The sequence below is a fragment of the Lonchura striata genome, chromosome 17 (genome assembly GCF_046129695.1).
Source record: "Lonchura striata isolate bLonStr1 chromosome 17, bLonStr1.mat, whole genome shotgun sequence".
Lineage (NCBI taxonomy): Eukaryota > Metazoa > Chordata > Aves > Passeriformes > Estrildidae > Lonchura > Lonchura striata.
Window position 1 is genome coordinate 12,157,698 of NC_134619.1, and position 285,619 is coordinate 12,443,316.

Consider the following 285,619-nt stretch of genomic DNA (forward strand, 5'->3'; position numbering starts at 1 on the left):
AAAGTCTGAGTTTGAAGCAGCTCCAGGCTGTGTGGGGAAGGCTGCTGGAAAGTTGCTGCTGGAGCTGTCTGCCTGCTCTCCCTCATCCCTTCTGGGGCAGTGCTTGGCCTGACATCCTACCAGCTGCAAGATCCAGCTAATCCCATTGCACCAGTGAAATGGCCCTAAATCATCCCTGTCTGATTCTGGACTCCAAAGAGACATTTCATGGGTGATTGTGAATGATACAGTGTGTGGTAATGGATGTATTTAAACGGGATTTATGGGTGACACCTGTCACATAGACCCTTCCATCAGTGACAGGCTGCAGAGATTTACGCAGTGACACTGAGATGTGAGCTGCTGTAAGAGCTCCCTCGGCAGTGCTGGAGCCTTACAGGGTTTGTCAGGAGCACAACTGGGCTCCTTTGGCCACTGGTTGGTACATCACCACACAAAATCTGTGCCAAAGGCTTGACTGCATTTTGGCATCTGTCCATAGAGGATTTCCTTAGCCCCAAATCTCTCTTTGTCCTTTCCTCAAACATTGTGGGAGGTGTTTCGGTGAGTCCTTGGTCACGAGAGCTTCACAGGAACAAGCAGCATCCCAGAAGAGCCCCACCACATGATTTCTGCTCCTTCCCATGTGCTTCCTACTGTTCATAGTGTCCTAGAATGGAAAGGACTTCAAAGCTCATCCAGTTCCACCCCCTGCCATGGCAGGGACACCTTCCACACTCCCAGGCTGCTCCAAGCCCTGTCCAGCCTGGCCTGGGACACTGCCAGGGATGCAGGGGCAGCCACAGCTTCTCTTGTTCTCATAGGGAACAATTTCTTTCAAATATCCAAGGTGAGTGTACTCTTTTTCACCTTAAACCATTCTCCCTTGTCCTACCACTGCTTGCCCTGGCCCTCCCTCTCCAGTCTTCCTGCAGGTTCCCTTCAGGTCCTGGAAGGCTGTTCCTGTTTGCTGATGAGTCTGGCTGAGGTGGACACCCCTCAGCTGTGCCTCCAGGCTTCTCCTCCATTCCTGCACAGACCTCTCAGCCCAGCTGCCCTCTCCCCTTCCCCCAGGATCCCCCTTCTCCCTGGATCTCCAAGCTGTGCCTCCAAACACTCTCCTCCACCTCCCAGATTCCCCCATCTCCAGCAGAGTCTCTGCAGCCCCATCCAGGAGATCCTTCCTGCCCTTCCTGGGGAGGACTGGTGGGGATATCTGCAGTGAGATTATTTCTGGGAGACCGCTGACCTGGGCCTGATGTCCACTCACCGTGTCAGCTCCACCAAGGTTCCAGGCAGGATTTCCATTGGTTCTGGTTTTATTTGGGGGCAGGGAGGCCTGGGAGATTGATTTTGTTTTTCCTCATTGCTTTTTCCCCAAGATCTGTCTCTGGCTGTTTAGGTGAAGCAGTTCATATCAGCTGAAGTCACCAGTCAGTCTAAACATGCCCAATATTCACAATATTTTTCTCCCTGAGCTATCAAAGGTGGCTGGATACTACCTTGAATTGACCTGTGGGAGATGACTGTGCGAGAACATTTTCTCAGCAGCAACACGATACATTTCTTGCTTCTTGGGCTTTTGGTATTTTTTAATCTATATCTTTGTATTTCTGCCATAAGGCAGCCTTGGATTTGTAAAATTAGCCTGTCATAACAAATTCATGTCCTCATCAAAGGCTGCTGTTGTGCTTCCTCCCAGACTGGAGCATTCACAGACTAAAGCTGTATTATCACAGTAATTTCAAAGTTCAATAGTGTATTTTCAAAAGCAATTGCTTTTAAATGCAGTTTGTTACATAACAGCAAATTTAGACTTACACTTTTCCTCAAAACGAAAATTAAATTCTTTAAATAGTAAGTCAGCTCCTGTTCACTCTTTGCTTTTCTTATTCTAAAATGATCCAGCTATGCTTGGTGCCCCTGAAAGTGCAAGGTTAGAAGGACTATATAAAGTCTTTTTATTACAAAAAATAGGATTTTTAAGCCCAGAAAAAGTTAATTCCACATTTTAAATGTCTCAAAATTCTCAAAAGTCTCTCACATGACTCTCTGGCCTGAATGAGAACCTTTGGTGGAGAGAGGTCCAGGGCTGATTGGGATTGACAGTTATGGATGGCTGTGGTGGAGACTGGGGTTGATGAGAAGGGAATATTGATGGAAACATCTCTGACCAGAAAGAAAACCACTCAGCAACCCAAAACCCCTCTTCCTTCTGATGTAGGACACCACCTTTATTCTTCTGGCTGGATCACTGCCTTCTCTTGTCAGGGTGGAACAAGTTCACCTCCTCCAAATCTTGTCTGCTTGCATTTCCTTGTTGGGATTTTCTCCTGACCCCACAACGCCTCTTTTGTTGCATTGCTCAGGACACTGCCTCCTCCCAAGGGGTATCATGGGGATCCTCACTTTGGCCATTTTTGGCCCAGCCTTTCCTTCCACACCCATGCACATCCACCTTTCTGCCTTGGATGGTCTTGCCTGACATCCATCTCCTTTTTTTTGTGAGGTGCAGAGTTTGGACACATCCAACCCAGTGAGCAAGAGAAAGGAAGACCTTGAGAACAACAATTAACTTGACCTCTCTGTTTTATATAATTGTCTTCAGAAATATCCTTAAAACGACCTCAATATCATTCTGCAAATCCATCCTGAAGCCTTTCCTTTCCCCGGGCAGGCACCCACAGGTCCTGGTGCATTAAAAGCATCATTTATCACATTGACCAATAAAATCAGGCTGTTTAGTTGTAGTCCCTCCTCTTTCTGTACCCCCTATTTTGTTTTCTTTCGGTTTATGGTTAAATTGTAAGTTTTGGAGGTGCTGTCTTTTAATCAAATTCCTAATAACAATAACAATAATAATAATAATTTGACGATACACATTTTTAATTAGTTGGGACAGATTTTGATTGGTGAATCTAAACGGGAGGTTGCTGGCTAATAAATGTTTAAATGTTTACATCCCGCTGGAATCTCTAGGACATTTTTCATTATTTTCCACAGGTGCTGGCTTGTCTTGTGATATAATTTGGAGACACAAGTACTGAGCTTGGTTACTGCTGAATCAACACTGCCATGTCCATTGTTATTTCTGAGAGCTGTGGCCTAAATTGGAAGCTTTGGGAGCCTAAAGGCTCCTTAACTCAAGATGCTGATCATCCCAAACCACCATCCATGTGCAAAGACAAATAATAATTTATATGAATGTGAGCTGAAAAGCTGCAGGAATTTGAGCCTGTAAGTCCAGTGCTTACTCTGCCATTAATTAAGGTTATCTCTTTATTAGTAATTTCCCTTGTGAGGGCTCATACAACAGCAGTCCTTGTGAACAGAAGATGCTCTTAACCTTGCTTTTTTTTGCAGTTTGGGAAATTAGAGTTTATTGATTGTAAAGAAATTCTTACCAACTGGTGCTCTGAGTTACATGGGTAAAGGAATGAGCTGCAGCAGATCGGGAGCTCTCAGATCTATCTGTGTGTTGGGGACAGATTTTATCCAGTTCCTTCTTGTTGGAACTCAAAATGTCTCTCAGATATTTTTGGATGTTCCAGGCCTTGGTCAGAAGCATTTTAGACCCTGGCAGGCATCTGCAAACAGCTGTGATTTTGAGTTTGAGCCATGGAATGAGTTACCAACTTTGGAGGTGGAACAAGTAGTCACAAAGGGTTAGATAGTATAGTAAAAGTAATTACAAAACAGAGGGGAAAAATTTTTAGTATTGTACAGGGGGGTTTTAGCACCTGTACAGGGGGGGGTTACTTTGTACATGGGGGTCAGAAGTTCTAAGATGGAGGAAAGTGGGCTGATCCTGTTCTTCCTCCTTCTTCTTCCTTGCCTCCATGTTCTTGGTGATGTTGGCACTCACAGATTGGTTTAGAGTAGAAAAGCACCTTGTAACATAGGTAGTAGGTATTGGGGGAAAACCATAAACATGTAATACGTAATATATCATATAAAAGAGAGCAGCAGCCCTGGGCGGGGACGGAGAAGAAGAGGACACCAGTCAGAGAGGATGTCAGGGTGTGTGTGTGTCTCTGCCTGGGCCGCTGACCAAACAGCCGCAGCCCAAGAAGAAAATCTTTTAGATAACTCACAATAAACTGTCTTGAGACCAAACAAGAGACTGCTGAGCCTTTCTTTGGAAGCACAGGTTGGAGGAGAGATTTTACCACCACATGGAACCCCTGACCAAGCCCGGGGTTCTCACACCTTCCCATAAAATATGCTCAATAAACAGCAGAGATAATGTGAGAAGTAGCAGATGGGCTTTCCCAAGGAGCAGGCAGACAACATGATCAGTGGGGTTTGGGAAGGGTGGCTGTGGAGCAGCAAGGAAATGAACAGAAAGAGGTGCTCACTTTTGAATAGTGATTTCTGTGCTTGAATAATCCAAGGTGTCAAGGTGCTCCTAGTTCAACCCAGCAGTGGGAAAAGTGTAAAAAATGAGGGTGAAGAGGGTAAAATTGGTTACTGTGATCACCATCACCCATCATCTCTTGACTCTTGTGTTATGGTGACTCTCACCCAAAATATGTGCTTGCAAATGCAAGGAGATTGCCCAAGAGGCTTCCATGTCCAAGGAGGACCTGGTTGCTGTGGTTTGGAAATGGAGAAGGCTGACAGCACTCATGGATTTGCCACCAGAGTCATCGAGTTGGCTTCTTATGACAAAATAACAACTTGGCCATTCAAAGAGAGTTCAAGGGCCTCTCGAGTTTTATGTCTTTGCTAAAGGCTGATTCAGTCATAGAAGAAATACAATTTTGGCTCTTAGCTGCCTGCCATACCCTGCTTAGTCATCTCAGCATCCAGACACATTGGGGCATCCATGCTACAACACAGAGGTGAACCAAGACCATGTGAGTCATGAGGAGCAAAGAGTGAAAGCAAAAAGCTGAGAATTGCAGCATAAGGTTCACAGGATGAATTAATGAATGATTTTCATAGAGAAATAAGAACTATACTCTCCAAGGAGATTACTCACAATGAACAATTCGATCTGCTCCAGCCTGAAGAGAGGAAAAGGGGAAGAATAAATAGTCTTTCTCCAAAAGGAAAGGCTATTAATACTGCAGTGTCTTAATGGCTCACATGAGGACCATTGTTATCAAGTGTATTTATTAATAGCCTGGATGCCTGAGCATTCATCTCAGTGCATGGGCAGTGAAAAGAAAATTTGTGGATAAATATGAAACTACATGAAATGGTCAAGTCTTGCAAGCTCAGGGAGGAAATTCCACAAGTTCCTTGATGGGTCAGTGCAGTGGCTGAACGAATCTGGTGCATAAAAGGCAAAGTAATGGGAAATGGAAGGCACAATCTGGACTATTTGTGTCCATTAATGGGTTTTAAATTGACTGTAACTGCCCAAAAAAAGCTCATCATCAATGTGAAATGAGATGGGAACATCTGCCTCGTGTGGTGTGCAGAAGCTGTCAAAGAGCAAACAAAATTTGTGAGCTAAGAAAGGGAACAAGGAAGACATGAAGTCAAGCAAGATCCTGGAGGGTCACACCGCCAGAGACCTCTGTGCTTGGATGCTCATCCCCAGCCCCCAGAGCACTGCAAAGCCACTGCTGTCACCTCCCCAGCTGGAAACAGCAGGAGCTTGGGGGAGACAGCCCCAAGTGAAAACTTTTCAAACCTCAGTCCGCCAGTGTCTGGGGGAAGTCCCTGTTTTCCAGCCTTGACACAAGGATGTAATCTCTGCCATGAGATCACATCCCCTCCTACACAGGGGGATTATTAATAAAATCATTTAGGCTGGAAGAGGCCTCCAAAAGCATTGAGTTCAGCCATTAACCAGCACTGCCAAGCCCACCACTGTCTCAGGTGCCACATCTGCTCCTGCTGTTTCCCACCCTGACCTTCTATAAAAGAGCTCAGGACAGGGGCCATCAGCCCTGTGCACTGTTAGTACCAAAGCAGCAGCCAGCACAGAGGTGTGGGAATCCAGGGCTTCCCTGTGGCTGCCCCCTGGCAGGGGTCAGGAACCCCCTGGACAGAGCCCCCAGAGACACTGGCTGTGATCTCTGTCCATGCAAAAGAGTTTTCAACCTTACAGGATGAATTACCAGCTCTGAGTGTTTGATAGAAGTAATAATTAAGTGTGGCACAGGTGAAAATGTAAAGATTTAGGATTCTAGATTAGGAGTCCAAAGGGGACAAGATGGAGGAAATTGGGTGTGTCTTGTCCTTTTTCTCCTTCTTCATGCCCTCCATGTCTCACTGTGGTGTTGGCATTTTTCTGTTGGTTCAGGCTGGGGACACACTGTCCAACGTAGGTGACAGATATTGGCACGTTCTTGTAAATCCAGCCCAGGGAGTTTCTGGTATTTAATGTTTGTAACATCCCACTGAGGGCAGAGCCCCACACGCTGCCCTGCAGGACAGAGCTGGGCAGGGCAGCAGAACATGTGAGAGATAAACAGAATAAACAACCTGGAAACCAGCACAGACCAATTATGGCTTCTTCTTTGGCAGCGGGGCTGACAGACAGAGACTTTCTACAATCTCAGAATCATCAATACTTCAGATTCTGAAACAGAGGGAATTGCCCCAAAACCTCTTCCAGAACTGGAGGTTCTTCCCTCCCTCTTGCCACTGGTCCCAGCAATGTCCTTCAGCAATCCAGGTTCCTTGTCTTCCTTTAAGAGCACTAATTACACTTCCCCAGGCTCCTTCCTTTGGAAAATGAATACCCTTTGTGAGGAGGGAATTCTGTGATTCCTGCATGAACATCCCTCCCTGTGCAGCAGCAAATCCCAGGCAGCAGCATGGATCTTGTGTCTCACCCCTTTGCACAAGGATTCCTCCATCACTTGCTCTGCTGCTGTCGCTGCCTCCAGTGTTTTCAGAAGTCTTTTTTTCCCCTCACCTCAGCCAACAATAAATTTTACATTTTCTGTAGGAGAAGAGGCTCTTCCCTCACCTGCCCTGACCCCTGATTGCCCTTGGGTTGCTTTCACACCCATGAGATGTGTTTGATTTGGGTGTTGGGGGATTTGAATTCTAAAACTTTACATACGATTTCATCCAACCCTGATCTCAGTGCTGGCTTTCTGTGCTGGCTCTTTGAGCACCTGTCAGCAGACAAGGAACCTTCTCCAAGTTTCCTGCTCAAAACCTTTCCTTACCCTCAGCCTACCACAGTGGACATGGATGTTTGGCAGAGCATTTTCCTTGGAGTACAGCTTGTCTTCAAACCCCTTCCACATAGTGCAGCACTTAATACACATCACTCTCTTCCTTTTCAGCTGCTCCATGCACCAAGTTAAAATCCAATCTCATGCCCATTCCATAAACAAGCTTCCAGCTAGCATTCTCTCCCTAATGTCCTCTACTCCCTGCCTGGCCACTTAAAATCTTCCATTACACAGCTCTTTCTACATATTTTATTGTTTGCTCCTATCACCTCCCAGTCCAGTCTTTTTCTCCTGTATAGAAAAGGGGAGATGATTTTTCCCATCACCCCATTTATTGCATTTTTATCTCATGCAGTCTGTGGCTAAGCAAATGCTCGTGGTCAAATCCTCCAAGTAAAACTGATGTATATAAAATATTGTACAAGCAGCAGTGATAACTCCATTAAGGAAGGCCCCAAATCTGCATAATTCCATGGGCTTTACTGGAGTAGGTCTTCATAGGAACCAGGGTATATGGAAAGTGTTTCCAGCACTGGTCACATCAGAAATTGCTATTTTCAGGTCCTATTTAAATCTTGCAGAATGTTGTCCTTTGGGCTGAAATTGCCTATAATCAGCACCTATACCACAGTGATTTATCCCTTGTTTTGAAAGTTTCTGCAGAATTAGGAGATCTGCTTTTGAATACAGTAGAGGAAAATATCTTCTTTTTTTAAGTCTTTCTGACCTTTTTTTCTTGGCAGCTCTACAGCTGAATTGGCTGTGGTTTGAAAGATGCAATTTGGCAGGAAAATAGCCCTCACTGGGGAGCAGTGCAGGGCTTTGTATTGCAGGAAATTGGGTTTGATTTGCCCATGCTAGAAGTATTCAAAAATTGCAATCTGACCATATGCAGTGGAGGGCTTTTGCTAAGCTGATTAGAGGACATGGAGACCAGGGAATAGGAGTCTGCATGAGCCAGAGGAAAAGGGAATTCCTGAGGGATGGGCAAGTGTGGTGGAGAGGGATGCTCAGCTCCTTCCACCTTCAGCACAGAATCCCAGGATGGGTGAGGTGGGAAGGGACCACGGTGGGGCCATCTGGTGCCACCTCCCTGCCCAGGCAGGGCCATCCCCGAGCACAGGGCCCAGGATTGTGTCCAGAGGCTCTGGAACATCCCAGGAGGAGACCCCACAGCCCCTCTGGGCTCTGCCAGGGCTGGCCCTGCCCAGGGCAGCAGTTCTGCCTCCTGGGCAGGGAATTGCTGGGCTCAGCCCTGCCCGGGGCTCCGGGGCCATCGCTGGGGCTGGAGCAGAGCCTGGGGCTGCTCTGAGTGCTGCACACAGGGACAGACTGGGACAGACTGGGACAGACTGGGATGGACTGGGATGGACTGGGACAGACAGACTGAGACAGGCTGGGACAGACAGACAGGGACAGACTGGGACAGACTGGGACAGACTGGGATGGACTGGGACGGACTGGCTGGGACAGACTGGGACAGACTGGGACCGACTGGGACAGACAGACAGGGACAGACTGGGATGGACTGGGACAGACTGGGACAGACAGGCTGGGACAGACTGGGACAGACAGACTGGGACACCCAGGGCTGAGGCCCCTCTCCTTGGGGCTCTCTCCAGGCTGAGCAGCCCCAGCTCCCTCAGCCTTTCCTGGGCACAGAGATGCTCCAGGCCCTTGCCCAGCTCCAGGAGCTCCTGGCCCTGCTGTGCTGAGGAGCCAGAGCTGAACACAGCACCCAGAGGTGTCCCCAGGGCTGGGCACAGCACCCAGAGGCGTCCCCAGGGCTGGGCACAGCACCCAGAGGTGTCCCCAGGGCTGGGCACAGCACCCAGAGGTGTCCCCAGGGCTGGGCACAGGGGCAGGGTCACATCCCAGAAGGGCACAGCAAAAGCAGTGACCCTCCCAGGGCCCCAGAACAGCCGGGGGGGCTGACCCCAGAGGGACACAGGCAGCAGCTGCGATGTCCTTTCCTGGGGCAGACACAGCTGGACACCCACGGTGCAGCCCCAGTGCTGGGGCTGTGTCCCACAGCCCTGCCCAGAGGGACAGGAGCTCTCTGGGACACGGAGCAGCACTCTGCAGAGGGCAGGAATGGCTCCATGTGAGGCTGGGCTGGAGATGGGCACGAGGCAAGAGGCACTCACAAGCTGCCTTTAGATCCTGACCCCCAGCTCATGGTTGTGGTTTGGTTTTATGTGTTGAACAGTCCAGTTTCTGCACCCCAATACCTGTACAACTATGTTATTGCCATTTTCAGGAGCCATCCTGCTATTTTAAGTGGCTTTTTCCTGGTTATTTGAGACCTTGTAGGATTAGATCCATACTGCATGATGAAATAAAAATTTTCCCTAGGCTGCATTGAACACTGGGAGAACTGTGTCTGCAGCAATAAACAAAATCCATATTTCTAATCCATTTTAAACCAGAAAGGAGATTTTTCACAAACTTCTTCAGCTATGAAGATTCTTCAAATCCTCTTCAGTCCCTTTAAATATTAAATCATTCTCATGCACACACCAGGCATAGCCCATCTCAAAAAGCAGGAATACCAGCAAATCATATTCACATGCACATTCTTTGGAGCAGTTGTTAAACTTGTGGGTGAGCTGACTGAATTAGTGGAACAGAATATTTGACTAAAATAAAAATATCTTTGGGCCTGACAACTGGAAATCAGTTTGCTACAGTGATTTCTGATAGACAGTTGTACTGCATGAGCAAATTCTATGCTTCAGGGAAAAGGATCGAGAGACAGGATGAATAAGAGGTATAGTTAATAACAACTAAGCATTGAATAAATTATCCCTCTGAAACATGGTGCTGGCCATCCCGGACTGCTCTGCTCTCTCTGACCCAGAACTGGGTTTTCCTAGCAGAAGTAATTAGGTTTTAATTCAGATATAGTTTCAACACCCTTCTTTCAAGCTGGTTTGTAGCTTACTCTGAAGATCTCCCAGCTGAAACCGAAGTGTGGGGATAAACTAATGAGCGACCACGTAAATACATCCACAGAGAGGGAGGATTTGGTTAACCTGGGCTCTTTGCATTACAAACACCTTCCACTGTGATTTGCCAGGGAGAAGAGGATGAGTTGTTGCAGGATGAGTTTATCTGATCCATGCCCTACCCACGGCCTTCATCCTTCATGGCCACTCACTAAGATGTGCAATTCATACTTTTTTTCATTCTGCTTACTAATACTTCCCTCCTTCCTCACAGCAGGAGACCACACAGAGCACAAAGAGGGAGGCAATGCTATTCCTGCCCTGCACTGCAGCACAAAACCCATTAATTGCACTTTTGGCAGTGAAGCCCAATGAGGTACGTGCATATAGGCCTCAAAGCTCTTTAAATATGCAGGAAATGTTCCCCTAACAAGCCTTCACTACTTGGGAGCTGCTCTGTGAAGTTCCAGTGGCAGAGGAGTGGCTGTTCTGAATTCAGTGTCATTGGGATGGGTGATTGTGCTTGGGGCAAAGGTGGCAGCAGCTGCTTCAGGCATGTGAGGGCTGGGGCTGCTTTTTAATCCAGTTCTGAGGAAATCCTGCACCTCCAGGAGTACTGAATGTAGTAGCAAGGAGGATAATGTTATGCAGCTTGATATAACTCAATGAAAAACGCACACCAGGGCACCCTGAGATTAAACAAGCGGTCTTTGAGCCCCTCATGTTACTGTTGTGTGGCTTTGCTGGGTGGCTGCACTGCTACCACCTCACAGTGAATCATATCCATGTCCTTCTCCCTTGGCAACCTCCTCCCTCGTGACAGTGGAGACAAAGCTATGGTATGATTTCCTGTGTCTCTGTCTACGTCCTTTAATTGGATCTAAAGATTATTTTTACTACCTGTCCTCAGTTCTTAGAAGAGCCTTGGGCTGGGTTTCGGGGTGAGAGGAGGTAGCTGGTGCTCACAGCAAGCACAGAGGAGCTCGGGATCAGGAGTCCAGCCTCCCATGGCCACGCTGTGCTTGGGATCCAGATGTATCAAACAGAAGGTGGGCTCAGGAATGAAACAGCAGCTCTCAGGATCAGCTAATCCCCGTTGTATCCAATTCAGAAATGGCTGCTGATCCATAGGAACTGGAAAGAAGAGCCCTTAAGAGAGAGAATTTATATTCTGAGCTTTTGCTTCTCACTCACAGCTGTCTGAAAAACATCGCTCTCCCCCCTCCCTGAGCTACTCAATGAGAAGAGCACAAGGAGAAGGAACAGCTCAGATCTGGATGGGCTGTTTGTCAGGTATGAATTCTCTCATCCAGCCACTCTCACTTCTATTCAGCACATGTAATGAATGTCTGAAAAATCTGGAAATTTATGTTCAGATCAATGGGAGCTGATTAATTACCTAAGATGTATTCAGATAACAGAGTTGAGAGGAAAAGCAAAGGCAATGCTTTCAAAAATGCTCAATGAAGTAAACCAAGTACATTGCGAATGTGTTTAAAGGATAAGTGCAAAGACGACCCAGGCAAGCGAGGTATCAAAGAAAGGAGACATCCAAAAGCCAGTCTTACAATCAACAACATAGACATGAAGGAGAAAAGAAATCTCTAAAGCTATTAAAATCTGGAAACCTATTAAAAATGGATTAAAAAAGGTACAAGGAAATCAAATCAAGAGACATGGAGTGGCACTTGCAAAATAAACCTTAAACAGAGTGGAAAAATTACTCTGTGATCCAAGTGAATTTGAATAGTGGCTCCAGCCATGATGGAGAGCAGCACTTTCTGATTTCACAGGCCAGCAGCTAACAGATGGAATGGAGATGTGCCTTCAGTCCGGGGCAACACTCCGGGGGGCTCATCCTGCTGTGCCAGCTATGGGGTCCCCACCTCAGCTGATCAGTGATTCCAGAGAGAGTTAAAAACCCAGGCTCTGCTCTGCTCTGGCTCCAGCAGCAGCTCAGTGAGCCCTGCCCGTGTCTCAGAGGTGAATTTTGAGGGGGAAGAGCACCAGACAGGCAGAGCAAGGGAAGGGCAAGTGAGAGCTGAGCCTGTCTCCCAACTCCCTGCACAATTAACCCTCTCAACACCAAGAGCTCCAGGGGCCCTGCACAGATGTTGTGCCCAGCCTGCACTGCTGGACGCAGCTTGGCACCGTGAGGATTTAATTTATTTGTCAATGGAACAGACTCTGAGCCATGGACATGGGAAAAAGCTGAATTAATATTCACACAGAGAAATCTCCTGTGGGTGTTGATGACCAGGCTCAAAGCACAGCCCTTCTGCAAAGAACTAACATTTTATCCAGTATGTGATGGGGAATCTCTTGTGCTGCAGCATCAGCTGCCTTCTAGAAACACCACAACAAACAGACAAGCACCGATACCTGGGGTGAAAGCAGGTGCTTGTGCAGGTTAGAATGGACTTTCCCAGCTCTGCCCCTTCTAGGTAAATATTGCCCAAATCCAGCTTTCTCATCTCTTCCAGATGAAAATCTACTGGCAGCTCTAACTTTCCCCACTTTCTCACTTTTAGTTTTATTTTTTCTGTACAAGCATCACTAACACCCAAAACATTACTTCAGTGGCAAAGGAATAATAAAGTTCTCACAAACCAGGTTATTTACCTAAGAGAATCATGTGAAAGGTTGAACATTTAGAGATCCCAGATGCACTTGAGTGCTGACCATCATTGCTGCACCTCCAGGAGAAGCAACCAGGCAAGTCTGGCTGTGCTGCAGGAATGCTGAACCACACCTTTCACCTCCTGCCCATCCCTTTCTTTCACATTGCCCTCTCCAGCCAGAGGGTGAGAAAAAACCTCCAGCACCCACACCACACAGCCCACCAGGAATGTCTTCATCTCTTCTCCAAGCCAAGGTTTAGTTTCCTCCTTCCCCTCATTTTCAGGAGACTTTTCCAGGCCATTAGTGCTCTTCTATTAAAAATCTTCTCATAACTTCCCAAATGCTTTCATGGCCTGCATGCTGCATTTGTTCTTGTTCCAGAACATTCCTTTAGCTTAAGTAGTTTTCTCCCCCCTCTCTGTTTATTCTCCCTTCTCTCATTGCACTCGGGTCTTTTTTGGTCATTGTTTGCTCCTCCTGCACCAGCCAAGCCTTCCTCTCTCCGGGCAGATGAGCTCAGCCCCTTCCAGAGCCTTTCCCTGCCCCTTCCCATCGCTGTCCTCCAAGGGGGGAGATGTCTGCAGAGCTCCTGGCTGTGGCCACACCTGGGCAGGGACACAGGACTCACCCTCACCCATTCCCAGTGGGATAAACCTGTCCTGGGATGAGCCTTTTCCAGGCAGCTCCCCATCCCCTGCGACAGAGAAATGGAAACAACTTTCTCTCCTGTTCTGCCATTTCCAAATGATGAGGCCCAAGCTTCAAGCAGAATTTCATGTTATTACTCCCAGCATGCACAGCTCTGCACTTTGTACTATTACATTTCATTCTGCTTCTATTACTTCCCTTTTCAGGATCATCCAAGTGTTTTATTTGTTATATTTGATCCAATTTTCCATTTACCTTGGGGTCTTTAATTATTCTTTCCTTGCAAATTTATTCTAAGCTTTGCATACTGTTGATGTCTCTAGTTGCCTGGATCCTTTATTTCTTCTTTAAAACTGGAGAACTGAGCTTGTCATTTTTCTTCTCGACTTATGTATTAAAAATCCTGGAGAGTGGACTCATGATTTCGTGTACCAGTTCTTTTAGGAGTCTGGGTTGGATTATTTGTTCCCTCTGGCTTCAGTGCATTAAAGCTCTTTCAGTTTTGCTTTCACCTTGGATGCTGAAATTTCCATTTTTATAAATCTCATGCCCATTAGAGATGGTTCCTGTGCCCTTGTGTCCTGCAGCAGCCTCTTTATTGAGAATTGAAGCAAAGTACTAATTTTTTTTTTTTTTTCATCCATTTAACTTTCTTTTTTCTCTGTGTGACCTGGGATTTTTTTTTTTTTCATTTAAAATAAATTTGCAAGTTGTAACTCAGCTTGAGTTTTTGGAACTTTTATTTCACTTATCTGCGCTCTAAGGGAGTTTGCTGATCTATCTCTTCCTCCATCCCTTTCAGGTCCCACCCCTGCCATGGGCAGGGACACCTTCCACTGTCCCAGGCTGCTCCCAGCCCTGTCCAGCCTGGCCTTGGGCACTGCCAGGGATCCAGGGGCAGCCACAGCTGCTCTGGGCACCTGTGCCAGGGCTGTCCACCCTCACAGGGAGGAATTCCTTCCCAATATCCCATCCATCCCTGCCCTCTGACAGTGGGAGCCATTCCCTGTGTCCTGTCCCTCCATCCCTTGTCCCCAGTCCCTCTCCAGCTCTCCTGAAGCCCCTTGAGGGTCTGGCAGGTCTAAGGTGTCCTTGGAGCCTTCCCTTCTCCAGCACCAGGAACATCTGCCCTAAATTAGATGGAACAAGCAGGGTCTGCAGTGACCACAGCCCCTCTTCCCCTGGGAATACTTTAAACACTACTTTTAACATTACTGGGTAACTGAAGAAAAAGTAGTCGGATTCCCTTCTTCTGATCTTATTTTGTAACAACAAGAACAAGCTTGTTCCCCTGCTCACTAAACAGCAAAATCTTCTTGCAACAACAAAATAAGAACTGAAACAATAAACTTTTCTGAGAAATCAGCAACCTTTTCCCCTGCACACGTGGTTCCTGTGGTTGGAGTTTTATTCAAAAGAGCTCAGGTTACTGATATTGCAATTTAGATCTGATTAGACAAACACCCCTCTGCTAAAAGCTGAAGTTTGTCCTCTGCATTTCTTCTACCTTAAGATTCCTTAGATGCCTACAAGGGCAGTGTCTCTGGATGGTTCGAAAGAGCCCAACAAAACAAAGAAAAAGCAGTTTTAAGGGGAAGCCAGTGTTTGAGAAGAGAGCCTGGAGAGTTTTGTTCCACACAAAATATTCTGCAGTGAAGTAGGACATCTTGCATCAGCCTTTCTCATCCTCCTTTTTGTTTGAGTGTTTCTCATCTGGTTTGGGTTGTTTTTTGGTTTTGTTTATGGTTGGTTGGTTTGGTTTGGTTTTAATGAGATTCATTATTTCACTGAAATATTAAATCTAGGAAGAGACAGCAGGATTCACATATTTTTAGTGTCCATTGAAAGCATTTCTCATCCCAGTGAAAAGTGTTGACACGTCAAAGACTGTCAGAATCTGAGGTATTGATGATTCTGAGATTGTAGAAAGTCTCTGTCTTTCTGCCCCGCTGCCAAAGCAGAAGCCATAATTGGTCTGTGCTGGTTTCCAGGTTGTTTATTCTGTTTATCTCTAACATGATCTGCTGCCCTGCCCAGCTCTGTCCTGCAGGGCAGCGTGTGGGGCTCTGCCCTCAGTGGGATGTGACAAACATTAAATACCAGAAACTCCCTGGGCTGCATTTACAATAACGTGCCAATATCTGTCACCTACGTTGGACAGTGTGTCCCCAGCCTGAACCAACAGAACAATGCCAACACCACAGTGAGACATGGAGGGCATGAAGAAGGAGAAAAAGGACAAGGCACACCCAATGTCCTCCATCTTGTCCCCTTTGGACCCCTAATCTAGAATCCTAAAATTTTACTTTTGCACCCGTGCCACACTTAATTATCACTTATATCAAACACTCAGAGCTTGTAATTCATCCTGTAAGATTGCAAACTCTTTTCCATGGACAGAGATCACAGCCAGTGTCTCTGGGGGCTCTGTCCAGGGGGTTCCTGACCCCTGCCAGGGTCCCAGACCTGCCAGGGCAGCCAGAGGGAAGCCCTGGATTCCCACAAAAGATTTTCCCAATTTACACTGAGATGAAATAATTTTTAAAACCATTACTATTAAAAAGAAGAAAGCATGATATCCCTGAGTTTAGGGCCACACAAACTTGCACCCAGCTCTGGCTTTTCCTTGAGCTCATCCAGCACCTCATGTCTAACACAGGCCCATGTTCCCTCAGGATTGTGCTGTCCCAAGCACTTTTGAGATATTCCAGGAGGGATAGAAACACAGAGCTGGGGGTGAAACCAAGGAAAAAGTGAATTCCAGTGGGTGTGGGACTGGCATGGATGGGAGCAGGCATCTCAGGGAGTAGGGGAGGCCATGGGAGCAGCAGAAAGGGATGGCTGAAAGGCAGGGGAGGATCATACAAATAGAGAAACACATGAACTCACCATTTCTGGTGCCCAGTGATTCCCCAGCTCTTGGTTTTCTGTATGGGGGATTGTCACAGGGACATCCTTCTTTCTTTCAGGATTTTTCATAGAGCAGCGCAGAGGAAAGGAAAAAAAAAAACAATTTCTATTTCTGGTCCTTGTTTTTCCTATGTAGAATGAGTTTAGAGAATTGTTTACCTGGGGTGAGTGCTTGATTGCATTCTGGTGAGGATTGTTTGAGCCTGATGGCCAATCCAACCCACCTGGGGCTGGACTCTCAGAGAGGGTCATGAGTTGTGAATTAGATATGGTAGTTAGAAAAAGTAGGTTTGTAGTTTTAGTATCTTCATTTATATAGTATATTAATGTGTTATAGTATAGTTATAAGAAAGAGATCATTCAGCCTCTGAATTGAGTCAGACATCAGCATTTCTCCTCACTGGGTTCACCTGTATGTTACAATAATGGATCCTCCCTGAGGAACCATTCTGGGGGGCCCAGTCCAACCCCAACACTGCTGATGGTGCTGAGGGTCCTGCCAGATACATCCTGCAGATCCCAGTGTGGATTTCCCAAATGCTGGGTCCAAGCCATGACACAAAGCTGTTAGGACAACCTCATAAATCTCTGTCTTTGGAACGATGAGTCAGCTCTGCTGCAAAAGGGAACAAGGACAGAAGTTCTTTAAATGCATTTGGTCAAGAAAAGAGTTCTAGTTTTTGTCTGAACTGTTAACTTCCTTCACAGTGAAATAATTCCTTTACCAATACAATCTAGCCCAACTTAGGAAAAGAGAGTTCATTCAACATTTGTTACTCCTCTGATAAACCAAAAATGTGATTTTAAGCAGTGATTTTTCCCTATCAGACCTCCCAGATGTGATTAGTTGCCGTGCAATAGAAGCTTTTTCTAATGAAATCCAACATGCACTAATAAAGACTAGATTGGCCTTGACAATGGCACCTTTCACTCCAATTCATGCAAAAACTATCAGAGAATGATCTTGGGAGCACAGGGAAGTTCTGTGGGTGCTGTTGGTGGAGCCTGTGGCTCCCTCTGTGTGGATTTTCCACAGGCTGCATTAGTGGGATTGAGCCAACACAAAGGCTCCATCTGAGAGCTCATCACACACTAATTTACTGCAGGTCCTGCTATAAATAATGCATCCAGTGGGGAGCTGAACAGCTCTTTGTGGGGTAATGCACTCAGGCTTCTTCCTCCCACAGAGGCCAAACCTCACGTCTGTGCTGGGATCACAGGAGAACTTTCCCAAATCACCTCAGTGGCTTAGGATCAGGATGGGAAAGACTCTGGGATTTAGATCTTACATGTCAGTCAAGATATTTATATGTCTGAGACGCTATTCCTTCCTTTACTGTCAGGAAATGCTGGCTGAAAAGCATAAAGCAGGCAAAAGATCTGTTTAGATATTCCATGGGGATGAGATGTAGGTTCCTGTGGGGTTTTTCAGTCACTCCAGTGAGGGCCAGCAGTGGAGGCAGAACAAGAATGGTCACAGCTGCACTGTCCCTAGAGACCTTCAGGCTGCTCTTGGCAGGGATGGGGATGAAGACTCATCACAGCCTTAGTCCAACACCTGCAAAATGAGAAAATTATTCTTCAAAACTGATTTTGAGAAATGGAGCCAAAAGTTTTTTTGAAAATCCATTTGAATGCCTTTTTTTTCCCATCCAAGAGGAGGATCCAGGTGATCCAGTCTTCCTGCTCTAGCATTGCCTGGGTAGTGGGGATGAAACCTGGAGCTCCTCCCACAGAGCTGTGCAGTCTGTGCCTCTCCAGGTTTCCAGCACAGGGGCGGTTTTAGTGACAGACTGGATAATTTTGGTTTCTGTTCCACCTCTTCTCTCTCAAGAATCTGAAGAGATCCTGGCTGACACCTTCCCTGCCTTGTGTGTTGTTTTGATTTTTTTCCCCCTCCTTATTCTTTCAGTTAACCCCCTCTTGTGTCCCCTTACAAAACCCTGATGGGGCTTTGGCCTTTCTAGCCACAAACATGCCACAGCTATGTGGGGTTTGTACTGTTCCAGATGAATAATGGAGATTCCTTGGAGTTTTCATGCTTTTCCTTTCCTTCATTGGCATTTCAACAGTGCCACAATTTTTTTGCAGCCTTCCAGTCTCTGACACAACAAGCTCTCTTGCTGCCTGTTTCACTGGGGGCTGTTTTGGCCTCATGTCCCCTCACATCTTTCACAAGGTTGGTTTGTTCCCTCAATTCATGAAGTTTCTATAGGACAGGAGAGGCGTTTCCCCAGGCCAGGGATCAATTGTGGATATGAGGACTCTAACACTCCCAGAGTGTCCCCAAAGGGTGGAAGCTTCTTCTGGGGAGTGAGCTGAAAAAGCAAGTAAAGAGATTTCTATTGCATGCCCTACTTTGCCTTCACCCTGGAAGGGTGCTGTGCACGTGCCTGGGTATGGAGCAGGGATGTGCTGGTGCAGATGAAGGTACCACACACCCAGGGATGGTGCTGATGGCTTTTCTGGGCAGAGATCCTCAATCCAGAACCATTTTTGCCCAGCACGGAGTGCAGGGGTGAAACAAGGCCATGCCCACACCCAGTGAGGCAGAGTCTGAAGGCCAGTCAGACATTCAGAAGCTGATTTTTTTGCCAGCTGCTCTGAAGAAAACCCTTCAAACTCTCCTAAAAACCACCACAAAATTGATGTAGCTCCTTGGGACCCTTGAGACGTGTTCTGTTTGTGTGACAGTGAGTTTTACAGCATATCCACGGGCCCTGAGAAACAGCCTCTGGAGGTTGTCCTTGGGGTCTAGTTTGAGCTGCAGACACACCAGGGGCACCCTCGGCTGCCCCGGAACTGCCCAATGCACCCCCACCTTGTCCAATGGCTCTTCCTGCCCCACAATCTCCCCATCCCCAAGGCTGAGCCCTACAAGAACACTGGGGCTGTGGGGCAGGGTCCCACGCTGGGCAGCCTCCACCCCCAACTGGGATCAAATTCAGCCACTGGAAACTTGGGCTAGAGTCAAATCCCTGGTTACACCATGAGGGTCCCCAGCTTATTAAGCACAGAAGCAGCAGCCCAGCTTTGTTTGAGAGAGGATTTAGGAAATGTAACAAGCTGTTTTGCTGTTAGATGCTGAAAGGGGAAGAACAGAGCTGTAGTAGTTGTGTTGGTTGGTTGCTTTTTTTTTTTTTTCTCAGTCCCTTTTTATCTTTTGGCAGCCCTTTGTACAATTAAATAGCTCCACAGGGATGCCATATGTTGCCAATAGTTTTACACTTCTCAGTAGTGGGAGGCTGGAACACTTTCCAAATTGACATGATAGGAACCCATTACAAAATTCTTCTCTAAGAGGAACGGCTAAATGTTCTGTCAAGGAACTGAATTAAAAATAGACCAACTGCTATTGTTATCTCCCCTAAAGAATGCACTTGGCATCACCCAGACCGGGGTACAGCTGGTGGTACATCTCTGCTCCTGGGAGCCCCAGCAGGCCTGGAGGGCTCTAAGGGGTGAGGGGCAGGGCTGGGGCAGACCCCAGGGACAGAGGGGTGGGTTTGGGACCTGCCTTCCCTTCCCCACAGCAGCTGAACACCATGGTCCTGCCAAGCCCTCTGCCCTGGGCAATGTGCTGTCCCACGATGTCCCTGCCTGCCACCATGGAGGACACCACAGGAGGACCTCACGGGGCTGTGTGCCTTGCCTAACTCCAGCACCCTCCAGGTCAGCTTTTTCCTGGTGTGCTGGAGCACGATGGAAGTGTCAAACCCACTTCAGTGCTGTCTGCTGGTCCAGCACACAAAACCTGATCCAGAAGGATTTTACTTCTCTGCGAGGGTGGGGATACCCTGGCACAGGGTTCCCAGAGAAGCTGTGGCTGTCCCTGAAACCCTAGAATTGTCCAAGGCCAGGTTGGATGGGGCTTGGAGCAGCCTGGGTGTCCCTCCCCATGGTATTTATGGTCCCTTCCAACCCAAACCACTCTTTGATTCTACAATTCTATGAATTTATTTCCCCACAGTTTGATGCTATTGGTTTCTGAGCCTCACGTTGGGCCCCTCCATGGGGGTTCCACTATTGGGGGGAAACCCTCCTGGAGCAGTTCTGTGTCAGGAAAAGGAGACACATGGGACTTTTTTGGTCTTCAGCTTCTTGTTTATTGTTATCTAATCTAAATTTTTGCACGCAGACAAGACTCTGTGCACTGGAAAAGCACCAAAAAAATGGCCAACAATCTCTTGTTACGAGGTCTTTTAAGACTAAGCTATCCAATTGAGAAATGACACCTAGATTATCTTCCCTTTTAACCCAATAATTGATCCCTCGAAGTCCACATTGCAGACTTTTCTGTCCAATTACAAGACATCACCCAAACCCATGAAGAAGGAAGAAGGTGAAGAAGAAGGAAGAAGGCGGAGAAGAACAACCTGCCTCTGCCCTGAAAACTCCATCTTGTTCCCATCTACAACATACTAAAAATACCAAAACCTAAATTTCTCACCCAACTGGCATGCCCTACTACTCTCTCTAATCTATTTCACACTTGTGTGGACACTACCTTGAAGCCTTGAAATCTTTCTCCATGAATGAAGGTCAAAGTCAGTGCTTCTCTGGGGGTCAGGACTCTCAGAGAAGACAGAGAAATATTCCCTGTGTCCTGGGTTCCCACAGGTGCCTTCATGAAAATAGACATTTTTGCTCTCCCCGATCTCCCCCTGATCTTTGACTGCCCTGTTCTTTACTTGTTTGCTCAGTAAGTCCTCTCTGCAGGGCTGGTTCTGCTGTGGGACCCATGGTGAGACACATCCAGCACACCACTGTGGGTGGTGCAAGGGGGATCTCTTCATTACTTGATAACAGCTATTAAGGAAATGCCACATACTGGAAAAAAATACTTCATTTCAACCTCAAACAGGGTGGGGTTAACTACCAGAACTGTGCTGTTTACCTTGGGCTGAAATTCCTGAATAGGGGGACTTTGAAAATCTGCCCCCATTAATTACTGGTTTCCACAAGGGCTTCTGTTCTAAGGTAGTGACAGCTTAAATAAGCAAAAGGATTTTCTTTTTGTCTCAGTTATACTTCTTCTACAGTCCCAGAGCATCATTCATGCAATCAAAAATTGCCAGTGTGCCAGGTACTACAACTGCAATCAGAGCTGCCCCTTTATTTACTCTGATGCTGTGCTGATACTGAGTTAGTTAAAAAAACAAAACAAAAAAAAACCCCAAAAAAAACCAAAACCAAAAACAAAAAAAAAAAAACCCAAAAAAACCCAGATTTTAAAAAGCCTGTGTGATTCTTACTTGAAGTTTGTACTAAGAAACAATAAACCAGCAGCAAAATAACCAGGTGGCAATGTTGGGTCAGGGTGAATTGATCTGGGTTTGGTTGCCTAGCCCTGGGAGTGAGCCATGCTGAGCTTCCTGGATCCCTGGGGTAAAACTGCTCTGGGGTTGTGTTTGTGGAGCCTGTGGGCACAGGGGAGCTCTGCTGAGAGGAAAGCTGTGTTAACCTGACTGCACGACACCTTAATGGGGTCTGCACACCTCTGTGAGCCCAGTGGACATGTGTCTGTGCTTACAGAGCTCTGTAGGTCCCTCTGGAGCTGCGTCCAGGGGCCAGATGCAGTGGTGTAAAATATAACCAGTGTAATATAATCCACGTAATTCAGACACCTGGGCTGTCAGAGGGTCAGCTGCCAAAGCAAGGGATTTCTCATGTGTCTGCCAAAAATCCTCAGAGGTCAGTACACAGTGGGGTAGAGTATATCCAGAACTATGCCAGTTTGACAAATTAAAAATCAGAGGATAACATGCTCCGATTGTTTTTTTTTCCTTTTTGCCACTGGGGTCACTTGATCAAACGCCACCTCAGCTCCTTCTCCTCCATGCATCCCACCATGACAGCCCACAGCTACAGGGTGGGCTGTCCCCAGCCTGTCCCCCTGCTGCAGCTCACCATGGAGCTGTCAGGACTCAGGAGACCTTTGGAACACCCATTTCTGGGAGGATGCTGCCAACCTCCGTGCCTGTGGTGGGAGCAGGTATGGACCCACCTGGCCCTGAGTCGTGTCCTGGCCAATATTTTGCCTTCCAGACAGGAGTAAGTGCCTGTAGGCTGGAGTAAATCAGCATTTCAGCCTCTGAGGCCAAATCCAGCCTCAGGCAGGTGGAGGATTTCAGGTCCCCTCTCAGAGGAGCCTGGACCTGGCTGCCCTGGCTCCCTTTGTGATGCTGCCAAATTTGAGCTGGGCAGAATTGAGCTCTTGAAGGGCTGCACAGAACTGGAGTGACTTCCCCCTCTTGTCCATTCTGGGCCCTGAGTGTGGCCCCACATGGGAGACTCAAGCCACCCCTGGAGGAAGGAGATCCATTGTGCCTTTCCTGGGGTGTGCAGAGCTGCAGGGCTCACGGAGGGGCTGTGGGGAAACCTGAGCTGTCTCTGTGCAGGAGCTCAGGCTGGATCATTGAGTTCTGTCTCCTCTGAAGCTCAATGAATCTAGAAAACCATCTCCCCTTGTCATCTGTGCTAAGAGATTCACAGCACCTGCACAAAAGTGCTTTTATGTCTGCTTCATGCATATTGAGACATTAAAAAAGGGGGAAAGAAAGAACAATCCATTAGGCTCTGTGCACTAAATCCTAGATTTCAAACTGACACATCTAAAAATACCTATGATATGAAAGCAGATACAGCATGATAATTATATACTGCAGGTCTATTGTACCATTGTGTTCTATATGGGATTCCAGGAGCAAACCAGCCTGGTTCAAATGGGGAACCTTGCTGCTGGATGGATTAATATCAGCAGCAGCTCAAAATGCTCCAGACCCTGGGCCAGGGCTCTTCTGTGCTGGGAGTTGGCACTGGGGGGCTCTTCCTTGCCCAGGTTTGATGTATTTCTTTGAAGAGTCCTTTGGTAGCTGGCCTAAAACCAGTTTATTTTGAGAAGTTGTGAGCGTCTGTGCCTTCCCAATTTCTTGAGAGATTTCTCATGTCCTTGGATGTGGTAGAATGTGTTGTTAAACTACTGCCCTCACATTGGCATGGGGGAGCCACACAGGCTCTGAATCATTTAACCATGGCAAAGGATGAATTTTTTTGTGTTTCTGGCAATTTCCTGTAGTTAAAAACGTCAGTGAAAATTAAGATTAAATTGTAGTCTCATTAGTTAATGACTTAATTTTATCTAAATAGACCCAGTAAATCATGTTCATTATTGCATAATAACACAATAATGTGTTTGTTTGTGTTGAAAATGATCTTGAGAAGATGCACCATCCATATCCCTGCATATGAAACATTTCCCGTGGAAAGGAAGCTTTTAGGAGCTTTCCCACTCTGACTCAGTGACAACACAGGACACACTTGCCTAAAAATCCAGCCTGCTGCTAGAATTCTGCTACCTGCCTGAGAAAACATGAAATATCCCCTTCATCCAGGCAAAACAGAAACTGACTGGTTTGGAAACAGCTATTGAGGGAGCAGGGTGGAGGACAGACCCACGCTGCAAATTCCCAGTGTCATCCGAGTGTCCCTGGTGCTGGGATCTGTGCTGGCATTTTGCAGTTTGCAGTGATTCTAAAACTCCAGTACTGGTCAGGTGGGGTTGGAGAAGGCGCCATTCCTTTGGTAAAAGTTCTTTTTGAACCTCTGGTTGGCTCTGCCAGCCTCACCTTCCAAGTGACCGTGTCACTGTGGTGATAGCTGTGGGTTTAGCTGGTGAAGCTGGCTGGAATCCCCCAGATGAAAGAGCCTATAAAAAGGAAAGTTATTCCCTGTAATTTAAAAGTATTGCCAACCCCAAATGTTCAAAACTTCTGAGGTTCCCAAACCACGAAACCAGTCAAACTGTCACAAGGTTTTCACTTTTAATTGGAACTCCTCCTTATTTTCCTTCTGGTTTTTGAGCCTGGGTTTGGGACCTGTTCTCATTTGCAGGGAAAAGTCACGACGAAGCACAAAATCTCTGGGTTTCAGAAGCGAAACCCAAATATCGCTCCATCACGTGTCTCTCTTCGAAATGGGGTTTCTGAAATGTCAGAGAGGGGGGAGCATCCTGACAGCAGCCCCAGCATGGAGCTGCTGCCTCTTTGCTCCTCGTGCGTGGCTCACATGGCTCCTCAGCTCTGCTGCTCCCAGAGGGGAACACGGACCCCCAAGGCAGTTCAGTCCTTTCCCAGGGAGAGCCAGAGCAGCTCTGTGGGAGGAAATCACTCCTCCTGCTCTCTGAGAAAAGCACCTGCACTGAAGTGGGTCAGAGGGAGCTGTGAAGTTCACACGTCCCTGCTGTGAGAGCAGGGGCTGTGTGACAGGCAGGGTGCGGATCTCACCTCTGGTGCTGAGCTCTGCTGCCAGCAGAGGTGGCCAGGACAGGGCATGTGATTGATATTGGTGCTCAATGCCAGAATTGCTAGAAAACCCCTCAGGAAGAGCCCCACAGGGAGGTGATTCATTTTTTTCATTGCTTGTTGACTAACAGGGATGGTCTCTCCCAGGTCCAGCCCTCTCCTGGCAGTGACTTCTCTGTTTTAGGGGTGCTACAAGCAAACACCACCCAACCACGGTGGTTCAGAACTGGGGTTGAACCTCTTTGTGTCTCTTCCTGTGCTCAAACCACAGGTCAGGCTCTCAGCTGTGCTTCTGGAGACAAGCAGAGGTTTGCTCCCACAGACCCACCAGCTGGGATGTACAAGTCCCCTGCCAGGGGACAGAGCTTGGCTCGTGTCCCTTTCCTCAGGAAATGAGGAAAAACAGGTCCCAGCTCTCCCAGTCCTTGTCTCCAGCAGTAACTCCTGCACAAGGCATGGCCACGTGTCCAGGATGAGTGTGTGGTGGGAGCATGAGCCAAAAATGAAACCTTCAGGGGTTGAGATGGGCAGTGCCACACTCCCAGTGATGAAGGGGCTGGAATGGGATCCTCCAACGTGCCGTAGAAAAAGCTGCACCTCTGTGCCTCAGCTTCCCCCTCTGCTACTTCTGGAGACAGGGCTCTGACAGGCATTCCTGGGAAAGGCTGGATGAAAGGCAGGAGCAGCAAACCCGAGAGGACAGAGCAAGCCCAGATTTGTTCAGGAACCCCCTGGCAGCACCAGGACCTGCAGACAGCTCTCTGAGGTAGACAGTGATGGCCCAAGGGAGGGGTTGCCTCAGCCTTTGGGGCTGCTTTAGCATTACAGCTCTTTCTGTCAGGCTGCTTCAGCATCTGCCCAGAGCAATGAGGCTTTTCCCAGCAGAGACCTCTTCTCTTAGCACTGACAGGACCCAGGCCTTGAGGGAGGAGTCAGGGAGCAAAAGGCTATGAGCTGGTTGAAGCAAAACACAATTTCAGTGACTGTGTAACCCTGGCTCTCCCCATATGTGCTTTTTCTTGCTTTTCCTCTTGCTTTCAAGAATCTGTCAAAACAGTTTTCCACTGAAACACCTATCCTGGCAGAAACCTGACTTTAGATACCATTATTTGTACAATCTCCTAAGAACATACGCTGCTGTAAGGACTTCCCTACTTGTTTAAGGTCACTGACCGTGCAGTGCATCTCCCTATCAGTACCAGGTGCATGTGTAACACAGAAATTCTCAGGAACAGGAGCTCTGAAATCAGTCCTACCAGGAAATTAGGACAAAGGGAGATACTACACCTTCCCTCGTTATTTTTCAGAGAGAGAAAAGAAGCTGCAAAGCAGGAAGAGAAAAGGGGGTTGTATGAGTAGCAGAAAAGGAAAAAATAAAAGGTAGAAAATAACAAAAAAAAGTCCATAAAGAAGGAAAATAAGAAGGGGTAAAGGTGTGGGAAGGCAAAGCCACCTGTCCCTGTGGGCGGTGTCTGGGCTCTGGTACTCGATGGCTCTGCAGCAGGTGCTGCTTTGATCCCACATCCTGCCCTGCTCTGTGCTAACAGCCCGCAGGACCCCTGCCAAGGGCCTCATCCCAGAGTTTATGGCTCTGTCCTGTCCCCAGAGGATCTCTGGGTGTGCAGCCCCAGGTACAGGGTGTTTGCAAACCACCTGAGAGGACAGAGGCATGCTGTTCTCCTCTGCTGGGGCTGGCTGAAGAGGGAAAGGAGGGAAATTTGGGAGATAAACGGAATAAAAATACCCTGTGGGTAAACTCCAGAAATCCCATGTAGCTTGGCTTGCTTTTTATAGGATTAGCTATTCCTCTGCATCATCACACAGGGATAGATGTGTCAAACAACCACAGATTACTGTCGCTATTAAGGTCACCTGCAGGAGCTACTCCGGATTCCCTCTGATAGCACAAACCCCGAGTCTATTCAAGCAACATAAAGTAAGACAGGCTGTGACAAATTTCTAAGCTACTTCCCCAGTGCTTATCCTGCCTCAGCCATGAATCCCCACCATCAGTGTGCTGAGCAGAGGGAGCAGGGGCTGCCAGGGTGGGCATGGCCAACGTTCGGGAAAATCCGGCAGCTCCGGTGTTTGCCCGCAGGAATGGAAATTATATTTGTTTTCTGATAAAAAGGTTGGTACTTTGCTCTTTTGCAAGGTGCTCTTAAAAGCAGGTATTCTAGGGAGGGATTTAACTCCTTCCAATGTTCTGTCCCTGCCTCTGCCTATAGAGATGTCATAAAACCTTGTGAAGCTCCTGAATACTCAAAAGACATCAAGATCCTCTCACTTTGGGGAAGAAAGAGCCTTCCCAAATGAAAGTCCATCCCAAATTAAAGTCATTACAGCTGAAGCTTTTAGGAGTCTGGAAAAGGAGACTGTATCTCACAAAGCATCTCATCCCTGAGAAAAGTGCTGTTGGGCCTGGTGCCTGTCTTTGCTCTCACATGTCTCTGGTAGGAGAAGGAACCTGGAAGGACCATTTGGGATGTGAAGCCCAGCCCCACGTGAGGACTGGTTCCCTGGTGATTCACATGCTATGGGAGGAGTGGTGGTGCCCAAACCACTTCCTTTGCCTGAGGCATGAACTAGTTAATCAGAGAAAATCAACTAGGAAAAAATTATATTGGTGAGCACTCTTTGCCAAGTGACAGAAAAAAGATTGGTGATTCATTTCAGGGGGTAACTGTAGTTCAAAATTCCTCAGAGAAGGTTAACTACTTGTGACAATATGCCCAGAAATAATTTATTTGGCAGTGGATGAGAAAGGATAAAAAAAAAAAATTGAATAAACTATTTTTGGATAGTGCTGGATGGCCAGGACCAAGGAGCAGAACATGGGATGGGTCCGTGCAGCCAAACCCCAAGGGGTGGTGCTCCCACACACACCTGCATCCACAGAGCATTACAGGGACAAGCAGGAGCTGGTCCTGCTTGGATCCTTGTCCCTGCAGTGCCCAGCCTTGTCTCCCTCCCACCCTCAGCCTCCCCAAGTTTCCATACTCTATGGTGGGCATGGGGCCAGTTTTGCTGGAGGAGTCTTGGAGAAAGAAACCTCTGGTCAAGGGGTAAAATTCCTTGGGAATGAGAGCTGCCATGCCAGGCAGCAGCAGAGCTGGAGCAAGAAACCCCTGATTAGTATTCCTAGAGCTCTGCACTTTTTCAGGAGAGAAGCACCTACATTTAGCAGCCAGAGTAAATATCAGGCCTTAATATTGTGTGTTAATAGACTCACTTCTGCAGCTACTGATGACTGTAGTTTTGGAAAATTTATTGTTGCTATAAAATGAGTCTCTCTCTCTCCCTTCCCTCTCCCTCTCTCTTCTGCTAATTGACAAAGAGGCCCAGTAATTAAAGGACAATAAAAGTTTTCCAGTAATTAGTTTCTGTTGTTTGGTTACAGGCCATCAATTGTTCTTTAATAATACCAATCGTTAGCATGCAGTAGTCAGTGGGCTCTCAAAGGCTTCTGGGGCACAGCCACTTACCAACACTACACATTCCATTCCCATGAGGGCATCCTGCATCCAGCGGGAGATTAACCCTCTCCTAGGATGAAGCACTCCTACCCTGCCTTCGTGTTTTGGGGTAAACAGCTCACATAGCTAATGACCAGGAGATGGCAATTAGGGGAAGGTAATTATCTGTACCTGGGAGGAGCAGGGGGTAGAGCAGCTCACGCCCGGGGTTCTGCCTCTGTTGGGAAGCTGCCAGTCAGCACACCCTGCCCTGCTTTTAAAATTCATGACAAATTATTCTTTCAGGGTCTAATTTTGCAGAGGGGCATTCTCACTGATTTCAGCAGGATTAAAGGATGAAGTACTTGTGGGTGTTCTATAAGAAAGATGGGGACAAACGTTTTGGCAGAGGCTGTTGAAGTAGGACATGGGGCAATGGTTTTAAACTAAAAGGTCAATTTAAACTGGATATAAGGAAGGACTTTTTTTACAGTGAGTGATAAAACACTGGCACAGGGTGCCCAGAGCAGCTGTGGCTGCCCCATCCCTGGAAGTGTCCAAGGCCAGTTTGGATGAGGTTTGCAGCACCCTGGGACAGTGGAAGGTGCCCTACCCATGGCAGGGGTGGAATGAGATGAGCTTTAAGCTCCCTTCCAAGCCAAACCACTGTGGGATTAAGTGACCATATAGGCAATAAGCAAATGCTTGATGATTACAGCTTCATATCTGCCTCCCCTGAATGGTGCCTTTGAAGCTTGAGGCTGAAGTTGTTTGTGAGATTTGGCTCCCATCTAGGGAGGCTGGAGACAGCATTCACTGTTGGCCTCTTTCCCTTGCTGGACCCAGCTGAGGCTGAAATGAGAACAGATCCAGAGAGGCAGTTTCCAGGAGAGACCTCAGCCTGCAGAGATGTCAGGATCTGATCATCCCACATCAAACTTTAAAATAGATGCTGGGGGTTCCCTAATGGTGGAAGATCCCACTTCCAGGAGATGTTGCCCCTGCCAGCTCTGCCAGCTCCTCCTCCCTGCTGATGGTGCAGGTATCTCAGCAGGCCTGGGTGTCCAGCCTGGACTGAGATCCCAACCCAGCCAAGCTCCCTACCACCCACCCTCCTAATCTTGGGACAGATGGATTTGAGGGAAGTATTTAACAGGCAAAGAAGAAAGTAAATCCTTCCCTTCTACAAGGTTTTTCACAGGCACTTATTTATACACCTGGCTCTACAGTTAATTTGGAAGTTGTCTCTCAAATGAAATCCTCTTATGGTTCTGTGAATGCTGACAATCTCCACTGGTGTTGCTGTTTTTTCATCACAGGAGTCCTTGGGAAGCTGTGGCTCTTGGAGCTGGGCCCTGACTAGCAGCGTTAGCCACCAATAAAAAACAAACAAACAAACAAAAAAAAAAAACCCCAACCCCCCCCCAAAAAAAAACAAAACAAAACAAAACAAAACAAAAAAAAAAAAAAAAAAAACAACCCACCCCCCCCAAAAAAAAAACCCTGAATCTCAGCATTGCAGACCAAATTTGGTCTTCAAAATACAGAAAGAAAATTTAAATCCTTTTCCCATCCTTTATTCACACTGAGATACAGATGTTTCACACTGAAATACTCATGGATTGTTTTTGTAAGTCAGAGACCCTGTTTGGGGAGATACAATTCCCAATTTCTGAATCCTCAGGGTTGCAGTGAAGGGGAATTTTGCACCACCTCCTCAAGCTGCAGCTTTCCCCTAACATTCACAGCAAGCTGGATTTTTTAGTTTGTTCTCATATTTCATTTTCTCCTCCTTTCCTCCTGCAGCAGGTCCAATGAGAGCTGGCAGAAGTTCTCTAGTGGTGTGCTCCTCAAACACACCTCCCTGATGGAGCTTTCATGACAGCTGCTCTCAGGGATGGGGTTGAACATCAATGGAATCCAGTGGAAGCTGTTCCCAGGGAGCAAAAAGGATCCCTGATCCCAAGCTGGAGTCCCTGCTGGCCTGGAGGAGCTCCTCTCCTGCAGGCAGCTCCTGCCCTGCCTCTGCCTGTCTCTGCTTTCCATCAGAGGTTCCTCACATGCCCCAGCTGAACAGTTTGGTAAGCTCCTGTGAAAAAACCTTGATTTTGCCTAATCAGAATTTTCCGACATTTCCTGGAAGATTCCCAAAGAGCACTCAAAGCCTTGAGGAGCCTGGATCCTGGACATGATTCCTGTCCATAAATAGCCAGGCTGAAGTTCAGTTAAATAATCATGGCATCCAACTGTGTGGGCCCTGCCAGAGCTTGGCACAGGCTTGTGACCCTGAGCCAAGCACAGGGGGCTGTGCTGGGGTGTCTCAGCCTTCCCTCAGTCTCTCTGGCCACCATTTCTGCCCAGCTCCTCTTCTTCCTTGTGTCCTTTGGCTCCTCTTTCTCCTCCTGGGCACACTCGCCCCAGGAGGTGCTGAGGGACATCAGCCCAGATTTCCCCAGCACTTCAAGGCTTGGGGAGGAGGACGGGGGGCTCCAAGGTTGGCAGGGATGGATGAAGTGTGGGCAAGTGGCATGAAGGGCTCCCAAGGCTGGTTCAGCTTGCTGCAGGGCAGGAGGGAGATGCTGCTGGTGCACATAGGGTCACGGGCACACCCCTCCAGTGCAAATGAGTACTCAGCAAAACCCATCTCCCACACAGACCCCAAAACCTCTTCCATACACTCCTTGGCAATGGATTTGCCTGCAGTGAGTTCGGGTGAAGCTGCAGGACTACCAGAGAGACCTTGTCCATAAAAGCATGTTTCAAATTTAGTTATAACTCCTACCCTCCTCCTTTCAGGCTTCCCTTGGTCCCCACCTTGGCACAATCTTCTGAGGGACCTGCTGGTGTCCCCAGGGCTCTGGGCACCTGTCCCAGCCTGGAGACCACTTCCAGGTGGACACCAGGAACTCTCTGGAAGGACCACACAGAAATGAGCCCAGGTCCCCTGCAGGGGACTCTTCATCCTCCATTCCTGCTCCAGCCCAAAGAGTGCACAAGTCCTACTTACACCTCCCAAGGGATTGAGCTGCTCTCCCTCAGCCATGGGAGACTCTTCCAGGTCCCCTTTAAGCACCTGCTTTCCCATCTGTCTCCTGAATATTCTAGATTAGACAGGAGCTGAAAATCATCAGCAGAGAAACAACTCTTTTGGAGCATCACTCCTCTTTCTCAGCCTCCAACAGCTGATTTTTTCAAGGAATCAGTCTAGCTCCATCACAGTTGGTGCTAATGCATGGAGCACACCCAGCACGAGGGATAAATCTGGAATGTGACCTACCTTGTGCTGAGATGGATCAACCCATGAAGACTTTTGCTCTCTTTGTCACTGTTTTCATCTGTGGCATCAGATGCTGGGCCTCTTCCAGCAGTTCACTAATGGAAAAGATAAAAATACAAGGGAACATGGATAATAAACGGATGTCTCTGCTTTCACCTGCCTCCCTAAAGGCTCCCTGTGAGGGAGCTCATCAGAAATGGGGGGTGCAGATTCTCCTTCAGGCCTTTTAGCAGCAACATCCTCTTCTTCTGTAACAACACAGGTACCTGCTTTAGCAAAATGCTGAGTAGCCTCAAATCCTGCTGCAACCAGGCAGGATGGGAGCAATTTCTGCTGCCCAAGACAAGGCCCTACATGAAGCCTGCCCTCACTTCACCTCATTTTTTTTCTACAAAAGGGATGAGTGTTATCAGACAAGTTTTGCACAAGCTGTTTGCCCAGTTCTGACTCTGTCTGGTGAGGTGGGGAGATCTTAGAGGCACAGGGTGAATTCTTCTCTCCATCCACCCAATGAAACCCTGGCTTGAATCTGTACCTCATCCTTGGCTTCAGGGATTTCAGGGTGAAGGAAGAGTTACCCGTGTGTATAAAGAAATAATTCTCTACTACCTGCCAGTCTGGATGATGTGATATCTTCCTGTGGGCAGGGTTGAATCCATGCACTCCTCCCTACATCTTTATAGAATTATTTTAAACTCTGTTTACCTAAGGGGAGCAGGTTGAAAGGAGAAAACTTTGGTGCATGCAGTTATTATTTCATAGAATCATGGAATATCCTGAGTTGGGAGGGACCCACAGGACCCCCCAGCCCAGCCCCATCCCTGCACAGACCCCCCAACAGCCCCACCTGGGCACCCCTGGCAGCGCTGTCCCAACGCTCCTGGAGCTCTGGCAGGTTTGGGGATGTGCCCATCCCCTGGGGAGCCTGGGCAGTGCCAGCACCTCTGGGGAAGAGCCTTGCCCTGATGTCCACCCTGAACCTGGGATATTTATCAATATGACAAAATGATAACTATCAAAATGCTGTGGGAAAAGCTGGCAGGGCAATCAGGGCATGAGAAGCTGCTGGCTCAGTGCTGGGGGCTGCAAAGGGTTACATAAAGATTGGCTTTCCCTGTTCTCCCTGCTCAAATGAGCTTCCCAATGTCTGGGTTTGGCCCTGCTGCTGGAGCCCTACAAAAAGGCTGGACACATCCTCAGACTGCACAGATGTGGTGGAAAGCCAGGGGAGGAATGTTTTTGGCAAAACCTGAGGCATATCAGACAATCCATTTCTGAGACATGGGTCTTAGGGAAAATAAGTGTAATTCAGAGTGTTTGAAGCATCTCCTAATGCTTTTTCATGTCATAGCTCAGAAATGGCTTGGCCTAGAAACTTCAGATTTGTTTAATTCAAGAGCCCTTGACGTAATCTAGCACAGATGAGGGCTTCTGAGAGGCTGCAGTGCTTATTGGAGTTATTCTCTTGAATTAAAAATATATTAGTGTTTCACCAGCTGTGACAGTGAAAAGTTAAGACAGGCTTTCCAGACTTTGTAAAGCAACCTTGGAGTCCTTTTCCAGAATCCCTGTGTCAGACTTGTTTCACCCACACAAATAGTGCAGCAAGCCTTGCTGAGAAACACTGGAAACCAAAGGCAGCCCTGATGTCTGCACCTTCCACACCTCCTCAAACCTGCTTTTTCCCTCAGCTAGCAGGGAATTCCTCTCTTCTGACTCCAGTGCCCCACTCCGGTGTTGCTGCTCCTTTGCCAGGTACACCCACAGCATCATCCCAGAATGGTTTGGGTTGGAAGAGACCTTAAAAAATCATCTTGTTCCACCCCCTGCCATGGGCAGGGACACCTTTCGCTGTGCCAGGCTCCTCCAAACCCCATCCAACCTGGCCTTGGACACTTCCAGGGATCCAGGGGCAGCCACAGCTGCTCTGGGCACCTGTACCAAGCCCTCAGCACCCTCACAGGGAACAATTCCTTCCAATATCCCATCCATCCCTGCCCTCTGGCAGTGTGGATCTGTTCCCCCCTGTCCCATCCCTGCAGGCCCTTGTCCAGGAAATGCTGGGACAGGTTCAATGCTCAGGCAGAACCTGATTTCCCTCCTCTCCAATGCCCTCAGGAGCCCTTCCTGGGATTACCCCACTCCCCTGCCAAGCCTGTGCCACCTTCTTTTTGTGGCCAAGGGTGGGCTGAGTTTCCACTCATCACCCACATCCCATTCCAGCCAAACCTAAATAAAACTAAAAAGTGTCAGACAACTCCTGGCAACAATTCATCTTAGAGAAGGAGGAGTGAGCCAGCATGAAGTTTGGGAAGAGATCTATTTGCAGTAATAAAACTGGGGGAAAAAATCACCCCTACTGAAATTCATTTCCTTTCTAATGGCCGGGGTGGCTGGGGAAGTGTGGACTTTTTATTTTTCTTTTCTTTTTAAAATAATTATCAGAGCTAAGGAGAGATGTTGCAAAGAGGGTGTTAATTAGACCCGATATACTTGGGTATGTTGCATTTCATTAGGAGAGTAAATAACCCCAGCAGATTTTAATCCTGCTGGCTGCTGGCCAAGAGCTGCAGAGGGATTATCTTTGAGGGCTCAGAGTAGGCCAAAGAGCTCAAAGCACCCTTTCAGGAAAGAAGAAGGATCCAGGTTAGGAGTGGAAGGCCAAAGCTGTGGGATAATCAGATTGAATTCCTCCGCAGAAAGTGCACTAAAAAGGAGATCAATCCCAAAGGCCGTTCTGAGGGCCAGCAGGAGGAGCCCAGTGTGGGCAAAGGGAAGCGTGGCCTGAGGTTGTTTGTGTCCCCGGCCCCGGGCTGGTGGAGCTGCCTCGGCTCTGGGGCTGAGGGGGCCCAGCACCACCGCCAGGGAAGCCTGAGGGCACCACAGACCCCACAGCTGAGGGGACAGTGGTCCTGGGGAGCCACAGCCCCTCTGGGGAGAGGGAAGAGAGATCCCTGTGGGACTCAGATTCAGTCAAAGAGAGAAACGGAGAGCTTCTAGCCAGGCCTGGGAAAGAGCTGGAGAAGAATATTTGTTCACATTGTTTATAGTTAAGTTCTATCACTGTACATCAAGCACTTTGCATCAATGCTGTGGGTTGTTTTCACTTCAGAACCAATGGAGTTGGTCCTCACAAAGCTCTGTATAAAAGAGCAGTGTATTTTGAATAAATCAGAGTTTTCCTCTTAGCAGCCTTCTGATCAGTATATTCATTCCCGTCCTGCCTCAACAGTGACAGATCCCCATGGAGAGGTCACCCCCAAAGCTTCTGGTGCCTCACAGCTGTTTGTGACCACCAAAGGGTGACAGTGGGGAGGTGGCACCCAGGGCAGAGGAGCAGAGTGACCCTGCTTTGCTTTGGGTGGGATTTTTTAGGGCAGCACTGAGCAGCCAGCATTCACCCCACGGGGATTTCATTACTGCTGAGCTGCTCTTGTGAAGGCACAGGTGGAAATGAAAGCCAGAGGTGAGGTTTTAAATTGACAGGACACAGGAAAGAGCTCCCAGCCCTGCCTGTTGCTTGTGGTGCAATACTCAGAAATTTGGGGAGCTGACCCTGTGCTCCCCCAGGATTAACACAGAATGGTGTCTGGGGAATCTAAAATAAAGTGTCATTCCCTCCTGTGGCTACTTCTGTGGAATTATCCACATGGAGAGGAATCTGGGTCCCTTCTCAGCACTCAACTGCATTTTAATTGAATTAAGCTCTGTCACTGCAATCCAGCCATCCTATCACCTAACTCCAGGAGCTTAAAAAATCATCCTGTTCCACCTTGTGCCAAAGGGGAGGGACACCTTCCACTAGACCAGGTTCCTCCACCAGCCTGGCCTTGTTTACTGCAGCTGCTGCTCAGGAGAGACTGATGGACTGAAAATCACTGGAAAAGGGGCAAATAAAAGGTAAAAATGAGATGTTCTCAGAGCCTTCAGGAAGAAAAAAGAGCTGAAGGAAGGAAAGAGGGCCTGTCTCTGGATGAACAGCCAGGTCCCACGCTTCATCATCAGCCTCCTTACTTCCAGCAAGATTTGAATTTAGAAAATTGCTGCTGAAAAAGTCAAGTTACAAAACTTTTCAGCCTGGAAATGAGGGAGAAATTAATTTTTGTCCTTTTCACTTGGGAGCATGACTTGTAAATCACTCGAAGAGCAATTTCAGGGCAGGGCTGAAGTTAGGTGATAGGATGGCTGGATTGCTCTGAGAGAGCTTAATTCAATTAAAATGAAGTTGAATGCTGAGAAGGGACCCAGAGTCCTCACGAGGGACTGCAGAGAACTGCACAAAAGTAGCCACAGGAGGGATGACACCATTTTATGATCTCAGCTGTGAGTAAAGCTGCTCTTACCCTCCTGTGCACACAAGTCATGCCAGTGCTGGTCCCACAAGGATGCCTTGGTTGAAGAAACCATGGGAAAAGCAGTTTGCTGAACAAGTCCCAGAGCTGGAGAAGAACACAACCATCTAAACATCTCCATCCACTGCAGTGGGACGAGAAGAACTCACTGGAGAATGAGTTCCAGTGGCAGCTTTGGTGTCTGTGGTTCCTGCTGTCCTTAACTGGACATCCTGGAAATCCTGCTCATGGGTCTGAGACTTTAATATTTAAACCAGTACTTCAGTTTGGATCATCTCCTCCATCTCTGATGTAGTTATCCTTTGGAAATGAGAGGGGAATGAAGCCAACCCGAAGGGAGGAGCAAATACCAAGGATGAGTTTTGCATTTATTGAGGGATCAAGCCTAGGAAATTGTTTCCTTCCCACATGGCTGCTCATAATTCCCCTTTGGAGACATTGCTCATTAATGCCTTAAAGGCTTCAGTACTGTAGGTGAATGTGAAAGAACAGCAGAGCATCTGTTAGGAGGTCTCAAAATACCTTCTACTTCCATATAATCATTACTTCTAAAGCTGAACAGCTATTTGGAATGTTAAAATTTGGGAAAATACATTAAATCTAGCTTCAGCTATGGGAAAGGCCAAACCTCAATGAAGAAGACTGCTACACTGTGCCTAAGAGCATGGCTGATCAGTTCAAGAGGTGTTTGTTATTTAACCATAGGAAACAATATTGCTAGAAACAAAGGAATTTATTTATTTATTAACATATGTTAATTTATTTTATATATTTATTTGTATTTTATTCATATGTTCAGATATAAAAATATCTATTTATGTTTAGTTATAACACTGCTAGAAACAAAATCTTCTCCTGTGTCATACCTGTTACATCTCTTATTCAGGATAACAATCCTATACAAAACTTGATTTTCATGAGAGTTTTCTGAAATCACCACAATTTAATCACAACCTTAAAATTAAGAATATCGAAGTGTTTTCTTGTGCTTGACGTTGATGTTGCCCGTGCCCAGCACTGCTCCCTCCAGCCACAGGGAGCAGCTGTTAGTGTTAATTGGGGCTAAAAATGAGAAATCAATGCAGCTTAAATGACAAAATCTTTTTAATTATCTACAAGGGACTAAACTATTCATCTCATAGAGCTGTTCCTAAAAGTCCCAAACTGAGGTGAAGAGGTGATGGATGATGAAGCACAGAGAAGAATAGGAAGCAAACAGCAAGAAAGAGATTTTATGAGTGGATTTCTCAAAACTTTCACTTGTGAGCTCTGACTCAGCTGCTGTTGGGGAGCACTGGGTGGGTACTAAACAGCCAGCCACGGGCAGGGTCTGAAAACAAGGATTTTAGCAGTGGTGGAGGATTAGGTGTTTTATTCCCCAGTGTTTTAAAAAGGCTCCATCCTCTAAACTATAGAGGAACCAATATAAAGTATTGAAGGGAGTAGTTCTCCAGCTTTGTCAGGTGTGTGTGATTCCCTCTCTTGAATGCCAGGTAGGTGTAAGCTACTGATTATCTGTTGTTTTGGGACTGTTTTGCATCTTCTGGTTTTGATGTCAGGTGATAATACCTGGTCCAGAGAAGGAAAAATCAGGCTGCCATGTGTCATTTAAAAAAGAAAAAAAAATTAGGACATGGAGCAGTAAGTTTCAGAGTAGAGAGCTATGGGAATAACTTGTTCAGTAAAAAGGCCATGGAAGGGAAAGGCTTTCTCCCTCATGGAAGGGAAGAGGCCCCTGAAGAATATCAGGAATATTTATTCCCTGAAGTGTCTGGGTTGGAAGAATTCCTGCAGCCAGCATGCAGAGCTCTCTCTGCTGTTGCTGTCAGCCACACATCAGGCTACTACTGAACAATTAGTATTGTTTGCAGGTGATTCAAGAGTAGAAAAAGTTCTCATGATTAAGGAATTAGAGAAAAAAACTGAATTCCATGTGGTTGAGGAGTCATAAAGCTCTTGAAGACAGTCAGAGGAATACTACAGCTGAGCTTGTCTGTGTGTCCAGCCAAACCCTCCCGTTTGGTTCCTGTCCAAATGGCTTCTGGCCAAAGCAGGGTAACAGAAGTGACCTCAGAGTCAGGCCCACTGAGCCAGGCAGCTTGGAAGCTTTCCTCAGTGGCAGAAAACTCTTCCTCCTGTGGCCTGGCTTGGGTTGGTACTTGGAGCATGCTGTGGCAGCTAAGCTAAAATCGAGTTTTCCCGTAATAATCTATTTGACAAGGATGCTCAGGAGGAGGTGCACTGGCTGCTGGAGATGAACAGGAGTGGGATGGGACAGGAAAACAAGCACAGGTCATTGGGTGCCCAGCTTTGCTCAGAAGGAAGCAACCCCACTTTGCCTCCATTAGATTTGGGATATGAATGAAGAAAAATGAAGTCAGCTTTCAGGTTCCTGGGGATAGATGACATTCATTCACTCTGGCATTCAGCTATTTCTGTTGTTTACATTTGATGCCTCTCATAAATACACTGTTTCTGATTAAGGAGAAATATTTTTCTAAAGGTTTGCTTAATTTTTCACTTCAAAGTCAATCTTTAAAAACCTCTTTGCCATTATCAAGCCTGCAATGGTTTCATCCTAATCCCTCTTACTCTCTCTATTCTTATCCTTTGCTGAGGAGAAATGATAAAATTTATTCTGACATGGAACTCGGATCCAGTGCTGAAAGATAAGCTGTTTCAAAATAAAATCATGGATTTCAAGCATTGGTTAATATTGCCATTTTTATAGATCCTTTCCTACTGCAGATTGAACAAAGCATATTAGCTAAAAGGTCTACTCCTGAAAGAGGAGCTCATACTTTTCTAACCCTCCTTCTTCATTCTAAGTTTTCACTTCTAATCATTGTCTTTCTATAGTAATGAACATACAGACATCAAAACCAGCTTAATAATTATAAATTCAACCAAAAGTAGGTCTGGGAAACTTCCAGTGGGTGAGAAAGCTTTAGGTGAACTTAGGTTTAATTGGTAGCTGGGTTTGTTCTAAGACTATTTTTAAGGTGCTTAAAGCCTCCCTGTCTTAAAAACTGGCACTTAGATTTTGTCAGACACACTGACAAAAAGAGATTAGAAAAGGATGCACGAATGGCCTTGAGCACTTTTCTTTGTAAATTCCACCATCTTTCAGTACAGTTTGTATTGCAGCGGAGGCTGGGAGTGCTTCCAGGTAACATCCAAAAAGGTCTGCCTGAGGGTTCAGAAGAAATTGTCTTGTATATTGGAAAGAACTGGCCCAGCATAGCTTTTTTTGGGTTTTTTTATGGGTATGACCTGGAATAGTTTCACAAGAGTCAATAACATCACCAGCTGGGGAGTGCTGAAGCAAAAAATCATTGGAAAATATGGTTTATAACACAGATTTAGTTAAATGTGCATGTTCTGATGGAATCAGAGGATGGAAGGTCTGCTCTGTTTATACTCTGGCTGTTTTACTTAATTTTGGGGTGAAGCATAGCATCCCTGACAATGTGTATGCACACAGCCATGAGCTGGGCCTACAGGCTAGGATACATGGATTAATACCAAATATTAAGATTTTTGCATCCTTAATATCATCAGGGAAGTGTTAACCCAAGGAGGGAGCAGTGGGGTTCCACTTTCCCTCACCCTGGCTCTCCATTCCCTAATGGACACTTATATGGAATTACAGCCTGCAAAGAGAGACAAACCCACTGCCTCTGGGCTGCTTGTTCCTTGTTCAGCAGCCAAAAAAACTCATCATCAGCAGCTGGAGTTTCCCCTGGCCCTATTTAAATGGCAGCAGGACCATGCCAAGCCCCAGCCTGCCATGAACAGCCCCACAGGATCCTGCCCACCCAGCCCCACGGAACACCCTGAGCTGGAAGTGACACTCAAGGATCACTGAGTCCAACTCCTGGCCCTGCACAGGACAGCCCCAAGAATCCCACCAAGTGCCCGAGGGAGTTTTCCAAATGCTTCTTGAGCTCTGGAAGGCTTGGGGCCACTTGTCCATGGCTAAAGCATTTCTATCAACTGGTCTCCAGCTGCAAAGTGCCATTATCAAACCCATATTGCAAATCCAAGTGGTAAATAGTCCTGGAAACTCGCAGCCAGGCTGGAAGCTCTTTTCTTTAACTCCAAGTACAGCTGTGCCCATCACCAGGTTTGTAAAAAGCTGGCAAAAATCCTGCATTGCTGGAAGTTGTTCTGGTAATGCTGTGCACCAAGAATATTGTGTAGTTCTGAGGAACAGCTCTGCCCCACCAAACCTTCTGATGTCCCCAAAATGTTCCTGCAGGAGGACAAGAGGGCGTCGTGCTTACAAGAGAAGAGTGCCAATCTGTGTATTCTACTCCCCTCTACCCATTTTCTGACAAATTGTTGGTGATGGGTCACTTGCAGGAGCTGCCCAGTGCACACCTGACCCCTCAGGCTCACAGCTGGTTGGAGAAGGAAGGAGAGGCAAGCCCTGTGAGCAGGGCAGTGTTTCTACCCCGTGAGGGTAGAAAGAGAAAACCCTTTCTTTTTCAAAGAACCCAGCTCTGATAAGTCCCTCTGGGGAAGCACCAGGACAGAGGGTTCTCTGCTAATGGGCCATTGTGGGCTCAGTGGCACTGGCACAATGGGCAGCTGCAACCACTGAGGCTATCAAGGACTCCCAAAAATATCCTATTATTCCCAGGATTCCATCATTCCACTGTGAGCCACTCACTGCAGCCCAGAGAGAGGGACTGAACATTCCTGCCTGAATTTGAGCATATATAATCTGGAAGTTTGGGGCCTGAGGACAGCACCACCACCACTGGATGAATCCAGAGGAGGAGCAGAACTTTCACAGGATCACCCATTTCAACAGGACTGCAACCACCACTTGATAGGGCTGTGCCACCATCCTGACCAACAGGGTTGTACTCTAAATTTGTGAGTTCAAGCCAGTTTTTCTGTATCACTGCATTTATTGGAATATTTCTATTAAATTGTAACTCTGAACTGAAATCTCTTTCAAGGTATTTGTGTGGGTTTATTTCTCCCTCTCAGTTTATTTTCAAACCAGCACAAAGGTCTTTACCAGCTAAAGACCTTTACCTACCCCAGTTTGGGATTTAGCAATGCTGAGGCAGGCAAACGCTAACCCTCAGAGCCCAGATAAATCATATATTCCCTTATAAACTATGGGATGCCTTAGGTCAGGTGTCTGACCAGGACCTTGGGCCCATGTGATGGACAGAGCAGATGCATGAAGGACTGTGGGGTTGCTGGTACAGGACCTGTGGCTGCAGTTTTCCCGTGGAACTTCATATCTGAGAGAGGTAAATCCATAAGGGTGGAATGTCAGGACTTTCAGCTGGTGTGGAAAATGAAGTGTGAAGTCACAGAGTTATTGAAGGGCTTATTTACTATGTGGAGGTGCTTTCACAGGAGACAGGGGTAAAACTGTACATGAGGAGCCTCCTTGTCCCACATTCCAGTGTCTGTTCTCACCCAACATCATTCATGCTGTGTGTTCCCATCTTTGATCCAAATTTTCACTGCTGATCAGAGAAACCTTTTCTCGGGCAAATTTTGTCAGAATCAATACATTGCTAACATTTAGATGAATCCTAAATGTCTGATTTTTAAGAAATGCCATCCAGAACCCCAAACCCAAGCCCAGCCTGATGTTAATGAGACCTGAATTGTCGCTTTCAAAGCATGAAATTGGTGGTGATAACTCAAGACTGAAAATTATACACAGGCATCAAACCCTGTTTAGTTTGAGAGGGGGGTTATGTTTCACAGCTCTGATGGGTCTTATTTGTTGTGTTTTGTACATAAAACCTCTTTACCCTTTAATGACACCAGGGGCTTGCCCACTTGGGTGACTTTTGGGTTTAGGGCTTATAAGCATCAGTTCATCTCCGTTCCCGCCACGCTCCGTGTTTTCTAGTAACCTTTGGAAATTGTTCACTTCAATTTTATTCACCAGAGACAAAATGCTAATCTGCTGGCACTTCACATGGCGAGGGAGAGAAGGAGGGGAAGGAAGGAAGACCTATGTGATCTATTCATTCATTATTCCTCGGCGCATGGGAAGTCATCTCTTTACATGATTGACCTGCCTGGGTTTGATTACAACACACAGCTAACCTTTTCCAAATCTGCTTGTGTCATACAAGAGAAGGGTTGAAGGCTGTTGCCATGGCATTGAGGTATCTCTTGAGAAAGAGGAAGGGGGGAAAAAAAGAGAGAGAGAGGAAATGATGCTTCTTTACTTCCTAGCCAAGTATAAACAAGAAACACACGCACATGTTTTTGTTTTGGAAGAGCTTTCAGCTTCTTATCGAGTCTCATTTCTCACTGTGTTTCCTTGGGAAGGGAAGGAAGAATTGTCTGCTTTGCAGATCAGTGGGAGGGGGATGACAATTGGAGGGAGGAAAAAAAAAAAGAAGAAATCAGTCTTGCCACCATTCATGATTTATTCATGAGACACGTGAGTTTTGCATTTAAATGTGACATTCTCATGATCTCAATATTGTATATGCAAATCTAAAGATTTCTGCATCTCTCCACATGCCCAGCTTAAGTCTCGCCTCAGATCCACAGCTCTGCAAATGTAAAACCAGAGAGGTTCACACAGCTTCTGCTTCTCTCCCTGTTTGTTCTGTGCCTCAAAGACTGGAAGCAACACCAAACTGCTCTTAACAGCAGAGCTGTCATTTAGATGTCATTATTTTTAATTTTTATTTCTGATAGTGAAGGCTCACAGTCAGGAAATTACCTGTAGGTTCATGAGTGGTTTAACTTCCAGAGGTCTGGCCTTGCCTGAGCTTTCCAAGCCCTTTTCTCCTAAGACAGATCACTTGGGATTAGCACAGAGCAGTGCTGAGCACTGCTGAACAAAGAACTTACACCTTGAGCAGCGCCTGCTTCAATGCTCCAACCAAAATGTGTCACTTGTCACTCAATAAATAAGGGGAATGACCTTGTCTGCAGGTTTTTAATTAAGATAGGACTGATAGAGTAAAACATAAGTACCAACTCAAGGCCATGTGATGAGGCTCTGAGCACCCTGATCTAGTGGAAGGTGTCTGGCAGGGGGTTGGAATGAGATGAGCTTTGAGGACTCTTCCAAAGCAAGCCATTCTGTGGCTCTGTGAAATGTGCTGACGTAGGGAGGACAGGCTCAGTTTGGGGCAGAACCTGAACCTTGGTGACATCTCTGTCCCCAGCCAAGGCTCTGACTCCAGGGCCACTCAGCAGCAGGAGGGGTGTGAAGGCAGGACTCTGCCAAGCCACACAAACCCAGCTCCCAGCTCACCCAGGATGTCCCTGCTCAGGAGAGACCTTTGGGCCAGTGCTTGCAGGAGCGATTTGTGTAGGGAAAAGCCTCTTCTGGAAAATCTTTCTGATTTTCCCCAGAAATCTGTGTGCCTGCAATGCTGCTTCATGATCTTCTTACTTAGTGAACCAACCACAGCATAAGTATTTGTATAGGTTTTTGGATCAAATATTGATGCAAATATTTCTCAGTTATTAATGAACAACCACGGCATTCACTGATAACAGTGAAATTTGTAGTTTTTATAGCACTTTCCCACATTCATCGCTCAGCACCTGTTTTCTTGCCGTATTGAAGCCAGAGCTCGTTGAAGTTGATCACCTTGTGTTCACTTCCTGAAGTCAGGGCCCATAGCAGGAAAATTCTTCCTATTTGTTTCATTATTTTAAAGCCGTAAATGTTTTCTAGCTATCCATATAGCCCAATATCCCATTTCCACCAATGACTGCTTCAGGAAACTGGAAAAGAGACAGAGCTTATATTGAATGACATTTCACAAATCTTAGATTTAGGAAAATCTGGAAATAGAGACTTCCTGATGTTATGTATTCAGGTCCAACTAATTGCTTTCAAGTTGTCCCTTTCAAACCCACCTGCACATTTGCTCCCCCAGCATGGCAATGGGTGTCACAATTTAATTTCCTATGGGTTGGACAACTGCTTATGTTTGGGAAATTTAATGCTGTTGATGCCTACTGTTTTCTCCATTACAAGAGTTAATAAAATAGTTGTTGCTGAGCATTATTCTCCATGCTGTTTATGATTTCAGGAGCCTGTGTCAGAATTCCCTCAACAGTCTCATCTCCAAGCAAATATTCTTATATATCTACCTACCCTATTAGGAGCTGCTCCTATGAAAGCTGCTTACAACTCTGATGCTTTAAACCTGTCTCTATAAATTTTCCAGTTCTCTAACATCCTTTCTAAAGGAACATTAGGGCTGCCTGCAATATTTACGAAGATGGTGCAGCAGGAATTTATGCACTGGCAAAATGACTTTTTCTTTTCAGTGCCTCATCCCACAAACTCTGGCATTCATGTTACATTTTTGACCATCCCTGATTGCTGAGCTGGTGAGGGTTTTTGAGAACTGAAGTCTTTGTGACAAACAGCCACAGCCTGTCTCAGGGCTGGAGTTGCTGTGCTCCCATTTGCAGTGCGTGGCATTTCTTGCCTCTGAATTCCCTCTGCTGCTGCATCTTGCTCAGCTTGTTATTTGGGTGGCTGTCCCACCACACTTCTCCTCCAGCAGCAAAGCTGGTCAAGGGAAATACCTGGATGCTTTGACTTGTGTGCAAAAATTTTTGTTGTGTTTCATTGATCTCCTTTCCAGACCACACAGACCCCAGCCCACGTCCCTGTGGGCTTCCACTTGCCACCTCTTGCTCAGGTGAGGCCATCCCTTTTTTCCTCTCTTTGTTTCCTATCTCCAAACAAATTCTTTATCTCCACAAGGAACTTGCTTCTAGTCCATGACACTGGCTCAGAGCCCACAGTGTGAATGTGTTTTCCTCTCCCAATGATCTCAAACTTGCATTCAGCAGAAAGTTAGGGAAAGATTAGCAGGGGAGGAAAAATCTATGGACTTGAATATTTTTTTTAAATTGGGTTGTTTTTTTTCCATCATTTTCACATCCTCTTATGCCATGTCTTCAATACTGATGCAAGCACCTGAAATAGCACAATTCATAGCTGGCCAGACTGTTTTAGCAGGCAGGGAAAAGAAACTCATGCAGGGATTCCATTGTTATTTAAAGATACATTTTCAGGTTTAGCCCCTATTTAAAAGCTGAGAGATAAAACCATTCCTTTGCAAAGAGGAAAAACCCAAATGTGTGTTGTCCTGAATTCAGATTGAGTTTCTTCATTTATTCTTGTTTAGCCTGGATTTAGTGGCAGGGTCTGCAGGCACGGTCAGTGGTGCTGAACAAAGTGGTTTATTCCTGAAAATGCCCCAGGGATGCATTTTGTCCTGCCCAGGGCTCTCTGCCCTGAGGAATGTGAGAGGCTGTGTGCTGAGGATACTGCTGGAACACCTTTGGGCATCACTTGGGGCTGCATTTGTGAAGAATGATGAAATCCCAGAATGGTGTGGGTTGGAAGGGCCATTAGTGTTAGTGCTATTAATAGGCAGAATGCTTATATATATATATATATATATATATATATATATATATATATATATATCATCTCATTCAACGCTCTGCCATGGGCAGGAGCACCTTCCACTCAACCAGTTTGCTCAGAGCAAGGATGAAAGGATCAGGGGGGATAAGCAGAGCTCACACTGATTTAATTCATGCAGGTGGGATTCACCTTGCTAAGGTCTGCTGGTGCCTGCATTCACGTGGAGCAGGGCTGTGTTCTTCCCACGAGTGAAGAATGCAGTGCCCTGCAGACCTTGGTTTCTGCAGACGTGGCCCCTGTGAATGTAATCAACGTTGTGCAGAGCTGCTGAAACTGAAAACAAAGCCAGAACGAGCATTGTGCTAAGTTTGGGTTCCTCATTGTTCATTGAATTACATCAGTGTTTTCTTTAGTTGCACAGTCAGCTGGCAAAAGTTTGTTTGAAATCTGGAGACTCTCCCCTTTCAGGGGAAAACATGAATTTCCGGAGATGTGGGCTCTGCTCTGCATCACGGTGCTGGACTGCCCTGGCCCAGGACACAGCCCAGCCATACAGGGGGCTCAGGGCTGAAAATGCAGCCACAGGAAAAAGATTTCTACCTTTTTTTTCTTTGTATTTAACTTGATTTAATCTGCTTTAAAAAAAAAAAAAAAAAAAAAAAAAAAAAAAAAAAAACAAAAACAAAACAATGTAGTGATTTCAATATATTTTGTAGAGGATCCCTCTCCCCAGCTCGTGGCCAGTGTTTTGTTTCACTGGCATTTAGTTAAGGTGATCCCATGGGGTAAAAGTCCTGCTTTCTCCAAAGATTTATGGATGCAGAGAGTGAGAGACACGTCCCCCTGGAGCCTTGATGTCCTGCCTGGTGGCATGGTGAGTGGCAGTTGTGTCATTGTAATGTGGGAACCCCTGAAATTCCCCCAGGAATATCATGATGGGAATCAGAGAGTGGTTTGGGTTGAAAGAGACACTAAAGTTTATTCTGTTTCAGTCCTCTGCCACGGCAGGAACACCTTCCACTGTCCCAGGCTGCTCCCAGCCCTGTCCAGCCTGGCCTTGGGCACTGCCAGAGATGGAACAGCCACAGCTTCTCTGGGCACCCTGTGCCAGGGCCTACCCACCCTCACAGGGAAGGAATTCTTCCCAATATCCCATCTAACCCTAAATTCTGTCAGTGGGAAGCCATTCCCTGTGTCCTGTCACTCCAGGTCCTGCCCAAAGTCCCTCTCCAGCTCTCCTGGAACCCCTTTAGGCACTGGAAGGGCTCTGAGGTCTCAGTGGATCCCTCTCTTTTCCAGGTGAACATCCCTACCTCCATTGCTCACTTGCATTTAAATTAATTTCCCTTTAAAATTCTGATTTTCATCATCCACATCCTAACTTTTCCCAGAATCATAGCCCATGCTGTCAGAGCACTCTCCTGGCAGGTGAAGTTGCCAGAACAAGAGCTGCTGAGCGGTGGGGTTTGGCTTTCTGAAAGTTGTATTTTTGTTTTATCCAAAGGAGGTTCTGAGGGGCTCAGCCTGCACAGCCCAGCTGATTCCAGGCTCTTTTCCTTGCTCAGGGATGGGCTCTTGCCTTTTTTAACCACGTGGAAGAAAAGACTGATAAAAAGGCAGGATATGGGATGAAGTTTATTAAGAATCAAAGCAAAAATCCATCTTGGAGGGACATCCATGTTGTACAAGTTTCCTAAGAAACATACAGAATTTAGGAAAGTCAGAAAGAAACTTTTTCAGGTGTGGTGATGCTGCTTCTGTTTGGGCGGGGGGGGAGGTTTTGTATAATAACACAGAGAACTGGAACTGCAGCTCAGAAGACCAAGGAGAGGAGTAAAAGGCAGGATGGAGAAGAGGGAAGTAACAGAACAGTGAGTAGGGGAAGAAAAACAGGAGCAGAAACTGGAAGGAAGAGTGTGGGCTGTATTTCACCAGCTGGGGACCGAGGTCTCTTCAGCTGGGCCTGAGGCAGACAAAGCTCTTCCTGCAACACTGATGGGAGGAGGCACTTTTGTAGTGAAATCTGAACTTACCAAGGTTAACCAGCTTGTGATTTGTATTAATTTTGCAACTTCTTTCTGTAGAGAAAGAGAGGTGCATCAAACAAATTGAAAATATTCAAAATAGCTCATTTCACATTTAAAAAAATGAACCATTCTCAGTTTCCGCTTGGAAAGAAGGGCTCTGTCTCCTCAGCAATGTCATTATCTCATGATAGAGAGGCAGGAAGTAACCTGACACTGAGCTGCAAGTCCTGTGTCAGACAGGGGACATTTTGGGGTTAACCCGTGCTAATTCCCCGCACCCCCCCAGGATTGCTGGAGTCTTTAGTTCTGCCATTGAAATGAAAATCCATTATTTGTGCAGCTCAGCTAATAACACCAACCAGCATTTCCATGGGCAGCAGAAACCCTGGAGGAAGGCTGCCAAAAGCCCGGGGAGTCAGAGTTCCTTTTCATGTCCAAAGCTTCAGCTCTGAAACGCTTTAGCAATGCCATTACAAATGCCTCATGTCAGACCTGTGTCGAGCCTCTCCTTTCCCTCACTCCATTAGCCCTGCAAGGATGATGACAAACCACCTGAGGAAGCAGGAGTCATCCCAGGTCAGGCTGAAAGAGCTAAAAACCTCTGCTAATCTCCAGGTTCATTAACATTTTTGTTTTTAAAAAGGTAACTTTCTGTCACTAAGAATGTATATATATAGAGAGAGCAAGTGGAAGCTGTGATGTAATTTTAACCTTGATTCTTGAGGTGATGTATTCTGGGCTGCTGAGCAGGGTTGCAGCCTGTCTTCATGTGTGGGAATACATGCAAAACCATTTTTAAAGTGTAGTACATGTGCTGTATTTCAGCTCAGAGGTTACCCTAGGAAATTCCCACCCTGCCCCAAAATGCCCAGTGATGATTTGTTGGGTGAAAGCAAAAGCAGAGACCTGGAAACACAAGAAAAAAAAAATACAGCGATGAAACTGAGCTAAAATGCATTTTGACATTTAATCCCAGATCAATTGGCAAACTCACAATAGATATTCTTTTTCTTGTCACCTTGGCAAAGCAGAGCCATGGAAAACTAACTTAAAAAAAAAAAAATTAATTTTGAAGATCAGCTGCCAATCTTCTCCCTGGGCTGAGGGTGAGCACGGGAGCTCTCCTGCACTGTCAAAATATTGAGTAAGTTTAGAGAAAACCCAAAGCTCAGGAGATCATTTATAAAACAAAAGCCACTCTCTTCTGCATTGAGGAGTCAGAGACCTGCTCTGAGAAAGATTAATTTTCTGGGTAGAGGAGGGGAGCTTGGCTTCACCCCCAAAATGAACTGACGAGATGATTCAATAGCTTCACTTTCCGAGCGCGAGCCCGAGACGCTCACGCAGAGCGTGGTTATAAGAAATGACTCCTTTACTTCAGGAGGAAGAAACTGAAGAAACTGTTAAACCTGGTCACAGTATGTGACATCCTTGAAATCAAAAGCAATACTTCTTCTCGGCGACTGCACAGTAAAATTAAAGATACGAAGCCAAATTCATCTCTGGAGTAATTCTCTTGCTAGTGGCTGGGGGGGCACCTGGGATTAATTTCCTCTATTATACAAGTGGCACAAGACCCTGACAAATTATTTTGAATGTTTTTTGTAGCACTTAGTTAACAGAAACCTTATTCACTGCGTGTCCCACACCTGGGAAATGGAGTAGCTCTGAATTTGCCTGGCTGAGGATGGGATGTGGGGTGGATTGCAGCTCCCACTCCCTTCACGTGGGCAGAAATTGGGAAGCCCATGTGAATTTATTGATTTATCACAAAGTAAAAACGCCTCCATGGGGAAACAGGTGATCAAGGAGGGCATGTGTGCCTTGGTGAAGGGACAGTGACCAGATCTGGGCTGGATTATTGCTCTTGCCCCAAACTCCTGGGTTGTCCCGTGGCACCTTCCCCAAAGGATGACAGAGCTCACTCACCTCTCCATTCCTGCAATCCTTCTGTTTGGCTTTGGGGTAAACCTTGCAAACTCTGTGTGAGGGACATTTCTGCTCCTGGACATACATTCCTGTTCTTGGCTTACAGTTTACCTGTGAAAAGTTTGTTTTCCTGGAGGAATTATGAACAGCAGCGTGGTGTGCCAGTGCTCAGTGTGCCAAGGTGAGAGCTGGGGCAATGCTGTCCCAAAATTCCCTCAGATGGGTCCAGCCTTCATCTCCAAACTGTCCTGGGTGCTCCCTCCTCCCCAGAATGCAAACTCCTCTCTCCTCTGCAGCCATCCTTATTTTGCTGCCCCAAATTTGGAGGATCATCTCAGGCCAGGCCAGGTTTAAAGAAGCACAAACCATTCAGAGTTTTTCTTTCCCATGGAGCAGCACAAGGAAGGAGGGAAGCTGTTACACGTCCCTGGGAGATGAGGATCCCAGGCAGCCAAACACGCAAATAATGACCAAAGCCAAACACAAACTCAGGACACGTGCGAGCACAGAGCCCAAGGTCGGGGTTTCAAGGAAGCCACCTGCAGCTGCCTCCCAAGGCTGCTGCTGGCAAGTAAATCCATTTTCTACACGTCTTGGAGGCTTTGAAAAATCAGGAATGGCTCTGGGTGTGGGTTTAAGGAGGTGAGGTTAAGGACAAGGTTCTCCCTTGTCTCATGTGTTGAAACCTCTGGGCAGCAGATGAAAATACATGTAACTTTTGAGAAGATGCTGAAGGTCAGGAGGAAGGTTGCCCAAAGAATCTGTAGTTGCCCATCCCTGGGAGTGTTCAAGGCTAGGCTGGGCAGGGCTTGGAGCAACCTGGGATGGTGGAATGTGTCCCTGCCCATGGCATGGGGTGGAATGAGGTGCTTTTAAAGATCTTTTCCAACCCAAACCATTGCATGATTCTATGAAGAATGGTTCCAAGGTTTAATGCACCGAGCACTTGCATCTTGAACACGAGAAGAAACTTGCTGATATATTTTACAGTACTGGGACCTTTTGTCTTTAGCATATTCCTGCTAATGAAGATTTTTTGGAGGGGGGAAATTATTTACTTATATGCACAGCCAGGTTGGTGTTTGACCAAAGGTAAGATGTTTTCACTCAGGCAGAAGAAAATTGTCAGTCGATGTTGTGAGTGTCCTTAATACCTCCCTGTCATGTTTGAGCTTGTTTTGTTTTGTTTTATTTGGGTTTCTGGAATGTTTTATCCTATCAATGGCATTAATTATGGAGTAATTGCCTTAGTAGCATGTAACAACTCTCTTCTTTTTTTTCAAAGAGATTTTCACACAATGTGTAAACTTTGCTGTATATGTGCTACGTTTCTTGTGTCATGAAATAACGTGTAGACAAAATAATGTTTTTCCTGTCAGAAATTCAATGGGCATCCAAAGCAAAGTGACAGGTGGTTAAATAGCTGCATTTAAAGGATGTCAAGAAGATTTTTTGGACAGGTACCAAAACCCAATGCCAAAAAGAAGGCCTAATACCATCTGTTTTGTTAGCAGAGAGATGCAATTTTACATTAGATTTTAAACGACACAAAATGCCAAATTTATAACCTTGATTTGTGGGTCAGATCTAGCTTATCTAGATTGTGAATGTTTGTATTTACCAGCACAGTTCCTGACCCAGAGCCCACACAGGTAAATGATGATGTTTTCAATCAACTCCATTTTAAAGTCACAGGAAGCTCTTGAGCTGCATTTAATTTTGTTTTGTATTACATGTAAATCCAGATGCAATGTGGATTTAATTAATCCAATTTCGCTGCATTTAAATGTACACATTTGCATTGTGTTTATTGGCAATTGGCTTTATCCATTTGTTCAGCATTTTTTATGACCACTGAAACTACTGAATATTTAGAAATCCCTCTACTTCCAAGTGGGAATGAGGAGTGTAGCTCTGAATTAAATCATTCTCAGGCATAAACTGGGGATAAGACTAAAATGTCAAAATATAGCTGCATAATACAGTGGGGGAAATGATATTAGTATTTTAAAGTAATAAACTTCACTGTGTTAAATTATTTTAAAAATTGTTCAGCAGGCTTTTGGTTTGGTTCAGATGGTTTTTTGAGAGGAGGAGGACTACCTTGAAACAAATAATGAAACTGATAGATTCAGAGGCTCTTTCCTGCTTCTGAAAGGTGCCTTTGAAATGATGATTGTTCAGGTTTAGCCTAATATTTAGAAATACTCACTGTAGAGTTTTCCCTTCTTTGTGAGGAGTCTGTGTGGCTTAAATGGGATTGCTGAGATAATCACACTCTGCTGTTTCTGTTCCAGAGCTAATGTTAGCCATGATATGTGAGTTGTCATGTTGGGAGCTCCTCTTTCAGCTGCCTGGCCAAAGCAACTGCAGACATTCTGGGGTTTTGGGGGTCTCAGCTGGGACAAGAAAGGAAAAGATCCCGGTGTTTGCAGCCTGTTTGGCTGCTTGGCTCAGCCCTGTTTGGGATCCTGCAGCTCCAGTGGTATTGCTGGTTCCCTTCAGCCATCCCAGAGCACTCCTGTCGCTGGTGGATACCTGGGCGAAACCCAAAGTCTTGACCTGCTGTGGTATCACAGCAAGCCCTGATAATAGGTGTGTCCCAATCTTTCTTACAGTCCCTTCAGCACTGGAAGGAGCTCTAAGGTCTGCCTGGAGCCTTCTCTCCTGGAGGCTGGACACCTCCAGCTCTCCCAGGCTGGCTGCAGAGCAGAGGGGCTCCAGCCCTGGGGCCACCTCCATGGTGCACTGTTGATCCTACAGGGAGAGGTGCTGGAGGAGAGCAGAGTTCACACAAATCTGCATCCCCTGGCAGACCAACATTTGCTCCGGAGCAAAGTGCCACCAGGACAAAACACACTGAAACGCAGGGAAAAATCCTCCTGAAGGAGGATTCAGCAGCAGGCACAAGTTGGAGGCTTCCTGGAGGCATGGTGAGGCTGGGCAGGGGCAGGAGCTGCTGGTGCATGGGCAGAGAGCCATGGAGAGAGGCTGGAGGCACCCAGGGCTACCCAGGCCCTGACCGAGGTGGGGCTCAGCTCCACTGGGTTGTCTTCTCCTGACAGTCTGAGGAGGAGAAGCACTGGAGACACGAGGTGAGCTGTGAGAACATTGCTCTGACGAGGAGCATTCCCTCTGCCAGCTTCCCTTGGCATATATATGCGTATATACATATATACAGACATATATATATGTGTGTATATATATATATATATATATATATAAGCATTCTGGCTATTAATTAGCACTAATACTGTGATGCCAGGTATCTCAGATCAGTCTCTGTTCGGAGGCAGATGAAGGTGCAAATTTGGACAGGGCTGAGCTGTGTAAATCTGAAAAAACGGGGCTTTACTGGGGAAAAAATGAGCTTTGAGAGGGTCTGAAAGGGAGGGATGGGGTGGCTCAGGCACTGCAAATAAATTGGATTGTATCAGCCAGAGAGATGCTGCATGTCTGGTGACGAAATATGTTCATTTTCTAAGGAAACAACAGAATTAAATCCTGCTTTTAGTGGGAAAGTCAATTCTGCTTTAACTGCAAAGCCACTAGCAGTGATTCCACAATATAAGATATATAATAATTATGATAATTAATAAAGATAATAATACAGCCAAACCTTGCTAATTAATCAGAGGCTGCTTACTAATTACTGACTTTGTGGATAAACAAACCAGAATAATGCATCAAAAAATACACTTTGTTCCATTATTTTGACATCTCTATTATTTTAATTATTTATACTTTGTAATATACCAGTCACTCTACTTGGGAAGGTTTTACAAAATAATGAAGCTCTAATAATGTGACATGTCAGTTCAGTATTTGCTGAAACAGGGAGACAGGAAAGCCAGTCCTTTTGGTGGGTGTGCAAATCAGGAAGGGCACAGATCAGTGGAGCTCAGATATTCAAAGTTTTAATGCAAAATATTAGACATCTCTATTATGCCTTTGACTGGGAGCCCTCGGAGCAGCTTCCCTGGTGGAGAACTCCTGAAGCAAACCTGCTTCGCTGCTAAATGCAAAAGGATCGATGCTGGTTCTCCAGAAAAAATCCAACAGTTTGAAAAATAATAATAAATGGGAAGTAGTTTTTGTGCCCAAGTCAATGTTTATCCTTAAATCAATATTTCCCACCATCACAACAGCTGAAATCTTGTTTTTAATTTAAATGAGTGCTGTGATTTTTACATAATCACTTGATTCCTGGAGCTGGCATTCCCTCGAAACCCCAGCCCACCTCCCCCTCCTTTTATTTGGCAGGAATTGGCCCCACTCTTGCAATGAAAGACACTGGAGGAAGAACTCAGCATTTCTTTAGCTCAGTTTTCCAGCTCCAGAGAGTCCTGAAGGGTGCATGTTGGAAATAAGCCTTCGGAGTCAGTCAGGAGGGTTTTTTCTAAGAAAAGAAAAAAAAAAAAAAAATAGGCAATTTCTCTTGGAGATTTGCCAGCAAACTGGCCCGCCCAGCCCTGTCCCAGCTCTTTGCCAGCGTATGGACCGGTTGTTGCAACTTTCAAGCGTTTCCCTCTGCCTGGGGATGGGATAACGCACTGCAAAACCACTCTGTATACAACATTCTCTCCCACTGGGCTGCTTTTCCAGAGGGATCTGTTGAGAGCCGCTGGAAGGGAGCGGGAGAGAGCGGGGAAAGGAAGGAACCCTGCACGCCCAGCTTGTTACCTCCGAGCATCCTCCCTCCCCGCAGACACATTTGGCTTTTCCATGCTGCTGTGCCCTGAAAATCCCGGCCCGTGGGAGTCGGAGGGGGATGGCCGGAACGGTGCTCATGGATGGAGCTGCCTTCCAGCAGCGGGAATTCTAAAGATGAATGGATGGGATGTGTGGAAAGCCGAGGTGGGGGGACAATGGGGGTTCTCCGTGCCCTGGGGAGCAGGAAGCCATCGCCAGGTGCGGAGGTTGAGCCTGGCTGCTCTCTCCAGGCTGGGGGAGGCGCAGACCTTCCCGAAACAGGGCGTAGTTAGAGGTTCTAAATGGGGGACCTATTTGGGGTTCCTGCTGAGGATGGACCAGCGCGCTGGACAGCATCCTTCATCAGCGGGCGGGCACCGGGTGCAGCGGGAAACGAAGCTGCCGGGCACCGTCCCGTGTCGGGAGAGGGCACAGCGGGCACGGGGCGGGCTGTGGGGCAGGGAAGACGTGCCGGGGTCCCCAGCGGGCAGCGGGGATCTGTGGGCGGCTGTGGCAGCGGCCGGGGATGGGTCCGGGGATGGGTCCGGGGATGGGTCCGCGGGGCTCCAGCGGCGCTGCCCGCGGTGCCCGAGCCCCCGGCGGCGGCGGCCGCGGGAGGAGCCGCCCGGCCCCGCCGCGAACAATAGCGGCCCCGGCGCGGGGCGGCGCGGAGCGGGGCGGGCCGGGGGCCGCCGCCCGCCCCCCCGCGCCGCCGCCCGCCCTCTCCCCGCCCTCTCCCCGCGCCAGAGGCACCGCCGCCGCCGCAGCCGGGTCCATGCCCGCTGGAGCCCCCGCCTGCCGCCGCCCGCAGCCCCGGCATGGACGTTCGGTTCTACCCCTCCGCCCCCCCCGCCGTGGGCTCGCTGCCCGGCGCGGACCCCACTTGCCTCGGCCCGCTGGATTATTATCACTGCAACAAGGTACCGGGGGCGCGGGGGGTCCCCGCGCTCGGCGCGTCCCGCCGCGGCTCCGCGGGGACGGGGACGCGGGGACGGGGACGGAAAGTGCCGGCGGCGCCGGCTCCTGCGGGAGGGAATTTTGAAAGTGCTCTGGAAGCGGAGCGGGGGGAGCCCGAGCCCGGGCGCTGCTCGGCGGGGCGGGCCGGGAGCGGAGCGCCGTGTCCGTGTGTCCGCGTGTCCGCGTGTCCGTGTGTCCGTGCCCGCTGGGTTTAACCTCCTCCGCTCCGGGAGCGCTCGGCCCGGGGTGGGGGTTGTTGTTGCGGTTGTTGTCGGGTACTTTTTTCCTGCTGTTCTCCTCCGTGTTGTTGTTTTGCACCTTCTTCGCGAGCTGCGGAGCCGCCGGGCCGGGTCGCGCCTCGTCCCGAGCGGGGTCCGGCCCCGTTCCGCGCCTCTGCCCCGCACCTGCCGCTGCGCTCCCGCGGAGGGGGCACCCAGCTCCGGCCTGGGGGTGCCCGTGTGCCCCCAGATCGCCAGCACGGCGGAGAAACCTCCCTCACCCACATTGCCCCCGCTCGCTGCAGCTGCGAGGCGAAGCATCCTGCACTTGTAACGGGAGAGGGATGCGCAGGGGATATTTGAGAGCGCGGAGGTGCTCTGGGAAATTTCCCTCATCCTGGAGAAAGCGCAGCGAAGGGAGAGATGCTACTTCAGGGATAAGGAGTTTTCTGCGAGTATCGCCTTGCTCGCTGGGGGTAAACAGCGCTGATGTTTCAGCTACAAAGCCCTGGGATCCAGATCTCTTTGGAGGAAGGGGGATCATCCCAGAAGTAATCCTTGCTGCCCTCCGGGCCAAATTCGGGTAATTGCGTCGGAAAAAGTTAACAAAAGGAGAAAATGCTCTCCTGCGTCGGTACAGCAGCTCAGGATGCTCTCGGCTCACCTCGCTGTTGTGATACTTTCGGATCAAACTCTTGAAACACAAGCAGAGGGAAATGCGTGCGGCTTCCCAGGCGCGGCAAATCAATCTTAATGTATCAAGAGATGTATTTAACTGTTTCTCTGTCAGTGGGTTGTTTATCTCTTTTTATTAAGTTGTAGCAAACCTAAGAGTTCTCGTTTATTTTGAGATGCCGGATTATACCGAAAGGAAACAACTTTCGTTGTTTTCGCCTGTGTCTGCGTACTGCTGGCTTCAAAGCGTTTTATTATCTTTGCCGTTGCTCTTAAAACACTAAATAAGCTCTTAAAATACTAACGAGAGCCGGATCACCTGGGAGCAGGACATTTGTCCTGCTGAAACATCCGCCCGTAGTGTGTGAAAGCAGAAATCTGGGATCATGTGAGCGTGAGCCACTGGCAAGTGCGGCTGCCCCCAAATCCCGCTGGCTTTCGGAACTCGCTTTTACCGAGAAGTTGTTGGATGCCAGCACGATTTACTTCGCCTTGCAGCGCTTTGTGCGGGAGCTGGGGCTGGCGGCCGGGCTCGCAGCGCCTCGGGCTTGGCGCTGCGCGGGGCCGTGTCCCCCCGGCAGCGCCGCCCGAGCCTTGGGGCGCGGGGCCCCTCGTCCTCAGCTCATCCGTGGCCTGAATCCCTGAGATTAGTCCCGGATTAGGCGCTCGCAATGGAGCCGCGGGTCCTGGCTGCCGCTGCGGCCGGCAGGCTGCGGGAAGTCGCCTCTTCTGAGGGGTGCAGCGAGCTCAGCCCCGGCGGGTTGATGGGCGATGGGCGCTGCTGCCGGCCGGGGCGGATGGGACAGCGGAGGGGAGCAGCCCAGGTACTGACCACTGCCACCAGATGCTGCTGTTGTCACTGCTACTGCTGCCGAGCATCGGTAACAGCGGCAGAAGAAAGGAAGTGACTTACCCTTTGCTGATATTCAGGGTGCTTTTTCCATCCCCTCCCCTTCTTTTCTTTTCTGAGTTATCAAATGACATTTGCTTATGCACAGCCGCGCACGTTTGTCTGTGGCATGAGGCCGCTGGAATGGAGCCAGGGATGGAATGGGCTGACTCAGTTTCCCTGACAGGCTGCAGGTACAGCAGCTATAACTTCAGCATCAAACCGTGGCCCGGAGTGGTGCGGGAGGAGCTGTCTCCTGCTGCTTTTCCTTCGGATAGCTCCGGCAGGGGCAGGGGGGATCCGGCGAGTGCTGTTCTCTTGTGCCTGCCATGGAACAAGAGTTCTCCTGCTTCCTGGAGCCACATGGGATTCTCTGGGAAACTCCAGAACCTCACACCAATCCCAACCCCGTTGCTCCTGTCTGGTGCCAGTGGCTCAGCACAGGGCTGGGCTGAGACAGTGTCTGCCTCGAAGCATTTCCACTTAAAAAAGATACAGAGGAGAGTAGGGTGGAAAAATCAGAATTCTCCCACTATGGCATGCAGATATCCTGGATAAAATCCATCTCTGGAAGGACCTGGGCAAGGAGCACTTACAGGCTCTTTGCTGTCCTCCTGCTTCGCTGAGCTCATGGAGACGCTCTAAAGCGCTTTGATTTAAAAGGCTTGTTTTGTTCAGGATTTTTTTTTTTGTTGTTTGGTTTGGTTTTTTTCCCTTTACTTATTTGTTTCTTTAGGGGGAGGCAGCAAAGCTGGGCTGTGCAGTGTCACTGTGCATAAATAACTCGCTGGGAGCACGGCAAAGCTGCCTTAGCCCAGAGCAGCCTGAAATGTTAATGGAATTGTTTTGTGCACTTACTGGACATGATATTGTTACCAGGAGGTCTCCAATCTCGTCTGCATGCTGCAGTCAGCCACAATTCCTCTTTGCAGCTATGCAGGGGCCTATTGCACATCAGCATTTCCATTTCTGAAAGGACAAGGGATGTTTAGAGGGATAATGAAACGGGAGTGTGTGCTCAGCCCAGGCCTCCCCAGAAGGGGGGAATTTGCACCCTTCCTTTAACTGCTTCCACAGCATCCCTGTTTTCCCTGGAAGGGCTGGCCAATGGGAGGGATGGAGAAGGTGGTAAGGGGCTGGACACCCACAAGTGGATAACGAGAGCTCTCCTGCCCCACCAGACAGGGTGAGAAGGAGCTGACTGCGTTTGGTGAGGAGTTCTGATGGATCAGGAGTATTGGTGGCATTGAAGCTGGGGAAAAGGCTCCCTGTGTACACCAGTCTGTGTTCCTGGTGATCCTGCATGGAGCAGCCTGCCATGGCAGATGGGGAGAAGAGCCAGCCCCAAACTTCCTGGTGCCCAGGGAGCTGCTGCTCACAGCCTGATGCTCCTTGGCAGAATTTTTAGGACTGCAGAGTACTCCTCCCAAGGTGTGGGGGTGATAAGGAGCCACCTGAGAGGAGAAGCTGCAATGAGTGTTTCCCACTCTGGAGTACTGGCCCCTCCATCCTGTAGGCTGGATCCAGGACCTGCTCCATCCCTGGGACAGCAGGATCACCTCTGGTGTCTTCACAGTGGCCATGGGGGACTGGGGAGTTCAGCTGAAAGTGTGAGGAGCCCTCATCCAAACTGTGACACCCCTTCCTGTCATCGACCACCGGAGCACCACTAAAGGAAACACCTACCTCTGGTTTGGATTCCTTGTTTAAATTTGGGTCTAAACCCCTTTTCCTGTCCCCTCTGGCCACTTTCCTGGGGCATTGGTACCTGCTGCATTCCCCTTCCTGCTCTCTTGCCAGGAAAGCTTTCACAGGGTTTTGAGCTGCTCGTGCGTGGTGCCGGTGTTTTGGGGAGAGCAGCGTGTTCCTGCACCACCTAAGGGGTTGTTACTCCCTGGTGGGGCATTTTCCCACCCCTCCAATTGCTTTGAGAAAATGTGGGGATTTTTCCCACTTGAGCTCTAGGGAGATTCTGCAGCTCTATTTCACAGTAAGTAAACCACGGTAGGGTAAAAAATGCGCATTTTAGTAGCGCCGTCGTTCTGCTCTTAGCAGAGCTTTAGTGACAGGATCTGGTGTGCTGGCTGATACACCAGCATGGAAGGGTTTTTCCTACATCCTAAATTGTGTGTGTGGGTCCACAAAGCTCAGGAGGGAGTTTTCCTTTCTCAGCCCAAGCAAAATTGCCTTGGCAAGGGAGGCCTGTGACAGGAATCCTGCCAGAGCACGGTATCCTGAGCTCTTTCATGCAGGGTGTGCAGGGATGCTGGGCTGCAGGAGGAGTGATCCTGCTCCCCAGGGGCATCTTTGGGGAGTGAATTACCATCTCTATTCTTCCTGCAAAAATAAATTTAAATATAAATTCTTCCTGCTTGCTTCTGGTGTTACAACGGTCACACTGCGCTAGCAGGATGCCCAATTTCCAGCCGGTGGAATTGATGGGGATTGATAAGGAGGAGGAGGAGAACTCAGCCTAGGAATACCAAATCCACACTGATGTGAGACCCTGGGAGTGCCTGTGGTCCTTGGGAATCCCCGTGCTGGTGGCCCTGTTATTAACCCTGCAGGATTTCTCTAGGATTCATCAGCACCATCAAACCTTTTCCCAAATTTTCCTTGTAGGATCCTGTGGTTTTGCCTCTCCAAACACACCCTGTCTCTTGTCTTTTGGGCTGATAAATTGACAAAAACTCTTTTGCCAATACACCATTAAAATCTACTAGTCATGTGATGGGTATTAGTCTGCAACCAATGCTTTCTTCTTTTAAGAACCCTTCTGAAATGGGATCTGAGCTGGTACGAGCCCAAGTCAATGTAGCAAATGCATTTCTGTGAAATGTTCTGGTTTGACTTTTACAATAAATTGTACATTGCAGTGATAAACATGGTCCCTTTTTCCTTGTTCCAGCACTGCTTTGCCATTCTGGAAGATAAAATTCATTCTTTCCCTTCCTAATTCTGAAGCCAACTCTGTTTTGAAGTAGCATAAATCTTTCTTTGGAGATGGAGGATTTTGGATGGAGAACAAAGTCCAGCAGATTTTTAATTTGGGGCCCATTTCATTCTCATTTGGCAGGCAGCTCCTGTTGATTTGCAAATGTAGATTTTTATTTTTTTTTTTTTTCTTTTAGGCCCTGAATATGGGCAAGGGCTTCCTCTAAAAGTGGTTGAGTTACTCAGTGGGACAACCCTGTGTTCTTCAGAGTGGCCTTTGATGGTTGCACAGCAGAAAGTATTTGAAGCTCCATTTTTTTGCCTTGGGCTTTAAGTCAGGGATTGGGAGCTAAATAATGAATGTCCATCCATTCATAGAAAATGTTGTTCTCTCTGCATGCACAGAGGGGAGGCTTTAATCTGGTTGTTTTGGGAACAATGGGAGATGTTTTGAAGACTGATCTGACGTGTGTTTGGGCTGCTTCTGAATAACCTTGTCAAGGGCCTGATCCATGGAAGTCCTTGTAGCAGAGCAGACATCAAGAGACAAAAAAAATTCAGGATCAAAACTGTACAAGTTTCTCTGATTTCTTTATGATTCTTCAAATCAATGATTGTCCCCTGAATCGGTGTTCCAGAGCCTGGGGGTGTTACACTACCATAACTGCAAAGTAAATCCATGAACAGCTCTGTCTTGGGCCTCTGAGCCTGCAGCAGGCACCAGGATCAGTTTGTGCATCCAGAACAGAGAAAACATCCTGTTAATAAAGTGAATTTTCTTGTACAAACCAGAGCACCCCATAACTTGGAGTGTGCATGGCTGATGCTCGTGCTAGGGCAGTGGGAGAGCACCTGGAACCTTGCAGAGCTCTTCCAGCTTTTCCTCCTTGTAAGGATGGGCACTGCCAGCTCCTTTCCTGGGGGTTGTTGTTCCCCCTGCGATCTTTCTGCAGCATTTGCAGAAAAATCTCTGTTTGCATGCTGCCTTCACTTTGCATCTCCTTCCTGCTGGATACAGGGAGCAGGAGGAGAGGATGCTCCACCACCACGGACTGGCCCCACTGGGAGGGGGGAGTGTTCTCCCCTTGAGGTACAATTTTTCCCTATTACCTTTGTACTCCTGTTTTTTTTTTTTTTACAAAACGAGCTCTAAATGCTTTTACCATAAGTTGGGTTATATCTTGCAGTATAAATGAAGCATATAATTGTGTTATCCTAACAGCTCCACATTAAAAAGAAGTTATTGTGTTGTTAATGTGTTTTTCCTGACAATTTTCCATCCGGTGAGTGCAAGGCTTCTGTCTGAACTGTCGTGTAGCAGCACCTCTGCCTCCTCTTGAGATCTTATTCAGTATTCCTCAAGTCAGGCTGAAGTGTTAGTGTGATTAGAGCTTTCAAACTATTAATTCCTAATTGGAGGTTTGAGCTCTAATGTTCCACCTTTGTGATTTTACACTCATTTTAATATAATTAAATAATGCATAATGTATGTTCTATAATATTTCACATAAATTATAGATGGCATATACTATATTCTATGTTGTACATAAATTATCTATTATCTAATATATGAGAGAAATTATATTATGTATTATATATGATATATATAATTATAGTAATTGGGGATACACAGCTCAGCTTCAGCACGAAGAAATCTCTCAACAAAACTTACTGGAATAAGCACAGATCACACCACTCTTAAAGAAATAATAATAAAAAAGATAGAAAACAGCATTAAATCACCAGATTTTGCAGCTGTATGATCAGATTTAAATATCTTAATTGTCTGCCTCCCCCCCGTACCTTTTCCTATTGTTTCCCTCTGGAGGTTTTGTTCTGATGGATGCCATTTCTTCCCTGAAAAATGGCCCTGGCTGCCGCGGTGCTGCAGGCAGAATCTTTGCGTTGTGCCACAGAACCTCTCTCCGCCTCCCCCATCTTTTGCATGGATTGCTTGACCTCTGCAGATATAATTAAATCTCTTCCTGACGACTGTGAGCTTGCAGCTCGGCTCCGTGGCGAAGGGAGCTGGGAGGGAAGTGCTAAACGGGGGCCTGAGCCAGGAATTGTTCTTGTGGAGAGATTATTGGCTTGTGTTGGTCGCTGCACGTGGCTTCACAAGAACCTGAGCTGCAGAAATCAGCCCGGCCTTGGTCCGAGGCAGCTTCTTGACCTCTAATTCTGGGCTGGACCTGGACACAGGAGGTGGAATCTTGCCAGTGTTTAAAATGAAGAAGGTTTAATTTTTTTCTGTTGGTTTGAGGACTCAGCCCCTTGCTCTCATGCTGCCTTTTTTCCCTGGGTTTCTGAGGATCTCATGACTTAGCAGGTGATAGGAAAGAGGGGTGGCAGTACAAGGACCTCTGGGACAGGTGGCAGAACTTGCCACAGCTCTGCTCTGAGCCTCTTCTCCCCATTCCCAGTGAGCATCATCTTCCAGGCAGCAGAGCCCCAGCCTGGAGGAGAAGCTCTGGGGCAGCTCTGGCACTGTGGTGCTCAGGGGAGGTGGAGGACAAGCCCTGGCAGGTGCCACCCTCCCCTCTGGTGACATGCCACCATCCTCACTGTCACCCAGGTTGTATTTTCCCCACGACCCCATGGATCCTGTTCCAACCCCAGTGGCAAGGAGCACTTTTTTATCACATTAGCTGGATCACATCAGCAGGTTTCTCTTCCCACAAAACCAACTGATGAGTCAGAGTTTCCATCCCCATCTGGGCTCGTCAGGGAGGCTCCATCCCCTTTCTTCCCAGCTGTCTGCATGTGCATGGTGCTTTTCCTCTCCACTTTAGAAAAAACAATCATCTTCCTCTCCATCTCTGTTCTTTCCAGTGGCCAAGGTTGGGAGATAAGAGCTGTGTCATGGCTCTGCTTTTTATCCTCTCCAGGAACTGGCCAAGCTCGCCCTCTCCAGAAGCAGCAGCTCAGTTCAGGGCCCCCCAGACGTGTGGGGGTTGTTTTAGGAATAATTTGAGTCTCCCTGAGCACTGAGTATCCATTGCAGGAGATCCAAGCCTGTGGACAAGTGCAAGAAGAGCCTGGGACATGTGAAAGGCTTCTCTCTTCCAAAGATGTGGATCTCCACATTTACACCCATGAAGGAAGTTTCACTTTTCCAGCCAGGTTCATCCAGCTGTTTACTCCTGAGCATCTCCCTCTCCCTGGGGAGGTGGTAGGGCTCTGTAGACTCTTTAGGAGTTGTCAAGCTTTTGAAAACCCCCAAATACAGCAGTTTTAATGTGAAGGATGATGCTGGGAAGGGGAGGAGATTGTCATGGAGAGCTTGGCCTCGTGTGGAGCTGGTGGAGCTCAGCCCTGTTCCAGCACTGCAGGCTGAGTTTCTTTCTCCCCTGAGAGCAAAGCCAGGATGAGCTGCTTGATTCCACCCCACCCTCACCTCTCCTTTATGCAGAGGGGAGGATGCCCCAGGGACCTCTGTGGTGCTGTGGGAGGCACAGGGTGGGCTGCTGAAGGCCCCCAACATGAGAAGGACATGGAGCTGTTGGAGCAAGTCTGGAGGAGGTGACAGAGATCCTCCAAGGGCTGGAGCCCCTCTGCTCTGGAGCCAGCCTGGAGAGGAGAAGGTGAAGGGGAAACCTCAGAGCTCCTGCCAGGGCTAAAGGGGCTCCAGGAGAGCTGCAGAGGGACTGGGGACAAGGGATGGAGGGACAGGACACAGGGAATGGCTCCCACTGCAGAGGGCAGGGATGGATGGGATATTGGGAAGGAATTGTTCCCTGTGAGGGTGGGCAGGTCCTGGCACAGGTGCCCAGAGCAGCTGTGGCTGCCCCTGGATCCCTGGCAGTGCCCAAGGCCAGGCTGGATGGGGCTTGGAGCTCCCTGGGACAGTGGAAGGTGTCCCTGCCATGGCAGGGGTGGCATGAGATCCAGCCCAAACCATTCAGTGATTTTGTTACGTAACTTAGAGTTACTAAACCCTAAGATTTTTATTTCTTTTTTGTCAATAAATAACAGATCCATTCCCTGTTTCTTAGTTTTCTTGGGTGCTTCTTTGAACAGAGGGTTTTTATACCCTGAGCCAACTCAGAACATTGTGCCTGCAGTGGAAGAATTACATATTTTTAGGGAATTGGCTCTGTTGTCCGTACTGTCAGAAGAGGGGCAGTGTACCCTGGAGTCCTCAACAAAAAGAAGAGAAACTTTGACAGCATGGAAATGAAATGTATGAAAACCTTAGTGAATTCTAGCTGAATTACCTTGGTTTGTTTCAGCTTATGCAATGGCACAAAAAAGCATTGGAATATCGTATGAAGAAGAAAAAGCAGAAAGACTGGGAGCGGGGGACATAAAGAACAGAAACTGGGGCTTGTAGCAGTGGAAAATATTCCCCCCCATCAGATCCTGCTGTTTGTTCATGCTCAACCCAGGGAGGAAACTTTTCCCCTGCCACATTATCTTGTCTCTAAATAGCGTTCAAAGGAGAAGAAGAATGTGCTGTTAAAAATATCAAACTTTTGGGAATGGCTGGCAGACTTCAGCCCTGATAAGCATTGTTGATTGAAGATCAAACAGCCCTGGAAGAAAAACCTTCCAGCAAGCACCGTGGGCCCAGCCCTGCAGCCAGACAGTGAGGTCAGCCTTCAATCCAGGGATATTTAGGGACTGACACTGGAATTATGGTCTGGGCTCCTCTACCCCAGACGGATGTTGGTGACACTGTGGTTTAAACTTGATAAATCTGTTCAAGCTGAGACCAGCATTTATTATGTGCCAAGAGTTTGCATTAGTAGGTGGTAGCTTTATATATATTATTTTTTTCCTTCATTTAAGATAAAGAGAAAAGGCTGCGGCTCATAATGTGAACTGAAGACTGCTGGCATTTGTTTTTTAATTAATTGACAACCTGCATTTCTGTGTCAAGGTTGCAAATTAATAGTGGGTGGCCATCTGTTTGCAAAGCAGATAGTTCTGGCTGTGCCAAACATGTGGAGTATTTAACCATTTGATTTAAATCAGACCAGAATGGTGGTTTTCTGAACACTCTATTAAGCTGGGTTTTCCCTTTAAGAGTTGGGCTTTGAAAAGGTGCAAAATATTGAAATGGTCTTTTTAGTTCATAAACTTGCAGGCCTTCAAGTGAGTTGTTTGGCATATTTAGCCTTCTTTTTAGGAGGGGCCAAATCCTGGTGGGAATAACAACATGGAGCTTCAATCACCTGTGGAAGTGGGATACCAAATTTGTGTGAGAGCACCAAAGGAACAAATACATGTTAAAAATCATAAAGTAGCTCAGGCTGGAAAGGACCTCTGCAAGTGTATTTGAACTAATTTCAGTAGCACCTTCTGGGATTGAGATGGCAGGAAAGAAAAATATCAATAGATTTTCTGCTCTAATACAGTGAGAGTCTCAGTGGTAGTGGCTACAATCAAATGCTAAATAGAAAGTTTGCAATAAAAAGGGCTTTAGTTAGAATTAATAAAATGTGAAATGCCTCGTTCCTTGGAAAACATGTGGTATTGACTGAGATTTAGAATATGTCCTGGGAGCAAGGATCTGGACTGCAGGCTCCAGAGCTGACTCTGGCATCCTTTCCCTGCATGCATTAATAGTATTCATTTTTTTATTTTTAATTTTATTTTTTGCCTGTAAAGGTCACAGTGTGCAAGCTGGAGAGGAAATAAGTGAAGAGCTGGAATCAAGGGCAGCCCTGCACAAAAATATCATCCCACTCCTTCACCTTCCTGTGCTGTGCAGGGCAGGGAGGTGATCTTTAAGATGCCTTCCAACCCAAATTGGATTCTAAACCAGGATCCCTGTGTCACAGGCAAATCCAAGTTTATCATGGAAACTTTGCCTATTAAGTTTGATTTGAAGTCCTGATATCCGAGCTGCCCTCCAGAAGCTGCACGTGAAGCCACAGGTAGTTCCCATTTTCAGGAAAGCACTGCTTGAATTCTCTGGGAAATGTGGATTTTAGCATCCTCTTGTTTTGAGGAATTGTCTTCAGATGTTCTGAAGCTCAACTGGGGCTTCTCATTTGCCACCAGAGCTGGAAATCTTGGATAGCTCAGAGATATCCAAGCTATCCAAGCTTGGATAACTTGGATAGCATCAGGAAGAGCCTGGTGCTGGATCTGGGGCTCGAGCTTGTGTCACTGTCATCGTGCCATGAGCACGGGGACGCTGCCAGCTTGGAAGGGATGCTCTGCTTGGCACAAGAAGGTCTGAGAACAGGTTGCTTCCTTGCTTAGCACAGATACAGCAGGAAGGCTGCAGGACCCACAGGCTCCTGGAGAGCTGCTGGGGCTCTTCCCATCCCTGGGACAAAAGGCCACAGTGCTGAGGGACCAGATGTCCTCAGAAGCTGTGAGATAGGGCTGGTGGTTGCTGTCCTGCGATCTGAGTGAGGGCATGTGCTTCCAAAAATGTGGAGACGTGGTGCTTGGAGACATGATTTGATGCTGGCCTTTAAACCAGTGCTGAGTCGATGGTTGGACTCGATGATCTTGATGATTTCTCACCTCTGGGATTCTCTCATTCTCTGGTGGCACTGTGGGACATACAGCAGGACAAGGGCTACATGAAACTCATCCCTTTGGCCATTGTGGAACCACTCACAAGGCCAATGGGGCAATCCATTCTTCTCTGAGGAGTTTTCTGGATTTGGTTTGTGATTCCTGGGGCTGTCCCATGCCAGGACAGGAGCTGGACTTTGATGATCCTTATGGGTCACTTCCAGCTTGGAATATTCTGTGTCAAAGATAACCTGCCAGAGCGAAACCCAGCAACAGCAGGCCGAGTTGAGTTGAAGATGAAGTTTGTGTGATGGAAGGATTCGCGTTGCCGGGTGCGGTGGTGGAGCCAGGCTCTGCAGGGGAGGTTGGCCAAGAAGGCCAATGGCTCCTGGCCTGCATTAGGAATTGTGTGACCAGCAGGAGTAGGGAGTTCATTCTTCCCCTATACCCGGCGCTGGTGAGACCACACCTCGAGTGCTGTGTCCAGTTCTGGGCCCTCAGTTCAGGAAGGACATTGAGATGCTCGAGCACATCCAGAGGAGGCAGCGAGGCTGATGAGGGGCTGGGAACACAAACCCTGTGAGGAACGTTTGAGTGAGTTGGGGTTGTTTAGCCTGGAGAAGAGGAGGCTTAGAGGTGACATTATTGCTCTCTACAGCTCCTGAAGGGAGGTTGCAGACAGGTGGGGTCAATCTCTTCCACTGGGCAGCACTGGCAGAACAAGGGGACACAGTCTCAGCTACGTCAGGAAAGGTTTAGATTGGATATTAGGAAAAAAAATTTTCACTGAAAGAGTAATAAAATACTGGAATCGTCTTCCCAGGGAGGTGGTGGAATCACCATCTCTGGATATGTTTAAAAAAAGACTGGACTTGGAACTTGGTGCTATGGTCTAGTTGTGGTGTTAGGGCATGGGTTGGACTTGATGATCTTAGAGGTCTCTTCCAACCTCATCATTCTGTGATTCTGTGGTTGGCCAGTGAGCTCCATGCCTCTGGGACCCTGCCTGGGCTCCTCTGAGCCCCTGAGTTAGTGGGAGCTGCTCATCCCTCAAAGCTCAGCTTTGCCCTGCTCACGACTGAGTGTGGCAGGCATGACTGGAGCGCCTGGTGAAGCGCAAAGCTCGGTCCCACGGGGGTGGGAAGGGGGTGACAACAGAAAGTTTAATTCCCTGCTCGTCTCAGCCACGGTTCAGGCTTGGTTTCCCTCTGCGGAGGCTTCCCCTCTCCCCCTCTGCTGTCCAAGCGTTGCTTCTTTTGCATTTGTTATTTATTTTCTTCCTAGCCCGGGGGCTGCTGCGAGAGGTGTCTCTTTGCTCCGCCGGCTGTTCCTGATGCTTCCTCCTCCTCGCTGATACCAATTGTTTCTGCCAAAAGCGCTCGGCGGTGTTATGTAAACCTCGAATCACACGCTAACGCTGCGATCCGGGGCTCCAAAGGCGCTGCCTGGGATTCGCCCCCGCGCCGGCTCCGCTGCCATCGGCCCCGCGCTGTGCCAGCGTCCCGGGGCTGCGGAGCCAGGGCTGGGCTGGCCCCGGCCACTCCTGGCATCTGTCGGATGGTATTGATGATCGGAGGTATTGATGGTTCCCAGATTGTAGAAAGTCTCTGTCTTTCTGCCCCGCTGCCAAAGCAGAAGCCATAATTGGTCTGTGCTGGTTTCCAGGTTGTTTATTCTGTTTATCTCTCACATGTTCTGCTGCCCTGCCCAGCTCTGTCCTGCAGGGCAGCGTGTGGGGCTCTGCCCTCAGTGGGATGTGACAAACATTAAATACCAGAAACTCCCTGGGCTGGATTTACAAGAACGTGCCAATATCTGTCACCTACGTTGGACAGTGTGTCCCCAGCCTGAACCAACAGAAAAATGCCAACACCACAGTGAGACATGGAGGGCATGAAGAAGGAGAAAAAGGACAAGACACACCCAATTTCCTCCATCTTGTCCCCTTTGAACCCCTCATCTAGAATCCTAAAATTTTACTTTTCCACCCGTGCCACACTTAATTATTACTTATATCAAACACTCAGAGCTGGTAATTCATCCTGTAAGATTGAAAACTCTTTTGCATGGACAGAGATCACAGCCAGTGTCTCTGGGGGCTCTGTCCAGGGGGGTTCCTGAGCCCTGCCAGGGTCCCAGAGCTGCCAGGGCAGCCAGAGGAAGCTCTGGATTCCCACAGGCCACCACAACCCCGGCCAGTTGAGCCAGGGCTGGGCTGGCACTGCCCACAACAACCCCGGGCACCTGAGCCAGCATCACTGCTGTCACTGGCAGCTTTAGGGGGGTCAGGAAAGCTCCCTGGGCTGGGCTGGGGCTGTTTGTGCAGAGCAAAGCTGCGTTTTTGGCACATTTTATGGTTTTTGTAGTGGTGTTGGCACTCTGCTCTCTGTTGGGAGGGCTCTGCTACCACTTGGTGCATCTCCACCCCACCCCTGCCCTTGACCCAGGCCAGAGCTTGCCTGAGCAGTCCCTGTGCTTGGAGTCCCTGGAGCATCTTGGAGCTACTGTGTTCCTCCAAAACTCCTGGGTGGGCACCTCTTCTCCTCAGCTAGGTAGTGTTCTGTCCAAACCAGTTATTTACCTAGAAAGTGATATTAGCAAAATCCTAATGAATTTCCAAGTGCTGCTTTGTGTGATTTGGCAGCCAGGATTCTCTCAAAAAAGAAAGAAAATAAAAGAGACAGAGAGAGATCCACCATTGCTGTGTGCCCAACCTCTTCCCCATCCACTCCACTGCTTTTGAGAGATTAAAAAGAGATTAAATCCTGCTGAGCTGGCAGGTGATGTCGATGAATGTTTGGAGGGGATTAGGGTAAATCCATTCCTCCTTGTGATTTAGCTCAAGATTTGAACTCATTGATAAAATTTGTCCAGGTTTTACCTCTGAAACCTCCTTTGAGCCAGTGAAGGTGTAAATGAAGGCAGAGTTTGTTTGTGGAGCAGAAAGGATAATGAATTAGCCTTTGTAAAGCTGATGAAGGCTTAAGATTGCTGTGCATCTACAACTGTTGCAGTGTCCAGCTTATCCTCACTGCCACAGAGTCAGAGGATGCCCAGGCTGGTTCCTTGGCTGGGGGAGTCTGGCCTGAAGCTCCTGCTGTACTGCAGCACGGCTGTGAGATGAACCAGCCTGCCTGTGAGGACACTGTTCCCACGTGGGACTCGAGTTCCCACCAAAAAATGCCATTTCTCAAGCTAGGGATGACGTGGGATGGACACAGCTGCAGACTGGGCTCAGGGGCACATCCAGCCAAAGCTCTCTGGGTGTTCTGGCACTGTTTGGGTTCTGTGGTGGCACTGCAGTGGGACAGGAGGTGAAGAGGATGTTCTGGCAGTCTCCAGCAGCTGTTGGACCTTCTGGACCTCCATGCATCCTACAGCGTGGGAGCAGGCATGGTGGGACTTGTGAGGGTGCTCCTGCCAGGTGTGCCAGCATCCAGAAGATTGTCCTCAGAGGAGCACTGAAGCCTGCAGTGCTGCCCTTTGGGCTGAGGAGCAGTGCTGGCACCCAGAGCGTGCTGGGTGTCGTGCTGGGGCTGCAGGAGAGGGTTCCAGTCCCAAGGACATATCTGGAACCAGGCTCAGCATCAGCACTGAGTGACTGCCCTGGTGCTGGGAGGAGCAATCTTCCCTGCTCTGTGTTGCCTCAGTGAAGTCCTTGAGGCACAGGAAGATCTGCTGGGAGGGAGGGCAGGAGTGCAGTGAGGAGCCAGAAGCCTGGAGGAGCTTTATAAACCAGGGCAGGGCATTGCTGCCAGAGCTCTGCACTGCCCAGGGCCTCCATGGCAAGGCAGAGGGGGGAAAAGCTCTGTGCAAAGCCACTTGGGTGGTTTTGGGGAACAGCTCCCACCTGCTGCCCTGTTTGGAGCTTTTCCCTGAGACTGCTCGTGACAGAGGGCATGGCTTGGTCACCTCAGCACTACATGCCCCTGTGCCCAGCTCAGCTCTGAGTTCCCTGTTGCAGAAGATAGATAAATATAATTATTCATAAATAATACAGCCAAGATAAAACAGTCCTCCCTGCTGGCTGGACAATGCCCCTGCCTACGGATGGGTCCTGGGGTCAAATGGACTGTTCCATCTCACCCCCAAAAGATGTACGGTTCACCCAGCATCTGTAACCCTCCCCTAAAACATCAAGTGCCTGTAACCCCATTGGCCATGCCTTGTTCCAACCCACCTTGAAGCCCCCTGAAAAGGGGTCTCCAAGGGGCTGGACAGCCTCTTGGAACTTCCTCCCCTCTCTTGGAACTTTCCCTCCCCTAGAGCATCCTTTTGTCTCTCCCCTCCCCCATCCTCTCAAGCCCGGCCATGTGCTGCGTCTGGCAGCTCGAGGCAGAACTTTCTGCACCCCCAATAAACCTTATTCCCAAAGAGCAACCTTCAGAGATCTCTGCCTCCATTCATCTACACCGTCCTGGAGCAGGACATTCCCCTGCATGGAAAGAGTGGTAACCTTGGGATAGCAGCTTTGCAGGGCTCTCTGTGCTGCTCGGCAAAACTGACATTTAGAAATCACCTGGATACAGGTGAAGGTGCCAGCTGATACCCAGCTGATGCTGAGTGTGAGCTGGAGCTGCAGGCTCAGTAAAACAGGGCTGAAGTCACAGGTGGTCTGAAGATGCAGAGCTGTGGCATGGAGGATACCGGGATCAGGCTCGTTCCCTGTGCAGCAAATCTGCTTCCTCTGAGCTGCTTTGGATTTATGCAGCGATAGCAGCAAGAACAGCCCCCTCCCAGTCCTTACAGATGCTGGTGGGGTGGGTAGGAAGCCTGATAATGTCACAGACAACCGGGAATACTTTCAAGAACATAACTGGGAACAATTTAGAAATAATTTCTAAAGAAATTTTTTTTTTCAGTGTGTCATTGGAATGTATGCTTTTCTAGAAAGTAGGAGGAAAGAGAGCTTGAAATTAAATGTATTATTAAACAGACCTTTCTTAACTCTCATTAAGGAAGAGGATTTGGAGGGAAGTGTTTTCCAGTTTCTTTATCACGTTGCTGCAAAATCTGGTGTTTGCCAAGCTGGTATTCTTGACTCCTTCAAGAAGAGCAAAAATGGAAGTTAAATTCCTTGTATATTGGAAAAGAATATTTGGTATCCATTGTTTGTGATGATGTTAGTCTGTTTAAAATAAAGTTACCTTTGTATTTGCTTAGTTTGACTCTGAACAGGAAAATGGCTTTTGTAATGTCTCTATTAGAGGAGCATTGTTTGAAAGCACTTTGGGCTTACATTAGCTGAGTGCAAAATGAATTCCTGCTCTGGAGCAAATAAACCCCAGTGGGGCTGGATGCTGGGAGCTGCCAGTGTGATGTGGGGATGTGCATCACACAGGTCCCTGGGGGCCAGTTCTTGATGTAACTCTTGATGCTCCTCGTCTTCCCTCCTCCCTTCACTCACCTCAGTGATGCAGCATCTCACCCCAACAAACTGGTTTCACATTTACATCTGAAACTGGGGGCACTGGGCAGTGTGGGGAGGGGGCCAGGAAGCTTTTCAGTGCTTTAAATAAAGCTTCTCCATGCGTCAGGACACACTTGGGTGAAATATCTTTTATTTTCCCATCTGAACACCAACAAACACTTGCAGTTTGGGGGGTTCATTGGTTTTCTTTTTTCCTAACAGTGATGGGAAAACGGGAAGCAGAAGGAAGGGCTCACTGGTGTTGCTGGGTGTGTCAGGAATTGCACAAGTAGCTCTGGGGTGTGTGAGGTGCCTTGCACGAGCACCAGAGGCAGCTCCCAGAGCTGCAGATGCACACACAGGGTGTGAGCTGAGGCTGCTGAAAACTCAGCACTGTTTGGTTTTCCAGCAGTACCCAATGATGTCTCTGCCCTGCATCCCTGGCAGTGCCCAAGGCCAGGCTGGATGTGGATTGGAGCAGCCTGGGACATGGAAAGTGTCCCTGCCCATGGCAAGGGAGGGATGAGATGAGTTTTAAGTTCCTTCCAACCCAAAGCACGCTGGGATGATTCTGTGTGATGCAGCAGGAATTAGGAGAACAGCATCTGGGGGCTCTGCTGTCCCCATGCCCACTGCAAGCAGCTGTTCAGACTCAATGCTCAGTTCAGTCACATAACAGCATGGGAGGGACCCATGGCACAAGCAGTCAGGACCACCTGCTTGCCTCTTCTCACAGCAAATAATGAGGCCATTTTCATAAAAAGCAGCTAGACGCATTAGAAAGAGAAGCCAAGAGCTCTCTGTGCGAAGGTGTCAATGCTTTTATTTTAAGCTGAATGTTGCGTTTAGTTTGTTATCTACAAATTATAAGATGTGGGTGGGATGACTCTGATATCCTGCTGGAGGGATTAGTGCCCCACTGGGAGCAGGAGGTGTTTTCTGTGCAGAGCTGGGTGGGAGGTGCTGCTGGGGCAGCTCTGCCCTCTGGAGCTCTGTCCCACAGCCTCCCCCAGGATGCAGAGGTGCTTGTGGCAGTGCCCCTTTTCTGTTCCAGAGCAAAACAGGCTCATAGCTGGGGAGAAGCTGTGAATTTGGGGGATAAAATGCTGTGCAAGCTCCTGCTCTTCCATATTCAGTTTGTAAAGGGGGTCAATAAAGATGGGGACAAACTTTTCAGGCAGGGCCTGTTGCTACAGGACAAGGGGTGATGGTTTTAAACTAAAAGGAGGGTCAAATTAAATTTGATATAAGAAGGTTTTTTTTGTGGTTTTTTTTTTTGTTTTTTTTTTTTTTGTTTTTTTTTTTACAATGACAGTGGTAAAATGCCACATTATGCCATTTTCTGACCCAGAGATTAGGCAACTAAGAGGCATTTAAAAAATTTTTATTCTATTTTCAGACTTATGTGAAGGGTGAGATAATACAGATGTTATAATTCATGCAGTACAGGTGTTATAATTAATGTTATAATTTTTCTACAAATTCATTTCCTACAGCAAGACAATGGCACAGGTTGCCCAGAGAAGTTGTGGCTGCCCCATCCCTGAACATGTTCAAGGCCAAGTTGTGGCTTGGAGCAACCTGGGATAGTGGAAGGTCCCTGCCCATGGGAGAGGAGTGAAACTGGATGGGCTTTAAGGTCCTTTCCAACCCAAACCATTTTTTCTGGCAAAGATGTGCCCAGAGGATGCAAAGCTCCCTGGCTGCTCTGCAGGCAGATGTGTGGTGGTGGCTGTGGAGTCTCCCAGCTCTGCATGAGCAGAGGACACAGATGAGCTCTGCTGGATCCTTTGTGGCTCCTGTGGGTACAAATCTCTGTCTAAACTTAGGACCTGGGCTGTTGGGTACTCCTGCAATGACGTGTGGCCAGCAGAGTTTTGAGGTTGCAGCTGAAAAATGTCCTATTGGGCACTTAGGAATGGGTGTTTCCTAAAAAAATATAGCTAAGGTGGACAAAGAGTGTGGATATATGGGTGTATAAGGGAGAGAGAAAACATATTGCATCCAGAAAATTTCTTTCCAGGGTTATTTTCGGAAGAATCTCAGTGCTGCATTACCAGGTGAGGACACGTGGTACCCCAGAGCAGAGCAGGGCCCTGCCCTGTGTGCTGGGAGAGGTGTCTGCCACCAGACTGCTCCTCCCTGTCCTGCTGCCAGGGAAATCCGAGATTGCAGCTGGGCTGTGGCCTCTGCCTCTGCTGTGATGGGGAGTTTGCACTTGGGCAATCATTAGATAAGCATAAGAACAGGGGTGATGCAGGTGAGAAAGTGTGGTCTAAGCTCAGCTTCAGCTCCAGAAGACCTCTGAGAACATCAATGCCATCAGCATCCTCCAGCTGTGTTACCCAGGGGCTGATGCAGCCACCAGTGGTTGGCACCAGGCTGCTGCCTGTCAGTCTTGGAACAGTCTCTGAAACAAATGGGACTGGTCACACATCCTGGTGGGCTGCAAAAAATGTGACTTCAGACATCAAAGAGTCAATTTGACCTCTGAATCCCTGGGCACTGTTGTTGATTAATTTGTGGAGTGGGTTTCTGGAGCATTTTGAGGCTTGTGGCTTTGGTTTTACCAAAATCAACAAAGCTAAAAAATTCATTAATCCAATTCCTTCCTCCCAGTGACCACACACTTGGCAAAATTCCCACACTTTTCCTTTCTCTTTCTCTGTGTGTGAGGTGTCCCAGCTTCCCACGTGAAGGGCTGCAGGGATGAGGATGCTGCCTGTGCTGTGGGAGCCCTGGACACTGCTCTGAGCTACGATGGGATGGAGCTCCAGCTCTCCAGGCTGCAGGGTGCTCCCTGTTCAGCATGTTGTCTGCTTCTTTTCCTTTTGGAAAACTCTGGGGGAAAATGGTAAAACAGGAACTTGTCCATTTCCAGGCCCTTGCCTTGCTCCAGTGGTGAGAGGGTTAATGGAGAGGTGGCCACTGGACTGGTCACCACTGTCCCCACGGGTTTTGCTGAGCTCCTAAGCAATGAACTTCAGAGCTGGGCTGAGGCCCATGCTCAGTGAAGGTCGTGGGCTGCACAGCTGCCCCGTGCCCATGAAACAGGTCTAGGAGGGAAGGGTGGTGCTGACAGAGGGGATTTCCCCAGAGTGGCCTGGTGGCTGCTGAGTGGTGGCATCAGAGGAGGCTCCCTGGAGCCCCGTGGGGGCCAGAACCTGGCTGTGGGTTGGATTGTGTCTGCACTGCCTGGGGATGAGGGAGCCGTGGAGGGGAGGAAGGGGTTAAGATCAGTGCAGCTTGTCCAACAGGAGCCAGCACCTGGCTGTGCAGAGAGACTCTTCTGAGGCACTGTGCCCTTCCCAGACAAAGGATTGCAAAGATCAACCACGGACCAGAGCAGAGCCCCCACTCCTGTGCCCCTGGCATGGAGGAGGTGCCAAATCCATCCCCAGGCCTGGGTCTTGCCCTTAAAGCCTTCTCTGATACTGTGGGGGTACCAGCTCGTGTTCCCACCTTCACTGATCCTGAGCACCAAGGAACATGTGAATATTGAGGCTGGATTTCTCAATATTTCCTGTGCAGTAATATTTAGCCTTGTTCCCACACTGCACAGCCTGGGGAGAGCGAGCTCAGGGAGAAGGGTCTGTCCTTGTGAGCAGCCAGGGGAGGCTGGGTGGTGCCACAGCCATGAGGACAATTCCTGCTCTAGATGAACTTGCTGCAGTCCATGACCACAATTTCACGTTTGGTTTTATTTTGATGGAGAAGGTGAAATAAACACTGTGAATGGGAAGGAAAGCAGTTCCACTTTACCACATTTGTAAATTTGATATGAGCAGACTTTAATAATAATAAAAAAAAACCCAAACAAAAACAACCAAAGAAAATCTTCTAGCATGAAGCCCATGAGATGGGTGGATTTAAGTGCTATTAAGAGATTACTGGTAATGCCCAGCTGTGTGTGTTGGTTCAGCTGTGAGGCAGCAGCAGCACAGACTCATTCCTCATGTAAGTGCAGCTCATCCCTGAGCTGTGGAGCCCCATCTCTTCTTAGCAAAGATTCTCTGGTGTCCCCATCTCTATCTTTTCCTCTCTGCTTGTCCCAGCAGGCTCCATGAGCCCTGCCAGCAGCATGCACAGGGATGGGAAGGAAGGTTTCCCTGGGATGTCCATTCTTTGGTCAAGATGCCACAAAACCTGCAGCCCTGGGTGTGAGTGAAACAGCTCCTGGCACTGCTCCTGCACGTGCCAGGAGGTTGTGGCCTGAGGTCAGGGTGAGAAGCCTCAGCTGGAAGGTTTGTGTTCACTGGTTTTAGTTTAATCCCTTCACACTTCCCATCACAGCTCCTTGATGATGATGATGATGATGATGATGATGAGTGTTTCTCTCCACCAAGTGCCTTTTGGTGGTGAATTAAATCATGGTATCCCCCCCACCCCCTTTCCAGTATTCAGTGTTCTGAGCTAAATTAGAATAGGAATCTTTTCAAACCATTCCCTTAATAAAAGTATTTAGTTAATAGATGATGCATAGCTCACAAAGCTTGCAAGAATCTGACACGGGGTATCACAATATTATGATATTTAACAGCAAAACCTACTGCATTATCAACTTACCTCTATAGCATGGAGGAGGCAACAGCTGAGGCATAAAAACTAATGCTTCAGTGTGACAGAGCTAAAATTGAACTTGGCAATTACCGCGTGCCTGATTCGCAGTATTGTGAAGTGAAGCTACTATATAAATCAGCTCCAGTAATCACAGGGTTTAAAATTAGTCACTTACTATTAACTCTGCCAGTGTTAGCATATGCTGAAGAATTATAAAAGTGAAAGGTATGGAATATCTAAAGTACAGGTTTAAAGTAAACCACTTGAACAAGCTCCCAGTGGGAGGATTTGAAGTTCATGCAGAAGTAAGGTTTTGGATACTCTGACAAAGGGTTGTGGAACACATTTAATTGCACATTGCTGTCTAATCTTTTGAATGCTTAACATCCTTTCGAAAGCACCTTTTCATGTTCCCAAGACTTTCACAGTTCACAGAGGGTAGAGTGATGATTGAATTTAATTTTTCCTCCCCTACAGGATTTTTTTTCAGAGCAGCGCAATTCAAATAGTTCGCAGAGCTCTTCAATGCCAGGCATAGAAAAAAGGAAACAGCAGGATAATGTTTAAAAATCATTACGGGGAAGTGAAAGGCTGCTCTGAGCACAGCACAGAAATTAGCAACTGCTATGATTGCTAAATTTTTATTCCATGCAAAATTCATGGAATTTGCTGCTATGAAAAAATAGGGGAGTCAAGTTCTTTAATAGGATTCTAAATTATGTAGGATGCACAAATATTTTATATGGGGCAGGGAGCTGTGTGTGTTTCTGTAGGAGAGCAGAAGCTGGGAGCAGCTTTGCTGGGGTCAGGTGGCTGTTGCCCTGTCCAGCCCTGTTCCCTCCCTCCTCTGTTTCAAATCCATGTTTTCAGCTCCCTTTTGGAATGACCCCTGGCTCGGTCTCAGTGACACCCGGCTGTGATGGGCATGCTTGGGTTTGTCACCTCTGAAGGCTTCCTAGGAAGGGTGGGGACAGGCAGGTGCCTGCAGCAGGGTCTGTGCCCCTTCTCTGTGCCAGGGGCCGTGTCACAGTGTCACCTCTGCTCACAGGACCTCGTGCTTGTGGCTTTTGTTGTTGGGGCTGCGCTGTGCCGGGTGATCCTGAACGGGTGTCCCCAGGGTCAGAGTGATGGAGGGGATGGCACAGTCCCCTCGGGGCTGTCAGCCTGCCCTGGGCTGCTCCCAAAGGATGGCACTTGGTGTCATTTCAAACGCCTCAGTCCCTGGTTTGTCCCTCTTGCATCCCCTGCAGGGAAGGTGGGCTGCAGTCCCATGGGGATTCCTAGCTGGAAGCTTTTTCTGCCAGTGGATCTGACCCCCTGTTTCCTCACCTTCCCCACAGCTCAGGCTGAGCCCTCACACCCCACAGCATCCCCGGCACCCCTGCAAGGCAGCTCCAGCCCTGGCTTTGCTCTTTTCATGTCTGACCTGCAGATTCCCACAGAAGTCATGATGGCTTTTGTGGGTTTTCTTTCCCTGCTTGCCTCCTGTCCATACTGTTTTATTCAGTCACAGCCACATCTGGTTTTCCAGAATAGGCACCTTGTGTCTTGTTTCTGACTCCAGTGAAGTGGAAACGTTGCAGCAAATCTGTGCTCCAGTCTTTCTTTACTTTTAGTCCCCCCATGTGTCCTAATTATTTAGTGCAACTTGTTCAGCCAGTGGTTTTGAAGATGCTCCTGCTCTGGTAGGGATAAGGATCAGATGAGACTGTTTTTTCTCTCTGTGTCTTTTTTTTTTCCTCTTTCTCTCTTGCTTTTTAAAATAGAGAAACCAGAGCAGTGGCAGCAGCTGGACCATGCCATGCTTCTGGCAAAGAGCACACAGAAGATGCTTTGTTAATCAAAGTGCAACCTGATCAAAAGGAATTACAAAGTCACAGAATGGTTTGGGTTGAAAAGGACCTTAAGGCTCACTTTGTTCCACCCCTACCATGAGCAGGGACACCTGCCACTAGCCCAGGGTGTGTTAGGTGACCCTGCCTGTCCACCCTGGCCTTGGACACGTCCAGGGATCCAGGGGCAGCCACAACTTTTCTGAGCACTCTCAGGGCCTGCCCACCCTCATGGGGAGGAATTTCTTCCGAATATTCCACTTAAATCTGCCCTCTAGCAGTGGGAGCCATTCCCTGTGTCCTGTCCCTCCATCCCTTGTCCCCAGTCCCTCTCCAGCTCTCTGGAGCCCCTTTAGGCCCTGCAAGGGGCTCTGAGCTCTCCCTGGATCCTTCTCTCCTCCAGGTGGGCACCCCCAGCTCTCCCAGCCTGGCTCCAGAGCAGAGGGGCTCCAGCCCTTGGAGCATCTCTGTGGCCTCCTCTGAGCTCATTCTTCCACATCCTTCCCCCACTGGTGCCCTCAGTGGAGGAGTCTGATGTGAGAAGTAAAGAGATGAGAGCAGTAAAGGGGCAGAGGCCCCTGGCTGTCCCTGCTGCCCCCGCTGTGGGATGAACCCAGAGGGAAGAAGGGATGGAGAGGTGAACACCAGGGGCTGTTTGGGTGCTGCCCTGCACGTGATCACAGTCTGTCCCTGTGCCCTGTGATAAAGACTGAGGGCTGTGAAGGTCACTGTGCACCGATGAGCCTGTTTGCCATCACACTGGGGACTTTGCATTTTGGAAATAGGCTCTGTTATTGGCCTCGTCCTCAGGAAGGCGTTCCTTTATCAGTCAGAGTTAAACCTTGCTGCATTCCATTAGAAGGTTTTGAAATATATAATTTTCAATTGACTGGTACAGGGTAAATTGGCCCCATTCTCTCTGCCAATAACTTTAAGATTCATGAAGAATTTATCAGTACATTTAACACTTCCACTGAAACTCTATTTCGGAGGTTATGGAAATGAGCTACAAATGAAAGTCACAATTCAGAAAGCAGGAAACAAGCCTGTGAGTGAGGAAAAAGCTGTCATTGGCATTGTGAAGAAAGAGAGGTATAAATAGGGCACTGGGTTAGAAAGCAGGAAATCTGCGTGCTGTGGGTTTTACTTGGAATTTCTTCTGGTGACCCCAGATAAGATTGTTAACCCTTGTCTCTGCAGGCAGCTGTACGTGCTCGCTGTGGGCTCTGCCTTCGGGATTGTCTGCATGAGCTGACTGTTTGAAAGGGGAGCCACTCCATCAATCATGGCCCTGTGGGTTTCGTGCTTAGGAAGGATCACTTCACCAAAGAGACTGGATTTCTCAATATTTCCTGTGCAGTAACATTTAGCCTTGTCCCCACACTGCACAGCCTGGGGAGAGCGAGCTCAGGGAGAAGGGTCTGTCCTTGTGAGCAGCCAGGGGAGGCTGGGTGGTGCCACAGCCATGAGGACAATTCCTGCTCTAGATGAACTTGCTGCAGTCCATGACCACAGTTTCATGTTTGGTTTTATTTTGATGGAGAAGGTGAAATAAACACTGTAAAGCAAGAGGGACATTTCTTATCTCCGTGATGGGCCCAAGAAGAGCCTCCCACGTGAGCCATGGGTGTCCCTGTGTGTCAGTCCTGGCCTGCAGCTCCTCAGGACCCAGCAGAAATGGCTCCAGTGACAAGGCTGTGTCCTGGGAGATGCAAAATTCCAGTTCCCAGGAAAGGACAGGTTTCTGCCCAAAACGTGCTGTGGTGTTTCAGCCTCCTGCCAGCACTGCTAAGTGTGTGGTGTATCTACAGAACACGATCCGGTGCTTGTTACATCCTTCAGTATAACTGTGTTAATGTGTTTGGGTTTTTTCCAGCATACAGCAGATATGCTGATAGTCTGGGGGGACAATCAAGGTGGATAGCTGGAATGGGAAAGGCACAGAGACAGGAGGGATTATTGCCACTAAATAAGGCAGTGTTCAGGATCCCTCCCCAGCGAGGTGCAGGGATGTGCACTGCATCACAGAATCACACGATGGTTGGGCTTGGAAGGGGCCTTTAAAGGTCACCTAGGGCAACCCCCTGCCATGGGCACCTTCCACAAGACCAAGCTGCTTGAGCTCCATCCAATCTGGCCTTGAACACTTGGCATTCAATGGTTGGGGCATCTTCATTCTTTCTAGGCAACCACTGTTTTACCACCCTTATTGTAAAAAACTTTTCTAATATCGTATCTAAATTGACCCTGTGGCAGTGTGAAGCCATTCCCTGTGTCCTGTCCCTTTCCCAAAGTTTCTTTTCAGCTCTCTTGGAGACCTTGTACGTACTGGAAGTGGTTGTAAGGTTTCCCCTGAGTCTTCTGCAGGTGAACACTCCCAGCTCTCCCAGCATGGCTCAAGAGCAGAGGGGCTCAGCCCTCAGAGTATCTTGGTGTCCCCCTCAGGGGAGATGTGGCTGTGAGAACAGCCATCCCACTGTGGTGTTTAGTGCCTTAAAATCCATCCTGAGACAAAACTGATCCTGTGAGAAGGGGCCTGGCCTCTCTGACAGCTCTGCCTTCAGTTCCTGGGCTGGCAGCTCCAGAGCCTGTGCAGGTCAAGGGGTCGTGCTGACCTTAAATAAAATGACAAGTGACTATGATAGTTCTGCCTGTTACCAGTTGTAAATTTGACCTAGGGAGTTATTTCAGGCTTGTGCAGCCTAAAATTTTCTCACAGCCTGAAATCACATCTCCAATAGCAATAATAACCTCCAATTGCTGCCATCCCTGCCTGCTCTGTAATAAACAAATGGTGCTTCCCTGGAGGTGTCACCCCAGGAGTGCTGGTGTCGAGCAGTGCTTGTGTAATGGATGAAATTCAGGAGTCAGGATGTTTGCCATGCTGCTCCTGGTCCTGAGGAAGCTGGGAGCAGTAGGTACATTTTGGTCTTGGCTCTGTTCTCAAGAGGTTAAAACAAAAGGGAAAGGTGATGATTGCTTTGTACCTGGGCAGGGGGGGCTGATCAGCTCTTGCAAGCTAAGTCTGAATCCTCCACAGGAAAACATGAAGGATTCCCCATGTTTCCTATTGTTTGATGTCCCTTGTCCCCAACACCATCTGGCTGTGAATCCCAGTGCTTTCACACTGGTGCCAAACCTGTGAACTAGTGACTCCGTGCTGGGAATGCCTTTCCTGCCTTTGACTACAGTGAAACCCCCAGACCTGAGCATATTTGGGAAAGGATTTGCCCTGCCTGCATGGCCCTTTGCAGAAGCTGTAGCTGAAACTGGTGGGGACAGAGCAGAATGTGTCCTGTTCCTGGAGCACACAAACATTTGCTCTGTGGGCTCTGCTCTTCTCTGTGCACAGGTTGTTTTGTTTCCTGTGGTGTCTGTGCTGCTTTTGAGGCAGTTCCACGAACCTCCTGTTTCTCCTAGGGCTTGTTTTCGTGGCAGGTGTTTGCTGTGATAAAATATTGATGGGGAGGAGGAAGGAAAGTTCTGTGCTCTGGCTTGCCCTGCCTCTCGTTGTTTTTCAGGTGGGAAGAATGAAAAGGGTGACATGGTGATTTAAAAATCAACCAAGGTCAAGATGGAGAGTCTGAATGTGTGGAATTTGAATATAACTGGTTTTTGGTGTAGCTCGGGATAACTGTTAAATGCCTGCCTTTGCCAGAAGTTGAAGCTGATTCTGGCAGGTCTGACTGTCATGGCCTGAGGTGCAGGGGGGGTGATGCAGCGAGGTCTCCTGCTATGATTTGGGGTGTACAGCAGCTTGTGCCAACCTGTGCCACTGCACTGGATGTCCCAGCAGCTGAGGTTACCCTGTGGTCTTCAAATGCCCCAAAATGCAGCGTGTTCCAGCTCTTGCTGTCTTTGTTGATGTCATCAAACTGTAAGACCTAAAAGCCGGTGGGCTCTGATGAGCAGAGCAGCTCCTGACCTCTGGCCTGCCTGGATCCTTCCAGGAGGAGACTCCAAAGTGATGCCAGCCCAAGGCACGTGGTGGGCACAGGCTGGCACAGGTGGCTGTGCTGCAGCATCACCTGCTTGGCAGCTGGGTGAGGGAACGAGCAGCTTTGCACCCCTGCAGGACCCGCTCCTGATGGGGAGAGGAGACTCGTGAGGCTGGGAGGAGAAGCTGCATTCATTTCCTTTTAGACTCATTACACTGCTGCTTTTGTGCTCTTGCCCAACCCTCTCCTGCCTTTTCTTCCTGCCTGCTCTTCCTGCCAGTTCTGATTTTCTGCCCCAGCAGGCTGAGGCTTCCCCAGCTGTAAGTAAAGGCGAAGCACAGCGTGTATAAAGTGATTTTGTATTGGACAGAGATGCTGGGTATTTAATAACCAACCTGGAACCTGCAAGCAGGAGAGTTTCTCCCCTACATTGCAGGTGGCAGGTTGGGTAAGACCTTGCTCCATCACATTTCTGTTTCTTTCTGTAAGTAAATATGTTGGATGATCCTGTTCCCTTCCCAAGAAAGAGCAAACCCTGATGCCTCTGGACCTGTTTTGTGGAGTATTGAGAAACATCAGTGTGAACATGGTGAAATCAGGAATGAAGGGAAGAAAACCAGATGAGAACAGCGTGAGGGTGGAGAGTTTCCTCTGGCAGTGGAGATGGGATCTTGCTGCACCAAGTGCAAGACTGAATGGGGTTTTGAGGAGCTGTGGAAAAGTTGCACACAGCAACTTTTGGCTCACTGCGTGCCTGTTCCCTGCACACCCAGTGCAGGGCTCAGCAGCTTGGACTTTTGGTGTTTTATTTTTAATACAGGTCTGAAAATAAAACCCGCTTTTGTCTTAATTGAAACAAAAACAGGAGGTGAGTGCCCCAGAATTTCACAGTGCACAAGCCTCAAGTGTCTGTGGTTTTTGTTTCTAGCTACTTATAACTATCTGATGAACCGTTTCTGCTGGGTTTCTTTTAGATTTTTTTTTCTTTTTCTATTTTCCCTGCATGAAGAAAATCTGATTTTTTTTTTTTCTGGCCAGTTTGTAGCTCTGCTGTTCCCAGCTTTTGCCATTAGCAGCCGTGTTCATCCTGGGTGTAAGCCAGTGTGCCCCAAATCCACGTGCAAGTGCCAGGTCTGAATGTGACCTCCAGGGAGGACTTTAAATGACTCTAAAAGCCTCTCTGCATCAGTGCAGGTGTAACACACCATGGATTTGCTGTTAGCTCTCACTAATGGCAACAACATGAGCTGCAGGGTGGGGGCTGCAGTGCCTGCTCAGCCGCACTGGAATTCCCAAGTGGCAGTGGGAGTCACACACCTCCACATGGCCATAAGGTACTGGCCACTCCTCTGTGTCCTGGTTTTGGCTGGGATAGAGTTATTTTTCTTCTTAGTAGCACAAAACATGCTGTGTTTTGGGTTCAGTGTGCCTGTAATGCTGATAACACACTGATGTTTTAGTTGTTGCTAATCAGTGCTCACCTAAATTAAGGACATTGCAGTTTCCCAGGCCCTGCCAGCGAGGGAGAATGGCCAGGACAAGTGACCCAGACTGGTCAGGGGGATATTCCATACCACAGGCCATCATGGCCAGTAGAGAAACTGGGAGGAAGTTGGCCAGGAGGGACCAGTTGCACTGGGCACAGGCCAGCAGGTGACAAATGACTGTATTTGGCATCATTAGTCTTTCTTGGGTTTCATTCCTTTCTCACTCTCTCCTGTTCACTACAATTACAATTATTATTACTATTAAATTTTGCTTCATTTCAATTATTAAACTGTTCTTATCTCAACCCATGGGTTTTACTTCTTTCTCCTCCTCCCCAACCCACTGGGAAGGGGCAGTGAGGTGGCAGCTTCCTGGTGCTGTGCTGTTCTCTGGGGTCAAATCAGCACATACCTGCCACAAATAAATATCTGCTAAGAGTTAAATAAATGCTCATTCACTCTTAGTACTAAGGAGAGACAGACCTGTGCTCAGCTCAAAGGGACAACCAGTAACTGATCCATGAGTCTGGGGTTGGTTTGGGTTGTTACAGTGAACATTTCATCTTCACAGGTTTTTTTTCCTTTATTTCTATGCTCCTTTGGACTTGCTGCTCCTGTTCCTTGTCACTCATGGGCTGTGCTGCCCAGGGCCTGCTAAAACCCAGCAAGGGCTTGTCAGACCTAATCCCCAGAGGTGTTTCATCCCTTTGCAGTTTAGGCAATATGTGGGTTTAATTTGTCATTATCCAGACATCTTCTGATATGAGGAGTTTGGGCTTTTTAAAGCCTTCCCAAAACAAGGGTTCTTTCCAAAAAAAAAAAAAAAAAAAAAAAATTTGGCCTGACTAGCTGCAGCAGATCCTACAGTGCAGGATGCTTGCTTTGAAACCAGACTGATGTGACTGCTTGGTGAAGCTGGCATGTCAGTATGGAGGGGGAATGCTGGAGCAGGGAGGAAGATCTGGCTGGAAAATGGGAGACTCTTCAATATTCTGCTATTAAATGATGATAACAAGATGATGCCTTTCACTGGAAACAAAGGAAATGCAACAAATACTTACCTGGTTGCAAACCAAGATTTTCTTGAGAGAGGGGAACAGCTGCTTTTGGAGAGTGAAATTTCAGTTGGTTTTTAGTTCTGTCTTCCTTGCACAGTCTCAAAGTCACAATACCCAACTACCAACTTAATAAACCATGGATTAAAACTGCCAAGTCTTATCTAAACCTTTGAATATGGTAGTCAGAGAATCACAGAATGGCTTGAGCTTGAAGAAACCTTGAAGAGCATTTGGTTCCACCCTGCTGCCATGGGCAGGGACACCTTCCACCATCCCTGGTTGCTCCAAGCCCTGTCCAGCCTGGCCTTGTGCACTGCCAGGGATCCAGGGGCAGCCACAGCTGCTCTGGGCATCTGTGCCAGGGCCTGCCCACCCTCACAGGGAGGAATTTCTTCCTTATATGTAATCTAAATCTCTTCTCTTTAATTTTAAAACCTTATTGCCAGCAACTGAAGGAGCACAGACTCACAGCTTAATATTTCAGCACTTGGTTGTGGTTTCTGCATTGTTTTGCTGGGGACATGCTCAGTGTTGATCATAATTTGTGGCTGGCATTGAAACAGGCTCAGGGAGGAGCTGCTGGTTGGCTTGGTGGTGGTGAGCAGAGCCAGGGAGCTCAGCTTTGCAGGTGGGCATGTCCCCACAGCGTGGGGACCTCTCTGTCCTGCCCTGTGCCCGAGGCCAGCTCAGCCCTGGGGCAGTGTTCTGTGCTGACTCTGCTGTCACCCAAAGAGATGCCAGCCCCCGCTGTCATTGGCATCTCCTTACAGAGAACCGCAGCAACGCCTTATCAGATAAGCAGGAGAACATTTCTGATAAAGATATGAAGACAAAGTCCTTTAGATAAGATGTGTGTGAATTATGAGGCCTCTGAAAATAGCTTGTTCTTAGAGGTTTGCGTGGTGCGAGGCAGGGTCCCTGCGTCAGCGCGGTGGCAGGTGTCAGCTGGAGGATGTGCTGACTTACCCTGGGTCCCTGTGCCAGCACAAGTGGCCAGGCCTGGCACCCTGGGCGAGCTGCCCGTGCCACTGACTCTCCTGGCTCTTCAGGAGCTGGGTGTCAATGCCCTTGTGTTCCACTGCGGCGCCCTGCAGGCATTGTTTGAGGAGCAGTTCTGTGTGCCGTGCAGCCTGGCTGGATGTTTGCAGGCAGTTTGGCGTGGTTATTTATTGGTTTTCGTGGGGCTTGTGCACAGCTGAGCAAACGAATGCTCCTTCCTTGGAGGGTTTTTGCACGAAGCACCTCGGAGCCAGCTCAAACAAGCAGTCTCAGCCTTGCTCTGCATCCTGTCAGCTGTCCTGGGCTGCACCAGGAGATGGGAATGTGGCAAGCACATTTTTCTCCCTCTCAGGATTTTTCATAGAGGTGCACAGAGAGAAATGAAAGATAAAACAATTTTTATTTCTGCTCCTTGTTTTTCCTATGTGGAATGGGTTTGGAGAATTGTTTACCTGGGGTGATTGCTTGGTTGGATTCTGGTGAGGATTGTTTGAGCCTGATGGCCAATCCAACCCACCTGGGGCTGGGCTCTCAGAGAGGGTCACGAGTTGTGTTAGAGTCAGAGAAAGCAGTATATAGTTTTAGTATCCACCTTTTACATAGTATATTGATGTATTTTAGCATAGTTATAATAAAGAAATAATTCAGCCTTCTGAATTGAGTCAGACGTCATAATTTCTTCCCATTGGGTTCACCTGCATTTACAATAGGGGAAACCAAAGACCTTTCCTGCAAGGGAGAGTGAAAAAAACAGTTGTCTCATTAATAAGTCAATTGGCAATTGATGTACTTTTTAAACTTTCTTTAATGTAATTTTTAAATATTCTTTGAAGGCTCCTGACACAGATTGCCACTCTGTAGCCCTACCTGTTTTGGTCAGAGGTGTTGCTGCCATGTGCCCTGAGCTGGGTTGCGGCTATTCCCCCTGGCCAGCTCAGGATGTGGGGTCAGCTGTGGCAGGTCCCACTTGGAGCATCTTCCCACCCCTGGGAGCAGTGGCTGGATGTGCTGGCCCCATGAATTTCTGTTAATGGAAATACTATTTATTACAGAAAACAAGAAAGTGAGAGATATTTAGGAGTCATAAGGCCATCAAATTATGTCACAGTCACCCAATGTTTGACCATCCTACCTTGTGGTGAGTCCCACCTCCCTCACAGCCGCAGAGATCTGTGTCTGGCTGACACAGATCAGGTCCCCTCACTCACAAACAACTCATCCTCCTCGTTCAAAGAGACCTGTGCCAGCCCTTCCCCTGTTCCTGGGGCACACTGAGAGTCCTTGTACCCTGCTGGGGTGTTCAGTAAGAGCCCTGGCACGAACTCTGTGCCCCTGCAGCTCGTGGTGCAGAACCACACTGTCAGCGTGCGGTTTTGTTGTTATGTTCTCTCTCTCTCAGTGGGAAGGATGCACCCTGTGAGAGCGGCCAGGGTGCAGCACCTTCATTATTCTGGCCACGACACACCCCAAGAACCCGAAGTCATCACTTGCAGATTGTTATCCTGCACTTGTGTCACATCCTGTAACCACCTGCCTCTTCGGATGGCAAGAGCAGCGCGAGGTCTGGCGGGGCAGTGCCTTCCCTAAGAGGCTTTCAGGGTTTAAAGACAAATGGCTTTGATTCTTCTGTGTGCTCTGGTCCAGTGTGGGACTCAGAGGGCAGCAGCCCCCAGCTGGGCAGCGTTTCAGTGTTGATTTAAGCCTTTCCATGGGGCATGAGGCATTTGCTGTGATCCTGTTAATTTAACAAACCTTGCAGGGAGCGACTGCTGCCCTGCAAGCCACGGTGGGATAACAGCATCCCCTCGGCAGGCAGATCAGCATCCACGCCAGGAGTGGCACTGGAAGGAGGGCATCCCTGCATGAAACAATCCCTGAATATCTGAGCAGAGATGAATGAAATGATGCTAAAAGCTGTGCCACGGGGCCGGTGCTGAGCGTGGCAGATCCTCCCTGGCTGGGCCTCAGGTGAGCTCATGGCACGACAAGCAGGGCTCTGTCTCTGTTAGCAAAGCCTACAAAGAGCACATGCATTATTTATGCAGCCCGGATCCTGGTGTGAAGGCACAAAAGCTAAAATGACAGTAATTAGAATGGATCTGCACTCAGTGACCCAGGGAAAAGGGAAAACCTGGGAGGATAATTGTGAGCGAAAGAGGCAACGCAAGCCACAAAACAGTGATGCTTACAGTCTGAACGAGGAAACAAGCTCCTAAAGCAAACTAGCTCCTGGAGATCCCATTAATGCTGACAAATACCCAGCTCCAGGATTCAGGAAGTATCACAGTGAACATCTGTTCAGGTAAATAACGAGGATGAATCCAGTTGCTGTTTGGAAACGCTGCCTGCTCCCCTGTTTGAGGTGAGCCTGTTAATGTTCTCTGCCTGGTAAAAACACCTGTGCTCGTTACAGTGCTAACAATGATAATATTCTCTGTGGTGGGGGATTAGGGAACACCTGGCTCCCACATTAACTGCAGCGCTGAGGATAACCCCGCCCCTCTTATTAGGGATGATGGATTGCCAGAGGAGAGCTGGGGAGTGGTTTTAAACTAAAAGAGGAGAGATTTAGATGAGATGTTAGCCCTGGCACAGGGTGCCCAGAGCAGACCTGGAATTGCCCAAAGCCAGCTTGAAGAGGGCTTGGAGCACCCTGGTCCAGTGGGAGGTGTCCTTGCTTGTGGCAGCGGGGTGGAACCAGATGAGCTTTGAGGTCCTTTCCAACCCAAACCATCCTGGGATTCAATGAAAATGGGTGAGATTACAGTAAATTCAGGTCTGGATTCTGTTTTGATATGTTCAGTGTTGTAGCTGGCTGTTTCAGGTCAGGTTTTAAATCTGAACAAATTTTCTCCTCTGATATCTCTTGAATCTGTCTTGGGTTTGTTTGCTTTTCATAAGGAGGCTCAGCTCATGAGCTGAAGAAGTCCTGAGAGGTCCCCTCTGAAGACAACTTTGCCATCAGTTGGCTGGAGAACTGACTTTTTCAGCATCACCATTTTGCAGGCATCCAGCATAAATAATTTACAGCCATAAATACAACCCTGCAAAAGATCCCTTCTCATCCAGGAGTCTGGAAGCATCACACTGGCTTTGGACATGGCAGCCCTGTGGACTCTGAGGTTTTCTGGTTGGCTTTCAGTTTGGTGAAGATGAGTGGAGGTGCATCATTCCTGTGACTCCAGCAGGACGTGTGGGATCGTGTGTGCCTCTGGAGAGCAGCCTCTCCTGCATCCTTGGTGACACAGCCCGTGGTGCTGGCTGGGCTCCTTCAATACAGGAAAATAAGGACAGCTTGGTCCAAGCTGCCTCTGGGCCAGAGAACAAAGCTGTAGCTGGATGGGGAGAATGTTCCAGGCTGCTCCACGTGCACAGGGAGGGGCAGCTGAGCAGGGCTGGGTCAGATGCTGTTCCAGGGCTTTGTTCAGGTGTGAGGCTCAGTCATGTGTGAAGGAAGTTGGCAGCTCTGTGTCTGAGCCCAGTGGTCCTGCCCTGCACCCCCATGAGCAGTGTGAACATTTTTGGGACAAAAACTGCTGCTTTTCAGTGTGCCAGTGACAGCGAGACCAGCTGAGCCATCACCCAGAAGTTGACTCCTATTTAATTTTCTCTATCATTAGTCCCAGTGCTGAGGGGCTCATGGTCCATCCTTGTCCATCCCTGGCGTGGTGGTTTTCATCTGGGACAGGCCAGAGCGGCTTTGGCAACCTGGGAGAATGGAAGATGTCCCTGCCCATGGCAGGGGTGGAAAAAGGTGATCTTTAAGGTCTCTTCCAACCAAACTTTTCCACAATTATATGATAAACTGTGAGTGAGGAAGGGACACAGCCAAACAGGGAAGGCTTTTTCCTGACTTGGGGTGTTTTGGCTGGAGCCTGGTGTGCAGAAACCAGCCCAGAGTGAGCAGGCTGGGATCACTTTGATCCCCAGAGCTTGCAGAGCTGCCTTTCCAGGTCCTGATGTCATCCCTGCCATCCTCCATGGGGTTCTTTGCCTGCAATAAGACACCAGAATTTCTCCCTTGGCTCTATTTGCTCACCAAAGGCAGTGCTGCAGGAAGAGTTGGAAGAGATCCTACTTATTTTCTATTGTTTTATCCTTGTAGTAGGAGGTTGGTGGGGTTTTTTTTGGTTTTTGTTTTGTTGTTTTGTTTTTTTTTTCCCATATAGAGTGTTAAATATTTCAGAAGTGACAGGGCTAGGCTGGGACCCAGCACATGTGGAAGAACAAAGCGTGTCAGTGAGTCCCTTGTCCCTGGGCTGCCTGACAAGCCTCTGTTCTGGCTAATTTTTGGTGTCATCAATCACAAGCAGCCAGACTGCAGCCTCGCTGTGCCCTGTGTGCACCGTGGAGCTCATTGAGTGACCTATTAGTGCTTCCAGTTAATTCTGGTGACATATTTATAGCAGGGAGATCTACAGCACCGATTTCCTACAGGACACATCAGCCTTTGACATCAGATTAAGTTATAGAGTCCCTTTTCCTGGCTGGATCAATAGGCAGAGTCAAACAGAGCCTCGTCTATATGCAGATGAGGAGGATTAGATTTAAATTGGCAAATGTCAGTAATGGCTGTTTTTCCCACCAAGGGAAGAATAGGCAAGGAAAAATTTCCATCATTAATAATTGAAGTTTATGGTGGGGGGGAGAAAAAAGAAATGAACATATCATATACCGCTGCTGCAGATAACAGGGCCCTGCTTTTGCTGATAATTCTGTCTGGCAGACAAGTGCTAAAAAATTATTATGATTATCACTGGGTTTCTGAATCTGTTATGAGTCTTCTGCAGTCATGGAATATTTTAACAAATGCCCTTTTGTAACACAGCTGAAAATACTATCAGTAGCACGAAAGAGTTCATAGAAAAATATGGACAAAAATAGCTGGAAAAGAGAGGTGGTTTAATTTGCCAAAATGGGGAGAATAACAAATTCTGGTCGAAAGCAGCGTGGCTGGGGTGGGTGCCTGTCTCCCTCAGCTCGCAGCAGGGTGGCCACTGGCCAGCAATCCTTCCCTGATCCCATGGGAGAGCACTGGGGCTTGCTGGGTGCTGCTCCAAGGGGCTGCCCAGGGGTGACAGGAACCTCCAGAGGCAGTAAAAAAAGAGCCTTTTGTATCTATTTGCAGCACAATGTGTGAAAATGCAGAATTCTACTGGCTTGAGGAGGACTTTTCTGCTCTTTTTTGTGCTTTCAGGGAAGGCTCCCAGTGGTAGCCCAGGATTTTGATGTGCAAGCCATGCCTGTCAGTTGTGCTGGCAGGGACCGATCAAGTGTCCATAAAACATTTTGGTCCCTCTTTATTGCTGCTGCTCTTCCTGCTGCCAAGAATTTCTCCAGGCTGCACAGCACTAGAGGTCGTGGTGCTCTGCAGCAAAGATCTCTGCTCTGTGCTCCCTTGTCTTCCAAGAGCCTTAATCCCAGCAAGCATTCCAACAACAACAGCCCATGTAAATCACGCAGGAAATAATACATGGGAAGGAGGCAGCATGCATTTCTAATTAACTAAATTTGCAACTGGTACACACAAGTTAAAGGGCATGTGATTTATCACCTGTCAGTAAAAATATTGGTTGTAGCTTGTGCTTCCAGTGCTGTGGTGTGTGCAGAGCTCAGCTGGGGAGTTAAAGGGCATCTGATTTATCACCTGCCACGAGCCATACTGGTTAGAGCATCACAGCTGGGGTGGCACAGACACCACGTTCCCATCGTCACCAAATGGCCCTGCCTTGGGCATGGCTCCAGCACAGAGAGGGGAAAAGCTTTGTTTCAGTAAACAGGTAAGGAAAAGAAAGAGTGGCAGCTGCTTAACCCAGCTGAAAAGGAGCACAGGAGAGCTGGCAGTGCAAGGTGAGGCACAACAGGCCTGGTGGTTCCTCAGGAATGTTTGCTCCATCCCTGGCAGTGTCCAAGGCCGGGTTGGACTGAGCTTGGAACAGCCTGGTCTAGTGGAAGGTGTCTCTGTCCATGGCATGGTTGGAATGAGATTATATTTAAGGTCTTTTCCAGTCCAAACTATTCTATGATAATTCTGTAAATTAACTCCTTTGTCTGTGGAGGTTTGAGTTTGTTGAGATCAGACTTTAGGAAGCCCCTTTAATTCCACGCTCCTTCCTATGTATTAGGAGCTCTGCTTGTGCTTTCTGACCTGAGCAAAGCTTAATTTTTTAACACTTTCAAAACCTAGATCCTTCTTATTCCCAGCAAAAAGATGAAGGAGCTCAAGCTGTGTGTGGGATGGTGTAGCCTGTTCCCTGTTGGATTCCAATGCCCTGGGTTCAGCTGCGGGAAGTTCAGTGCCATTTTAGCATGCCCAAATCAGCCCAGTTATCTCTCTGTGTCAAATTCCAGTTTCCAGGGGTTTGTGAAGGAATCTGGGGGGAACCAAGTGTTCACTGTGCACAGAAGGTTGGCCAGACTGGATTCCAGCCTTGGGCACCAACAGATACTTGCAATGTTGTGTCTGTCATCTCCTCTTTTGCCACCTGCTAGACTCGAGGAAAGGCTGGAGTTTTACATGCTTTTCTCAAGAATTAGATGCTCTCTGAGAAGAAGCAGCTGTAGGTGGAAGTGGAAGAGGTGAGTTCCTGTTCTTCCTTGTGAATCCACATGGAAACCACGGTCCTGTCAGGCACAGGAGCTGTGCTGCTGGAGAAGAATCCTGTGAAATGCTTCTTCCCAGCTCCTTGTGACCTTCAACAGGCACTCTGGGTAGCCCATCACCTCCCAGGGTTTGGTGGGGTCTGCCACATCCCTGCCAGGTTTAGGGATGAGTGGTGTGAGAAGCCAGCACAGTTCGCACAGCTAGGGTCCACCAGAACATCAATCTATTGTCCCTGGATCATTCTAAGTGTAGCTGTTAAGACAGACTGGGGTAAGGTTTGTGTGTGACCTGACGGCTTCTGGAGTATCTAATGGAAAATCCCGAAAAATTTTCTCTCAGTGTTTGTGTGTGCAGTCATTGCTGTTGGCTGCAAACTCAGAGAGTCAGTGAGAAAGCTCTGTGGACCACAAAAACCTCATTACCTAATGTCTGGAAATACAAGACATGTATGAGTTCAAGTAGGAGCTACAGTAAATCACGAGGCTCTTGAGGATGGAGGAAACTCTTTTAAGTGGGTTTGAATTACCAAGCTCAAAAAATCTCCCAGCCCAATGCTGAGTAGAAGTCGGTGCTGACTGGAAGGGTTGGGTGCCGAACCTGATGTTTTTAACTGAATCAGTTCCTGGATGAGGCTTCCAAAAAGCTCTCAGATGATGAGCAGAAGCTCAGGGTGGTGGGAAACTGTGTTCCTCACCTGGCTGCTCCCCATTGTGCAGGTGAGTTAGAGCAGGTCCTGTGAGGGGCAGGGAGTGAAGCCCTGTCTCCAGCTCATCCCCCAGCTCTTCTCCTGGGCCCTCCACTGCAGTCTTGCCTTAGTTCCACTTTTTTTCTGTGTCCATCTCACCTTTAGGTTTACTCCTTACAGTCCCTGTGACCCACATGCCAAGATTTAGTTGCTTTGGGGTTTGATTTTTTAAAGTTTTTGTGTTTTGAGTGTTTTGCAGACCTGGGCAATTATTTACCAGGGTAACCTAAGTGCCCTACCAAAGCCAGGGTCCTCATAAAACAGGAAAGCTGGATAGGACGAACATAGGTCGAACCAGTATGGTTAATACTATGTTATCCATTTATTAGTGAGAAGATGGCAGTTTATACACACTTCTAGTTTACAGTTTACAAAGGCACTCTCATTGGCAAGCTAACATTGTTTGTCTTTGTCTTAAGGTGGTCAGGCTTTTCACAATGCAGCTCTACCCTAATTCACACTCAGATAGCTCATTACTTTGTAGTTACCTTAACATAATTTCTAACTGCACCACAACTATATTCTCACTGTATCAAAGGCTTACAGGCCCCACCATGGCTGCTTATCAGGGCCTGGTCTGAGGGGCAGCTCAATTCTCACTCCACACATAAATCATGCCCTTTCTCTCTCAGAAATTCTGCAACACCCTACTAACAAGGGAAATATTCCATCAGCTAATAAAATAAAAGTCTGGTGAAGTCTTCCACATTCCAGGGTCTCAGAAGGAGTTCAGGAATGAAAAATGGGCAATGCGACAGCATTCTGCTGCTCCCTCAGCTGCAGGATGGAAGGAATCAAGGGAACACGTTTGTTTGACAAGGAATACTTTGTGTTCTTGTGTAATCCGTTGATCTGAAAATGAAATCATTTTCTTCTTCATCTTCCGTGCCATTGATCTCGGAGTCACTGGTGGAGGCTGGAGGTGTCACGGTGCCCGTGCCCTGCCTGCACAGCCCGCAGGGAGCACAGCTGGCAGCAGCAGGTGCTTTATTTGTGTGACTCACACTGGGCTGGGCCTGTCCCAAACGCTACAGGAAAAAGAAAAAAAGAGGAGTTGTGAGACTCGTGCAGATTCAGTCAATTTTCCCTAACAGTTCCCCTTTCCCTGCTTTTGGCGCTGACTCCCAGGGGTGGGCTGTGCTCTGATGCCTTCGGGCTGGGGTTTGTGGTTTTACAGCTGGGGGACGGGGAGGTGGGTGCAGGAGGCTGCAGAGCAGCACCCACCCACAGCTCCCACAGCTCCTGGCTTCCAGCCCCGTGCCTGCCAGGCTGCTGCAGCACCAATGCAGCAAACTGAGCCCCCAGGATCAGTGTTCATACATGTGTGAGGCTCTTGTGTTATCTCTGTGTGTGCATATAAATATACAGGGATATAATACCAAGTCTGTGTGTGTGAATTTGCATGTGTGTACAGCCTAATTTCTACAGTATTTTATCTCAGCCTCACTTACAGTTGTACTCTAATCATAGAAACACAATCAATTTGCGCTTTAGAGATGCAGACCAAAATGAAAATTTGATAAATTCCACTGGAGGACTTAAAAAATTGCTTTATTTAAATTGTTGCTCTGTATACAGGATTCAAGGTGACCTTATATTTAGATTACATGACATTGAGATTTTTAGATTTAAAAGAGGGGAGATTTAGATTAGATATAAGGAAGTTCTTTATCAGAGTGTCAGGTGAGGCTCTAGCACAGGGTGCCCAGAGAAGCTGTGCCTGCCCCTGGATCCCTGGAAATGTCCAAGACCAGGTTGGCTGGGGCTTGGAGCAACCATTAGCATCTAATGGAAGGTGTCCTTGCCTTGAGAAGGGCAAAGAATGGTTTTGTGCAAAGCATCCCAACCTTGCCATCCATCATGGCAGGAGTGGCTGTAGGTGCCTTGCCACCACCATCTCCTCTCCCAGCATGTTCCCACTCAGCTTTCCAGAGAGGAATTTTTGTGCTGCTCAAGCTGTTGTTTAAAACCCTCTTCTGCTGGTTTATTCCAGCTCTGAGGGATCCCTTAAAAACCACAGGCTGCTTGCCCATGAGTGCTTTTGGGATGGAGGCAGCATGAGACCCGAGCAGGGCCAGGGAGTGCTGTGCCATAGCTGGGAATAGATTAAAGAAAGGTGGGTGCTGAAAACATTGGGCAAAATAACACAAATATAATAAAATGATGGCAAAATAATAAAAATAGCTTTGAATCCTCCAGCTGCATTCTGGTTGTTTTACTGCATCTCAGCACTATCCCACAGGGATGGACATGACCAAAAGGAATGGGCTCGCTCCCCACCATGCTGTTTCCCCTACACCTTTCCCCACACCCTGCCCCTCAGCTCCCAGTTGGATTTCCTGTCAAGCAGGGTGCCAGGTAACCAGAGACAGGTGCCAAGAAATCAGCTCCATGCTCCTGCCAGTGCAGAGCATTGTCCTGGAAAGCAGAGCACAGGGCTCAGTGTCCCCCACCACTGGGAGGGATAAAGAGAAGGGAAGATAAAAGAAACAATAATATTTTTACACTTACTGTAACTCGGGTTCAGTTTAATATTTCATTAATTATTGTTTTGTCATGTTAGGAGCCTGGGGAGGAAAATATTAATCACAGGTTTTGCTGAGTGCTGTTTCAGTAAGTAAATTAATTTCAGACAGGAAACTTGTTTGTGGATATTTGGCTCCTTCTCGCTGTCGGCAGGCGAGCTCGCCGTGCTTCCCAGCACCCTGCTGAGCCCCAGCCACCCCCTGCCCGACTTTTTTGGCACATTTTTCTTCAGGATTCACTGTCACCACAGCAAGAAGAGATTACAGGTCCCCTTGGGTTTCCTTTTTCTTGTTTTTGTTTGGTTTTTTGTTCTTCAATAACTTCTGGCAGAAGCCAAGGTGAAGAGATGCTGAGTGTGTCTGGGGCAGGGGTGGTAGCAGCCGTGGGACGCTGCAAAAATCCAACCTGATCATTGCAAAGCTCCTCTGGCTTGAGGCAACTGTGTGAAAGGAATCTAATGGCCAGGACAGAGGATGGCCCATTGCTCCTGTCCCCTCTCCATCCCAAATCACAGCTCACTCTGGCTGTGTCCCACATCCCTCTCCAGGCACAGGGCTACTCCATCATCTTTATTTGCCCACTCATGGCACCGGGGAAATTCCAAAGACACTTTTCCATCTTTTTTAATAAACCAAAGCCAGCATTTCTTTGTCAAGAGGAGAGCCCTGAGGTAGATCTGATTAATGGCACTCAGCATGTTCCCCACCTCCCTGTCTTAGAAGCAAGCAAGGAGCAGCGTTGGTTGAGTGTGGATCAGAGCAGTTACACCTCAGCTCCTCAAGGCAAACCTCCCAGGTGCCTATTTTGGGAGAGGACTTTGCATCTTTCCCACTTCTGGAGTTTGTGACCCCAGACAAAAATAAATAGCATGTAACTGCTCCTGCTCTGGGTTATTTCTGGCAGCACACCAAGTAACTGAATTTCAGAGGGCTGTGACTGTGTGTGTGTGTATAAACCAGTAGATCTCAGTAAGATAATCAATTATATGCAAGAGGAAACCAGAACTTTTTCCATTGATTTTATCAGATATTGTGGTCAGTCGAGGCAATTCAGAGCAACTCGGAACCTGATTACGTTCATTCTTCCTATAATCACTCCATCTCTGTTTACCATATTCAGTTAAAGTGGCTTGTTTGCTACATCCGCTCTGCTGCCAAAATAACCTCATTTACTCCTGCAAACGGCTCTGCTGCTCTAGTGTTCCTGCCTTGCACACACATGTTTGGCCACAGCCCTGAGGTTTGGCTATGCTGTTCTTTGAATCCTGACCAGGAGTTGATTGGTTGGCAGCTCATTCACTTTTAAATACCTTTTGAATGACAGGAGGCTGGTTTGGGTTTTTTTGGAAACATGGGCTTTGCTTTCACCTGCTGTGGAGCTGAGCAGTCTCTGAGCTCCGGGCTGCTTCCTTGGGGTGTTGGTGCTTTGTTATTTTTGGGTGGTTTATTTCATTTTGGGTGTTTGGTTTTTTTTTTGGTTGGTTTTTTTTGTTTGCTTTTGTTTGGTTTTGATTTTTGTTTGTTTGTTTTTATGTTTTTGTTTTTTTGTTTTGTTTTTTTTTTGTGGTTGCCATTGTTTTTGTTGGATGTTGCAAATTTAAGCTTCAAACAGAAGACTGTTAAAAATCCTCAGGTTGCTGCTTGATGGAAAGTTGAACGTGGAGCTGGCAGGAGCTGCAGGGAAGGGTTTCCCTGCAGAGCCTGCAACAACAGCCTGGGCTCTGTGGGACTGGCTTGTTCTGCTCCTTTCCTCCTGCCCCTTGTTTTTGCTGGAATCACCTGTGGGAAGTGCCACTGGGATGGGTTGGTTTGGCGTGAGGTGTTTGGGTGATGGTGGAAGAGTTGTCCTTTTTGGAGGAGTCCTGGCATGGTTTGGGTAGGAAGAGACCTTCAAGCTTTGTTTTAATCCCCTGCCATGGCAGGGACACCCTCCACTGTCCCAGGCTGCTCCAAGCCCCATCCAGCCTGGCCTTGGGCACTGCCAGGGATCCAGGGGCAGCCACAGCTGCTCTGGGCACCTGTGCCAGGGCCTGCCCACCCTTACAGGGAACAATTCCTTCCCAATATCCCACCCATCCCTGCCCTCTGGCAGTGGGAGCCATTCCCTGTGTCCTGTCCCTCCATCCCTTGTCCCTAGTCCCTCTCCAGCTCTCCTGGAGCCCCTTTAGGCCCTACAAGGGCTCTGAGCTCTCCCTGGAACCTCCTCTCCTCCAGGCTGAAAAACCCAAACTCTCAAACTGTCTTCATGGGAAAGAGTGCAAGGAAACATGACCAAACCATGTAAACCCTGGATTTTTGCCTTCCATTCTCTCTCTTTGCCATGCCCAGCCCCTGCTCCTCACCCTGGCCTGCTGAGTGAACGTGCAATGAGCATTGTTGGTACAAGCACAATTACCTTGGCCCAGCAGCTCCTTGGTCTCCAAGGACCATTGGCCAGGTTGGACGGGGCTTGGGCCAACTTGGGCTAGTGGAAGATGTCCCTGCCCACAGCAGGGGTGGAACCAGATGTGCTTTAAGGTCCCTTCCAACCAAACCATTCTGGGATTCTGTGAGATCACCCTGTGCTGCTCCATCTCTGTCACAGCACCTGGAATAGGGGAAGCAGATGGTGTTGGGCACCAGGAGCCTGGATCTCGTGCTGGTATTTCATGTGTCCCTGCTGGGCACCTGGATCCTGACCTCTCCCTCCTAGTTAGGCTTTGCTCCCCCCTGTGAGGTGCACCATCACTCGATGGGAAGAAAGAGCTTTGTCTTCGTGACGCTCAGGAAACCACCGTGGAAACTAAGACCCAAAACAACCCGAAGCAGGGATGGTTTTATGGTGCTTTTGAGTTTCTCACGCCTCTTGGCTCACAAGGTGATTTTAGTGCTCCAAAATGAAACTGTCTTGAAAATATTGTGGGGGTTTTTGGTTGTTTAGGTGGGTGGAACAAAACTGCTCATAGAGAGAAATCTAAAGACAGAGGTGAATTTGTCCCCCTTTGTTTTCCTATAAGTATTACCTTCTGCTTCAAGACATATAAGCACTTTTTTAGCCTGAAATTCTGCTTTCAGTGTACAGAGCCCTGATTTTTTTCGCTATGAATCGTGGCTCTGACCCAGCCCTCAGTGGGAGCTGCATCTGTGTTACAAAACTGGAGATAGGAGGCTGAAGTGGCAAGACAGGGGATTCTCCTTTCAGTGAACTCACAGGCTTTGCTCCCCGCAGGAACATCATGAAGTGATTCATTGCTGTGCTGGAGATAAACACAGTTATCTGGATTTCACATGTGGGGACATTGATAGTTTCTAAATGAGCCCATTTGGGGCAAGATTTGAGCAGTTTTTCCCAGGGTGCTGGGACTCCCACCAGCTCCTCAAGTGACCCTTTCCCAGGAATAGCCCCTATGCTGGGGACTTGCATCCCTGCATTGAATGATTTGCCAAAATTCATGATTTTATATCCTGCCATAGGTCTCTGCCACCTTTTTGAGAAAACAAGGCCTTTTCCTTTTTTCTCCCATGAAACATCTCCGTGTTTCAAATGCCCTCTTTTGCCCCAGGGCTTTGGTTTCCCATCTTTCTGTCTTTCTTCCCTTGTTTTCTCATCTCTCTCTGCAGAGAAGGGGGGATTGGAACTGAATTCAGCACCTGGAGCAAGTGTGTGCTGACAGTTTGGGTAACAGCATTACAGGATTTTCTGTGTTCTCTTCTGACCCGTTATTTTTGCACTCTCTCATTTTGATATTGCTGTGCTTTCAGTGGAGGTTTGATGGGGCAGCTGACAGTCTAGAAGGATTTCAGACCCCTCTTTCCTGCGTGGACTGTTCTGGATTTGTCAGCACAGAGTTTCTCCTGCTCTGATGTTCCCTTCTGCTTGGTCAGGTGGCTCAGAAATTCCCAAGACTTCATAATTTTTAATTAACCTAAATAATGTTCTTTTCATCTGCAAACTTTGTTTCAGTCTGCAGCCTAGTTTCAGGTCATTAATAAAGATATTGAGCAATAGGAGACCTGGTTAAATACTTCTGCTGGTGTGTTGTTAATTATTTCCCTTTTGAAAACCAAGTCCCAGGCTTAGCTTTGTCAAGGCCCTTGGCAGCCTCAGGTCTGTGTTCAGTGTCACCCACATCTAAAGCCCAGTTTGGTTAAACCAAAGCTCAGCTTGGCATGGGAGGTCTTCACACAGCTCAGTTCAGCCTGGTAATAATTTAGAGTTAAGTCAGCTCCTCACAGAGCAGCTGTACTGAAATGAAATTTCAGTTGAGAGCATCCACGGCAGTGGAAAATGCATCTTCATTGAAATGGGCTGAAACTCGAATGGAGGTGGGTTCAAAGCTTTAAGTTTCTTTCTAGATAACTCTGAGAAGAAACCTTGGAAAGCATCAGCACACTGTTTCTCTGAAAACCCTCATGGCTGAGGGTGAGCCCCACGACACTCTCTGGGACCATTGTGATCTCTTACAGCTCCTCTGGCTCTGTTTTGTTGTCACCAGTCTTCCCCACCCTACCACAGTCATCCTTATTTTCAGGTTTGCTTTCCAAGTCTCTCCGAGGGCCAGATGTGGCATTTGCCAGCCCTGAGCTCTTTTTCAGAGCAGCTGTTTTTGCTGGTGATTTTGTGCCTGTCACATTTTATAGGCTCCTTTGGGACGTTGTGCTTGGAGAGGCAGAGCTAAAGATGCTCTTGCCATGACATGAGCTGGAGTTTAAGCTGGTGATAAAATGCTTATCCTAATTGGATGTTTGGGGTGGGTGGTCTGAATCCTTATCCCCCCAACATCATTCCAAACCCTGGCTGGGAAGCTTCAGAGAAGGGCAGGGGGATGTGAGTGCTGCCATCCTCTTCACTGGCTGATGGGATTGTAGCTTAGCAGTGGCAGGAGAGCAGAAACTCCCCAGGAGGGGCACAAGGAGCCTCATTTCTGAATTCAGAGGATAATTAAATGCCCTCAGGTGTTGGGGGTTGTTAGGTGCTGCTCTGAGAGCCAGGAGATGGATGGATGGATGGATGGATGGATGGATGGATGGATGGATGGATGGAAATCATGTACCAAAATGATGGTCTCTGGCCTGCCTGCAGTAAATATTTCCAGCAGGCTTTAACTCCAGCCCTGGCAGGCAGCAAAGGTGAATGTGATTTGCACAGAAAGTGTTTGCTGGGGCTCATCTGTGTCAGCACTTGCAGCTCCTTCAGAGCCAGCCACGTTGCTGCTTGTTTCCTCTCTGACTTGCAAAGATTTATAGATATATTTTTAGACCTAATATATTAATATACTCTTTTCCAAGAAATATAAACTATGAGCTTCCTGCTCTCTGGGAGATTCATTATGTTTTGCTGAAAGCAACCAAAGTTGTTTTCCTTTCCAATGAGCACACAAGTATCTGGTCCACTTACTGACTGAAGAAGGTGATTAATTCCTCTGGTTTTGGAGGCAGCAGCAAAACACAGTCTGGAGAAGCAGAACCACCCTGCAGCCTCGCTGGGGCTGAATTATCTGGCACAATGGAGCCTGTAATTAGCAGGTGGAGAAGATGCTGCACATGGAGCATTAGAGGATCACAGAGGGACAGGTTACAGGGCAACCGAGGGAAACAAAAGATTAAACCCAGGCAGTAACAAATTGTTTTCATCTCTCCAGGATGCTTAAATCTCTATAATACAAATCTGAATAAAGAAAACCTTCATTGATGTAAAAGAGCTCAACCAAAACATGCAGCGCTGGTATAATTCCTTCTGCTTTCTGTCAGAACAAGGAAGATTCTTTCTCTTAACAGTCATAAACATTTTGGAAGTGGTGGAAAAAAGGTATCTTTACAGAAGTGCAGGTGAAATACAAAATGGAATATATTCACTGGAGGGCCTGGAATCTTGGTGTGACTTCCTGAATCAGGATGCAGAGTATTGGTGGAAATCACTTTCCACCACTAAATGGTTTTGGAGAGAGTATGGGATGCTAATCATTACCTAATAAATAGGATTTTTTTAGGTGTCTGACTTGGGTATGGTGAAAACCTGAGCAGAGAGCCCTTTTCTCTGGAAGCATGGGGATCAAAATAATCCCATGAGATGTCATGAGATGTGGGGCAGTGCCTTGGGCACAGCAATTATGGGGCAATGGGCATGGGCACAGCGGTTTTGGGACTGGGGGCAGTGCCATGGACACAGCAGTTGTGGGGCAGTGCCAGGGACACACATTTATGGGACAGTCCCTGCTGCTTAACCCCCCTGGCACAAACGGGGTGGACATCCTGGAGGTGGGTGGGCAGTGGGGCTGGGCACTCATCTCCTCAGGCTTTAACCTGGCCTTGCAAGCCCTGTTTGGAGCTGTTGGCTGCAGGTGTGCTCGGGGCCAGGACCCATCCCAAGGCTAAAACTGTGCTTACGTGGATGAAAACCAGACCCAGCAAGTCCATACACAGCATCCCTCAGGTGTGTTGGTGGGAAGTGCCCCGTGGTGGGAGGGATGCTTGCAAGGACCCAGCCCTGGAGTCCCTTTTGCTCCTCAGGTGATGTTTTCTCCTCTGCAGAGGAGATGAAGCCCACGCAGGTGACAGCTCTGACAACCCAACCCACACAGACATGGACTGGGTGGACAGCAATATTCCATAATACCCCTCACAATTGTTCCTTTAACAGGCATTGCCTGGATTATTTGGAAGAATTAATAAATATTAGAGTGGATTTAAGAAAGTGGATTTAAGAAAACCCTTTGGTGTTGGTAATTGTGACTGGCAGGCAGCAGCACTGAGCACAGCTCCTCTCTGTGTGTCCTGGCAGGTGGAAAATTAGCTTATTTTCTTGTAAAGCCCATGTTGGGCTCCTCAGGGCCATTCTGGTGGCAGCTCCAGTGTCACCTTTGTGGTTTCTCAGGCAGGGCACAGAGTGTTGGAGCACAAGTCTTTCAGCAGGGGTTAATGCTTCCTCATTAGTGTGGCTGTGCTGATTAGTGCCTGTACCCACACGAGTGACAACAGCCAGGCCTTGCTGCTCCATCCCCATGGCAAATGCACAGCAGGCAGTTTGGGGAGTGTCACCAACCCTGGAAGGGTGGCACAGCCAGAAATCCTCCACGATGCGAGGGTGAAGGCTGTGGGAGGAAGATGGGAGCTCAGCTTGTCAGGGCAGCCTTTGCATTTTCCCTTTGTCAGCGTGAGCTAATGTTGAACAGGGCAAATCTTTCCCCCAGAAGGAGCCTGGCAAGACCTTCCCTGTGAATATATGAATAGCACTTGGGTAAACAGTGCATCTGAATTTATGAATGATTTGACACCGACAGGCTGGAACGAACTCTGTAATTTTATTGTGGTAGATTTAGTGGGTCAGACATATACATGCCAAGTCAAAATGACCTAGAAAACCTTTCTAGGTCAAATTATTGCTTGAAAACATCTCTTTTTCAAAGGCAAGGCCATAAGTTTTCATGCTTACTCTGACACATTTCCTTCTGAAAGTGCACCATGAGTCTTCAGGACAGGATTTGTCATGTCCTATACTGAGAAGAAAGAAAGAAAGCTGAAGCAGGGGGATACTAATTCCTTAATGAAACAAGACCTTTTCTGGCCACCTCTGCTGTCCTGGGATAGAATGTTGGACACCTGGCTGGCAGGAATTTCGGGCAGAAGTTGCAACACTGATTGTATTCACGCTGTGCTGCTTCCAGTGGTGCCAAAACCTTTCAAACTCCTGGGTCCTGCAGCAACCAGCACCTCCAGCCTGCCTTTGGAGCCCTAATCCTTCATGAGATGGGAAATTGTTTATTAGGAGCTCTTTCTCCCCGGAAGAGGTTCGGGGAGGCTGGTGAGGTTTGCATCTGATGGTTCCTCACTGGGGCTTTGGGGTGGGACAGAGCCACACTCTGCTGCCCTGGCCACTCCAGCCTAGGAGCCACAGGTGTGGGTGAGGCTGGAAGGACCCAGGACCTCAAAGTTGCCATCCTGAAGCTCCTTCCTGCTCTGGTAACTCCTGAGTGTGAGCAAAGGCAGCTTTCGTGCTGTTAGGAGGAAGCTGAGCTGCTAATAAAATCTCAGCTCTTCTTGTGGGTTACTTATTTCAGAGTGCAAACAGAATATAACAGAACCAGGGCTTCACCAAGAAGTGCAGAGGGCTTCTCACCACCCTCATTTGTTTTGGGGTGGGCTGAAACGTTTTTATCCTGTGGTGCTTGTGGCTGTGTTGTGAGGTGAGGCTGGCTGAGGACCTGGGCTTGGGTGGAGCCCAGCTGGCAGCCTCCTCAGAGGTGCCCAAATAATGGAATCTTTGGATGGAAAGCTGGAAAATACCTCCAAGATCATCAAAGCCAGCCTTCCACTGAGTGCCACTGTGGCAAGCACATTTCTCTCCCTCTCAGGATTTTTCATAGAGATACACAGAGAGAAATGAAAGAGAAAACAATTTCTATTTCTGCTCCTTGTTTTTCTTATGTGGAATGGGTTTGGAGAATTGTTTACCTGGGGTGATTGCTTGATTGCATTCTGGTGAGGATTGTTTGAGCCTGATGGCCAATCCAACCCACCTGGAGCTGGGCTCTCAGAAAGGGTCACGAGTTGTGTTAGAGAGTCAGAGAAAGCAGTATGTAGTTTTAGTATTCTCCTTTTATATACTATATTAATATATTTTATCATAGTTTTAATAAAGAAATAATTCAGCCTTCTGAATTGAGTCAGACATTGTCATTTCTTCCCATTGGGTTTGCCTGCATTTACAATAAGCCACTGTGCCCACTAAGCTGCACTGGGACATGTCACATGGGGACATGGCACACTGGGACATGGCACACGGGGACATGGCACATCTCTCATGTTTTTAACACTTCCAGCCACGGTGATCCAGCTGTGCCCTGGGCAGCCTGCTCCCAGCAGGAGCTCCCAAGCAGAAGTCCTGCTTCCCAACTGGAGCCAAAGGCACATCACCCCTCTGGCTTTACTCCCCATGAAGAGTGGGCATCCATCCCATCCCCCATCCCGTGCCCAGGGCTCCTCCCTGCTCCCCTCCACCTGCCCAAGGTGGGGATAGTGGAAATAAATTATCTTTAAAGGTCTCCCAAGCCAAACCATTCCATTAACCTGTGGTTAGCCCCACAGCAGGGCTGGGTGCAGGTGGGAACCATCACCATGGGCATCCCACCAGCTCCCTGCCAGCACTCCCAACCCAAACTCCACAGGTTCCAAATGGATTTTTCAGCCCAGCCCTGACCTACTTGAAAGTAGCTTTTGCCATCCCAGGGAAGTGGGTAATGGGAGGCTGCAGTGCCTTCAGAACAATTACAGCTCACAGCAGTCCAAATGAAAATGTTTGCTGAAAACAACATGTGCATAATTAAGGCTTAATGAGCCCTTGTCTGTTTGGAATCTGCAATTAGATTTATAATAGAAAATACCAGCAAATGCCAAATAGCTTTAAAAGAAGATGAGATAAAAGATAATTTTGCTGCAAATCTATAGTAATACTGTAATTTAATGAGCTGGAAGTGGTGCAGAGAAAGACTGTAAAAGCTTTGGACAAGTTTGCATTGTGTATGTTTATCTTATCTGCCCATTTCCCTGTCTATAAAGCTGTCAGTCTTGCTTTTAACTGCTTGGAAAAAGGCAGGACTTTGCTAGAATCAGGAAGATTCCTTTTGTTTATTTTTATTTAAGTCATTAATTAGTCAGGCAAAGCTGCTCTTTTCTCTTTCTCATCAACATGCTTTAAACTTCTTGTTAGGGTTAATAATAGTAATAATAATAATAATAGTCATAATAATATCTTTATTCAATTATTTACAGTGAGGCAGGGGGCATAATAATAATCAGAGGTGCTTTTTTTTCTGATTAGTTTCATTAATTTTAATGAGCTTTTAACTGTCTTTTTAAGATGTTGACAATTTTCAGCACTAAGGGAGATATTGAACAAGTAAACCTAAGGGCCAGCTTGGCTGCTGTAAGCACAGAATACCTTTAGCCCTAATGAAAATGTCAGAGGGCAGAAAATTCTGGTGGAATGATTAATAAAGTGAACAGACAGGTAGCAAGAAAAGGAAGAGAAGCTGAAATTAGAAGTGCATGAGGGAGGTGGTTGGGGTTTTTTCATATTTAATAGTTGAGGTTGGGAATGAAGCTTTAGGTGTGACACGTGGACCAAGGGAAGCAAGGCCAGGCCAGTGGGGTGATGGGGCTGTGGCGTGCACACCCTCCTGGAAACACAGCTCAGCAGCTTCGTGTGAGCAGCCCAACAGGGCCACGAGGATGTGGTGGTGCTGCTGGGGAGGCAGCTCCCAGCCATGCTGCTCTGCCTGTGGGAAACACTGCTGAGCCTCCGCTGCTGTAAAGCCCTGCCCCTGCATGCCCTGGCTGTGCCGCGTGGGAAGCTCCAGCCCTGGGGCTGTGCTTGCAGCCGGGGTGCTGCAGCTCCAGCTCAGCCTTGGAGCAGTGATGGGAGCCTGTGCATCCCCCAGGGCTGCACCTTCCCAGCCCTGCTCCTGAGCGGCTCCACAGAGCCACAGGATCACAGGATGAGCCAGCTTGGGAAAGATCTTTGAGATCCTCACGTCCAACTTATGACCTAACACCTTCTCATCAACTAAACTGATGTGGTTTAGCTTTTCTATTTTCCATACATTTGTAACCCTGCAGTTCTTTAGTGTAGAACTCTAAACTCCATGCACAGTGTGAGCTGCTGCTTTCCCAGTTTGGGCAGACACAACAATTCCTCTCCAGGCCTGGCAGTCAAGGACACCTCACTGCTTCAGGCCCCAGAGATGGAAACAAAAGAGAGTTAGGGGAGCAAATTTGGGGTCAATGACTTCATTACCTGAAGCTGGAATTGGAAGATGAACCCCTAATATGCAAATGGACCAAACTTACAAAAGTGTGAAAACTCATGACCTGTGGTCCATTTTTTGGTGGACCTGGGGGTTTTGTCTGCCCAAAATGTACCTGAAGGCCCTTCAATAAATATAACTGCTTTTTTACTCTCTTAATCATGTCTGCCTCTATTTTTAGGTAGTCCCAAAAAGACATCAAAACCATGGCACTGAGTGCCACATCCAGGCATTTTCTAAACATGTCCAGGGATGGTGACTCCACCACCTCCCTGGGCAGATGATTCCAGTGCCCAGTCACTCTTTCAGAGAATAATTTTTTCCTGTTGTCCAGCCTGAACTTGCCCTGGCACAGCTTAAGGCTGTGTCCTCCTGTCCAGTTGCTGGTGCCTGGGAGAAGAGCCCAGCCCCACCTGGCTGCACCCTCCTGTCAGGGAGCTGTAGAGAGTGATAAGATCACCCCTGAGCCTCCTTTTCTCTAGGATAAACAATGCCAGCTCCCTCAGCCACCCCTCACAGGACTTGTATTCCCTCCCCAGCCTTGTTGCCCTTCTCTGGACATGCTCAAACTCCTCCATGTCTTTCGTAAACTGGGGGCCCAGAACTGGACACAGCACTCGAGGTGCTGCCTGACCAGTGCCCAGCACGGGCAGAATCCCTGCCCTGCTCCTGCTGGCACACTGCTCCATCCCCTGCTTCCCAGGGTTTGCCCTTCTCAGGGACATGGAGCCACATGGTTCCTCTGGATCAGGCTGCCCCGTCCAACCTGACCTTGCAATTTCAGAATCTACCTTTCTATCATCCTTGTTTTAGGGTTGGGTTTTATTTAGTCTTTAAAGACCTCCCTTTTCATTAGTTTTATTCTTTTTGAGTCAGGGACCAGTCCATACGTTGTGAAATGGACTGTACTTTGTCAGCCCTTTTTTTCTTTTTTTTTCCAAGTTATTCTAAGTACCACTGCAAGAGTATATTTGCATACAAAGTGGAGTGCAGAATCACAGAAAGCATGTTTTTGCTGGTGCCAAATATCCATATGTTGGAAACTATTTTGTAAATTACTGGCATGGAAGATCTCTGATTTTTTTTTCCCTCCCAACTAGCTGGTTTTGCATAATATTCCCCATGGTCTTAGAAAATCAATTATTCGTTTCCCTTATGCTTTGCAAGAGAAGAAAATAGACAAGATCTTGAATTTGGGGGGTGGGGGGCAGAAATGTACTTTTGCTTGGAAAGAGGTTTTGAGTTGGAGGGGACCTTAAAGCTTATCTCATTCCACTCCCTCCTCTATCCAGGTTGCTGCAACCCAGCCTTGGACACTTCCAGGGATGGGGCAGCCACAGCTTTCTTCAAGCACCCTGTGCCAGGGCTTCACTATCCTCTGAGTAAAGAATCCCCTTGTAATATTTAATCTGTGCTGAAAGAGCAGGGGCTGTGTGGTGAATTAAAGCTCCTGTTTTTCTTTGTGAATATCAGCTGAGTAGCACATGTGATTTTAGGAATTACTGGAGTGAGTTAGGAGGTACTTGGGATCCAGGCTGTTTACCTGTGCAGCTGCCAGCAATGCATTGGGACTGGAAACAAACTACATGGTCTTTTAGAAAGTGCCCAGCATTGAGGCATCCCCTCTCGCTCCTCTGACAGCTCTGCTCCTCACGTTGTTATTTACTCGCCGTGCAGTCAAGAAAAGACAAATAGAGATTTCCAAACCCATTCCTGCTCCGTGTACGTCAAAGCCAGCGTCACCCAGCCGCTGCTGCTGCTGGCAGCTGCTGCCTCCCTCCCCAGGGAATTGCTTTGATTCCATCCAGGAATTCACCTCGGGTGTGTGGCTGAGCATCACTGCCTGCGCTGCACACTCCCAGGGCAGAGGGGACCAAATTATAGGGTGGGAAAGTTTCCCTGCTTAAGGTTTCTTCATTCCCAGCTCTCCCTTGCCTCCTTGGCTATTCCAGGGCCATGTGGAGCCCCTCTCCAGTGGTTCCCCTGGCTGCTGCTCTGCTGTGGAAATCAGCACCTCCATAAGAGACTCCCAGAGCGGAGCCAGGCTGGTAGCTGCTTCCCAGGCACACAGGTATCAGCTCTATTTTTATCTCAGCCCCGAGGTTTTATCTTGCAGAAAACAATGTTTCTCAGTGCCTTTGACCCTGGCACTGTTCTAGCGCAGAGTCTCGGCAACTTCTTTTAGATCTTTGCGTGTTTTCTGCCTCCCTCGGTTTCCTGTGAAGGAGCAGGCAGTGCAGTTGTTGCTCATTAGCACTTCTTGTATTTATTTAACACACACCAGGCCAGTGCCAGGGTGGTGCTGCCTCCCGTGCCCTCCTCCCTCCCCTGGCCAGGCTCCTCAGCCCTCTGCTCACTCAGCTGCTGACGGCTGAAGGACCAGCTCAGCAAGAGCCTGGTATTTATATTTTTTTGCAGATAAACTCTTTGAGCACCTGTGATAAGCAGCTCCAGATGTGGTTGTTGTTTGGTTTTGAGAAGGAAGTGATGTACATGCCTGAGCCTTGCAGCGGCAGCGCTGCAAAACAAACAGCGTTGAGCTGGTCAGCGAGGGGCTGGGAGGTCCTGGCTGAGAGCAGCGGGTGTGCCCACCTCCCAGCAGCCTGATTTCAGTATCCATGCCCAGCCTCGGAGAGAAATCTGAAAGGATTTGGGTTTTGGCTGCAGCTCTGGTGAGCTCTCGGTGCCGTGGCGAAGGATGGAGATGTGCTGAGCACTCCGTGCACCAGGGCAGCTCAATGCACCAGCAGCAGCTCTCCCCAGCAGCATTATTACACCAGGCTAAAAGCTAAACACAATCATCTGAACACAGTCAAAATGTATTAGATCAACATGTGCCCTCAGGAGCAAAACCTGCTCAGCTGAAACCCCAACCCCTCCTCCCTGCACCGCGAGGTATAACCGTGAGTGACTTTGGCCTTTAAATTAATCACCCTTTCTCTGGGCATCCTTCTCCTCAGTGCAGCTGGGAGGAGAAGAGGAGGCTGGATGGATGGAGGAGTAGCTGCTCTGTGCTGCTTTCACTTCTTTTTGGAGTCGCACAAGAAAGGGTTAAGCAGAATTTTGATCTCTGCAATATTTTCATGCTTATACATTCTGTTTCTCATTTCCATGACAAAGATGGTAGGAAGAGCAGAATAAGGTACAGAATTTGCAGAGCAATTTTAAGACTGTAATGAGAACAGAAAATAGTAGGGGGAGAAGAATTGTAATTAGAATATGAAATGGGAAAAAAAATTAATCTATTTCCATGTCAGTCTTAAGACTAAATTCTGCTGCTCCCCGTAGCTTTCAGTGGATGGGTTTTTTGTGTATGTATGTGAAGAGCTTGAACTCTTCTGCAGGCTCTGAAAGATCCAGGTAAATGAGTTTAAGGCCTCATCCCCCCCAAATAATGTAATAACAATAATATTGTGTGCAGCGTTGACAGAAAGCCAGCCAGTCTCTTAGATAAATGAATGCTGTCACTGGAATAGTGGTGGCATTTCAGGAGAATAAAAGGGGATGCTGGAGATGCTTTTGGGGTGGAGCTCCGTGTAAGTATCACATGATCATGTATCACAGAAGCCCCCAAACACCAAATATTGCCAGTCCTGAGGGTCATCTGTGCCCCCGAGGCAAAGCTGGGCCACCCTTGTGGGGTTGTGCAGTGCCTGGTCCAGCTGAGCTCTGAGTATCGCCAGGGATGGAGGTCCCACAATGATATTTGATCACCCACATGCTGAAAAAGGAGATTTTATCTGCCCCCAGAGCTCCCAGGAGCCCACAGGTCAGGATTTATTACTCATCTCCCATTTGTCCAATTGCTGTTCTGGGTCCCTCTAAGCCACAGCATCCTGCAGCAAGAGGTTTTGGTTTCAGGTCCAGTATGAAGAACTTTTCTGGAAGGGTTTAATTTCACTTGCTAATAATCTCAGTGTCTGTCTCCTTGATTTTGGGCTGTTAGAACCCTGCTGTCATTTTGTTTTTTCACATACATCTTTGTTAAGCATCTAACACCCTTCTATCCCTTCATCACTCCCTTTTCCTCATCCACATGTGCCATTCCATACCTTGGACCCTCCTTGCCTCCTTGCCCTCTCTCCTTCTAACAGCACAGATGGTAAGATAATCCTTGGTCTTTCCTTCTTTGGTCTTTTCCTGATTGCTTCTAAAACCTGAGTGGCATCTTTGGCAGCTGCTGAGGACTGGAAAAAAATTGGAAGTGAACTCTCTAGAAAAGTTTCTCTTCTGGAAAGCAAAATCAATTTTAAAGCTCATTGTCATGCCTGTTGTTTGGATTGCTTTTCTTCAGTGCATTACTTTGCATTTATTGACATTAAATTTAATCTTCCATTTCCTCAGTGCCACTTAGTGCAGCTAGAGTCCTAATGCAAAGCTATTCAAAGTCGCTTTTAATTTTGGCTGGCCTGAATCATTTCTGTCTCATTAATAAACTGAGCCCTTCAAAATCAGTTATATGATGAGCTGGGTAGATTTTACTGCAGATGGATCATGGACCATGGTCTTCTGCTTGCTAAAACCTGCTGAGTGTCTTGATCAGTAAAAGTGTAAAAGAACCTTCCCTGGGTCCCACGACCTGTTGGGTTTTGGGGTTTAGAGCTGGTTTTTGAGGAACCTTGTGAGAAGTTCAACCAGAGAGATCAGTTCATCTTTCCTAGGGGCTTGCTGACCCTTCTAAGGGTGGGGCACAGGGTCCCTCCTCTTGGCTCCCTCTGGGCTCTTTGGGGTGTGCTGGAGTGTGATGGGTTCACACTGAGGGAGTTGGACATGCTGCTTTGGAACCTTCCCCTTCCCTCTCCTGCTTGTTTGGGTGCAGAGACAGAAGGTCAGAGATTTAAAATCACTGAATCGTTTAGGTTGGGAAAGACCTCTGGGATTGCTGGGCCCAACCATTGACCCAGCACTGCCAAGGCCACCTCTAACCCACGTCCCCAAGTGTCACATCCACGTGTCTTTTAAATCCCTTAGGGATGGTGGCTCCACCATGCCCTGGGCAGTGTGGCAGAGCTGGACAACCCTTTCAGTGGAGAAACTTTGCCTAATCTCCAGTCTAAACCTGATGTGGCACACACTGAGGCCGTTCCCTCTCCTCCTGTCCCTGTTCCCTGGAGCAGAGCCCAACACCCCCACTGTCCCCTCCTGTCAGGTGCTGTGCAGAGCCACAGGGTCCCCCCTGAGCCTCCTTTTCTCCAGGATGAACCCTTTTCCCAATTCCATCAGCCTCTCCTGGTGCTCCAGACCCTTCCGCAAGTTCCATTCCCTTCTCTGGACATTCCATCCCCTCAATATCTATTTGTCGTGAGGTTCCCAAAGTTCCCTCACATTGTTTTAGAGCAGGTGGGTGAATGTCACTTGGCCATGGGGGTTCCTTAGGATTTCCTTGGTTGGTTTTATGTTCTCCTTCTGGCCATCCTAGTGTGACAGCTTCTCAGATAGGTCTTTCCAAGGGAGATGCTTCAGTTTATGAATTTCTGAATACTCGTTCCATCAGTGTCCAGGCTGGTGAAGGTCATTCCTTTCTTTTCCACCTGGCGGTAGTTTCTTGACAGCTTTTACCATACCTTGGCTCCCCCAGCTCTGCAGGTTTCCTCCTCCTGGTGCATTTGAGAAAAAAAACTCCTACCAGGTTTTTATCCTACTTGTGCACTGTTCTTAAAACAAACAAATCAACCAAACAAACCACTTTTTACTGTAAGGCTTTAATCCTCAAGATTTCAACTGTATCAAGCTGAATTTCCCCTGGGATGATGTGTGAGAATATTCACTGTTTGTAGGAAACTCAGCCCCTCAAAGCCCCGGTGGCTGCTGTGGATGCTGAGTTTGTGTTGTGCCTCTGACACCTGCTGTGGGGTCGTGCTCCCTGTTAATGCCATTTGTCCCCAAACAAATGGCAGGGCAGGGCCAGGCTGGCTGGGATGGACAGGGACACGCCGAGCTTTCCCTGCAGGGCTCTCCCGGGGCAGCGTAAATCTCCTGCTGAACTCCTGACCCCCCTGACAGGATCAACCCAGGGGCCAGCCAAGCATTTCAGCACACAAATAAATAATGCTAAGTGGATCACTCCGGGCCAGAGGTCGTGTAAAGACCTTAATGGGGGAGCTGCAGTTAAAGGGATTAAGCTAACCTCAGCCGTGTATTCCCCCAAGAGGTGCGATGCTAAATTACTCCTGCAGGAATTTGCGGCTGCAGCTCAGCCAGCAGCAGCGCTGGCAGGGGCAGGGCTGAGGTGAGGATTTCACATCCCCGAGATGTGTACAGAGAGCATCCTTGTCGTAGTTGAGACAGAGACAATACAAAGCAACACAGCGCATTTTCAGAAGGCTGCAAACACGTTTTTATTATAGCCTGTATGCTTTTTATACATTCTTACAAAATTCATAAGTTTACACTTTACTCATTGGTCATGAAAGACAAACAAAGTGCTCATTGGAACAGGCAGTTGCAGGTTTCTCTTATTCATCCTTCTTTCTTTCTTGGTCTCTGTCAACAACTTCAGCAAAATTTTTTTTCAGGGATGAACATGGATCCTCTTATCAAACTTCTCTCTGGCTGGCAGAAGTTGCTGTAAAACGTCTTCCACAGTCCCTTACCAGGACCAGCATCCTTGGGTGTGGATCCCTCAGAGGGCTGAGCCTGGTGTGCAGGAACAGCATCCTGGGGATGCAGGGCTTGGAAGCACCATGGACAGGGTGCACTTACAGCAAAATGTGCCACTCAAATAATACTGATAAAAATGAATTGTGGCTAAAACCATTCCTGTAACATTTTCTAAAGAGTTATGTTTCCCCATGATGGGAATGGTGCCATTGGAAGCAGTTGAGTGAAGCCCAGCAACACATGGGCTGCAATTTGGTCAATTTGGTTTTTTTATTTTTTTTTTTTTTAATGAGGAGTATTAAATACAAATTAACTGTGTTACACAGGTTTTCTTGGGTTAACTTTTACTCACTAAAAACCTAAAGGCATTTCTTGCATGACATTACTTTGGGTCTGATGCTCAAGTTTTCACTTTTTCAGATTCTGTGCTGCTTTAGTGTGTGGGGCTGGGTTTCCTATTATGGGATGGTGAGCTCTGCACAGAGCAGGGAGACAAAACAATTCCTTCTCCAGCTGGGCACCAAGGACAAATGATCCAAATCTCAGCCCAGGAGCACAAACACCGTGGGCTGGAGAGAGAAAAACAAGCAGGATGGGACTGATGGGCTGAAGCTGGAATGGGACAATGAACTCCAAGGTGCCAATGGAGCAGAACTGGTCAAAGTGAGAGACCCTGTGACTGGCTGTCCATTTTGGGGCCATTTTGGTTCATCTTGAGTGCAGCCCTGGCTGGGCTCTGGTGCTGCCCAAGGTGGATCCATTGATGCCTTTTAATAAATCCCTGCTTTATTCTTTAGCTTTGTCCAGCTCTGTTCTGGGCCATCAGGTCACTCTGGGTGCTGGTGTAGCTGAGCTGTAGCTCACTGGAGACAAACCCAGATGCATTCCAAGAACCTCCAGTGAAATGTGGCCCCCCCCAGTACACCCAGTTTGGAAATGAGGTTGTCATGAGAGGGAACCCACTGCCCATCTCCTGTGTCCTGGTACAGGGAGGCAAACCAGAGGCAAGTGTTTATAGCTCTGAGCAGCAGGAGCCACTGGAGGCATCCAATTTGTTCCTAACTGGTCATTTTGTAGCTCCTTGATGGTGATGGCTCTTAATTACTGCTGGCTTTGTATTAACAGGCCACATTTTCAAGCTCTAGAACCTCAGTGGACTCTCAGCTAAGGTGATCTGGTCTAGTATAGCCAAAAATGAGTGTCAAAATTTAGGTAGGACCCCTCCAAAAAAAATAAAAAAGCACCAAACAAAAAAACCCTACCAAACCTACCACACATAAAAGAAAATAAAATTAAAACTTTGGAAGGCTTTTGAGATCTTGCAGGTATCGCAGAAGGTATTACTGGTATGAATTTTGCCCACATATTCTGATCTAGTGGAAGGTGACCCTGACCATGTCAGGGGAGTTGAACTGGGTGATCTTTAAGGTCCCTTCCAACCCCAACCAATCTGTGATTCCACGTTTTCATACAGAGCTGAAGTTGCCATCTCAGTTCATGGCTCTCACAAAATAAAAAGGATGTGATGAGATTCATAATAAAATTGTACAAGCTGGCAGTGCCATCCAGGAAAAAGTAACACCTTCTTGGAATCTTGGCAGGAGGTTGTGTTTCTTTCCACTGGGCCCTTCCCAGTTAGCAAACATTTGCTCTCCCTGTTTGCACAGAGATGGAGATCCCACAGCTGCTGCACTTCAGGGTCTGCCCCAGCCTGCTGCCTGCATTTGTTTTTCCTTTTCATATTCATCTGGCTAACACGAGACCTGCGTGACCTCTGGGCACATTTACAGGTTGGAAAATAATGCTGTGGAGCAAAAATAACAAACCAAAGTGAGTCTAGAAAAGTAATAAAAATTTTAAAAGTCCTTTGTACAACAACATCTGAATTGAGCTCTGTGTATGGGCTGATAGAGCAGTGCCAGCTGCAGCTCCCCTGCAAGAGCTGTAGTAAAAGAATTATATTTTTAATTAAAATCTCCATGAAAACTGAATTTCAGAGGGTGTTTTCTCACACTTTTATCTTTTCCTTGGACTCAAAATATTCAGTTGGTTGTCCCATGGAGGGGTGCAGCTGTGGCTTGGTCTCCATCACCCTGATGTCCTTGGAGCTCCCTCTCTGAATGAGGCTGGCAGCATCCCTGTCCTTATCCATCAGTGCCAGGCAAAGCCACCTCCTGTGGCACAAGGTGGCCCTGGGGCTGGAGCTCTTGTCACCTGCAGACCAAGGCAGTTCAGTGGTGTTCATCTGACTTTGTTGCCAGAATTGATGGAATTTGGGGCACTTTCCCTTCTCTCTCACCCTTTCCCTTTCACTTCCCCTTTTTTCTTCCCCCTCCCTTTTTATTTCCCTCTTTTTTTTCCCTTCCCTTCCCTTCCCTTCCCTTCCCTTCCCTTCCCTTCCCTTCCCTTCCCTTCCCTTCCCTTCCCTTCCCTTCCCTTCCCTTCCCTTCCCTTCCCTTCCCTTCCCTTCCCTTCCCTTCCCTTCCCTTCCCTTCCCTTCCCTTCCCTTCCCTTCCCTTCCCTTCCCTTCCCTTCCCTCCTTTGTGCTCATTTCAAACAGGAGAAAATCAGCCACAGCCACTGATTTCTTTAATAGGCTTCTCCTATTAACAAAAGAATAATAAAATTAACTAATTGCAACCAAGCAAAAGTGATAAAGTGATTAAGACAACTGCACAAGAGGATGTTGCTTTTGAATAAGGACTTGAAAATGATCCCTGCCACATCACTCAGTGGGTTTTGGGGTAGGGAGGGTGATGAATGGCTGTATCCAGGTTTGGAACAGGAGCTAGAGTGAAGGAAAAAGGGGAGGAGGCATCTATAACCAAGGGGAAATATTAAAATTTCTGTTTCTATCATAAATCTACCCGGTGTGATGGGGTTGATTGTTTTGAAGTGCATTCTGTAGCAAAACAATAATGAGAAGAGGGAGAGAACATTACTTATCTGCTCTACCTGGCTGCTGCATAACTGGCAAACATCTAATTGAAAAAATATCCTGATGGGAGAATTTCTAATAAATTTGTTTGCACCTTCATAGCCTGGAGGAGAGGGGGGAAAATCCAATCAGCAGTGGGGAAATTCCAAAGTTTCCATTGCATTTTGAGTCTTGATTTTCAGGCTCACTGCTCAGCCTGGAAATCAGAGAAACAGTAATTTTGAAGGCAGGATTCATTACGGTTGTTATGAAGGCATCAAGGGCAGAAGGAATTGTGGAATGGAGGTAGGGGAACAGTAGAAAGCCATAAAAAAATGCATTCTGACAAAGAGAAGGATGTGGAGACAGGGGAGGATTTGTCCTGCTCTGAGCCTTGCCACTGAAGGACACTTTTGGCTTGCTGAACACAACTTTTAAGGTAATTTTTTTCTCCTGGAGAAAAAGGTGGTGGCCAGGTGTGGGTCGTGTCTTCCCATGGGATACAAGGGGTAGAACAAGAGGAATCAGCCTCATGTGCACCAGGGCAGGTTTAGGTTGGACTTTTCTTCGGTGGAACAGTGGCCAGGTGCTGGAACAGGTAGCCCAGGGCAGTGGTGAAGATCCCTGGAGAGATCTCTGGAGGTGAAGTGGCACTTGGGGACACCACTGAATGGTGGCCTTGGCAGTGCTGGGAGAACGCTGGGCTCAGTGATCCTACAGGGCTTTTCCAGCCCTGGAGATTCTGTGATTCTCCACCAACCTCTGGCACCTGCTGCCAGTCCAGCTGTGTCTGCTGGGGTTGGTGGGGATGTCAGAGGATATTTAGGTGGGTCCAAAGGGTATTTAGGCTGTAGAGTTGGTTGGATCTGGGTTCCTGGAAGCTCCAGCTAGAACTGTGCTGCCAGGAGCTGGCTGTGCCAGTGACCATCTGACAGGTGCAGGAAAATGCAGGTTAAAGTGGATGGTCCCCAGCTGCCTTCTGGGGAAATGGCTTTTCCCAGTGCCCACTGCATCCTGCAGCTCCTGCCTCACTGGTGCATCTCCCAGAATCCAGCAGTGGCACAGGAATCCTCTCCCACCTGCTGCAGCTGCTGCTGGTATCACTTAATGAATGCCACAATACCTGCTCCAATTTTACAGCTTTTAATTGGTTTGCTGGGCCAGAGGACAGTTTGGCAATTAGAGGGTGTCTGAGGCCAAGCAGAGCCGTGTTACCCCCACTTGGCTTTACTAACTCCGTTGACTTTAATAGCTAATCCTGTAGCACTCTGAGAAATGGAAGCATAATTAATTGTCTAGGCTGAAAATCTTCACCTGGCTTTATTTAGATTTCGCTTTTATTGCTCTTAATATGGGCAATTTCTGTTAAGGCATAACTGGAGTCAGCTTCATATCAGAGAGTGAGAGAACAGGTGAGAGGTAAATGATCTCCAATTCATCATCCTGCTGCTAAGGGCAGGAGGGTTGGCTCTTCCCCTTGTTAAGTGCAAGGTGTCACTCACAGCTGGTACCTCCATCCTCGTCTGGGGAGTGTTTTATGGCACAGCCTGTTTTTATTGCCATAATTAATTTGTGAACTCAGCCTTGAGGCCTGCCCCAGCTGTACTTGGAGCCGGAGACAATCCTGGAGGGTTTTTTTTCCTCCCTTTGGAATCTCAGCGAGTGAAAGCTCCCGTTGCAGCTGGTTGGTGAGAAGAGCTGTAGTTCTCCATGGGGGTTTTGTGCCTGGAGAAGTGGATAGCAGCTGGGAATCAGGTGTGAGCTGGAGCTGTGGGACACAGGAGGATGGGCTGGGCTCAGGCTGTGGAGCAGAGTCCTGGCAGGGCAGGCAGGAGAACGGGACATGAGGGGATGGATGTGCCAGGCTGTGCACACAGACCCCTCCTGAATGCTCCCTGCCACAATACAAAACAAAGCTCCATTTTCAGAAGGCTTCAAACCCGTTTTTATTATAGCACTCATGCTTTTTATACACTCTTACAAAGTTCATAAGTTTATACTTTACTCATTGGTCAGGAAAGACAAACAAAGTGCTCACTGGAACAGGCAGTTGCAGGTTTCTCTTATTTACCCTTCTTTCTTTCTTGGTCTCTATGTCAACAACCTTGGTAGAAAATTCTTTCAGGGGTAAATATGGATTATCAAACTTCTCTCTGGCTGACAGAAGTCACTGTAAAACCTCCACCACAGCTCCAGAGAGATTCTGCATTGCTGCAGGAGCTTTGCTTTGGTGTTGAGATTTCTAAAAGGATTGAATGTGACTTGCCCAAGTCTGGACATTTCCATTGATGGAAGTTGGCTTTTCATATCAGATTGATGGTCTAGTAGGAATTTTAGCAACAGCTTCTTTTGGGTGATCTTTGCTGCAGGGGGCATCTGTGGGTTCACACATTTGAATTATTTCTTTGAATTGGAGTGATTCATTCCTCATTTCACTGAAAAAACCCCATATCCATGCTATGTTAGCATATCCCATTGCAATAACTGGGATGAAGGTTGTGCTCGTGCACTCTCAAAAGTGTTCAAACAGCAGCTCAGGGTTTTCCTCTGGGAATTCTGGCTCTTGATGTGAAGAACCACGATGGTATTTGGGATGCACAGGAGCATGGTGTGCAGATGGCATTTTATTAACTCTTTCTTTTGCCTTTCTAGTTTGATGGGGAGAACATGTACATGGGGATGAACGACAACGCCCAGGAGTTTCTATCGGCCAATCAGGTACGTGTTGTTTTGCTGGGGTGAGATTTTTAGGGGACTAAAGCACAAATTGTAGGAGCTCTCTGTGAGTCTGCCCTCCTGGGACATCAGGAGTGTCCATGGAGGAGGTCAGAGCCCAGCTGCTGCTGAGGAGCAGAGGATGCACTTGGTGCAGGGATTGGGATGCACTTCCATCCTGGAGCCTGGCTCTGCTGAAAAGCTTTGCTGAAAAGCTTTGCCTCAGCATCCCTCACTCAAAATGAAGGTGCATTTGGTGTTTCTGGACACAGTGAAGTTTCCAAGTATTGTGTGCAGTTCAGGTGTCTCATTCCCTCATGTGGAGTATTTCCTGTAGCTAAATAGATTAACAGGGGAGAAAAAGGAATTAAACGGTTCCTGTTTTGGAGCTAGAAACCCAAGTGTGGGGGGACCAGAATAGAAGTGTTCATGTCTTGCAGGTGCCTGAGCCTTCTCTGGGCTTGGATACACATGGAGTGGGGGTCCTTAACCTGTGTATGGGCTGAAACACGATCTTTAAGGTGATCTTCCACCCCAGTTCTATGATTCTGTACAGTTAAGCCCATATTTCAGTCCTGCTGGGACAGAAGGATGTCAGCACATGCTTTTCTGTCCCCCTGACCTGGAGATGAGAGCTGTCCCCCTGTGCACCCCTCAGGGGTGGCCTGGCATGGTTAGAGGTGCTGCACCCTCAGCACAAAGCATCTCATCACATGCAGCCTCAGGAGGGAAGGTGGCAGCTCCTTGCTGACACATCCCTGCACCCCATTTTTGGCTGTGTTGGGCTGTTTTGCTGACCCAGCCCCACAGAGTGCCCCTGGGCTTTGGGATATCACAGTGGGTCACATGCAGGGTGCTCCAATGGCAGCAGGGTTAAACTCTGTCCATATTACCCTGGGAATGGGATGGAATCCTGCAGTTTGCCTCCTTGGAGCACAGGAGTGCATTGGCTCATGGCTGGGGAGAGCTGTTCCTGCTCTGGGAGCTGGCACTGGGAGCCATCCCCACTGTGGTTGTTCCTATGTGAGGAGGAATTCCAGGGTGGGGAAGGAACAGCAAACTTTGTGCTGCTGAGTGATTCAGCAGAAACAAATATGTGTTCAACCAACAACGGCGTGGGGTTGATTGTTAGAGCCAGGAATTGCCAGAGGTGTGTAAATATGGGAAAGAACGGGGTGATCCCTGAGTGCCCCAGCCAGGGGTCAGCCCTGTCCCCCCAGCTGTGCAGAGCCACGTGCTGTGGATGATCACAGGGCAGTTGTTGTAGGTACTTTGCCTTTAAAAGCTTCCAAGGGACAGGGATTTCCCTGGGAAGGGCTGGCAGTGCTGGCACAGGGACCAGCCCCAGTCCCTGGTCAGGCTGGATTTGGGCAGAGCCATGGCCAGCATGGACCATTGGTGTTTCCTGCTTAGCACCTCTCTCATCACATTTCCCCCAAGGGTGGCCATGAGAGGAGGCCAGCAGGGTGCTGTGGGGCTGGGAATGGTTTGCTGCACCTCAAGGAGGATGGCTGGCTCCCAAAGGAAAGCAGGGATTACCATGTGGTGGAGGAGTCACGTCCTGCGTTTGATCCTGGAGAAGGATCAACCAAACCAGCTTAGATCCCTGTAACTTGGGCAGCAGGAGGTCACTCTTCATTTGTTCTCTGTTTACTTGCTGTTTCCCCTTTTGGAGCAGCAATTCAGGGTGGAGAGGGAGGAAAGTTCTTTCCCATGGCAGAGGAGTGCAGGAGCCCCCACTGCAGGGATGGTTTCATGCACAGGGGCTCTGCTGCTCTTTCTCTGCCAGCAAAAGCACTGCAGAGAGTAACATGGAGAAGAAATGTGGAGCTTTCCTTTGTTGGCATGCCCAGTTCCCTCCCTGGGCTGCTGTGGGACAGTCAGAGGGAGTACAAGGGGGCAGGGGGGCACCTGGGGCTCTGTGGGAGGCTGCAGTGACCCCCCCATAACCTCATCTGTGTAACTGGGAGGGAGGGTGAGGATCCCAGTTCATGCCCTTCATGTGTGGTTCACACCCAGCATGAGCTTTGGCCAAGGAGGATGAGGAGCAGCTTCCTCCTCACCCTCCTCAGTGCATCAGCTCCCTTTATTTACCTGCATATCAGCACTTGTTTACTGGTTTTACAGCCCCAGCCATGACTTCAGCACTAATGACACAACTCTGTTATTTAAAAGGGGGTTCCAGATGGTTTTTATTGTTTGCTAAACCTGTTGTAACCCGAAGGAGTACATTAAACAGCAGGAGGGGGGTTTCACAATCTCACCTCAGAGGCTGCTGAACCACCAGATACCTTTACAGCCCATAAGGGACATCCAACAGACCTTGGGCTCCTTCAAGACAAAGGCAGATTTTACAGACTCAGGGCTGGAACCATCACACTGCAGTAGATGAGTCTGGTGGGTTGGGGTTTTATCTCCACCATGATCCTGCAGCTCCCTGACAGCAGCTTTGTCCCAGCCCTTTGTCTGGATTTTGATGCTAAGGAAGTTCTGTTCAGCCCAGGGGAGAAGGTTCCAGGGAGAGCTCAGAGCCCTTCCAGGGCCTAAAGGGGCTCCAGGAGAGCTGGAGAGGGACTGGGGACAAGGGATGGAGCGACAGGACACAGGGAGTGGCTCCCACTGCCAGAGGGCAGGGATGGATGGGATATTGGGCAGGAATTACTGGCTCTGAGGGTGGGCAGGCCCTGGGATGGAATTCCCAGAGCAGCTGTGGCTGCCCCTGGATCCCTGGCAGTGCCCAAGGCCAGGCTGGATGGGGCTGGGAGCAGCCTGGGACAGTGCAAGGTGTCCCTGCCATGGCAGGGTGGTGGAATGGGATGAGGTTTAAGTTCCCTTCCAACCCAAACTTTTCTGGGTTTCTGCAGTTTCTCATGGCAAGAGTGTGGTAAAGCCAGGATCAGGGTCCTCCTGCCTCTCCTTCATTATTCCCTGCCTAGCTGCCAGCTTGAGTGGAAGAAGAAACAAAACCCCACAACAAAGCCCCTGTAAAACCCCCACAAAACACCATCCAACACATATGGAAGCCAGGTGCCCTCTTCCTTCCCCTGATCTTCCTTATTGAGATCGATTTTGTGCCATGGCTGCAGCTCTTGCCATCCCAGAGGGGTTGGATTCAGCTGAGGACAAAATGCAGAAATAAAGGAGCCTAAAACATAATGAGAGCACTGACAGCTCACGCCAGCACAACCTGCTTGGGGAAAATAATTCCTCTTGTTCCATCAAATAGGAGGGACATTTGACCCCAGAAGTGAGTCAAATGTGAAATGTAATTCAACCTTCAGCAGAGGCCAGGGTATAAATGCAAGCTGACATCTGATCAAACCATCATGGACATTTGACCCTCGAGATGAGTGAGGTATCTCTTGTGTCTCGTGGAGTCAGCAGAACATCATTCCTCACCCCTGTCAATTTTCCTTCTTTCTTTCCCACCCTCCACCCCAAGCAAAGGCAAGGAATTAAGTAATGAGAAAAATCCCAAGGAATACACAGATATGAAGTGCTCTGAAAGATCAGTAAAAATGCAACGGTGCTGGTAAAAGAAATAAAAACACCTGCAAAATTAGTGCCAAAAGATATTTATTAAGGTGATTGTGATAAGGAGAGTAACACCAGGAAAGGGAATGGCTGAGGAATGAGGTTGGTTTTATTTGACATCATTACTGCACTTGCAGGAAGAGTCCATGGGTGCTTTAAAAACATGGATTAACTCTGCCTGGGACTCCCCTGTGAGAAGGTATCATCATCCCATGTGCTGGGTGAAGAAATGCAGGAGCTGCCTTGTCAGGGAGCTGGGGGTGAGGAGATGAGGTTGTGGGGACTGCCAGGCCCTGGCATGGCTTTGGGGACCACTGTCCCCTGGCTTTTGGGATGTGCCTGTGTACCTGGTCAGTGCAGGGACATTATGGGAAGCCTTAGGGGGGTGTTTGCTGCATTTTTCCTCCCTCCATTAATATCTCTGGCTGCTAGCTGGGCAACAGGCAGCTTGAAGGGGGAAAGAGCTGATTATTTATCACTGGACGGTTTGGATCCTGCCTAATCCCAGGAGATTTCAGTGCCTGTTTCTGTCCCAACAAGTTAATTTGTGTGACTCCTCATGGAAAGGCTGTTCAACACCACTGTGGTTTGTTCAGGCCAGGGAGACTGCAGCTCTTTGCTTTTGGAAGTGAGAGCACAGACAGGACCCTCTGCTATAAAGTGTTGAAACTTTGAGAGTTCAATTGAAAATAGGAGAGCTATTTTGATAAAGTTCTTTTGCTCATCATTTCCTCCTCCTAAAACTGTTCCTGTGTGCTCCTGCTGGCAGGCTGATGCTGCCCATCTGTGTCTAAAGTGTCAGGTCTTGGCTGCCAGGTTTGCACAGCCTGGGGTAGTGGAAATTATCCATGCCCATGGCAGGGGTAGAAGCTGAACAGTCTTTAAGATCCAACCCAAACCATTCCAGGATTCTACAGCTGAAAAAGCTGATGCCTGGAGAAGTTGTGGCTGCCCCTGGATCCCTGGAAGTGGCCAAGGCCAGGCTGGATGTGATGTCTCAGGTTTTAGCTTTTATATTTTTCAGAGTCTGTGCTGCTTTAATGTGTAGTTCTGAGCTTCATATTATGGGATGGTGAGCTCTCTGCACAGAGCAGGGAGACAAAACAATTCCTGCTCCAGCTGGGCACCAAGGACAAATGATCCAAATCTCAGCCCCAAGATCACAAACACCGTGGGCTGGAGAGAGAAAAACAAGCAGGATGGGACTGCCTGAGCTGAAGCTGGAATGGGACAATGAACTCCAAGGTGCCAATGGAGCAGAACTGATCCCAGGGAGAGCCCTGGGAGCGCTCGTGCATTTTGGGACCATTTTGGGTCATTTGGGTGCAGCCCTGGCTGGGCTCTGGTGCTGCCCAAGGTGGATCCATAGAGGTCTCCTAATAAATCCCTATTTTATTCTTTCACTCTGTCCAGTCTGTTCCAGAGCAGCCTGCACAAGGCATCAGATGGGCCTTGGAGCAACCTGGGACACTGGAAGGTGTCCCTGCCCATGGGAGGGGTGGAGTGGGATGAGCTTTAATGTCCCTTCCCATCCATCCATTCCCAATTCTATGAGAGAAAAAGGCAGGATTTCACCCAAGCCTGGTGAGACACCTGCTGCAGATGATGTCAAGTCTCTCACCTGATGTGTGGAGCAGCACAAGGGTCTTTAACCTGGGCTCTGGCCATTAGGGTGAGAGTGGGTAACTCATGGATGAGCTGTTCACGCTTGCACTGCCAAGAAGGCAAATCCATGGGCAGGGATGTGTTTCTGGGGGCTCTGGATATGTGTAAAACAGAGGGAGGATTTTCCCTGGCTGTGTGTGGCTCGGGGAGCCTCGCTGGGCACAGAGGCTTTGCTGACACCCCGAGAGAGATGCAGTTAGGAGAGGTGATACCTATCATGTGCACAAACATCCACAGCCCTGCTCCAGCACGAGCCTGAGTGTGGGGTGAGCCACAGCCGCCCCTTGCTGCCCACGTGGGATCCATCTGCGGGTGTCCCCGCGTGCCTGCATGTGGATAAATCAACATTTATCTCCTGTATCTATTGCCCTTTATCTCCCTGCCTGCGTATATCTCCACGCTGGGGTCTGTATTAGCCATAATAGATACAGTGAGTCACTGATCTGGTGGGTCAAATGGTCAGGGCTCTTTGATCAGCCGTCAGGATCCATTACCAGCAGGGCCTCTGCTGGGGCTGGAATTACAACTTACATTTGACTCGTTTCTGGGGTCAAAACGTCCCTCTTATTTGATCGAATGACAGAAATTGTATAATTTGTATATATCCCTGAGCCATATGTGCTCTGAGTGCCACTCTAATGTGTTTTATAAAGGCACAGCTGTCTTGGTGACTTATTTAAAATGGGATTTTGAAGTAGTGTTCTTGCCGTTTAATGTCCTCATTCAGGGTTACACAAGGTTTATCAAATAATAAATAACATTTAGAACATTGGTTTTAACATAACAATGGCTTTGCTGCTTATAAGGAACTGGGCGGTCCAATAAAGCTGTGTTTGGTAAATAAGTGATAATGCAGAAAGCAAAGATAGGATAATTAGAAATTAATGATGTGTGGGAAGCTATGGATACCTTCCTCACGTTCTGCTAACGCTCCAGACGAGACAGAGCTCGTCTTGGCAGCCTCTGCTATAAAATATGCCTTCAAACCTTGTCATAATACTGGCAGACGTGTTGTTCCCACCAATCTTGACTGAATCACAGCAAAATGTCAACACTTGACAAAATAAACCTGGGGCTGGGGTAGGCCCACGTGAGTGCAGGGGTTCCCCATCCCTGCAGGGGACCACGGAGGCAGAACACGGTGAGTGAAGTGGCCGTGGAGCCCTGGGCAGAGCGAGGGTAACTGGGTGCTCTTAATGAAGATGTGGGTCACCCTGCCCTCCTTCCTGCTCCTCCCTGCAGAGTAGGAGCTGGAACCAAGGTGGTTTTCAATCCATCAGCAGTGGGGCTGCTCTCCCACTGACAGTGAAGCAACAACATGCAATTGCCCAGGTGTGAGATGTCCTTAGGGCAGCTGGTCTCTGGCCTACCAGATGTGTGAATCTGGAGGAGCTTCCAGCACTTTGTCCCATCAAGTGCAGCAGGTTGCTCATGGGCACCACAGCCACTGCCTCAAACCTGGGATTGCTTAGGAAGAACCCAGGAGATCACTTGGCTCAGCAATTCCTTAGGGTGTCCTTCTCTTGAGTCTTATAGAAAGGTCTGCACAGAAAATTCTGAGCCTATGGCAAGGTTATTCTTTGTGCAATTTCCACTCAAGTCCCTTAATGGACTTTGGTGTTTCTAATTAATCCTTTGCACGCAAAAAAACTTGTTTTAACTTTCACAGAATCAAAGAATCACCCTTAAAAGTCATCTAATGCAAGCCCTCTGCAAGGAGCTGGATATCTCCCATGAGATCACTCAGGGCTCTGTCCAAGCTGACCTGGGATGTTCCCAGGGATGGGACATCCACAGCTTCCCTGGGCAATCTGTGCCAGTGTTTCACCCCCCTCTGAGTGAATAATTGAGGAGGCAGGGTTTGGGGACTCCACATTCTGTTGATTTTTGGCTTGATCTGTTGATCACAGGAACAGATGATATCAGAGGTTGGTCAGTGTTAAAGGAAGTCACATGTAAGTGAGGGGTTTAAATAAGGGAAAATATGGCCTCCTTTTTTAAGGGGTCGTGGAGAGCTCTGGTGCCCCTTAAACTCCAGCTGTCTTGTGCTCTTTGGACTTTATCCTCTTGTGCCTGTGCAGAAGCTTGGTCTCTTCCAATCTGCAAATGATCTGTATTTTTGAAGTCTGGAATTGGCTCCATCAGGGGCAGAGCACACCTCAAAGTAAATAACTGATGACTCCCCACTCCCTTTACAAGGACACATTGCAAATACTGCAGGAACATACAGATATATGAGTATAAAAGACCCCTGGTGAAGGGAAGAGAGAGGTTTGTATAGACTCAGAGTTGAAAGAGGATTACACAGAGTTTGGGAGTGTGCACTGCAGGCCCCCATGCTAAGATACAGATTTTTGCTCTCTCCCTGCTGTTCTTTGAGTAATACTGTATAATTTCATATGTTGTGCTGGAGAAGAAAAAAAAATAGAGAGGAGACATTGATAGATCCTAAATGTCTTTCTCAGCAGACGATTCAGGAAGAGTCTCATGTACTATTTTAGAATGAACAATAGAGTGTTACATGTCATTTATTATAATCAGCAGCTAATGGAAACCCTTCCAGGAGGGGTTTGGGAGTTGAGCACAACTACAGCTGATGATCCAGGCTTGTGAATTTTGCATGAACTCCTGTGTGACAGCAAAATTTTTGAAAGGTGCAGTCAAGAAATGACTCCTGTAGCTTAGTCATAGCAAGAGGAGGTTTTACTGCTGGTGCAAGGCCAGCTGTAGTGTTTAAATAAAATAATAATAAAAAATCCCTTTGTATTACAAGCAGAGTGAACATCATCTTCAACCCTTGGTCTCAAGGGACTCCTAAGTTTTTAGCAATAGGTTGTTTGAAAAACAGCCACCAAGCATCCCAGAGTGAAAAACTAATGCAATTGAGCCATTCCTAGACCAAAATGCTTCTACTGCACTCACTCTGGGGGAAAAAGGGAAAAAGAAATAGCATCTCAAACAGCTGAAGACACCTTCCAGGTGGCACAGAGCACCTGGTAAGGGTGGGAAACACTGAAACTGTTGTGGTGGCTGAATTTCATGTGCAGATATTTCATCAAGGAGATGGCTGATAGGTTTAGGCCAAAGGCAGGAGGGAGAAGGAGATCCTCAGGTGCACTGAGGACACTCACCTCACTTGACAGCCTGAGGGCTGGCCACAGCATCCACCACTCTCCAAGGTCCCCTGGAGACCATAGCCAGCTCTAGCCAGGAGCTGCCTCTCCTTGTTTTTCCTGTGTCTTTCCAAGGCTTTCTGGGATATGAATCAGCTCAGAGAATGTTTTTAACCCAAAAAAGTGTATATGTATTAAGCAGCACATCCAGCTGTAGTCCTTGTTCTGTAAGATGTGGAATAAAAACATGCCCAGGGATCTTCAGCCAGAGCTGGGATTTCTTTTGCTATGAAAATGTCTATAAACAGTGAAACACTTAAAAATTAATAACAAAAATCCAATCTGTGCAGGAGATTGGCCCAGGGCTGGAGGCAGCAGAACTGGGGAGGTGGTGGGAACCTGGGGGTGGCAGAGAAGGAGCAGCAGGACCATGTCCACCCCCCTGAGAAAGAGCCTTTGCTGCTGCTGCATCTTGATCTGAAGGGCTCCATATTGAAAATACCAGGATGAGTTCTGATAGAGGGTTGGACATGGGTGGTACTTGGTGCTGAAATTCCACCGTGCCCACCAGTGGGGCTGCAGGAAAGGTGGATCCCAGATCCCAGGAAAGGTGGATCTCAGATCCCAGGAACACTCCCTGTGTGCTGGAGGGTGAAGGAGGGAGAGGGAGTAACTGGGGCTGCCTCAGAGCACCGTAGGGCACAGCTGAGGTCCAGTCAGACTGAACAGGATCTGCTGGTGTGCAGGGTGGCTCCTGTGGCATGAGGACACGAGGCCTGGCTGTCCAGCAATGCTGCTGGGCTTGTAAAGCCAATGGCTCCTAAAAGAGCAGCAAATGGTAGAGGAAGGTGGTTAGGGTTAGGGCTTTAGCCAAGAAAGTGTCACTTTATCAAGGATTTCCCATGTGCTTTTACTGCTATAAAGGGACTGCACACAGTGTAAAGAGATCTGCCATCTTTGGTGGTCAGCATGGCCCAGGGCAAGGTGGAGATCTGCATGGGGGACAGCCTGGAGCAGCTCTGGAGAGAGCAGACCCCCTTTAAAGCACAGCTCTCAGGCTGATATGGTGCTTATGTGTGATTTAAACCCTCACCAGGGCCACTCCTGCTGCTCCCATGCTGGCCTGGAGTGGTGGCAGTCACTCAGCCAAAGGCAACCCCAGAGCTTTCATCCACAAGCTGTTTGTGCCTTTGGATCCTCCAGCCCCTTGTGCTGAGCTGGTTGCCCCACGTGTGTCCCCAGCTGTGACACAGCGTGACAGGAGCCACGGCTGTGCGTGCCAGGATTGGTGCTGAGCTCCGACAGCGCAGCCCCAGCACCTTCGTGGAGCTGTGATGAGCAGGGATTTCCTCCTGTGTCCTGTTGGGGGTTGGGTTTGGCTCCTGCAGAGGCTGGTTTGCTTCTCCAATGGACCTCTGGGGACTTGCTCTGGAAATTCTGTTTATTTGTGGAAATGCAGCTCCGTGGGCTGCAGCAGTGTGCAAGAAAATACCCAGCCCATGGCTCTTGGGATTTCCTTTCCCAGCTAATTGATTACTTCTTCCCTCCTCATCAGAGACCCATCCCAGGCTGGTGTTTGGGTCTGCTGTCACAACACAGTGATTAACTGAGGAGCCACTTACTTCCAGCAGGAAAATGTTATTTTCCACTTCAGCATTTGGATGAAGGCCTGGGCAGAAAGGAAAGCCCCTCTGCTGCCTTGGCTGATGACAGAATGAGCCCTTCTCTCTGTGTCAGCTCTGAGGCTGCCCTGGGCATGTGCAGGGTTGGGCTCCATTCCAGCCCCACAAGGGCAGGACCATCAGCAGAGCATCTGTACCCAAAGCAGAGGGACCAGGAGCACTAGGACAGTGATTGTCCCCTGTGCTGGCACTGCTGGGGCACCTCCAGTGCTGTGCCCCATTCTGGGCCCTTGTGAGAAAGTCATTGAGGGGCTGGAGCGTCCAGAGGTGGGAACAGAGCTGGGGAAGGGGCTGGAGCCCCAGGAGCAGCTGAAGGAGCTGGGAAGGGGCTCAGATGGAGAAAAGGAGGCTCAGGAGGGACCTTGTGGCTCTGCACAACTCCTGACAGGAGGGGACAGTCAGGGGTTTGGGTTCTTCTTCCAGGCAAATATCAATAGAACAAGAGGAAATGGCCTCATGCTGTGCCATGGGAGATTCAGATTGGAAATCAGGAGGAATTTCTTCACTGAAGGGGTTGTCAGCTGTCCAGGGAGGTACTGGAGTTCCCATCCCTGGAGGTGTCCAAGAAGCACCTGGCCATGGCACTCAGTGCCATGACAAGGTGGGGACCTGATGATACTGGAGGGGTTTTCCACCCTGAATGATTCCATGATGTCAGGGCTCTGCAGGCACTGGGGGATGATGAGGACTGTGTACCCCAAGTGCAGCCATCCAGCTCCTTCTGCTCAGAGCCAGGCTCTGGTTCACTCCAACCTCCCCTCGCTCGTGAGGCTGGGCAGAGCAGGGGACCTGAGCTGGCTGGGGAGAGAATGCCACCACTCCTTGTGCTCATGTGTAGGTCTCAGATTCAGTCAAAGAGAAAACAGAAAATTTCTAACTAGGCAGAAGACTGAGAAAGAATGTAAATAAGTTTATCTCTCTTGTTATTCACATTGTTTATAGTTAGGTTTTGCTACTGCACGTCATTCACCAGACACCAATGGTGTGTGATGTTTTCACTTCAGGACCAATATAATTGGTCTAGACAAAGCTCTTCATAAAAGAGGAATATATTTTGAAATAAATCAGAGTTATACTCTCAGCCTTCTGAACAAAGTCCATGCATTCCTGTCCTCCCTCAACAGCATCACCCTGCTCCTCTGGGGAAGGCTGAGATCTTCCCTCAGGTGACACCGCAGGCCAGGCAGGTCAGAGCCATGGTGGGAACCAAAACCCAGGGCCAGTGGGCAGCTTTCCCAGGGAGCTGGGCTGTGACACAGGACCCAGCTGAAGGGTGGCCATCCCAGCAGCTCCACGAGCTCCACGTCTGGCCTACGTTCCATCACCTGCTGGGCTGCTCAGCCCAGGGCTCTGCTGGGTCTCACCCATCCCTGCCACCATGATCAGCAGCCTCCGAGCCAGCCTGAATTAAACTTATCTCGAAGTAGCAAATCCATCAGCTGCCATCAAAAGTGCCAGGTCTGATGCTGTCTAGCTCAGGTCTATCTAGCTGTGTACATCATAAAGGGCAAAATATGACTTGGCTTTTATTACTTTAATTAAAACATGAGTGAAGAGTATGAGATTCATATTGAATTGTATTTTCCTGGCTGCTGTGGGAAGGAGCTAACTGATCTGATTACCATGAAGATTACAAACTATCAAAGTGAAAAAGAGCTTTTTGCAAGTATTTCATATTAAACCTTCAAACATAACACTTTAAGAATAATTATAGTTGTATTACTGGAAAATGATTCATGAATTCTGAATAAATATAAGGCCCTTAAAGGGAAATGTTCCAAGACCACAGTTTTCATTCCAATCTGATGAAATTTAGTATCATTTTGCAGCTGTAGAATAGAATGAAAAAAAATATGTACATAGACTGTATTGAATATATGTCAGACTAAACTAATGAGATTTTTTACATCAACTCTGAGCATGAACGCAGACAAATGGAATAGCCATCCTCATTTTCTGTAATAGAAAGCACTGAAAGGGAAGGCAGAAAGGATCTTACTGCTCACAAGTCTTTATTCCACCCTTGATTGTTAAATAATATATTTTAAGTTCTCATATCTTGCCCGCAGAATGTTTGAACTGACACTAATGGGTATCTAAGAGAAAAGAGTGAGCTCTAAGAAAAAAAAGTGAGGAAAGGCTAGCATTGGGAATTTTATCAGTATTCCCAGTGGGCTGTAATAAAGATACTTTTCACACAATACAGTGAATGTTTACAGCAGACAGTTTAGTTTCCTTCCAACAATTATGAGAGAAATTGAATCTCAGGAAATGTTAGTTTTCGCTAAAATTAGACATAACAATAAAGATACCTCTGAAAGTTTATTAAGGAGGGGAAAAAAAAGAAAAGCCATCAGTCTCTGGAAGGCAATTTAGCAAATTTATTTTAAGAATTCCAGATGACTTCTAAAGAAAACCACACACCTACGTGGCGCTGAGGGCTCAGGCTCCCCATGGGAACTGCTTTTCTCCTGAGAAGCTTTCTTTCCCAGGCTTTGTGAATTCCTAATGAATTTTGGAAGCAAATATCCAAAAGGTGCTTGTTTCCAGGCTGGATCCAGCTGGAGGACGATGCCCATCACTTCTGCAAGCAGATGGAGCAACAGGTCACATTTTTTGGGTGCCAGTCAGGGTGCTGCAAGGCTGGGAACTCACACTGGTATTGAGAGCAAGTTACTGAATGCACTGGAATGCAGCTTTAGGAAGGATCTTACCATGCCCACACAGAGATGCTGGAGATCCAACAACAATTCAAAAATAAAAAAAAAGGAAAGATGCTCTGTGAAGTGCAGGAAACTCTGGAGTGCTCTGAGCAGCTCATGTGATGGTGTTTAATTTTTGAAACACAGCAAGTGGAACATGCAGTGCAATTCCGCTGTCCTGATTTCCAGATTTCTGCATCGAGGAGTGCTGCAATATCCCTGTTAGAGACACCTGCTTTCCTCTCCTTTTGTCCATGCAATCCTTGATTTTTTACTTCTTTCTCACTCTGTTTTAGTCTGGAAAGAGATTCCTGTTATTTGACATCAAAAATAGGGATGGGAGGAGAAGTGGCGAAAGCTGATGCAGCTCAGCTTGGTTCTATTTGGGGTCAGACTGGGCTGATGCTTTTTGGTAACACCAAGTGGGACTTGAGGTGCCCAGTTTGGTGCCAGAATTGGCAGTAGAAGCACTTGGCTCTGAGTCATCCCAGGTTTATGGAAATATCTAGGCTTTGTGTGGGCTTGGATTTGACAGATAGCAGCTGCAGCCCTTGAGTACACCATGAAATATGAATTTTTACCATGGGGTTGATGTTTTGGCTTTGTTATGTGCAGCCCTGTTGTGCTCAGAGCCTCCTCTCCATCAGCATCTCTCCCTCTAATTTTGACTCTTCCACTTCTGCCCAGCTTTTTGGAGCAGTTCTGATGTTTTAAACCAGTGAAAATAACAGAAACACCTCTCCAGCTGCTCAATGAATGGAGAGTTTCAGGTGGTTTGGCCTCTGGGGAGCTGGGGCTGGGTTTCTCCTCTGACCTCATGCCTTGGGTGTTTGGTTGGGCCTTCTGACTGAGTGATGAGTGTTGGGCTGGTGTGGATTTGAGCCCTCTTGCACCTTCTTTTCCTCTGCAAGGCCATTCCCTGTGTGCACAAATGTTGTCCATGGCCTCTGGATCTGCCAGTGCCAGCACTGGAGTTGGTCCTTGATGCAGACTCCTGACTGTGAGCAGCAGATTGATGCCCTGGCTCACATCCTAGATGGACAGTTGTCCTTATTTTAGGGAAACATGCTTTTTTGAGTATTAATGTAGTGGTTTTCCTTTTTGCCTTCCTCTTGAAAGGACGGTTCCTACTCTCACTGCTCATTTTGTCCAGGTTGTTTAATGTTTTAGAAGGAATTTGATAAGTGTCTGATTTAGGGCATGGATGAGTCTCTCCCAGCCATGTGTGTGTTCCTGCCTTTTTTTAGATACCATATAGAAGCCTGGCTTTATTAAAGAAAAAAAAAAGTTGTTAAAATTGTTAAAGATAAAATCTGTTTGTTTCCCAAAATTCACATATTGGAGGCTTAAGGCTGAGATTTTCACGCCTACTCTGGGGATTTGGATACTTGGCCTTGCACCACGTTCCAGTTCTCACAGTTCTGTCAGGAGTCTCTTGGTGCTTCCTGCTTTCCCTAACAGCCCCAGCACCTTTGTCTTCCTGTGACATGACAGCTTCTGCTTTGGATAAGGGAGGAAAAGAACAGAATTCTTGGAGCTGTGGTTGTGAAGGAAGAGTCATAATTGTGGCTCTCAGCAAATGCAAAGGAGGTAGAGAGAGATCCTGTGTGATTATCATGGAATGCTTTGGGTGGGAAGGGACTTTGAAGTTCTCATGGTTCCATCCCATGCCATGGGCAGGGACACCTGCCACTGTCCCAGGTTGCTCCAAGCCCTGGCCTTGGACACTGCCAGGGAACCAGGGGCAGCCACAGCTTCTCTTACCTTGACATGCACAGGGAGTACTGGGAGTACTGGGAGTACTGGGTTCAGGGGGTATGGGCAGTCAGAGGCTGGGCCTTGGAAGTCCTTTCCAAGCTCAGTGATTCTGTGGTGGTGTGATTCCATGGCTGGCCTGTTGCTGAGTTGTGCATATTTATGATCTTCAAGGAGTGACATCCCAACCCCGTGGTCCATCTGTCACTGCCCTCCCTTGGCCAACCACACCCCGTCACTGCCACTGGAACTGGGTCAGTGCCCTCTCTCTCCCACCTCAGGGCTTGCTTTGGCAGAGCTGACTCAGGAGTGTTTGGCTTTGGCACATCTCCCACGTGCCAGAGCCAGATTCTGGGGCTGAGGGTCTTTGGGATTATGTGGGAAACTGATTTATCACCCCAGAGATTTCAGTTCATTTCCTTTCCCCATTTTGACAACTTCCTGGCAGCCTGAAATGTTTGGCAGTGGATGGGTGGGTGAAGAATTTCAAACCTTTCTTGGGGGTAAAGAGTAGAGAAGGGCGGGATGAAGTTGGCATTTTACAAAGCTGTGGTACATTCTTAATTTCAATAAAATAAATGTAAAAAAAAAAAAGGTAAGCAGCACCTGAGCTGCTGAGGTGACAGGCGCTTAAGAAGCACTGAATAAATACATTAAACATAATTGCTGAAGGCATTTGTTGTTGGAAGTTTGAACATTAAACATGCCTTCTTCATCTGATGCCATAATAAAGCAGGGATGTTCAAAGAGCCATTAGCAGCGCTCTGACTAGAGCTTTACATCTTCACCCGTGTACCAGAGAACCTGCATTACATCAGCAATGCCTCAGTGAGTTTTGCCCCCAGAAGGGAGGGATTTCAGTGGGGGGTTGGCTTTTTTTGTGGTGCATTTCCCTTTTCCCATCCATCGAGGTGGATGTTTTGGTATTGTTTCCCCTGTAAAGTGCTGGGGCAGGTCCAGGGGTGGCAGCAGCTCTGCTTTTGTCCCACTGTCCCCAGGCTCAGTAAGTGCTGGCTCGGGGCCTGATGAGACAAATAAACAGGTTTGTGTACTTAGGTTTTTAAATTACAGGCTAAGGAGGAACACAGATACTCAATCCATTAAGAAATAACTAGGTGGGTGATTCAGTACCATTTGTGTAAATGGCACTAGCTCTGGTCTGCCTGCACAATTTATTAATACTTCACGGGATGAAAAAAAAAAATTATTTTAATCTCATAATGGATGATGAGCTGTGAAATTGCTTCTGCAGCAGCTGGGCACCCTGGGGGAGGTGCTAGATTGCACCACATTATGCAAGCCATCCCCACATCCCTGCCTTCCTCGTGCTAATCGCACACATCAAATCTGCCTGATGGCGAGGGGGGCCCTGCTTCTGCTGGGGTTTATTACTTTTGGATTTTTTAATATCTACAGTTTTCTTGTCAGTTTGCTTTGGGGTCCTAAGCCTGGCTTGGGAAGTGTGAGGTCTCAAATCTGAGTAGGTTTGTGATGATGCTTTGTACTTCAAAGGTGTTGGAAACAGGAATTAAAGAAATGTAGTAAAAGTACCAAGTCTGGCTCAGTTGGTGAAGATTTCATCTGGCTGATGCCCACACTGTGAAGAAAAGGGTACCAAGAGCAGTTACAGGACTGGGACCATGGGCAGGACCAACATCCCCAGTGCTCAGGAGTTCCCACACTAAAAACAGAGCCTGAGGTTAAGGACTTTGGCTCTGTGTGGGAAGAGGGAGCAAAGCAAGGGGTAGTGTGGGGCATTTAGGAGGAAATTGTAATTGTCCCTTTAGCTCCAGCGTGGGATCCTCAGCATTGGTGAGGTGCTCTTGGTGGTGTCTCTGTGCCTTGCCCACACCACTTCTGGTGTGCTCTGGGTGGTGAGGGCCATGCAGGGCTTCTTTGGAAAATATCTCTTTGCTGATGAGAGAAAAAGCCCTAACAGGGTATATTTGGGGGAAAAAAGTCTGGGTTGCAGATGGGTCATGTTGCCATTGTGGCTTTGCTGAGGGACCTTGCTGCAGCCCACAACGCCCCAGAGCAAGGGACGGCTGTGAATGCCACATGCCACACACAGGACATGTCTTTTGAGATGAAACTCTGGAAAATGTGGTGCAAAAAAATCATCCATGTGAAGTGTGGCACAAAGGATTTGTTTAATCCCTTAACTCCACTCCTTCAGTTTTGAGCACAAGGGAAATACTCTAAGACAAAATCTGAAAGAGAACAAGCGTGCTACAGAGTGTAGTTTCCTTCCTGCTCTGCATCCTTCTGGCTCAGCTGAAGCCAGGTTGAATTAATTTCTTAGAGTGCTTTTTGCTAATTCTTCCTTGCCTGTGCCTGTTTTTGGGCTGCCTTATCTCCTGACCTGCTTACAATGCATTATACACCATTGTGTAACACACCCTGGGCTCAGAACCCTCCACCAAATCCATCCAGCCCAACAATGGATTACTGTGAGTGCACTGAGCTCATTATGCAAGTTCAGTATGCCATGAGACAAAAAAGCCAATTATGTAAAACCTGTACTCAAATAATTCCCTGAAATGCGTGATGTTCTTGAGCAGAATATGATATTCCTTGTATTCACTTCAAGGAGAGTTCCTAGGAAAGAAAAGAAATGGGTTTATATTTGTCTGGCCTAGTCAGTCTAATTTTAGATCCCATTGGCTGCTGTCTCACTGGATGTGCAGCGCCTTTAATACATTTTAAAACCAGGCAAAAATCATTATAAACAATTTTAAGGAGGCTGATTGTGAGGCAGATGACAGAGGCTGCTCTTTGCCAAGGTGGAGCAGAGCTTGCACATCCCCTGGCTTTGCCTGGAGCGCTGCCACGTTTGCTCTGAGAGCCTGGGGAAGAACAGCCACGGAAGCAGGCAGGGAAAGGAAACAGCTCCCTTCTCAGCGTGGGGAGGTAAGGAAAAAATAGGTGAGCTGAGGTGAGTTGAGGTGAGCCAATGCTCTGGGTCATCCAGGAGCAACTGTGCAGCAAATGTGGCCCCCAGCCCAGCCCTGCACGTGGAGTACAACAAAGGGTTTGGCAGAGCCCTGGTTATTGCTGATGTTTTTGTAAACCAATACTGAGCTCTTCTGAAAATGCTGTCAGCAGGAATTTAGCCTTAACATCCCATCTGGACAGGGCTTGGAGCAACCTGGGGTACTGGGAGGTGTCCCTGCCTGTGGCAGGGAGCAGAGCTGGGTGAGCATCCAGGTCTCCCCAGCCCAAACCACTCGGTGATTCCATGATCTGCACACCCAGGAGTGCAGGTCCCTGTGCAGGGACGTGGTGCTGCCATGCAGAGGTGGCACCTGGTGGCATGAGGAGGTGGCTCTGGAGGGACAGCTGTCCCAGCAGGCTCATGTGGAGCTGCTGGCAGGCTCTTGCCCTGCCCTCTCCTGTGAGGCATTCTGCCTTGCCATGAAAAGCAAGAAAGGCTGAGATGTATGATTACATGTTTCTTCCTCTTTATTCCTGGGGGTATCTACTTCCAAAACTCATTTTTGTCTGTGTCACCAGGGAATTAGGGGTCTGTCTGTCTCTCTTTGCTCAGGAGGATAAACACAGCACTCCTAATCCTTTCTGCACCCCTGCCTGCTGCACTGCTGCCCCTTCCATCTATATCTGCCTTTATGGAAACCGTAACCTTTGCTTGAACCAGAGATTTTCCTGCACAGGAGCCCTTTGGGATCTGAGTGGGCTTTCCTGGATACATTTTTAATAAACACAATAATTTGACTGCAAACCCATTACCTATCCCCTGTTTGTTCTATGGGATAGTCATTTCCATGCCTGCAAAAGCCACTAACTCACAGGGCAATCAAAGAAGGAATGACAACCAGGATAAAATTGGTCTGTGTTGTGATAAACCCGTCCATCTTCACGTCGTGCTTGGAGCTTTATGTATTGCCTATAAATAATGGCCTCAAAAAGATATTAAATCTTTAGAAAAAATCAAGCCTAATTGTAACTATATTTTTGTTTTCCATTTTGGTTTATGTACAGTATATGACTTCTGCAGAGACATTTTTATTCCAGGAAAATGACAGGCCAACAAGAAGCCATAATTGCACTGATTTTTAGAAGTGCCTGCATTACTACAGATCTGATGTACTGCAAGACATGAATCAGAAAAATTCTATTAAAAAATCTCTTGAATGGCTGACACAGGAGTATTATCCATGATGATTAATTTGACTTGGTCATTATGAACACAGACAAGTCTGACAAAATTGCATTTCATTCCCCACTGAATTCATAAAATCACTATACACATAATAAGAAGTTATAGTTCCCTGCTATCCACTATTCTTGACAGGATTCCAGTTCTGGATAAGATACTGATTTAAAAAAAAAAAAATAGAGAGAGAGAGAGAGTTGTGAGCCTTTTTAAAAGCCTACAATAAGGCTGATTTCTTTTGCTTTAAATTGTTCACAGAAATCCATTATTTTTAGCTTTTTTTTTTTTTTTTTTTTTTTTTTTGGTGAAGTGGTGATGCTGGTCAAGAGCAGCTTGGACAATATCAAACCTGACTCTGAGCTTGGTGTGCTATGGGAGGGGATGCAGCAGAATAGCCAGGGATTTTCCGTCCTTTGGATGATTATAAATAATTGGTACCTTATTCTTCATTTCCCACCCACACCACAGACAGGTTGAGCCCAGAGGGTCCTGGCAATGTTGTTTCTGTCCTTTAGTAGCATGTAAAATAATCCCCCAAAATGCAGACTTGGATGCAAGCCTCCAATTTTATTTTTTTTTTAATTTTGGTGTGAACAGAGATTTTCTGCTCCCTATGGATATTGTTCCCTTCACAGCCCCTTCCTGCTGAGCACCACACCAGAGCCTTCCCTTTGCCACTGTGGCAACTTCCCAAGGACATCCAAGGTGATTAGGACAAGCAAGGATGTTCAGGACCCTCTGTGGACAAATGGTTTTATGAAATACAAATTTTTGTAAAATGTGTAGAAGAGACCTTTCTGAGCTGTCAGATTTGGTTGAAACCATCGAGGCTTTGGGAAGAGCTGTGGCTCCAGGACTGCACAGGATCTACAGGAGATGGGAGAAGGTCAACTCATGTAAAGTTTAAAGGTATAAACATCCCACTGAATCAAAGGGGAAAGAAGAGCTGGCATTGAGCTGGGAATGGATTTGTGCTGCTGTTGCAGTGTAGAGTCCCACGGAGTGGGGAGGTGGGAGTTTGATCTCTGGGACAGCCAGCATTTGCTTGGGGTTTTGGAGAGAATAATCTTTCCTTGGGAATAGGCTGGGAGAGCTGGGGGTGCCCACCTGGAGAGGAGAAGGCTCCAGGGAGAGCTCAGAGCCCTTCCAGTGCCTGAAGGGGCTCCAGGAGAGCTGGAGAGGGACTGGGGACAAGGGATGGAGGGACAGGACACAGGGAATGGCTCCCACTGCCACAGGGCAGGGATGGATGGGATTTTGGGCAGGAATTGTTCCCTGTGAGGGTGGGCTGACCCTGGCACAGGTGCCCAGAGCAGCTGTGGCTGCCCCTGAATCCCTGGCAGTGCCCAAGGCCAGGCTGGACGGGGCTTGGAGCAGCCTGGGATAGTGGAAAATGTCCCTGCCCATGACAGGGGGTTTTGAAAAAGATGATCTTTAAGGTCTTTTCCAGCCCAAACCATTCAGTGTTTCTATGATTTTAAGCCCCCCTGTACTCGGGATATGGAAGAGGAGCACACACAGAGGGATGAAGAGCCCAGTGCTGCTCTGACGTGCCCCCAGCCTCTTGCTGAATATTGTGCAGACACTTCCAGGGCACATTTCTGTTCAGGCAAGAACTCATTTTCCCATTTCAACAGCATTCCCTTAGTAAAAAACCTGAGCATGTGAAAATTAATGTAGCAGGGGCTTGGAGCACTTCAAAGACAATTTGGAGATTGTATGTGGCTGTTAATAAATACTTCTTTCCAGTATTTATCCACCTCTCCCCTCATAATTCATTGACCCTGGTATTCACACAGATCCCCATGTGTGAGGATGAGGCAAATCAATTTCCCTTCCTAAGACCCAGAGCTGCTGACACAGAAAATCAGCACTGCTTCACTTCTTGGCACGGGGCTTTGGGAGCCCAGGTGTGAACAGGAGCCCCCTGCCATCCCTGCCTGCAGAAGGGCTGATGGAAGGGGAACCCCCCTGCCCACCCCACAGCAAGCACCCATCCACTCCCATGCTGGCCCCAGAGCATTTCTGTGGAGTTTGCAGTGTCCCAAGTCATTTCCACATTCTCCTGCCACCTCAACTGACATTTCTGTCCCTGTGGCTTCAGTGCCACGAGATGAGCAGAAAACCAATCTGGTTTCTGTGCTGGAGAAACATATCAAAATCCCCTTATTGCAAATAGGATTGTACCTGTGTGAGTAATGGGTGTAATGGGAGAGGAGACCAAAAGCTTTTGAGGAAATATGGGCAGCTGATCCTCAGGAAGCTTCGATTTTACCTTTTTCCTTGTGTTTGGACTCTTTCTGTAGCTCAAGGCGTTCTCTCAGCCTGGTGATCCTTGCAGTTGCTGTGACCAGTGGCATGTGGTGAATCTTTGAGACGCTGTAGGGAATAAGGGATGTGTCTGTATGGCAAACCCATCCGTGTGCCTCTCTGTCTCCTGACTCCATCTGACATATCATCCAGCTTTGGATAAATCAAGATACCCCCAAAACCACCTGGCTGCTTGTCTGCAGCTCCTCCCCTGTGTGGTGCTGCTGGGAGAGTGCTCTCCCTGGGTCCTGCTGGGATTGGTTGGGGGATTGCCATCACAGCTCGTGGGATGGTGTGGGCACCCCATAACCTCTGTGTGTTCCTTGTGCACATCAGGAACCCAAGCTGTAGCACCTCTCAGCCTCACAAATATCAATGTTTTCCTCACTTTGCAGACTTGCCAGGCTGGTTTGGGTCTCTTTAGACACATCTCATCTCTAAAGTGTCAGGAGTGTCACTGAGCTTTTGCACTAGCTTCAGAAAAAACCCAGTTAGATGAGGGATGGCACAGAGTCCATGGTGGTTTGTGTCATCTGGATAGATTGCAGCAGCCTCCCTATTTCCTTGTACCTTCCCAAGAACAAATGTTCTCTCTCAGGCTCGCATTTACTGTTGAATGCTTTTTGACAGGGCAAATATTTACCTGCAATAATACTACAAATCTTTATCCTCACTGTGAAGAAAATTTCTCTGAATCAGTGCTTGGCTGCAACTCCTGGATCCTCACGGATAATCACACAGAACGTGACTCAGTGGAGAATTGGGGTCACTGGATATTTGCCACGCTGCCAAGGAGGAGAATGATTTCCCAGGTCCTTGGTCAAGCCATGTCCTGTGTGATTTATGCCAGCATGCAGTGCAGAGATGGTGCTGCTTGGCTGTGGGGTGTTTTGTAAAGGAGGACAGTGCTTTCCTGCCCTTCCAGGAGGGGAAAGGCAAGGAAGAAGGTCAAGATGTCATGTATAGACATGCTCAGCACTTGTCCCTCCCTCCTGAGTCACCTATATGAGGATCTGCAGTGTATTATAGAACATTGCTTTGGCTGGGTCACAGCTGGTCCCTAAGAGCTCTGTGACATTCAGACATCTGGATGTCCCTTGGTCCATCTCCTCCTTGCTGCAGTGCTGGGAATGCTCCCCCAGGCTCAGGGGGTTCTGTTATGGGATGGATGGTGGGAGCTTCCTGGGGCTTGGCTTCATTTGCCGTCCAAGAGGAGGTGCAGCCCAGGAGCAAAAGGTGAAGCAGCAGCAACATCAGGGGTGGTTTTGGCCATGGCAGAGGGTGAGCAGGGTCGCTGTGCCCATCAGGCCATAACCCCCAGATGTGCTCTGTGTTTGCAGCAGAGGAGCCACCTGCCATGGACAGACACGTCCCCAAAGCTGCCCTGCACCTGAGAGCCCCCTCCTGCAGCTCCTGGGTGTTGGGGATGCTTCCTGTCCATCTCTGCCCCCTTCTCCTGAAAAGAATCAGGAATACAGCAAGTCTGGGAGATCTCAGCACCTTGTCCCTGTGCTGGGGAGCAGTGTTGGCAGGAGACCACACTGGGGTGGCTCCAAGACCTGCAGGTGCTTTGGCAGCTCAGCAGTGGCGCCTGGCTGCTCTTGTAAGGGGTTCAGGAATTCTGCCTTTTCTCTCCAGTAATTCCAAATATCATGTCCCCAACCCTGTGCTGTGAGCTGGGAGGGAGCAGCCAGTTCTGACTCTTGGTCCTGGACATGGCCTGAGTGTCATTTTGCCAGGAACCAGAGCCTCTCTCCCCAGTACAATCCTCCCACACCACCTCCCCTCCAGTCCTCCGTCTTCTGACCCTGAATCTGCTGTTGGATGGTGTCAGAATCTGAGGTATTGATGATTCTGAGATTGTACAAAGTCTCTGTCTTTCTGCCCCACTGCCAAAGCAGAAGCCATAATTGGTCTGTGCTGGTTTCCAGGTTGTTTATTCTGTTTATCTCTCACATGTTCTGCTGCCCTGCCCAGCTCTGTCCTGCAGGGCAGCGTGTGGGGCTCTGCCCTCAGTGGGATGTTACAAACATTAAATACCAGAAACTCCCTGGGCTGGATTTACAATAACGTGCCAATATCTGTCACCTACGTTGGACAGTGTGTCCCCAGCCTGAACCAACAGAAAAATGCCAACACCACAGTGAAACATGGAGGGCATGAAGAAGGAGAAAAAGGACAAGGCACACCCAATTTCCTCCATCTTGTCCCCTTTGAACCCCTCATCTAGAATCCTAAAATTCTACTTTTGCACCCATGCTACACTAATTATTACTTCTCTCAAACACTCAGAGTTGGTAATTCATGCTGTAAGATTGAAAACTCTTTTCCATGGACAGAGATCACAGCCAGTGTCTCTGGGGGCTCTGTCCAGGGGGTTCCTGACCCCTGCCAGGGTCCCAGACCTGCCAGGGCAGCCAGAGGGAAGCCCTGGATTCCCACAGGATGGAAATGGTGCAGGGATCCCTGCTCAGACTTGGATTTCAAAAATTGTTTTAAAATACAGCTTTGCTGCTGTTGGAGGTTGGTTGTACCTGGTGTGATGCCATCCTGTGCAAGCATGGGGCAGAACCAGGTTTATGAGGTGCTGAGGCCCTGGCACAGGTGCCCAGAGCAGCTGTGGCTGCCCCTGGATCCCTGGCAGTGCCAAGGCCAGGCTGGATGGGCCTGGAGCAACCTGAGATGGTGGAAGGTGTCCCTGCCATGGCAGGAGGTTTGGAATGAGATGATCCTTCAGATCTTTTCCCAGACTATTTTATGATTCTGCGATAACCCTGGGGCCATGCCTAGGGCAGTTTGATCCCATACAACCCCTACAGCTGGTGCAGAGGGATAGCTGTGGGGCTGAGGGCAAGGGGGGCACTCAGAAGAGGGGCACTGTCCCCTCTGTGACAGGGCCTGGCTCCATCCTGTGTCCCCAGCCCACTGCAGGGCTTCCCTGCTCCAAGCAGCGCCCGGCATCTGCCCGGCAGCACCAGCCACGAGAGGGTTTGCAAGAAGAGGCTTGTTGTTTCAGCTGATTTCAGTGTTTTAATTTGAAGAGGAATAATGTGTAATCACAACAACTGTCATCTGTTTGACAGTGGAAAATCCTCGATCCTTTTTTTGTGCACAGTAAATGGGCAGCCATTCAGCAGCAGGAGCTGCTCCACGCTCGGAGTCCTGGTGGGATGAATGGCTTCAGACCAGCCCGCTAATCTAATTTGTAATGTATCCTTAGAACGTATAATTGGCTGTTTAATTTCATTCAAATTAACATAAGAATAGGAAATATAATCTGCCACAGAGCCCACATGGCGGTGGAGAGGAGCTGGGTGTTGCTGCAGAGGGGCTGAGGGGACGGCTCTGTGCACACCCTGTGAGACCCCTCCTTGTGGGGACAGAGCTGTCACTGTGGACACGTCAACATGCACTGGGTGTGACAGTAAATCACACAATAAATCACCCTTTTCCCAGCCTTCTGAGTGTCTGTGTGCCTCATCTCCTTTCCTTATCTCTCTGACCACCTATTTGCAGCACACACAGAGGCAGTGAGGGCAGCCTGCTCGGGGAAGCGCGGTAGCGACAGGGTGTGAAAGCTGGCAGGCGCCGAGGCTGATTATGTTGATTGGATATTGTCTAATCTGATTTTGATTGTGTACAGCTTTGATTGTAATTTTGATACGTCTGCAAAATGCTGTAGCTATTCGGAAAGCTTTGTGATTTAAACAGGTCTTTTTTTTTTCTTTTCTTTTCTCTCTTTTTTTTTTCCCCCTGGGTTGAATAGAACAGAGCCAGAAATGTGCCTGGGGTAAGCAAGGTGCTGGGGCTTTGGCACCCTGCACAAAACCACCTCAAAGCCCTTGGGTGAGCTGCTCTGCAGCAACACGGGACTCAAGAGTTTTGAAGAGAGCTTTAGGAAACTTTGAGTGGGTTTTACATAATTTAGTTAAGTACGGCAAAGCCACTTGCTTATATACCTGATACCAAAATAAACCAGTTGGAGGAACAAGTTTGCTGTGAGATGATTTATTCAAATCCCTTTCTGTAAAGCATGGAGAGAAATCTTCTTAAATAACTGGGAAAGAATCATTGTACCTCGAGGAGCGTAACCCAAATGGAAACCTCGCTACGAGACGTATTAAATGGGATCTCTCTGTCTGCCTTGAGTACATCCCCTCAGCCCACTCCCTTCCCTGTATCACAACAATGACAGACAGAAGCTGCCTGGAAAAAGAGCTGGGCTCGAATTTCCCCTGAACACGAACAGTGGGTACAGAGCTGTCAGGGCCCAGGCTCTCTCCTGCGTTCCTGTCATGCTCCTGTTTCCCTACAGCCAGTGGGAATCTCAGGCAAATGTAAAGGTTTGAGTCAGATATGCAGAACCTGCTCTTGAATCACAGAATCATCAAATGGTTTAGGTTGGAAGGGACCTTGAAGCTCATCATTGCAATTCCCTGCCATGGGCACCATCCCAGGTAGATCCAAGCCTTGTCCAGCCTGGCCTTGGACACTTACAGGGATCCAGGGATGTGGGAATCCAGGGCTTCCCTCTGGCTGCCCTGGCAGGTCTGGGACCCTGGCAGGGGTCAGGAACCCCCTGGACAGAGCCCCCAGGGACACTGTCTGTGATCTCTGTCCATGGAAAAGAGTTTTCAATCTTACAGCATGAATTACAAGCTCTGAGTGTTTGAGAGAAGTAATAATTAAGTGTGGCACGGGTGCAAAAGTAAAATTTTAGGATTCTAGATGAGGGGTTCAAAGGGGACAAGCTGGAGGAAATTGGGTGTGTCTTGTCCTTTTTCTCCTCCTTCATGCCCTCCATGTCTCACTGTGGTGTTGGCATTTTTCTGTTGGTTCAGGCTGGGGACACACTGTCCAACGTAGGTGACAGATATTGGCACGTTCTTGTAAATGCAGCCCAGGGAGTTTCTGGTATTTAATGTTTGTCACATCCCACTGAGGGCAGAGCCCCACACGCTGCCCTGCAGGACAGAGCTGGGCAGGGCAGCAGAAGATGTGAGAGATAAACAGAATAAACAACCTTGAAACCAGCACAGACCAATGATGGCTTCTGCTTTGGCAGTGGGGCAGAAAGACAGAGACTTTCTGCAATCTCGGAATCATCAATACCTCAGATTCCAACACAGGGGCAACCACAGCTACTCTGGGCACCCTGTGACAGGGCTTCTGTACCCTCACAGGGAAGGATTTCTTCCAAATATCCCATCTAACCCTGCCCTCTTTCAGTGTGAAGCCACTGCCCCTTTTTCCCATCCCTCCAGCTCTTGGAGCTCCTTTAGGCACTGAAGGGGCTCTAAGCTCTCCTGGAGCCTTCTCCAGGCTGAAAACCCCAACTCTCCCAGCCTGGCTCCAGAGCAGAGAGGCTCCAGCCCTTGGAGCATCTCTGTGGCCTCCTCTGGAGCTCCAACAATTCCATGTCCTTCTCCCGTGTGAGCCCCTGTTAGTCTCAGATTCAGTCAAAGAGAGAAACGGAAAATTTCTAACCAGGCAGGAGCCTGAGAAACTGTTGAGAAGGAATATAAATAAGGTTCTTTATCTCTCTTGTTGTTCACATTGTTTCTAGTTAGGCTTTGCTACTGTACGTCACTCACTGCACACCAATGGGGTGAGATGTTTTCACTTCAGGACCAATAGAACTGGCCTGGATGAAGCTTGTGTAAAGAGCGATGCATTTTGAAATAAATCAGAGTTCTATTCTCTCGTCTTCTGACTCAGTCTCTTCATTCCCGTCCTGCCTCAAGCCCCCAGAGCTGCAGGCACCCCACAGGCAGGGTGAGCAGAGAGGGGAGCAGAGGCAGGGTCCCCTCACTGCCCTGCTGCCCACGAGTGGGGTGAGCCTGGCACACGGGGGGTTCTGGCTGCCAGGGCACAGGGCTGGTTCCTGTCCAACCTTTCCTCCACCAGAATCCCCAAGTCCTTCTCTCACAGGGCTCTTCTCAATGTTGACCTCTCCTGCTCTGTACTCCTGCCTGGATCACCCCGGCACAGGAGCAGCTCCTTGACCTTGTTGAACCTCATTAAGTTCTGTGGCCACACTTGTCCAGCTTGTCCCCCTGGATGACATTCTGTCCTGCTTTTTTTGTTCCTTTCTGCAGTGGGGTGAGGGAAGATGAGAGGTGTGGGCTCATCCTAGCAGAGGATGAACCTCTTCCAGCCCCAGCTGTGGGGTGAGGCAGGAGTGCCCCCCTGCTCTGACACCCCACAGAGCCCTGGCTCTCCCTGGCAGTGCCCTTTCACCAATCCACAGATCCCTCCTTGCTTCCTGCTGCCTCTCCCGCTGACTTCTGCGCTCCAGTTAAACACAGGTTTTATTTTATTTTATTAAGGACTTTGTCCCCACAGTCTGTGGTGATGAAGAGCACGAATACAGGGGTGAGCTCTGGGACAACGGATTATTAAAGCCTACAGTGCTTAACTGTTTTTTTTAACATCTGGGGTTTTGCTCTTAAATGAAGTATTAAGTCCAAATCCAACCATGAAACTAGGTGATCTGGGAAATTTAGCTTTAGCATGTGTGTAATGCTATAGCTAATCAGAATTTCATATGCTATAATAACATATGAAACAGTAGATGTTTAGAATAAGCCTCCTCTGCCAGAGACTCATTATATTCTGTGTTGGTAATTAATAATTTTGGATAGATTCACACGTTACGGAGAAAAAATGGTTTTGTCTGAAGTGAAAATGATTGCACAGGTGCAACAACATTTTTATATAAATGGGAATGCTTAGAAGTAAACAAGCCATGAGAAAACATGGGGAGCAGACAGAGTTCCAACATCTCTGCATGTTTGTGCAAGGGAGTGTTAGTAGGGAGGTGAGAGAATGCTTTTCCAGATGCAATTTGGGAGGGAATATAATGAAGAACAAATCTCCATGTGTAGTGGAGTCATGCAGGCTTTCTTTAAAGGGTTTTTAAAGAATGACAGCTGTGTTTCCAAATCCCCCTTCCTGGTTGTAGCTTCTGTGCTGGAGTTTTTGAGGATTCTGAGGGAGTTAGGATGAGAGAGAATGGCTTTAACCTGACAGAGGGCAGGATTAGACTAGATATTGGGGAAAAATGCTTGTGGCTGCCCCTGGATCCCTGGAAGTGTCCAAGGCCAGGCTGGACAGGGCTTGGAGCAACCTGGGCTAGTGGAAAATGTCCCTGCCCACAACAGGGCTGGGACTGCATGGGCTTTAACATCCCTTGTGACCCAAACTTCCATAATTCTGTGAATTTTGATCCCAAGTAATTGTTATTTCTACAGCTCTAGTTCTAACAAAAGCTCTTAAAAGTACCAGCTGTAGGTTGAGAGCTGAGCTGGGTGCCCAGAGAGAGACTTTGACCTAGGCAGGCAGCAGCTGGTCAGGAGGCAGCTGTGCCCTTCCATGGCTGTGGTCCAGGTGTGGGAGTTCCTGCTGAGGTTTTTGGGACTCAGAGATGAGCAGGGATGCAGTGAGGGAGTGGGGAGCAAGGGGGTACCTCAGGGGGCTCCGTGGTGTGTTCCTGATAGATGGTGCAGTGCTGCCACACCCACACCCTGGCTCCTATCTCTTTACAACCTGGTGTGCAGGACTGGAGGTGCCTTTTTTATCACAACAAACCCATCTCCACTGGAATCTGTATTTCTTAGAGAAATAGTCTTTTTTTCTTTGCTGGAGCAGCAAGGCAGTGATGATTTGCAGAATAAGGGCTTTAGAATTAAAATCTGTAAAGCAGGTATGTTTTATTCCAGCTGGGACAGTTGGGGGATATTTCCACCAAAGACATGGAGGGTATTTCCACCAAAATTCTGTGTGCCTGGTGAGACAGATTTCAGGTTTAAATACACATTGATCCCCCAAGCCCACACCTCCCTGCCTGCTCATTCCCTGTCCAGAGGCTTTGGTGGTGCCACACCTTCTGGTGGTCCTGGGTGGGTGTCTTTGATGAAGTAACATCATCTTCCTCGATGCTCTCTGCTTGACTGTTTCTTCTGGGCAGGTGCAGTGGAGGTTTGGCTTTCTCTCAGGTCAGTTTGTGCTGGCCAAAACCAGGAGCCTGGTTCTTGCTGGCTCCTTAAGCAAAAGGTTCTGCTTTATGGGTTTCAACAATACCCAAGTCTTGCTTTACTGAGTTTTCTTATCTTTACGGCCTTTACCCAGCAACTAAATTCTTATGTGTTCTGTTACAAGTTGTCTCTACCTAGCAAGTTACATTCGCCTAACAAACTGTGTTCTGCACTTTTGCAAATTTGTTAAATACATCTGTTAAATATATCTCTGTTATTCCAATATATTTCTGTTTTCCTCCACCCGCCTAAGTACATGATATGCTTCTAAAATTCTCAATTTTCCTACATACCAGTGACACGTTGCACAATGTCTCTTTGGTGTTTCAGACGTACAACAGTCAGAACGAGAACAACGAGGACTACGAGATCCCTCCCATAACGCCTCCCAACCTCCCCGACCCGTCCCTCCTGCACTTGGTGGACCATGAAACTGGATACCACTCGCTGTGCCACGGCCTCCCTCCAAACAGCCTGATCCCAGCCTATCCCTACCAGAACATGGACCTGCCGGCCATCATGGTGTCCAACATGCTGAGTCAGGATGGGCACCTCCTCTCCAGCCAGCTGCCCACGGTCAGTGCCTTTCCCTCTCGCTGCCTTTCATCCAAAGCACTCTGTGCTGCCCGTGGGTGAGCTGAGCAGAGCAGGGTGTGGGTGATGGGCTCTCTGCCGTGAGGGGTGGGATGGGCTGGGGTGTGCTGGCAGAGAGTGTGCTCACCGTGCTCATGGTGGCACTTTCATGATTTGTTTGGTGTCCTCCTGAGCCTCATTAACTGCCGAAGACCACCTCTAGGTCAGGGGTGGCTCTGTGTGGTGGAAAAGTCTCTCCTCCAGCCCGAGCTTCCAAAGAAAGGCTCAGCAGTCTCTGTTGTTCAATCTCAAGGCAGGTTATTGCAAGTTATCGAAAAGATTTTCTTCTGGGGCTGCTGTGGTTTGCTCACAGCTCAGGCAGAGGCACACACACACCCTCAGTGATCCTCTCTGTCCCCTGACTTCTTCTTCTCTCCTGCTGCTGTCTTTTATATGGTACATTACGTGGTACATGGTTACAGTTTTTCCCAATGCCTATTACCTATATTAAATGGTGCTTTTCTATCTTTTATATGGTACATTACGTGTGACATGGTTACAGTTTTTCCCCAATGCCTATTACCTATATTAAATGGTGCTTTTCTACTCTAAACCAATCTGTGAGTGCCAACATCACCAAGAACATGGAGGTAAGGAAGGAGAAAGAGGGAGGACAGGGCAGGCCCAAATCCCTCCATCTTAAAACTTCTGACCCCCATGTACAAAACCAAAACCCCCCTGTACAGCACTCAAAAATTCTTCCCTTTACTTTGTGACTACTACTATAATATCTAAACTTTTGTGACTTCTTGTTCTTCCTGCAAGGTTGGTAAATCATTCCATGGCTCAAATCCAAAATCACAGCTGTTTCCAGCTGCCTGCCAGGGTCTCAAATGCTTCTGACCTGGACCTGGAACATCCAGAAATGTCTGAGGGACATTTTGAGTTCAGACAATTAACCACTCAGGATTGGGGCAAAGGGCTTTTCCCCTCTGTGTGTGAAACATCCTCCTGTTGCCCTTTCCCTCAGTTTGGAAATGAAGCTCGAGATAATTCTAGTAAGGAGGTAATATTTTGGGGTTGGGCTCTTTCTCCAGGCAGCACTGACAGAAGCAGAGCACACAGCCTCGAGCTGCAGCAAGGGAAATTCAGGTTGGATATTAGGAAAGAGTTTTTCACAGAAAGAGTGATAAAGTTCTGGGATGGCTGCTGGGGAGGTGGTGCAGTCCCCATCCCTGGGTGTGTTTAACAAAGCCTGGATGTGGCACCAGGTGCCAGGGCTCAGCTGAGGTGTTGGGCTGGGTTGGACTCGATGACCTTAAAGGTCTCTTCCAACCTGGTCATTCTGTGAATTCTGTGGATATAAAAGTAGATTTTTATTTTAAGGATTTCAGGGGCAGTTATGGAAAGATGTCCACAAAAGCCCACCCCACTGTAACAGGGGTGAGTACATTTTTATAGGTATTAGGAAATTAGCATCATTGATAAAAAGCACCAGTTAGGAGCACATGTGGTGATGCAATTCCCCCCCAGTCAAGTGTCTTCTCTGGAGTCCCCCTGGGCACTGGCTGTTCCCTGTCCATAAATGGATCTCCAAGAGTTGTTCATGGCCTTGGTTCCCAGGAAGAACCAAGACAGCTCTGTGGTTCTGTACCCCTGGGGCTTGGAGCTCTGGATTTTGTTTGGTTTTCTTTCTAGGAAAAGGCAATGGAAAATTACTGGGAAAATTAATCACTAATACAATCGGCTACACAGCTACAAATACATGTGTGAAGAGTACAGAGAACATACAAAAGAAAAAAAGGCAAAACCAAAAGATCATCACTGCCTGAACCAAGCAAATGCGCCCCATCCCCCGTGGCAAGGTGGCCAGCCAAAGCCCCAGCATCCCGTGTCCTTCCTCTTCCTCCCTGTCACCCGTGTCCCACCGCCAGCGTGGCAGCAGCAGGAGGAGCACGGATGCTCCCCGAAGGGAAAGCTCTCCTATTGATTTCAGGGGGAACAGGATCCCTCCTCGCTCTCACAAACTCCAACTGCTCACGCCGTGGGAAGGGGATACCTTGCAAAGTTTCAAATGACTCGTGCAGGGATAAGCAAGGCAGGGATAATGAAGTAAAGTGAAGCTCTGGGAAGAAATTCCAGGGCTAATTAAGCTTACAGTGCTTCTGCATCAGCAGCACCGAGGAAAGGTTGTGACTTGATTTTGACAGTGATATTGAATTAATACTGCTGCTGTTTAATACCATGTTCCTCTCCAGCAGCTTCAGCCCCGTGGTTGGTTTTTGACGTTGTTTCTCTCTAAGATCATTGATTTTGAATGACATTGATATCAAACAGAGTTAATTTTACTTAAAGAGCGTGGCTGGGAGCCTGGCCCTGCCTAGCTGGGGAAAGCTTGGTGTTGATTGCTTCAATAGATAAGGGTATGAAAGGTAGTGATATTTAAATATTTAAATGGGATATTATCTCTTAGTCTAGGAAAATCCCAAGGCTTTCTGAAGTCCTGATGAGTCTCTGAGTTTCATTGTTAGTGTGTTTAAGAGAAATATCATGTTCTGCCCATCAATATTGAACAGAGGCATATTTCTATGGAATTAAATATTACTAAGGGCTCTGTGTTACCTTTTAGGTTCTTAGATGATTAAAACATTCATTTCTGAGACAGAAAGAGTCAATTTCAGATGAAATATTTTTCCCTGGTTTAATTTAAAGCACAGCCCCTTTGCCTGACCCCTATTTTCATAACAGGATAATTTTATCCCATGTAGATTGTCTCATTTTTGAGAGAGGTGATATTGCACTTATAAATCACTTTCTAAAATACCTAAAGAAAAAAAGAAGAGGGGGATTTATTAAGCAGCTTCTCTGTGTCTGAAATAATTTATTTTGGAGTAGTCCTTGGGAAATGTTCTCTTTCTTACTTTATGGTACTGTTTTACAAATGCAGCTCGGTGACAATAAATCAGGGCTGAGCCACAGAAGATAAGAAGGGGACTTAGTGGGCTGTAAATGTAGAATAGAGAGATTAAGATTTGTTTGCCCCTTACCATAAAAATAAAAAAAAAAATTCCAGTGAGCCCTGAATTTCCCAGCTGAGAGTGAACTGAAACTGCTCAATTTTGGAAACCCTCAGAGCTGTGATACATCTCCAGAGGTGCCAGCAGCAAAGGCATCAGGGAGGGAGCTGTGCTGCAGTTTCAGGTCAGAATTAAATCGTGCCTTACCCTCCCATCACAGCCTTTTTTCCACTGAAGGGCACCACCTTCTGTCCCTTCTGGTGGGGAATCAGGTCTCCCTTGGCTGCAGCACCAGCCCACGCTGGCAGCGCTGGTCCCAGAGCACACCTACAGCTCCTGTGGGTGCTGAGGGGAGCAGCATGTGCATAGCAGGGCACAGAAGGATCCTGGAGAGAAAATACACTTTAAGCTCACCTGGTTAATACCTAATAGCATCTTCCAGTGCCTACAGGGGCTCCAGGAGAGCTGGAGAGCAACTGGGGACAAGGGATGGAGGGACAGGACACAGGGAATGGCTCCCACTGCCACAGGGCAGGGATGGATGGGATTTTGGGCAGGAATTGTTCCCTGTGAGGGTGGGCAGGTCCTGGCACAGGTGCCAGAGCAGCTGTGGCTGCCCCTGGATCCCTGGCAGTGCCCAAGGCCAGGCTGGATGGGGCTTGGAGCAGCCTGGGACAGTGGGAGGTGTCCCTGCCATGGCAGGGGATTGGAAAGAGATGATCTTTAAGGTCCCTTCCAACGCAGACCATTCTGGACCTTGTTTGCCAGCACTTCCAGAAAGAGAGGGATCCTTCCACCCAGGCAGTGATGGGAGGCCAGGCTGGGAGTGAGCCTGGCCTGCTCAGGGCTCTGAGGAGGTGGCTCAGCATGCCGAGCGTTTGGGTTCGTTCCAGGACCAGCGCTGCTGATGCAAATGCTGGAGCTGGAGCCTCTCTCCTCCCTGCTGCTCTCTGCTGCAGCTCACACAGGTTTTTGCATGCACAGCTATTTCCTGCCTCGGTTGCCATGTCTGTATGTTTGAATACAATGAGAAACAACAAGCAATTCATGGTAAAACGTTTAGACATCGGTCAGACTTTTGCTCTGAAAATGTAACTAGAGCCTTAGGATTTTTTTAAGTCAAAAAGTAAAAAAAATGGACAAATCTCTAACTGCTGATAAGACGTGAGCCAGGACTCACCAAGAGCCATAGGATTGGTATTTTTTTCCTGAGACCTCAGAAGCAAATAAAGAAAATCCAGCTGCAGGTTGCTGTCCCCTGGGTGAGTCCCTGTCCTGGGATGTCCTACATTACCCTCAGACTGCATTAAACCTCCCAGTGCCTCTCCAGGGATACCCTACTGCTCCCACTGTGCAGGTGGCCAACCCCAAGGGAGTTTGATCAGCACAGAAATTCCCGTGGCAGGACGGGAGCTGGGGACTGAGGGAGGAATTGCTGTGTGCCAGCCCCTGCTGCTGGCTCCAGCTCACCCATGGGCTGTCAGATGGAGACCCTGGTTTGATTAAAGCAGCTGTGCCCTGATGGGGAAACCCCAAATGCAGCATCCCTCTGTAGGCTCATCCCTTCAGCAGCACCACCCAGAGCACCCTCCACACCACGCTTGCATCTGCCCGTGGACCAGCTCCACATTTCCATGTCATGGCTCTTCACTGCTGTTTCTGTCACTTCATTTCCCCCTTTTTTCCCCCCCACCCGTGAGTTTTTAGAAGTTAAGGGAGTTTTCCATGCCTGGATGGGGTGCAGGGAGCTGCAGAGCAGGGAAGCAGGGATGGATGGACAAGAGTAGGCAAAAACATGGCACAGGATTGATGTGTGAAGAACTGCTGGAAGGGGTGGGGGAGGGCTGGGGAGGAGGCAGAGCTAGTTCATTTGGGGAAGGTTTGTTACTTTTTTTTCTGTTGATGACAAGAAACAAATAGAAAATTCTTACTGCAGTGAATTTTTCTTTTCTAGTGATCTCTCTTTTCCTGTGGGAAAAAAGGAAGGGAAGAGAAGGGAAAGAGGAGGAATGGCAGGAGAGATGTGACTGTCACTGAGAAATGGGAGTAATTAAGGAAAAGTAATCAAAGAGGAAAAAACACATTTTCCTCAGGAAGAGAACAACTTTGCTCACTGTGAACATCCCAGCAGCAGCTGAGCCTTCCAGAGTTCCACAGGGAGTCCTGCTGGGCTGGGCTCACACTGGGGCTGGGATCTGGGGCTGTGGGCAAAGCAGGGGAGGGGGCAGAGATGTGCTGTGGATCAGTGGGGAGGTGGGTGAGCACTGGGTTAAGGAGCTGCTGGGAATAAATGAGATTTCAGAGTGGATTTGGCAGAACATTTTTGACAGAAACAAAGGGCGATCAAGGTCAGAGCGCAGGAATCTCCAACGCAGCACAAACGTATTTCCATAAATATTGGATAGCAGCCGAGGGGGCTGGGGGTGCCTCTGCTTATCAGGTGGGACAGTGCTGGGGTGGGGGGAGCCAGGAGCCCCTGACTGGAGAACAGCACTGCCCAGAGCCCTCCAGCACTGCTCCAGGACCCAAAACTCTGCTCCTGGCCACCGGATGCATCTACACGCTCCAAAAAAGCAGCCACCCTGGTTCCTCCTGCTCTGCCCTGGCCAGGGGCAGTGTGGGCGCAGCCATGCATTTCTGCATGTGGGAAGCATCCTTTGGGGCATGGGGGAAGCATCCTTTGGGCATGTGGCTGCTCCTGTGGGCCAGCATGAGTTTTGTAGGTGTATAGAGCTGGTTGGAGAGCCTGACACCTCTCCCTGTGTCTGCCTCTTCCCATTGCTTCTCACGATGAGTTATTTTTGTGACCCCTCTAAAAGCACTAACATTTCCTTCAGCCCACTGGGGTGCCTCTTTATGCTCACAGCAAGCTGGTTGCAAGGGCTGAAAGGCTTCAGCCACAACCTGAAAGGTTTAGTTTCAGTTTGTTGAGTGGAATGGAATTATTTGAAAAATATTGAAAATCCTCCGAGGCAAAGAGGAGCATCCATGGTGTAAAATGTCACATTTCCAGTGAGCTGTGGAACCTGTTTAGGTAGAGGTGAGAGAGTAAAATGGTAAATGGGGGTGAGTTGTAGAAGAAAGGTGAGTGCCACCCTGAAATTCCAGAAGTTTTCAGTTGGCTTTGAACAGCTGCTTCCCAACACAACGGGGCTTTGGTGTGGAACAGAGGGAAGAGCAACAAAATAAACCAGCAGGAACTCAGCTGCCTGTGTCCCACGTGAGAAATGGAAAGGAAAAGTAGCCTTTTCCCAGAGCTGGGATGTCCATTCCTGGGATGCTGTAGGCTCCAAGGACATGTTTGGTGCTCGCCAGGCCTCAAGTGAGGTTGTCCTGCAGGAAAATTGCAAGGCCAGAACCCAGATTGCTCCAAACCCCATCCAGCCTGGCCTGGGCACTTCAACCACAGCTGCTCTGGGCAACTCAGGTAAAAACCTGAGTTTTTATTCAGGTAAAAACCTGAGTTTTTACCACCCTCACTATAAAAAACTCATTATGTCAATTAAATATTGTCACAAAAACCAAGTAAGCTGTGCCAGTGTTTCCTCCAGGCTGCTGGAAATCCACAATCCCAGCAGGCAGAGTGGTTTACATGCTGTGGGCAAATACTTCCAATGCATCAATATTTCAACAATTTTGAGTTACTGCCTGCTAAAATAAGTTATTTAAAATAATCCACATGCCAGTGCAGTGTACAGGCAGCATTGCCCTTCAAAGCAAGTTCCTGCTCTTCAGAAGAGCCTTTATAAATAAACAAACCAACAAGAGCATTGCTCGGGTCACCAGCAGCAAAAACTTCCCTGAGTTCCAAATTTTCAGTCCTGGATAAGTTTTCACTGGCAATTTTGTGTTGTGAGCTTTAAGGTTTTGACTAATTTAGCTTTCTGCTTATTAATGGTTCAATATTTAAAAACTAAACTCCCAAACATGAGGTGGAAAACAGTAATAACAGAACCCTGAATGAAGGGTTATTTGTATTAAGCAGAGCCCTGTTTGCAATTCCCTGCTAGTGTTTTTCTCAGAGGCAATAAATGAAAGAAATATGTCTTTTTAAATTTTATAAAACTCAGAAAAATGGTTTTAAACAGCTTTTCTTCACCTTCTATAATTATTTATTTTCAAACAGTCCTTCAGGGTAATGTTCCGTTTTCTTATTTCACACTCCTTTTTCTCATAAATGAACCATCACTTCAATAAATCATTATGAAAACAGAGACTAACACAAACCCTGAAAGGTTGAAAGATTTATGTAACACATTTATGTTTTCCATTTTCTCATTCTGGTACTCCACTGCTAAAGCTAAGCTAATAAAAGCTGCTATTAATATTTCTTGTTGCCTGGCAACCACTGAGAGGGAGTAATAGCTTTAGCTAGAAAAATAGATGACCGATAAGGAAAAATTCAATTCTTTTATTATCTCAAGGGAAAATGGGCTTTTACTGGAACATTATGATGTACGAGTGTGAAGTTGAATACAAAGGGTATTTTTTCAGTTGTTTTTCTATTTTTAATGAACATTATTTTACCTTCACAAACTCATTTAAGGCATTTGCCCCACCTACTTGCAAGCTTAATTTAGCAACACCCACACACACTTCTGGCTCTAAGTATCTGTTGGCATTTTCCCTTGGAAGCCCCTTCCCTCCTTGCCTCCCCCTGAGCTGGAGAGCCTGCTCATGAAATTTTACTCCAGGTCGGAACCTGGGAGACAAGATCCCAAATCAAAGAGTGAATTGTTCTTGTGAGCGTTCAGATTTGCTTTCTCAGAGGAAGGGGCTTGTGTGGAGAGGTGTTTCTGAAGCTGGAGGTGTCGTGGCTGGGCTGTCTGTGCTCAGGGAGAGCAGGAGCTGCTGCTGGGGGTGCCAGGGCAGAGCTGCTGCCTGTGGGCATGGATCCCTCTGGCAATACAGGGCTGGGGATGAGCAGACCACAAACAGCCCTGGCAGAAGGACTTGGGGGTGCTGGAGGGTGAGAGCCGGACGTGTGTGTGTGCTCAGAAACCCCCCAAGCCCTGGGCTGGTCCCCCAGTGTGAGTGGGCAGCAGGGCAGGGGGGGTTCTACACCTCTGCCCCACTCAGGTGAGACCCCACCTGCAGAGCTGTCCCAGCCCTGGGGCCAGCACAGGGAGGAGCTGGAGCTGCTGGAGACAGTCCAGAGGAGACCACAGAGATGCTCCAAGGGCTGGAGCCCCTCTGCTCTGGAGCCAGGCTGGGAGAGCTGGGGAAAAGAAGGATCCAAAAGGCTTCAGAGCCCCTTCCCCTATAAAAATGCAGGGATAGACTTTTTATCAGGACTTGTAGCAATAGGAAAAGTGGGAAAAATTTCAAACTGAGAGTTGGTTTAAATTAGATATAAGGAAGAAGTTTTTTGCAGTGAGGGTGGGCAGGCCCTGGCACAGGTGCCCAGAGCAGCTGGGGCTGCCCCTGGATCCCTGGCAGTGCCCAAGGCCAGGCTGGACAGGGCTGGGAGCAGCCTGAGATAGTGGAAGGTGTCCCTGCCCATGACAGGGGGTTGGACTAGATGATCTTTAAAGGCCCATTCCAACCCAAACAATTCTATAATTCTATGAATACAGATCCTGTCCTATGGGGAAGGTCCCCTCTGAATTTCTCAGTCATCCTGGACAGCAGCAGAAGCTGCCTGTGGAGCAGCAGCCCCTCTGCTCACATGGCTGAGGCAGCTTCTGCGTGGTCCCTGGCCAAGTGCTGCTGGGAGAGAAGTGGGGCGATGGGGGTCACTCTCAGGACCCGGCTTTGTGAGTGCCCAGGGAACAGCAGAGTTTGTGAGGACTGGGCTGTGCTGAGGGCAGTGAACACGAGGAGCCTGCATGGTTGTGTGGTTGGTCTTTATGTTCACCCATGGCTATCCCATTTCTGAGATCTGAGTAACCAGGGTGTCATGATACACTTTTCACACAAGGGAACTGTTGTGACAGCTGAGAAGCAAAGCAGATGTGGGCTTTGCTTGGTAATGAAAGAATTTCTCCCTGAACAAGGGAAAGAAAGAAGACAAGGTGTCACTTGAACTTGCAGAGGGTGACTGTCACCTGCCAGGGGGAGAATCTCACATGGGAATCTGCCTTTTTCCCTGGAAACCCCTCTAGCCACCTCCCTGCAGGAGAACTCCTCAGCAGGAGATCCATTCATCGTGCCTGCAGGAAGGGCCCTGTGATGTCTTGTGCAGGCTGCCCTAGAACAGAGGCCAGAGAGAGCTAAAGAATAAAGTAAATATTTATTAAAAGGCCTCAATGGATCCACCTTGGGCAGCACCAGAGCCTAGCCAGGGCTGCACCCGAGATGACCCAAAATGGTCCCAAAATGGACATCCAGTCACGGGATCTCTCACTGGGATCAGTTCTGCTCCATTGGCACCTTGGAGTTCATTGTCCCATTCCAGCTTCAGCCCAGGCAGTCCCCTCCTGCTTGTTTTTCTCTCTCCAGCCCACAGTGTTTGTGCTCCTGGGCTGAGATTTGGATCATTTGTCCTTGGTGCCCAGCTAGAGAAGGAATTGTTTTGTCTCCCTGCTCTGTGCAGAGAGCTCAGCATCCCCTCATATGAAACTCAGAATTACACACAGAATCTGAAAAATATAAAAGCTAAAACCTGAGGCATCACCTGTACAGTGAACCAACGTGTGTGTGTGTAAGCCTGGCTGCAGACTTGTCTCTGCTGCCTGTGCCCCCCTTGCTTTTAGGTAGCAAACTGGGTCCTTATCTCCCTGCACTCATCTCTTGGCCAGAAAGGTCCCATCCCGAGGTGCACCTGCTGCTCTCAATGAACCAGCAGCTCTTCTTCACTGCTTGTACTCCGACTTTTAGTTATTCCATGAAAATTCATCCTCCTGAACTTTCCTTTCCTCTCCATGAGTTGGTCACTCCGTCTCTCTGATAAGGGGACAGTCCCAGCAGGGGAAGTCCCCTTATCAGCCATACAGTCCTCAGGGAGGGCACAGCCAGATCCCGAGTGGGACAGTCCCTCTTGCTCCTTCAGTACCTTCCACAGGTGCCATTAATTGCTGGTGACACAATCTACTTTGCTTCTATGCTTAAACCTGCGCGGAAGCAAACTCGCGTGGAGCTCTGATGAGCGCGGTTTGCGTGAGGCCAGGGAGCAGGAGCAGGAGGAGGAGGAGGAGGAGGAGGAGGAGGAGGAGGAGGAGGAGGAGAAGGAGGAGGAGGAGGCTCGCTGTGAGCAGCGCCTGTGTATCAGCGGTGTAATTAAAATATCAATTACGCCGTGTTGACAGTGCGCCAAAGAACTGCCTCTCGTGTGTGCACTAAACTTAATCACTCCAAGGGCTCCTCACAAAACCTGACGCAATCGTGGTGCCAAACACAACATGAACCCGGCCTTGCTAAAGCACGGCTGAGATATTACTCTGTGTAATGGTGCCGTGCTCCAGAGCTGGTATCATGTTCTGGAAATTATCTTTTAATGTACAATTTGTATTGCTGAGAAATGTCACTTACTTTGCAGAACGTCTCACCGGCATAAAACCTAAGATTTATTCCTGTCATTTTTTTGTCTCCTCTGCCATGTTGATAATAAGAAGTCTATTTTATGTGCGTAATGCCTTTGTCAGTTTTGAAATTTGGGGTTTCATAAAAGACAGTGGTATAAATAAAACATCATATAAATTAAAAATACAGTGGAAAATAAAATTTCTGAATTACGGGAGCAGATGTGATGAATGCAGCGTGAAGGAGGTTTTCAGAACAATATCAAATAACTCCAGTAAATATGTTCAAGGAATGGGATGGATCTTTTTTAAGATCTGAATCTGATCTCAGATGTTTCTCTCTAGTGCACAGACATGCAGGTAGATAGATGCCTGTTCTTAGCTCAGTTTTAATCCTTTAGGTTTAGGCCATGTCCACCATTGGGGTGAAATTTTTTTCAACCTTAGCAAAAAATCCCACTTCAGCAATTTTCCTGGGTGAGGTTAAAAATCCATTTTGCCTCCACCAAAAAATCCTGCAAATGAGAACGTGCAACATGCTTTGCAAAAATGAACTAGAGATTTCGAAGAGAGTTTCTCTGGAGTCTGGGATGTGGCTTTAGGGAAAGAGTGTCCCCGCATGAGCAATTCCTCATTTCCTGGTGAAGGATTTGTCAACTCAGCCCCAGGAGCTGCAGTTGGTGCCTGGATGGGCTTTTCCCCAGCCATTTGAGCTCTGGTGTACTGTGGGACCATCTCTATATCATAATTTGTAAAAACACAGGAAATTATGTCAAAAGTAGGCATGAGGAAAGATAAATAAACTGAAAGATAAATAATGGTCAGAAAGTGTTGGGATTACCCTTGTTCATGCTAACTAATTTGGGACATTGTGGAATGTCTTGACTTTAGTTGCAGCATGAGTTAAATTATGCCACATCATGTCTGCTTAAAGACTGGCTGTCTTTGATGTAATAGTTTTAGGTGTGTTTGAACCTCAGGGATCCCAATCCCTTTGGTAACAGTAGGTAAAGTGAACAATGATGTGTTTCCAGAGTCTCTGCTTACCAGGACATGGGTTTCAGCAGTAGCCATGGGCCAGAATTGCAAAAGGTTCATGTGAGAGCTGCAGGCAGGATCTTCCTCCTTCCTTCAAGTGTTGGACATGGCTTGGAGCAACCTGGTCTGCTGGAAAGCATCCCTGCCCATGTCAGGAGAGTGAAACTAGATGAACTTTAAGGTCCTTTCCAGCCCCAACCATTCTGTGATTCCTTTGCCTCTTGCTGAATGTACTCAGCCCTCTCTCAGCTGATCAACCAGAAGCTGCTTCACCCTCCCCAAAATGCTGCCTTTGTGCCTTATTTTGGACATGTGACCAATGGCACAGGTCATCTGAGGACTTGTTTTTGTTTGGGTCACACAAAGGAAACCAGAGGCATTTCCAGGCAGGAATAATCCCCAAGGCACATGTCCCTGCACCTTCTCCTTCCTCCCATTGCTGCTCCCTGACTGTGCCAACAAAGCTGAGCTTTCATTGCCACCTCTGGGCTGACAGCTGGGGCCTCATGTGAGGAAGGTGATTTTGCCAAGGAGATAGAGCTCCCTGCATCCTCCTGGAGTTTGCACCATCTGCCCACCTTGTTTGCTGTCCCTTCTGCCCCATGCTTCTCCCCTCTTTTCTCATTCCCATGGGAATAATGAGATGTGGTGTCTGTGAGTCAGATGCAAAGAGCCTCCAAAAGACAAGTGAAGGGTTTTAATTTTCATCATAACCTCTGCCACACCATCAAGTGTTCACGTTCCCATGTGTGTTCACACCCCACATCATAATGTGACATAAAATCTTCTTTGAAGTGCATCAGGCAGCTGTAAACAGAACAATTTTTTGCCACTTTTTAACCAGCATCACTCTGATACAAGAAAAACCAAAGTAGTGTGTCTGGCAACTCTTTGCCATCCGTTTTGTGCAATTTGATCAATGTTGCAGCCCATATTTAATTGCCCTTATCCCTTAGATCAATCATATTAATCTCATAGCTGTCACTGACCTCCCATTTGCATGTTAGCAGGGTGCATTAACCTGCTCCAGCAGTCACTCACTGCCCCACGCAAGGAAGGGCTGTGGAACTTTGAGGTTCATTCCCAGCCATGCACCTGCCTGCCTTCCATTGCTTTTCCAGAAGTTTCAGCCCCAAATGGCCTTGCAGTGACTGGTGCTGGTTCCATTCCTGTCCCCCCCGGGGCAGGAGAGCACAAAAGGATGGAAATTTCCATGGCTTTTGTTTCAGCTGTAGAAGTTATGATGACTGTTCACTGCTGTAGGTGTGTGCACGTTGAGTGAGTCTCTTTGTATTATTTCAATGGGAGCTGTTTTTAGAGGCAAATAACAGAAAGTGCTTACAATAAAAATAATGGGCTGTAACAGGCTTTGTTATGCAATGAGGAGATCAAAGAGCCACATCAGCCACTCGGCTGAGCACCAGAGTGACAGGAGGAATGGTCCCTAATTGGTAGGTAAGATTTCCTCAGCTGGTAAATAGAAATGGCAATCCCAGCCCTTTCAGAGGAGTTTTCCCCTGCCAGTGGCCTCGGTGGGGCTTGCTGTGAGTGTGAGTGATGGTGCAGAGCGAGGGAGAACACAAGCAGCAATCCCGAGGCAGAGTTGCCTTTCTTCAATAAACACTCCTCATCTCTACCTGCCCTTTGGGTGTGAATATGGCAAGGTCCAGCTGCCAAATTTGGACCCCACCCTAGCAGACTGAAAGCTCTGAATGTGGGAAGCACACCCTGGGAAAAGCTCTGGCAGCCCCTGCTTCTGAGTGGTAGAGGCTGAACCACTTCACATCCCCGTAGCCCTGAGAAATCAAAGTTATCATTTAAATGAAGAGTGCTACTTGAGTCCTGCCTCTGTGAAGAGGTGTGGGATGCAATGTCAAGAGAAATTATAATGATTGCTACAGACGCAGCTTGTCAAAGGAAGAGAAAAATATTTCTGCATCTGATGCATGGCAGCGAGCCAGTTGGTAATGTTATATGTCCGAGTGTTCCACTCGGGCTCTGCTGGCTGGAAAACATTCCTTAATGCTCTGCCTGGCTGTTCCATTTGTCTCCCAGCTCTGCAGAATCCCGTTAGGAACCTTCAGTTTACACCGTGGCAATTGTTTGGTCTCTGCTGAGGGCGGCGTGGGGAGGGAGCCGGGTATTGCTGCAATCCTTCACCAGCCTCAGCAATTGCCAGCTGCATTTCTCACTTATCCCTGCTGCTCTGGGCATTCCTTACCAGGGATCCAGGTGTCCTGGAACCTGCAGCAGGCAGCTGTGGGACACCAGGGTGCTGTTGGAGGGAGTGGGATCTGCTCCCTTTTCCCGGCGTCGGCCCCGATGTCTTTTTGTCCGAAGGCTGGGTATCAAATTGGAGTCAAAGAAACCACAGGTGGGTTGTAGTGGCCAACATGGGTACTCCTGTCCCAGCAGGACTGTCCCACCATGTGCTGGACATGGTTCCCCACCGTGGACACCTGTCTGGTCCCTGTGGAAATGGGCAGCAGGGCAAGTGGAGCTGATGGAAGTGGAAGTGGCAAACTGGGAGGAACATTCCCTCTCCTTATGCTCCTCCCGAGGCAGAGATGGATGAAATCAGGGCAGTTTGAGGTGTTGCCACAAAAAAAGGGATAGCAAAGTGTCAGGGAGTGGCTGCCCTGAACCAGGACATTTTACTGCAGAGGAGAAGAGTTTTTTGCCAATCTCTTCCATTCTTGATGTTATTTGCAAACACTAAAAAAAGCAGTGATTAAAGACTTGTGTACTTTATGATTTTTGGGGGTCTCTCAAGGTTTCATCATTGCCCTGGATGCTCTGTTGTTTATGCTTTTGCATTAACAATGCTGAATGTAGGCAGTGAGGGATAAAATTGGAGAATGACACAAAGAAATTGGACATATTTGGGACAGAAGAAAGGAAATTCACAGAGATGTAAGCATAGGAGAGAAATGGACTGCAAGATTGCAAAGGCAGTTTGTTCAGCATTGATAAATATGGAATTAATGCATGTTGAGGAGAAAAATATTCACTACTCATAAAGCTTGCAGTGCTCTAGACTGACTGCTAGAAAGCACCTCAAAAAACCTTGTGCAGGGATAGAGGACAAGAGAAATTCGTGGAGGAGAGTGGTTTGGAGAGTTGTACACTCTGTACTGTGTTGGTCATCCCCTCTCAGGCAAGAGGGAGAAAAAAGAAGCTCAAAGAATAGAAACAGAAATTATTATGGGTATGGAAAGATCCTCTGCGATGGCAGATGCTCAGTTTAAGAGGGAGGCAAATAAAGTAATTGAAAGCATAAAAGTTCATGGTATACATAAGTGAAAGCAGCTACATCAGGAAACTTCATGGGAATTGAGATTTGGAATTTCACAGCAATAAAAGGGAATACTTTTGTCCATACAGGCAAGGATAAACACTGTGACTTGTTGAGAGTAAGGGTGAAAATGAAAATGCCAAAAAGATATTGTGAAAATTCTTATGGATCTACCAAAAACATGGGGAATTGCTCCAGTAGATGTTAAAATGTGTGTTGGTGGAGAGTAGTAAATCCTGAGCTGATTTCTGGCTGGAATTAATCTGAAGCTGGGAGCACCAGGTCCCATCTCACCTGCATTGTGGCTCATTCCAGGGAAGGTGTGGTGGAATGGGACCATCTCTGCTTTGAGCTCCTGGGAGCACCTTACCTGTGCTGGTTTTGCCATAGAATATTGTTAAAAACCAGTGACTGAATCAACTCCGGCTCCACTGTTACACAGAACCCTGGATCCTCTTCTTCTTGACAGAGTAGGGGCAGAGATTTGGGCACATTCCCAAATTAAACCTCACAGTATTAATAAATCCTTATTACTCAAAATATTTTTAATACATCTCATCAACATCACCTTCTCTAACGTAGAGAGAAAGTCTGTCTCAATACATTTTTTCCAATTCCCACTGCTACCAACCCCTTGGGATAGAGCAGCCTTCCTGAACCACCTCTTTGAAGGTGCACTTTCCACTTGGGCCTGGCTTACACTGATGCCTCAGGTTTTAGCTTTTATATTTTTCAGATTCTGTGCTGCTTTAGTCTGTGGGTCTGGGCTTCATATTATGGGATGGTGAGCTCTCTGCACAGAGCAGGGAGACAAAACAATTCCTTCTCCAGCTGGGCACCAAGGACAAATGATCCAAATCTCAGCCCAGGAGCACAAACACCGTGGGCTGGAGAGAGAAAAACAAGCAGGATGGGACTGCCTGGGCTGGAGCTGGAATGGGACAATGAACTCCAAGGTGCCAATGGAGCAGAACTGGTCAAAGTGAGAGACCCTGTGACTGGATGTCCATTTTGTGACCATTTTGGGTCATGTGGGGTGCAGCCCTGGCTGGGCTCTTGTGCTGCCCAAGGTGGATCCATGGAGGCCTCCTAATAAATCCCTGCTTTATTCTTTAGCTCTGCCCAGTCTGTTCTAGCTCAGCCCTCACAAGGCATCAGCACATGCAGGGCTGGCCTCTGGAAGAGCCCAGCTCTAGTTGTTAGCACAGATTTTGTGCTCTTGGTGCAAACCTCCATCTGCCACTGCCAACCCACCCAACCACAGGGGGTTTCTGCCTGGTGCTGGAGACAATCCCTCACACAGCTCCAAGTTTCACGCTGGTTGGGATTTTTCAAGGCACATTTCCAGTTCTAAATCAGTTCTCTGTGTCTGTCCTAGAGACTCTCAGATTAATTCAGCCTGTGTTTTTTAGCAGCAGTCTATGGGCAGTTGGCATTAATCTGGGGAAGGAGGAGGCATGTTTACCTGCAGAAAAATCACTTCCCTTGCAAAATGAGTCCTGTCAACTTTCATGTTCCTGTTGAGCTGAACCAGCAACATCCAGTTCTGGTGAGAGAAGAAAATGGGATAGCTGGGACACAGTCCCTGCCCAGCTGTCCCCCACACTACCCAAAGCTGGGATCAGTAACTGAAGCTGAGCTTTTGCAGTGATTTCCATGTCTTGGCACCTCGATGAGGTGGAAGGTGCCTGCCCCCTCACCCAGCTTGGTGAGGCAGGGGCAGGTCACTGCTCAGCCTCCACCGCCAGCTGAGGCCAGCTTGCTTGGTAGTGTTGGCTGATTCTCTCCTTTGGGAAATCTGCTCCTTTTTAAGCTCATATCTCATGGGTGGGATTCTTGGGGTTGTCCTGTGCAGTGCCAGGAGTTGGACTTCAGTGATCCTTGTGGCTCCCTTCCTGCTCAGGATATTTTGTGATAGGATTTGTGGCTACCACAGCCTCACTCCCCTTACAACTGCCCCATAAGAAAATACATTTGGGGTTGTTTTTTCTCTAACAGAGCTGAGGGTACAATTAGGCCCCTGTGTGGGATGTGGGAGGTGAAAGGTCCAGAACTAAACCACATTGTGGAGATCAGAGCTTCTGTGGACATTGAGCAAATAGTTGCTGGTGACAGAACCATCTCCATGGCTCAAGAAGTTACTCCAGGACTTTCCTGGGGTGTCTTAGATGCCAGGTAGCTGTTAGTGAAGAAGAAGGTTAATTTTAAGGCCTCTACACTGCAGACTGAAGGATGGAAAGATCTGTGCTTATGGATCCTCCTATTGCCTCCATCCCATCAGCTCACCGAGAGGACACAGCACTTCTTGCTCAACTTTGTCATCCTCAGGGGGTTCATTTCTTCTTCATCATCTGCTTATTCCACCAGAATTTCAGCCTCCTCAGGGAGGCCAGGAGATGCTCTACAGCATCTGCAGAGAATCTGAGAGTTGTCCTAAGAATTAAACCCAAACAGCAGAGACCAAGACAGAAAAAAAAAAAAAAAAAAAAAGAAGTTTAAATCCTTCCACCAAAGCAAATACTGAATTGGTGGAGTCTTAGCTGTGCCAGGAATCCCTACAAACTGTTCCAAGAACATCACAAGGTGGATTAGGCATCCCTGTCCCACCTGGGGTACAGCTGGTTTTGAAAGTCCTTCTTTTACATGTAGTTCTGCCACAGCCATGCTGGTTTACAAGGCAGAAATGCAGTTCCTGGAGGGCTGGAAGCCAAGGTTCAGCACAAAGAATTCTGCCCTGGTGAGGAGACTTTGCTGATGCCAAGTGGAGGAGCAGTTCCACTGCTGATTTCCTGCGATGTGTGTGTGGCTAAGCAGCATGGGGTGAACATTTCCCCTGCTCACCCCGTGGCTCCTCGTTTTACAGTCAAGATCTGTAAAATTAATCTGCTTGTGGAAGGGCTCCCGTGTGGAATTCTGCCAGCAAGTTCTGCAAGTGGAACTTCTTTTAAACATGGTTTTTCTCTGGCTTCTCACAGTCACAGAGCATTGTTGAAATGCGACCTGATAGAGCCTCCCTGATGTGGATTTCCAAGGAATTTGGTGGAAAAGAGCCTGGATCTGCTAGGATCACACAGAACTGCATCCCTGAGCTCCTTGCAAGGGCTGGTTTGTGTGTGCCTGTCTGTACACATGGCTGTTGTGCACTGACTTCAGGTCTGCACAGGAGAACTTCTCTCTGTGCCAATCCTGCCCTTTGATTTTATGCTTTGCATCTTACGCCTCAAAAATCCAGGACTAAATTGAGGCCCCTTGGACAATTTGGATTTCCTGATCCATAATGGTTGATGGGAGCTGGAATTCTCCTGAGTGACAGTTTGCTTCATTCCCTTTTGCTTTGCTTTCTCACTGAAGTAGAAAAGTCACATACAGTACAATGACTTTAGTGCAGTCAGCAGCATTTCAGCCATGCTGATTTATTTGAGCCATTCACCGAGAAGTTCTGCCCTGCTCTGGAAGTGCTGGTGCCCGTGAATTTCACGTTGATTTTTTACTATTGCCCGTGAGTGGTCAAAGATTTAGTTATTACAACCAGATTTTTGCTGTTGTGTTCCCTGGGTGATGCTGACCTCAGTTATCCAGCTGTGCCTGGAGGATGCATGGGTGGAAGTGGATCTGGCTGGAGGTTACTCCAGTTTGGGAGTGGGGATCTTGCAGTGATTTTTAATCATGTTCCATTGTATTTACATTCCTGCAGCGCTTGTGTTGTTGTTGCCACATGATCACAATAAATAGGTGTGAGGAAACAGCCAGTAACATTTTTAGCACCCAATCGATCATTTGGAAAACTCAGATGCCATGTACACCATGAATAACAATAACTGACCCTCAGTTATAGCTCACATTGGAGGTTCACTGGGGACAAATTAGAGGAATAACTGCAATTATGGCTGTAGCAAGATGGCTTCTTTGTAGTCCATCATCAACAGTAATTTAAAATCGTGGATCATTAAAATCAATACGTATTGACTTTAGGAGTTCACACAGACATGTCAGTCCTGTCAAAGCTGGCAGCCAAAGTTACAGGACACAGCATTAGCCCAGGGAAGGTTGGACTTACTGTTTCCTCTGAGAAACCTTTTCCTAGTTCACTTCTTCCCTCTGTTTATCACTGAATAGGAATGCAAGTATTTCGTTGTAGTGGTTTTAGTTCACTCATTTGAGATTTTGCCAATTTTGAGAGTTCCTGGCCAATGCACCAATGAGTGTGGTGGGTTCAGTGCTGCCAATCATCAGTGCACTCACTTCCTGCTGTGAGATAGGATTAGGAGAAAGGTAAAGCAGGCTCAAAATGTTAAAAGGGCATAAAGAAAAATTTATTAACAGTAACTAAAATAAAGAGTAATTATAATCAGAACAAAACCTTCAGAACACTTCTCCTCCCTCCAAAACCTTTTCTTTCCCTCTGACAAGGTGAAGAAACAAAACCTAAAATTTCAGTCAGTTTACCACCTCTAGAATAGTCTTTTCTTCAGTTCACTTAGGGAGAGAGGCCCCTCTTGTTAATGACATGGAGACTTCTCCACAAGAAAAAAACAGTTCTCTCATGGCTGTCAATTTTTTCATGAATAGCAGCCCCTGGGAAATCTGCAATCGTGAAGTCTCTCCCAATTTCCACATAGAGATAATCATATAATCATTTAGGTTGGAAGAGACCTCTAAGATCATCAAGTCCAATCATTAACCTGACACTGCCATGCCCACCACTAACCCATGTCCCAAAGCACCTCATCTGTATGGTTTTTGAACACTTGCAGGGATAGTGATTCTAACATTTCCCTGGACAGCTTGTTCTGATGCTTGACCTCCTTTTCAGTGAAGGAATTCTTCCTGCTGTCCAAACTGTACCTCCCCTGGTGCTTGAGGCTGTTTCTTCACCATGGGAAAACTGAAGCCACCTGGTCACTGCGCATTTAGGTGACTTCTTCAGTGCCAAAACAAGAAACAGAGACAAAAGAAGGAGAAATCCCCTGCCCTGATGGAAATTGGGCCAGAGGCACTGAGTACAAACAGGGACCTTCCTGAGTTATGAAAAGTCTTAAGAGATAGCAGCTTACAGAGTCCTTAGAAAAAAAACTCTTACTGAAAAAAAAAAAAAAAAAAAAAGGGTTTTCAGCCAAAGTCAAGAACAAGATTCCCAAGTGCAGGGTAGTGTCGGTGTTTACTGTAGACTATAAAAATGCTAAGTAGTGAGCCTGGGTATTTTATTAGAAGCATTACAAAGGTGTAAAACACCACATAAATAAGCCAACTTTGTGGTGTGATACCCAGGGTGGGCCTGAATGAGTCCCCTGGGTTTCCTTCATAGTAAGAAGCTCTCCTGGAAAGCTTCATTGAATGTCTGAAATCCCTTCCCTGGGATGAAACAAATGTCTCTGCAGGGATTCGAGGAGGACCAGACCCCCAGCTCAGACACACTAACCCACATTTTGGGTGTCTGTGTTTGCACACATGGTAATTTTTCCAGGAAGAATTTCATGTCAGAAGTGAAGGTTAGTAAAAAATTCACATTCTGCCTTTGCAACACACTGAAGAGTTGTGAGTAGACATGAACATGGCAAGGAGCAGGTGGAGGAGGGAGTGAACTCCTGGCCCTGAGAGGGCAAGGCAGAGGTGGGTGGGCTGAGCAGGGGCTGAGGTGCAGGAGGGAAGGAGCTGAAGGGACAGAGGATAGCTGTGATTTGCAACCTCTGCACCTGATACACAAGAAAGGAACTTCACAGAATCATGGAAAATCGGGACAACATTTGCCAGCTTCCAGTCAGCTGGCATCTCTCTGGATTCCCAAGACTGCTCAAAAAATCATTGAGAGGTTTTGTGAAGTCGTCAGCACAATTTGAGGATTCTCCCATGAATTTCAGCACGCCCCATGGATTTGTAGAAATGAAGCTGGAGCAACCAGTCCTGCACAACTCCAGATCAGCTGGGACCTGATCATTCTCAGAGTCCTGATCCTCCAGCTCCAGGCACTGAGAGCCCCTTGGTCCATCACCCATGTTGAAGACAGAGGCAAAGAATGCTTTAAACACCTCTGCCATGTCCATGTCCCTGCTTGTGAAGGGACATCATCATCCCCATCCTGGAATCCACTGATGTTATTTCTACACTGCCTTTTGCCATTAATATAGTTGAAAAATGTTGGCAGCATTCCTGCTGGTGTCACATGAGGGACATTCCTTGGTGCATCATCCCTGCAGCATCGACTGCAAAGGCAGAGCAGCAGGATGTGGCCCTGCAGCTCTGCAGCAAGGAGGTTTCCTGAATTCACCTCATGTTTCTCACGGGCTGGGACAGCCAAGGTGCTGCAGCCCAGCCCTCCTGGGTGAGCTGTGTGTTCTAGGTGTGCCTGGAGCTGTGCATCAATCCCATCCTGAGGGAGAACTTTAAGGGGAAACTTGGCACTCGTGTTCGCTAAAATGTCAAGAACAAAATTCTTCCATGGATCGGGAGCTTCCTTCCTACTTTCTCCTACATTTAAAATCTGGCTGATTTCACTTTCAGTGGACTATCCTTCCTGCCTCTGCAGATTCTGCCTCTGGGGTGGAGGCAGCTCTTAAAGCCATCAGTCTCACCTGGGCCAAGAGATGAGGTGATCCAAAGGAAACACAATAATAACCCACCCCATTTATCATGCTGGATACAAGGATCTACCCACTCCCAATCCTCAGGGCTTCCAGCTGAGCAAAGTGCCTTTTCCCAGGGTAGATTGCAAGGCTGGGTGAATGATGGCAGAGTCTGTAGGAGCCCAGCCAGCTCCTTGTTTCTCAGGGAAGCAGAACGAGCCCTGGATCTGGGAGCATAAAGGAAAACATGTCTGAATCATGCATTGACATCACCGTGAGCGCTGCCGCTCTCCGACTCACGTCAGAGCTGGATTGATACGGTTACAGCAGAGTGCGTGGCTTTTGGTATTCTGGGAGAGCTGCTGCTGTGGCAGAGAAAATTATTCATGGATCAAAAAAAAAGAAAGGCATTAGCTGTACGAAGTGTCAGGATTGTCGTGTTCCAGTGCGAGGCTGAAACACAGTGCCAGCTGTGGTACGTGAGGAACAGCTGGAAGGAACACCAACAAAAACACACGGATTAATCTTGAAAGACCCTTGCAACTGAAGCCAAGGTATCACTTACTAATTTATGGGGAAGTACAGCGGGTGCAGAGCCCTGAGCTGACGCACAGGCGGGTGATCTGGAGCAAGAGGGATCACAACAGAGGATCAGAGCAGTCAGATGCTTTCTGTCACTGGAAATAAAGGTTGAGGTGAACAGATGATCTGCCAGCCAGCTACAGAGCCATAATTAAGAGATGCCAAAACAGCTTTTTGTCTTACAAAAGGGTGGGAAAAGGCATGCAAAGCTCACAGAGGAGATGGTTCCTGCCATGCACACAGGGGAATAGAGGAGGGAATCATCTTCCCCACAGGAGTCACGTTCAGGTTCCAGCAGGCAAATGCTGCACAGAATGTTGAGTCCTGTGGCAGAGGCATAGCATGGAAAAAGGAGCAGATCCAAAATCACCTTAATGCCTGAAATCTTTTAGTAGAATCAGTGGTGGAGTGTTAAGTTTGGCTGTGTGAGTACTGCCAGTGGAGCCATGAGTGGTCAGCACCAACCCACTGTCTCCACTGGTGGAAGTAAAACTGTGTGTAAAATACGTGTAGGTGTCTGCAGGAGGTACCATGAGTGCATTTCAGGGTTAGGAACATCCAAATACAGTGCTGGAGGAGAAGCACGTGTGGACCTCATTTTCCTTGAAACTGGGTCTGAAATCCTTCAAATGATCCCAAGCCTCAAAAATGCCTCGGCACAGAAACAACTTTGCAAAAACATTTCGTTTAACTTCTGCAGTTTTGAAGTTGTTCATTCAGCTGAGCCATCGGTAATTAGCGTTTAAACACTCTGTGAATATTCATTAGCTTTGCCAACCCTCCTGGCAGAGGAAGATCACTCCTGGCATCCAGGAGGGGTTGAGGTCAAGGCTCCTGGCAGGATGGCTCCGGACGGAGCTGGGAGCTGCTGGGGACCCTCCTCCTCCTCTCCCTGTGCTCAGCCGGGACACGGGAGGCGCAGAGCAGCTCCGGGGGACAGCAGCATCAGCCAGATCTCCTGCTGGGAGAAACTGCTTGGCCGCTGGTCCTTCCTTCATCCACGTGCTGATGGGATTGCTCCACAGGACACAGGGACAGCGACATTGTCCCCTGAGCAAGGCAGCAGGGTTTGGTGTGCCCCAGAGAAAGTTCTGGCCACTGTTCACTCCAGAAAAAAATTCCTGTTTTTTCTGGAAATAAGGCAGTGGCTGCTGTTATTTCCCACCTTGCAGCTCTGAGCTGAGGGGGTGGATGTCAGTGCACAGGAGGGAACATTTGAGCTTGGGGGTTTTCCTGGAGCTCACCTCACTGCTGGGAGCACTCGGCAGCCCTGGGAGCGCCTGAACCTCCGATACCTTCGGGCTCATGTCACCAGCCCTGCTTGCAAGGAGGGAATATTTCCCCGTTGGCAGGGGGAAGGAATATTTTAATTTCTACACTAACCTTGTGTGTTATGTGGTGCTGCTGAGAAGCCGCAGCCAGCGAGTCCCACGATGTCATTTTTACAGTCTCTGGTCAGAGCAGGATCTCACTTTGAAATGAAAACGTTCAGGCTTAAAATAGAAACCCACACAGAACTGTACAGCCTCTTGAGAATGGCTTTTTAGGGCTGCAGCTAAAAATGCTCCATTAAAAGCCTGTATAGTGCTGCAGAGCCATCAGGCTGCCACGTGTACGGATTTTATGGTGGCTGCATTTTATTTCCTAATTTTGATGGGTCAAAGGCTGGTGACCACAGAGCAAATATTCACAGTATCTCCAGTTATCCCTGTGTTTCTATCTCCTGTGCAGTGGGAGCAGGGCACAGCACAGCTGCTGGGGTGCCAGCTCAGACTCAGGCCATCCCATATGTGCCACCCAAATTTGTTCTGGGCAGTGGGGAAAGCTGTGGTGCCAACGCTGTGACGTGGTCACACGTGCCAGGCTTTGAAATCCTGCCAGTCCACATGCTCAGAGCAACCAGGAGGGAAAGAGTCGCCCAACATTAATTATGACTTCTGAAGCTTTGCCTAATTACATTGTCTCTCTTAAGAAAATGACACAAATATTTATGAGTGGGACTTTTAATTCTCATTGTAATCAGTGACATAAATAGGTAACACCTTTATAAAGAGTTAATAAAAATGTGTCAACACAAGCTCCAGCACAAACTATCGAGCAGTGTGCAGTAAAACATTCCAGTGTTTATTGTATTGATTGAATATTCATGAGATGCCAATTTAAATTACAGTTCACAACTGTTGCTGTGTCTAATGAATAATTTAAACAAGTGTGGCCAAAGAGATTTCAACGCTGCATTAGCAAACTGCAAGGGATTAAGCAACAGAGAATTTATAATTAGCTTTGTATATCCTATAATAAATTCATTGGAAAGATGGTTTTAATTATCCCACATGTTAATTCAGAATTCAGTGCATTAATTTTCGATTGAAAAGTAACCCTTTCTTCCCAGATAATATATTTGGCTCTTCTTCATCTTCTGCATCTCAAGAAGAGAGAACTGCAAGTATAGAATGGCTTAATTTTTGCAAATCTCATCCATCGTGACACAGCATTTGTACCTGCCCACCTCAGGTCTGGAGCAATTCCTTTTTTCCATTTCCAGCTGGAGAAGCTGCGACCAATGAGATCAAATCCCTTCCTAGGAGCTGGATCCCAGAATCCTGCTGGAGCTTCTCCCAGATCTGTGTGCTGCTGCACATCCTCTTTGATCCACTCGTGGCTGCTTGGGCAATATTGTCTGCTCCTGGCAAACAAGTCTGTGACAGTGATGGAAGTTTTTGGCAGTTGTCTCCTATAAGCAGCTTTAGGGTTTTGTTTCAGAAAGGAGGATATGTGTAGATAACAAGTGTAAACCTCAGAGTTGGAGCTGAGATTGCTGCATTCTTCAGAGCCAGCCAGGGATGGTTTTGTCTCTATTTGGCAACTCTATAAAGGGCATTTTCCTGGGGCAGATTGTTCCTTTTGCCCATAGGGACAGGCCTGTAGAGTCCCTGCCATTTGTCCATATCCAGGGTAAGAAGGGCACCAACCTGTGCCTGTGAGGGGGCTGCACTGACAATGTGGCTTTGACCTTGGCTAACAAGGGGACAGCAATGTCCTCAACAGCAGAAAGGCCTGATGAGCTCCTCACCAGCTGATGCTCAGCCCTTAGAAAGTTGAATATTTCTTGTGCTTTCCCCTCCACCTGCTCTCCCTAAGCCATCCCTTCACATAGCTGGTTGTCCCCAAAGCTGTCCGTATGTACAGACGCAGTCGTAGCTCTTGCAGAACATCAACACTTGTGCTGAAACTCCCTGGCCAGAAAAAACTTGGGAAGTATTCCAGGGAACATAAATCCTCACACCTCCGTGCAGCCGCCCATGCTCAAACCTGTCTGGAAGCTCCGAAGGCGTTTTGTGGTGCACGTGGGGGAGGAAAGCACTGCCTTTCCAGGTGGTTTTGTTTAATTCCAGGGCAGCAGGTTAATGAGATTGTTGGGATATGTGACTTTATCTGGAATGTAAACACGAGCCTGGCACATGTCCTCGGTGTCTGATCAGATGGAAATGCAAATGCGGCGCCGAGCGTGGCGCACCATCCCAAATGTTTTGGTGACACAACGTGCAAGACAAAATAACGATCACTTTTTTAATTGAAATGTCTTCTGTTGCATTTGAGTCCTGCCATATCCATCTAATCAACAGCCTGGCACCGAGGGGATGTGCCTGAGCCCGAGGTGGAAGCTCCTTCGGGAGTGGGGAACACCCAGGGCTGTCCCAGGAGCCACCGGCTGCGCTCAGACTTCCCCCAAGGCTTTAATTGCTGCTTTAGTGCCTCTGTCTTCTGGGTGAGTGGAGTTACTTAAGGTGATGAATGGAGAGCATGGCTGGAATGCAGTAATGTTGTTGTTGGCACGTATTGATTAAACCTCAAGGCTCAATTGATCAAGCTCCCCAGTGCCGGCGTGTAATCCCCAGGGAAAAAATCAAGCCTGTAATGGAGTTGTGCTTTACTCTTGGTTTACCACTTGGGTTTATATGTTTTGGGAGGGAAGGAAGTGTTTGTGATGGCCTGGATCCCTGCTGTTACCAGGATTAAACGAGGACTGGCAGTAGGAGCACTTGTTATTGTGGCAACCCAGTCCTGGGCAGACCCAAACCTCATTTAACATGGCATATCTCACCTCCAGGAACTGAGCGTCTGCCTGGGTGTTAGAAGGAAATAAATGAATCTCTGAGGTGTTTGTTATCCATCATGAGGAAGCCCAAGAGGACAGAGATGCTGCTGGACTCCCTTAATACACTACATTTAATCTAATAAACTGCATTGCACAGCACAGGCAGAGCAGCAGCTCAGGTTAATGTTGCTGCTAGAACCTAAGTGAGCACTTCCTAAATGGCTTCAATTCTGCATTTATGTAGACTTTGGCCTGTGTGTAACTTGGAGGAGCATCTTCAGTTGTATTGCCTGGCTAAGAAATGAGATGGGTTTGCCACTATCAGGAGTCAGAACAGAAGTTACAGCATCTGGCTCTTGTGGTGACAGTCACCTCTGGAGTTTCCCTTCCCTCTTCCCTCCTGCAATTAATTTTGTATCCACTCAGTAATTTGGGCTTTTCACACCTAACTTAAGAGTGTTCAGCATTTGCTATAATTAAAGGCAGGAAGATAACTGACTGTGCCTCCTGGTAACAGTTTGTGTGATGCAGCAAGGTCGCGGCACATCCTGCAGTTCCCCTCTGCAGGGCAGGAGCATCACTGTGCTGGTGGAGAACTGGTGTGCTGGAGGTTCAGTTTTGTCTCAAACTGCTCCAGCAGAGCTGGGCTTTGAAAATCCCACCGTTTTCCAACACATATTCAGCCACAGAGCCATCCTCCTTCCCTGCACGCTTGTATTCCTGGTATTAAGAGACCCTTATAAAACACTTCTTCCAAACTAACACAATAATCCCAGCAATATCTGGCTGCAGAGGGAAATTGAGTGGGGGCAAAAAGGGGGCACTCCTTGCAGATGTGCAGAGGAGCTGTGGTTTGTGTGCAGCTGTGGGATCAGCACGGGGCACCCAACTCTTCCTACTGCTGCAGCGTTTCTTATGGCGCTTGAAAAGTGGGCTGTTAGACTTTGCAATAAAAAAAAAACCTATTAAAATTCATTCACAGAGTTTAATCCCACTGGGATGAGTTTTCTATCTAGTCTTCCCAGTTTCCTGTTGTGTTCTAAAATTGCTTCTTTTTGCCTTCTTCTCTTTCTCCTTTTTTTTTAATGCTCCATGCAATAAAACGTGGACGTCTCTCATTACCTGAGTCTATTGCTTTATGTGAATGCAATATCTAAAATGTGTGAAAAGAGCCAGGAGAGACATAAAGCAAAGGGAGGCTGGGAGTGCAGAAAGGCTTCAATCAGCTGCACAGGCCCAGGGAGGGGGCAAGAAATGCTGGGGGAGATGAGGGGGTCAGCATTGGGCTGGGGGAGTGTTTGTGCTGCCATGGGTGAGATGGGTCCCACGGGAGATGCAAATGCTCTTGCCAATGTTAATTTTTATCCCCCTGAGAAGAAAACACCTGGATTTGCACAATCCAGCATCTTCTCCAACCAAAGTGAAGCTTCTTGCTGCCCTGCCAGGCTGGGCACAGCTCCATGGTTATCACCAAGTGTGCTAGGGTACTCTCCCTAGGGAGCAGGATGGGGAAGGGCTGGGTGTGATCCTGCCCAGGCAGGGACACACAGCAAAGTACACTCTGGCCCTGCCCATGCTGCTTCCACAAAAATTAAATTAAATTATTTGCCTCCAGGCCACCTGGAGCAGAACTTTTGTCCATCCCAGCAGTTCAGAGTCTCACAAGGAGGCTGAGCTGTAACACAGGATGTTAAAAATCTAATAACACCAAGGATGTGGCAACCCACCAGGAAAAGAAAACCCCCCAAGGGATCTCTGTCAAGCTGAAGATGGGAAAAACTTTCTGTCTCTAGTGTTTTCCTGTTTCCCTTTTGTGTTTTAATGCCATGGCACCAGATTGCTGCTTATTTGTGTCTCACATCCTGTCCTTGACCTGTGGGATGGCTTTTCTGGGCAGGTGATGGTCCCATGGAGCACACAGCTAACAGGATCTTAAATTCCCATTCATGAACGAAAGGGCACCTCAGACATGTGGCCAGGCACCACCTCTAGCCCCACTCCACTTGTGGTGTCTCACCCCAGCCTTGGAAGCAGCAAGTTCTATTCACAGGGGTACTCATTGCAGAAGGTTTTCACGCCAGCCTGTGACTCCATATTTCACCAGTGTCTTTGGGATTAAAAGGTGAAAGACAAAAATAAAAGAAAATCTGATGGATAAACAGGTCTGATACTGAAAGATATTTTCCTCTTGCTTGGGATGGTTTTGCCTCACCATTACACCCAAATAATGTAACAAAAATACTCCATGAGACAGTTTGTCCGCTCCTCCATCCACCTCAAGTGTGGAGACAGAAATGCAGATTAAGGAAATTGTTCTGGACAGCCTCCAGGCCTGGTGCAGACTCTTCTCAGCTCCCAGCAACATCTTGGCCCTCATTCCCTCACCTTCAGCCATGAAGTTTTTATCATCCGCCCCTTTTGTTTCTACTCCCCCCCACAGCTGGTTCTCCCTGTCTTTCCAATACACATGTAGGGGCTGTGACAAATTTATTAAGTTTTATACTCCCCATGAGCTATAAAAGAGGGGGGTCAGAGTCTGCTGCTGCTTAATTACCTCCCAGTGCCCATTCCAGGGAATTCTGCCCCAGCTTTCGGTGATGGTGTTATGGTGTTCTGCTTGGATGAGCATCAATTCCCTTCCTCTACAAATGGCTATTGTAAAATTGCTAAGTAATGCATTGGGAAAACAGGCTGGAATTTAATGGGATAGATTATTTGCAAACATGTTCACTGGATTATCAGGCTTGTTCTTTATCTGTAAAATCATGTACTTTAAAAAAAATTGAATTTATTGATGACATTATTTACAGACAGTTCTCCAGCTGAGAACTGCAGGAGCACCAATGGGCACGTGCACAGCCCAGCTGCTCTTCCAGTGCCAGGGGCACCCCTGCTCCTCCAGATCCCTGAATCCCAGCAGGGTTGGGCCTAGAAGGGACTTAAAAACTGTCCACTTGCAGCCCCTGCCATGGCAGGGACATTTTCCACTGTCCCAGGCTGCTCCCAGCCCCGTCCAGCCTGGCCTTGGGCACTGCCAGGGATCCAGGGGCAGCCACAGCTGCTCTGGGCACCTGTGCCAGGCCTGCCCACCCTCACAGGGAAGAATTACTTCCTAATATCCCTTCCCTCTGGCAGTGGGAGCCATTCCCGGTGTCCTGTCCCTCCATCCCTTGTCCCCAGTCCCTCTCCAGCTCTCCTGGAGCCCCTTTAGCCCTGGAAGGGCTCTGAGCTCTCCCTGGATCCTTCCCTCCTCCGAGTGGACACCCCCAGCTCTCCCAGAGCCAAGAGGCTCCAGCCCTTGGAGCATCTTTGTGGCCTCCTGGACCACTCCAGACTCCACATCTTTCCTTACTTTGGGGTCCCCAGAGCTGGGGGCAGCTCTGCAGGTGGGGTGTCACCGGAGCAGGGGGACAGGACCCCCCTCTCCCGCTGCCCTCCCTGTGGGATGACCCCAGGATGCAGTTGGGTTTCTGGGCTGCCAGTGCCCATGGACAGGTCATGTTCAGCTTCTCATCCACCCAAGTCCTCCTCAGAGCTGCTCTCAGTCCATTCCCACATAAACACAACTGGGAGAAGCCCTGGGAGCCTTGTCTGGGGACATTGTGTGGCTTTAAGGTGAAGCTTTTTGATTGAGAGCATTGCATTTGAAACTGCCAACACTCATTGGAAAGATCACAGTTTTATTTAAAACACTTAAAGCAGAAAAGTTTCTTTCCTCATATTTGTCTGCTCAAGTTCCCTCTAAGCCATCAGGCTGAGCTTGTCTGTACAGAGAACTGACTGAGGAGCTCTGCTAAGGCTGGTATTTAATAATTCCTGGAATATTGGGGAAGCTCTGGGGGACTAGAAAAGAGCTAATGTGCAAATATTTAAAAAGGGAAACAGAACAGCCCTGGTAATTACAGACCTGTCAGTCTGTCATCAATCCTCAGCAAAATAATGGAGTGGCAGATCCAGGCCTCAATTAATAAAGAATTAAGGGAAGGTAATATAATTAATGCCAATCAACATGGGCTGATGGAAAACAAATCTTGTCAAACTAACTTGATATCTTTTTTGATGAGATTACAGGTTTGGGTGGTAGAGGTAACAGTGTTAGCATAACACACTTAGACATCTGCAAGACTTTTGACTTGGAAGCACAAAATCTATTGAAGAAGTTGAACAATACAAACCCAATGTTGCACAGGTTTGCTGGGCTGGATTGTCACTCTGTCTTGCTGGAGGGGTTTTTCCTTTCTGCCAAAGGAAACATTAAATAATTGCCAGTGGAGCTGGCAATGATGGTGCAGGGAGCAGGAAGGTGGCAGAAGGCAGAGATGCAGAGCTTTTGGCATGGCCTGGTAAACTGATCCCCAGTAGAGAATGTGTGTTTGGGAAAACACTATTTCCCCCTTTGCAGGAGCAAAAAAGGCCTTTTGAGGGGAGGACTCTTCTCCTTAGAGATGGTGGCTCTGGAAAAGGGGTGTGAGATGTTTTGGGTGGGAGCTGCTGAAGGAGATGTGCAGAAAGCATCCAGAGCAATGAGCAGGGTGGGGAATGTGGAGAGAGGGCAGGGCTGTGTCTTTGGCCAGGGCAGGCTCTGGGTCTTTGGCCAGCACAGGAAGGGGTTGATGGTGCTCTGCAAGTGCTCTGGGGAAAGAGAAACTGTGAGAGCCCTCCAGTCTGGCGAGAGCTGGGCTGTGAGCTCCAGGAATGGGCTGTGAGCTCCAGGGCTGTGAGCTCCAGGGCTGTGAGCTCCAGGGATCTGAGCTCCAGGGATCTGAGCTCCAGGGATCTGAGCTCCAGGGCTGTGAGCTCCAGGGCTGTGAGCTCCAGGGATGGGCTACGAGCTCCAGGGATGTGAGCTCCAGGGCTGTGAGCTCCAGGGATGTGAGCTCCAGGGATGGGCTACGAGCTCCAGGGATGTGAGCTCCAGGGATGTGAGCTCCAGGGATGGGCTACGAGCTCCAGGGATGTGAGCTCCAGGGATGTGAGCTCCAGGGATCTGAGCTCCAGGGATCTGAGCTCCAGGGGTCTGAGCTCTGGGGCTGTGAGCTCCAGGGATCTGAGCTCCAGGGATGTGAGCTCCAGGGATGGGCTGAGAGCTCCAGGGCTGAGACTTCCAGGGCTGAGACTTCCAGGGCTCTGAGCTCCAGGGATGGGCTGTGAGCTCCTGGGCTCTGAGCTCTAGGACTCTGAGCACCAGGGATGTGAGCTCCAGGGCTGGGCTATGAGCTCCAGGAATTGGCTGAGAGCTCCAGGGCTGGGAGCCCCAGGAACGGGCTAGGAGCTCCAGGGATGGCAGCACAGGCTAGCGCTGCCTCCTGCTTGTTCCAGGGATCAGCCACAGGGGCATGTGATAAGTGAATCCACCCCTGGGCAGTTCTGAACCCCACCTGGCAGGGAGGGGTTCCCCCCATCCTTGCCACCCCCACTCTCCATCTCCTCCCCGTGTGGTGCCCCATGGGCTCACAGAGGTGCTTTAGATCCCCGTGTCACCACAAAAAAAGCAGGAAGGCTCATGAAACTGAGGGCTGGGGAAAGCTGTGCCTTCAAACCTGCCCCAGGGCATGTCTGTGTCTCAGAAATGCTTTTTTGAAACCATGGATGTGGATTCTTCCTCTTTGCTGCCTGGCTCTGAGTTCAGAGATGCTCCTTCAAGATCATGTTTGCAAGCTTGAGTTTGTAAAACCTTTTTTTCCCTCTGTGTCCAATGAAGGCAAATTGTTAATTTCAAAATAGATCCAAAAAATTTCTGTGTGCCCAAACCCCCAAAGCTGGCACCAGCAGCTCCTCTGCTGCTTTGGGCCAGAACAGCCCCCCCCATGGCATCCTGGTGGGGTCCAGCTCCCCAGGAGCTGGCAGAGGGATGCCTGGTCCCTCTGGGAACTGGACACAGCCAGGAGGGAAGTGACAACCACAGCTGGGAATGCCAGTGCACAGAGAAATCCTCTGCCACGTGATAAATGCCCCCCACCTCCTCCAAAATAAATTACTTCCTTTTTAAATCCTTTCCAACTGTTCCCCTCGTGTTCATAATAGGATGATCGGTGGAACCAAAGATGTGGCTGCTACTTTAAAGGATAAATTAGTTTGACTCTTAACTCAATAATTAAAACTGTTATGGCTATGAGCCTGCAGGGATAATGTACTATTATTATAGTCATTTGTTTCAATTAAATGCTTACTGATTTTACAATAGCAGCTGGGCACCTGTGTGAGATAGCTATTACTCTGAACAAGACATCTCAAATTCCAGCAGAAATTTGTCACTGCACTAAAGCATTTTACACAGACCATGAAAGTTTATTAGGAGCAGTTACAAATCGGGAAGAGGAGGGGTGGTAATTGGGGATATATTTTCTTATCAGCTTCTCTCTCTCCTGCTCTCTCTTTTAAGTAAATCATCTTTAAGTATTTCAGCTATGGTGATGCGTTTACATTGAAACTTCAATACAGAAAAAGCCTGCTGGGAAAACTTTGCTTCAAAGCTGTTCAGCAGATAATTCCTCTCCCTGGCTGATTGTGATTAGAATGGCTTGTTCTTGGGAACAGACCCAAGGAGAGGGAAGCTGTGCTGTGGATGAGCCTGGTGGCTGCCCCTGGAGTAGCTGCTTGCCTTGCCTGGAAGGCAAGAGGAAGACCCTGGGTGAGGAAGGCTCTGGCAGCTCACCTGTATTAACTGACCCTGGGAAGGGTGGGAGTCATGGAATCATGGAATGGGTTGGGTTGGAAGGCTTAAAGACATCTCATTTCAACCCCCTGCCATGGGCAGGACACCTTCCACACTCCCAGCTGCGCCAAGTCCCAGCCCATCCTTGGACACTTCCAGGGATCTCAGGGCAGCCACAGCTTCTCTGGGCATCTGTGCCAGTGTTTAACAACATCATCATAAAAAGTTTCTTCCACATAGCTACTCTGAATCATTCCTCTTTTAGTTTAAAACCATCACCCTTTGTCCCTGTCCCACAACAGGCCCTGCTAAAAAGCCTCTCTCCATCTTTCTTATAAGCTCCTTTAGGCACTGGAAGGGGCTCTCAGGTCTCCCTGGACCCTTCTCTTTTCCAGGGTGAGTACCCTGTCTTGGTTTGAAAAGACAGGAGTCTGTGAAGGAAGGCAAGAGCCTCCTGTGAAATGGAAAAGGTAAACCCCCTCCCTCCAAATTACCACAATTTCAAAATTAAAAGGCTTTCAGGCAGAGATATGTGAATGGGAATAACAGTTCTTTACTAGGAAAAAACTAAATAATTTTTTAAAATGTAATTAGTACAAACAAAACTACTGATAGAGTCAGAGACCTGACACCCTGAGGAGTCAGGGTGTTGGTAATAGTCCAGTTAAATGGTGGCTGCTCCTCCTGGAGGGGCAGATGAAATGCTGCTGGAGCGGGGATCTGGAGAAGGGTGGAGTTTTCTCTGAAGGTCTGGGGATGGAGTAGATGGGCCTGGTCTTCCCCTGGGGATCCAGTGGGGAAGAAGCTGCTCCTCTGGGAATCCAGCAAAGGGGCTACCCTGGTGTCCCAAAAAATGCTGATTTTCTGCAGGTAGGGGTGCTTGGCTCCTCCCTCTGGGTGGAGCATCTCACCATGGAATGATGGAACTTTACCAGTCATGCAGTGAGTCAATCAATGGTCCATTAACAGAAGATTTTCCCCCGAGGGAGACATTGTTCTTGGGAGAGATAAGAAAACTTCCCCACCTCCAACAGATGGCAAATAGAATCCATGCTTATCTTACAAGCCAGGACACACCCCCAGCTTCCCCAGCCTCTCTCAAGAACACCAGAGGTGCTGCAGCCCCTGGAGCATCTCTGTGGCTTCTGCAGCTCCACATCCTGCTGATGCTGGGGCAGCTGTGCAGGTGGGGTCTCACCTGAGCGGGGCAGAGGGGCAGAACCCCCTGTGCTGCTGCCCACGCTGGGGGATGGGCCCAGGACAGGGCTGGATTTCTGGGCTGCCAGTGCCCATTCCCAGGTTGTGCCCAGCCTCTCATCCCCCAGCACCCCAAGGATCTTCTCCACGTGGAAGCCTGGGGTCTGACAGTGTGACAGTGTGACAGTGTGACAGTGGCCTGCCCACCTCGGCCACTGTCTTTTGCACATCCCCCTGTATCTCAGGGGGGTGCAGTGCAGTGCTGTGTGGCGACCTCCAGCCAGATTTCTCCTTTTGCTGCTCCTTGGGTGAGCACACGGGGTGTGGCATGGATCCCACCCAGGGATCCCACCCAGGGATCCCACCCAGGACTGCAGCCCAGCCCAGCAGGCAGCAGGGCTGGGGCACTTGGAGCATCACTGCAGGGCACGTCAGAACCTCTGGGTTTGTCCTTCTGCCTCCTGAACACGGGCTTTGTTCAGGGTGTGGCCAAGACCAAGGAAGGTGAAAGGAGGAAGAGGAGGAGTGTCTGGTTAAGCCGTTTTCTGACCCAGAGATGGGGCAGCTGAGAGGTGATTTAAAAACTTGCATTTATTTTCAGTCTCATGTGAAGAGTGAGACAAAATAGATGTTATAGTTCACACCATCACAATCAGAAGTCATTTATTAATTATAATATATTATAAGCATTTCCTGGCTTCTGATCTTTTGATCATCTAAAATTACTCTTCATAAATCCTAGTACACTATATCTTTTAAAATTATATTTCTCTAAATTATCTAATATTATTTACAAAACTATCTTTTAAAACTTATTTCTAGTTATTTCTATTTTAACAATATCTATCTTATTCTATAATATTTCTAAGTTAACATTTCTTATCTCAAAGTTTACATAAAAGTACATACTATATAATCTCTCTATCAAACTTTAAGAATTCTTTACAAATCCATTTCCCACAGAGGAGGAGAAAAATCCCATGGAAGGCAAAGGCAGAGGTGGTTTTGAGGGTGGAACCTGCCTTGGGGATGCAGTTGGGAGTCAGGAATTAGCAGGAGGCCATTCCATGACACAGCCATCCCTGCCAACTTTGCTGGCTGGTGCCCTACCCCAAGAGCTGCTTTTTACATTGGAATTTTGGGGAACAGTCCACTTGAAGCTGGGCTTGACACATTTGAAACATTTTCTGTGTTAGCAGAGCACCCCAGTCCCCAGCTGGGCTCTTCCTCATGGCATTTGTCACTCCTGGATTCCCCCTCTCCCAGAAACAGGGAACGTGGACCATGTGCTGTTTGTCTGCCTGTTTTTCTCTCCTTCTCTGGATTAGCTGGAGCATTTATGGGCCTGATATGCATATTCATTAAAAGAATTGAAATATTGTGGAAAAAAAGAAGCTGTCTTTGAGTTAGCACAGCCTTTGGGAATCTGCTAAGTAAGATGCACTTAATTACTTCAGCTATGACTACATCACATTGCACTCTGGGTTTCCTCTGAGATGCAAATATCTCAGCACAGGCTGCAAACCCATCCTGGGTTTTTGCAGTGGTGAGCCTGTAGTGCTGGATTCCCAGGATGGAGAGGGGATCTGACCTGCCTCTCACAGCCTCTGCTCCTGGGGAACAGCTGATCACATTCCTGGTGGATATTTAATCCCACGTGTGTTTCCATTGGGTTCTGTGGCTCTGCTGGGTGCTTTGGGGCAGGGAAAGGCATGGGAGAGCCCCACTGAGCCCAGGGCTGGGACTGCATCCCACAGGAGCAGGTTGTTTTCTTTTACACACCATTCATTGCCACCTTTCGCTTTGGTTTGCCATGATCACAATTTCATTTGTCATTTACTTGACTAATTAGGCTGTTTGCTGCAGGGAATCACCTCAAAATCCTGCTTCTGGGGGTCTCTCTTTCCTTGGGTCTTTTTTTGGGGGGTATCACCTGCTTTGGGTGCCCCTGAAATGGCTCAGTGTCAGCAGGATGCCGCAGTGGGAAGCAGGAATAACCCTTTCCCTGCCTTGAGTGAGAGCCATCCTCACCCTTAATCCCATTTAAGAAGCTCCAGTGTTGCACACTAACAACTCACCTTCATTTTCACTCCAAATATTTTACAGCTGGAAAACTCAAATGGCTTTTCCACCGCTCCGGGGACACCAGGAGCTGTCACCAGGAGTGATGGGGAGGTGGCTTCCAAAATGGCATTGTTAAAAAAATAAAGAGAAGTAGAGAGAAATGCAGTGAGTGCCAAATGGTGGGGGCAGCTCCTGCCTGTCCAGGGTGGTCAGCAGGGTGCATGTGAGGAGCTATGCATGACCTGCAGAACCTCCTGGACCAGGGGAGAAGAGATGGGGATGTGGGACAGGGAGAGAAGGACCAACAATATTCAACTAAAAGCACTTTTTTATCATTTTTTTGGGTTGGGAGCGACCTTTAAAGGCCATCCAGTGACACCCCTGCCATGGCCAGGGACACCTGCCACTGTCCCAGGCTGCTCCAAGCCCTGTCCAGCCTGGCCTTGGGAACTTCCAGGGATCCAGGGACAGCCACAGCTTCTCTGGAAAATCTGATCCAGTGTTTAACCAACTCCATTGTTAAAAATTCCTACATTATATCTAACCTAAATCAACCCTCTTTTAGTCTAAAACCATTCTCCCTTGTCCTGTCACCTGAATAAGGGTCTGTCCCCCTCCTTCTTATTAAAGGAGTCCCTTTAATGATGTAAAGAAGTTGGGAGGAGACATCTGAGCTTAAGATATCCTTAGAGAAGAATGTCCCAGGAAAAATGCTGTGTCTCTGCTACTTAAAAGGGTTCTGTGATGGGCTTGGTATGAGCATGGGGCTTCTGGTTGGGTTCTCTGAGCCAGGCTCAGGTTCCTGCTTTTTTCTACAAATTTTCAGAGGCATTTACAGCATGTGGCCCATATCCATAATTGCACTCCTGGACTTGTTCTGCTCTGATGCATAAATAACATGTACTGTAAAGAAAAATGCGTGATTACATATTTAATGGATAAACAGAGCCGTTGTGGTCCATTGGCCACATAATAAAAGTTTCAAAAAATTGTCTTAATACAGTATTTCCTCAGGAGACTACTGTGGCTGAAACGTGAGCAAGCTATTTTACATTTTAGAATTTTTTAAGCCACATCTCATAGCCTGCCCCATTTCTCCAACACCCGTCTTCTAAACTTTCCCTTCATTTAAATTTAAAATAAGGACAATAAATTATTCTTTTCCTTAGCAGCTGGCAGATCTTCTTCAACATGAAAGGTCTGGATTAAACTGACAAAACCCAAGACAAATGTATGTTTTTTTGGCTGGAGTTTGGGAATGGCTGGCTGCTTAGCAGATGGGAGCTGTGTCCCCACTGTGCACGGTCCCTGTCACTGCTTGCCTCCCCCAGGCCATTCCCATCACTTTTGCAAATTCGGTTTAAATGCAAAAATTGCACCTTTGGTGCCTCCTGTACTGCCCAAGCTTGGTGTCTGTCTCCATGGCTGCATCATCCTTGATGTCTTCATGACCAGGAAAGCCAGAGTAAGACACAAAATCAGGTTTCAAGAGCACATCATAAGGTTTTAGGGGCTCACAAAATTTGCTGTAGTTAATCTCTATGGCCCTAACCAAAGCATAGTTAAGTTCTGTGCCCCTTTGCCTCTAAGCAAAGCCAGCCCTGCTGCCTCCTTGACACCACCAAGCCAAGGGCAGCAATTCAGTGTGGCCCCTGAGTCAGCCTCAGTCCTACTCGTGATTTTGAAATGCAGAAATGGATTTAATTCCTGTGAGTTAAATCCCTTCACAGTTAATACAGGAAAAGGGCAGATCCAGGGAAAGCTGTCCCCCTGACACTGCTTCTCTACTGCTGGGGAGTCCAAAGGAGAGCAGAACATTCTCTCTGTGTAAAGGTGTGGTGTAAAGCTCTTGGTTCCTGACCTGCAGCAGTAAATCTGGGTTTGTGTTTGGATTTATGTCCTCTGAAGCCTATGGAGCCCTCACAGGTCTTCCCCGGGTTTCCTTCTGTGTGTGCTGCTGATGGAGCTGGCAAAGCTCCCCTGGTAATGAGGGATTGCACCTCAGTGGGCTGATCAGGAGCTCAGGTCTTTAAACTAGTGTTAGCATTAATCAGATTAATGTAAAAGGGGGAAAGTCTGGCAAATGTTTCAAGTAGGGTTTTCCTCCCTCCCACTCCGTGGCTGGATGAGACTGTGCAGGAGCCAAGCTCTACTAGATGAGCAAGGATGGATCCTGGGGGAAAATGGGGTTTTGAGGAAAGTGATTCAAACTGGGAATGGGGTCTTGATGCAGAAGACAGCAGGGTTTGTCCTTATCTCATCATCTCATCTCATCTCATCTCATCTCATCTCAATCTCAATTTGCTTCTTGGTGTAAAGGGCCTGGACCTGCTGGAATGAGTCCAGAGGATGTTCCAAAAGCTGGATCCCCTCTGCTCTGAGCCAGTCTGGGAGAGCTGGGGATGCTCACCTGGAGAAGGATCTGGGGAAACATTAGAGCTCCTTACAATGCCTAAAAAGGCTTCAGGAGAGCTGGAGAGGGACTTGGGACAAGAGCCTGGAGTGACAAGACAAGGGGGAATGGTTTTAAGTTATAGGAGGGTAGGTTTAGATGGGATTTTAGGAAGAAATTCTTCTCTGTGAAGGTGGGGAGGCCCTGGCACAGGTGCCCAGAGATGCTGTGGCTGCCCCTGGATCCCTGGCAGTGCCCAAGGCCAGGTGGGATGAGGCTTGGAGGAGCTTCCCTTCTCCTGGTGATTTTGCCATAAATCACTTGTTTATTAACCTTTTTTTCAGACCGCTGATAGGTGCCAGCCACCAGTGGTCCCTGAGGCAGCCAGGGGCACCTTCTGGGCACACAGTCCCACACACAAAGCTGATTTAGCACCTCTCTGTCAGGCTCACGGGCACGGCAATGAGTGCACAGTGCTCACTCTCACCTCATTTGGAAGCGAGCTCAAGGAAGACTTTCCCAGCCGTGTAGAACAATTTAAACAACAAATCAGCCTTAAAGCGATTTGGCAGTATGGCAAATAAATACATGAATGAAGGAATGAGTTTTGTAGTGACAAGCGATCTCCTCCTCCCTCAGATCCAGGAGATGGTGCACTCGGACGCCGCGTCCTACGAGTCCAACCGCCAAGTGCCGCTGCTCAACCGGCCCGGCATGCTGGGCGGCCCCATGGGTGCCCTCAGCCAGTCCCAGCTCATCTCCCAGATGGGCATCCGGAGCGGGGTCACCCACGGCTCCCCCTCGCCCCCGGGAAGCAAGTCTGCCACCCCATCTCCCTCCAGCTCCACTCAGGAAGAGGAGACCGAGTCGCATTACAAGGTACGCGCGGTTGGGTGCTTTTCAGGGAGGGTAAATGGTGCGAAATAAAACCACAGATTTCTGGTCTTACTCTGACATTTATAGTGGGAGGTTTTCCCAAGGATGAGGGCACAGCTGCCAGCCTAGGGTGAGGTCTAGTATGGCAGGCTGGCACTCACACAGCAGGGCTGGAGGTCAGAGTTGTTCTTCTGCCTCCACGTTTGACCAGTTCCATCAGGCCACAGGATTTCCTGGGATGATGATTACGATGAGCAAAGCAGCTTCAGGGCTAAGATTCTGCAAAAGCTTGGAGTTAAACTAGATTTCTGGTGGTGGGGAGAGTAGATGAAACAGGGAAGGAAAATAACTCATGGTGGGATTTAACTGAGCTCACTGGACATGGCTTGCTAAGGAAAACAAACGGGAATTCAAATAATCTTCTGCCTTTTATTCACCAAGGTGGTGTTTTAAGTAGTTAGCAGTGTCCCACATGGTCTCTACAGCCAACACGGCTGCTGAGTGTGGCACCAACAAACCCAAGGAATTCCTGGGGTTTGGGCAAATCTTGGTTGTTGTCCATCTCTTCCAAATGCACCAGCAAAGCCAAACAATACGTGCCATGTTCCAGGAATCTGTGGCTGTTATTTGCTGAGGGCAGACTGCAGCAGTCACAGTGCCTCTGTGCCTGCAGGTGAATTCCTGGGCTCCCTGGGGACTTGGATTAAAGCCTTCCATGGAAAACCTTCTCCTGGAAGGCACTGGTATTGTAACCTTGTCCCACCCAAATAGACTGTTGTGACAGGGTTTGAGTGTATAACCAGAGCAGCAAACAGTGCACATGCTGGAAAACTAGGAAAATGATAGGACTGAGCAAAAACCTTTCCCTCTTCATGGAAAGCCAGGAAATGGATTCCCATCAATCCTGTAGTTTTTCATCCACTGGCAGATTTCACTTCAGATTGGGACATTTCAAAGCAGAGTGCTCATGTGGGTGGAAACAGAGCTTCAGTGGATAAAACTGCAAAAAGAAGGGATACAGGAGGTTAAAAACAAATTGAATACTTCAAACTTTGTGATTCCATGTTCAGAGGACACCGTGGGAGGGGTTATGCTGCTGGATCCCACAGTCTGCCATCTCCCAAAGCCTGCCTCAGAAAGCTCCAGGCTTTGTGCACCTGGAAGCTGAAATCTTTCATGTCAGGAGAAAATGAGTTTCAGTTTAGTGGTGCACCAGGTTCTGTCTCTCTGCCTCCACCAGCATCACCCACCCAGCTTTCCTGTCAGGCACCAGGAGTTCCTGAGCAGGGCACAGCTTTGGGGTTGGATCTTCTGTTTTCTTGATCCAGTGGTACCCATGGGGTAGGAAATGTGGAGATGTCCAGATGATGACAGCTTGCAGAGATTAGAATTTTTCCTAATCCTTAAGGCAATCCCTCTCATTGTTCTGCCCTGTAAACCCCCCAAACAGGTGAAAGTGATGTTTGAGAGAGGAGGAGATGCTGAGTGGGAGGAAAGCAGCAGAGCCACGCTGTGGCCTGCAGGTTTCTGTTTGCTTTGTTTGTCTGCACAGCTGCTGCCTTCAGCCATCAGTCACTTTTTCACATGACCATTAAGGCCTTTTCTGCAACAAGTCATCAAAACAACATCTAACAAGCAGAAATTAATCTTGTGAGCTAGAAGGTCACAGGTTAAAGAAATGAGTCTGATACCAGCAGGTCCTTCAGGTTGTCTGAGCCAGGGAGCTTTTGAATTTCAGAGGTCTCAGAGCATCACTGGTTTATTTACCTGCTCCATAGCTTGGGGGGTGGGTGCACATGAATGGGAGGGACAGGTGGGTGCAGCCAGATTCCAGCTGGATTAGTGGCCACTCTCCATAGGTAGTAAAATCACAGCGTCCATGAGATTTCAGCTCTTCCTGTGCTTAATATCTAAAAGGGCACCAAGTTTCTGGGATCACATCATTGCCCCAGTCCACATCTGCCACCAAACAGACCTTCTGCTGGCTCTCCTGGGCAGGTCCAATGCCAGTGGCCGCCACGGGCAGGTGGCCATGCTCTTCATCCCCCTGCCCAGCCTCCCTGGTCCCTCTGAGCATGGGGGTGACCCCTGGGGGTGCAGATGCTCCGGGCAGCGAGGCACTGGCTCACTGGGGGTTGACTTTAGCCATGAATGTGGGTTGGGTTGGTCAAAACATCTGAGTCCAAGCCCAGGCTGTTGTCTCATCGCACGTGTGTCACACCTGGAAGGCCCCATGAATACCAAATCCTGCTCTGCTCCCTGCTGCTGTTTTCCTTAAATCCCATGTGCTCTTTGGTGCTGCCTGAGCTGAGAATGCAGCTGGGGTTGTGCTGCTGCTGTTCCAGCTCCCTGGCTTGGTCAGTGGCTGTGTGGGAGCAGGTTCCCCACAGCACTCCACTGAATCAAAAGGGACCACAGTTAGTTAAAATACCATCTCACTTCCTAATGGGCTGAAGTCCTGTCATGCATTTTTTTCCTCCTAATAAGCTGGCCTTTCACCTCCAGGCCTCCCATTCAAGCCCAATTGGGCAATTTTAAATTAAATGCAATTTTTGTGGTCTCTCTGCTCATTCACTAATGGTCACTGTCTGTTTGACAAATGTCACTGCGCTGATACTGAAATTAATGATCAGTCAAGAGCTACAGAGTGGAGAGCAGGAAGGCTGCTGCCCTTTTCCTCCCCGTGCCTGGCCTCTGCCAGCTGAAGGGAAGCCTCTTAAATCCTGGCACTGCCAAGTACATGCTCAAATTGACCAATCCATCAGGAGAAGGAGTTGTTTGTCCCCAGCTCAGCTGGAGGCATTGTTTTCACAAGATCTTGATGTTTAGAGCTGTGTCTTTCCAAGTAATTCAACAACCTGTGCAGCTGATGGTAGTGGCTTGAGCTTAGGGCTGCAGGTGGAGGGGATGGTGTCCTGTTTGCCCTCAAGGATGCAGAGATCCAGCCAGTGCTTCATTCTCTGCCATCTGGTGTATTTAGGTTTTCCTTCACTACAAAATAAAGGTAATGGTGCTTCCCTGTAGTGTGAGCTTTCACTGGCCACAGTTAATGCCAGTTGAGAGCTTTGATGGGTATCCAAGTGTTTTCCAGGGGTCTTTTCCTTTGCACATCCTTCTACAGAAGCTTCTGCAGTCCGCTGTATTCACTAAATCATAGAATACCATGAGTTGGACCCACAGGACCCCCCAGCCCAGCCCCATCCCTGCACAGACCCCCCAACAGCCCCACCTGGGCACCCCTGGCAGCGCTGTCCCAACGCTCCCGGAGCTCTGGCAGGTTTGGGGATGTGCCCATCCCCTGGGGAGCCTGGGCAGTGCCAGCACCTCTGGGGAAGAGCCTTTTCCTAACACAAGGCATCCCAAGGGAGACTGATACAGGATCTTCTTTCCATGCTGCCTTCAGTGGAAGCATCCCCGTTTCCAGCCTTGCTGTTTCACTCCCAGCCCAGTGGCAGCATCCCGTGCTAAGCAGCACAAAGGCCACAAAGGCCAGCTCCTGGTCCCTGTGCCCTGCTCCCCTGAGCTCCAACACCCACTGGGCACCGAGCATGGACACAGCCATTCCTGGTCACCAGCTGCACCCACATCAGTCAGAGTGAACAGCACGGGCAAAGCATTTAATTGGTATGATTACAATAGTTCAGTTCCTGGATATTCTTCTGGACAGGGGTACATATATGTTAGAAGGATGGAGCAAATTTTGGATGGTCCTGGTGTGATATTTTGGTGGTTTGGTCAGTGCTCAGGACCCTCCTGGAATAGGGAGGTGAGGGAAGCAGATGCAAAGAGGGCTGAGTGGGGTGAAAATCAGAAACCATGTGGAAGCCAAGTCTGGAAAATTCCTGGATTGCTAAAGCAATCTGACTGGGAAGCAAGGCATGTGGGGAGGTTCCAGAAAAGATCAAGGAGTGAGTGTGCTGGGGAGGAGGGTGGGGAAGGAGAGTGACTGAGGACTGAAGAGCCCCAGATTTGGAGCAGGGACAAAAGGATGAGCCCAAACTATGAGCTGGTCTGAGAAGAGGCACCAAAGCAGGCTCAGACCAATTTGTGCAATGTCCCAAGAGGCTCCTGGGGGACAAAGAGATCCCCAGGGCTGCTGCCCCTCTCCACACTGGGATGTCTCCACTTCCTATTCCCTCTCTCATCTCCTTGGCTCAGCAGCTGTAGCAGGGGCTGGTATCAGACCTTAGCTGACTGCTAAGCTTCATCTCTTGGTTTTGCAGGCTACTGGAGAGAAAAGACCCTCAACAGACCTGGGCAAAAAGCCCAAAAGTCAAAAGAAGAAGAAAAAGAAGGACCCCAATGAGCCCCAGAAGCCTGTGTCAGCCTATGCCCTGTTCTTCAGAGACACACAAGCAGCCATCAAAGGGCAAAACCCCAACGCCACCTTCGGGGATGTGTCGAAAATCGTGGCATCGATGTGGGACAGCTTGGGAGAAGAACAGAAGCAAGTGAGTTACTGAGTTATTTATTTTTGCCTTTCAACTCTTGAAATGGGTATTTCCACGATGCAGGCATGCTCAGGGCATGGCCAGGGGCTTCCACAGGCTGAAGTGCAGGACCAGAAACTGTTTTTAAGAGCAGTGCTGAGGTGCCCACTGTGCAAAATTGCTGTTGTTGTGTGGGGAAGAGCAAATTTTTATGACAACTAATTATTCTTTATAAGCTCATACTCTGCACAGCCATCAGTGGCCTTTCCCTGACGTGGGGTTTTACAGCTTGAGATGAGAGATGAGTTTGGATTTGCTTATTTACTTACAAGGAGTGACAGCCAACTGGCTGAACACTATTAACTTCCAGTGCTGCTGCCTTCAAACCCAATGTTCAGGCTTTAAAAGCTTCAGAAGGAGATGTCTGAAGTGGCCTCATAGAGGAAACCTTGCTGCCCCAAAGCTGTCAGCCACTTTCCATCTGCTTCACGTGGAGAATTCCAGGTTCTGCTTTCCCTCTTTGGTTGCTGCTGAGTCAGTTCCAAAAGCCTGTAATTGCTCGTTGTCCATGGAGAGAGCCCCAGGGAACACTTCCTGGAGCAAGGATGGCTGTTTATCAGGCAGAGTGAGACCTGACACGGGGTGTGATGTGTCCTGGACCCAAACAGGCTGGGAGCATTTCTCCTGGAGCCTGCCACAGCTCCTGCTGGGCGTCCATGGCCAGCACTGGAAGCAGCTTCATCTGGGGAGAGAGCAGCAGGGAGGGAAAAAGCCATTTAACTGAAGTTATGCTGGGACAGAACCTTGATTCCCACCCCACACTGAGTCAGGAGTAAGAGCAGAGGATCTTCAGGGATGAAAGCTCTTTTGTTCCCTTTTCTCCTCTTTGGGTGGATCACTGTAGGATCATGCAGGCAGCAAATCCACATCTGAAGAGGGGAGGCAGCTCAGGAGGGCTGCTGGAGCTCACCCCTAGGTCAGAGGTTAGCTCTGTGTGCTGGAAAAGTCTCTCCTCCATCCCGAGCTTCCAAAGAAAGGCTCAGCAGTCTCTGTTGTTCGGTCTCAAGGCAGTTTATTGCAAGTTATCTAAAAGATTTTCTTCTGGGGCTGCTGTGGTTTGCTCACAGCCCAGGCAGAGGCACACACACACCCTGACATCCTCTCTGACCCCGACTGCTTCTTCTCTCCCCGCCCAGGGCTGCTGCTGTCTTTTATATGGTACATTACGTTACATGGTTACAGTTTTTCCCAATGCCTATTACCTATATTAAATGGTGCTTTTCTATCTTTTATATGGTACATTACATGTTACATGGTTACAGTTTTCCCCAATGCCTATTACCTATATTAAATGGTGCTTTTCTATCTTTTATATGGTACATTACGTGTTACATGGTTACAGTTTTCCCCAATGTCTATTACCTATATTAAATGGTGCTTTTCTACTCTAAACCAATCTGTGAGTGCCAACATCACCAAGAACATGGAGGTGAGGAAGAAGAAAGAGGAAGGGCAGGGCAGGCCCAAATCCCAAACCATCTTAAAACCTCTGACCCCCATGTACAAAACCAAAACCCCCTGTAGAACACTCAAAAATTCTTCCCTCTACTTTGTGACTACTTCTACTATAACATCTAAACTTTTGTGACTTCTTGTTCTTCCTGCAAGGTTGGTAAATCATTCCATGGTTCAAACCCAAAATCACAGCTGTTTCCAGCTGCCTGCCAGGGTCTCAAATGCTTCTGACCTGGACCTGGAGGGACATTTTGAGTTCCGACAGAGGGTGACCCCAGCTCTGAGAAGCTGCAGGATAGGGGCTTGGTTTTTGCTGTTGCTTCAGGGTGTGAGAGGTTCAGGAGTGTGCAAAAGCTCTGTGTCACCTCTTTCTCCTGCCTGCATCCCCCCAGCATCTCAGCCTGCCCCTCCTTTGCTGCGAATTCCAGCGCAGTTCGGGCACTGGCTCAGAGTGGAAGCGCTGCTGCGACCCTGACTCAGCGCAGTGCAAACGCTCAGCTCTTAATTAACAGCAGGGATTAAACCAGCCCGTTTATCTTCCCTGCTAACTCTCCCTCCTCCTGCTCTTTCATGAGCTCGCAGCAGCCTCCCGTCTCTTTACACACGCTTTCTAAGTGGCTCCATTTCTCCCTCTGTAATTGATTTAATTAAGTCATTTGTTCCCTGTCTGAATGCTTAAATATTAACTTCCTGGCTTTGTCTCCAGCTGGATACTTCTCTCCCACAACAGTTACCTCCCTGCCCAGGACTCTGGCTGGAGGGACACGATTTCTCTTTGGGAGCCTGTGGCTGGTTTGTGTGATGTGGCACGTTCACTCTGGAAGTGCCTGGCTGGAGGAGAGTTTATTTAGCCCCTGTTTGCTTTCCTCTGCCAACATCCCCGGTGAAGCTTTTTTTAGATTCATGAGGCAATGCAATGGAAAGGGGAAAAGGAAAAGAATATTCTAAAATGCCTTTAATATGAGAAAACAAGTACCTGGGCTGTCCTGTAGGTGTTTCCTGCCCAGGGCTGCAGGATGTGGTGCACACATTCCCTGTGAAGGCAAGCAGGCATGCCCAGGGCTCTCCTGGCACATCTGGAGAGGAGATGGATGGTATCTGAGCAGCACAGCCAGGCATCACTGCCCAAAATCCTGCTGCAGCCTGGGGGTGCAGCCTGCCACACGGCTGCAGCAGCCCATCAGCAGGCAGGATCGTGCTCTGGGAAGGGGTGGAAAAGCTGGAGAAGGGAAGTGTTTCATCAGGGACACTGCGTTTAGCTTTGTGGACAACAGTGACTTCATGTCCTCACTGCAGAAAGCAGTGCAGAGGACAACCTGGGAAAAGCCAACACAGAGGGTGCAGAGCAGGCAAGCAAAAGCCAAATCTGGGTATTTTGGCTAAATGATGACCAAAGTTTTAGTTAGAGAACAGTCTCTCTCTTCCTGGCTTGAGAAGGGTAGATGTGAGGCTGTAGGATCCCACACTTGGATCCCCAGAGGTGCAGAGCCCAGCCCCACTGTGTTCCTAAGCAGTTCTTTACATCCCTGAGTTTCACAAACCTCATCCCAAGCCCTCCAGTGGGCCCTGGGGGTGTTTTTGTTCCCACCTTGTGGGAAAGCAGCAGGGAGGGGGTTCCAGGGGAGCTGGTCCATAAAGCCAGGGCATTTTGTGATCCCTCCACGTGTGAGCAGCCCCTGACACGTTCCAGCTGTGCCTGCCCGTGTCCATCCACCCCCCAGCTCCATCCTGCACACAGGGGGTGCACAGAGGTGGGGTGGCCCCTGTGCCAGTGCCAAAGGGCTGAGGGAAGCCCAGTGCTGGTGGCTTGTAGCCATGCCAGACAGGGAAGGGTGGTCCTGTGCCCCCTCCAGTGCCCCAGCCCCTCTCCACAGACACCTCCCGGAGCATTTCTGCTGGCAGCAGTGACATGCCAGCCCTTTGCCAGGTAGTCCTGGCCAGCACACAGAGGGTTAATCCTCTGCCATTTGCGCTGCTAATGATTATATGCCCTGTAATATCAAAGCTGGAGCTATTTATTTGCCATTGAGCAGGTGCTGCTGCTCCCACAAAGCAAATTTACTTTCTCCTCCTGATGAAACAAGGAAAATAAAGGTTGCTCACGTCCCATTTCAGATATGTTTTTTTTCCCTGTGCACCAGCTGAAAGACAAACACAGAGAGGGAACCAGAATGCATATTATGCAAGAAACCATATAATCTAGCAGCATCTTTGATTTGGCTGCTGCTGTCACAGACATGCATTTCACAGAGAGGCTTTTTTTCTCCCCCCTTTCTTTTGTTCTTACTGGTTTATCATTTGTGGCTTTGTCATTTTGTTCCTTCTTCTTCTTCTCTTCTCAGCCTCTTCACAATGAATCTTCATTTTCCCTCTGACACACTTGTATCTAAATTTCCTTATTTCCTGCCTTTTTTTATTTATATCTGTTGCCTGGTGATTTGATCATGCTGTGGAATACAGGATTAGCAATCTCCGTGTCCTTGGGTACTGCTCAAGGACACCTGTTCGGCAAAACACCATTTTCTTCCCCATTTTAACCCCTTCCAGCGTGGCTGCAGAATAGGAATAAATAACAACACCTTAAATATCCCCAGCGCCACGTTAGCAGGACGTTGTAATCTTCATTCTTCAACAGCTGGCATGGCCCTTCCTAAGGAGCTTACACGGGAATCTGAAGAATGTGACTCGAGGAAAAAAAAAGAAAAATAATACATCCTCTTTGAACTTTGCAAATAGTTTAGCAGCTGTTCCTGTAGAGATAGCTTCGACTTTGCTGCAGAGTGAAATGCTAATTCAGCCATTAGCATCCAATGGGGCACCTGTCAGAGGAATCCGCCGGCAGCTCCAGGTCCCAGCTCCAGAATCCAGTGCCTCGGTGGGAGTTTTTGCCATTAGCAGATCTCAAGCAGCGTTCCCCAGCAAGGTTTAAAAGGGCTGCCTGATTTGAGAGAAATTAAAGGAAATTGAGCACTAGATTGGAGCAAGCCCTGCTAATTCCCTGGGAGGATTTTCCCCTGGCACGGACAGCCCGGTCCCAGTCTGTGCCACACACAGCCCCTCCTCTGTTTCCACAGGGCCACCAGGGGCCACACCTGCTCCAGAGCAGGTGGCATCAGCCCTGGTGACTGCCCTCCCTCAGGGGGATGATAAGCCTGGAGATGTGGGTCTCAGATTCAGTCAAAGAGAGAAACAAAGAGTTTCTAGCCAGGCAGAAGCCTGGGAAAGAGCTGGAGAAGAATGTAAATAATTCTTTATATCTCTTGTTGTTCACATTGTTTATAGTTAAGTTCTATCACTGTGCATCAAGCACTTTGCACCAATGCTGTGGGTTATTTTCACTTCAGAACCAATGGAGTTGGTCCTCACGAAGCTCTGTATAAAAGAGCAGTGTATTTTGAATAAACCAGAGTTTTACTCTCACAGCCTTCTGGTCAGAGTCTCTTCATTCCCATCCTGCCTCGACAGCGACATGGAGACTCTCCAGAGAAGTCACTGGTGGGATTCACTCTCCCCTGCCAATTTCTGCTATTCCCTCTCCGAGCACCTCCCTGTTCCCTGCAGTGTTTTGGTGAAGAGGACGTTGGATTGGAGCCAAGCAATGGTGGAGACCACGGAGATCAATGCCAAGGTGGCAGCTGCAGGAATCTCTGGAACCAGCTTCTTTTTGTCAGCAAATCCAGCCACAAAGTCAAAGCCCTGGGCAGGTGTTTCCATAGGGAACTGAGAGCAGAGGAATCAAGGAGCTCCCAAGCAATCTGCTGGGTAATCCCCAGGCTAACCCAGAGCTTCCCATCTGAAATGAGCAGAGATTGGGCAAACCCAGCATTTGCAGTTGAGTTTTTGAGTCTGGGACACAAAGGTACCAGAGATGAGTTCTTGCTCGTGCTTCACCAGGAACAGCTCAGTAATGCTGAGAGACTCCATGGCCAAACACAAATGGGATTTTCTGACACAAATGTACAGCCTGGAGAACAACACAGCTCCGGGGATCAAGTCACACTCCAGGAACAAATTACCCAGCAGAATTAGCTGCTTAGCAGGAAAGTAGTAGGTCACCCATTTAATCAGATCCATCTGCTCATTGAACCTGATCCATCTGCTGCTGACAGGACCTGCAGGGTCTGTGGTGGGACAGAGGCATCGTGGGCCAGCTGTGAAGTTGTTTTATGGAAGAGCCACCAGAGGGGAGAGATCCCACAGGAACAGCCATGCTACAAATTGCCCAATTCCAGCTTTGTTCCAAGCTGCCAGCGCTGGAGCACAGCAGGATGCACTTTCCTCCTGCAGCCCAAAGCCCTGGCAGTGAGGCCCTAGAAGGGTCCAGGCAGTTGCCCTGGCCTGGAAGGAGGTTTCAGCATCTTCTGGGCATCAAGGAAAGCCATGCACCAGAGAGGGATCAAAGCACCAATCCGAAACAAGGCTTCAGGAGAGGTCTGGTGGAGAGCAGGGTAATGATGGGGAGGATGTGGAAGGTCAGATCTGCTTTTAACAGCTCCACGAGTTCTACTTTTCTTCTTGGAGAGCAAGATCAGAAGTTTTGGAAGGTGAATGGTGCATGTCTTTTGTTGGAGGTTAGGGTTTGGATTTGTCACCCTCCTGTCCCCTTTGGAATTTTCAATGGATTGTCCTGGGAATAAGCTTGTGCCCTCACATGGAGCAAGGAATGACTTCCACCCCATGAAGTCGAGGCAGTGGAGAGCAGGAATCTCTCAGGATGCTTTAACCAGTGGCAATTCCTGCTTCACTGCAGGCTCTTCCATTCATTCTCCAAAGGAATTGCTTCACAGCACTGTGTCTCCACCAGGATAAAGCAGGAGCTCTCCTGAAACCATGCTAATAGTTCCCACAGCCAGGGTCTTCCCTGGCGGTATCCTCAGGGTTGTTGACTTAAAATCCAGACCACAAGCTTTTTTCTGGAAGTGTAGCTTGGCTTAGTTGGTTTCAATGGTGGGAGGGACAGAATAAGTCTTGCCCTAGAAGAGGACACAGAGGGGGATGCAAGGAGGAAAGCAGGATTTGGGAAGGAATAAGGACAACCTGTCCATGTTTCCTATTTGCCTTTCCAGTGGCTGTGGTAAGGATGTGTGGAGAGAAAGGGAAATGTGGCAGGGAGGATGTGCTTTGAGACACCTTGTGAATAAACTGTAAGTTATAGTGATCTGAAGACATATCTTGGAGGAAGGTGTATAATAGTTACAAGAAAAACCCCGCAGACTTACAAGCAGAATAAAAACCAAATTTACACATTTGGGAGAAGAAAAAAGCCAGTCATGGAATCATAGAAAGAAGGGCAAGGAGAGACTTAAGAGGTCAACCAGACCATACTGATGCCTGAAGTCAGGATCATCTCTACTTAAGCCATTCCTGATGGGTGTGTTCCTAATCTGTTCTTAAACCCTCAGTGGTGGAGATTACACATCTCCCCAGGCAATGTCTTCCCGTGCTTAATTATCCTTTCTGCTCCCGAGGCTTCCCAGGGCTTACCCAACATTTCCCTTGGTGCAATTTAAGCCTATTTTGCCTCCTTTCCTACATGCAGAGGATCACCCCATGCCTCCTTTGCTACATCGTGGTGGCTCCTCTTGGCCTTCCCCCCGAGCTTTCCTCCTGGAGCCCTTTCCTGCACTTCCCATCTCTCCTCTCCTGATGTTCTACTACCCCAAATTCCACCTGGGATTGCAGCAGAGATGCTCCCACGTGGGGTCAGTGCACCCCTCGATTTTTTGGGGGGGAGTTGGAGTTGTTCCCCTGGTTCCCCAGGCCTGGGAAGCAGGGTTTGCTGCTGGAGCAGGAGGGCTGGGATGCAGAGGTTACAGATACCAGCTCCGGCTGTCGCTCGGCGCCTGCGCGACACGGAGCCGCTCGTGGGCGTCAGCGGGGTTTGCAATAATTGTCTTCCCTAATTAACTTGTTATCAAACAAGAACATTTCATTATGGTACAATTACTGGCTGCTTTGCTGAGACACAGAGGTGTCAGGATTACGATCCTGACATATGCTTCTTACAGTTCTGATTTTTTTGTTTTCGTAATCACTAACCATTTTTATTTCCTCCCCCCTCTCCCTCCAACCCACCCACTCACTTAATAACTAATGAATCCTCCTGCTAATGAATAAGGAAAATAAATCAGTGGGCATGACAGGTTAGGGAGAAAAACATGCAAAATGTTTTGAGGATACTTAAATCTGATAAATTACTTCAAAATTAAAATCCCTGGGAGAAAATGGGATTTAATTAGAAAGTAACGTGGTTTTGTCAATGTTTAAATTAAAATTTTGAAGGTTATAAATGCTGCACTAGAGCTGCCTTTACACAGAAGATTTGCATGGAGCTTTGCTCAGATCCCACGTCAGCGTGGTGATTCCCTGGGAACAGGCAGCTCAGTGTCCTTGATGGAGCCCTGTGTGGGTGCAGGGCAGGACTGCAAAACTCCCAAGAGGAGACCCTTAGGGATGGCTCTTTAAAATGAGGGTGGTGACACAGGTCACCCAGAGCAGCTGTGGCTGCCCCTGGATCCCTGGCAGTGCCCAAGGCCAGGCTGGATGGGGCTGGGAGCACCCTGGGATGGTGGAAGGTGTCCCTGTCATGGCAGGGGTGGATCAAAATGGTGCCTTCAACTCAAACCCTTCTGGGATTCTGTCATGGTTTGACACTGGTACAATGCCAGTGCCCCCATGAAAATGCAATCTCTCAATTGAATGCTGTGAAATGCAATCGAGAACAGAGCAAAGCAGATCCAAGCTTAATAACAGGGAAAAAACTTTATTAAGCTACTTCTATAAAAGGAAAAAAAAGGAAAAAAAACACACACAAAGATCAAAATGAAAACCTTGCCAAGCATTCCTCCTCTCACCACCCAACTCCAACAAACCACAGTGAGACACAATCTGGACCCCAATCAGGTTTCCACCCTCCAGACAATCGATCCTCAGTCCATCGAGGGAACAGAGTCTCTCCTGTGCCACAGACCCCCCAAAAACACAGCTCCACATCCTGTGTTTCCATGTCACACATGGCACCACCCGGAGAAAAGTTTGCCATGGTGACCCTTCTCCTTTCCATGCACAGCGCTCTCACCACCAATGCATAGATGGACAGACTGCTTTTAGGATTTTTCCTTTCAAGGATGCCCTGCCAAGAGGGAAAAAACAACAGTTCAGTTTTTCATTTTGGGACCTCAGTCCCCCCCATTTTCCCCTGGGGCCGAGGGTCCAAGAACAGAGATCTTCTTCTCTTCTTCTTCTTTGAGGACAGGGGGAACCACTACAAAACCCCCTAACTTTTCTCTGTTTGCTCCACTTCTGTCTTTTCCCAGCTGAAGCAGGTCTCTTGACTCACTGGCATCCTCCTAAAATACAGTCTCTCTCTTGGAGGAGATTTATTCAGTCTGTGGCTACCAAGGAAAAAGTCCAGCCAAAAGCCACTCCATCATCCCCTCCCATCTAGAATTCCTCCTTCTAACATCCCAGGTCCAAGCTTCTCTCTTCCTCTCTTTCAAACCGAGGAGGAGTGAAATTTCACAAAGCTTTCATTTCTCAGGAAGGTTAAAAGTCCTGATTCCCAGGATGGTTCTGGGCCCAGGCTCCGGCTCCCACAGGCAGCTGGGCACCTTGCAGCCCCCCGGCTCTTCTCCTTCCCCACAGTGAACTGCTGATAAAAACTTCTGCTGTCTCTTTATCTCTCTCTCTCTCTCTCTCTCGGGAGACTCGGGGGGAACAGAGACATCCCACATTTTTCATCCACCCTTCCATCTGCAGGGGGTTCCAGTCCCTCCACCCTTGGGCCCACCTCAGTCAGGCCATGGGCCTTCCCCTCCCCACCCAGCCACGGCCGGGCAGGGCAGAGTCCTGCACTGCACAGAACCAAAGAGAGCGAGTTCTCCTGGGAATTCTGATTTTAACCCCTCTGTGTTCTCAGAGGCGTGTCCACCTTCAATTGGTCAAGATCCAAATTCACCTCTTCCTTCCGGAAAAATTCTTTTTCTGTGTCAAACCACAACAGATTCTATGGCTGAAACCCAGATAATGCATCAGGAATCTTCCAGAACTTCCAGCTCAGCAAAGAAATATCAGAGAGCACAATCCCTGAGCTTCCCAGAGGAACATCAGAGATCACAATCCCTGAGCTTCCCCCATCACCTTTCCTTGCAGCCCTGCTGGTGGCCAGGCTTGAGCCAGGGCTGGCCCAGGGAGCACAGAGGCTCCTGCCTGGAGCAATCCCCCCTCCCTTATAAATAATTATTTACTCCCCTCCCTTCAGCAGAATGAGCCACTGGCTGCCCCGCCCAGTCCTGCTCTAGACCCCACCCAGCAGCACATCCCAATAGGAGAGCTCTAAAAGAGACAAGAACAGATGAAGAGTGGCATAAAAAACAACAGGTTAGCAGGAAAAACAAGTGATGGAGATGAAGACAGGCACAGACTTTATTGGTTATTTATTTATTTGCATTTACTATTAGGAAGTTTCAATTACCTGTCCTCTCACTGTCCAGAAATTGCAGGTTTTTCTCCAGGCAAGTCTTGCTAATAATTAAATTTATCTCTGCATAGCTCTGAATACTTTGTTTTTCCACCATCCTGGGAAAAAAAAAAAAAAAAAAAAAAAAAAAAAAAAAAAAAAAAAAAGGTAAAATCACTCTTGGATTTTGCTGTTATAGAGAAAAAATAATTAAATATATTCTCCATAGAACAGCATCCAGCTGTGGCCTCTTTTAAACACTGAGATACAGGAATTCTTATTTCATTGTTGTGAGAGCATCAGGTACCACATTTAAGAGCATCCACCAGCTCTGCTGATGAACACAATAAATTCTGTGGTACTGTGATGGGCACAGACCTGCTCCGGTAGAAGGTGTCCCTGGCCATGGCAGGAGGATGGAACTTGAGGAGCTTTAAGGTCCCTTCCAACCCAAACCACTCTTTGATTCTATAATAAAAGATCTGAAGATTGTAGAGAAAGGTAATAGCTTTTATTAAGGGAACTGATACTGTTTGAAGAAATAGTTACTTTTCACAGGCAAACTCTTCTTCAGGCTGACATTTTGAAAAGTAATTTTGTTCTGAATGGAGCAAATATAATATTTCCTGAATGCCATAAAGCCAAAGACAAACGTAGAGAAATGCTCCATTTCAGAAAATTGCCGTCTGAGACCTCCAGTGTGTTGAGTCAAAACGTTTCATTACAGGACTCGCTGTGATTTAGCAATGAAAATAAGGCTTTCAATCCATTTTTAATAGAATTTATCTGTACTGATTTAAAACTCACATTCAGTTCAACTGCTGGAAGGTTACTCTTCTTCAGAGGTCAGTGTTGGGAGGAAGTCTGCCATGGCCATGGAAATTTGCGGGGGAAATAAGCTAAATCATAGAACTGGGGGATTGTTTTGGTTGGAAAATACCTTTAGGATCATCCTGTCCAACTGTCAGCCCAGCACTGCCATGGCCACCACATCCCCAGGTGCCACATCCATAGGTCTTTTATACACCTCCAGGAATGGTGACTCCACCACCTCCCTGGACAACCTGTTCCAGAGGTGGGCAACCTTTTCCAAGAAGAAATTTTTCTCCATATCCAACCCAAATCATCCTGGACAGAGAATGTGCCCACCAGGCTTCAGAGTTTCAATTCCTGAAAGCTGTTTTAAAGCTGAATTAAATACATGCAAATCTGTTCTAATTGAAATCAACTTTCAGTGTGTCACTTGAGGAAGGCTTTGGGTTTCCAGTGGAGAAGAGGGTTGGTGGGTATTTTTCCTGGGAGTTCCTGCCTTTATTCTGAAATTTTTATTCCGTTTTAAAATACTCCTTTTTTATTCAGTTTAATCTGTGTAATTCCATGGGGACTTACTGCTGGGGGCAGACTGGATCACACCATTGGAGGTCTTCACCTCCATGTGGAGGACCAGGATCCATGCAGGAAGGGGAGCAGCACTGACATGATCAAGAGGCATCTCTCATTATGGGGAAAGATGGAAAAATAAACCATAATTCACTCTTCCAAATCTTTTATTTTTTCTTAGGGAAGCAAACTCTCCTGGTACTTGCTGCTTCCCTGCAAGCTCCAGCTCACCAAGTCATAACATGAGGCAAAAATCTCAGCTTTTATAAGATCAGGAAGCAGTTCCCACCTGTTCAGACTGCAGGGAAGAGCTGGGATTTTGAGGATTAATATTGGAAAAATTGAGAAGACAAATGGATAATTTAGGGATTCTGACTGTCTCACATGTTTTTAAGCTGGTCATAATCACAGAATCATAGAATGGATTGAGTTAGAAGGAACTTTAAAGACAGTCCTGTCATTTGAGGATTTGGGCTTTTGTCTTGCTCTTCCAAGAGCCTGGATCATTCTCTACTTGGCTTCCTGTTGGGAAGGGATTTCACTGTGCTCACTTTATCAAATCAGACTGTGTCTCTTACAAATACCTGTCTAAACACACAGACCACTCTGACCAGAGATCCCAGCATGGGATCAGATCAAAAATCCCAGCATGGTTCAATCCAATCATTTTCTTGGATTGGCATAAATTCCTCTGCAGCAGAATTGAGTTTTTCATGCACAGAGCCCTACTGAAGGGGGTTCCCACTGAGCAGGTGGGATGCAGCCAAGCCCAGCAGCCTCCTGTTCTCTTTACTAATAATTTTCCATCCCTTGGTCCTTCCAGGCATACAAGAGGAAAACAGAAGCTGCCAAGAAGGAGTACCTGAAAGCCCTGGCTGCGTACCGGGCCAGCCTCGTCTCCAAGGTACAGCCACACTCACGGGCAGGTTACAACTCACGAGCCTCCAGGGAGGAGCACATTTATCAGAAATGCTGTGTAATTGGGATATCAGAACTGATACCAGCATTACCACCTTCCCAAGGGGCTGAAAGAGGGGCTCTGCAGCACGGTTAGGGCAGGAGCTGGGCTGTCATCTGCCCTGAGAGCCCTGAAACACGACCCCACTTTGGATGGGTTCAGCAGCAGGGAGGTTTCATCAGTGTCCCTGTGTGGGGTGAAGGGGTCCCTGCTGCCTGTCCCCACTTTTCCTTGCCCACTTTTGGGGTGTGAGTGCAGCAAAGGGGTCAGGAGGACAAGGTGGCACCAGGGACTGGCCCAGGGGAAGGTGACACCCAGTACTGGGCTCACTGTACCAGCATGCTGCTGCACCCTGCTCCATGCACTTGGGCTGTCCCGCCTGCTCAGGACCCCAGGGGTTGCTTCTCCTGTACATGATCAGACTAGACCAGATTTTTAGGAAGTTTTGGGGAGTTTTTAGGGAGTTTTATGGAGTTTATCAACCCCATAACTGTGGGTCGATGAGATGTGAGCACATGGGTGCTCACCACACTGCAGCCAGGCCAAACCCAGGGCCATTCCAGTGTCTAATAGTGAAATCCCAGGGCATTTCAGGCCCAGAGAGGAACTCCCAGTGCTGCAAGACCACACTGGTGAGCAAAGCACTCCTAGATGTGGATGCCTATCCCAAGGGACCTCACAGCTTGCCCTCCTCCCTCTAGAGAGGGGACTCAGCATTCACTGCCTGGGAGTTTGGGGTGGCTCCTGTGGAGCTCAAAATCTTCCTGGCTCAGCGGTAATGCTGCCCTTGGGAAGGGGGAATGGTCCCCCTTCAAAGCTACTCCTTGGTACTACACCACATCCTCAGAGCCTGATCATCATATTCACCTGCCCTGGGAAATAAAGTGACCTCCCCAACCACCCCTCACCTGCAGGATCTGTGTGCTGATGGTGAGCTGGAAAGGCTCAGAGCCCCTGTGCAGACCAGTAGCTGCCAATTTCTCAACAGAACAGAAGCAAAGACAGAAAAACAGGATGGGAAGGACTTGCTGGGGATTTAAAACTCTTGTTGGTTCTTCTGGAAGCCTCTGAGGGTCTTGTCATGAATGTTCCTCTCAGCAGTGTGGGGCAGAAGGCGTGGAAGTTATAGAGGCATCTGCTCTATGGCTTTGGTTTCTCCCAATTGCTCCAATTGCTCTTCTGCAAAACTTTGTTTTGAGCAAAGCAACACAGTGTGGTCCTGGCTGCTGGGTGAGAAAGGATCAGGACTATCATTACAGAGCCTGTCACAGGACAAAACCCTCATTGTCCAACCCAGAAAATTCCCCTTTGTCCTTCTCTCCTTCCTGCCAAAATGATGTCATGATTGTCCCATGCATTATAGACCCACCAGGGCTGCTGGGATGCACAGAATGGGGAAAGCAGGGGGTTTATAGACCCATTTGTACTCTGTTGGAAGCAGGAGGGGTTTGTCAGCCACCCACAGCACTGAGCTGCTGGTGGGCAGTTTGCCTCTGCACTGGTTTGATGCCTTGTGCAGGCTGCCCTAGAACAGAGACTGGACAGAGCTAAAGAACAAAGCAGGGATTTATTAAAAGGCATCAATGGATCCACCTTGGGCAGCACCAGAGCCCAGCCAGGGCTGCACCCAAATGAACCAAAATAGCCCCAAAATGCACGAGCGCTCCCGGGGCTCTCCCTGGGATCAGTTCTGCTCCATTGGCACCTTGGAGTTCATTGTCCCATTCCAGCTTCAGCCCAGGCAGTCCCATCCTGCTTGTTTTTCTCTCTCCAGCCCACGGTGTTTGTGCTCCTGGGCTGAGGTTTGGATCATTTGTCCTTGGTGCCCAGCTGGAGCAGGAATTGTTTTGTCTCCCTGCTCTGTGCAGAGCGCTCACCATCCCCTCATATGAAGCTCAGAACCACACACTGAAGCAGCTCAGAATCTGAAAAATATAAAAGCTAAATCCTGAGGTATCAGGTTTGTTCCCTGTGATGCTCCAGGCTCTGCCAAAGGCACCATTGAGTTACTGGGCTTTAGTTTTCCAGCTCTGGATGCTGCACCCAGCTGCTGCAGGGCTGGGAGGTCCCGCGCTGGCAGGTGGGAGAGCAGCAGGGTGCATGGGGAGCTCAGCTGCACCGCTGGGTATCTCGGGATGCATATTGACATTTCCTCTTTTCCTTCCTCACCACCTTCCTCTCTGTTTCCCCACAGAGCTCTGCCGACCAGGGGGAGACGAAAAGCACCCAGAGCAACCCCCCTTCCAAGATGATCCCCCCCAAGCAGCCCATGTACCCCATGCCTCCGCAGGCATCCTCTCCCTACCCCGGCCTGGGTTCCTTCCTGTCCCCGTCGGAGCTGCAGAGCTACCGTGGGCACCCCCACGCCGGGCTGGCCCGGACCCTGCCCTCCAAGCCCCTGCTGCCCAGCCTCAGTGCCTCCCCGCCGCCCTCCTTCCAGATCAGCCCCCCGCTCCACCAGCAGCTGTCCCTGCACCACGCGCAGAGCTCGCTCCTGCCCCAGCCCCTCAGCATGCAGCAGGTCCCCCAGCAGCCCCTCCTGTCCCCCCCCATGGCACTACAGGTACAGCCCCCCATCAACGCCTCGCCGCCCGGACAGCAGGTCAGTGCTCCGGGCACCCCGGGTGCTCCTCGAGGGAATCCTCCCAGAGATGGGAATGGAGCACCAGGAGGGGCTGAGGGACATGGGAGAGGGGCTCAGCCTGGAGGAAACGAGGCTCAGGGGGGACCTTGTCCAACTCAGGGTCCTCGAAAGACAGGAAAGCTGGACAGGACAGAACGCACCTCTAACCAATATGGTTAATGCTATGTTCTTCATTTATTAGTGAGAAGGTGGCATTTATATACACTTCTACATAGTTCACAGTTTACAAAGGCACTCTCATTGGCAAGCTAACATTGTTTGTCTTTGTCTTAAGGTGGTCAGGCTTTTCACAATGCAGCTCTACCCTAATTCACACTCAGCTCATTACTTTGTAGTAACCTTAACATAATTTCTAACTGCGCCACAACTGAATTCTTACTGCGTCAAAGGCTCTTAGGCCCCACCAAGGCACTTATCAGGGGCCTGGTCTGAGTGGGCAGCTCAATTCTCACTCCAGACATAAATCATGCCTTCTCTCTCAGAAATTCTGCAACACCTTGTGTCTCTGCACACCCCCTCCCCCACATTGCCCTAATTTGGGTATTTTGGAAAAAATGTTATTTGCCAGGTAACTATCGTGAATCTGGTTTATATACATTGCCTAATGGATATAAATTTAATTAAACCCACCCCCAAAAATGGGGAAAACTGATCAGCTTTCAGTTAAAGCAGCCCCTCAGTGTCCTTGTGGCTCTGCACAACTCCTGACAGGAGGGGACAGCCGGCAGGGTCGGGCTCTGCTCCAGGGAACAGGGATGGGACAAGAAGAAATAGCCTCGAGTTGTGCAGTGAATGTTTAGATTGAAAATTAAAGAAAATGTCTTTGTTGAAAGGGTTATCAGGCAGTGGAACAGCTGCCCAGAGAAGTGGTGGAGTCACCATTCCAGGAAGCATTCAACAAATGTGTAGATGTGGCACTTGGGACAGACTTTGGCAGTGGGGTGGCAGTGCTGGGCTAAAGGCTGCACTCGGTGATCTTGGAGGTCTTCTGCAACCTGAACAATCCTGACTTCTCCAGCACAGGGGTTGGGCTTTAGCTCTGCACAGCCAGAGTGGCTTCTGTAATTTGATGATAATGTTATAGGGGATCCTCACACTCACTCATTGGGGTGGGAGCTGTTGCCGAGGACAGCATTTTGTGAAACTTCATTCCACATAGTTTGTGAATAAAATATTAAAAATAAAAAATACCCCCTCATTGCCCTAATTTGGGTATTTTGGAAAAAAATCATTTTATTTGCCAGGTAACTGTCATGAATCTGGTTTATATACATTGCCTAATGGATATAAATTTAATTAAACCCACCCCAAAAATGGGGAAAACTGATCAGCTTTCAGCTAAAGCAGCCCCTCAGTGTCCTTGCAGAATTGCCAGTGGTGGCAGCTCATGGGGACAGTGTTGCTTGTGTGGCTGTCCCTTGTTCCTGAGCACTGGGGTGGGGAACTCAGCACTGCACTGGACACTGGCTTTGGTGGCCAGACTGCAAAAATCCCAAAGGCTTTTGTGGCTGTGTGCCCTCCACAGCAACTCCTACCCCCGAGGAGGGGGGTCCTGACAAAAAGAGCAGGAAAAAGGGATATCAGATGTGCTGCTGCACTGACACCATGTCTGGGCTGGGACCTTCTTCTTGTCCCTGGGGCTCTCCTGTGCTCTGAACTGAACAGGTTTTGGGGACAACACCTGTAAATGTGATTATGTGCTATTATTAAATCTGCAGTTCTCCTGCTTTGTATGCTCCTGTAACCCTCCTTTTCCTCTCCACCCTGCAGGACTTCTCCCATATTTCGTCTGAGTTTCAGAACAGTGTTGGACCCCGCTCCCCTGGTGCATCAAACCCCCCCGGCAGCACCGAGTGGGACAACGACTACCCCAGCAGGGAGTGTGGGGTCAACCACTGCAGGCCAGTAGACAAAACAGCTCATTGCTAGTGCACATCTGGGCTGGGGCAGGGCCCAACAGCTCCATGTCTGCCCTAAAATGTACAGCCAGTTGTGCTCAGGGAAGCTCAAGGCTCCCTCATCTCTGTAGGCTCTCTGAAGTGATGTTATGGAAGAAGGCAGCTTAAAAAGCATGTATAAATTCTTCATTGGACATGAAAAGTTGTATTTTGTTTTCCCATTTTTTTATTTATTTCCATTCCATGGAAGGGTTAGACACATTTCTTTCTGGAGCAGTCCCCCCAGCAGAGTTCCTGGAGGTTTGAGAGCAGCCATGTCCAAGGTGGCTTTCCAGTACTTAAAGAGTCTTATTAAAAAGTTGGAGAGCAACTAATTGCAAAGGCAGGTAGTTATAGGACAAGGGGGAATGGCTTTAAACTGAAAGAGAAGAAATTTAGATTATATATGAGGAAGAAATTGTTCCCTGTGAGGGTGGGGAGGCCCTGGCACAGGGTGTCTAGAAAAGCTGTGGCTGCCCCTGGATCCATGGAAGTGTCCAAGATCAGGTTGGATGGGGCTTGGAGCAGCCTGGGACAGTGGGAGGTGTCCCTGCCCATGGCAGGGGGTGGATTGAGATGGGCTTTAAGCTCCCTTCCAACCCAGATGATTCTCTGATGAGCAATGTTCTTCTGTTGCTAAAGCAATTGCTCTTATCACTGAGGCCACAGCCTCCTGTAATTGTCTCCACCAGCAGAACCCTTACCATTCCTGGGGTTAGTGTGCAAATGCTCCATCCCCCTGCACCATGCAGGAAAGCCCTGCTGACATCTACACACATCTTCCCCTGATGCCCTACAGGCTCTGGCATGAATGTGCCAGTGTGAAGGTCCCTTTAATGCTGCTGAGAATCCTCAATAAATGAAATATCAGGGTAGTCTTAAAGCTGGGGAACGAGGAGTGTGTGGAAGCCATTTCCAACCTCTGCCCAGCCCACTGCTCTAGGCTCAGCTCTAATGGTTTGGAGGCTCTGTTGTGCTCTCTAGAACATTCCTGGGGTTGTCTTTGGGAACAGGTTGGGAAGGAGGCTGGATATGGTTGAGCATTGATTTCCTTCAAGTGCTGGAACACGGAGCTTTGACCAGAAATAGCAACCAGCTCCCAGGCTTTTCAGAGCACAGCTCCTGCCTGTGCCAGCAGAGCACTCACAACTGCTGGGCTGGGCACAGAGTGTACAGACATTTATTTCTTCCAGGGCAATAAATAACTGCCTGATCCATTTAAATATCCCTGCTGTCTGCCTGCCCGAGGGGCTGAGGGACATGGATAGGTCTGACCTTCGCATGCTCCTTCCTGAAGTCTCTGCAGACAGCCTGGAAGAAGGAACATGACCAGGACCTGATTGTAAAAGTCACTTCACGTGTCGTGGGTAAAATGCTGAAGGTGCTTGGAGGGTGTGGCACATGGATCCCGATTTCCAGAGGTGCTGGGCAGAAATAAGCATCCTAGAAATAAGCATCCCCTAGGAATAAGCATCACTTCTTAAGGGATCAGCTGGGAAAACATTTGATTCCCTCTGCAAATCCCACTGCCTGGGTCCCATGAAGAAAGCCCAAGGCATTCTAGAAACAGGTGAAATGTTCCCATAGCAGTGGGGACTGAGTCCTGGGTTGCTAAAACAAGCTCTGTGACATCTGGCTGGAGTGCCACACTATAAGCAGAGGGCCCATGCAATTCATGATCAAAGCTCATGCATTTCATGCCTTTGTCACAGCAGAAATATCAAATTTCATGGGTTTATCACAGCTTCCTGGAAAAAAAGAAGTCATTCTAAACCCAGACAGATTATGCAGAGACTTCCAGATAATTATTAGAGTAGATTATAGCAAGGAACTCGGATGGATAGAGATCAGTCCTGCAGAAAGTGCTTAGTGCACTGAAAATATCACAGTGTCTGCTGAGGAAGGAGCCATCTCCTGTGACTAAAGGCACAGGAGCTGCTGGCAGCCAGTGCCCAAAGCTGGATTGTTCTCATTTATTCTAAAGCCTGGTATGCCAGTAGTGCCCTCATCTCCTGCTTCTGCTGCCCTGGGATTTGCAGCCTCAGTGCCCCCTCTGCATCACCTGGAGCAGTCACAGATATCTGCAGCTCCCTGTGTCTCAAGGTTGCTCACAAGCCAAGAAAAGAGATGGTCTGGATCTCCTCACCAGGGCAAGGAATGATGGGGCAAGGGGGAATGGCTTCCCACTGCCAGGGCAGGGTTAGATGGGATATTGGGAAGAATTCCTCCCTGTGAGGGTGGAGAGGCCCTGGCACAGGTGCCCAGAGCAGCTGTGGCTGCCCCTGGATCCCTGGCAGTGCCCAAGGCCAGGCTGGATGGGGCTGGGAGCAGCCTGGGACAGTGGAAGGTGCCCATGGGAATGAGATGAGCTTTGAAGCCCATTCCCACCCAATCCAATCTAGGATTCCATGATCTCCCTGAGTCTTCTCCTTTCTCCAATGCACTTCGTACTAATTTCCAAGTGACATGCAAAATTGTCACTGGGCTCCTCCACAGCACCTTTTCATTAGCTGGGTGGGTCCAGCCCTCAGCAGATCTCGGGCACAGTAGTGATAAAGGGATGTTGTCTCCATGGGTTTGGTTCATCAGTGCTGCCCTAGGTATATTTGGGAAGTCTCTGGACCATATAATGGCCCATTTCAACCTCAGAAGGGCATTCGGCTTAATTGCAATTAAAGCAGCACTGTGAGGAGCAAAATCTGGCTGGAAAGAAAAGAGATTGTTCCTTGATGGGATGTGACTCAGCTGTAGAGCCCCAGACTCCTGGAAGAGAGGATCATCCCAACCTCCCCAGCACACACACAGCCCTGTTGGGTTATGAATTTTATTTCATGTCTAACTTTGATATTTCTTTAGCTTCCAACATCTGTTGCCACTGGGCTAGCTGGGGTAAAACCTCCCAAGCCTGGTTTTCTTTTGTGTTTGTCATCCAGATAACTTCTGAAAAACTGACAAGGTTGTGTTTCTCTCTGTCCTTCTCTATCTAATAAGGGAACTGCTGTAGGTATTTTTGTTTCCCAGCCTATCCTTGCTAGTTAAAATCCATCAAATCACATGTCTTCCCTCAAATTCTGGGATCCTGTGAGCAGCCACTCCTTAATTCATAACTCAGCCATACTGGAGAGAGAGTTTTCAATGTTTCTTACCTCCTGCTCTCCCTATTCTTAATGACTGTTTGCTTACTGACTTCCATCCAATTTTCCTGGCTCTGTCTGGGCTGAAGCCCAAGCTGTCCTGGATTGTGAGTGAAGACATGGGGAGCATTTCTCAGCTCCTGCTTGGTGTTTGACTATCACTTCCCACAAGCGACTGCAGCACGCAATTTCAATGCTTTTTTGCCACCACATCACAAGCTCCTTTCCTAGTCCCCTGTCTCCCTCACCTGACAGCCTGATTCTGGCACTTGCTCTTTCCCAGGCACTGAATTCCTCTGTTTTACAGTGATTTTCTCCAAGGGAGCTGCCTCACCTCCACCAGAGGTGCAGCTTGGTTTACAATCACGTGCAAATCCTTCTTAATCTCTAATTCAATCTTAACTCCTCAAAGCACCTCCCTTGCTTTTTCTGCCTTGTTTTCTGATTACAAATCTCTCCACACCTTCTCCAGGGGTTTTGTCCTTTCCATCCTAAAACAGTCTATGATTTACCTTTGTCCCCTCACACATAGGTATTTTTGGGGTAACACTGAGCTGGATTAATCTTTCCACGTCCTTCCTCTCATTTGCAAGGCATGGATTAGGTTCTTTTTGACTGACATCCTTTAGCAACGTTTTCCCCCTCTTCCCACTCTCATTTAGGCTAAAAGATGGGACACTGTGTCCATTACACCTTGTCCAGGCAGAAAAAACCACGTACAGCCACTAGATCCAGACATTTATAACCTCCCAAATTCCTTCCAGCAATGAAGTGATCCTCTCCAAAGGGGAGAATTTTCCAAATCAGGAGCTAAATGAGCAAACCCTATAAAAAAGGCAGAGATAACCCATCACAACTGCACTTAGTTTGGATTCAATTATTTATGGTAATACTTCGTAATGAACTGGGAAATGCTCTGTAGCGTGCATGGACAAGGTGTAAAATTAATGAAGTTTTAGGACTGGAATACCTCGCTGCTGCTCAGTGGCATTCAATCTTTTCTGAGTGCAGGAGGGAAGACTGTGCATTTTAAATGCAGATTATAACGTGGAGATTAGCAGAGGGTGGGTTTTTGACTCTATCAGAAGACAGCTCTATCAACACCACCCTGCTTTGCTGTCTGCTCCTTCCCTATTATTCCACTCACAAACACACTCACACCAGAACCTCCCAGGACTTTTAACTTTAGCTTTTAACACTTTTTAAGGCAAAGATGTCTTTATGGAGCTGGTGATGTTTCCATCATGTATGTGCAGGTGATAAACTCCACTGAAAGTCCTGAATCTCAGAGCAAAACTCCCACAGATCATCAGCCAGGGTAGAGGGACTTCAGACACTTCTCTTTCTACTTTGTCCCAAAAAAAAAGTGTCTGGGCTCTCTCTTTGGGCTCTCCTTATGTAGTGTGAGAATGAGCACATTTGATCCAAAATTAACTCACTAAACCACCTTGGCTCAGCCTCAGGTGTGGTGAAGCAGGGGATGGTGGCCCCCGGGCTGATCCCAGGTAGAGCATTCCAAAATCCTGCTGGTGGGATCTGCAGGGACCCCCAGAGCTGGCCCTGCCCTGCAGCCCCACCAAGCCAGAGGAAGAAACTGATGCTGTAGCCCTTATAGGTGAAATTCAGGAAGAAATAAAATTGCATCCAACTCTCAGCCTCAGGGGGACCTTCTCACCCTCTACAACTACAGCCTGAAATTCAGGGTTGGAGTTAGGGTTCCCCCCTAGGTTTAGGTCAGGGCTACCCCCTGACAGAGGATGTGGCCAGATGAGGGTTGGGCTCTTCTCCCAGGTAACAAGGGACAGGACAAGATGAAACAGGCTCAAGTTGCATCAGGGTATTTGGTACCCTGATTAGATTGGGTATTTTGAAAAAAAAAATCTGCAGGGAAAGACTGGTCAGGCATTGGAAGGGCTTCCCAGAGCAGTGGTGAAGACACCATCTCTGGGAGGGCTTTAAAAGCCACGTGGATGTGACACTTGGGGACATGGTTTGGCAATGGTTGGACTTGATCTTAGAGGGGTTTTCCAACATGAAAAATCCTGCTCTGGTCCCTCTGTGTGGAGCCCTCCCTGTGTTTTGTGCCCTTGATGCCTTTTTTCAACCTGTACATGAAACAGCACACACTTTTGGGATAATATTAGTATAGGAGGTAATATGAAAGGTGGTCTTTGTTGGAGGCCTTCAGGGGCAGTTATGGAAAAATGTCCACAAAAGCCCACCCCCATGGGGGTGCAGACACTTTTATAAGTTTGGTAAATTAGCATCATTGGCAAAAAGCACCACTTAGGAGCACAAGTGGTGATGCCATTCCCACCCCTGGATCAATCCCCTTCTAAGTCTTCCCTCCCTCACATGGGACTGGTACTTTGTTGATGAAAATGTCTCTGAAGAGGTGTTTTTCCACCTTGGTTGCCAGGGAAAACCAAGATAGGACAGGGGTTTTGGGATATGTTTTGTCTTTCTGCCTAGGGAAAGGGCATGGAAAACTACTGGGAAAACTAGCCACTAACACAATAGGCTACAAATATATGTGAAAATAATACAGAGAATATATTAATGCCTTGGAGTGACTGCCTAGAAGAGAGCTGTACAGAGTTAAAAGAATAAAGTAGGTATTTATGGAAGGCCTTCAATGGATACATCTTGGGCAGTGCAAGAGCCTGGTAAAAGCTACACCCAAGATAGATAAAACTCATGAGTTTTTCTGTTTGGTCTATTTGCATATCAGGGGTTAATTGTCCAATTACAGCTTCGGGTAATGAAGTCACAATCCCCCAGTTTGCTCCTCACATTTCACTTTTGTTTGTACTTTCTGGGGCCTGAGGCTGCAATGCTGCCTTTGGTTCCCATCTGGAAAACGATTGTTTTGTCTGACCAAAATGTGAAGAAACTGCATGGAGTTCAGAGTTACATACTAGTGCAGGGTCTGGAAAATATAAAAACTAAAAACTTAAGGCATCAATATAAAAGAAAAAAAAAAAGGCAAAATCCCAAACGGCATCACCCCAAAAGCCACGGCGTGGCACAAAGCGTGCGCCAGCTGTGCCAGCTGTGCCAGCCCCTTCCCGGCTGTCTCACTGCTCTGCTTTCTCTTACAGCATGCTGCCAAGGGACAAGGCACTCTACCTCACCTAAGGCTCAGCATCCCTCTGGGAGGAGGCTCAGACAAGGACACTGGAGAGGCTCAATCCTGCAGCCCTCGTGGAGGCACGGGCGGGTCGGCCGGGCGGGACAGCCGCCGCCGCACCTCGGCGCTGGCTTCGTTTCCAGGCTCTAAGAGCAGTTTTCTTTTTGTTTTATTCCTTTTCTTTTGGAACTCTAAAAAAAAAAAAAAAAAATCAAGAAAAAGTCTACTTTCCGTGGAAGCCCCTTCCAAAAAAAAACAAACAAAAAAACAACAAAAATACCCCACCTCGTCAATCGCAAAGAACAAAAAAATAAATAGAGAGAGAAAATTCAAATAAAAATAATAAAATAAGTGCAAAACCAACAAAAAAATAATGAAGTTAAGCTAAGGACACCGTTTTTCTGCTTGCCATCAGCTTAGCTATGGACTATTTTCCTAGTGAACTGCTTTTAGACGCAGCATAAACCCAGGTCTGGTGTCCTGCAGCATTAGGCCAGCTCAGTAGGAGGATGCACTCTTTTGAATTGCTAACAGCACTAAACTTTGTGCAAGAAAATGTGAAGTTTGTGTGAATATTGTACATGCAAAGGCCTTGGACGGTCTGGCGAAAAAAAATTACAAAAAGAAATAAAAACTATTGCTAGGTAGGTGGGGGAGAGAGCAGAAGGCAAACTATGAGGGGACAAATGTGAAAGAGATCATGAAAATATAATTTGTTGGATAGTTGTAAGTAGTTTAATAAGTGTTTTAGAGCTGTGCTAAAGACATCTTTAAGATTTTTTTGTGAAAGAAATTAGTAGTTTACTTTATAGTAAAAGCATTTTATATTAATTGTAGCACATTTTTTAGTTATACATAGAAGGGAGATGTGTATAAAAAAACAACAAAAAAAGCCTGCCAAACTTGTTTCTATTATTTGTACAGCAAGAAATGGACAATTTATATCCATGTTGTATGGCACTATTATTTTTTTCCAGCCATATGTCCATCTATTTAAAAAATTGCTGACAATGATTTTTGTCTATTTATGAACAATTAGAGATCATAATTACAGTTTCTCATAAGGTGCATTTTTGGGGTTTTTTTTATTTTTTATTTTGTTTGAGGGCGCTGCTTTGGCAGCACCTGGTACATTCGGTTCACAATGCTTATCTTACCTTTCTTTATAATAAAATGTATGAAAAGTAGAGCTGAAGCAGTCTCTCCTTTTTCTGGGGGACATCCTGGATGTGGCCTCTGCCTTGTCCTCCTCAGTTTTCCAACCCTCTCTCTTCTCCCATCACATCCTCACCTGCCCCAGCCTCTTCTCGCTCTGCAATATCAACGTAATTAATTTCATAATAAATACACTATGATTAGAATAAGGGGGGAAATGGAACATTATGAAAACCTTCCTGGAGTTATCATGGTGTGGAGACAAGGTTTCCCCCAGGGAGAGCTTCTGACATGTACGTTCTCTGTGTGTGAGGCAGGTAAGTGGCCCTGAGACTCTGAAATCGCAGGGAGGAGGTTTCCAGCCCTGGGAGAAGGTCTGGAAGGGATCATCACTGGGGGCTTTGGGGCCAGCAGCTGCCTGTGGTTTGTCCTCTCTGAAGGAAAGTGCCAGCCATGATGTCCATCCCCCTGCAGCCCAGCGGGCAACCCCAGCTCTGTCACCTTTGGTGGATTTGGAGCCCTTTGGAGGCCTCCACTGAGAAGGTTTGTGGGGCAGCAGTGCAGGGAGCCACTGAAAGGTGGCCTTGCCAATTCAGGGGCAACCATGCAAAGCAGTAACCACATGTTTGACAGCTTTCTGGCCACCTCCCTACACTTCTGCAGGGTTGCCTCTGCTTCTCTCCGAGGGCTGGTGGCTGCTGTGGGGCACCACGGAGGGCACAGTGACCCATCTCCAGCCTTGGGCACGTGGAGCCATCTGGGGAATGGAGGGCAGTTGGCTATTAGGGAGCCCAGAGCATTAATGAGGAACTGTGAGGCATTCCAAACCACTTTAATCCCTATTAATCTCTAAATTTGCATAATGGCAGCTGTGCTTAAATGGTATTCCAGCTGTTGGCTAATTGTCATGGAGCTGGAATTGCTCCAGGGGAGCGACTGGGGGCTGAGCCTGCCATCCACCATCGGGGCTGGCTCACAGAGACACTGAGTGCTTTGGGTTCAAGGGACCTTAAAGCCCATCTCAATCCAACCCTGCCATGGCAGGGACACCTCCCACTGTCCGAGCAAGCTCCATCCAACCTGGCCTTGGACACTTCCATGGATCCAGGGGCAGCCACAGCTCCTCTGGGCACCCTGTGCCAGGGCCTCCCCACCCTCACAAGATAAAAAACCTTCCCAATATCCAGCCTAAAAACTAAACTCTTTCAGTTGAATCCGTTCCCACTTGTCTGTCACTATCTGCCTTTGCAATTAGCTGTTCTCTGTTTTTATCTGCCTCTTCAGGTGCTGAAAGAACACATCCAGCTCAACAAAGGGGTTCAGCCCAGCCCAGAGGGTCAGCACCTGGGACCCTGGGCCAGGCAGGGATGGTGTGGCTGGAGGATCTGCCCCCTGCTCTGAACCCTTGGTCTGTTATTAATAGTAGTGGAAAATTCAGTAGCCAGGTCTCAAGAAGCTCCAGGGCAGGGTCAGCTCTCCCTAAACCCTGCCTGTGTGCCTAACCTCCCTTCAAAAACCCTTAAATTCCAGGCAGATAACCCAAATCTCTCTCCCTACAAAGCAAATCCCTTGCCTTTGAACACAGGGAAGAATTTATTGCTTTCCTTCTTGTGGTAATTTTTTCTATATTTGAAGAAGGATATTGGCTGCCCTTCACCTCCTCTGCAGCTGCCCCAAAGGCAGGGTGGTGTGCCGGGGCAGGATGAGTGTGCAGCTCCCAGTTTTAGTCCAAGAGCACCAGTGGGGTCCTCAAAAGGCTCTGGAACAGCTTTGGGAGCAGGGTTTGCAGGGCAGGGGGACAGGACCAAGGCAGGCATTCCCAGACTTCGGGCTAATGATGGAGAGGGATGTGAAGAGGCAGGAGCAGGGAGAGCCCTGGTTAATTGATTTTGGTTTATGAACACATAATTAGCAGTGCTGCAGGATGTAATAAGGGGTTTAACAAACCTCAGCAGCAGCATCTCGGTGATGTTAACCCTTCGAGCACAGCCCCCTGTGGGTGCCATGCCTGGCTGCCACAGAAATGGGGATTATCCACCAACATCCCACTGCCCCACCAGGACACAGCCTCCCACACAGCCAGGGTGTGTGGAGAGAGTCTGCTCCCCACCTCTGGATCCTCCTGTGGCAGCACCCTGAGCTGTGCCCACGGCACAGGGCCACAAACGCCCCGGCAGGGCTGGGAGGACACTCTGCTACATCTGTGTTATCATTCCTGAGGTGCTGGAATGGAAGGGAAAGCAGCCCTGACAGTATTGACAGAAGGATCAAAGGAAAGGACTTCATCTGACAAATCCCAGGTAGGTCCCTGACAGCTGCAGCACGTGCTGGGAGCAGGGGCCTTGTGCCAGCCTTGGTGAGGTCCTGGTCCCCACCCAGGGCAGGCTTGAACCTTGGCAAGTGTCCCTGTTCCCAAAGGTCCTGTTCCCAAATGTCCTGGGTTCCAGATGCAGAGCGAGTCCATGGTGAAGGACATGAGCTGTAGCCCTGGGAGCTGGCTCTGGGCACCAGGACCCTCAGGCTGGGCAGTGCCAGGCACAGGTTGGGTGTCAGACCCAGCACAGGCTGCACAGCACCTCCAGCTCCTCCTCCTCCTGTGCTTCACCACCTGTGGCCACAGAGGCAAGCATGGGATCAGGGAATCACTGAATGGTTTGGGTTGGAGGAGACCTTAAAGCTCATCTCCTTTCACCCCCTGCCATGGGGGTCAAGGCACTTTCCACTGTCCCAGACTGCTCCAAGCCCCGTCCTATGGGAATTCTCAGTTCAGTCAGAGAGAAAGGAGAGTTTCTGCCAGGCTGGGCATGGGAAAGGTTTCAAAGGAATGTAAATAATTCTGTATCTCTCTTGTTGTTCCCATTGTTTATAGATCTGTTCTGCCACCGTGCATCATTCCCAGAGCACCAATGATGTGAGATGTTTTCACTTTAAGACCAGTGAAATTGGTCTGCACGATGCTCTCTGTAAAAGAGCGATGCATTTGAAATAAATCAGCTGGAGTTCACTTCATCCAGCCTTCTGAATTGGAGTCCTGTTCCCATCCTGCCTCAACAGTGACACTGTCCAACCTGGCTTTGGGCACTGCCAGGGATCCAGGGGCAGCCACAGCTGCTCTGGGCACCTGTGCCAGGCCTGCCCACCCTCACAGGGAACAATTTCTTCCTAACATATAATCTAAATTTCCCCTCTTTCAGTTTGATCCCGTTCCCCCTTGTCCTGTCCCTGACAAAGAATTCCTGACAAAGAGTCTTCTCCTGCTTCCCTGCAGCCCCTTCACACTCTGGGAAGGTTCTGGGAGGTCTCCACACACCCTCCTCTTCTCCAGCTTGAACAGCCCCAGCTCTCCCAGCCTTGCTCCACAGGGAAGCTGCTCCAGTGCCCTCAGCAGCTCCATGGCCTCCTCTGGGCTTGCTCCAACAGTTCCTCCTTATGTTGCAGGCACCAGAGCTGTAGCCAGAGTTCCAGGTGGGCTCTTTGCTGCATGGAGCAAGGGTTGGGATGGGAACTCCTCAGCAGGACCAGCTGTGCTTCTCCTGCCCTCTGCCCACTGCTGTCCCCAGGGGTGGGCAGGCTCTGCCCACCAAGCAAACACGACACGAGGCACCTTTGCACCTTCTGCAGACTGAAGAGCCCAAAAAGGAGCCTGTGTCTCCCAGGGATGAAGCACAGTCAGTTTGCTTTCACTCCATGTGCTCCACCCTGCAGTGGGAGGTTTATGAGTCTGAGTCCCAAAAAACTCAGCATCCCCTTGGCAGCTCATCGCAGAGTGCAGGCAAAGTGCAGCCTCCAAAACACGAGGAGTGCAAAATTCCCAGTTTGAATGATGATTTTTGAAGATGAAGAGAGGAATAACAATTCCTCTGGATGAAACACTGTGCTGGCTAGAAGGGTAATTTAGAGTCAGAGTTGAGATCAGATGTTTTATCACTGTCTCCTCAACTCTTCTTGACTTTCAACTGCAATTTGATAAATCAGCATAATACCTGGCACAGTAATTGCTGGAGATTTTATTCCTAATGGGGTTACTTTATTACAACTGCAAGCACATTAGAGAACTTTCTGCTGCTCTGCCATTATTATTGTGCGGACAGAGGTCAAATAAAGCCAGGCTTAGGAGGTGGTGTTCCTGCAGCTGATACTGCTGAGCTCGTTTCAGGTGTTTGTGCAGCTCAGTGCCTTCAGCAGTGCTCAGCCTCCACATCTCTGCACCTCCACAGCTCCTGCCCCTGCCCTGCTTTGCTCTTCTCCCTGTGTTCGTGCTCCCATTGTGGCTCTGAGACACCAAAATCTGGGAGCACACAGGAAACCTCACCCAGAGACAGCAGCAAGGACTGGGAGATGCTGCAGTGCTGTCCCTCCTCATGGCTTTTAAGGCCAGCCCAGCCAGGTGGGGACCTGCAGCTGCCTGAAGTCCCTGCCAGCACCCAGTCACGGAGGCAAAATGCAATTCCTCAGCCAGTGATCCCATTAAAATTTTATGATGAATGAAACTTCTTGCACTGCAAGTCTGTGGGAGAAAGTAACACTTCTACTGCTCTTCAATGTGCAATTAATGCACATTTCATTGCTTCCCAGATGAATTTTTGGTCACAGGAGGTGGCTATGACTATAAAATGACACTTATTTAAGATGGGATGCAGACCAAAGGTCAGTGTTTTGTGCAAAGCCAAGAGAGCCATGAGTGCCCTGGGCCATCCATCTCCCTCAGAGCTGCTGCTTGTGGACCAAAGGCAGATGGAAAATGTGGATCAATCTCTCCTAGAGGGTCTGCTGGAGTCTGATGTGACTTCACCCTCCTCTTACACCCCCCTGTCCCATGGTTGAGCATCCCTGTCCACACTGCCATCAGGACACCCTTCAGCCGAGCAGCTGTTCCACAACCAGGTTCCTTCAGCTCCCCAGCCCTTCCCGTGGCTCCTGACAAAGGGGGAAATTTCAAATGCCACGTGTTAGCAATAACAAGCTGAAAATCCTGTTGGTCTCTGAGAAATTCCTGGGCAAAACCAGCAATTCCCCTCTGGATTCCCTCCTGATCACCCACAGGCTGGTCAGAGCTCACTGGGGGCACATCTGCGGGATGTGGATCCCTGCAGCCCTGCCTTGGTTTGAAAAACCAGGTGTCTGCTAAGGAAGGCAGGAGCCTTCTTTGAAATGGGAAATGCAAACCCCCTCCCTCTGAATTATTATAATTTTGAAATTAAGGGGCTTTCAGGCAAATATATAGGAGCAGGAATAACAGTCCTTTATTAGAAAAATTAAAAATACAAATGCAATAGTACAAACAAAAACAAACCCCTGCCAGAGTGAGAGCAGCCCTGTCCCCTGTGGGTCAGGGAGGTGGCTCAGCCCCATCCCAGGGGGGCTCAGCCCTCCTGCAGTGCCAGCTGTGCTTCTGCTGGAGCAGGATCCTGCACAAGGGGGGAGTTTTCCTCTGGAGCTCCAGGGCTGGGGGAGATGGGCCTGGGCTCCTCTGGGAATGCAGGGGGAAGGAAGCTGCTCCTCTGGGAATGCAGGGGGAAGGAAGCTGCTCCTCTGGGAATGCAGGGGGCAAAGGCTGCTGTGGGGTTCCAAAGGCAGATTGGATCCAGGTAGGAATGCTTGGCTCCTCCCCTGGGCGCAGCATCTCCCCATGGATGCTGGAATTTTCTCAGCCATGCAGGGACACTCAGTGGCCATGGAGAGCAGAGATCTCCTGCAGGGAGGATTGGCTGTGGGAGAGATGAAGAAAAAACTGCCCAGGGAGCAGCAGAGACCTGCCCCAGCTCTGACAGATGCTGACAGAATTCACAGCCCCAGCCACATCTTGCATTTCCAAAAACAACTCCTGATTTAATCTCTCCATCCCTGATTTAATCCTGCACCTCAGCCCCATTGGGAGCAGAAGGACCATTGGATGCACCCTGCATCTGATGGGAGCAAAAAGGCCCAGGTGGCTCTCTCTGGCTGGACAGAGCCACCTGGGCCACCTCAGCTGCAGCCAACTTCATCCAGAATCCCTTGGGGCTCCATGCAGCAGCAATGTCCAGAGTCAGACTGCCTCTCTCCATCCCCCTGGGCACACGGAGCAATGTCATCATTTCTGTCTCCTGAGGAGGAACTTGTAACTCCCACAATCAAAAGGAGGCCTGGAAGAAGTCCCAGGGATTTGGGATTTCTCCAGAAGACAGACTGGCTTGGGGGAAGTTAGCAGAGAAACAGGATGAAGGCATTTTTAACCATATTGAACCTTTTTTTTTCTCTTTCTGGAGTGCACAGACTGTCAGAACACGAGATACCATCTCCAGAAGCACTACACTGCAAGGAGATTTATTGGCTTGGAGCACAGTTTATACTAATTTTTTTTCTCAAGCAATTTACACCAAATATTTCAGTAGTTATGCAGGGGAGATTTCATAATTAGATCTTTATTTGAGTGCTTTAATTGTAGCTGGTCTTTTGAGTAGTCCTACCCTTTAGGGAAGCTCATCCTGCCTCCCACTCACCTCAGTGAGTGTGGGATACAGAGGGAAAAAGGCCACAGGCACTCCCCCAGTTTTCCTACCAAACTCTCTGGAAATGGTCTGTGGGGAGGCTCTTCCAGCTTCTAAAATTACCCAAGGAAAAAGGTGGGGCAGGATGGATTTGAAGGCCTTTTCCACCCTCAGATCTCATCTCCTGGGAGTTCCTGGTTTCACCTCTCTCACTGAGTCTTGTGAAGGAACATCTGCAGGGAGAGCCAGCCTGCACACCGAGGAGGGATTCATTAAGCAAATCACACTAATTGCCCTGACAATGGGCACAATGGGTGTCAGCTCACAATTATCCCCCTTGCTGATGTCACCCAGGTGGGCAGGTCCCAGCTTCCCTCCTGGAGCTGCAGCAGTGCCCACAGGGACTGTCTCCTTCCGTTTTATTTCCAAGGGAAATAAAAGCCAGCACAAAAAAACTAAATTTTTGAGGGTATTTCTGCCAAAACACCACGGGCACTCAGGGCCTCTCTCAGTACTCAGTAATTCCATTGAGACTATTCATAAAATCTACATCAGGTTTGGGATCCAAATATCAAGACTAAAAAAGCAGCTAAATATCTTACTTTGAAAAATTGAAAAGCAATCTAAAGTCATGTTGCGCAACAAATGCACGGTTCCCATTTTACAGATTAGAAAAATTTTATTTCTTGACACACCCCACCCCCAGCAATTCAAACTCTCAATCAAAAGTTTCATGGGTTTCTGTTGTTTTTTATTTCCTTTGACCCCTTCATAACACTGAATTCATTAAAGCAAGAAATGCCTAAGAATTGATTTCTTTTCTTTCCTCTGCACTGAAATGTCTCAACACTTCACTTTTTCCCTTTCAAGTTGCCATTTTTACACAGTTTCAAGCATTATTTAGAGCTATGGAGTTGAAAAAACTCACAAACCTGGAGAGAGCACATCTCTTCCTTATAAACATTTGCCATCCATCCCTTTGTATTCTCATTTTTGGCACAGAGGAAGGGAAAGAGAGAAGTGAGAGAGAGCGAGGGCAGGAACTGGAGACATGAATAATTTCTTCTTTCTCAAAACCCAAAATGAAAGGAATACGGAATGAGACATAAACTTTAAATTTCTTTCTTTCATCTAGGAATTTCCCATGAAAAGATAATAACGCACCTCCACTGCATCCTTGTCTTCAGCTCCTCTGACACACAAATCATGGCAGGAAAGCAGAGGAATTTTGGCTTCCCAGGGGAGTGACCAAACCCCTTTGGGGGGTCTCTGGATTTGCAGAGACATCAGCACCCTGGAGATGTGGGCTTAGCAGGATGCTCCAGGTAGGGCAGCCATGCAAATAATCAGAGTGAGGGTGGAGCAAGCACAAAATTGGGTCATTTCTTCCATGCTTGGATGTTCTGCCTGGGGAATTTGGCTGCACTGGAGTGAGCTGTGGAGTGTTTCCTTGTGGAGGTGGAGACAGCCAGATTCTGCTGGATGTCAGAGCAGAAAGATGTGTTCCTGAAGGGTTTAGGGTTGGGAGGGACCTCAAAGCTCAGCTCATGCCACCCCCCTGCCATGGCAGGGACACCTTCCACTGTCCCAGGTCTCTCCAAGCCCTGTCCAGCCTGGCCTTGGGCACTGCCAGGGCTGGGGCAGCCATCCTCTGCCAGTGAACATCCTCTGAGTAAAAAATTTCCTCCTAAATCCTAACCTAAATCTCCCTCCTTTAGTTTAAAACTCTTCTCCCTTGTCCTGTCACTGCTGGTGTCACTGCTGGTGTCACTGCTGGTGTCACTGCTGCTCTCCCTCTTCTCCACGAGCCTCCTCCAGGCTGCACAATGCTGTCCTCAGAGTCTGCTCTGCTCCGTGCTGAGCCACTCCAGCTCTCTCAGCCTTTGTAGGAACAGCAATAAAAGTAAGTGAGGGTTTTATCAAGGTGCCCCAGGTGGAACAGCTGATCCTTAATGCTTTTGGAGGGCTTAAATCAAGCCAGGTTTATGCTGTAGTATGATGAGGTGTTGTTTAATTCTGTTTTTTCAAACCCCCAGGCAGGTTTGTTCACCTGGTCAGGAGTAGGTTAACCCATGATCAACCCACATTCAAGCCACCAAAGCACACTGGTGTTTGAGGGTGTCTGGGCTTGGTTTCATGGCAGTTCTGGGCCCTGGAAGTGAGCACTGCTCGTCATCAGCTCATCCCAGCACACAGGGCAGGGCATGGCATCGGATGCAGTTTGGCCTCGATGCCCACAGCTGATTCTGCAGCTCCCCTTGGCATTTCTGCACAGCACTTGAGTGTGGGAATGCAGGGCTTCCCTCTGGCTGCCCTGGCAGGTCTGGGACCCTGGCAGGGGTCAGGAACCCCCCTGGACAGAGCCCCCAGAGACACTGGCTGTGATCTCTGTCCATGGAAAAGTTTTCAATCCTACAGGATGAATTACCAGCTCTGAGTGTTTGATATGAGTAATAATTAAGTGTGGCACGGGTGCAAAAGTAGAATTTTAGGATTCTAGATCAGGGGTCCAAAGGGGACAAGATGGAGGAAATTGGGTGTGCCTTGTCCTTTTTCTCCTTCTTCATGCCCTCCATGTCTCACTGTGGTGTTGGCATTTTTCTGTTGGTTCAGGCTGGGGACACACTGTCCAACGTAGGTGACAGATATTGGCACGTTATTGTAAATGCAGCCCAGGGAGTTTCTGGTATTTAATGTTTGTCACATCCCCCTGAGGGCAGAGCCCCACACGCTGCCCTGCAGGACAGAGCTGGGCAGGGCAGCAGAACATGTGAGAGATAAACAGAATAAACAACCTGGAAACCAGCACAGACCAATTATGGCTTCTGCTTTGGCAGTGGGGCTGAAACACAGAGATTTTCTACAATCTTGGGATCATCAATACCTCAGATTCCGACCCTTGAGGAGAACCAGTTTGTTTGGGGAGCAGAAGGAGTTTGTCTTGTCAAACTGGCAGCTGGGCTGAGCTCCCCCTGAATTCTGTGTCCCAGGAGGGGGCTGGTGTGCTGATGGCACCACACCAGGGTTAAAGAGGGCCAAAGGCAGTCCTGGACAGCACCCCAAGGGCCAGGCTGAGAGGAGCACAGGCATTCCCACATCCTGCCCAGCACTGCTGCTGGGGTGCCTGGGGAGGGGGCTGCAGGATCCAGCCAGGCCCACAGCCCAGAACAGCATCACCCAGCACTGCTCCTGGAGACAGCCCGTGGCCCTGACCCTGCACAGCACAGGGCATCAGCTGCAGAGAGCTCCAGTGGCACTCCAGGCTCCTTGGGAGCCCCCTTGTCCCATCAGCACCTCAGTGTTTGCCCTGGGATAGCCTCCAAGAACCAAATCCCATTAAGAGCTGCCTGTCTGGGAGCTGCCTTGACTTTGCCAGGTGCAAGGGAAGAGCTTGGCTGTGAAAACCCAGCGTGAGTGAAGGTTTTCCTCGAAGCTGAGCGATGCAAAGCTCAGCTGGCAGTTCCTGGAGAGCCACGAGAGCCTTCTGTTCCTGCAGCTTTTCACCATTCCTCCTAATTATGATGTTTTAGGCATGAAATCTGCTCTGGGGTTTGAAGCAGCAGTGAGCATCATCCACTGCCAGCATGACACTGAATGCATAGCGGGACAGGGCTGGGGGACACGTGGGACAGGGCTGTCACAGGAGCTTGCTAACACAGCCCACCAGATGTTTCATCCCCACGTCCCTTCCTTGCTCAGAGGTACATTTCCTACCCCCAGCACTCCATGTGGAGCACCTCTGAGCACCTGGTGTGACCCCAGCAGGGTTTGTTGTGTATTTCTGGAACCATGTCACACAGTCACAGAAGGGTTTGGCTTGGAAGGATCTCAAAGCTCAGCTCATCCCACCCCTGCCATGGGCAGGGACACCTTCCACTGTCCCAGGGTGCACAGGAGTGACCATCCCTGCCTGGTGGCCGTCCAGGCCACAGTGTGCTTGGGGTGGGAGAGCAGAGCAGGAGCAGCTGTGCTGAACCACCTCTGTGCAAAACAAGCTGCAACCACCTCGGGATGCAGCCTGGGAGATGTATTTAGCTCTTTTCTTTTGGCCTTGTCTCTGTGAAAACCCTGAGGGGTTTGTGAGGCTCCTGTTAATTCCTTTCCTTCCAAGCAGGATGGAGAGGGAGCAGAAGGAACACAGAGACAACATGTTTTGGCAGGACGTGTGAAAACTGCCAGTGTCCCCTCCATGGAGGTGTCCAAGGCCAGGTTGGACAGGGCTTGGAACAACCAGGCCTGGTGCAAGGTGTTCCTGCCCATGGCAGGGCGAGGAACGAGCTGAGCTTTGCTGTTCCTTTCAACCCAAACCATTCCAGAGCTGGAGCAGAGGTGGCCTGGGGGAGAGACATGACTTTCAGAAAGTTGAAAAAAAAAAGCACTTTACTAAAATAAGTGCCGGTGAGAAGACAGCGAGGGGCTGCCAGGAGCAGAGGAGCCCCACCCCACGGGTCCCACAGCGAGGGACACGAGGGACACGGTGACCACGAAGGGCTGGACACGTCCCAGCGCTGCCCTCGGGGCCAGCAGCCCTGCCCGCTTATGCAAGGGGGTTTCCGGTGATATTTGCACCTCTGCACCCCCAGCTCGGCTGCTCAGCTCGTTATCTCGCGGTTCGAGACAATACAGGAAGGATGTAGGTGTTTGCAAGAAGAGGAGGAGGAGGGGGAAGGGAGGGAGGAAGGCTCCAGGGCCGCGCTCGCCCACACACGCTGCTCCAGGTGGGCACGTCCACTCAGGGCAGAACGGAGCAGGAAAGGACCAGGTTCCCACCAGGGCTGAACTGGGAGGGGCAGAGGTGCCCCCCTGTGTGATGGGCATCCTCATGGCAGCCCTGCTCCTCTGCTGGAGGGAATGCAGCAGGGATATGAGTGTGAGGATGGCTCTGGGGCTCTAATTAAAGCAGGATGAGCCCACAGCCCAGGGTGTGCAGGAGGCCCAGCAGTGTGCAGAGAGCCTGGGCAAGGGGCTGACAGGAGCACAGCTCAGCCCCAAAGAATTGCCGTGGAATATTGGATGAGAAAGGGATGGATGGATGGACCTGGATCCCACACAGGTCCCAGGGAGCTGTGTCTGCCCTGGGCACTCCAGAAGGAGGGGGAGATCCCGAGGAGCAGACAGATGTGAGCACTGCTCTCACCTGGTAACACGGCACAGCACAGCAGCAGCACAGGGCTGTGAACCAGGAGCGTTCTGGTCAAAGCCTGGATTTCCCACACACGGGAGCTCTGACGTGCCTCCTTGTGGGTTCAGATTCAGTCAAAGAGAGAAACTGAGAGTTTCTAGCCAGGCAGAAGCCTGGGAAAGAGCTGGAGAAGAATATAAATAATTCTTTATCTCTCTTGTTGTTCACATTGTTTATAGTTAAATTCTATCACTGTGCATCAAGCACTTTGCACCAATGCTGTGGGTTGTTTTCACTTCAGGACCAATGGAGTTGCTCCTCACGAAGCTCTGTATAAAAGAGCAGTGTATTTGGAATAAACCAGAGTTTTACTCTCACAGCCTTGTGAGTCAAGTCTATTCATTCCCGTCCTGCCTCGACAGCGACACCTCCTAAAGCAGAATTGTCCTGCTTCCATCTGGGATGGAGTTAATTCTCCTCTCAGGAGCTGGTCAGTGCTGTGTTGTGGGCTCAGTATGAGAATAATGCTGATGTTTCAGTTGTTGCTAAGGAGTGTTCACCCTAAATCAAGGCCTTTGCAGTGTCTCATGCTCTGTCAGCGAGCAGGAGAAACCAGGAGGGAGCATGGCCAGGACAGCTGATCCCAAGTGGCCAGAAGGACATTCTGTACCATCATGGCCAGTACAGAAACTGGGGATCACTGCTGGGCATCAGTCAGGGGTGGTGAGTGACTGTAGTGGGCATCACTTGTCTTTGTTGGGGTTTATTCTTGTCTCTGTTTTTGTTATTTCCCTTTTAATTGTTGCTGTTTTGTTATATTATCATTTTACTTTATTTCAATTACTAAACTCTTTTTATCTTGACCCCTGGGTGTTTTATTCTTCTGGTTCCCCTCCCCATCCCAGGGCTGTGGGGGAACAAGCAGCAGCTGTGTGGTGCTGAGTTACCAGCTGGACCTAAACCACAACAGGAATAAAGTTAAATATTTGGAGTTGTATATTTTGTGTACAAGAATAAACCACTCCACCCTGGGGTTATTTTGAAAACTTCACTTTGGAAAAGTACTGAATTGCTTTGTGGAAAGATAACCTCATTTTAAACGTATTTGATGGCATTGGTGTTATGTTACTGTTGTATCTAAAGTTGGGCTTGTAGCAAGACAGCAACAGATGAGCAAATGAGGAATTGTTTTCCCATGGAAACCCTTCTGGAGTGCACAGGGCACTGTGGCTGATCTCCAAAGTGCCAGGCAGGCCATGCAGGCAGCCCCTGTGGCCCCTGCCTGGGAAAGCTGAGCCCAGCCTGGGTTTCTGCAGGGCTTTGTCCCTGCCCTGCAGCAGGATCACAGCACAGAGCAGAGCCATGGGATGCCTGCAGTGCCTGGGGCCAGCACACAGCCCTGGCAGCTCAGCTCTGCCTCCGCATCCCGGGATGCTGGCATGGGAAGGGAGCTGGCAGCAATCCAGAGTGGGATGTGAAAGGTGTGGGGCTGCTGCAGGACAGGAAAGCTGTTCTCTTGAGCGGCGTTATCTCATCTATTTTGCAAATACAAATGTGATAGAAATCTGCAAAATAAGGAATATGCATTAACTTCTGAAAAGTTTTGACTACATATCATTATCTGTAATTTCACTGCTTTGATTTGCATATTCATAAAAGAAACATGCAGCTCGAATGTGTCAAAGGCTTTCAGATGAGCAGGAACAAAACCAGCAGACTTGCAGGCTCAGTGCTGAGGTAATTGCCAAGACACCTTTTCTTTTCCTGCTGTCAGAGGGATTTTGTGTCCCTGGGCTGGCAAAGCCCTTCCTTGGGCCTGCTTGGGTGAGCTCAGCCCCAGGATGAGAAAGAGCTTTGGCTGGGCTGGTGCCACAGGAAAGGGAACAATGCTGGAGAACACACGGCCACCAGTGCCAGCAGAACAGCTCAGAGGCTTTGTAGCCTGGGTGCTGCTTGCCCAGAGCAGCTGTGGCTGCCCCTGGATCCCTGGCACGGAGCTCATGTAGCCAAAAGGTGAGAAGGCTGCAGAGTGTGTCCCTGGAGTCTCCGTGGCACACTGGTAGCCAGAGGTGAAGAGGTGTCCAGTCTGTATCTGAAGTCCCGATCAGCAGACTGTCCTCTTTCCTTTCCTCATTTTGCTCACCCAGCAGCAGCTATTCCTCTCCTTCCCTCCTGGTAACACCAGGAAGAGTGTCTGTTTTCCTTGGTCCTGCTTCCCACAGCCCAGTCCAGTCTGGTCCTCTGCAGGTTATGGTGACAGGTCAGACACAGACCAGGGATGTGGTTCCCTTTTCCCCAACCAGCACACCCATCCAGCCCCCTCCACTGTGCCCAGCCTTCCACTTAGGGGTGTTTTCATCCCCAAAACCCCCTCCCGTGATTCCACTGGTCTCTCTATTTTGTATCCCAGTCCTAGAATGGTAGTGTGGGTGGGGGGGTAGGTGATTCCCAGGAGCAATTAGCTCATTAACATTTCAGTGTCAGTACTTAGCTCATGTGTCCCAGCCAGGCTGTTTTGTTGATAACACTGGGACAGTGGAAGGAGTCCCTGCCCGTGGTGAGGGTTGGAAGGAGCTTTAAGGTCCCTCCAGCCCCACCATTCCATGACTCTGCTGTCCTGGCTCTGGGCTGACAGGAGATGCTGGGGGGGCAGAACCCAACAAGGTTTGGGTGCTCAGGCTGGCCTTGCCTCTCCCACTGCTGTCTGTGGGCTCAGGGGTGTTGTGCATCCCTGATTTTTCATCCAAGTGACAAAACCAAGCAAACCTGAAGCTGCTGTCCCTGCAGGTACCGTGGAGGCGTCAGCACCTGTAGCAGAGCTGATAAGGAGGTGATAAAGAGCGCAGGTGACTTGGCTTTTAACTTCTTTACGTGCTTTTGTGCCACTTCAGCCAGCCACCCTGCTGCTGCTCTCGGTGTCACAGTGATGAGATTCCAGTGCTCTGGGGCCTCTTGTGGCTCATATCTGAGTGTCTTAATGTTTATAACACCTGAGCTACACCCTTGCCTTCCTTTTCCTTATCCCCTCCCCTTAGAGAGGGAGAACTCGTGGAGGTGGGGTCCCTGGGTATTGGATCTCAAAATGTCCCTCAGACATTTTTAGAGGTTCCAGGCCTTGGTCAGAAGCATTTTAGACCCTGGCAGGCAGCTGGAAACAGCTGTGATTTTGAGTTTGAGCCATGGAATGAGTTACCAGCTTTGAAGGTGGAACAAGCAGTCACAAAGGGTTAGATAGTATAGTAGAAGTAGTTACAAAGTAGAGGGGAAAATTTTTTAATATTGTACAGGGGGGTTTTAGCACTTGTACAGGGGGTTTTTACTTTGTACATGGGGGTCAGAAGTTCTAAGATGGAGGAAAGTGGGCTGATCCTGTTCTTCCTCCTTCTTCTTCCTTGCCTCCATGTTCTTGGTGATGCTGGCACTCCAGATTGGTTTAGAGTAGAAAAGCACTTTGTAATATAGGTAGTAGGTATTGGGGAAAAACTGTAAACATATAACACGTAATATATCATATAAAAAGAGAGCAGCAGCCCTGGGCGGGGAGGGAGAAGAAGACAGCAGACAGAGAGGATGTCAGGGTGTGTGTGTGCCTCTGCCTGGGCCGCTGAACAAACAGCCACAATCCGAGAAGAAAATCTTTTAGATAACTCACAATAAACTGCCTTGAGACCGAACAAGAGACTGCTGAGCCTTTCTTTGGAAGCTCAGGCTGGAGGAGAGATTTTACTACCACACAAGACCCCAGACCAAGCCCGGGGTTCTCATACCTGGGGAGATGCAGCACCCAGGATCCCACCCAAGCACTCGTACCCAGCTCCAGCAGCACCCACTGGCTCAGACATTGTCAGGACGCTGGAACAGCGCCAGTTGCTGTCTAAGGAAAGCAGGTGTGGCAGCAGGAAAAGGGGAAAATGTTATTTTTCAATTTCCCTCTGACATTTTTTCAGGCGGAGAGCAGCGGGGTTTTTTAACAACAGAAAGCAAAGCAGAGCTGACAAGCTCAAATATACCCTGGTCTTCAGTGTTGGTTTGGGTGGAGAGTGTGAATTTCTGCTTGTAAAAATAAAATGTTCTGGTTTTCAAAGCTTAACCCTTCCCCCCTCCCAACCAAGAGAGAGTTAATCCTCAGCTTGGGGCTTTAGTTGTGCCACTAAAGCATCTCCTGTCCTAAGGGATCCCAGGTCTGGAGGGAGCCCCAGACTCTGGCATCACCTCAGGGAAGTCCCCCTGTCACCCCAGCACACTGCAGCCTCCCTGGCACGGGGTCATGTCACAGCTGGGGAAGCCCCCCAGCAGCCCTGAGCTGGTACCCCAAAATCAGCAAATCTGGGGGCAAAAAGGTCCCAGAGGTGCAGAGCTGAGCCCTGCAAGGGGAAAGGGCTGAGCTGGACCTGCCCCATTCCAGCTGCAAAGGCTGAACCTGACGTCTCACGTCTGAGCTTTTATATTTTTCACATTCTGAGCTGCTTTAGTGTGTGGGGCTGGGTTTCCTATTATGGGATGGTGAGCTCTGCACAGAGCAGGGAGACAAAACAATTCCTGCTCCAGCTGGGCACCAAGGACAAATGATCCAAATCTCAGCCCCAAGATCACAAACACCGTGGGCTGGAGAGAGAAAAACAAGCAGGATGGGACTGCCTGGGCTGAAGCTGGAATGGGACAATGAACTCCAAGGTCCAATGGAGCAGAACTGATCCCAGGGAGAGCCCCGGGAGCGCTCGTGCATTTTGGGACCATTTTGGTTCATCTTGGGTGCAGCCCTGGCTGGTGCTGGTGCTGCCCAAGGTGGATCCATTGTGGCCTTTTAATAAATCCCTGCTTTATTCTTTAGCTCTGTCTGATCTCTGTTCTAGCTCAGCCTTCACAAGGCATCAAACCCATCCCTGAACACGAGCTGCTGCTCCCTCTGCCTTACAGGGCTCAGCACTTTTTTTTCCAAGCAGCTGCAAAGTCTCTCCTCTGGCCAGTGGCCACTTACTTATGTGAGGCAAAAAAATAAGCCTTTGGTTTTAAAGGGAAAGCTGAAAATGGAAATCCTGCATGCTCAGAAAGCAAAACCAAGCACCCAGAACTGAAGATGTGTGGCTGTAAATACAGGCTTTTTTTCATTCACACTGTGGGTGTCACGAGTGAGGATTTCTAAACATTCATCAACTCCAGGGTACAAAGCTCTGCTAAAACTGCTGGTACCAGGCCTGGAGGGTCACTGAGCTGTGAGAAACTGGGCCCAGGGATGTGCCCAGTGCAGTGGGGCTGACCTGGATGCACTAGGGCTTCCCTTGGCTACAAGAAGGAAATTGAGTTGTTGGAACAGGGAATGGAACAGAGCATCAGGAGAGGCTGAGGGATCTGGGAAGGGGCTCAGCTGGAGAAAAGGAGGCTCAGGGGGGACCTTGTGGCTCTGCACAGCTCCTGCCAGGAGGGGACAGCCCCAGGTCGGGCTCTGCTCCAGGGAACAGGGACAGGAGGAGAGGGAACGGCCTCAGGCTGGGCCAGGGGAGGTTTAGGTTGGAGATTAGGGAACATTTCTTCATAGAAAGGGTGGCCAGGCAGTGGAACAGCTGCACAGGGCAGTGGTGGAGTCCCCATCCCTGGAGGTGTTCAGAAGATGTGTAGATGTTGCCCCTGGGGACAGGGTTAGTGGTGGACACAGTCCTGCTGGGTCAGAGGTTGGACTGGATGCCTTGGAGGGCTTTTCCCACCTGGGTGGCTCCATGGCTGTGGGATGCAGCGGGCAGGATGAGCTGCAGGGTGCACATCCACAGCCCAAACCTGCCCTCCCTGCCCCATTGTCCTCCTGCACCTCTGTCCTACTCCACAGGGCAGGAGCACCTTCCTCAACACCAGCTGCTGCTGTCCCCCTTTTCCCATGTTCTATCTTGACCTTTGCACCTCCTTTGGCCCCTGGACAATGCCCAGGTTCTCTTATTCAATCCCAAATTTCCATTAAAAGAACCCTTCACCCACTCCTTCCTTTTCACATGTCCCACAGTGACAGGGAAACTTCTTGACACCCTGGTAGTCCAAGAGCACAAATCTGGCCAGGTGCCACATCCAGGTCCTCCCAGCCTGAATCCTGCATCTATTTTAGCCACTCACCTGCTTCCTTTACAAATAATCACGTGTGACATTTTGTAATGAATTGCAAAGGAAAGAATTCAAAAGCTTTTGTTAAAATGAACCATTTCTTTCAAATGAGAGTAGTGTGTAGTGTTTTCATTGAGCTTTTCAGCAGCAGAGGGAGGGGAAAAAAAAAAAAAAAGCACATTCAAGAGCTTTTGAAACCAAGAAAGTTCATGTTAAAGCAGCAAACAGACCAGGGACTGGAAAGTAGCATCAGCTGAACACCAACCTCCCCTCCATGGGCACATCCAGGACTCCAAAGGCAAAGGAAAGGATTTGATGTGTAGCTACATCCTGCAAGCCAAGGGCTTGGACAGCCAGTGCTGCTCATTCCTGCCTGAAACCAGCATTCCTGGGTGCACTTCCCAACTAGTTTTTGCAGGTCTTCATGTTCTCTGAAGCTGATTGAGCCTCCAGCACTTCCATGCAGGGCTGCAGCTCAGGCAGCAGAAGGAACTGGTCCAGCTGGCAGTGGGAACAATCCAAATTGTCATTTAAAAATAATTTCCAATTTATTCCCTTCTCTGTGCAGCTCAGATGGGAGTTAAATTGATTTTTTTTACACTGCCTTCATTTAATGTACACAGCTCTCTCTCTCTCTCTCTGCATCACTGGAAGGAACCTATGAAAATCAGTTAAATAAACACATCTGTGCTCAGAGCCCTGCAAACACCGAGTGGGCGACTCCCAGGGGAAAGCAGGGGAGAGCTGGCAAAGGCCTGGAGCTCCCAGCTGTGGAGGGGCTTGAGGACATCACACCCAGAGCAAGTGATAATCCTAACCCTAATCCTAGCCCTGATCACCTCCAGGGATGGGACTCACTCTGGTGAGACCCCACCTGCAGAGCCACCTCCAGCTCTGGGAGAAGGGCATGGAACAGTTGGAGCAGCCCAGAGGGTTGCCCCGAGCTGGGGCAGCATCCCTGGGGTGGGGAAGGGCTGTGGGGTGCTGGAGCCAAGCTGAGGTGCCCAGCTCCTGTGTTCTGCCTGTTTCTCAAGAGATCCAGGAGATTTCCTCCAAGATACCCGTGGGATGACTTCTCCCTGCTGCAAGGATTCCTCTGATGCCTTGTGCAGGCTGCCCTGGAACAGAGACCAGACAGAGCTAAAGAATAAAGTCAGGATTGTTTAGAATCCAATGAATCCACCTTGGGCAGCACTAGAGCCCAAAGTTGATTAGAGGGATTGCTCTCAAGAAAGGCTGAGGGGGTTGAAGTTGTTGAGCCTGGAAAAGAGAAGGTTTTGGGGTAACCTAATTCCCTTTCTGTGCCTGAAGGGAGCCTGCAAGAGAGAGGGAGAGAGGCTTGCCAAGGGCCTGCAGTGAGAGGACAAGAGGGAATGGCTTCCCACGGACAGGGAACGGGCTCAGCTTGGATGTTAGGAAGAAATTCTTTACTCAGAGGGTGACAGAACCCTGGCACAGGTGCCCAGAGCAGCTGGGGATGCCCCTGGATCTCAGGAAGTGCCCAAGGCCAGGCTGGATGGGGCTTATGAGTGACCTCAGAGCTCTGATGGTCCTCTTGGAAGAGGAGAACGCCAGGAACTGCTCCCATTGCCCTGGAGAACCAAACAGAGGTTTGGGAAGGGGAAGGGGAAGGGGAAGGGAAGGGAAGGGAAGGGAAGGGAAGGGAAGGGAAGGGAAGGGAAGGGAAGGGAAGGGAAGGGAAGGGAAGGGAAGGGAAGGGAAGGGAAGGGGAAGGGGAAGGGGAAGGGAAGGGGAAAGGGAAGGGAAAACCCTGGGATGGGGCTGTCCAGACACCATGCAGCCTCCAGGGCAGCTGGAACAGCAGAAACACCACCCTGAACTGGAAATCACCCCTGGATTTGCCCCCCTGGAACTCCAGGAGTTATACAGGCAATGATAGGAAGTGGGAAGTTAGGAAGAACACAAATCTCCCTTTTTGGGGCCTGTTTTCCATCCTGACTCTAAGTGTTTGTTGGATGGAGACCATGCTCCCAGGAACTAATGGCTCTCAAGGAGCCACCATCTCTTTGCTGATGGCTCGTAAAGCTCAGCTATTCAACCACCAGGAAAACATGAACAGAAGACTTCATAAGGGCACATTTCCAATATACAAAAAATTAATGAATTTGTCCGGTGTGCTGCCTGCAAGACACATTAATTTCGATAGACAGCACTCAAGGCTTTAAGAGCCAGTGCTGCAGAGGGTGGACAGAGAGAAAGCAAAGGAGAGTAAACAGAAGAGAGGATTTCTAAGTGCCCATGACATTTGTTCAAATACTTTATTTCAATCAGCTTAAAAGGGAAACATAAAGCTGAGCTTGCTCCTAGGAAAGGGAATGAAATTGAAAACCAAGTAATGCACTGAGAGCAATTCAAAGGGAGCTGAGAGGCACCATCTGCTGCAGAGAGGGCACAAGCAGCCCCAACAAGGGCTGGGTTTTGCTCTTCTCGTGATATTTTTGTCTCCAAACACCGTCTTGCATTGTCTTGTCTGGAGAAGAGAAGCCACTCCAAAAAGCCAGAGTCTGAACACCACCCGGGAGAGTTTCACCTGCACAGACTAAGGGACTTCACTCTTATTTTGCCAAATCCTTGAGGTGAGGGTCCAGGCCAGACTCTGCCCTTCAGAGACCATTCAGGGTCTCATGTTCAATTCTAGAAGCACCAAGAACCATTAGCAGGAATAAGGGGTGGGGGAAACAAGGACTGAAATATCATCTCAGAAAAGGTGTGAAATTCCACTTCAGCACTAAAAATTCCTCTTTCCAATTCTCCAGCCTCTCCCATGAGCACACTGAGGGGAGGAGCAGTGTGTGATGTCTGATCTGAGTGTCCTTCCCTGGGCAAAACCGTCTGGTTCCACTGGGAAACAAGATTTGGTGAAAGCTGCTCTGGTTCCAATCCCAATCCCACAATATCCCCTCTCCAAATCCCAGCCCATGTCAAGGCAGGGCTCTGCCTCCAAGGCATCAAACCACAGCTCCAAGGGAGATAATGAGGTGGAAAAGTGGATTTTGGGCCAAAGTGATACCTGTGGCTTGGTTTCCAAGGAAAGCTGTAATTATTTTTTTGTTGTTTGGAAAATAGAAAGCCATGAAGGCTGTTTGTGACCACCTTCTACAGCAGCCTGTGGGGTAAAAAGTGTATTTGTTCAGCAATGTAATTTACTTTTAGTAACCGAAGAGAAAGGTGAGGCTATTGATTTATCATTATTTTCTATTTGTTTACTCCTTTTTTACATCCATTTTGCTCCCTGGGTTTCCTTTATCTGAAAGCTGTCTCTGACAGGACCCAATACATTCAGTATTTCTATAAATATGTAAATATAAATCTGTATGTGTAAACACACCCGCATAAATCAAATGGTAATGATGTGTGTATCTATATTTGTGTACATATAAAAGCTAAATTATCTCCAATTTATCCAATGCCCTTTCTATCTCCTATGTGCTTCCTATGTATATACAGTCTTCATATTAATATGAAAACAGCACCTATGAGGAATACAGATAAAAGACTAAAGAGCCTTCCTGGTGGATAAGTCACTTCTAATTCCTTAATTTCTTTCTGCTTGTTCCCCAGAGCAAGCAGTGGAAGATACATAAATAAGTCTGCACATGTTTATTTAACCTCCTGTTCAGCCAGTTTTCGTGGGGTTTGTATCCAAGACACCTGCACTGATGCCAGGAGGAGTCTGTGGTTGTCCCAGGAGCTTTGGTCCTGATCCAGAGCAAACCTTGGAATCAGGAGCAGGAAAATAAGGATGTGCCAGACAAGGTGAAGACTGAGAGGAATTAAAACACCGATAAAAACTTGGGATTATGAGTAGGAAAATAAGGTTACTTCACACAAGGGAAAGGCTAAGAGGAATTTAAATATCCCAGGGAGATCATGAGCTGAATGGTCCTTGAGATGTATTTTCCTTGAGCTGATTTTTTCTACCTTCCCTTTCCCCCAGCACAGAGTTAATCCTCAGCCTTCCTTGGCTGCAAGGAAAGTAAAGCAGAGGAGAAAATTTCCCCTCCTCGTTCAAAATTGGGAGATTCCCAGCAGTGCACTGAGACCCAGATTTTGTCCCAAAGGAGTCTTGGGGTCAGCAGGGTCTCTGCTGCCCCCTCCACCCTCTGCCCATCTCCCGGGAAGTTTTTACTGGAGCAAAGAGGAAAGCTCCTCCCCTACAGGGTAGCCCAGGCTCTGGGTGTTTTGTGTCAGCAAACACTCCAAGGGCCAAATGCTCCTCTGGAAATGGGCACAAGAACCCAGAAAACCAGCGAGGTCAGCTCAGGTGATGCCTGAGCACCTTGAGCCTAAAAACTGCAGCTCATTCAGGATTTAATGTGCCCCAGCCAGGCTGAAGTTCTGGATTTATCACAGGATCATCCCAGAATGGTTTGGGTTGGAAGAGACCTTAAAGATCTCATTCCACCCCCATGGGCAGGGACTCCTCCCACTGTCCCAGGCTGCCCCCAGCCCTGTCCAGCCTGGCCTTGGGCACTGCCAGGGATCCAGGGGCAGCCACAGCTGCTCTGGGCACCTGTGCCAGGGTTCTACCACCCTCACAGCCAGGAATTCCTTCCCAAAATCCCATCCATCCCTGCCCTCTGGCAGTGGGAGCCATTCCCTGTGTCCTGTCGCTCCATCCCTTGTCCCCAGTCCCTCTGCAGCTCTCCTGGAGCCCCTTCAGGCCCTGGAAGGGCTCTGAGCTCTCCTGGAGCCTGCTCTCCTCCCGGCTTTCCCAGCCACAGCCGCTGCTGGTGTCCCGGCCCGTCTGGATCGTTCTCAGGATGATTGAGGGAGACGCCGCCAGCCTCAGCTTCTCCTCAGCCAGAGGCAAGGTACGAACCCGGGGTCAGCCGAGACAACTCCCTGCGAGCAGGAGCAGCGTCCCGGCGGGATGGGGGGATGCGGGGGATGAGGAGGGATGCGGGGGATGAGGAGGGATGCGGGGGATGAGGAGGGATGACGATGAGGAGGGATGCGGGAGGATGAGGAGGGATGCGGGGGGATGAGGGGGATGCAGGATGCGGGGGATGCAGGATGCGGAGGGATGCGGAGGGATGCGGAGGGATGAGGAGGGATGAGGAGGGATGCGGAGGGATGCGGAGGGATGCGGAGGGATGAGGAGGGATGCGGAGGGATGCGGGAGGATGCAGGATGAGGAGGGATGCGGAGGGATGCGGAGGGATGGAGCTGGCGCACGCCACGAGCTCCCCCTGCAGCGCCCAGGGCACAGCGCCTGGGGGACCAGGGCCACCAACTCCAAGCAAAATCCCCTTTTGGAGCCCAAAATCGCCATTGACGCGGTGTCAGGCCGGAGCACGCGTGACCCCGCGGTGGAAGGAGATGCTGGGAGGGTCTCCTCTCCCTCTTCAGCCCATTTGCCGTGCCCGGTTTTTAGCAGCACCGAACGGAGCAGCAGCCAGAGCTGCGGGCTCTGCTGAGGGTCCCTCAGGGAGGTGACAGGGACAGACCAAGCCCCACATCCCCCTGCTGCACCCTCCTCCAGCAGCCAGCCCCCACCCTCCTGCTCTGGCCAAGCTGCAGGAATATTTGTGCAAACTGTGCTTATTTTGCACTCTGTGTCCACAGATGTACTGGAAGGGGGAAAACCACTGATATTTTGGGATGCCTTTTCCAGAAACAGACATTGCCAAAATTTCCAGAGCCCTGGGATCATTTTGCCTACAGAGCTGCACTCTGGCCCACTGCTGGTGGCTTTGATGCAATTTTGGATTTGCTCTCTAATGGAGAAGAGAGCAATTTATGTATTTATATATTTACAGCTCTGCTGGGCTGTGCTGGGCATTTACACCATCCTGGAGCCAAGGACCTCAATTCCTGCTTTAGGCTGAAATGCCATGGATATCAGAGCCACCCAAAATGGAAAAGGGCAGGCTGAGGAGGTTGGGAATCATGGCCACAGGAAATCCCCCTTGGCTGCGGGGTTTGGAGGTGGGGTTACAGTGCTGGGAGTCCTCAGCTCCCTGGTCCCGGTGTTTTGGTGGGAATGTGAGCAAAGCCACACCAGCACAGGGGATGCTGGGCATGCAGTGTCCCTGCCAGGGGCTCTGCAGGCAATTTGTGCTTCTCTTGCTTCCCTCTAAACATAAAGTTTATGGAATTTATCATCCACTGCACTCTCACTGCCCTGAGCTGGAGCAGCATCCCTGGGGTGGGGAAGGGCTGTGGGGTGCTGGAGCCAAGCTGAGGTGCCCAGCTCCTGTGTTCTCCCTGTTTCTCAAGAGATCCAGGAGATTTCCTCCAAGATACCCGTGGGATGACTTCTCCCTGCTGCAAGGATATCCTGTGATGCCTTGTGCAGGCTGCCCTGGAACAGAGCTGGACAGAGCTACAGAATAAAGCAGGGATTTATTCAAGGATCTCCTCCATGGATCCACCTTGGTTCACAATAGCCCAGCCAGGGCTGCACCCAAATGACCCAAAATGGTCCCAAAATGCCCGAGCGCTCCCGGGGCTCTCCCTGGGATCAGTTCTGCTCCATTGGCACCTTGGAGTTCATTGTCCCATTCCAGCTCCAGCCCAGGCAGTCCCACCCTGCTTGTTTTTCTCTCTCCAGCCCACGGTGTTTGTGCTCTTAGATTGAGATTTGGATCATTTGTCCTTGGTGCCCAGCTGGAGCAGGAATTGTTTTGTCTCCCTGCTCTGTGCAGAGCTCAGCATCCCCTCATAGGAAGCCCAGACTCAAACACTGAAGCAGCTCAGAATCTGAAAAATAAAACAGCTCAAACCCGAGGCATCACCTCCAGCTCAGGATATTCTGTGCTCCAGGTCTGGGCTGCCTCCAGCTCCTGCACTGCCTGGGGGAGCAGCTGAGCCCTGCTGTGCACCTGGAGCCGTGCACATCCTCTGGAGAAGGCTGGAGATGGAGGGGCTGGGCTGCTGCAGGGCAGGCTGGGCTGCAGGGGAGCCCCAGGACCCTGCAGGGGTCTGGTGGCAGCAGCCAAAGCTCCGGTGTCAGCAGGGACATCCTCATGGCATCACATCCCCCTGGGCTGCAGGCACACCCGCAGTCCTGTGAGCTGCAGCAGCTTTTGGGGAAGGCTTTGAGCTTTTGGCAAAGAGAAAAGAGCTCACCATCCCCTAATGCAAAGCCCAGTCCCACACACTAAAGCAGCACAGAATCTGAAAAACAGAAAAGCTAAACCTTGAGGCTATACACAGAGGGTTTTCTCTGGGCAGCAGGTAACTTCAGCCCCAGGTCTGTGGGGAGTACCAGCAGCATCCAGGGATGCCATCTCCCTTCCCTTCTGGTGAAGCCAGAAATATTTCCAGGTGTTTTCCCAGGAAAGATTTCCTGGGACAGTGCTGCCAGTCTGCTCTGGGGGGGTGTGGGCATGGCAGGGTCACCACAGGCAGTGTTCAGCAGCAGGAGGAGGAAGAAATAACAGTTCACAGGACAGAATCACAGAATATCCTGAGGTGGAAGGGACCCACATGGATAATGGGAGTCCAAGTCCTAACCCTGCACAGAACAACTCCAAGAATCCCACCGTGTGACCCATTAAGGCATCCCAGCAGCAGAGGTGTCACAGCATGGAGGATGCAGCCTGTGGTTTTGGGTCATTTTTTTCCCTTTTTTCCTCCATTCCTAGGTCAGGTTCCCCCATCAGGTTCCCCCCTCCACAGGGCAGAGAGCAGCCACAAGAAGGACTCAGGCTGGGGTACCCCAAGGGGGTGTTTTTACCCCACACCTCGGTGCTGTCAGCAGGCAGGACCCTGAGATGCCCCAGGCTGAGCCCCAAAACCCAGAGAAAGCCATGAAACAGCCCCAAAGTTCTGAGCTGCCTCAGCACTCACAGGCTCCCGTGGCTCCAGGATCTCCCTCCCTGGCCTGTGCTCCTCCCTGGCCAGTGCTGCACCCCAGGACACGAGCTGTCCCTTGTCTGGGCGGGCCAGGGCACAGCCAGGGCACGTGGAGCTCCAGGCAGGTGCTGCACACCTGCAGCAAGGTGCTTTTCCCAGGCTATCCCAGCCCTGCCTCCCACACCAGGCACGTTCACACACCTGGACTTTTCCACTGAGGAGGTCACCCCTTGCCTCTTGCTGGCTACAAAACCCTGGGTATCTTGTAGGGAAGAATACAGCTTTTTTTCTTCTCTCCCTTTCTCCAAAGTTTTCTGCAAACACATCTCTTTTCACCACTGGGGAAATGCTGACTCGCCAGCACTGTTTTTTAGCCCATTTACAAAATTCAAACCAAGGAAAAGTTCAGCCAACATGCTTTTCTCCATGCTTTTCTCTTTGCCAAAAGCTCAAAGCCTTCCCCAAAAGCTGCTGCAGCTCACAGGACTGCGGGTGTCCCTGCAGCCCAGGGGGATGTGATGCCATGAGGATGTCCCTGCTGACACCGGAGCTTTGGCTGCTGCCACCAGACCCCTGCAGGGTCCTGGGGCTCCCCTGCAGCCCAGCCTGCCCTGCAGCAGCCCAGCCCCTCCATCTCCAGCCTTTTCCAGAGGATGTGCACGGCTCCAGGTGCACAGCAGGGCTCAGCTGCTCCCCCAGGCAGTGCAGGAGCTGGAGGCAGCCCAGACCTGGAGCACAGAATATCCTGAGCTGGAGGTGATGCCTCGGGTTTGAGCTGTTTTATTTTTCACATTCTGAGCTGCTTCCGTGTGTGGGGCTGGGCTTCCTATGAGGGGATGCTGAGCTCTCTGCACAGAGCAGGGAGACAAAACAATTCCTGCTCCAGCTGGGCACCAAGGACAAATGATCCAAATCTCAGCCCAGGAGCACAAACACCGTGGGCTGGAGAGAGAAAAACAAGCAGGGTGGGACTGATGGGCTGGAGCTGGAATGGGACAATGAACTCCAAGGTGCCAATGGAGCAGAACTGATCCCAGGGAGAGCCCCGGGAGTGCTCGTGCATTTTGGGACCATTTTGGTTCATCTTGGGTGCAGCCCTGGCTGGGCTCTGGTGCTGCCCAAGGTGGATCCATTGTGGCCTTTTAATAAATCCCTGCTTTATTCTGTAGCTCTGTCCAGTCTCTGTTCCAGGGCAGCCTGCACAAGGCATCAGAAGGGCCCACAGGGGTCAGCAAGGACCAGCTCCTGGCCATGGCCATGGCTGTGCCCCCATCCCCACCTGCAGAAGGTGGCAGAACTGCTGGCATCACTTCCTGGGCTCCTCTGGCTCGTTCTTCACTTTGCTGCACCATATTTCCTCATCCGCCTCACTGAAATGTATATTTCCCTTTTAAGAGCTCTCCTAGAATAATATATTTTTTTATTATCGTGACAGTGAGGGCTCCTGTTGCCATGGCTACATGCCCTTTGCTGGAGCAGGAGCTTTCTGGGTATTGGAAATTCTGCAATTTTTCCTGATCTACATGGTTTGATTTTATTTTATTTTAATTTGATATTTATTCCCATTATCATCTGCTGAAACAACAGGTCATTTATATTGCATATGGATGTGTCACCAGTACAGCAAAGCCTTCAGAAACAACCTTCTGCTTTCAGAAGGAATTCTTTTTGGAGAGGAAAAGATCTCCCATGCAGCATTGATAATATATAATATAACAAAACCACAGGAACTCTGAATAGGTCTCATCTGTATCTCACCACATCATACATTAAATCCCATTTCTGGACTCCTGAATGAGTGTTATAAAACCAAGCCAAATTTTCTGTGCTTTTCATCTCATTGCTGTAAAACAAACCTTTATCTTCTGGTTGTCAATTGAGCCCCACTCTGGACTGAGCCTCTTGAAACCTCATTTATTTGGGAACACATGGAGGGAAATTAAATGGATGTATTAAATTGAGAGATAGATAGATAGATAGATAGATAGATAGATAGATAGATAGATAGATAGATGATAGAACAATTCAGTTTTTTGCTCCAGCATTTCCATACAGATAAGTGCCATAACATTTATATTTGGAAAGGAATCACACATGGACAAAGACATTAGAGGAATTCTCCCGAAGGTTTTCATTCCTTGGGATATTTCATTCTGCAGGATTGTGCTCTTCTGCTGTCAACACACACTTGAGAGGGAGCAGGGATGTGCCCAGTATACAGAAAGGGAAACTGAGGCACAAAGCCAGCCCATCCCTGCTCCCAGAGAAGATGAGCAGCAGAGTTGGGGTGAAAACCTCTGAATTTCTGCTGAATTTTCCCCCAGTGCTTTTAGTAACAGCATCCAAACCACTGCCTCCTTGTCTCCTGGTGAGGAGGATGATCCAGGTGCCACCTGTGGGTTCTTTTTCCTGTTTCATCAGGAGCGGGGATGCTGCATGAGTCCCCTTTGCTTCCCTCCCTCTGTACTCTCAGCTTTTATTATATTTTAACTAAGAATAGTAGAAATAAGAGAGCAAATGGTCCAGAAACTTGAAGATTTGCCTACAGGAAGGCAAAAGGAAGTCTTAAAGGAAGCAGGTGAAGTGAGGTACTGAGTGGATTTAGCTGGAGCACACAGGAGAGCCCTGGCAGGGGAGGTGAAGCTCCTGGAGAGTGTGTGATGGCAAGGGAACAGCAGCTGGGGGAGGGAAATAGGGCCAGCCCAGGAAAAAATGGGGATGTCCTCACCTGGGGATGGAAAATGAGGGAAAAGGTGTTTATATTCCCACCTCAGCCTTGTGGAGAGGCCAGCTCTGCCTGGAACAGGGGCAGGGAGAGCAAAGGGACATGCCAAAGGGACCGAGGTGCCACCTGGGCACAGCATCTCCCTGCCCACACCAACCTGCTCTGTGTCCCCACCACGAGCTGCAGCAAGGGAAATTCAGGTTGGATATTAGGAAAGAGTTTTTCATGGCAAGAGTGATAAAGTTCTGGGATGGCTGCTGGGGAGGTGGTGCAGTCCCCATCCCTGGCTGTGTTTAACAAAGCCTGGATGTGGCACTGGGTGCCAGGGCTCAGTTGAGGTGTTGGGCTGGCTTGGACTCGATGATCTTGGAGGTCTTTTCCAACCTGGGGATTCTGTGAATTCTGTGATTTTGTGAACAAGGAGATTTCCACCCAAGGACACAGCTGAAAACTTCCCCCACCAGCTGCCCTGTTATTTTGGGGGAGAGTCTCCCTGATAATGTCACAGGTTAAAACATCTTCCCCCAGTTTGCTACACCTCTAATTCCAACGGGAGAAGAAGGTTATCCATGACTCATTTCTCCTGCCATCGTGGCCTGTTCCCATGGAGATGTCACATGAGCCACCTGGAAAGGACCCAGCCCCCAGCACTGGGGAGGCAGAAAAGGAGGAACAAATGTTTTCCAGAGGGAATGAGAGGAGCAGGAACATGGCAGAAAGCAGCAGCCCAGTGGGCACAAGGGAAATTATCAATTATCAGGTCCTGCCTCCCATCCCTGGCTTCCAGCAGCACCCATGGAGCAGGATGGGGTGTTTGGGTACCCTAAGCACCAACCCACATTCAAAGTGCAATTTTTAGGTGCAATTTAATAAAGGTGAGAAATAAGCCCTTAAAATAAATACTGCTTTTCATAGAATCATGGGATATTCTGAGTTGGAAGGGACCCACAAGGATCATCAAGTCCAGCTCCTGGCCCTGCACAGGACAACCCCCAGAATCTGCAGTTGTGACACAAATGCTGACCCCACTTCTCATATCAAATCCTAAAGGGATGTCCCTGCACAGAACTTTGGTTCCTCAGGAAAGCAGCTCATGGAGCAACACCGGAAAAATACAGCAAGAGTGTTTTGGATAGCTTAAGTTCTGTAATTAAAACAAATATATTAATCGATTCAAGTATTCTATTAGCAAAGGAAGAAAAGATTCAGAGTATTTTGGACTGTTTAAGGTTATTTCTGGGATGAGGCTGTTCCCAGGCAGGGGAGAGGGAGCTGTGCTGTCCTGGTTTGCAGCCTGACTGCTCTGTTTGGAGGAGACACTGAGTATCATGAGCAGCAGTGTGGGAAACCTTGTCCAGACACTTCCTCAGTGGAGTTAACTCCATAAAGTGGGAAGCTGTCCCATGGGAGAAGACACTGCACGAGGACAAGGGGGGTGGATGTAGGACCTGGGGGCTCCCAGGGGTGTTTTGGCTCCCAGAACACCCCAATGTCCCACAGGCTTTTGTCCTCACCAGGCAATACTGGGCAAACATTGGGCTGGGCTCCCCTGGAGAAGGGTCTGGAAAAGCCAGGGATGGGCACGAGGATGGCACAGCCAAACTGCCACCATGGAGCTCATGTGGGGCTGTGGAGCCAGGGATGTGCCATGGGATGCACTGAGGAATGTGCCAAGGGATGTGCCAAGGGATGCGCCAAGGGATGTGCCATGGGATGTGCCAAGGGATGTGCCATGGGATGTGCCAAGGGATGTGCCAAGGGATGTGGCATGGGATGTGCCAAGGGATGCACCGAGGGATGTGCCATGGGATGTGCCAAGGGATGTGCCATGGGATGCACCGAGGGATGTGCCATGGGATGTGCCAAGGGATGTGCCATGGGATGTGCCAAGGGATGTGCCAAGGGATGTGGCATGGGATGTGCCAAGGGATGCACCGAGGGATGTGCCATGGGATGTGCCATTGGATGCACTGAAGGATGTGCCATGGGATGTGCCAAGGGATGCGCCAAGGGATGCACCGAGGGATGTGCCATGGGATGTGCCAAGGGATGTGCCATGGATGTGCCATGGATGTGCCATGGGATGCACTGAGGGATGTGCCATGGGATGCACTGAGGGACGTGCCATGGGATGCACTGAGGGATGTGCCAAGGGATGTGCCAAGGATGTGCCATGGATGTGCCATGGGATGCACTGAGGGATGTGCCATGGATGTGCCAAGGGATGTGCCATGGGATGCACCAAGTGCTCACTTTCCAGGGAAGGATTCAGCCGAGGCTGATCGAGAGAAAACATCCTCATTACAGCCTCGGATCCCTAACATTTAACAGCTTCCCCACTCCCCCAGGGCTCCCTCTTGGGGAAGATCTCTCCTGTTTACACCCATCAAACGCCAAATCCGGTTTCCTCGTGCCCTGATGGGGTGATGTGGGTGGGACCACATGAACTCCAGGTGAATATTGACTTTCCAATGACACTGTTCCAGCCCAAACACCACCCGCTGCACCGGGCAGCCGAAGGGGGCCGGCATGCCGGCAGTCCAGCAGAGGAATTATTTGATTCCCCTGCCCTGCAGCATGCTGTCTGCCAGGAAATTTTCATTTGGTCTCTCCAACTCGAGAACCAATTGTAAATGTCAGTGCTAAACACTCAGATTTAAGTGTTGGGTTGTCTTGTTTGATTACAGCACTGAAAGGTCAGAGCTGACTAATGGAAGTACAAGCGGTGTCAGGAGGGAAACTGTGTTCTGACAGGGGTGAGCAAACACCTGGGGACAATCTAATCACTCTTTTCACTGCATCTCTCTCTTCCCTCTCCAGCTCCTTCAGTCAGGGCTGTTTTTCAGGTTTTACAACCTGGAAAAGCCATTTCTGGGGAAAAGTCCTGCTCGTGATGTTGGTGCTGGGGATGCCGACAGCGCTGGGTTTCCCTGCGGAGGAAACAGAGCTCATCTCATGGCCTGGCTGGATTTCCTCCCCAAGGGGAAGGGATTGAACCAGAACTGGGCTGCTGTCACCCCCACTGGCATCACCCACCTCTCTCCATGCATGGCTTGGGCTTTGATGCCAAAGTCTCTGTGCCTCCACTTCCATTCCCCATTTTGGCCCTGCTCTGGCAACCAGCATCCCAAGAGCTCCACAGAGTAGAGAGCAGAGCAGGGCTGGTTTCCCTCCTTCCTTCCCTTTCCCCACCCCTCTCACACCTTTGAATTCCCCTTGCCCTGAGCTGTTCCAGTTGTGGTGACCAAATAAAACTCCAGCGGCCTGAGTGACTGAGCTGTGAAAATCTGCTTTAACCTGATGATTCCCATCATTCCAGGTAAGCAGAGTTCATTATATTTATTTTAAAGCTGCTTTTAAAAATATTAGTCCACCTGTCTGGCAGAATAAAACCCTTAGGAGCTTTTACTCCTCTCCAGAGAACAGCCTGGTGGTCCCAAGCAGGAATGCTCATCACTCCATACAGATGTCATCCTGCACGGGATCCAGTCCCTGCTGCCCACCCCAAAATCTTCCCTGGGCAGAGAAATTCGGTGATTCCAGATGTCTGAATGTTTCTGACATTTACATCAATGAGCATTGGAAATTTTAGGAGTGTTAGGGAATAACTGCAATGTTTTTTCCCCAAGACTCGGAGGTCTGTGATGAGCACTGGCCTCGATGTTATGGTCCCAGCCTGGAAAATAGCCAGGGTTCCCCAGGGTGCTCCAGACATCTTCCCAGGAATCCAAGATCCTGCTGGGCTTAGAGAGAGGTCTCCAGCTACCTGAGCCTCCTTTTCTCCAGGCTGAGTCCCCCCAGCTCCCTCAGCCCTCCTGGTGCTCCAGACTCTCAGTACAGGAGGCAGTTGTCTATTGACAGGCCCCTCTGCAGGAGCATCCCTGGGGAAAGGATCCTGTTAAGCAACGGATGGTGCCAGAAGGGTGAAGAGGCTGAGAAGCCACCACAAAATGTAGAAAGGAAAAAAATCCACATGCCATCAACAAACACAAAGGAAGCCAAGAAAATAAATATCCAACTCCAAATGGAGCTATTTCCTCCCCAGCTCAGGCATGGAGCAGCAGCACTGGGAAAGTCAAAGCAGTTTGTGGTCCATAAGATTAATAGGAAATCTGTTCTGGATTGGGAACGATTCCCTCTTTTATTGCAATGAACCCCAAAGAGTAATGGCTGCAGGGCAAGAAGAAGAAGGTAAATTGCAGTAATAATGTGTTTCCTTGTGCTGACATGCTTTTGATCATAGAAAAATACACCATCTGTTTCTAAATTACTTGTTGTATTGATTTAACAGTTAGGAATGGGGGCGGAGGGGATCTCTTTTTTTTCTTTTGCAAATCCATTTTGCGAGGTCTCCTGGAAATCTGACAGTTATGTGCAATAAGAAGTAAGGGCTTGTTCATCAGAAAGGATTCCTGCTGTCAGCCATGGGGCTGTGCTGGGAGGAACAGGACATCCCCTTCCCCTCCATCACCCTCTCCTGCCAGCAGCTGTGCAGCTGCGTGCTGATGTACCCAACAGGAATTATTTCTTACACCAAGTGAGCCCTTACTGTGCTGCTTCTTCCCTGGGAGGGTGGGCAGGCCCTGGCACAGGTGCCCACAGCAGTTGTGGCTGCCCCTGGATCCCTGGCAGTGCCCAAGGCCAGGCTGGATGGGGACTGGAGCAGCCTGGGATAGGGGAAGGTGTCCCTGCCCATGGAATGAGATGAGCTGTAAGTTCCCTTCCAACCCAAACCTGTGGTTCCACGGTTCCTCCCTGCCCAGATCACACCCACCTCACTGCCCTTACTGCTCTCTATTTCTACAGATTTCCTTCCTTTCTTTGCTACTTCTCCCCCTGCACCCCAAAGGCTGCCACAGCACAGGGTCCCTGCCCTGGGGAGCAGTTCAGCACATGGCAAAAGCACGTGTGGCACCCCAATACCTCCCTCAAGGCTCCCCCTTCACAGGCAGCAGGATACCTGCATCACTGAAAACCACAGAATCAGAGAAGGTCTGGGCTCGAAGGGAGATTAAAGCTCAGCTCATTCCACCCCCTGCCATGCACAGGGACACCTTCCCCTATCCCAGGCTGCTCCAAGCTCCATCCAGCCTGGCCTTGGACACTGCCAGGGATCCAGGGACAGCCACAGACGCTCTGATATTATTTTGCTGCTAATCAGTTGTTGTTCCTCTGCCTGCAGCATGAGTGTTTTAGTCCCTGGCTAATGGCTTTCCTGGGAGACTCCAGGTACCCCCATGGACGGGGCCAGTCCAGAAGGAGGAGGTTAACCCAGAATTTGGCACTGCAGTGATGCAAACAGTCCTTACCTGTTTTCCCAGCAACTTCTAAGCCTCTGCTGCTGCTCAGCCAGGCAGCTGCGCTTATCGGAAAAATATAAAAAACAAAACACAACTTTCCTGAGTTTGGAAATTATGCCCACCCTCCTCTAAGCATCCTAAAGTGTGGGGAACCCAAACCCACCTGATAACACCAAAGGTGGTGCTGGCATCAGCACGTCCTTCTCTGCCACTCCCAGCACAGTGTTGGGCACCTTAAAACAGTGTCCCCAGCACCACCAGCTCACAGCAAATCCCTTCCTCCCCCTGGTGGAAAACACCCCGAGGCTCAGCCCAGACACCAACCACAAACTGATTTTCAATTTCTCCAAGTGAAACCAGGAGACAGATCTTGGCTCCTGCTGGTTGTGATCTGCAAAGTTTATTTAACCCCCCCAAAAAAGGCATTTCCATGCAGAATCTTTTGGTTCATAAAAGAAGTCATTCCGCAGCAGCCACCTGACAACCCTCCCCCCAAACCCACAAATAAAGTGACCCCAGAGTGCACAAAACCAAACGAACCGTCCAACTCCAACAGAGAAAAGTGGTTCCTATCATTCCACACAATATGGAAAAATTTGGCAAATACAGCTGATCTTGCAGTTCCTGTCCCTTAAGCACTTTAGAGCTGGTTTGGCCCCCAGCCCTTGGGTTGCCTGTCTGGAAAAAAGACACAGGGGTCCTTGTGCTGCAGGACCTGGGGACTCTCCGAGGGGTCCAACCCAGGTGCGGAAGAGCTGCCACATCAGCGTTTGGAAGTGGGCAATATAAATATAAAACATGAATACAAATGTGTTCTTTGTACAGAAAATATCATCTCTCAAGGCACTGGGGTGATGGCCACATGTCCACTCGTGGGCTCCCAATGGGCTTCTCCAGCCACCAAGGAAGGAGGAGAGGAAGGCACCGGAGAAGTCCTGCTGCTGCCATCCAAGAGGGGTTTCACCCCACTGCTGCCCCCAGACACCCCAAGGGGGTTTTCCTGGCTGGATGGTGCTTCTCCTTGCTGGGGGTGACTGATCCCATGGGGGCTGCAGTCTCCTTGGGATGGGTTTAGCCAGGAGGGAGGTGCATAGATGGGCCGGGGGCTTGTGCTGCTCCAGCCACAGCTGGGCTCCCTCGTCATGCCAGCAGCCCCAGCCGGGTCACCTTGGCTGACAGGAAGGAGTGGATGATGAAGACGATGGTCTTGGGGCAGGAGTGAAGGTCCAATTGCTGCAAAAAAGAAAAGGAGAAATGTTTGCAATGGGGAGAGCTGCTCCTGCAGCAGTCAGCTTTCAGCCAGGTACCACCCAGAGCTCCCCAAACCCACCACAGCTTTACTGGGGCCCTGGGGAGGGCTGTGTACCCTGGCTGGGGTGGGCAGACGGGGCCACGTGTCACCCCTATGCCAGGCTGGATGGGTGTCATGAGCAGGGTGGGTGCTCTGCTCCCCCTCTGCCCCCAGGAGCATGGGTGGGGCTGCTGAAGGTAAAGCCAACTCACGATCTCTCCCTCTGGTCCACCAAAGTCCAGGTAGAGCATCTTGATGCCATCATCCGAGGACATCTGCAGCTTCTCAAAGGGCTGCTGAAGCAGGATGGTCCTGCTGAGCCCGGGCTCGCTGGTGGAGATGGTGAAGCCTTTGTCGATGTGGACGGTCAGGGTGCAGTCCTGCCCCTTCCACGTGCAGGCTGGGGACAGGGATGGGAAGGAGTGAGCAGGAGGTCCCACCACACCCCCTGCCCCCTCCCCCGGGCCCCCGCTGACCTGCCGAGACCTCCTGGGCCAGCTCGGCAGCGCCGTGGGTGCCATCCACCAGCAGGCGTGTCCACAGGGCGAGCTCCCGGGGGCTCTCCAGGCTGAAGAGATGGGTCTGCACGCCCAGGCGGCCGCCGGCGCGCAGCGCGAAGGAGCGCTCGGCCTCGTACAGCGCCGAGCCCTTGGCCGGCCCCGAGTGCACCAGCCTGCGGCACGGCCAGCGCTCAGCACCGCGCCCCGCATCTCACCCCGCACCACCCCAGTGCTGGACCGCCCCAGCGCTGCACCCCTGCACCGCAACACGCCAGCAACAACACAGCACCGCCCAGCATCGCACGCCTGCACTGCCCCGGAGCAACACACCGAACATCACGGCACTGCCCATCAGCACCGCACCGCCTCATCACCACACCTCAGCATCGCTCCTCGCACAGCTCAAGCCCCGCTTCGCATCCCGCACTGCCCCAGCACTGCCCCACATCCCGCATAGCTCCAGCATGATCCCGCATGCCGCACAGCTCCAGTTCAGTCCCGTATCCCGCATGCCGCACAGCTCCAGCACAGCCCCGGCCTGCCGCGCATCCCGCACAGCTCCAGCACGGCCCCGGCCCTGCCGCGCATCCCGCACAGCTCCAGCACGGCCCCGGCCCTGCCGCGCATCCCGCACAGCTCCAGCACGGCCCCGGCCCTGCCGCGCATCCCGCACGGCTCCAGCACGGCCCCGGCCTGCCGCGCATCCTGCACGGCTCCAGCACAACCCCGGCCTGCCGCGCATCCCGCACGGCTCCAGCACGGCCCCGGCCCTGCCGCGCATCCTGAACGGCCCCGGCCCTGCCGCGCATCCCGCATAGCTCCCGCACGATCCCAAATCCCGCACGGCTCCAGCACGGCCCCGGCCCTGCCGCGCATCCCGCATAGCTCCCGCACGATCCCAAATCCCGCACGGCTCCAGCACGGCCCCGGCCCTGCCGCGCATCCCGCACGGCTCCAGCACGGCCCCGGCCTGCCGCGCATCCCGCATAGCTCCAGCACAGCCCCGGCCCTGCCGCGCATCCCGCACAGCTCCAGCACAGCCCCGGCCCTGCCGCGCATCCCGCACGGCTCCCGCACGATCCCAAATCCCGCACAGCTCCAGCACAGCCCCGGCCTGCCGCGCATCCTGAACGGCCCCGGCACAGTTCCAGCACGGCCCCGGCCCTGCCGCGCATCCCGCACGGCTCCCGCACGATCCCAAATCCCGCACGGCTCCAGCACGGCCCCGGCCCTGCCGCGCATCCCGCACAGCTCCAGCACGGCCCCGGCCCTGCCGCGCATCCTGAACGGCTCCAGCACGGCCCCGGCCCTGCCGCGCATCCCGCATAGCTCCCGCACGATCCCAAATCCCGCACGGCTCCAGCACGGCCCCGGCCCTGCCGCGCATCCCGCATAGCTCCCGCACGATCCCAAATCCCGCACGGCTCCAGCACGGCCCCGGCCCTGCCGCGCATCCCGCATAGCTCCCGCACGATCCCAAATCCCGCACGGCTCCAGCACGGCCCCGGCCCTGCCGCGCATCCCGCGCGGCCGCAGCGCCTCACCCCGCTCCGCTCCGCCGCGGGCGCGCAGCGGCGCCGCCAGGGGGCGCTGCAGCCCCGCGGATGAGGCCCCGCAGCGCCCGCGCTGGAGCCGCCCCCGGGGCCGCCCCCGCCCCAAAACCCGCCCCAACCCCGCCCTGACCTCACGCCCTCCACCCTGAAACCCCGCCCCGAATCCCTCCCGCAAAACCCGCCCCGACACCCGCCCGCAACTCAGCGCCATTCTGCCCATTGCCCTGACACCGCCCCGGACAGTGTCACCACCCCCGCGCCCTAAGCCCCCGCACTATGCCCGAGACTCTGCCACCAGCCCTTGGACACTGTCACCACCCTGGGGGTCTGACACCAGCCCTGCGTTGTGCCCAGACTCCCAGACCCTGGCACTGCCCCCAGGGACTGCCACCACGCCATCCCTGAGGGGCAGGAGGGCACTGAGCTGGCGGCCCCTACCTGGTGGCGATGAGCGGGTAGCTGTGCGTGGGCTTGCTCAGAGCGTCCCGGCTCTGCGGCAGGCTCCCGTACAGCAGCAGCTCCTTCTCTGTGAGCACGGCCAGGAGGTTCCTGGTGCCGGCGCTGGGGAGCTAAAAAAGGACTGGATCAGGGCCACCGGCAGCATGGTGGCACGGAGTGGCGGGGGCCCGGGGGGTACCTGCTCCGTCAGCCAGCCCACGTGCTTGATGTCCCGTCCGGCCACCGTGCCAGCCCCCGCCAGCTGTGCCCGCAGCTCCTCCTTCACCCGCGGCAGCAGCGCGGCCGCGTTGGCCTGGATGGCGCCGAGCCACGACTGAGCCGTGGCCTCATCCTTGGCCCGCAGGAAGAGGGCAACGCGCCCGTCCGCCGAGCACACCTCCAGGTACCTGCAGGGACACGATGAGTGCCTGCCCGCCCTCGGCTCCCCAGGCACCGCGGTGCCATCGCCCGCCCCGGTGCCAGGCGCTGACCTGTGCTCCGGGTCGGTGGGGAGGCACTTGCGGGACACGTAGCACATCTTCAGAGGGACACTCCGGCTCTCCCGGAGCTCCCGAGGGGACAGCAGAGGGGATGATCGCTTCTGCTGGGCAGCTGGAGAGGGGTCCCAGCTGACCGTGGCACCCGCCGAGGAGTTCTTGAAGTAGGGCGAGATCTCCTTCATGTACTTCACTGGAAGAGAGGCAGCACCCCCTGAGGACACGGCCCAGGCCAGGGCAGCCTTGTCCTGCTCTGCTGAAACCCCCACACTCCCTGAGTCAGAGCTGCTGGCCCCTCATTAGCTCCTCAGAGCTGCCAGCCATGGCTGCTGCGGGTCCCCTGCCCCTGCGGGTGCAGGGCTGGCACTGGTGGGCAAGGTCACACAGGGGGTGACACAGATTCACAGAATGGTTTGGGTTGGAACGAACCTTAAAGATCATCCCCGTTGCAACCCCCTCATTCCATTATTGAGGATTCTCAGCAGCATTAAAGGGACCTTCACACTGGCACATTCATGCCAGAGCCTGTAGGGCATCAGGGGAAGATGTGTGTAGATGTCAGCAGGGCTTTCCTGCATGGTGCAGGGGGATGGAGCATTTGCACACTAACCCCAGGAATGGTAAGGGTTCTGCTGGTAGAGACAATTACAGGAGGCTGTGGCCTCAGTGATAAGAGCAATTGCTTTAGCAACAGAAGAACAGTGCTCATCAGAGAATCATCTGGGTTGGAAGGGAGCTTAAAGCCCATCTCAATCCAGCCCCTGCCATGGGCAGGGACACCTCCCACTGTCCCAGGCTGCTCCAAGCCCCATCCAACCTGATCTTGGACACTTCCATGGATCCAGGGGCAGCCACAGCTTTTCTAGACACCCTGTGCCAGGGCCTCCCCACCCTCACATGACACCTTGAACCTTCCCAGTACCTCAGCTCCACCACTGCAGCCTGGGAAGCTCTGCAAGAGGGATTAAAAACAGCCTTTTCCCCTTTTTCCTTCCCTTTAACCCAGATCAGTTCACAGATCCAGGCCTGAGCAGTTCCCTAGGGCAGCACACACAGCCAGGGGTGGGGAATGGGAGAGAGTCCCAGGCCAAAATTACACAGTCCAAACTGTGCTGGTACAGCCAGTCCTGCTGCCAGCTGAGGAACAGTGCTCAAATACCCTGGCTTGGCCCCAGGAAAAGCCTTGGAGAGCTGCTCTCTGCTTGCACAGCCCTGCCCCATGAGCTTCAAACCAGGGACAAGAAACCAGTCCTCACTGAGCCTGGCTCCAGAGCCAGAACCCTCAGAGCCACGCTGGGATGGCAGCTGGCTCCAGAGGTTTGGGGAAAGGGGGAGATGAAAGGTACCACAAATTGATGGGGCCCCACAGGCACATCCTGAAAATGAGTTTAGCAATGCTGGCTGAAAAACTCCAGCTGAGCAGGCAGGATGCCAGTCCTGGTCCTGCCCTAGGGTAGCAAGGGACCAGCTACTGACTCCAGGGAAGGGTTTCCCTCTGGAGGCCCTTAGGAAAACACCATGAACAGACACGTGCCTTCAGCCACGTCCCCAGCCACCCTGGCTGGTTCCACTCCAGGTCCAAGCCAGCAGAGTGGGTGGCAGGATGGGGGACACGAGTTTGGCTTTGCAGCCAACCCTTGTAGGTGGCTGGATGGGCACAGCTCCATCGCTGCAGCCAAGCCACAGCAGCCTGACGTGCCACCAGAAATGAGCCCTTTTCTCTGGCAAAGATACACTGTGCCAGCATGCACCCACTCCCAAACTTCACCTGGCCACCAGATGGGTCATCTCCCACCCATCCTCCCCCGAGGTCACGGGCCCAAGGCCACCAGAGCTCCAGCAGTGTTTGAACAATGCCCTCAGGGATGCACAGGGTGGGATTGTTGGGATGTCTGTGCAGGGCCAGGAGTTGGACTGGCTGATCCTGGTGGGTCCCTTCCAACTCGGCCTATTCTGTGCTCTCCCCTTTCACTCCTATCCCAGTGAGCTCCCTAAATCCTGACAGCCCGGCAGGAGCTGCGTGGAGCCAGAGCCCCGTGGGTGCTCTGCGGGACGCGGCTATAAATGGCCACGGTGCTGTGCCACGAGGGCCGGGTCACCCCGCGGTGGCCCCGGGGCCAAGGCGGCGGCGGGGGGCCACCAGCCTCGTGCCCTGCGCCTCCCGTTACAAAAATAGCCACGTTCCCGCAGGCATCCGAGCCGCGCTGGATCTGACTCGAGCCATTAATCTTGGCAGCGGGGTCCTGCCATTATCCCGGTGCCTGGGAACTAATTGGAGCTCAGAAAGATGCCATTGAGCCGCTGAAACCCGAGCGGCGTCCCTGCGGCAGCCCCTGGCTCCCCGGGCACGCGGGGGACGTCACCGGCATTAGCTGGGCGGCGGCGGGGTCACGTCCCGAGGGAGCCGCGGAGGGCAGGAGCAGTGCCCAGTGCGGGACAGGGCACGGAGAATGAGGCAACAGGCAGGTCTAATGTCTCGGGTACGTGGCTTTAAGGAGGCTTTCAGGCTGGTCGCAAAGCACGGCGGGTCCTGAGCCAGCACGGGGAGCTGGGAGGTGCTGGAGACTGTAACACTCCCTGGCCAAGGCCAGATCCCCGTCCCATGGGAACTGCTGTCCCCTCCAGTGACCCCAGCGCTGGCTTCACAGTAGGCTGACTTACACTTCTGCCAGTCCCTTCACTGCAGTTGGTATTCAATGGATTAATTAATTTCCCCCACTCATTGAAGCAAACAACTCCAACCACATCGTGCATCGCCTCTGCTAGTGGTAATTGTGATTCTTGAACTGTTTTTACTTTTTAATTAGCACCTTGCAGTGCTGGGGCTCCTGCCTGCTCCCTGGCAGCCTGCACCCTCTAAAAACCACCGGGCAGCAACACTGCCTGGCTGCTGTTGACTTAGTCACCTACAGCAGGCACACAGCCCTCGGTGGCTTCTGTGCTAATCCATGTGGCCTCCAAAGCCACGTGGGCTCTCCAGGGAAAGAGCCTGTCCCACTGACCCTCTCCAGAACAGAGGACAGAGGACAAACAGTACCTTTAACTGCTCAGGGCTTTGCACTAAGGAAAACTTTGTTTCAGGCTTTTGGGGAACAGCAAAAGTCTCTGGGTGTGCAGCCACTCATCCCATGCCCGGACAGTGCCTCTGCAGGGGGCCAGGTGGTGGCACAGGGGCTCCCAATCACTGGAGCATCCCATGTGTCCTGAAACCTGGAGTGAGCTACACCAGGGACATGTTTAACCAAAGGCCCTGGGTCTGCCTCTGTGTTGCAACTGGTTTTTTTCTCCACAGCATGCCAGAAAGGGGCAGAACCATCAAAATTCTTTGGTTTGACTTCTTGGCTAGAACTTCTCCATCAGCCCATCCCTCAAACAGATGGAGCACAATCACAAACCAACCACTCCTGGGACCCTGGATCCTGAGTCAGCACAACCTACGCCACTCATCCCCACAGCTCAGCACTGCTCAGAGCCAAGCCTGACCCCACAGAGCTTCCCTGAGGAGCCACAATGCTTCCTCCAGGCAGGAAAACAGACATGGAGGCCCAGAGCAGTTCAAGAACACCCTCTCACTGCTTGGGTCAGTCACCAGAACACCCTGCTTCAGCCTGGAGATCACAGCGTGGATTCAAAGAAGAGGTTCCAGACTCCATTTCTGGTCAGGAGTAGGGTGGTACTGCTGTTTCTCCTGCCAAAATCTTCCCAGCAGCATCTACACACCTCAGCAAGGCCATAACATCAGGAAATCTTCCAGAGAGCTCCTGGAGATTGAGTGCTGGCCCTACAGAGATGCTAATCCCACCTCCAGCTGGTCCGTCTCTGTCTCAGGATTAATGAGGCAAAATTGGCACGTTAAACTGGGGGGTTGAGCAAACACACATCCCAAAGAGACACCCTGAAATGACCTGCCAGCTCCAACCCAATGCTCTGATGTGCTTCCAAAACGGCCAACACGGTACCCAGCACCCCACCCTGGGACCATGCCCTGCCCCTGGCTCCAAGCATGAACACAACAGCAGCTCCTTGTCCCAGCTGCCTCAGCTCAAGTCCTACCCCAGGAAGGAAGATGATACCATGGGATGCTGCAGGGTGAGGTGCCACTGCTGTCCCTCCTGCCCCAGGATCCCATCCCAGCACTCAGTGCCACATTCCATGCCCCAGCTCTCTGCTAAATATTCCCTTGTGCTGCACTGTCAGCAGGGAATCATGGGACAACCCTCCGTGTTTCCAGGGAGGAGAAACAAACCCAGGAAACTCCCCAGGGAAAGCAAAGCTTCAGAGCAGCAAGGTCTGGAGGTGGCAGATGTGGCCCATCACCTCTTGGCATCATCCCCAGGGCAGATCCAAAGCCTTCCTTCCCACGGTTATGGCAACCAGCACTCTGGAGAACACCCCGCCCCACTCTCTCCCAGCACCCATTTTTCTGAATTTCAAATTCCAAGGAATTACTTGGCCAAGCAAGTCCTAAAGAGCAGAGATAGCTTCAGGAGCATCCCTGTGGCAAATAAGTCATGGATGTGAGATGCCTACAGCTACCCCAACTCCTCCTCCCCACTGCTCCCAGTTCTTCCCCCATGACAGTACAGCACAGGGGCCTCACCAGGAAAACCTCTCCTGACCCCAGAACCCTTCCAAGGGCAGCTGGAAGGATGTTTATCAGCCTTCCCCCTGCCATGGAGTCTCTGGATTCCAAGCAATGAAAATAAGGAAAAGAAACCAAGGAAAAAATAAGGCAAGGGAGAGCAACTCTCCCTGAAATAACAATGTAATATAAATACAGTCCAACTCCTCCTGCAAATACCAAGAGAATAGTTTGGCACATTCAGAAAAAATCTTGGCAGGACACACAGAGAGGTATCTGCATGTCCTCACGCCTGGGTAGCAATGACACCCAGGAGCCTGAAGCCAAGCTGAACAGCCCAGGGTGAAATCTGGCACATGGAGCCACTGCTGATGCTCACACTAAAATGCATCACCTCCCAGCTCTGCCACTTTGGGGAGTCTCAGCCCAGCTCACTGCCCTGTGAGGAGGTGCCAGCTCTCCTAGTTTTGTTACCTGCTGCAATGCCACCTGCAAACCACCCTAAAAGCTCCAAATCCCAAGAATGACTGCAGCCAGGAGCAGCAAGGAGTGAACAGATGCTGGCTGTGCCAAATACTCTGGTTTAGCACTCAGAGCACCATAAGGAAAGCTGGAGTCACAGCTGGCAGCATGTGGGGAGCAGAAAGTATCTAAGTAATGTTAAGGTGCTCTTTTTTAAGCTCTTCCTTCTCCAAGCAGAAAAAGGCAGCAGGGACCACCCCAGTTTAACACCCTTCAGGCACTTTAAGGCCACCCCCTGCCTCTCAGCCCAGCCAGCTCCTGGAGAGCCACAGGGGTGGCAGGTACAAGGCAGGGTCACCACCTCCACAGGACAGTGACAGCCCTGCCACCCCCATGGCAGAGCTACACTGTGCCAGCAAACCCAAAATCAGGGAGGGGATGGAGATGTACCATGTTTATCAGTGACATCAGTGACCAGATGAGCAGCAGCGATCCCTTCCCTGCTCTGGCTGGACCCCAACAACATCAGATACAAACTCATCCCAGAGCTCCAGAGTGCTGTAGTGGGAGCCAGCCCAGCCCCAGTCTCCTCCTAAGGGTACCTCCTTGTTGTTTTAATTAATTAAGAAACCCAGCAGGTCATACTGAGCTCAGCAAGCTACAGCAAAGGCCCTGCCTGCAGCTGCCTCCCAGGAGGGAGACCTGGATCCCTAATATAATAAAAGATAATGGTGGGAGGGTGGTCTGAGAGCAGCGGCTCCAGGCAGGAATTTCACAAATTCACAAAGAAAGAAGCTCTTGTATTTTTCTTTGGTCAGAAAAGAACAACAAAACCATCCCACCACCAACCCTATCTGCTCCCAGCAGCTGTGCAGAGCAGCACATTCCTCCAGCTGAACCGTGGTCCTGAGGCTCCCAGGAGAGGAGGAACCCACAGTAGGAAGGGCTGAGCAAAGCTAAAAATTAAAATCTGGAGCTGAGACAATCTGGGGAAAGCAGAGGAAAGCCGGAGCCAGAGTGGTCGCTGGCAGCACAGCACACAGAACTGCTTTGTTCACGGACAGCCCCGAGCACTGCCCCCAAATCAAACCCCCCTTTGGGACCTGGGAAGGGTCTCTGGTGCCAAAACCCCCTGTAAACAGGGTGACCCCAGGGACTGTTGGAATGAGGGGAGGGGAAGGCTCCTTTCCCGAGGGACAGATCTGGGATGCTCATCACAGCCTGGCTGAGCTGGCAGAGGGTGGGCAAACATAGACAGATATGAGGTGAAGGGTAGCCAGAGAAGAATGGGGTCTCTCCCTCAGAACTCCCATGGTCCCAACCCAACAACCCCCACCCAGTCCTCAAGGAGGGCTTGAGGGGGCTCCTACAGTGTGCCAGCCCCCTCAGGACTTGGAGACACCAGGGATTATCTGCCTGGTACCAGATGGAGCCCATTCCCAGGGAACAGCCTGCTCCAGCATGGTGAAGGCTGCATCCCTGGGATGTTTGTAGCCTCAGCTTCCAGGGATCCCCTTGGTGGGTAGCATCCCCTGGATGGGTAGTTCCTGAGCAGGCCCTGCTGCACCCTCCACGTGCCCAAAACCCACCCAGCAAACCCCAAGGTGCTCAGCAGGAGTGGGGGACCAGTGCACCCTCTCTCTGCTGGCATAAACCTACACCAGCCAGAGATGTGGGTTTAAATTAAAACCAGGGGAAAAGCAGAAAATGTCTTCTCTTGCCCCAGGAACTGCAGACATGGGAGTGATGCTGTGCAATGAAAGAATCCCAAATTCCAGAAACTTGTCCCACACCTCCCACTGCTGCCTGCCTGAGGTCCCACAGTGGGGAGACAGAGCCTCTGGGCATGGAGTACTGGCACAGACATCCCTCCCTCTCCGTAAGGAGACAGGGAGATCCAGGGAGATCCCAGCAGTTACCTCCAGCTCTCCGGATGAGCAGACAAATTACTCTGCATATGTTGCTTTCCATTTGAAAGAGTATGCAAATGCAGCTGCAGATGATATGCCACCCCTGTGTCATCCCAGTACAAGAAGGAGAACCATTCTGCCCTCATCACATCTTTGTCTCCTACCTTCCAAGATCACTTCCTTGCCCGTCTTCTTCAAGGCCTGCACGGCCTCATCGTGGGTGGCCTCGGACAGGTCGGTGCCATTGACGGCGAGGATGGCATCCCCCACGTACAGCGCCTCGGTCTGGTCTGCTGCCAGCCCCTTAAAGATCTTGGAGATCAAGATGGGCATTTTATTCTCTCGGCCACCTTGAAACAGAAGAGACAGGGAGCGGTTGTGGCTGTAGGAGCGCTTGGAGGAGTGTGTGGGGAGAGGGATGCTGTGGTACCAGATGGTCTCAGCAAGGCTGAGCCTTTCTGCTGGCACTCAAAGCACCGTGCCAGGTCAGCCCACTGCCCACTCCCCCAGATACCCACAGGACACCTGTACCAACCACAGCAGCCAAAGTACCATGAGGCTTTACAGCTGATGAAGTGATTGCTCCAAAACCGCTCAGATTGGTCACGGATTATTCACAGAGTGAACACATAACCTGGCCATCTCCCCATCAGTTTTGGCAGGAAAGTGTATCGTTATTTGCATTATTAATCATGTATGCTGAGCAACTATCCTGGCTCTAAGGACTTTATGATCTCAACAGATAACACAGCTGAATGTTTTTGGAGAGGCCAAAGAGGCAGGGAGAGGTAAACCAATCTGGCTGCATGTTCCTGTCCACACAGCAGCCCTATTTGCCGGGTGCTCCCCACTGTCCTGACTAAAAGAATGTTATTCAAACTCCCGGCGGCTTCAGGAGATCAATTTGCACATCGACTTTTGAACCCGCAGGGAGATCCGAGCCGCCTCCGTGCCAGGGCACAGGGATGCAGCAGCCATTGCCCGTGGCAGCCGGGGATCAGCAGTGCCCGATGTGCCCCGCGCCCCGGGACAGCCTGTCCCGAGGAGTCTCCAAGAGATAATCCTCATCCCAGAGGGAGATGCTGAGCGCAGCCCGCTGTCACTGCCCGCCCCGGGCTGCTCCCAGCCGGTGCCACAGGCATTTCCTCGCTCAGCCGCCTGCCAAGCCAGTGAGGGCTCCGGTTATCAGCTGTCAGAGGCCCCGGCGGGGGCTGCTCCGTCCTTGCGCCAGCGGCTCCTCGCCCGGCTGCCAGTGCCGAGAGCCCTGCCAGAGCTAAGAGCCTCCGCCAGCCCGGCTCTCGCTCGGCTCCCCGCTGTCCTGACAGCCCCAAGCCACGTCCTGCGGCAGGACATTCAACCCCAGGTGGCACCCAGTGTCCCTGCATGAAGCACGGCTGGCACATGAACAGCGACATGCCAGCAGCTCGGTGAGGAGATTGTCCTGCCCTACCAAGGCTGCCCCGCCCTCCACAACTCCTTCCACTACCCATTTTTGATGGCAACTACATCTTTTCCACATACGTCACTGCAAAAGTAAAGTTTTAACTGAACCAAGGGAAGTTTCTCCTTTCCTGGAGGAGCCACAGAGCAAGCAATAACTTGGCAGCCATGGGGTGGTTACGAAAGGGGGTTTGTGCTTCCCAAAAAAAGGGCTGGCACGCTGGGGCACCCTGCAGACACGGCCAGCAGTGTCGATCCAGTTCCAGCAGCCGCACATTCACATTGCAAAACCTCCCCACTACCAGAGGGAGCCGGAGGCTGCGTCTGTGCCCCCTCTGAGCTGGGAGGAGAAGCCACGTCAGGAGGGGAGAGCTGTCCTGTCACTGCCCCGGGGCGGCCCGCTGCCTCTCACAGCCACGCTCCGTGACAGCCCTGTCCCTGTCTCCGCGCTGCCCTTTTCATCCTGCTTTCACAGTTTCCAACACGCTCGGAGCCCCGTGAAAATCAAAGGCAGGCAGAAAGGCAGGAACGGCACTGCCCTAAGAAGTTTCCAGCCTGAAGTTCAGGCGAGTCACCAAGGAGCGGAACAGCTCGGGAGGGAAAACAGACATAAAACAGAAAGGCTTCCCGGGAGCACATCTCCAAACTCGAGCGCGCTGGTTTAACACCCCACCCAGCGCCGGCAGATCTCCCGGGGCTTTACATCCCTCCCTTCGTTTTGCTGACAGCTTTAAAGGGGCATTTCCCAACTCAGGAACACGGTAGGACAAGGACACGCCGGCCCAGCCCTCCTTTTGGCTGCAAAAGAGAAACTTTCGCGTAACCCGGTGCCCCCAGCACCCCACCCGTGGGTGAAGGGGACAGCGGGTCTCCCACCGGCTCACAAACCCTGGGGTCCCTCACCCCGGTCGGGCACGGCGGGCAGGCACTGGCCGGTCACTCCGCACCCCAAATCATCGCTCTTTCCGTAGGCTGGGAATGGTTCGGTGCCGTCACTGCCACGTATCCCCTCCCCGTGCTAAGCTGGGGCTGGGGACGGTGAGGACCCCGACCCCAGCCCCGCTCCCCGCGGGGCTCGCTCCGAGCGAGCCGCGGGACCGCAGCAGCAACAGGTCCCGCTGCCGATGCCCTCTCCCCACGCCGCCCCGGGACCCCCGGGCCCGGCCTCACCTTTTATGCTGATGCCGAGCCCCCCCACGTCCTGCTTGACGACGCGCACGGTGCGCCTGATGTTGGCGAGCGCCTCGGGAGCGGCGGAGCCCGGCTCGCCGCCGTTCAGCTGCGCCGCCGGGGCCTCGGGGCCGGGCCCGGGGCCGTCTGCGGGGCTGACCCCCAGCACGTCCTCGGCCAGGGTGAGCAGGACGCGGAGCCACTGCCCGCTGGGGCCGCGCAGCTCCAGCAGCCCGGTGCGCGGGGCGCGCCTGCCCGCCGCCATCTTCGCGCGCTCCGCGTCCCACACCGCCCCGCGCCGCCCCTCACACCGCACCGCCCGCCCCGCGCCGCCCCTCACACAGCACCGCACTGCCCGTCCCACACCGCCCCTCGCACCGCCCCGCGCCGCCCCTCACACCGCTCCGCACCGCCCGTCCCACACCGCCCCACACACCGCACCGCCCGTCCCACATCGCCCCTCACACCGCCCCTCACACCGCACCACACCGCCCGTCCCACACCGCCCCTCACACCGCTCCGCACCGCCCGTCCCACACCGCCCCTCACACCGCCCCGCGCCGCCCCTCACACCGCACCGCCCGTCCCACACCGCCCCTCACACCGCCCCGCGCCGCCCCTCACACCGCACCGCCCGTCCCACACCGCCCCTCACACCGCCCCGCGCCGCCCCTCACACTACCCCGCGCCTTCCCACACCGCCCCTCACACCGCTCCGCACCGCCCGTCCCACACCGCCCCTCACACCGCACCGCACCGCCCGTCCCACACCGCCCCGCGCCGCCCCTCACACCGCACCGCCCGTCCCACACCGCCCCTCACACCGCCCCTCACACGGCACCGCTCGTCCCGCACCGCTCGTCCCACACCGCTCGTCCCACACCGTCCCGCACCGCCCCTCAACACCCCGCGCATCGCTCGTCCCACACCGCCCCTCACCGCCCTGCGCACCGCCCTGCACCGCCCGTCCCGCACCGCCTGATCCTCACCGCCCGTCCCTCACCGCCCCGCACCGCTCCACGCCGCCCCTCAGCGCCCCGCGCACCGCTTATCCCCCGTCCCACATCGCCCGCACCGCCCCTCACCTCCTATCCCGCACCGCTTCTCCACACCCTGCACAGTCTCTCCGCACCGCCCCTCAGCGCCCCGCACCGCTCCGTGCCCTGTCCCCTCCCGCCACACACCGCCCCGCAGGACCGGGACACAGCCCTGGGAGAGACCGGGACCGCGGCTCCGTCCCATTCCCTCCCGGGACGGGGCACCGGGATGCTCCCCAGTGCTCCCCGCACCAACCCGGGACGGGGCACCAGGAACAGACACAGCTCCGCGGTGCTCCCCATCATGGAATGGGGCACAGGGAAGAGCACAACTCCCCGGCGCTCCCCGCTCCATCTGGGATAGGCACCGGGAGGACACGATGTTCCCAGTGCTCCCCAGCACTGCCTTCTCCAGCCCGGATGGAGGGGCACCAGAGGGACACGGCGCTCCCCAGGGCTCCCCATGCCTGCCCACGAGGGACACAGCTCTCCTCTCCATCCTGGGATGGACACAGGGCTCCCCATTGTATCCTAGGACAGACACCTGGAGGGCCCAGTGCTCCTTAGCTCTTCCCATTCCAGCCTGGGATGGGGAGACCAGAAAGACACGACTCTGGCCTGGATGGAGCATGGGGAGAGGCCAGGACACCAGGGCCCCACTGGTCCATCCTGGGATGGGACTCTGGAAGAGCCTGGTTCTCCCCTCACCATCCTGGGATGGGGCACCAGCAGGGATACAGCTCCCCAGTGCTCCCCAGTGCTCCCCAGTGCTCCTTGTTCTGGCCTGACACAGGGCACCAGGAGGACCTGGCACTTCCCACTCCATCCTGGGACTGGCATGGGAAGGGACACAGGCTCCCAGCTGCTCATCCCAAAACTTGCCCCCACACTGGACATTTTGGGTGTCCCTGCGCTGGGCTGTCACAGGAGGAGCAGTGGGAGCTGGGCACAGAGCTGTGGCTCATCCCAGCGGCCACAGCCAGGGCAGGAACTTCCCTAGAGTCCCAATGGGTGTTAAACAGGAGCTGGGCAGGGGGACATGGTGTCTGCAGACATTCAGACAAGTCTGCATTGCTTTTTCCTTACTTGCCCTGGATCTTGAAAACGCGAGTATTTTTACATCCTTGGCAGACACTCATTCTTACTGTATTAATTAGGACTAGAAAATACCTCCAGGAGTAGCAAATCACTCTTGGCACATCCCCTCTGCCCCTTGCAGAGTGTTTCAAGCAGTGCCAGGAGCCTCTGGGACAGGACTACTGAGGTCTCAGCCCCTCTGGAAAGCACAAGGATTTGTAAGAATTCTGTAACATTTATGGCTGGCTGAGAAGTGGGTGGAGAGAAGCTCTGGGCACCTGAGGCAGGGGGGCTGCAGCATGTGCTGCTCAGCACAGCCCTTCCCAGCCAGGGGCTGCAGCCAGCCCTGAGCATCAGCCTCACACAGAGGAGAAAAATGCTCCCTGGGCTCCCTCCCACGCAGTAGCAGCTGTGGAATTTCTTGAGGTTGCAGCAGAGAAAACCCTGAAGGTTATTTCTTTACAAAACAGATGCTTTACATATTCCTGATTTTCTTTTCACTAAAATGTTCGGGGTTTAAGTGACACTTTGCCTTTGCAGTATGGTGATGCTCACTGTGGCAAGCACTTCTACATCACCCCAAGGATATTCCCCTCTGATCCCATCCCCTGTCCAGTGCCTCTCTCTTTGGGAACAGCAAGGGGACTTTGGTCTTTCGGTCCTCAAGTGGACACAGAGCTCATTCCCCCTGAGCTACATGCCTTGGGAGCACTCACTTTATTTTCCAGTCAGGCAGCTGCAATCAGCAGTTTGTCCAGCTTTTTTTTCATTCCCAAGAGCTGCTTTTGATAATTCCATCCTCTAAGGGCCCATTCCCATCTGAGCCAGCAGTGGGATCTCTGAACAGCTCTCAGTGCAGCAGAACAGCACCATTTGGGTTGTTCCCTTTCATTTCTCAACTCTGTGCCCCGAGGCAGGGATGCTGATAAGCATGGCCTGGATGCATGGAAGCCATCCAGATGGTTCCAGTGCCTTTCCCTGTGCTGCTGCTGGGATGGAGAAAGCACCATGGTCCTTGAATCCAGGTCACAGCACTCTGACTTCACCTCCTTTGGGGAAACAGCCTCACCCTGTGAGTGCAGCGAGGCCACTGCTCAGTGACCCCAGCAGAGAGCACATCCCCCAGCCACCACTTCTGCCTGGCTGTGGGACCCCCTGCTTCAGTAATTAATATTCCTGTGATACAGCAATTAATATTCCTATGACACAGCAATTAATATTCCTATGTCAACTTATGTGGGATAGACACCCCAGGCGAGTACTGCAGGTGGTGTCTTCTAATGGAAACAAGGAATTCAAAGTGCCCTTAAGACCCCAGTCCCAAACTGGGAGGTTCACCCTGAGCAGGGGGTCCATCAAATAGGGCTGACAGACTGGTGAAGTACTGGGGGCTTGGCTCCAGCACTGGGGGGCTTGGCTCAAGGTTTAATCAAAGACAGGAATCAATCACTTGCTGTCTCCTCTGCACACCTAGGCCTGGCAAGAGCTGTGGCCTGAGAAAGTGGACATGCCAGGATGTTCTTGGAGGTCTCTGTGCCCCCTAAGCAGAGATGTTGATGTTCTGGGGTTTTCCACAGGCTTGGCTCCTCCAGGCTTCCCCACTTCTTTTTAGGGGCTCCTTCAGGCTTCCTCACTTCTTTTTAGCCCTTTCCTGTCTCAGGGCACACGGTGAGCACTGGGAACCCAGCACACAGAGTGGTCCCAGCTCGATTTGACCCTCACAAGATACCATGAGCATAATTCCCATGCCGTGGAGCTGTAGGACAGAGGCTGGGATGACAGGGAGAAGTCTCTGGCCAGGGCTGGCATGCAGGAGTGAGCTGCAGCTTCCAGGAATGCCAGTGGCGTTCGTCAGGGCTCCTGTGAAAGCGAGCAGGCGGGGGAGGAATTGCTTGAAAAATTGCTATTCACAGAAATAGAAACTTCCCGCAGAAACACGCGTGCGTCGGTGACAAAAGCCCAGCTGGGAATTTCTCCTGGCAGCAGGAGCAGTGGGAGGGGAAGGGGCTGGGGAGTGCAGGAGGTTGAGGTGCAGGACTGGGGGTGCTGCCAGGGCCCTGACCTCAGCCCTGAGGGAAATTGCTGCTTTTTAGCTAGAAAAAACATCTCTTGACTCCATTATCCTCCAAACAGTCCCCAGGAGAAGGATCTGGCAGTGTGGCAGTGAAGGGCTCTGTGCCCCCCACCCTGAACCATCCCCTCCAGCAGAATTTCCTTCATGGCTGTTGGGATACTGCAGAGAGTGCAGAGGCCCTGGCACAGGTGCCCAGAGCAGCTGTGGCTGCCCCTGGATCCCTGGCAGTGTCCAGGGACAGACTGGGTGAGGCTTGGAGCAGCCTGGGACAGTGGAAGATGTCCCTGCCATGGCAGAGGGTGGGATGGGATGAGATTTAAGGTACCTTCCAACTCAGACAATGCTGGGATTCCACATTTGCCCAGCTGATTTTCATGGCAGGTTTAAGCCATCCTGGCATTGTCTCTGCCAATTCTCTCCAGCCCCCTGAACCCCACAGTTAAGCAGCTATTATTAGTCCCATTTCTTGGCATAGCCAGGAGCTGTGTCAAAGCCCACCAGTCTATTTATAGAGTGCTGTGAGCTGGTTTGTTATTTGTGTTAATTGAATTAATCCCTTCTGAAGAAAAGAGTTGAAGAGCTCACGTTCAGTCCCTGGGACAACATTCCCAAGCTGTGGGGATCCAGGCAGCATCTCAGGCTGCTCACAATCCTTAGCCTTCAGCACCAGGGAAGGGCTGCTGTGCTCAGTGTTCCTGAGAATTCATGGAAGGGGATGATACCAACCCTACCCTGCAGGACTGAGACTCATGAAACACTGCAAGGGACGGAAGGGAAATAGCTTTTATTATCTAGATAGATTTTAGGCTAGATATTAACAGATTTAGATATGCAATATGTACTTAACAGATGGATTCATCCGTCACTATGCAGAAAACACAGCAAAAAAGTGTGATTCTAAAGTACCTGACTTTAGAATCACTGGGATCTCCAAGTCCTTTAGAGTGTTTCTGTCTGCATTGGGGCATTACTAGTCCCTACAAAGTTTCTTCCATCTCATGCAGGCTCTTCCCTTACAGATCCCTGTAAGATAACCAGTCAGCTGGGAAAATGCTTATGCCACTGCATGGCAGCTCATATGTTAACAGAGCAGGATCATTTAATCAAGGAACAAGAGACTGTATGGGAAAAAGCAGTACCCAGAAGCTAAAATAATTTCAGAAAGGCAAAAGTTGTCACACATTAATGCCCAGTCACTACCTTCTGCAGTTTTGGCTCTCTGATGCTCTTAAGACCAAATGGTATCAGTAGCATGGCTGCTGATCAGATAATGGACATAAATTATTAATAAAATCAGCACATGAGCTGCAGATTGTAAAATCCACTGTCATGTTTGCAGTTTGGCCATTTTTTGGTTTAATTTGAAGCTTGCAAGTGAAAATGCTGTTTGCTTCCTGCCTGGCATTAGGAATAAGCATCTCTTGAACTGCAGACTTGGTGGGATACACTGCCCAGGTATCTGGATTCTCCAGCTCTCTGGGGGTTTTATAACTCAACAGGTAGAGCTTTGATAAATGTCACTTCTCTCTGCTGCTGCCACCTCTCTCTGATATCCTGTTAATGTGACACCACCAAGCTTGTGGTCACCCCACCCCCAGAAGTGTGCAGGGCCAGCTTGGATGGGACTTGGAGCAGCCTGGTCTGGTAGAAGGTGACCCTGCCCATGGCAGGAGGGTTAGAATTGGGTGAATTTTAAGGTCCCTTCCAACTCAAACCATTCTGTGATTTATGATTCCAAGAGATGCTCCCTGGAGCACTAGGAGACCTTGATGGATGTGATTTCATTCCCTGACTCAGAGGACATTGCAGGAAGAGCTTCCTGTGCTAAGCCCATAACAGAGGCACAGGAGGGATGGAAGAGATTTGTATCCCAGGAAAAGGCTGTGTTTGAAGCCTGAGGCATGTTTTCCCACTTCCAGCTGAAAAGCCACCTTCAGCATCAAGGTTTTGAGTTAAGTGCATCCTTTGTGGGCCTCCCTGCAAGACCCCCATCACTTTGGGTCGCTCCTGGCAGGTGCTCGGAGGGGCTGCTCCCAGGGAGCTGCTCCTTGCCAGGGCTGTCTCCAGCTGAGTTCCAGCATTGCTCCCCAGGAAGGTATTGTTAACACAGGCGAACCCAATGGGAAGAAATTATGATGTCTGACTCAATTCACAAGGCTGAATTATTTCTTTATTACAACTATGCTAAAATACATTAATATACTATATAAAAGGAGGGTACTAAAACTACATACTACTTTCTCTGACTCTAACACAACTTGTGACCCTCTGTCTTGAGTCAGACACAGGTGGGTTGGATTGGCCATCAGGCTCAAACAATCCTCACCAGAATCCAATCAAGCAGTCACCCCAGGTAAACAATTCTCTAAACTCATTCCACATAGGAAAAACAAGGAGCAGAAATAGAAATGGTTTTCTCTTTCATTTCTCTCTGTGCACCACTATGAAAAATCCTGAGAGGGAGAGAAATGTGCTTGCCACAGGAAGGGCTGCAGGATCTGCCGCTGTCAGCAGATGCCAGCAAAGAGCCGCTCTGCAGCCACCGGCGCTGCCGCGGGCTGGGGTGCCCGGGGACCCCCACCCTGGGCGCTGGGACCCCTTCTGCCCCACCCCACCGTCCGGGCGGGGGCTGCCTGCCGCGGGGATGCGGGGACCCTGCCCCAGCTGAGAGCCCCACGCTCCGCTCACGGGCTGCGGCAGCTGCGGCTGCTGCAGAACGGGACCGGGTGACCCTCTGGCCCGTCTCACCACGCGTGGCTTCGTGCCACTCTGGGCAGGGGACACGCTGCGCCTGCCCGCTCAGCCTGCTGCTTTTGAGAGTCACAGGCTGCTTTGGGTTGGAACGGACCTTAAAAACCATCTAATGCAGCCCCCCATAGCAGGGACACCTCTGGTAAACCAGGCTGCTGGAAGCCCCGTCCAACCTGGCCTTGATGTCCCAGCTCTGGGTCACCCGCGTCTGCTCTGGGAAACCCTGTCCTGTGTCTCACTACTGCCGTTGTACAAATATTCCCTCTTGATCTGGGCTAAGAGAGCACTGGGGAGGGATCCTCACCTCACTGCTCGGTTATTCTGACCTCTGGGTCGGCCCCAGCGCCGTTTTTTGGGAAGCGGTGTCCATCAGGATCCTCCCACATGCCCTGACTTTCTGCTGAGCACCCAGGGCACAAACCCCACCCTCCTCCTAACCCACCCTCCCTTTCCTCGCTCAATTCCTCTCCTAAAGGCTAGGGAGGCACCTCCTGCTCCCTCCCAGCTTGGCAGGCGTGTGTGACGCCCCTGCTCCACAGCAAGAGCTATTTTTACCTTTAAAATATTCATGTTCCCCCGGCTCAGCCTCGTGCACTCCCCATGTCCCCAGTTCCTGGCTGGGTCCCTGCTGCAGCTGGGATCAGGCTCTGTTTGTGTCCCCAAGCACCCTGCAGCTGAGGGGGATGCAGGAGGAGCCCATCCATATATACGGTCCCTGCTATTTCCCCTTCCCTCCCTGCTATTTTCCCCTTCCTCATGGTCTTCTCAGGTCTCTCAAGTGAGCTCAGGGCTGCCCAGGGGAGCAGTGCTGGCAGCATTGCCAGGTCTTTTTCATGGTCAGGGAAGGGTGCTGAGCCTGGAAAGGCCTCAGTTCCTTGGATTTGGGTGCCAGGAAGGGTCTGTGATCACTCTCCATCCTCTCCCAAGCTGCTGGACCCCATGTGCCTTGAGGGAGCCCAGCACTATCCCGAGCCCTGGGGACATGCTGCCCGTTTCAGTGCTGCTTTGAGGGGTACCCTAAACCAAACACCAGGGCAGCAGCTTGAACCCACAAGGCTCCAGGAAGGCTGAGCAGGGGAATCCATCTCTGTATGCCATGGTGGATGCTCCAGGCATGATCCTTAGGGGGCTTTTGCAGGGGCTGGAGGGGCTGCAGAAAGGGAATGGGTGACATTATCCCTGTGAGCTTATGGCATCTCCAGAGGAGCCCCCTGGCATGAGGGGGATGGCAGGAATGGCAGCAGTGCCCCCCCAGGGGAAGGACACCCATGACCATCCCCTCCCTGCCCCAGGCTGGCCCCCTCTCACCTCTGCTAAAGCCCTTTTCTCCTCTCCAAAGGGAGGTTTTAATTTACCCTCTTGGCTGGCGAAACCCTATCCCGAGCAATTCCCCAGCCGTTCCTCCGAATCGCAGTAACTACCTCATTACTTTGATATTAATAGAATTCATATGGCCTGGAGAAGATAATTGAAATTAGCCTTGTGGCAAGGGGGAGCCGAGGGGTTGGGGGCTGAGCTGGGTGAGGGGCTGAGCTGTGGCAGGGGGTGAGCCCTGACCCCTGGCTGGATCCTGGCCTCCAGAGTGGGTCCTGGGGCCAGCAGTGCCCAAGGGATGAAGCATTGCCTGTGGTTTGTCCAGCTGTACAACACCGGGGAGCAGGATGGACGCCCATCCTGGTGTCCGTCAGACTCCGAGGATGCCCGGCCAGCCCCTGTCCTGGCTCTCTGGCCATTGACCCTCTCACTGTCCCCTGCCTTGTCCCCAGCTCCAGGCCAGGGCATGCAATAACCCCCATCGGCATCTCCTGCCATTGCCATTGCCATTCTTTCTGGGACAAAAAAAGAGGGGGGAAATAAAGGTTGATAATCTGCAAAAGCACAAAGGCAGACGGAATGGCTGTCGCAGGCGGTGCCACCGCCCGGCAGGACTGAGGGAGCCGTCCCGCCGCCCCTCCGGCCCGGGTCCCTGCGGCTCCCACCCCACCTGCTCCCCGTCAGATGGGAGGTGACCCCCACAAAGGCCTGGGCAGCGTCTGTCCCCTTGGGCTTTGCCCTGACACGTGTCCCCTTAACCTCTTCCTTGGGACCAGCTGCTGCCAGGGGACCCTCCTTTGTGTCTCCCCATCTGGCCGGCGAGGCCTCGTCTGTTGGAGACCCCCTGCCCCGGCTCCTAACGGCATTAACCTCGCCCTGCCCCGCTCCCACCCCCTCAACTGTCACCGAGCACCCCAGGTCCCCGGGCTGGGGACAGACTGCATCCCACAGGGCCGCATCACACCCCTCACCCACCCCTGGCACCTCACCGGGACTCAGGCTGCACCTCTGCCCCTGCCTGAGGGTACCCCGGGCATCCCTTCCTGCACCTCCAGCCTCCTCTGTCTGCACAGATCGGGCAGGACAGGGCAGGACGAGGAATTTGCCTCCAGGGGCTTAAAAAATTCCGGCACACCTGTGACTGCAGGTGGGGTGAGTCCAGCCCTGGGGCTCAGGACCAGCACAGGGGCTCCATCCCAACCCCGGCCACCAAGCCACATCTCTCTGCCCCTTGTTCGGTCCAGCACCGAGCTCCCATGGGGAGTGGGGGATGCTGTGGCACCCGGGGGTGCCCGGCAGGCAGGGGACCATCAGGGGTGGGATGTGAGGAGCAGCAGGGTCAGGCCCTGGAGCATGAAGGAACGGGAGAATGGGCGAAGGAAGAGGAGAGTGGCAGGATGAATTGGGTGAAGGAGCCGAGGCAGAGGCTGGCATTCCCTGCCTGCCCTGTCAGGCCAGTCCCCGGGCCAGGACCAGGCGAGGCGAGACTCCCCCTCTGCCCTTCTCCCCAGCCATCCCCGAGGAGGCCTTATCCTTATCTGCCGCTAATGCTTCGCAGCAGCCGCCCTCCCCAAAGCTTGTGGGCTTGGCAAGATGCTCGGAGACTGCATTTGCTCCAAATGGATTGTATCAGGGGGAGAACAAAGCACTGGAGAGTTTTCAAAGCGCAGTTGTGATCTCAGCAGAGGCCGCCAGTCCCCTTTGGTGGCACCTCACAGGGACCCTCTGGGTCCAGGCTCGGCCCCAAAGCCCAGCAGGCAGTGGCTGCTGCCCCTCAGCTCAGTGTCCCAGCCCTGGCTCTGCCATTCCCCAGTGGTGTCCAGACAGGGCCATTCAACAAGTGTTGGCCAGAAGACAACGGCTCCATTTTCACCAAAAAATGTTCTGCTGCAAAATCTGGCCTTGGTCCAGCTGCAAATGAAAAAATTAAGTTGGTTGTTTTTTTTTTTTTTTCCTTTCCTGCTGCAGAATTTCTTGGAAAGCTGGTATGGGGCAGGCACTGGAGCAAAGGCTGACCTTGGCATCATGCCCTTGCCCACTTGTCTCCCCATTCCTGGTTCAGGAAGTTCCAGGCAGAGCAGCTGGCAGAGCGGATCTTTTTCTCTAACACCCTCAAGAGCCTGGGGAGAAAAAAAGGAAACATTCTGTCCTCTGTTGATGTGAGCATAAATTGCAATCACAGTCAAGAGGGGTGATAGTGTAGAGCTTCCCCTGCCCAGCTTGTGCTCCAAGCCCTTTGGAAAGGGACACAGGTGTTTGATTTATCTGTGAAAACAACTTTTTTTGGGTCACAGGAGTGAGCCAGGGCACCACAGCCACGTGGTGCATGAACCAAGGGGTGCCCCGTGCTTGTGGGGAGGTGTTCCCAAGGGAGCACTGGCACACAGGGAACCGTGCCTGCCAGGAAGGGCTAGAGCAGAAGGAGCCAAGGAATGAGACCAGAAAGTCATGTTGGCTTGGCTTTCCCTCAGATCCTCAGAAAAGATGGTGTCAGCAGTGAGTCAGCTCCTGGAGGTATGTGAAATCATAATTGAGGAATGCTGAGAAAACAGCAAAATCCCACAGAGAAAAAAAAAAAAAAAGAAAGTGGGGGAAAATATCCCAAATAACCTTCAAGCAAAAGCAAGTGTGGATCCTGGAGTCTTGGTGCTGGGAACAGTCATGAAAGAGAAGGGGTTCAGCAACTGGACACATTTCAGGATTTCAGGGAGCAAAGGGATAACTGCAGGATTGCATCAGGGATGGGGAAAAAGGAAAAGCCAGCCCTGGGGCAGTGGCTCTCTGCTGTGGGACAGTCACAGAGCACCACATGGCCCCACAGCAGTGGGCTGAGGGGACACACAGGAAATCCCAGAGGCTCTCCCAATGCATTCCCAGCCCGTGGGAAGTGTCACAGGCACGAGGACTCCTCTGGACAAGTGTCACAGAGAATCTGAGGAAACAATGGAGCTGCCCAAGGCGAGGCTGTGTAAGTGTGACTGTCACATCTTGAGGGACACAATCATCTGTGCCACTCTAGCAGGAGGGACAGGGCAGAGGCTGAGCCGGGAGGCTCCGACATCCCCATGGCCACAGCAAGAGAGACTCAGAGCAAGGAAGGAGCCTTCTGCAGAAGGCAATGTGTGGTTCACTGAGAGATGGAGGGGAAAGGGAGAAAATCAAGCAAAATGTCACAAATTCAGAAGTTCGAAGGAAAAAGAGGTCTGTGTGTCCTGTGGGGAGGTGCTGAGAGGGGAAGAGAAGCTGAGAGGACAGTGATGGATGGTGGGACTGAGGAAAGGGGTCCTACCCATTGCTGCTGGGGATCAAAACCAACTCCTTCAATACCCCTTTGGGCCTTCCAGCCCTCCTGGAGAGGCCCCAACATCTGGCCAGGGAGAGGAGCTTGGATCAAAGGCTGGGATGTACAGTCCTGGTGAAAAGGCAGGGAAATGACAGAGGCAAACTCCAAGCAGCAGAGAAATGGCAGCAGAGTGACCTTTGGCTGGGTGTCCATGTAAACAGGGCTGTGAAATCTTCCCCTGCACACTGGAGAGAGCCTGAGGGTTGGGAGAAGCCAGATGGAAACTCAACATAAACACAGCCCGTGTGGGTACCACAGGTACCAGCAGGGCCTCAGGCTCCTGCCCCCTCACAGCAGCACCATGACCTGCATCAGGTGAGATCAGAGCACACCTGGGGGTGGGAATTCATCCATGCAGACACAACCTCCCCTGCCCTCTGGGACAGCACCTCATGCCTGGCAGTGTCCCCATGGGAGTGCGAGCTGGCCACCAAACCATGGCTGAAGAGAGCCAGGTGGGAACGGGGACTGTGCTGGGAGTCAGACAAGTGTGAAACAGCAACCAAACAAAAGTTATTTTGTTATCATAGATAAATCAAACAATCCACCCCCTTCAGTGTACCCTTCAAAGTGTGTGCACTGCATCAGACAAAGACGATGGCAGTAAGGAATAGCTGTGTCACAGGGGCTCCCAGCCAGGCAGGAGGAGCAGCCTAACCTGCACTTCTCATGGATGAAGGCACTGCAGTGGTGATACTGCACCATGACAGCTGTCATTGAGGGGTGCTCCAGAGGCCTGACACATTCCCTGTGCTTCCCTGCACAGGTGGGCACTGCCCACAGCTCTGGGGAGGAGCAGAACCCCTGGCACAGCTGGGCTAAGCCTTGGCTAGCTGCTGGATCCTCGCTGGGCTCCCAAGAGCTAAAAGCAGTGAGGAAATTCCCGTAAGGACTGTGGGACAGGGAGTCAGGGCACGTCCTCCTCCGGTGGCTGGAGCCCTGGTGTCACCATCTGTGTGGCTGCAGATGTCCCCCCCAAAACTGTCCTGGCCCCACAGAGCTCTTTGCCCTTGACTGGGAGGATGAACAAAGAGGTTTTACATAATCCCTCAAGATCTGCATAATGCACGATCCAAAACCTGCTGCTCTCACCCGTCACGGGGCAAGGAGCCACTGGGTGTTCCTCTCTCTTCTCAGGCTGGTTCCATCTTCCCTGGCAATGTACCACTGCCAGGAGTGAAATCCTGCACTGAGCAGCTCTGCCAGGCCCCCAGGTGTGGGTACCCCCAGCCCAGCACGTTTGGGGTGCTGCTGGAGGCACCCACATCCCGACAGGAAGCTTTTGCTCCAGCTGTGAACACCACAGTCAGCTGGGGAGAGAAAAACATGAAAGTGTGTGGAGACATTTTTACAGGGACACTTTGAGGGTGCTCATGGCTCATCCTGAAAGGTCTCCACCTCCACTTGCCCCATCAACTCTATCCCACCCCCAGGGAAGGAAAATCCTGCTGGAGCTCCTACTGAGCTTTAGCTGGAGCCAAGTATTTCAGAGCCACAGAACTCTGCTGCCTCGAGTGAGGGAAGAAGCCCTCTCTGGGTGATTGCTGATTTTGCTTAAAAATACAAAAGAAAAGCAAAAATTAAGGCCCAGCAGTCCCTGCAGCCAGTGCCTGGATGTGTTTGCAGGGCTGGGGATGGCCCATCCAGCACAGCCCTTTCCCTCAGTGCCATGCACAGTGATGCTGTGACAGATACACTGTACAGTGGTGCCACACGGAAGTGGCCAGGCACAAAATCACCAGAAATCACCCAAAAGTCACATCAAAGGAAGAGTCTATCCAGCTGGGAATCACCTTGGGATTCTCCCAAGCTCCTGCTCACCACAGGATGGGCACGAGCAGAGCCGGCAGCACCTCAGCATCTCCAGCTGACTCCAATGACACCACCAGTAGGCTCCAAAATGTTGGGGAAAAAATAAATATAGCTCAAAGGAGACTCAGAGATCGAAGGGAAATGGCCATTAGCAACCCTCCATCTGCAGTAAAGAGCCAGTCATGTCCGGCACTCCAGATCTAATGGGTTTTTAATATTCTCGTGGCACGCACTGGGGTATAGATGGGAAGAGACACTTGGAGGTCTTGCATGAGCACCAGCACTTGGGGGCTGCTCACAGAGTTCAGGCTCTTCCTTTCCCTGCCAGCTGCCTCGGAGATGTAGATGTTTCAATTATTCTGTCAAGCTGCATATTCCAAATTGAGGCCAGAGAAGTGTCTCTGTCTTATATAGAAAGAAAGGAAAAAATATATCCCTAAAAGGAAAAGAAATGAACTCAGAAATTAATAAGGCTGATTGACAATGCTGCTTTGGAAACTCTGGTACCATATGGCATCCTTGAATGGCTGCAGTGCTGTTAGGATGGAGCTGACCAGCTGGAGAGTTACTGTGGGTTGTTTGTAATTGTAATAATGGATATCAGATGGCTGGTGTGGAGCAGTTTATAAATGAGAACAGACAATGAGCCGCACTGTTTGTCAGGAAATCATTGCTGATATGGGCTTTGTGCTCCCCACCACTCCCGGGTGGAGCTGGCTGCTCCCAGGGCTCCCTGGGCTGCCCCTGGGCCCGGCTCCGGCCGGGAACGGCGCGGTCCTGGGGCAGGTACTGCATCGCTGATCCACCAGGGTGGTCCAGCCAGAACCTCCAAAAAACCCCCTCACCCTCCTGGTGCTATGGGCAGAGCCCCAGGTGCCACTGGGAGATGACAGCAAGGCTGATGTCCTTCTGCTAAAGATGTGGGGTGCAGCCAAGGGGCCTCCCTGAGGAAGCCAAAGCAAATGGGGTCCACCAGAGCCTCTGGAGCCAGTCAGGACTGCTGGGGGCTCAGATACTGACACTTCCAGATTGGTTTTTGTGCTGAACAGCCGGAAAAATCATGACATTTCAGAATTTGCCAGTTAATGGATTTTTTTTTTTTAAAGTCAGTAACAGTGAAATTCATTATTTCAATTTCTGCTGATTTCCAACTCCACGGTTGAGCGCACAAAGCGAAGCCTGAGTTTGGAACGAAAATGTCACACACTTGCTCCCTCCTCTTTTCCAAAATGAACTTCCATCCAAATTAGCACAGGACATTGCCCAGCTGGAATGTCCCCTTGCTCCAGCTGAAGCCACCTTGTGCCACATGGCCCAGCAGCCTGGGGCAGTGAGCTCCAGCCCAGAGAACCCAGGGCAGGAGAAGGCTGGGAAAAAAGGCTGGGAGAAAAGGCTGGGAGAAAAGGCTGGGAGAAAAGGCTGGGAGAGAAGGCTGCCTTCAAGGCTCAGCTATTACAACTATTGTTAATTCCTTAGTGGTCCTGGATTATTTTTTACCTAAAAGCTATTAAAAAAGAAGTGATAACCAAACTGCATTGTGCATATTCCCTCATCACCTGAAGCCAGTTTGGCAGTGCCAGGTGATGCTGCAGGGCAGGACGGGCACTCCCACGTGTCCATCCACACTCAAACCCAAACACAGCTGGGCACTGCAGCAGGTCTTATTTGGGGATCCCTGGGCAGGGATGGAAGGAGTCCTGGCACTGCTGGGTCCCTCCAGCTCACCTTCAGGCTGATGGCATCTCTGCTGAGAGGGCCAGGGCACGGCAGGAGCGGCCAGCCGGCAGCAGGCAGAGCTTTCTAGGAAAGCCATCTCCGTGGGAAGGAGGCCAGGCCTGGAGCTGCGGCCACGGCACGTGCCAAGCGCTGGGCAGAGCATCCACGAGCTGCCATGCCCCTCTGCAGGGCATCTCCGCAGCCTGAAAACACTCCCACTGCTCCTTCTGGCTGCACAGAGAGACTGTGGGCACTGCGGGCGCTCCGGAGCCCCCAGCCAGGGCAGGAGCTGCCCTGTGCCCTCCTGGGTGCAGGGGCACAGGGTGGGCAGAGGCACTGGAAGTGCAAGGGAATGGCCTGGAGGGTCATATCCAACTCATCACTCTCAGCAAAACCCCTCCCTGAGCTCCATCATTTTCAGCCCTCACCACCTGTAACAGAATTGCTGCTCTCTGGTTTGGTTTGGATAAGAAATTAAATCTCTCATATATATATATATATATTCTACATAAATTATATAATCATATTTAAATGTTTCATATTCTTATATATAAAGATTTCTCTCATACTATTCTTCTGTAGTATAAAAATATTCTTTGGAAACCCCAGGGTGCAGAAATCCTCACACAAAACCCTTGGTGAAGCTGGGCACAGGCAGGGCAAAGTGACTGAAGTCCATGGTCAAAATCAGCAGGCAGGAAACTTTCTTCTAATCTATCACTCCTAACCAAGCTCTGTGTTAATTCCCTGAAGAAATAGGGAGTTGTGCTCCCTGCCAGTTCTGAAAACATCCCTGTTTATATGGGGCATGGCTCTTCCTCAAAACTCCAGTATTTCTTGTTTCCAGTTCAGAGAGGATTATTTGTATCTGCCTAATTGAAGCCTTGATTTTAAGACTTCCATATAAAAGGTAACTTACCCATTCATTTTAATAGCAGAGATTACAGGTCTGTCTTACATATATCAGCCACTACTTAGGGAAAATTGACATCCCATTACCACGCACCAAACATCCTGAGTTTTAATTTATTTGTAAAGGGTTGCTGAGGTGTGGTGCAGACACAAGAGAGTTTTGGACACCCCCTTTGGAGCTGGACTTGAGAAGCAGAAGGATTGATGGCATTCCCCAGACCCACCCATGGTGTCCTGTCCCCATGTCCCCAGAGACCTGCCATCGACCCCATCACATCCTCCCAGTTTTAGCCTGAAGTTGTCACTCTGTAGAAAAACTCCCCCTTGTTGGAATCTGTGGTATTGATGATTCTGAGATTGTAGAAAGTCTCTGTCTGTCAGTCCCCCTGCCAAAGCAGAAGCCATAGTTGGTCTGTGCTGGTTCCAAGGTTGTTTATTCTGTTTATCTCTCACATGTTCTGCTGCCCTGCCCAGCTCTGTCCTGCAGGGCAGCGTGTGGGGCTCTGCCCTCAGTGGGATGTGACAAACATTAAATGCCAGAAACTCCCTGGGCTGGATTTACAATAACGTGCCAATATCTGTCACCTACGTTGGACAGTGTGTCCCCAGCCTGAACCAACAGAAAAATGCCAACACCACAGTGAGACATGGAGGGCATGAAGAAGGAGAAAAAGGACAAGACACGCCCAATTTCCTCCATCTTGTGCTCTTTGGACCCCTAATCTAGAGTCCTAAAATTTTACTTTTGCACCCGTGCCACACTTAATTATTACTGATATCAAACATTCAGAGCTTGTAATTAATTCTGTAAGGTAGAAAACTCTTTTCCATGGACAGAGATCACAGCCAGTGTCTCTGGGGGCTCTGTCCAGGGTGTTCCTGACCCCTGCCAGGGTCCCAGGGCAGCCAGGGCAGCCAGAGGGATGCCCTGGATTCCCGCAGCCAGAGGGATGCCCTGGATTCCCGCAGCCAGAGGGATGCCCTGGATTCCCACAGCCAGAGGGATGCCCTGGATTCCCACAGCCAGAGGGATGCCCTGGATTCCCGCAGCCCCTCTTTCTCCAGCGGGACTTGGGCTGAGCTCAGCAAAGGAGGGCACTGCAGGAAGGAGCACCCGGCCCTTCTGCCGGGCGCCGCTGTCACAGGGCGCGGGGCAGCGCCAGCCCCGCTCCCGGCGCTGAGCCGAGCTCCGGGCAGATGCATTTCTCACCGCTCGCTAGCACCTTTAAATCACCGCGACTGCAAGCCCTGACAAGCGCTGTCAGCAGTTTCAGTGCAAAGAGGATTCGATTTCAAAAGAGAGAGGTATTCCCCACGAAGCCGTACACAAACACGCTCGTTTTTCCGGCACGGCCACTCTGGAAAGGCTGAGCACCCCAGGCTGGCTGCAGCCCCCCGGCACCCCGGCACCCTAAACTTCATGGGGTTTAGTGAGCTCAGCTTGCCTTGCCGTCACTTTTGGGGTGTCATCTGTTTGATCAGTCCCGTGGTGGGGCCCCATGGCAGCCAGGCTGGCGTCGTTGCTGGTTTTTGTTTTCCAGGGTGACAGAGCCTCCCCACATCCTCCCACCCACGCTGTCAGCGGGTTTGCTTTGCCCTGCCTGCAGGTAAGGGCCCCCAAAGGTGCTGTCACTTTGTCATCCCACGGCGGGTGGCAGCCCCTCATCCCCTCACTCAGGCTGCAGTGTTTGTGGGATCTGCGTGCTCCTGGAGGATGGATTTGGGATCCCCAGCTCTGCTCCGAGCCCTGGTGCACTCCCAGCCCATCAGCATCCCATATCTCCTTTCTCCTTTCCATGGGAGGTTGAAAAATCACCAAGAATCTGCTGGAGGGAGTTGAAAATCCAAAGTAGGAGCCAGCTGAGCACCAGGACAGGCACGTGGTGGATGTGGGCATGGACCCAAAATCCTCTGGGAAAAGTGCACCCAGAGGCAAGATTGTGAGGAGATCAGCACCCTAGCCAAGAGGGAAGAGTCATCCTGAGCTGGCAGGAAGAGGATGGAAGCACCATGGGATGAAGGTGCATTAGGAGCAGAAGGCTGAAATAAAATACAGCAGGGAGTGATGGTAGAAGTTATGAGCTGCAAAACACACCAAAAATTCCTTCTGCTTCAGACCTCTACAAAAAATATCCTATTAAACCCAAAATCAGGCTCCTACCCCAGCCACTCCTCATTCGCTGTTTACTGCCAAACACCTCCACGGTGGCAGCTGACTTTTGCTTTGTTGTCTGTGGCCGCTCACAGCCCATTGCTGGAAAATTATAAAAAATGTTTTAAAATAACATAGCAAACCCCAAAAAGTGCTGTGTGCTCACAGGAGGATGGGCATGGCCACAACAGAGGAGCAGCAGAAGCCGGGGTGCGTGAGCAACATCCCCAAGGCTGTGCTCTGACAGGGGCTGTGGGGGTGATTTCCAGAAGCATCACTCCTTAGGGAAATGATGGGATTCACCCACAGGTGCAGGGCTGGCTGGACGTGGAGCACAGCAGCCAGGCTGGCGGCGATGCTGCCACCCAAGGAGCCACCACGGGACTGCCCTTCTGCCTCCCCAGGGCCCCTGTGGGCAAAGGAGCACTCTGAGCATCCCCAAATCCTTCATCCCCAGCCCATCTGCCGCCCCAAGCCCGCTCCCCGCCTGCGACGTCGGGGTGGCTCCCACTCCTCATTAGAGGTCGCAGCCCCTGAGCAAAGATTAATCTGGCACTTGTGCGAATTTATCTGCTTGAAAAGAGAGGGACTGGCTCTGACCTCACAGTCTGGAGACTGGTGGGGAGTTTTCTGTCCCCTGAGCTGTCAAGCCAATTCCCTGCAGTACCAAGCTGTTGTTCTTGGCATCTGCTAGGCAGAAAGGCTGTGAAACACCCCAAATATCTGTTTGTTTTAAAAGGTAAATATTAATTTCAGGATGCTGTTTACATAAGCAGACTCTTGCAGCTTGAACTCGCTGCCTTTTGCTGGTGTCACATGGCATTAGTGTGTATTTAACATTTATTTAACTCTCCTTGGCCCTGCTTGTGCCAGATGGCAGGCAGCCTGCACGGCCAGGCAGGGCTCAGCTCGGGGCTGCTCTGAGTGTGACAAGGGGCTGGGTTGAGGCTGCAAAGTTAAAAGTTGGAGCAGTTTTGTGGCTGAAGGTTCCTGAATGCCACGAAAACACACTGTGGGTTTGTGTCCCCAAGGCTGGGTGATGTCCCTGCCCCCAGACACCAAAAGCAAGGCAACCAGGGAATAATCCTCTGACAAGTCCAAGCCAGTGCGAGGGCTGGCCTTTCCTCAGCTCTTGCCAGGCACTGCAGTCTGATCACCTTGGCCTAATCCTGCCTGGCACTGAGCTCCCTCACTGTTCCCTTTGGAGCAGATCTGTGGATCCCAGCAGCCATCCCAGTTTGCACGTGCTGGGTGGGACACCCAGGGCTGAAACCCTGAGATGTACAAGCTGGGGGGTGCCTGGCCAGCTGGTGACGTGGATGAGCTCATGACATGGCACAGGAGCTGTGACATGGCACAGGAGCTGCTTGCTGGCTCCCATGGCCCTAAACAGTGAGTTTGCTTCTCTCAGTGAGATGCTGAGAGATCTCATAGAGTCATGCACAACCCTGATGCACAGCTGCGACTGCTGAGTGCTCACACATCCCTTTTCTGCCTCTTCAGTCACTCACTCTCCCAGCACAGGGCATTTTTTGGGTAATGCAGCACTGACAGTGTCACTGCTTTCTCAAACAATGAAGAAATACAGCCAGATGGCCTCTGGAAAACAAATAAGATATTCAAAACAGTATCAGCCTCTTTATGGCTGCAGCAGGCATCCATCAGCTTGAATATACAAATGAGGAAGATCTGAGATGGTTTCAGGGACAGGATTACAGCTTCTAAGCTGGGCTGGACACCCTCATGCTCAAACATTGGTGTTTGAAGAAAGGGACCAGCATGATAAATAATGTCCCAAGATTTTATCACGGAATTATTGCCTCAACACGGTTTGGGCTCGACAGCCGCTGTGTGCTCTGCCTCCCGCCTGCTGAACAGGTCTCGTCCCACCCATCCCCTCCTCCAGAAGTTTTTGCTCAATGAGATCCCACTCCCTCCCCCTGGACACACTGCCTCTCCTGGCAATGCTGACCACTCACACTGTGCCAGGAGAAACACTGACCAGCCACCAGGGCTGACCTTGGGAAACTCCAGACCTCCCTTCTGGCACCATCTGCCTCACTCTCCTTGCACTCAGTTCTCACCCTTGTTAATGATGCCTGCACTGAACTTTCTCTTTTCCTTGTTTGGAAAAGCAGCAAAGGAAGCAGGCAGGGTACTCTGGCCTGCCCTGTGAGAGAAATCCTTCATCTCATTTCTCACTCATTTCTATGACAGTAATGACTTTTTTCAGCATCTTTAGAGCTACAAATACCTGTGTGATGAGAGATTTCCAAACAACGCTCCCTTTTCCTTTTGTGTTTGCTGTTCTTTGATCAAAGCCATTAGTGCTTGCCACCAGACCTGCCCTCACTTGTAGAGGAAATGGAAGGATGGAGCTGGTGTGGGAACTGGGAGGGAGCAGCAAAGGGGTGAGGAAGAGGCAGGACAAGGCTGTGGGGAGCAAGGCTGGCATACATCTTTGCCTGACAGAGCTTCCTCTACCCAGGGCCACGGGCATCAGCTGAGACCTTCGCTCTCTCCAGCTCAGCAGCCTGCAGCCATCTGGGTCGTGTTGCTTTTGTCAGGGGGGACTCCAGGCTGTGAGCTCTCATAGAATGAGAGAATCAGAGAAAGTTTGGGTTGGAGGCACCTTAAAGATCATCTCATTCTCATCATGGGCAGGGACACCTTCCACTATCCCAGGCTGCTCCAAGCCCTGTACAGCCTGGCCCTGGACACTTCCAGGGATCCAGGGGCAGCCCCAGCTTCTCTGGGCACCCTGTGCCAGGGCCTGCCCACCCTCACAGGGAAGAATCTTTTCTCAATATACCAATCTAAACCTATTGTCTTTTGGTTTGAAGCCATTCCCCATTGTCCTGCCCCTCCTAGCCCGTGTAAATAGTCTCTCTTCATCTTTCTTGCAGGCTCCCTTCAAGTACTGAAAGGACACAATTAGCTCACTCTCAAGCCTCTCTTTTCCAGGATGAACAACCCCAGGTCTCTCAGCCTTTCCTCACAGCAGAGCTGCTCCATCCCTCTGATCACCTTGCTCTGGACCTGATCACTCCTCTGGACTCACTCCAACAGCTCCATGGCCCTCCTGCCCATCCTGTTCCCTTTGGTAGAACTTCTTCATGAGCTGAAGGAGCCCCATTCTCTCAGGATGGGATCAAACCCGGGATGGTGCTTCACATCAATGCTCAGACAAGGGTAAGGAGGTGGCAGGACAGCAAACAGAAATGGAAAAAGCCCATCCTCAGAGCACAGCTCACTCAGCATGGCACGAGCTGAGCTATGGGATGGCAGCAAATAGCCAGAGCAGAGGCCAAGCACCTGCTCATACAGCAAGCACCATTCCCTGTGCACCTGATAGAGAATTCACCACGGAAAAAGTGTCTGTGACCTGAATGCCTGAGATCCAATTCAATGTTCTAAACAGGGTGAGAGCACCTCTTGACTTTTGGAGGGCACATATGAATATTTTGGTGGTTTACTGGCCACAGATACATACCCTGTATAATGGCTGTGTATTTATAGTCCTAAAAATGCTGTTTGCAAATCTGTGGCTGCTCACTGGGGTGTGATAGATGTATATAAATACTGAGACATATATATCTGTTATATATCTACCTCTCTAGCATGTGTGTCTCCACACACTGCACTGGGCTAAGTCTTTTTCTTGTCCCAAATACATAATATGTTCAAGTGATAAAAAGAAAAGGGTTCCAAATGAAGTCCACATGCCAGTAGAGTCTCTTCTCTCATCCACCAGCCTATTTCAAGGACATACAGCAGCATCAGCTGAGTGAACAGGTGTTGCTCGGTTGGACGCAGCACAGAAATCCAGACTCATAAAGCCTGGGTGGGTTTTTTTTTTCTCTTGGAGCAAATAAACCCTTCTCTGTCAATGTACCAGCAGAGGAAAAATTGCATCTGACACCTTCATTTGATGGCTGTTGTTCCACAGAGCACGAGACAAGCTCAGCTCTCTGTGTGGCTTAAAATCTGGGGAGGTGGAGGAGGTGGGGAAGGAGAGCTCCCTTGTATCTCCACATGACGTGCTCCCCTGCCTCACAGGACATCAGGGTCTGGAGCTCATCCTCCCTGCAAGACCATGCCCACATCTCACCCACAACCTGGCACCACTTGTCTGAGAGCACAGAGATCCCATTCCCTGCTCACACCATTTCCTCTCCCTAGAAGACACTTGCTGGAGAAGCAGCAGGATTGCCACATTTCAGCCACAGTCCTGCTTCTGTGGGGAAGTCACATAAACCTATGGAAATGTCCCCCAAACTGCTGTCCTGAGCAGCTACATCCTTCATCAACATTGAGGCCTTCCAGGCCAAGCTTTGTGTGTAGCTTTTCCTGGTATTCCAGGGGTATTATTTAGACAACCCTCTCCTCTCTAGGGTTTCCAAAGAAGCTGTTCCATCTTTAGAAACCAAGCAGCAATGCAGACCCTGTCATGGAGCTGCCCTGTGTCCTCCATGGCTTCACCAAAGCTGTGGAAGAGAAACTCAGATGGAAATACATTTGCT

At 49.7% G+C, this 285,619-nt stretch overlaps 2 protein-coding genes across 2 annotated transcripts; one reads left to right on the forward strand and one right to left on the reverse strand.

The window, feature by feature from the left end:
• Nucleotides 1–54,429: 54,429 nt before the first annotated feature.
• Nucleotides 54,430–215,571, forward strand: TOX2 (TOX high mobility group box family member 2). The gene is made up of 9 exons (XM_021546355.2): nucleotides 54,430–54,616; nucleotides 117,955–118,020; nucleotides 147,319–147,564; nucleotides 186,560–186,799; nucleotides 191,020–191,247; nucleotides 203,403–203,483; nucleotides 205,732–206,139; nucleotides 207,952–208,082; nucleotides 214,354–215,571. The coding sequence occupies exons 1-9, from the start codon at nucleotides 54,515–54,517 to the stop codon at nucleotides 214,388–214,390; spliced, it is 1,539 nt and encodes a 512-aa protein (XP_021402030.2). The 5' UTR covers nucleotides 54,430–54,514; the 3' UTR covers nucleotides 214,391–215,571.
• Nucleotides 215,572–249,435: 33,864 nt separating this feature from the next.
• Nucleotides 249,436–263,210, reverse strand: SNTA1 (syntrophin alpha 1). Its single transcript, XM_021546356.2, has 8 exons — nucleotides 262,909–263,210; nucleotides 260,463–260,648; nucleotides 253,339–253,537; nucleotides 253,047–253,254; nucleotides 252,848–252,978; nucleotides 250,833–251,029; nucleotides 250,569–250,756; nucleotides 249,436–250,298 (listed from the first exon to the last, which is right to left on the reverse strand). The coding sequence occupies exons 1-8, from the start codon at nucleotides 263,171–263,173 to the stop codon at nucleotides 250,206–250,208; spliced, it is 1,467 nt and encodes a 488-aa protein (XP_021402031.1). The 5' UTR covers nucleotides 263,174–263,210; the 3' UTR covers nucleotides 249,436–250,205.
• Between the last annotated feature and the right edge of the window lie 22,409 nt (nucleotides 263,211–285,619).

Excerpts from the sequence above, each read along its gene's own strand:
- TOX2 (XM_021546355.2), top strand. The coding sequence starts at position 54,515 with ATGGACGTTCGGTTCTACCCCTCCGCCCCCCCCGCCGTGGGCTCGCTG. Across the intron at positions 118,021-147,318 it reads AGTTTCTATCGGCCAATCAG|ACGTACAACAGTCAGAACGA; the intron begins GTACGTGTTGTT and ends TTGGTGTTTCAG. Across the intron at positions 186,800-191,019 it reads AGACCGAGTCGCATTACAAG|GCTACTGGAGAGAAAAGACC; the intron begins GTACGCGCGGTT and ends TTGGTTTTGCAG.
- SNTA1 (XM_021546356.2), bottom strand. The coding sequence starts at position 263,173 with ATGGCGGCGGGCAGGCGCGCCCCGCGCACCGGGCTGCTGGAGCTGCGC. Across the intron at positions 252,979-253,046 it reads TGGGCTGGCTGACGGAGCAG|CTCCCCAGCGCCGGCACCAG; the intron begins GTACCCCCCGGG and ends GTCCTTTTTTAG. Across the intron at positions 251,030-252,847 it reads TACCCGCTCATCGCCACCAG|GCTGGTGCACTCGGGGCCGG; the intron begins GTAGGGGCCGCC and ends GCCGTGCCGCAG.